This window comes from Dendrobates tinctorius, unplaced genomic scaffold (genome assembly GCF_039654945.1).
Source record: "Dendrobates tinctorius isolate UK_male_01 unplaced genomic scaffold, ASM3965494v1 ptg000181l, whole genome shotgun sequence".
Taxonomy (NCBI): Eukaryota; Metazoa; Chordata; class Amphibia; order Anura; family Dendrobatidae; genus Dendrobates; species Dendrobates tinctorius.
In genome coordinates, this window is record NW_027361848.1 from 4,490,106 (window position 1) to 4,725,973 (window position 235,868).

General features: G+C 45.7%; 2 protein-coding genes across 6 annotated transcripts; both read left to right on the forward strand.

Annotated features, from left to right (window-relative positions):
- The first annotated feature begins 59,902 nt into the window (after positions 1 to 59,902).
- Positions 59,903 to 189,423, forward strand: TAF5L (TATA-box binding protein associated factor 5 like). Of its 5 annotated transcripts, XM_073551845.1 has the most exons (6): positions 59,904 to 60,097; positions 69,992 to 70,079; positions 109,776 to 109,920; positions 124,385 to 124,489; positions 163,172 to 163,896; positions 187,144 to 189,423. In XM_073551845.1, exons 3-6 carry the CDS (start codon positions 109,779 to 109,781, stop codon positions 187,930 to 187,932), a joined length of 1,761 nt encoding a protein of 586 aa, XP_073407946.1. In that variant the 5' UTR covers positions 59,904 to 60,097; positions 69,992 to 70,079; positions 109,776 to 109,778; the 3' UTR covers positions 187,933 to 189,423. The 5 variants fall into 5 exon arrangements, with proteins under 5 accessions (XP_073407949.1, XP_073407946.1, XP_073407945.1 ...); XM_073551844.1 differs by lacking the exon at positions 69,992 to 70,079; XM_073551847.1 differs by lacking the exon at positions 69,992 to 70,079 and having other exon boundaries at positions 59,911 to 60,034.
- Positions 130,451 to 131,838, forward strand: LOC141054923 (uncharacterized). The gene is made up of 2 exons (XM_073551816.1): positions 130,451 to 130,815; positions 130,905 to 131,838. Exons 1-2 carry the CDS (start codon positions 130,487 to 130,489, stop codon positions 131,560 to 131,562), a joined length of 987 nt encoding a protein of 328 aa, XP_073407917.1. The 5' UTR covers positions 130,451 to 130,486; the 3' UTR covers positions 131,563 to 131,838.
- Positions 189,424 to 235,868: the final 46,445 nt, after the last annotated feature.

Sequence of the window (235,868 nt, forward strand, 5' to 3'; positions counted from 1 at the left end):
AATTACTTTAATCCACTCCTCAATGGTGGTAAGCTAACACAGCAATATTTAGTAGATGCTTATGTCAAAATCGAAGCTAATCGCCTACATTACATCCGCAACCACCAAAAAGATTTAAAAGTGGAGGATTACTGCCTCCTTCAAGAACATCTACTCAAAAAATCGGTTCAAAAGGGCATCCCTATTGGAAAAACTGTCATTTTACCATCTTCTTTTGAAGGCAGTCCAAGAAACATGCAGCAGCGCTACCAGGATGCTATGGCTATTGTTACGAAGTATGGTCGACCAGATCTATTTATCACCATGACATGTAATCCTAAGTGGAGTGAGATTACTACACATTTAGAACCGTGGCAGCGTGTTGAACACAGACCAGACTTGGTTGCACACGTCTTTAAAATTAAACTGGAATCCCTGTTAAAAGACATTAGCAGTGGATTATTTGGAAACGTCACTGCAATGGTACATGTCATTGAATTTCAGAAGCGTGGTCTCCCACACGCTCATATTTTAATTATTCTTGACAGCCTGTCTAAATTACGGACTGAGGCGGACATAGACAATATAGTCTGGGCTGAAATACCTGATGAAACAAGCTACCCTCAGCTCCATAACATTGTTCTTCAACACATGATTCATGGTCCCTGTGGAGAACAGAATCCTAATTCTCCCTGTATGGATCTTGGAAAGTGTAGCAAAGGTTTCCCTAAACAATACCAACCATATACCATCAAAGAAAAGGATGGCTATCCCACTTACCGCAGACCCATTGGCAAAACATATGAACACCATTCTAAGATGATTGACAATTCATGGGTAATTCCATATAACCCATTTTTACTCACCAAATACAAGTGCCATATTAATGTAGAAATATGTGCTTCCATTCAAAGTGTAAAATATTTATTTAAATATGTTTACAAAGGACATGACAAAGCCAACCTTGAAATTTCCCAAAATAACATCCAACATGATGAAACACACCAATTTACGGATACCAGATATGTTAGTGCGCCTGAGGCTGCATGGCGGATATTTGCTTTTCCTATGCATAAACAATCTCATGCCATCATTCGCCTAGCCGTACATCTGCCTAATTCTCAACCACTCTATTTTCATGAGAGTGACTCTGCAGACAACATCCATCAAAAGCTCAATTCCAATTCTACACTTATGGCGTATTTCAACCTTAATAAGATCGACCACAATGCACATAACTATTTCTACCACGAAATTCCAGAACACTACGTTTGGAAACAAGGCACATGGGAACAAAGAAAACGAGGGGGTCTCACAGTTATTGGAAGAATGTATACTGTTAGTGTGAAAGACCAAGAACGCTATTATTTACGTTTGTTGTTACTGCATGTAAAAGCTGCTACCAGTTTTGACAGCATTAAAACCGTCAGTGGAATTATGCATGAAACCTTTAAGGATGCTGCATTAGCACTCGGATTATTATTTGATGATAGCATCTGGAGACATACTTTAAGAGATGCTTGCATTCTTAACATGCCTTCCCAACTTAGAGACATGTTTGCTTATATCTGTATTTTTGGCCCCCCCAGTAATCCACTTGAATTGTGGAATGAATTTAAGGACCATTTTTTACAAGACTACTGTCATACATACCACAGCGACACTGAAGAGTGTATCGATTGTGAAGGATATGCTATGAAAGATGTCCAAGATGTCCTCATAGTACATGGAAAAACTTTTGCTGATTTCAATTTACCATGCCCAGCAAAAAATATTAAACACCTCCTTAAACAATATGATAAGGATTATGAGTTAAAAAAAGCTGCAGAGATGAAAGAAACTCTTAATCAGGAGCAACTTTTTGCCTACAATGTCATTACTGAAGCTTTACAAAATAGCAGTTTAACACCAAAGTGCTTTTTTCTCGATGGACCTGGTGGCAGTGGAAAGACCTACCTATACCATCTACTTACACATCATTTAAGAGGACAAGGAGAAATTGTGTCACCTGCAGCGACTACAGGAATAGCATCTAACTTGATACAAGGAGGCCGAACAATCCACTCTCTCTATGGCATACCTATTCCGATCAACGAAACATCCGTTTCCAGGATTAAAAACGATACAAATGCAGGAAAACATTTACAGAGTACAAAACTTTTTATTATTGATGAGTGCACTATGGTCCAAAAGCATGCATTGAATGTGATAGATAGACTTCTACGTGACATCATGACAACAAATGTTGCTGAAAAAAATAAAACACCGTTTGGAGGTAAAGTTATTGTTCTTGGAGGAGACTTCAGACAATGTCTTCCCGTCATCGCTCATGGAACAAGAATAGACATTGTAGATTCCTGCATTAAATATTCAGAACATTGGCAACATTTTACCAGTCTACCGCTAATCAACAACATGCGCTCCACTGATCCTGAATACAGCACTTGGTTGCTTAAACTTGGAAATGGTGAGCTGTCTAATGAACATAACCTTGGAGAGGATGTCATTGAAATTCCTCCAGACATGCTTTGCACTGGCTCTATAGTAACCGAGATCTTTGGAGACCATATTTGCATAGATGTTAATGACAAAAAAAAGCCTCAACACTGCTGCATCACATGCTATACTATGTCCAAAAAATGATGACGTAGATTTTCTGAACTGTAAAGTAGTGGATCGCATCAGTGGTGATTATACTGTATATACAAGCGATGATTCTGTCGATGCTGATGAGGCAGAGGAATGTGAAAACTACCCAGTTGAATTTTTAAACTCTCTGACACCATCAGGAATGCCATCACATCTCTTAAAACTTAAAACTGGCACCATTGTTATGCTATTAAGAAACTTAAACACCAAGAAAGGTCTCTGCAATGGCACTCGCCTCATTGTCATTGCCTTACTCCGCAACATCATACAGGCTAAAGTGATTACTGGCTCAGCTGAGGAGACATTGTATTTATTCCACGCATCGATTTGTGTCCTTCAGAAACTGGGTTACCTTTTAAATTAAAACGTCGACAGTTTCCTCTAAAACCTGCTTTTGCTATGACCATTAACAAATCCCAAGGACAGACCCTCAATCGAGTTGGCATTTTTTTGCCCGAACCTGTATTTGCCCATGGACAATTGTATGTTGCATTCTCCCGAGTAAAGCAACGCAGCAACGTTAGGGTCAAAGTGGTGGATACACCACTTCAAGGACAATTGCTACCTAATAGCCCAAAAATCTTCACTAGAAATGTCGTTTACAAAAATGTCTTACTTTAAAGTATTTAAGTTGGTCCTGGAATTGATAGATATATAGATATATAAATAATAGTTACATTCTAAATAGATATAGATAATAGACTTCTAAGACTTCTATACATAGCTTGATATATGTTATATATATATAGATAGATAGATAGATAGATAGATAGATAGATAGATAGATAGATATTCTAAGCAGATAGATATATCATACACTAATTATCTCTTTCACATATATGTCAGACATATTTAAATCCATAAAAACATACATAGGTATAGGTATATATAGATTAAAAAAAAAAAAAAATACAAAAGCAAAAACAAAAAAAAATTTAGGCACACATACGTAGATTTCAACTACATAGCTAACACATACCTACATAACTTAGGTAATAATAGTTAATTTTTTATTTATTAATAAAGTAGTATTATTTCAATAGCACTTTACATACATCAGTAATACTGTCCCTCTTGAGGCTCACTATGTAAATATCCTATCCACATAAAAACATAGGTGTGATACATCTATCTACTATAATAATAAATGCGCTAAGCAACTTCCGGGTTGTAACAACTTCCGTCCAGTTGTAACTGGTGATGTCACAGCACACCTCTTGCCATGTTAACCCTCAACACACCACTCCTCCTCAACACACACTCTTCTCACCTTTTACCATCTCCACTCACGTCCACTTACTCTTTCACTCCACATGCGACCCTTTCTCTCACTCCATCTCTCATACTCACGCCGTCATCGCCGCTGCTCCACGATCCCCGACATCTTCCGCCGGCGCCATCCTGGATCCAGACGTTGTCCACGCCGGCGACATGTTCTTGCGGCAAAGCCATCTTGAGTATCGTGAAATCCCGCGATACTCAAGATGGCGTCGGAGCAAGAACATGTCGCCGGAGTGGACGACGTCGGGATCCAAAATGGTGTCGGCAAAATCTCGCGAGATTTTGCCGACGCCATCCTGGATCCCGTCATGCCAAAACTTCACAGCAAAGATGTACAATAGCAGAGACTAATCACTTGCAGGCACAGGCGGGTAGCGTGTTAGTTTTATTTCCCACAACTTACAGCATGTTAAATTGCTTATAGCTCATGCAAAAGTCTGTGCACCCTTCAGTTCACAAAACAAAATAATTACTGTAAAATCCTCATACAAATTAATGATAATATCGAGTGTGTTTTGTATTTCAATTATCAACAGAACATTTTGTACATTGACAAAGTAATACATTGTCTGATGGAATTTTTACGGTAGGCATTCACCTTGGATGGCTGTCATCTGTCAGCTATTCCTTCCGATCCCCCATACAGATGAATGCTCTGGGGACGGCTTTTCTCCAAACTAAAGGATTGTGGGTGCTGAAATTCAAATACATGACCCTTCTTTCCTCCTCACTGTGACCTCTCACGTGTATGGCCACCTCCAGTAAATGCAAGTATGGGACCCTTATCTGATTCTTATATTCCTACATATACACAATGCGACTGTACATTTTATTGTAGCTAAAAGGACCCAACGCACATTATAAAGCTGCCAGCTATCGTCCTGGACTCCCTCATAGAGACACGCATTCGGCCATGCACTCCTGTGACTCTTTGGGCAGAAGTTTATGAGTGCAGAGAACTAAAGGAACCACCATTGGAATTCCAAAGTGCCGACCCTGCTCTACCCAGACCAATCGGGGCAGCGTTGGGAGACCTCCATACACATTAGACAGTCATCTGATCAACAGAATTGGCCAACTTGGGACTTAACATATAAAAGAAACATGCTAAAAGGATATGTAGGAAGTTTTTTAGTGTTATTTTTTAGTGTTTTTTTTTTTACATAAGACATGTTACACACTGGCAAAGTAAGTCACAAATCACTAAAGTCAGCAAGATCTGGATAAAAAATAAGGCACTATGGACAAGCCAACTGGAAATATAAATTTTAATACATCATCATCTCCTAATCTAATAGAAAAGTAATAGAAAAAAGGCAAAGTATCGCGGGATTTCATGATACTCAAGATGGCGTCGCCGCAAAAACATGTCGCCAGCGTGGACAACGTCTGGATCCAGGATGGCGCTGGCGGAAGAAGATGACGGGGATCGTGGAGCAGCGGCCATGACGGCGTGAGTATGAGAGACGGAGTGAGAGAAAGGGTCATATGTGGAGTGAAAGAGAGGGGGACGTGAGTGGAGATGGTGAAAGGTGAGAGGAGTGTGTGTTGAGAAGGTGTGTGTGTTGAGGGTTAACATGGCAAGAGGTGTGTCACTATCCTCCCGATGCGATAGCATCGGGCCTTAATCTAGTATTATATAAAGCTCAATGTGGGTGTATATGCATGTATGTATGTATGTCTGGGATTGGCATCCGCACCGCCGCAGCTACAGCCACAAAATTTGGCACAGTCACACGTCTGGACCCCGAGAGCGTCATAGGCTCTGTTGTGAGGCGAAATTTTAACCCCACACGTTCCAATTCACCAAACAATTTTACCCCTATCTACATAATGGGGAAAAAGTGTATGTATGTATTGGCATCTGCACCGTCGTATCTACAGCCACAAAATTTAGCACAGTCACACGTCTGGACCCCGAGAGCGTCATAGGCTATGTTGTGAGGCTAAATTTTAACCCCGCGTGTGCCAATTCACCAAACAATTTTACCCCTATCTAGATAATGGGGAAAAAGTGAAAGGAAAAGTGTTGGAGGCAAATTGACAGCTGCCAGATGTGAACAAGGGGGACTTAAAGAATGAGAGTGATGGCGCCAAAGAGTATATACTGTACAGTTGCTAAGGTGGGGCCTTGACATGGGACACTCACCACACACGGGGATATGAACACATACACAAAATGCGCCACACACTGCCACGTGCTTGAACACATATACCACCCTCAGCACACATTTCACCACATATACACCAACCTCACCACATAAAAGTCGAAACAAAAGTCGCCACTCAAAACTCGCCACGCTGTCCCAGAGCTGTTTAAAAGATGAAAAATGAGCTGTGAGCTTTCTTTGCAGACAGTTGTGGTAACTGAGGCCTATGATTCTTATCATTTCTATGGTGTTATCGTCCTTCTGTAAAGCTGGAAATAACATTATTACCGTGCCAACACAGACCACCCTCTGACACAGACTGCAGGGGGAGCCCAGAATCACACAGGATAGGATTAGATACACAGCTCAGCAGTCAGTATCGCACAGGATAAGAATAGATACACGGCTCAGCAGACAGTATCACACAGAATAGTATTAGATACACGGCTCAGCAGACAGTATCACACAGAATAGGATTAGATACATGGCTCAGCAATCAGTATCACACAGGATAGGATTAGATGCACGCTTTTAATGTGCAACATAATCATTATAATTTGTTATAACTAACCACAGTAGGTTACTATGCCCAGGCAACGCTGGGCTCTTCAGCTAGTATAATAAATAAATAAATATATATATATATACATACACACACACGCACAAACACATATATACAGTACAGACTAAAAGTTTGGACACACCTTCTCATTCAAAGAGTTTTCTTTATTTTCATGACTATGAAAATTGGAGATTCACTCTGAAGGCATCAAAACTATGAATTAACACATGTGGAATTATATAATTAACAAAAAAGTGTGAAACAACTGAAAATATGTCTTATATTCTAGGTTCTTCAAAGTAGCCACCTTTTGCTTTGATTACTGCTATGCACACTCTTGGCATTTTCTTGATAAGCTTCAAGAGGTAGTCACCGGAAATGGTCTTCCAACAGTCTTGAAGGAATTCCTAGAGATGCTTAGCACTTGTTGGCCCTTTTGCCTTAACTCTGCGGTCCAGCTCACCCCAAACCATCTCGATTGGGTTCAGGTCTGGTGACTGTGGAGGTCAGGTCATCTGGCGTAGCACCCCATCACTCTCCTTCTTGGTCAAATAGCCCTTATACAGCCTGGAAGTGTGTTTGGGGTCATTGTCCTGTTGAAAAATAAATGATGGTCCAACTAAATGCAAACCGGATGGTATAGCATTCCGCTGCAAGATGCTGTGATAGCCATGCTGGTTCAGTAAGCCTTCAATTTTGAATAAATCCCCAACAATGTCACCAGCAAAGCACCCCCACACCATCACACCTCCTCCTCCATGCTTCACGGTGGGATCCAGGCATGTAGAGTACATCTGCTGCTACCCAAAAGGAGTTGCTCTTTTTACAGGAGAATCAGGGATGCATAATGTCGGTCATGAAGTCTATGGACACCCGTTTGTCGGCCCTGCAGGTAGCTGATCCTGGAAATGCCACTCAACTAGTCAATCTTCAACAGGAGTTGGGCCAGCAACGGGATACTCAAGCCCATATTTTAAGTTATATAGCCTCCGTTGATAGCCGTTTGTCGGTCCTTCAGTCTGCCGCCACGACCCTGACTCCGCCTTCCGTGCCTACAGCTCTCCCGACACCCCGCCTCGCCAAGTCGCCTCAGTTTAGTGGCGATCCCAAGTTCTGCAGGGGGTTCTTCAATCAGTGTAGCCTCTATTTTGAATGGTTGCCTCAGCAATATCCCTCCGACCGGGCCAAGGTGGCATTCATTATGTCCCACCTGGAGGGAGAGGCCCTGTCCTGGCTGAACCCTCTCTGGGAGCGGGACGACCCCATTGTCTCGAGTCTTCCTTTTTTTTGGATACTTTTTGCAGGGTTTTTGATGAGCCGGGACGGTTAGCCTCCCTTACGAATCTCTTTTTAACCTTCATCAGGGTTCTCTCACGGTCGGGCAGTATTCGATACGCTTTCGCACTCTCTTCTGAACTGGGTTGGAATAACGTGGCATTGGTGGGGGCGTTCTGGCGCGGGCTTGCGAGTAGAATAAAGGATGAACTCGCGGGTCGGGATACCCCGACCACCCTAGAGGACCTTATCTCACTGGCCACCCGCATCGACCTGCGCTTCCAGGAGCGCGCCCGGGAATCAGCGAGAGACAGAAGGTCTACTAGACTGCCTTCCTTTTCCTATCGGTCCGCTAGTCCCCGTCTTGCTGGCCCCCTTTCTCCCTCCTCGGTCGAACCCATGCAGGTGGATCACCTCAAGTTGGCCGAGTTGAATCGGAGGGAGAGATGGGCTCTAGGCTTATGCCCCTATTGTGGGGGTTCGGCTCATTTTGTCCGCACCTGTCCTGAGAGAACGGGAAACTCCTCCACCTTGGTCAGGTAAGAGAGGCCTCCCTAGGTGCTAATGATTCCTCTCAACCTCTTACTATTTCTGTTCTTGTGGTTTCAGGGCAGAGACGTGTGTTATGAATGAGTCACCGGAGGAGGAAAAAACAAAAACACAAGCTAAGTCCAGAAAACCGGAGAGGTTGGTAGCTAGCAGATTGCAGACCCCTGATCCTATTCACCACAACTAACAGTAGCCGTGGGGGGTTCCTACAGTGCCCTAGACCCCTCGTCACAGCCGGAGAGCTAAATAAGCCTAAAGAAAGAAAGGGGAAATCTAAACTGCTCCAGAGCAGACCCCAAAGCAATAGACAGCCCCCAACATGTATTGTCAGTGAAAAACAGATGAAAACACAAACACAGACAGAAAGACAGGCTGAGCAAATGATGGGGCCCAACTAACTAGATAGGAAAGGACAGAAAAGATGCTGGCTGCAATCACGCAAAAAACCCTGCCAAAAATAATGTCCAACACGTCTGATAGAAAAGGCCCTAAAGTCACTAGACTTCAAAATCACTATATCAGCACTCAGGTATATTCTGAAGATAGAGCAAAGAGATCAACTGATCAGAGACAAAAATGAAGTTCAGCCCGTCCCAACCAGGGCAGGCTGAACACAAATACTAAGTAAACAGGCAAAATCTCATGGAAAAATAGCAGAGCAAAAACTTAGCTTTTAGTAGACAGTGTGGCAGGGCTAAGGGTCGTGTAATTGATGGGAGATATGTGTCTCATAAATGGCTTATCTCCATAATGTAAGGCAGAAGTAAAGCATACCAGATATTGTTATTGTTTTTGTTTGAAGGACCTGTGGTGAGGTCACAGTCATGTGACCAGTCAGCTGCTGGGAACGTGGGTGTGGCTACAGCCTTATAATGTGACCTGCTCCTGAACCAGGGAGTTGTGTGTGGGGAGGACTAAACCTCCCATGTGTGCTGAGACTCCTGCTCTGAGTCTACAACTACGGACATTTTGTGTTATTTTGCCTGAGCTAAAAGGCTATTTGTTTGGTGTTACGTTGCCTTGTGCGTTTATGCCGTGAATAAACCGCAAGCACTGTGGAAGAACCTGTCTCACATTTGTCTCCCGCTGCACCTAAGCGAGCCACAACCCCACAATTGGTGGAGAATGCGGGCAGCGGTCCCAGCAGAGACTTGAGACAGTTGCTGCATGTCCTGGGTGAAGTTTGCAGCGGGGCAACAAGCATTGCCTGGAATCATGGAGGACCTCATGAAACACCTGGTCCAGTCCCAGGCACTGCAGCTGGAAACCAACAAGCTGTTGTTACAGCAGATCCAGCAAGGCCAGCAGGAGCAGTGGCAGCAGTTCCAGCAGAGCCAGCAGGAACAACGGCAGCAGATGCAGCTTCTGGCAACCGCCATCCAGGAGGGCAGGACGAGCGCCCCAACCCCAGGTCGGGCTGATGCCACCGACGTCGAGAAGGCGGTAAGACGCGCATTACAAAAAAATGACCCCTGAGGATGATGTGGAGGCCTTCCTGACAGTGTTTGAGAGGGTGGCTGAGAGGGAAAAACTTCAGCCAGAGCGGTGGGCGGAGGTACTGGCCCCTTACCTAACGGGGGAGCCCCAGAAGGCGTACTTTGACCTGACGGTACAAGATGCCAGAGAGTATCCCAAATTAAAAGCAGAAATTCTCGCCCGCTTGGGGGTAACAATGACTACCAGGGCACAGAGAGTGCATCGTTGGGCCTATCACCGGGACAAACCCCCGCGCTCCCAAATGTTTGACCTGTTGCACCTGGTCCAGAAATGGCTGCAGCCAGAGTCGGCTTCCCCTGCACAGATGGTAGAGCGAGTTGTGATGGATCGGTTTGTGCATTCTCTGCCGAGACCTCTACAGACTTGGGTTGCCCAGGGTGATCCCCAAAATGCTGAGGAACTGGTTGGGCTGGTCGAGAGATACCAGAGGATGGAAGGTTCCTTGGGGAAGCAGCCCATTCCATATTGGGGGTCCCAGCAGGGGGCGGAGTCACAAAAAGGGGTGGTGCGTCCAAGGTCAAAAGGGGCGGGGGAGGCGGTGCCCAAGGTCCCCTCGGGTGTTATTTGCTGGAAGTGTCATGGGCCAGGACATATAGCGGCCCGTTGTCCCCAGACCACCGAGCAGATGGACTGCAGCATGGGACGCCGTAGTTCATACTACGCATATCCAGCTTGCAGTGTGAACTCTCTACCTAACAAGGGGCCACAAGCGTGTCCCGTGAAGGTGAACGGTCGAGCAGTAATGGCGCTTCTGGACTCCGGGAGCTTGGTGACCCTTGTGAGGGCCAGTTTTCCTCTAAACATACTCCCGGGTAAAAAGATTGGTGTTCGGTGCATACATGGCGATGCAAAGGACTACCCTATGGCTAGGGTGAAGATTGAAACGGCGCATGGCACCGAGTCGCATGAAGTTGGCGTTGTTCGAGACTTGTTGCATCCCATAATTATTGGCCGGGATTTCTGTCTGTTTTGGGATCTGTGGGGGATGGGTTCTGAGTGTGCTAGCAAGAGCAGGGAACCAATCCACCCCACTGAGGTATCGCCACCACCAGAGGCAGACGAGTTCCCTTTATGTGTCCTTGTTGGGGATGAAGAGGAAGGGTCCCCTGTACCTGACATCCCGGAGTTAGGGGTGGCCGGGGAGAATTTTGGGACTGCCCAACATAGGGACCCCACACTAAGGGAAGCCTTTAACAATGTCACCGTCATTAATGGGGTTGCACAAGAGCCGGGAGCAGACACAAGGTTTCCCCATTTTATGTTGAGTGGGGAATTGTTGTACCGGGTCACGAAAATAAGGGAGGAGGTGGCAGAGCAGTTAATAGTACCAGGCCCCTATAGACGAAAAGTGTTGGACATGGCCCATTCACACATCTTGGGGGGACACCTGGGGGTGGAAAAAACCCAGGAACGGATTGTACAGAGGTTCTATTGGCCTGGGTGTCACCGGGAAATAGTAAACTATTGCAGGTCCTGCCCGACATGTCAGTTAACTGCCCCCACATCTCATTTTCGGAACCCTCTTGTGCCACTGCCCATTATTGAGGTGCCATTTGAGAGAATTGCCATGGACTTGGTCGGTCCCTTAGTTAAATCAGCTCGGGGCCATCAGTATATATTAGTCATCCTGGACTATGCCACACGCTATCCTGAGGCCATTCCCCTGAGAAACTCCTCTGCGAAGAGTATAGCCCGTGAGCTGGTCCATGTGTTTTCCCGGACGGGTTTGCCGAAGGAGATCCTGACCGACCAGGGGACACCTTTTATGAGCAAGGTGATGAGAGAATTGTGCAGAGTCTTGCAAATTTCCCAGCTGAGGACTTCAGTGTACCATCCACAGTCAGATGGCCTTGTTGAGAGGTTTAACAAGACCCTGAAGAGCATGCTGAGAAAAGTCATAGAGGAAGATGGTAGAGACTGGGATTGTCTCTTACCGTATTTACTGTTTTCTATCCGTGAAGTTCCCCAGGCCTCCACGGGGTTCTCCCCCTTCGAGCTTCTGTACGGCCGGCATCCGCGAGGTCTCCTAGATATAGCCAAGGAAACCTGGGAAGCCGAAGTCACGCCCCACAGAAGCGTCATTGAGCATGTGGCACTGATGCAGCAGAGGGTTGCGAAGGTGATGCCCATTGTTAAAGAACATCTCCGCCAGGCACAAGAGGCTCAGGCCAGGGTCTACAACCGGTCAGCCAGAGTGAGGCAGTTCAATCCGGGAGACCGAGTTCTCGTGCTAATCCCGACGGTGGAAAGTAAGTTCTTGGCCAAGTGGCAAGGGCCATATGAGGTGGTGGAGAAACTGGGAGACGTAAACTACATTATCCACCAACCCGGAAGACGGAAGCCATACCAGGTTTACCATGTTAACCTTATCAAGCCGTGGCAAGATAGAGAGCCAGCGGTAACTCCGTGCTTGCTGGGCAACCTAGAAGGGGAGGTTGGAGCCGTTACCTTAGCGGAGACTCTATCGAAGGCCCAGAAGCAGCAGTGCCGGGAGTTACTCCAGAAAAACCGCGACCTGTTCTCAGAGTTGCCGGGGTGCACGAAGGTGGTGGAGCACGAAATTCTGACCGAGCCACATGTGCGGGTGAACGTGAAACCATATCGTATTCCTGAGGCCCGGCGAGAGGTAATCTCCAAGGAGGTGCAGCGTATGTTGAAGCTCGGGGTCATTGAGGAATCCAAGAGCAGCTGGTCTAGCCCGATTATCCTGGTCCCAAAACCTGATGGTGAATGGAGGTTCTGCAACGATTACCGGAAGCTGAATGAGGTCTCCAAGTTCGACGCTTATCCCATGCCACGCGTTGATGAGCTCATCGAGAGACTTGGACCTGCCAGGTACATAACCACTTTGGATCTGACCAAGGGATATTGGCAGATCCCCATGGCACAGGAAGCCAAGGAGAAGACGGCATTCTCCACACCAGACGGGTGCTTCCAGTATGTCCGGATGCCGTTTGGCCTACAGGGAGCTCCAGCAACCTTCCAGAGGGCAATGGATAGAATCCTTGCACCTCATAAGCTATACGCTGCCGCATACCTGGATGATATCGTCATCTTTACCCCGGACTGGGAGACTCACCTGGAAAAGGTCCAAGCAGTGTTTGACGCTCTAAGAGAGGCGGGGTTTACAATAAACCCGAAGAAGTGTGCCTTGGGGAGAGAAGAAGCCAAGTACCTCGGATATGTAGTGGGGCGTGGTGAGATCAAACCCCAAATCAATAAAGTGGAGGCAATTCAAACATGGCCGAGACCTCTGTCAAAGAAGCAAGTTAAAGCCTTCCTGGGGATTGTGGGATATTACAGGAGGTTTATCCCAAACTTCGCCACAATGGCTGCACCTCTAACTGATCTGCTTAAAGGGACAAAGTCAGTGATGGTCAGCTGGTCCGAAGAAGCAGAGTCAGCCTTCCAAGAAATGAAGGGAGCTCTTTGTAAGCAGCCCGTTTTGGTGGCCCCAGACTTTAAACGTGAATTTGTCCTCCAGACAGATGCCTCAGATGTCGGGGTAGGAGCTGTCCTTTCCCAAGAGATACGTGGGGAGGAGCATCCTGTTCTCTACTTGAGTAGGAAGTTGACTTCTTGTGAGAGAAATTACTCAGTTGTAGAGAAGGAGTGTTTGGCCATAAAATGGGCAGTGGACACATTACGGTACTACCTGGTGGGACGGAAGTTTAGGTTAATATCCGACCATGCCCCACTCAGGTGGATGAGGGAAACCAAGGGCAAGAATGCTAGGGTCACCCGCTGGCTCTTAGCCCTACAAGACTTCAGCTTCCATGTAGAGCATAGGGCCGGGAAGCTACATGGGAATGCCGATGCCCTCTCCAGAATCCCTTGCCTGGTAGGTGAAAGTGCCAAGCCCCACGGCTTTAGGCAGAGGGGGGAGGTATGTGGCAGGGCTAAGGGTCGTGTAATTGATGGGAAATATGTGTCTCATAAATGGCTTATCTCCATAATGTAAGGCAGAAGTAAAGCATACCAGATATTGTTATTGTTTTGTTTGAAGGACCTGTGGTGAGGTCACAGTCATGTGACCAGTCAGCTGCTGGGAACGTGGGTGTGGCTACAGCCTTATAATGTGACCTGCTCCTGAACCAGGGAGTTGTGTGTGGGGAGGACTAAACCTCCCATGTGTGCTGAGACTCCTGCTCTGAGTCTACAACTACGGAAATTTTGTGTTATTTTGCCTGAGCTAAAAGGCTATTTGTTTGGTGTTACGTTGCCTTGTGCGTTTATGCCGTGAATAAACCGCAAGCACTGTGGAAGAACCTGTCTCACATTTGTCTCCCGCTGCACCTAAGCGAGCCACATCCCCACAACAGGAACTAAACTGGATGCCAGAGCTCAGAGCAGAAAGGATCACCAGCAACCCTGCAGGGCATCGGCTGCCTTATATCCACTCAGAAATTCCGGATGTCCAATCACACTCCACCTGTTCAGATGACAGGTTCTTCCCATCCAGATCAATTTCACTACCTCCTTTCACCAGCAGAGGGAGTTCATCAGACATCAGAGGTGAAGGAGAAAATGAACTCATAACAGACGTGGGTCCGAGGTGGCCTACGTGGATTCGGGCTCGGCAGGTAACTTCATCCGGCGTGAAGAGGTGGACAAGTACCAAATTCCCGTGGTTACCCTATTTTGCATGTAATTGTGATGTCATGAAGGTTTTGTATAAAACCACTGCTGTAATCAGATACTGTAATTCTTTGGCCCTGAGGAAGTGGCAGATCTGCCACGAAACGCGTTGGCACAATAAAGTTATGAAGAATTTTTCTGTCCTTGTGTGGTCAGCGCGGATACATTGAAAAATCCGGTCTTTCTCTTCCTCCTTTGTGACATTGGTATCTACGTGAGTCTGCAGCGACCACTGGTTCCTTTAACATTCTGCAAGGGGTTGTGACTGTTCACAACTTGTAAAGGTGAGTGCACTAACCGTGTATTGTCACCCAAAAAATCACTTTTATCGCCCTATGTGTGCTCTCTTTCCTTAATTTCAGACTTTTCAAGAAAAGCATTCAATCCCTTCTTAAATTTTAGTAGAGAATCACTCATTACAACATCATATGGCAGAGCGACCATAGTCTCACTGCTTTTACAGTAAAGAATCTGCATCTGTGATTATGCTTAAACCTTCTTTCCTCCAGACGTAGAGGATGCCCCGTTGTCCCCGTCATGTCTAAGAGCAAAAAGATCATTAGAAAGGTCTTTATACTGTCCTCTTATATATTTATACATTGTAATAAGATCACCCCTAAGCCTTTGTTTTTCCAAACTAAATAACCCCAAGTTTAATAACCTGTCTTGGTATTGCAGACCCACCAGTTCTCTAATAACCTTGGTCGCTCTTCTCTGCACCCGCTCCAGTTCAGCTATGTCTTTCTTATACACCGGAGACCAGAAATGAACACAGTATTCTAAGTGTGGTCGCACTAGTGACTTGTATAGAGGTAAAATTATGTTCTCCTCATGAGCATCTATGCCTCTTTTAATGCATCCCATTATTTCATTTGCCTTTGCAGCAGCTGCCTGACACTGGCCACTAAATGTGAGTTTGTCGTCCACCCATACACCCAGGTCTTTTTCAGTGACAGTTTTGCCCAGTGTTTTACAAATAAGCACATAATTATACATTTTGTTTGTTCTACCCAAGTACATGACCTTACATTTATCCCCATTATAGCTCATTTGCCATTTATCAGCCCAAGCTTCTAGTTTACATAAATCCTCCTGTAATATAAAATTGTCCTCCTCTGTATTGATTACCCTGCAGAGTTTAGTGTCATCTGCAAATATTGAAATTCTACTCTCAATGCCCCCTACAAGGTCATTAATAAATATGTTAAAAAGTATCGGGCCCAATACTGACCCCTGTGGTACCCCACTGCTAACCGTGACCCAGTCCGAGTGTGCTCCATTAATAACCACCTTTTGTTTCCTATCCCTGAGCCAGCTCTTAACCCACTTACACATATTTTCCCCTATCCCCATTGTTCTCACTTTATGTATCAACCTTTTGTGTGGCACCGTATCAAAAGCTTTTGAAAAGTCCATGTACACCACGCCCACTGCATTTCCTTGGTCCAATCCGGAACTTGCCTGTTCATAAAAGCTTATCAGATTAGTCTGACAGGAACGGTCCCTTGTAAACCCATGTTGATAATGGGTCATGAGGTTATTCTTCTCCAGATCCTCCAGTATAGTATCTCTTAGAAAACCCTCCAGGATTTTACCCTCATTAGAGGTTAAGCTCACTGGCCTATAATTTCCAAGTTCAGTTTTTGTCCCCTTTTTGAATATTGACACCACATTTTCTATATACCAGTTCAGTGGTACAGACTCTTTATTATGGAATCTTTAAAGATTAAAAATAATGGTCTATCTATGACTGTACTTAATTCCTGCAGTACTCAGGGGGTGTATCCCATCCGGGCCCGGGGATTTGTCAATTTTAGTGATTTTTAGACGCCGCCGTACTTCCTGCTGGGTTAAGCAGGTGATATTTAATGGAGAATTTGTTTTATCACTGATCATGTTATCCGTCATGGGATTTTCTTGTGTAAATACTGTTGAAAAAAAGTCATTTAGCGTATTGGCTTTTTCCTCATCGTCATCCACCATTTCACCCGGACTATTTTTAAGGGGCCAACACTATCATTTTTTAGTTTCTTACTATTTATGTAGTTGAAGAATATTTTGGGATTATTTTTACTTTTTCTGGCAATAAGTCTCTCTGTCTCAATCTTTGGCTAGTTTCACACTTGCTTTTTTTTGCAGCGCGTTTTTCCCGCAAAAAAATGCATTGAAAAAACGCATACAAAAGCATACAACTGCTGCGTTTTTTTCAAGTATTTTTATGAGCATGCATGAAAAAAACGCAGCGTTTTTATGCGTTTGTATGCGTTTTTAGTGCGTTTTTACCGCGTTTGCGTTTTTTTCCAACATTAGGTGGCCCCTCACACTAACCCAAACCATGACTTTACTAACCCTAACCCTGACCCTAACCCTAACCCTAACCCTGACCCTAACCCTAATCCTAACCCTGACCCTAACCCTTAACCAAATCATACTTAACCCTAACCCAAACCCTAAACCCTAACTAACCCTAACCCTAACCCTAACCCTGACCCTAACCCTAACCCTAACCCTGACCCTAACCCTAACCCTAACCCTGACCCTAACCCTAACCCTAACCCTAACCCTGACCCTAACCCTAACCCTGACCCTAACCCTTAACAAAACCATACTTAACCCTAACCCTGACCCTAACCCTAACCCTGACCATAACCCTAACCCTAACCATGACCCTAACCCTAACCCTAACCCTAACCCTGACCCTAACCCTAACCCTAACCCTGACCCTAACCCTTAACAAAACCATACTTAACCCTAACCCTGACCCTAACCCTAACCCTGACCATAACCCTAACCCTAACCCTGACCCTAACCCTAACCCTAACCGTGACCCTAACCCTTAACCAAACCATACTTAACCCTAATCCTGACCCTAACCCTGACCCTAACCCTTAACAAAACCATACATAACCCTGACCCTAACCCTAACCCTGACCCTAACCCTAACCCTAACCCTGACCCTAAACCTTAACCAAATCATACCTAACCCTAATCCTGACCCTAACCCTGACCCTAACCCTTAACAAAACCATACTTAACCCTAACCCTGACCCTAACCCTAACCCTAACCCTGACCCTAACCCTAACCCTGACCCTAACCCTAACCCTAACCCTAACCCTGACCCTAACCCTTAACCAAACCATACTTAACCCTAATCCTGACCCTAACCCTGACCCTAACCCTTAACCAAACCATACTTAACCCTAACCATGACCCAAACCCCAACCCTAACCCTGACCCGGACCCTAACCCTAACCCTAAACCCCCTTAACTAACCCTAACTCTAACCCAAACCCCTAAATTCCATGGTTAAAAAAAAAAACGCATATGCAAAAAAAACGCATACATGAGCATGCCAGTGTGCACATATGCGCATCCATAGGCTATAATGGCCATTTTTAGCGCAAAACGTGCGCATATGTGCGCATGCGCTTTTTTGCAGGGCCAAAAAATGCAACATGCTGCGTCTGGAAAATACAAACGCACACCCCAAAAAAACGCAGCGCATGAAAATCGCATACATGCGCTTACAAGCGCGCAGGTATGCGCACCCATGTTAAATATAGGGGAAAAACGCATGCGCACATATGCGTTTTTTTCCAGCGCTAAAAAACGCAAATGTGAAACCAGCCTTTGCTGTCTTAATTTGCCTTTTACAGAATTTATTTAATCTTCTGTATTTATTTATTTAATGTCTCATCACTACCTACTTGCTTTAATTCTCTAAATGCTTTATTTTTGTCACTTATTGCATCCCTTAGGCTGGTTTCACATTTGCGTTTTTTAGCGCTGGAAAAAAACGCACACCTGCGCATGCGTTTTTTCCCCTATATTTAACATGGGTGCGCATACCTGCACACTGGTCAGCGCATGTATGCGATTTTCATGCGCTGCGTTTTTTTGGGGTGTGCGTTGGGATTTTCCAGACGCAGCATGTTGCATTTTTTGGCACTGCAAAAAAGCGCATGCGCACATATGCGCACGTTTTGCGCTAAAAATGGCCATTATAGCCTATGGATGCGCATATGTGCGCACTGGCATGCTCATGTATGCGTTTTTTTGCATATGCGTTTTTTTTTTAAACCATGGAATTTAGGGGTTTGGGTTAGAGTTAGGGTTAGTTAAGGGGGTTTAGGGTTAGGGTTAGGGTCAGGGTTAGGGTTAGGGTTAGGGTCAGGGTTAGGGTCAGGATTAGGGTTAAGTATGGTTTTGTTAAGGATTAGGGTCATGGTTAGGGTCAGGATTAGGGTTAAGTATGGTTTTGTTAAGGGTTAGGGTCAGGGTTAGGGTTAGGGTTAGGGTTAGGGTCAGGGTTAGGGTTAGGGTTAGGGTTAGGGTCAGGGTTAGGGTCAGGATTAGGGTTAAGTATGGTTTTGTTAAGGATTAGGGTCAGGGTTAGGGTCAGGATTAGGGTTAAGTATGGTTTTGTTAAGGGTTAGGGTCAGGGTTAGGGTTAGGGTTAGGGTTAGGGTCAGGGTTAGGGTTAGGGTTAGGGTTAGGGTCAAGGTTAGGGTCAGGATTAGGGTTAAGTATGGTTTTGTTAAGGATTAGGGTCAGGGTTAGGGTCAGGATTAGGGTTAAGTATGGTTTTGTTAAGGGTTAGGGTTAGGGTTAGGGTTAGGGTCAGGGTTAGGGTTAGGGTTAGGGTCAGGGTTAGGGTTAAGTATGGTTTTGTTAAGGGTTAGGGTCAGGGTTAGGGTTAGGGTTAGGGTCAGGGTTAGGGTTAGGGTTAGGGTTAGGGTCAGGGTTAGGGTTAGGGTTAGTTAGGGTTTAGGGTTTGGGTTAGGGTTAAGTATGATTTGGTTAAGGGTTAGGGTCAGGGTTAGGGTTAGGGTTAGGGTCAGGGTTAGGGTTAGGGTTAGGGTCAGGGTCAGGGTTAGTAAAGTCATGGTTTGGGTAGTGTGAGGGGCCACCTAAAAATGTTGGAAAAAAACGCAAACGCGGTAAAAACGCGCTAAAAACGCATACAAACGCATAAAAACGCTGCGTTTTTTTCATGCATGCTCATAAAAATGCTTGAAAAAAACGCAGCAGTTGTATGCTTATGTATGCGTTTTTTCAATGCGTTTTTTTGCGGGAAAAACGCGCTGCAAAAAAAAGCAAGTGTGAAACTAGCCTAACCTCTCTATTTAGCCATACAGTAGTGGTTTCCGCTTATTTCTAGCATGTTTATTCCCATAGGGTATATATTGTGCACAGGTCCTATTCAGGATGCTAATAAACGTCTCCCATTCTTTGTGTACTTTTATGTCTCAGTATATACCATCCCAGTTTATTGCACCAAGATCATCTCTCATCTGTTGGAAATTTGCCTTCCTGAAGCTTAGTGTCCTTGTAACCCCTCTACTACACATTAGGATACATGAAAACTTATTATTTTGTGATCACCATTACCCAAGTGACCCCCAACCCTTATATTTGATATGCAGTCTGGCCTGCTGGTTAATATTAGGTCTAGCAGTGCCCCCCCCCCTCTTGCTGGGTCCTGAACCAGTTGTAAAAGGTAATTGTCTCTCATAGTTGTCAAAAACCTATTACCTTTGCTGGAACTGCAGGTTTCAGTTCCCCAATGTATTTCAGGGTAGTTATTTGTACAGTCATTTCTGAACAGACTATAGCCCTGTAAATTAACATAATGTCATAATTATGTTCCAACAAAATTAATTCTAATTCCTCCATTTTGCTGGTGAGGCTTCTGGCATTAGTATACATGCACTTTATGTATCTCTCTGTACCTCTATTCTTTCTGAAATTATCTGTTCTAACCCCACCCCCAATTTCATTCTTTGTGCCCAGGTCTCTATCTGCACTGTCTTCCCCTCCTATAAAATGAATACCTTCCCCCCCAGTCCCTAGTTTAAACACTCCTCCAACCTTCTAGCCATTTTCTCCCCCAGCACAGCTGCACCCTCCCCATTGAGGTGCAGCCCGTCCCTAGCCTAGAACCTGTAGCCAACTGAGAAGTCGGCCCAGTTCTCCAGGAACCCAAACCCCTCCTTCCCACACCAATTCCCGAGCCACTTATTAACCTCCCTAATCTCCCATTGCCTCTCTGGAGTGACATGTGGTACATGCAGTATTTCAGAAAATACCACCTTGAAGGTCCTTGCTTTAAGCTTGCAGCCTAATTCCCTGAAATCATCTTTAAGGACCTTCCACCTACCTCTAACTTTGTCATTTGTGCCAATGTGCACCATGACCACTGGGTCCTCACCAGCCCCTCCCAGTAATCTGTCAACCCAATCAGCGATGTGTCAGACTCGAGCGCCAGATATGTAGCACACCGTTCAATGATCCCTGTCTTTGTGACAGATTGCCCTATCTGTTCCCGTAATAATTGAGTCCCCCACTACCAGAACCCGCCTGGCCTTCCCTGCTCTCCTATTTCCCCCTTTACTGGAGCAGACACTCTTCCAGCTTTCAGAGGACATGCCTTGCTGCAGCAGTGCTACCCCTGTACTGACACTCCCCTCATCTGCCAACTTAGCGAACTTATTGGGGTGTGCCAGGTCAGGACTAGCCTCCCTGGCGCTCTTCCCTCTACCCCGCCTTCTGTCACCCAGCTTGCTGCTTCACTGTCCTGCAGCTCCAACCTAGCATTCCCCCCTCTTCTATCCCATAGGGCGTCTGCTCAGTGAGCAGAAGACTCCTTTCCATATTGTCTATGGATCTGTGTGGCCAGCTGTAAATTTAGATCCAGTATCTTGGCTTCCAAATGCACAACGTGCTCACATCTCGCACAGCAGTATGTACCCTCGGCCGGCTGTTCAAGGATTGCATACATGTGGCAAGACATACACTGGATGGCATGGCAATAGTGGCGCATATCCCTAATTGGGATTGCACCAGACAGATCCTGCCAGCTGCAAATTTAGATCCAGTATCTGGGCTTCCAAATGCACAACGTGCTCACATCTCGCACAGCAGTATGCACCCTCGGCCGGCTATTCAAGGATTGCATACATGTGGCAAGACATACACTGAATGGCATTGGCAATAGTGGATCACATTCCTAATAGGGATTGCACCAGACAGAAAAGATAAGTAAAAATAAATAAAAAGTATTAATAAAATATAACAGCAATTCAGTAATTCCTCCCTCGGAAACTCCCAGAATCACAAGTCACTGAATCACAAGTCACACACTTACCTCCGTTCGCACTTACGCTCCGCTCACACTCAGCTTGCTCACATTTGCTAAGGCAGAAGATTTAAAGAGTTTTTTTTTCCTTCACCAGCAAACCACCCTGCTGCTCAATGCACTTCCAAAATGTGTGAAGGAGGACTAAGAATTATAGAAATGAAATTCAAATAGTTCTCAGTTTTATTAAAAACATATATACAAAAGTCTAACAAAATAGAGAGAGATCTAAATATACAATGCTCAAAAAATAAGGGGAACACTAAAATACCACATCCTAGATATCTCTGAATGAAATATTCCAGTTGCAAATTTTTATTCATTGCATAGTGGAATGTGTTCAGAACAATAAAACATAACAATTATCAATGTAAATCAAAATGAATATCCCATGGAGGTCTAGATTTGCAATGATACTCAAAATCAAAGTGGAAAATCAAATTACAGGCTGATCCATCTTCAGTGGAAATGCCTCATGACAAGGAAAAGATGCTCAGCATTGTGTGTGGCCTCCAAGTGCCTGTATGACCTCCCTACTGTACAACGCCTGGGCATGATCCTGATGAGGCAGCGGATGGTCTCCTGAGGGTTCTCCTTCCAGACCTGGACTAAAGCCAACTCCAGGACAGTCTGTGGTGCAACGTGATGTTGGTGGATGGAGCGAGACATGATGTCCCAGATGTGCTCAATCGGATTCAAGTCTGCGGAACGGGCGGACCAGTCCATAGCTTCAATGCCTTCATCTTGCAGGAACTGCTGACACACTCCAGCCACAAGAGGTCTGGCATAGTCCTGCATTAGTAGGAACCCGGGGCCAACTGCACCAGCATATGGTTTCACAAGGGGTCTAAGGATATCATCTCAGTACCTAATGGTAGTCAGGCTACCTCTGGCGAGCACATGGAGGGCTGTGCAGCCCTCCAAAGAAATTCCATCCCACACCATTATTGACCCACTGCCAAACTAGTCATGCTGAAGGATGTTGCAGGCAGATCGTTCTCCACTGTGTCTCCAGACTCTGTCACATGTGCTCAGTGTGATCCTGCTTTCACCTGTAAAGAGTACAGGGCGCCAGTGGCAAATTTGCCAATCCAGGTGTTCTGTGGCAAATGCCTAGCGTCCTGCACGGTGGTATGCTGAGCATAACCCCCATCTGAGGATGTTGGGCCCTCAGACCATCCTTATGGAGTCAGATTCCAGCCGTTTGTGCAGACACACGCACATTTGTGGCCTGCTGGAGGTCATTTTGCAGGGCTCTGGCAGTGCTCCTCCTTGCACAAAGGTGGAGGTAGCGGTCCTGTTGCTGGGTTGTTGCCCTCCTACGGTCCCCTCCACGTCTCCTGGTGTACAGGCCTGTCTCCTGGTAGCGCCTCCAGCCTCTGGATACTACGCTGACAGACACAGCAAACCTTCTTGCCACAGCTCGCATTGATGTGCCATCCTGGATGAGCTGCACTACCTGAGCCACTTGTGTGGGTTGTAGAGTCCGTCTCATGCTACCACGAGTGTGAAAGCACAACCAACATTCAAAATGACCAAAACATCAGCCAGAAAGCATTGGTACTGAGATGTGGTCTGTGGTCCCCACCTGCAGAACCACTCCTTTATTGAGTGTGTCTTGATAATTGCCAATAATTTCCATCTGTTGTCTATTCCATTTGCACAACAGCATGTGAAATTGATTGTCAATCAGTGTTGCTTCCTACGTGGACAGTTAGATTTCACAGAAGTTTAACTTACTTGGAGTTATATTCTTTTTTTTAAGTGCTCCATTTATTTTTTTGAGCAGTGTATGTACAGTATATATTTATATATAAATGTATAACAATGAAAATTAGAAATCGACACGTAGAATTAAGCTACAATGAAAGCAAAAACCATGTGAGTGACATCACCACCTTACCTGCACAGCCCCTTATCATTCCCCCTTCCCCACACAGCCTCATCATCATCATCCCCCTTCCACGCACAGCCCCACATCAACATTCCCTTCCCTACACAGCCTCTCATCATCCCCCTTCCCCGCACAGCCCCTCATCATTGCCTCTTCCACGCACGGCCTCTCATCCTCATCCCCATTCCCTGCGTAGCCCCTCATCAACATTCCCTTCTCTGCACAACCCCTCATCATCATCCCCTTTTCTGCACTGACTCTCATAATCCCCCCTTCACATAGCCCCTCATCATCATCCCTTCTCCTAACAGCCCCTCATCATCACACCACTTCCCGGCACAGCCCTTCATCATCACCTCATCATCACACCACTTCCCGACACAGCCCCTCATCATCCCTCTTCCCTGCAGAGGCCCTCATTATCCACCCACCTTCACATAGTCCCTCATCATGCCTCTTCCCATTACAGCGCCATTCCTCATACTCCCCTCATCATGCCCCTTCCACGCACAGCCCCTTATCATGCCGCTTCCCTGCACAATCCCTCATCATCCCCTTCTTCGCATAGCCACTCATCACCTTCCTCGAACAGCCCCTCATCATCCCCCTTACCTGCACAGACCCTCATCATCATCCCCCTTCCCTGCACAGCCCCTCAATATCCTTTCTTTGCAAAGCCCCTCATCATCATTCACTTCTTCACACAGCCCCCTCATCATCATGCTCCTTTCCCACACAGCCCTTCATCATCCACCTTCCTCCACACAGCCCCTCATCAACATCCTCCTTCCCTGCACAGCCCATCATCCTCATCCCACTTCCCTGCACAGCCCCTCATTATCCCCGTTTCCCGCACAGCCCTTCATCACCATCCCCCTTCCCAACCCCCATTATCCCTATATACTTCTTTGCATAGCCCCTCATCATCCCCTTCCCTGCACAGCCCCTCATCATCATCCCCCTTCCCTGCACAGCCCCTCATCCTCTTTCCCTGCACAGCAGACCCTCATCATCACCTTTTCCTGCACAGCCCTTCATCATCATTCCCCTTCCCTGCACAGCCCTTCATCATCATTCCCCTTCCCTGCACAGCCCCTCATCATCATCCCCCTTCCCTACACAGCACTTCATCCCACTTCCCTGCACAGCCCCTCATCCTCCATCCCTGCACAGCCCCTCATCATGCCCCTGTCCTGCACAGCCCCTCATTATCATCCCCTTTCCCGCACAGCCCCTCATTATCGTCCCACTTTCGCGCACAGCCTCTAATCATCATCCTCCTTCCCAGCCCTCATTATTCCCCCATATTTCTTCGCATAGCCCTTCATCATCCCCCTTCCTCACACAGCCCCCTTATCAGCATGCCCATTCCCCGCTTCATCATCCCCCTTCCCTGCACAGCACCTCACCCCCCATTCATTGCACAGCACCTCACCCCCTTCCCTGCACAGCCCCTCATCATCCCCCTTTCCAGAACAGCCCCTCATCATCAACAACCTTCCCAGCCCTTCATTATCCCCCATACTTCTTCGAATAGCCCCTCATCATCACCCCCTTCCTCACACAGCCCACTCATCATCATGCCCCTTCCCTGCACAGCACCTCATCCCACTTCCCTGCACAGCCCCTCATCCTCCTTCCCTGTACAGCCCCTCATCATCCCCCTTTCCTGCACAGCCCTTCATCATCATCCCCCTTCCCTGCACAGCCCTTCATCATCCTTCCCCTTCCCTGCACAGCCCCTCATCATCATCCCCCTTCCCTTCACAGCACCTCATCCCACTTCCCGGCACAGCCCCTCATCCTCCTTCCCTGCGCAGCCCCTCAGCATCCCCCTTTCCTGCACAGCCCCTCATTATCATCCCCCTTTACCGAACAGCCCCTCATCATTGTCCCACTTTCACGCACAGCCTCTCATCGTCATCCCCCTTCCCAGCCCCCATTATTCCCCATACTTCTTAGCATAGCCCCTCATCATCCCCTTCCTCACACAACCCCTTATCAGCATGCCCCTTCCCCGCATCATCCCCCTTCCCAGCACAGCCCCTTATCCTGCGTCCCTGCACAGCCCATCATCATCACCCTTTCCTGCACAGCCCCTCATTATCATTTCCCTTTCCCGCACAGCCCCTTATCATCATCCCACTTTCCAGCACAGCCCCTCATCATCATCCCCCTTCCCAGCCCCTCATTATCCCCCAAACTTCTTTGAATAGCCCCTCATCATCACTCCCTTCCTCACACAGCCCACTCATCATCATGCCCCTTTCCCGCACAGGCCTTCATCATCATCACCCTTCCCTGCACAGCCACTCATTATCCCCCCTTCATTGCATAGCCCCTCATCATCATTCCCTTCCTCACACAGCCACCTCAACATCATGCTCCTTCCCCACAGAGCCCCTCATCATCATCCTCCTTCCCTGCACAGCCCCTCATCCCACTTCCCTGCACAGCCCCTAACCCCTTCCCTGCAAAGCCTCTCATTATCCCCCTTTCCCGCACAGCTCATCACCATCCCCCTTCCCAGCCCCCATTATGCCCCCATACTTCTTTGCATAGCCCCTCATCATCATCCCCTTCCTCACACAGCCACCTCAACATCATGCTCCATCCCCACACAGCCCCTCATCATCATCCCCTTTCCTGCACAGCCTCTGATTATCATCCCCCTTTCCTGCACAGCCCCTCATTATCGTCCCACTTTTGCGCACAACCTCTCATCATCCCCCTTCCCAGCCCCCATTATTCCCCCATACTTCTTTGCATAGCCCCTCATCATCCCCCTTCCTCACACAGCCCCCTTTTTAGCATGCTCCTTCCCCGCATCATCATCCCCCTTCCCTGCACAGCACCTTACCCCCCTTCCCTGTACAGCCCCTCATCCTCCATCCCTGCACAGCCCCTCATCATCATCCCCCTTTCCCGCACAGCCCCTCATCATCCCCCTTTCCAGCACAGCCACTCATCATCTTCCCTGTTGTGAGTTCATTCTCTGTGTGGCAGGGCTAAGGGTCGTGTAATTGATGGGAGATATGTGTCTCATAAATGGCTTATCTCCATAATGTAAGGCAGAAGTAAAGCCTACCAGATATTGTTATTGTTTTTGTTTGAAGGACCTGTGGTGAGGTCACAGTCATGTGACCAGTCAGCTGCTGGGAACGTGGGTGTGGCTACAGCCTTATAATGTGACCTGCTCCTGAACCAGGGAGCTGTATGTGGGGAGGACTACACCTCCCAGCATGTGCTGAGACTCGCGGTCTGAGTCTGCAACCACGAAGGTTTATGTTTTGTTTGCCTAAGCCTAGAGGCTATTTTTGGTGATACGCTGTTTTATGGTTTATGACAGAAATAAACCTCATGAACTTTGGAAGAACCGGTCTCCTGATTGTCTCCCCCTGCACCTGAGCGAGTCACATCCCCACAATTGGTGGAGAATGCGGGCAGCGGTCCCAGCAGAGACTTGCGACAGTTGCTGCATGTCCTGGGTGAAGTTTGCAGCGGGGCAACAAGCATTGCCTGGAATCATGGAGGACCTCATGAAACACCTGGTCCAGTCCCAGGCACTGCAGCAGGAAACCAACAAGCTGTTGTTACAGCAGATCTAGCAAAGCCAGCAGGAGCAGCGGCAGCAGTTCCAGCAGAGCCAGCAGGAACAACGGCAGCAGATGCAGCTTCTGGCAACCGCCATCCAGGAGGGCAGGACGAGCGCCCCAACCCCAGGTCGGGCTGATGCCACCGACGTCGAGAAGGCGGTAAGACGCGCATTACAAAAAAATGACCCCTGAGGATGATGTGGAGGCCTTCCTGACGGTGTTTGAGAGGGTGGCTGAGAGGGTAAAACTTCAGCCAGAGAGGTGGGCGGAGGTACTGGCCCCTTACCTAACGGGGGAGCCCCAGAAGGCGTACTTTGACCTGACGGTACAAGATGCCAGAGAGTGTCCCAAATTAAAAGCGGAAATTCTCGCACGCTTGGGGGTAACAATGACTACCAGGGCACAGCGAGTTCATCACTGGGCCTATCACCGGGACAAACCCCCGCGCTCCCAAATGTTTGACCTGTTGCACCTGGTCCAGAAATGGCTGCAGCCAGAGTCGGCTTCCCCTGCACAGATGGTAGAGCGAGTTGTGATGGATCGGTTTGTGCATTCTCTGCCGAGACCTCTACAGACTTGGGTTGCCCAGGGTGATCCCCAAAATGCTGATGAACTGGTTGGGCTGGTCGAGAGATACCAGGGGATGGAAGGTTCCTTGGGGAAGCCCATTCCATATTGGGGGTCCCAGCAGGGGGCGGAGTCACAAAAAGGGGTGGTGCGTCCAAGGTCAAAAGGGGCGGGGGAGGCGGTGCCCAAGGTCCCCTCGGGTGTTATTTGCTGGAAGTGTCATGGGCCAGGACATATAGCGGCCCGTTGTCCCCAGACCACCGAGCAGATGGACTGCAGCATGGGACGCCGTAGTTCATACTACGCATATCCAGCTTGCAGTGTGAACTCGCTACCTAACAAGGGGCCACAAGCGTGTCCCGTGAAGGTGAACGGTCGAGCAGTAATGGCGCTTCTGGACTCCGGGAGCTTGGTGACCCTTGTGAGGGCCAGTTTTCCTCTAAACATACTCCCGGGTAAAAAGATTGGTGTTCGGTGCATACATGGCGATGCAAAGGACTACCCTATGGCTAGGGTGAAGATTGAAACGGCGCATGGCACCGAGTCGCATGAAGTTGGCGTTGTTCGAGACTTGTTGCATCCCATAATTATTGGCCGGGATTTCTGTCTGTTTTGGGATCTGTGGGGGATGGGTTCTGAGTGTGCTAGCAAGAGCAGGGAACCAATCCACCCCACTGAGGTATCGCCACCACCAGAGGCAGACGAGTTCCCTTTATGTGTCCTTGTTGGGGATGAAGAGGAAGGGTCCCCTGTACCTGACATCCCGGAGTTAGGGGTGGCCGGGGAGAATTTTGGGACTGCCCAACATAGGGACCCCACACTAAGGGAAGCCTTTAACAATGTCACCATCATTAATGGGGTTGCACAAGAGCCGGGAGCAGACACAAGGTTTCCCCATTTTATGTTGAGTGGGGAATTGTTGTACCGGGTCACGAAAATAAGGGAGGAGGTGGCAGAGCAGTTAATAGTACCAGGCCCCTATAGACGAAAAGTGTTGGACATGGCCCATTCACACATCTTGGGGGGACACCTGGGGGTGGAAAAAACCCAGGAACGGATTGTACAGAGGTTCTATTGGCCTGGGTGTCACCGGGAAATAGTAAACTATTGCAGGTCCTGCCCGACATGTCAGTTAACTGCCCCCACATCTCATTTTCGGAACCCTCTTGTGCCACTGCCCATTATTGAGGTGCCATTTGAGAGAATTGCCATGGACTTGGTCGGTCCCTTAGTTAAATCAGCTCGGGGCCATCAGTATATATTAGTCATCCTGGACTATGCCACACGCTATCCTGAGGCCATTCCCCTGAGAAACTCCTCTGCGAAGAGTATAGCCCGTGAGCTGGTCCATGTGTTTTCCCGGACGGGTTTGCCGAAGGAGATCCTGACCGACCAGGGGACACCTTTTATGAGCAAGGTGATGAGAGAATTGTGCAGAGTCTTGCAAATTTCCCAGCTGAGGACTTCAGTGTACCATCCACAGTCAGATGGCCTTGTTGAGAGGTTTAACAAGACCCTGAAGAGCATGCTGAGAAAAGTCATAGAGGAAGATGGTAGAGACTGGGATTGTCTCTTACCGTATTTACTGTTTTCTATCCGTGAAGTTCCCCAGGCCTCCACGGGGTTCTCCCCCTTCGAGCTTCTGTACGGCCGGCATCCGCGAGGTCTCCTAGATATAGCCAAGGAAACCTGGGAAGCCGAAGTCACGCCCCACAGAAGCGTCATTGAGCATGTGGCACTGATGCAGCAGAGGGTTGCGAAGGTGATGCCCATTGTTAAAGAACATCTCCGCCAGGCACAAGAGGCTCAGGCCAGGGTTTACAACCGGTCAGCCAGAGTGAGGCAGTTCAATCCGGGAGACCGAGTTCTCGTGCTAATACCGACGGTGGAAAGTAAGTTCTTGGCCAAGTGGCAAGGGCCATATGAGGTGGTGGAGAAACTGGGAGACGTAAACTACAAGATCCACCAACCCGGAAGACGGAAGCCATACCAGGTTTACCATGTTAACCTTATCAAGCCGTGGCAAGATAGAGAGCCAGCAGTAACTCCGTGCTTGCTGGGCAACCTAGAAGGGGAGGTTGGAGCCGTTACCATAGCGGAGACTCTATCGAAGGCCCAGAAGCAGCAGTGCCGGGAGTTACTCCAGAAAAACCGCGACCTGTTCTCAGAGTTGCCGGGGTGCACGAAGGTGGTGGAGCACGAAATTCTGACCGAGCCACATGTGCGGGTGAACGTGAAACCATATCGTATTCCTGAGGCCCGGCGAGAGGTAATCTCCAAGGAGGTGCAGCGTATGTTGAAGCTCGGGGTCATTGAGGAATCCAAGAGCGGCTGGTCAAGCCCGATTGTCCTGGTCCCAAAACCTGATGGTGAATGGAGGTTCTGCAACGATTACCGGAAGCTGAATGAGGTCTCCAAGTTCGACGCTTATCCCATGCCACGCGTTGATGAGCTCATCGAGAGACTTGGACCTGCCAGGTACATAACCACTTTGGATCTGACCAAGGGATATTGGCAGATCCCCATGGCACAGGAAGCCAAGGAGAAGACGGCATTCTCCACACCAGACGGGTGCTTCCAGTATGTCCGGATGCCGTTTGGCCTACAGGGAGCTCCAGCAACCTTCCAGAGGGCGATGGATAGAATCCTTGCACCTCATAAGCTATACGCTGCCGCATACCTGGATGATATCGTCATCTTTACCCCGGACTGGGAGACTCACCTGGAAAAGGTCCAAGCAGTGTTTGATGCTCTAAGAGAGGCGGGGTTTACAATAAACCCGAAGAAGTGTGCCTTGGGGAGAGAAGAAGCCAAGTACCTCGGATATGTAGTGGGGCGGGGCGAGATCAAACCCCAAATCAATAAAGTGGAGGCAATTCAAACATGGCCGAGACCTCTGTCAAAGAAGCAAGTTAAAGCCTTCCTGGGGATTGTGGGATATTACAGGAGGTTTATCCCAAACTTCGCCACAATGGCTGCACCTCTAACTGATCTGCTTAAAGGGACAAAGTCAGTGATGGTCAGCTGGTCCGAAGAAGCAGAGTCAGCCTTCCAAGAAATGAAGGGAGCTCTTTGTAAGCAGCCCGTTTTGGTGGCCCCAGACTTTAAACGTGAATTTGTCCTCCAGACAGATGCCTCAGATGTCGGGGTAGGTGCTGTCCTTTCCCAAGAGATACGTGGGGAGGAGCATCCTGTTCTCTACTTGAGTAGGAAGTTGACTTCTTGTGAGAGAAATTACTCAGTTGTAGAGAAGGAGTGTTTGGCCATAAAATGGGCAGTGGACACATTACAGTACTACCTGGTGGGACGGAAGTTTAGGTTAATATCCGACCATGCCCCACTCAGGTGGATGAGGGAAACCAAGGGCAAGAATGCTAGGGTCACCCGCTGGTTCTTAGCCCTACAAGACTTCAGTTTCCATGTAGAGCATAGGGCCGGGAAGCTACATGGTAATGCCGATGCCCTCTCCAGAATCCCTTGCCTGGTAGGTGAAAGTGCCAAGCCCCACGGCTTTAGGCAGAGGGGGGAGGTATGTGGCAGGGCTAAGGGTCGTGTAATTGATGGGAGATATGTGTCTCATAAATGACTTATCTCCATAATGTAAGGCAGAAGTAAAGCCTACCAGATATTGTTATTGTTTTTGTTTGAAGGACCTGTGGTGAGGTCACAGTCATGTGACCAGTCAGCTGCTGGGAACGTGGGTGTGGCTACAGCCTTATAATGTGACCTGCTCCTGAACCAGGGAGCTGTATGTGGGGAGGACTACACCTCCCAGCATGTGCTGAGACTCGCGGTCTGAGTCTGCAACCACGAAGGTTTATGTTTTGTTTGCCTAAGCCTAGAGGCTATTTTTGGTGATACGCTGTTTTATGGTTTATGACAGAAATAAACCTCATGAACTTTGGAAGAACCGGTCTCCTGATTGTCTCCCGCTGCACCTGAGCGAGTCACATCCCCACATCTGTGATAGATTTTCGAAGATGGTCCATCTTGTACCACTCCCAACAACAGATGGTTCGGTTACATGGGATTCCTGAGAACATTGTGTCCGACAGACGAGTCCAGTTTGTTTCCAGATTCTGGAAAGCCTTTTGTTCCAATCTGGAAATTCAGTTATCTTTCTCCTCCGCATTTCATCCCCAGACCAATGGACAGACTGAGAGAACAAACCAGACCTTGGAGTCTTATTTGAGATGTTTTATATCTGCTGATCAGGATGATTGGGTCTCATTTTTGCCCTTTGTCGAATTCGCACTGAACAATAGAGCTAGTTCTGCCACTTTGATGTCACCCTTTTTCTGTAATTTTGGGTTTCATCCTCGATTCTCTTCAGGGCAAGTGGAATCTTCGTCCTGCCCAGGTGTGGACACTGTGGTTAAGAGAATGCAGCAGATATGGGACCAAGTGGTGGATAAGTTGTCACTCTCCCAGGAAAAGGCCTAGCGATTTTCCAACCGTCATAGGACCATTGGTCCCCGGTTTAGTGGGTGATATGGTTTGGTTGTCGTCTAAGAATATTCCTATGAAGGTTGCATCTCCTAAATTTAAGCCAAGATTTATTGGTCCTTATAAGATTTTGGAAATTCTTAATCCTGTTTCGTTTCGATTGGCTCTTCCAGTTACGTTCAAGATCCATAACGTATTTCACAAATCTCTGTTGAAGAGGTTTGTTGAGCCAGTGGTTCCTATGGCAGCACCTCCTGACCCTGTGTTGGTCGAAGGCAATGTGGAATATGAGGTAGAGAAAATATTGGATTCTCGTTTGGTTAGACGGAAACTCCAGTATTTGGTCAAATGGAGGGGTTATGGTCAGGAGGATAATTCTTGGGTCTCTGCCTCCGATATTCATGCCAATAGATTGGTTCGTGCTTTTCACCGGGCCCATCCTGATTGGCCTGGTGGTGTGGATGAGGGTTCGGTGACCCCTCCTCAAGGGGGGGGTACTGTTGTGAGTTCATTCTCTGGTTCACCAGTTGTGAGTTCCCCTTCTGGACTCCCTCTGGTGGTGACGGGAGGTGGTGCGGCTGGTTTGATCGGTGGAGATCTGCCACCTGAGAATGAGGATGACGATTGGATGTCAGGATTCTCAGATTGGATTTAAGACAGCCGACGCCCTATTCAGTTGCTGGTGATTCCTTCTGGCTTGTCAGCTCTTGGTTTTCAGCTCTGTTCCAGTCATCTAAAGCTAAGTTTTTCTGCTAATGTTCACACTTGATTTTGTTGGTCTATTCAGTCTTTTGTGTGGTCTGCCAGCCCCGGCTGGGGGCTGACCTGAATTTCCACTCTTATTTATCAGTATTTTGCCAATTGGCTTTTTGTCCCTTACTAGTTCGGTCTCTTTTAGCTCTGTCTCAGAATATTTCAGAGTGCTGATATAGTGGGAGAAGTCTAGTGACTTCAGGGTTAATTTTGCTATCAGAAGTGTTGGACATTATTTTTGTAGGGTTTTTTGCATGTTGCAGATAGTGTCTTCCCTTTCCTTTCCTGTCTAGTTAGTTTGGGCCCCATCATTTGCTCAGCCTATTTTCCTGCCTGTGTTTGTGCCTTCATCTTGTTTCACCGTCAATACATGTGTGGGGGCTATCTATTCCTTTGGGGTCTGCTCTGGGGCAGTTAGTTTTCCCTTTTCTTGCTTTAGGCTTATGTAGTCCTCCGGCCGTGACGAGGCGTCTAGGTTCATCGTAGGCACGCTCCACGGCTACTGCTAGATGTGTGGTAAGATCAGGGATCTGCAATCTGCATAGTTACCAACCACTCTGGTTTTCTGTGGCTTAGCTTGTTTTGCTTTTTTCTCCTCGGTGACCCATTCATAACACTTCTCCCTTCCCAGCCCCTCATTATCCCCCATACTTCTTCAAATAGCCTCTCATCATCACCCCCTTCCTCACACAGCCCACTCATCATCATGCCCCTTCCCTGCACAGCACCTCATCCCACTTCCCTACACAGCCCCTCATCCTCCTTCCCTGCACAGCCCCTCATCATCCCCCTTTCCTGCACAGCACTTCATCATCATCCCCCTTCCCTGCACAGCCCTTCATCATCATTCCCCTTCCCTGCACAGCCCCTCATCATCATCGCCCTTCCCTGCACAGCCCCTCATTACCCCCCTCTTCGCATAGCTCATCATCATCCCCCTTCCTCACACAGCCCCCTCATTAGCATGACCCTTCCCCGTACAGCCTCTCATCATCATCCACTTCCCTACTCAGCCCTTCATCATCATCCCCTTTCACTGCACAGCCCTTCAACACTCCCCTTTCCTGCACAGCCCCTCATCATCATCCCCCTTCCCTTCACAGCACCTCATCCCACTTCCCTGCACAGCCCCTCATCCTCCTTCCCTGCACAGCCCCTCATCATCCCCCTTTCCTGCACAGCCCCTCATTATCATCCCTCTTTCCCGCACAGCCCCTCATCATCATCCCACTTTCCAGCACAGACCCTCATCATTATACCCCATACTTCTTCGAATAGCCCCTCATCATCACCCCCTACCTCACACAGCCCACTCATCATCATGCCCTTATCCCGCACAGGCCTTCATCATCATCCCCCTTCCCTGCACAGCCCCTCATTATCCCCCTTCATTGCATAGCCTCTCATCATCATTCCCTTCCTCACACAGCCCCCTCAACATCATGCTCCTTCCCCACACAGCCCCTCATCATCTCCCTTCACCGCAGTCCCTCATCGTCCCCCTTCTCCACACAGCCCCTTATCATCCCCCTTCCCCCACACAGCCCCTCATCATCCTCCTTCCCTGCACAGCCCCTCATTATCCCCCTTTCCCGCACAGCCCCTCATCACCATCCCCCTTCTCAGCCCCCATTATGCCCCCATACTTCTTTGCATAGCCCCTCATCATCATCCCAGTCCTCATACAGCCCACTCATCATCATGCCCCTTCCCCGCACAGCCTCTCATCATCATCCCCCTTTCCTGCACAGCCTCTGATATCATCCCCCTTTCCTGCACAGCCCCTCATCATCGTCCCACTTTCACACACAGCCTCTCATCATCATCCCCCTTCCTAGCCCCCATTATGACCCCATACTTCTTTGCATAGCCCCTCATCATCATCCCCTTCCTCACACAGCCCGCTCATCATCATGCCCCTTCCCCGCACAGCCCCTCATCATCATCCCCCTTCCCTGCTCAGCCCCTCATTACCCCCTCTTCGCATAGCTCATGTCAGGAACACCGCACTGCACTTGCTCACTGAGCCAGGGCGCGTGTCCTGAGTACAAAGACTGTGCACAAAGATACCTGCGGAGCGAGCAGCAGTGGTGACAATGCATGCTCCAGGACCTGAATCACGTGACTGCTGGGGGCGTGGCCTGAGCTCCACAGAGCTAGGAGCTGCAGGGAAACTCCTAGAAGGGTAACTACAGGACAATGTTACCAAGGAGCATAGACAGAGACAGACACCAGATCAAGCCGGGTCAAAGCACGAGATAGCAGGACAGTACCAAAGGGCTTAGACAGAAAGAATAGTCAGGACGTAGCAATAGATCAGAAAACCAGAACAGGTATTAGACAGTACAATAGGGGTAAACTGTAACGGAGTAACGATAGCCAAGCCAGGAGGTCAGAACCAGAAAAGACAATGGTACCAACAACGAGAGACGGAGTAAAGAGTGAAGGAACAAGCTGGGTCATACACGGGAAGCAAACAAACAATGCAGAGTACACACACACCAGGGGTCAGACACACCAGAATAGCAGTATAACTGACAGAGAATGCCAGTATGGAGTGAGCATAAATACCCCTCCCAGATCCAAAGAGAGGCCGGCAATGTTAACCCTGTCAGAACAGGACATTAACCATGTCCTAACCATGACAGCTCATCATCGTCCTCCTTCCTCACACAGCCCCCTCATTAGCATGACCCTTCCCCGTACAGCCCCTCATCATCATCCCATTCCCTGCTCAGCCCTTCATCATCATCCCCCTTCACTGCACAGCCCTTCATCATCATTCCCCTTCCCTGCACAGCCCCTCATCATCATCCCACTTTCCAGCACAGCCCCTCATCATTATCCCCCATACTTCTTCGAATAGCCCCTCATCATCACCCCCTACCTCACACAGCCCACTCATCATCATGCCCTTATCCCGCACAGGCCTTCATCATCATCCCCCTTCCCTGCACAGCCCCTCATTATCCCTCCTTCATTGCATAGCCTCTCATCATCATTCCCTTCCTCACACAGCCCCCTCAACATCATGCTCCTTCCCCACACAGCCCCTCATCATCTCCCTTCACCGCAGTCCCTCATCATCCCCCTTCTCCACACATACCCTTATCATCCTCATTCCCCCACACAGCCCCTCATCATCCTCCTTCCCTGCACAGCCCCTAATTATCCCCCTTTCCCGCACAGCCCCTCATCACCATCCCCCTTCTCAGCCCCCATTATGCCCCCATACTTCTTTGCATAGCCCCTCATCATCATCCCAGTCCTCATACAGCCCACTCATCATCATGCCCCTTCCCCGCACAGCCTCTCATCATCATCCCCCTTTCCTGCACAGCCTCTGATATCATCCCCCTTTCCTGCACAGCCCCTCATCATCGTCCCACTTTCACGCACAGCCTCTCATCATCATCCCCCTTCCTAGCCCCAATTATGACCCCATACTTCTTTGCATAGCCCCTCATCATCATCCCCTTCCTCACACAGCCCGCTCATTATCTTGCCCCTTCCCCGCACAGCCCCTCATCATCCCCCTTCCATGCACAGCCCATTACCTCCCTCTTCGCATAGCTCATCATCATCCCCCTTCCTCACACAGCCCCCTCATTAGCATGACCCTTCCCCGTACAGCCCCTCATCATCATCCCATTCCCTGCTCAGCCCTTCATCATCATCCCCCTTCACTGCACAGCCCTTCATCATCATTCCCCTTCCCTGCACAGCCCCTCATCATCAACCCCCTTCCCTTCACAGCACCTCATCCCACTTCCCTGCACAGCCCCTCATTCTCCTTCCCTGCACAGCCCCTCATAATCCACCTTTCCTGCACAGCCCTTCATCATCATCCCCCTTCCCTGCACAGCCCTTCATCATCATTCCCCTTCCCTGCACAGCCCCTCGTCATCATTCCCCTTCCCTGCACAACCCCTCATCATCATCCCCCTTCCCTGCACAGCCCCTCATCACCATCCCCCTTCCCAGCCCCCATTATGCCCCCATACTTCTTTGCATAGCCTCTCATCATCATCCCCTTCCTCACACAGCCACCTCAACATCATGCTCCATCCCCACACAGCCCCTCATCATCATCCCCCTTTCCTGCACAGCCTCTGATTATCATCCCCCTTTCCTGCACAGCCCCTCATTATCGTCCCACTTTTGCGCACAGCCTCCCATCATCCCCCTTCCCAGCCCCCATTATTCCCCCATACTTCTTTGCATAGCCCCTCATTATCCCCCTTCCTCACACAGCCCCCTTTTTAGCATGCCCCTTCCCCGCATCATCATCCCCCTTCCCTGCACAGCACCTTACTCCCCTTCCCTGCACAGCCCCTCATCCTCCGTCCCTGCCCATCCCCTCATCATCATCCCCCTTTCCCGCACAGCCCCTCATCATCCCCCTTTCCAGCACAGCCCCTCATCATCTTCCCTGTTGTGAGTTCATTCTCTGTGATAGATTTTCGAAGATGGTCCATCTTGTACCACTCCCAAAGTTGCCATCTTCTGCTGAGTTGGTGCCCTTGTTTTTACAACAGGTGGTTCGGTTACATGGGATTCCTGAGAACATTGTGTCCGACAGACGAGTCCAGTTTGTTTCCAGATTCTGGAAAGCCTTTTGTTCCAATCTGGAAATTCAGTTATCTTTCTCCTCCGCATTTCATCCGCAGACCAATGGACAGACTGAGAGAACAAACCAGACCTTGGAGTCTTATTTGAGATGTTTTATATCTGCTGATCAGGATGATTGGGTCTCATTTTTGCCCTTGGCCGAATTCGCACTGAACAATAGAGCTAGTTCTGCCACTTTGATGTCACCCTTTTTCTGTAATTTTGGGTTTCATCCTCGATTCTCTTCAGGGCAAGTGGAATCTTCGTCCTGCCCAGGTGTGGACACTGTGGTTAAGAGAATGCAGCAGATATGGGACCAAGTGGTGGATAAGTTGTCACTCTCCCAGGAAAAGGCCTAGCGATTTTCCAACCGTCATAGGACCATTGGTCCCCGGTTTAGTGGGTGATATGGTTTGTTTGTCGTCTAAGAATATTCCTATGAAGGTTGCATCTCCTAAATTTAAGCCAAGATTTATTGGTCCTTATAAGATTTTGGAAATTCTTAATCCTGTTTCGTTTCGATTGGCTCTTCCAGTTACGTTCAAGATCCATAACGTATTTCACAAATCTCTGTTGAAGAGGTTTGTTGAGCCAGTGGTTCCTATGGCAGCACCTCCTGACCCTGTGTTGGTCGAAGGCAATGTGGAATATGAGGTAGAGAAAATATTGGATTCTCGTTTGGTTAGACGGAAACTCCAGTATTTGGTCAAATGGATGGGTTATGGTCAGGAGGATAATTCTTGGGTCTCTGCCTCCGATATTCATGCCAATAGATTGGTTCGTGCTTTTCACCGGGCCCATCCTGATTGGCCTGGTGGCGTGGATGAGGGTTCGGTGACCCCTCCTCAAGGGGGGGTACTGTTGTGAGTTCATTCTTTGGTTCACCAGTTGTGAGTTCCCCTTCTGGACTCCCTCTGGTGGTGACGGAGGGTGGTGCGGCTGGTTTGATCGGTGGAGATCTGCCACCTGAGAATGAGGATGACGATTGGATCTCAGGATTCTCAGATTGGATTTAAGACAGCCGACGCCCTATTCAGTTGCTGGTGATTCCTTCTGGCTTGTCAGCTCTTGGTTTTCAGCTCTGTTCCAGTCATCCAAAGCTAAGTTTTTCTGCTAATGTTCACACTTGATTTTGTTGGTCTATTCAGTTTTTTGTGTGGTCTGCCAGCCCCGGCTGGGGGCTGACCTGAATTTCCACTCTTATTTATCAGTATTTTGCCAATTGGCTTTTTGTCCCTTACTAGTTCGGTCTCTTTTAGCTCTGTCTCAGAATATTTCAGAGTGCTGATATAGTGGGAGAAGTCTAGTGACTTCAGGGTTAATTTTGCCATCAGAAGTGTTGGACATTATTTTTGTAGGGTTTTTTGCATGTTGCAGATAGTGTCTTCCCTTTCCTTTCCTGTCTAGTTAGTTTGGGCCCCATCATTTGCTCAGCCTATTTTCCTGCCTGTGTTTGTGCCTTCATCTTGTTTCACCGTCAATACATGTGGGGGGCTATCTATTCCTTTGGGGTCTACTCTGGGGCAGTTAGTTTTCCCTTTTCTTGCTTTAGGCTTATGTAGTCCTCTGGCCGTGACGAGGCGTCTAGGTTCATCGTAGGCACGCTCCACGGCTACTGCTAGATGTGTGGTAAGATCAGGGATCTGCAATCTGCATAGTTACCAACCACTCTGGTTTTCTGTGGCTTAGCTTGTTTTGCTTTTTTCTCCTCGGTGACCCATTCATAACACTTCCCCCTTCCCAGCCCCTCATTATCCCGCATACTTCTTCAAATAGCCTCTCATCATCACCCCCTTCCTCACACAGCCCACTCATCATCATGCCCCTTCCCTGCACAGCACCTCATCCCACTTCCCTGCACAGCTCCTCATCCTCCTTCCCTGCACAGCCCCTCATCATCCCCTTTCCTGCACAGCCCTTCATCATCATCCCCCTTCCCTGCACAGCCCTTCATCATCATTCCCCTTCCCTGCACAGCCCCTCATCATCATCCCCCTTCCCTGCACAGCCCCTCATCATCATCCCCCTTCCCTGCACAGCCCCTCATTACCCCCCTCTTCGCATAGCTCATCATCCCCCTTCCTCACACAGCCCCCTCATTAGCATGACCCTTCCCCGTACAGCCTCTCATCATCATCCACTTCCCTGCTCAGCCCTTCATCATCATCCCCTTTCACTGCACAGCCCTTCATCATTCCCCTTTCCTGCACAGCCCCTCATCATCATCCCCCTTCCCTTCAAAGCACCTCATCCCACTTCCCTGCAGAGCCCCTCATCCTCCTTCCCTGCACAGCCCCTCATCATCCCCCTTTCCTGCACAGCCCTTCATCATCATCCTCCTTCCCTGCACAGCCCCTCATCATCATTCCCCTTCCCTGCACAGCCCCTCATCATCATCCCCCTTCCCAGCACAGCACCTCATCCCACTTTCCGGCACAGCCCCTCATCCTCCTTCCCTGCACAGCCCCTCATCATCCCCCTTTCCTGCACAGCCCCTCATTATCATCCCCCTTTCCCGCACAGCCCCTCATCATCATCCCACTTTCCAGCACAGCCCCTCATCATTATCCCCCATACTTCTTCGAATAGCCCCTCATCATCACCCCCTACCTCACACAGCCCACTCAACATCATGCTCCTTCCCCACACAGCCCCTCATCATCTCCCTTCACCGCAGTCCCTCATCATCCCCCTTCTCCACACAGCCCCTTATCATCCCCCTTCCCCCACACAGCCCCTCATCATCCTCCTTCCCTGCACAGCCCCTCATTATCCCCCTTTCCCGCATAGCCCCTCATCACCATCCCCCTTCTCAGCCCCCATTATGCCCCCATACTTCTTTGCATAGCCCCTCATCATCATCCCAGTCCTCATACAGCCCACTCATCATCATGCCCCTTCCCCGCACAGCCTCTCATCATTATCCCCCTTTCCTGCACAGCCTCTGATATCATCCCCCTTTCCTGCACAGCCCCTCATCATCGTCCCACTTTCACGCACAGCCTCTCATCATCATCCCCCTTCCTAGCCCCCATTATGACCCCATACTTCTTTGCATAGCCCCTCATCATCATCCCCTTCCTCACACAGCCCGCTCATCATCATGCCCCTTCCCCGAACAGCCCCTCATCATCATCCCCCTTCCCTGCACAGCCCCTCATTACCCCCTCTTCGCATAGCTCATCATCGTCCTCCTTCCTCACACAGCCCCCTCATTAGCATGACCCTTCCCCGTACAGCCCCTCATCATCATCCCATTCCCTGCTCAGCCCTTCATCATCATCCCCCTTCACTGCACAGCCCTTCATCATCATTCACCTTCCCTGCACAGCCCCTCATCATCATCCCACTTTCCAGTACAGCCCCTCATCATTATCCCCCATACTTCTTCGAATAGCCCCTCATCATCACCCCCTACCTCACACAGCCCACTCATCATCATGCCCTTATCCCGCACAGGCCTTCATCATCATCCCCCTTCCCTGCACAGCCCCTCATTATCCCCCCTTCATTGCATAGCCTCTCATCATCATTCCCTTCCTCACACAGCCCCCTCAACATCATGCTCCTTTCCCACACAGCCCCTCATCATCTCCCTTCACCGCAGTCCCTCATCATCCCCCTTCTCCACACAGCCCCTTATCATCCTCCTTCCCTGCACAGCCCCTCATTATCCCCCTTTCCCGCACAGCCCCTCATCACCATCCCCCTTCTCAGCCCCCATTATGCCCCCATACTTCTTTGCATAGCCCCTCATCATCATCCCAATCCTCATACAGCCCACTCATCATCATCCCCCTTTCCTGCACAGCCTCTGATATCATCCCCCTTTCCTGCACAGCCCCTCATCATTGTCCCACTTTCACGCACAGCCTCTCATCATCATCCCCCTTCCTAGCCCCCATTATGACCCCATACTTCTTTGCATAGCCCCTCATCATCATCCCCTTCCTCACACAGCCCCCTCAACATCATGCTCCTTCCCCACACAGCCCCTCATCATCTCCCTTCACCGCAGTCCCTCATCATCCCCCTTCTCCACACAGCCCCTTATCATCCCCCTTCCCCCACACAGCCCCTCTTCATCCTCCTTCCCTGCACAGCCCCTCATTATCCCCCTTTCCCGCACAGCCCCTCATCACCATCCCCCTTCTCAGCCCCCATTATGCCCCCATACTTCTTTGCATAGCCCCTCATCATCATCCCAGTCCTCATACAGCCCACTCATCATCATGCCCCTTCCCCGCACAGCCTCTCATCATCATCCCCCTTTCCTGCACAGCCTCTGATATCATCCCCCTTTCCTGCACAGCCCCTCATCATCGTCCCACTTTCACGCACAGCCTCTCATCATCATCCCCCTTCCTAGCCCCCATTATGACCCCATACTTCTTTGCATAGCCCCTCATCATCATCCCCTTCCTCACACAGCCCGCTCATCATCATGCCCCTTCCTCGCACAGCCCCTCATCATCCCCCTTCCATGCACAGCCCATTACCTCCCTCTTCGCATAGCTCATCATCATCCCCCTTCCTCACACAGCCCCCTCATTAGCATGACCCTTCCCCGTACAGCCCCTCATCATCATCCCATTCCCTGCTCAGCCCTTCATCATCATCCACCTTCACTGCACAGCCCTTCATCATCATTCCCCTTCCCTGCACAGCCCCTCATCATCATCCCCCTTCCCTTCACAGCACCTCATCCCACTTCCCTGCATAGCCCCTCATCCTCCTTCCCTGCAGAGCCCCTCATCATCCCCCTTTCCTGCACAGCCCTTCATCATCATCCCCCTTCCCTGCACAGCCCTTCATCATCATTCCCCTTCCCTGCACAGCCCCTCATCATCATTGCCCTTCCCTGCACAACCCCTCATCATCATCCCCCTTCCCTGCACAGCACCTCATCCCACTACCCGGCACAGCCACTCATCCTCCTTCCCTGCACAGCCCCTCATCATCCCCTTTTCCTGCACAGCCCCTCATTATCATCCTCCTTTCCCGCACAGCCCCTCATCATCATCCCACTTTCCAGCACAGCCCCTCATCATCCCCCTTCCCAGCCCCTCATTATCCCCCATACTTCTTCGAACAGCCTCTCATCATCACCCCCTTCCTCACACAGCCAACTCATCATCATGCCCCTATCCTGCACAGGCCTTCATCATCATCCCCCTTCCCTTCACAGCCCCTCAAAATCCCTTTTTTGCATAGCCTCTCATCATTCCCTTCCTCACACAGCCCCCTCAACATCATGCTCCTTCTCCACACAGCCCCTCATCATCTCCCTTCACTGCAATCCCTCATCATCCCCCTTCTCCACACAGCACCTCATCATCCCCCTTCCCCCACACAGCCCATCATCATCCTCCTTCCCTGCACAGCCCCTCATCATCTCCCTTCACTGCAATCCATCATCATCCCCCTTCTCCACACAGCACCTCATCATCCCCCTTCCCCCACACAGCCCCTCATCATCATCCCCTTCCCTGCACAGCCCCTCATTATCCTCCTTTCCCGCACAGCCCCTCATCACCATCCCCCTTCCCAGCCCCCATTCTTCTTTGCATAGCCCCTAATACATATTGGGGGCTGTCTATTGCTTTGGGGTCTGCTCTGGGGCAGTTTAGATTTCCCCTTTCTTTCTTTAGGCTTATTTAGCTCTCTCCGACTGTGACGAGGTGTCTAGGATCACCGTAGGAACACTCCACGGTTACTAAATAGAAAAAACACAGCACTCAGTGTGGCGGGAGGTGAACAAGTCGGGTATCCAGCCAACTAACAATGTAGTACAAAAACTTGGCACTCAAAAGAAAAATTGATTTGACAGTTCCTTTATTGTAAAAGGCATCCAGTTAAATATACTTCTTTTACTTCTTTAAACGTTTTCGGTCATACAATTGACCTTCATCAGAAACTAAATTTTTTCACAGTTGGTTTTAACTAGAATGAGTTTACAAGAAGACAAGACAGTATGGTTAGTGAACAAATAAGTATATAACAAATATCTGAGCAACAGGATGCTGATAATGACCGTATGAACATCATGTAAAGTCTAGACGAAAGGTCGATGACTAGATAAATACTGAAATAGCGAATCCTTAGACAAGGTTCAAGTGAGCTTAGTGAAACTCTACAGGTTCCATGGGCAGTGATAGAGAGTCCTTGCTGTGATGGTATGTAAGGAACATATGTCAAAGACGTGCCCTAGGAGGTTGAAAACAAACAACAAGTGTGACACTGGTAAATGAAGGATACAGTGAGATTCGTGGTCGGCTGGTGCTACTGGATGTGCAATACCACATGAAAAGTAATAGCCGACTGGAATGAGTGCCAAGACAGGTACCTGAGAGGAACTGTAATGGAAAATTCCATATATTATTATTAAAGAACCGCTGTCATAAGTAGGCACCATATACTGGGCACGTCCGGCTATTCGATGGTAACCTATCACCTACCTACCACACTACTCCTATTAATTATCTAACTTCGTAGTGATTTTTTTTTTTTGTACTCCACGGTTACTGTTAGTTGTGTGAATAGAATCAGGGGTCTGCAATCCGTTAGCTACCAAGCTCTCCGGTTTTCTGGACTTAGCTTGCATTTTTGTTTTTTCCTCCTCGGGTGACTCATTCATAACAGCCCCCTCATTAGCATGACTCTTCCCCGTACAGCCCTTCATCATCATCCCCCTTCCCTGCACAGCCCTTCATCATCATCCCCCTTCCCTTCACAGCACCTCATCCCACTTCCCTGCAGAGTTCCTCATCCTCCTCCCCTGCACAGCCCTTCATCATCCCCTTTCCTGCACAGCCTTTCATCATCATCCCTCTTCCCTGCACAGCCCCTCATCCTCCTTCTCTGCACATCCCCTCATCTCCCTTTCCTGCACAGCCCCTCATTATCATCCCCCTTTCCCGCACAGCCCTTCATCATTATTCCCCTTCCCTGCACAGCCCCTCATCATCATCCCCCTTCCCTTCACAGCACCTCATCCCACTTCCCTGCAGAGTTCCTCATCCTCCTCCCCTGCACAGCCCTTCATCATCCCCTTTCCTGCACAGCCCTTCATCATCATCCCCCTTCCCTACACAGCCCTTCATCATCATCCCCCTTCCCTGCACAGCCCTTCATCCTCCTTCCCTGCACAGCCCCTCATCATCCCTCTTTCCTGCACAGCCCCTCATTATCATCCCCCTTTCCCACACAGCCCCTCATCATCGTCCCACTTTCGCGCACAGCCTCTCATCATCATCCCCCTTCCCAGCCCCCATTATTCTTCGAATAGCCCCTCATCATCAACCCCTTCCTCACACAGCCCACTAGTCATCACGCCCCTTTCCCCGCACAGGCCTTCATCATCATTCCCCTTCCCTGCTCAGCCCCTCATTACCCCCTTTTTCGCATAGCACCGCATCATCCCTCTTCCTCACAGCCCCCTCATCATCATCATCCCCCTTCCACGCACAGCCCCTCATCATCCCGCTTTCCTGCATAGCCCCTCATCATAATCCCCCTTCCACGCACAGCCCCTCATCATCATGTCTATCTTCGCTGCACAACCCCTCAACATTCCTCTTACTTTCTTTCCCCTGAAGCCACAGTTCGGGTAGATGCTAGACTGTATGGGCTTCTTCCAGGTGTACAGTCTAGCATCTTCAGTAGGGAGCCGGGCGGCTAGACTGTATGGGCTGCAGTCAGGACCTGGGAGGAGCCCACACTCTAGGGTAGATGCTAGAGAATACAGGCTGCTTGCAGGTTATGACTTCACTTCCGGGGCGTATTCATCTACTGTTAGGGGCGTGTCCTTAGGGGCGTGTCCTTTATTCAGCGCGCCAGGGAAGCAGCCAGAAGCGCGCCAGGGAAGCAGCCGCAGCCACGCACCAACCCAGGCACCGGAGACCCACACTCAACCCAGGCACCGGAGACCCACACTCCATGGACCCTAGGCACCAGAGACCCAGGCCTCATAGATACAGAGACACGTTAGTAGGCTGCAGGCATGCAGTTGTGTGATGATGATGATGATGATGATGTGAGGCTGCACGCTAGAGGGTTTTGGAGGCTGCACGGTGGAGGCTCGGATGATGATGATGATGGGAGGCTGCACAGTGGAGGCTGGGATGATGATGATCATGATGGGAGGCTGCACAGTGGAGGCCGGGATGATGATGATGGGAGGCTGCACAGTGGAGGCTGGGATGATTTTGATGGAAGGCTGCACAGTGGAGGCTGGGATGATTTTGATGGGAGGCTGCACAGTGGAGGCTGGGATGATTTTGATGGGAGGCTGCACAGTGGAGGCTGGGATGATTTTGATGGGAGGCTGCACAGTGGAGGCTGGGATGATTTTGATGGGAGGCTGCACAGTGGAGGCTGGGATGATTTTGATGGGAGGCTGCACAGTGGAGGCTGGGATGATGGGAGGCTGCACAGCGGAGGCTGGGATGATGATGGGAGGCTGCACAGTGGAGGCAGGGATGATGATGATCATGATGGGAGGCTGCACAGTGGAGGCCGGGATGATGATGATGGGAGGCTGCACAGTGGAGGCTGGGATGATGATGATCATGATGGGAGGCTGCACAGTGGAGGCTGGGATGATTTTGATGGGAGGCTGCACAGTGGAGGCTGGGATGATTTTGATGGGAGGCTGCACAGTGGAGGCTGGGATGATCATGGGAGGCTGCACAGTGGAGGCTGGGATGATCATGGGAGGCTGCACAGTGGAGGCTGGGATGATCATGGGAGGCTGCACAGTGGAGGCTATGATGTTGGGAGGCTGCACAGTGGAGGCTATGATGATGGGAGGCTGCACAGTTGGGGCTGGGAGATGGGAGGCTGCACAGTGGAGGCTGGGATGATGATGGGAGGCTGCACAGTGGAGGCTATGATGATGATGGGAGGCTGCACAGTGGAGGCCATAATGATGATGGGAGGCTGCACAGTTGGGGCTGGGATGATGATGGGAGGCTGCACAGTGGAGGCTGGGATGATGATGATGGGAGGCTGCACAGTGGAGGCTGGGATGATGATGATGGGAGGCTGCACAGTGGAGGCTGGGATGATGATGATGGGAGGCTGCACAGTGGAGGCTGGGATGATGATGATGATGGGAGGCTGCACGGTGGAGGCTCGGAGGATGATGGGAGGCTGCACAGTGGAGGCTGGGATGATGATGATCATGATGGGAGGCTGCACAGTGGAGGCCGGGATGATGATGATGGGAGGCTGCACAGTGGAGGCTGGGATGATTTTGATGGGAGGCTGCACAGTGGAGGCTGGGGTGATGATGGGAGGCTGCACAGTGGAGGCTGGGATGATGATGATGGGAGGCTGGCTGCCAGGAGGATGGATGGGGGGAGTGGAAGGAGGCTGCCGGGATGTCAGTTTTTGTGTTTACTGCATGCAATTGGCTACATGTAAGGCCGGCTTCACACCATGGTTTTTAGGATCCGGGGCTGTCTGATGTGAATCGGACAGCCCTGAATCCGATTTGGCCCCTATTGTATCCCTATGAGGCTGGATGGCAGCTACTTGCTATCTGTTTTGCTGTGTGTCCGGCTGGATCTGGGGGATATGGTTTTTTGCCCCGGGCAAAAATTGATCAAAACCGGATCTCGTGCGATCCAGCACCCAATAACATGGGAGTCTATGGGTACCGCATCGCTCCGGAACTTTCAAAAAATCGGGCCGGTTCCTGGGTGCTGAACGAGCGGCGGCTTTGAAAGTCAAGCCGCGCTTGTTCAACACCTGGACAGCGCAGCTGATAGAGCCGCCGGCTGAAATTTCAGCATTTGGACAGCGGCAGGAGCGCGCACTAATGATTCCAGCAGAAAACCGTATCGGACGGGTTCTGTTTCTCCGGGCCTGTCGGGTTCTGTCCGTTGCAACCTGCAAAACACAGGAGGGCGCCACCGCTTCCTAAGTGCATGCACAAACCCAACGCACTTAGAGTGCCGCCATCTTTGCATACCCAAGTGTTCAAAGACTGCAGCAATGTCAGTAAGGCTACTGTATGTGCTGACAGGAGTGCATTTGCTAGTCATTTTTCCAGCGTATACATTGCTTTCGTGCGTGCACACTTATGCGGTCACTATCTGGAGGGTAGGGAGGCAGCATATACCGGGAAGAGCACAGAAGTGGCCAGAAACAGCACACAGGAAGGGGGCAAAGACATCTCAAGAGAGGCCACGGGGGACACGAGAAAAAGCATAACATACGACCTCACGCAAGGTAAGTGCATGGAGCAAATGGCTGCCGGCCACAGCGTCCCCATCACTGCCCTCCCAGTGCTGTAGCATTGGGCACCCACTGTGTGTGTGTGTGTGTGTGCATATGTGTGTACTGTAATCATACAAATTCCTAAAATGCTGTATTTCTTTTTTTTTTTCTAGACAATACAATGGCACAAATAGATTCAAAATCTGAGTCACTATTTATAGATGTCCACTGCACTGTTCCATCCGCTGATATGGTATAGTATCCTCAGTCCTCTAATTATGGATAAACAGTAACAACACATTTTAAAGTTATAACTTCAAGTGTGAATATATGATACTATAAGACGCACCTAGGTTTTATAATAGGAATATTGTTGTTGTCAAGTCAAAACTGTGGTTGTGATGCTCTGTTTTGGGGGTGGTCTGCTGACACTTTGGGGGGGTAATGTCCACTTATTGTGCACTAATATGCCCCATCCTAGTGTCTAAATGTTTACAAATGCTTGTATTGTGTTTTCCTGTTCTCAGTAGAATACATAGTGAATTCACATAACACTGCATGAACCAGTCTACAATCAAGATCTGTAAATGTATATATAAAGTGCTATTAATTGCATGGAGGGTGTAAACATGATACAAGGGAGCAGATTTTTAGGGCAAAATAGCGTAAGATATAAGTAAGGTGGGGTTATACAAAGCGCTAAAGCAATTCTCTCTTTAGTGCATGCTGAAAGCTGGGGTACTGTAAATCAGTCAATGTGTACTGAGTAGTGAAGGACATACAATTAGCACAGCTACAGACACGTGTGTCGGTGATAGAGATGGGAAGGAAATGTAGGGCGGTGAAGAACTTTTGTGAAGACAGGTAAGTGATAACTGACATGTAGCACAGCGCAGATCTGTTAACATGACGGGTAGGTTATCTATAGAGATTAGAAGGAGATGTAAGGGCACTGTCTCACTAAACGACGTACCAGCGATTCCGACCACGATATGACCTGGTCAGGATCGCTGGTGCGTCGCTACATGGTCGTTGGTGAGCTGTCAATCAGGCAGATCTCACCAGCCACCAGCCTGCAGCCACTCTTGGAAATGATGCTGCGCTTGGTAACCAAGGTAAATATCGGGTAACTAAGCAAAATGCTTTGATTGGTTACCCGATATTTACCCTAGTTACCAGCGCACATCGCTTAGCGCTGGCTCCCTGCACTCATAGCCAGGGTACACATCGGGTTACCAAGCAAAGCGCTTCGCTTATTTACCCGATGTGTACCTTGGTTACCATCGTCCGCAGCTTCCAGACGCCAGCTCCATGCTCCCTGCACATTCAGATCGTTGCTCTCTCGCTGTCAAACACAGCGATGTGTGCTTCACAGTGGGAGAGCAATGAGCAAAAAATGAACCAGAGCTGGGTGTAACCATCAGCAATTTCACAGCAGGGGCCAGTACGCTGCTCAGTGTCACACACAGCGAGATCGCTAATGAGGTGACTGCTGCGTCACAAAAAACGTGACTCAGCAGCGATCTCGCTATGTGAAAAGTACCCCTAAAGTGATGCAGAACTGTGGAGCGGACGGGTAGGTAATAGACAGAGATAAGGAGATGTAAGGCGGTGCAGAACTGTGTAGAGTACGGGTAGGTTATATACAGAAATGAGATGTAGGCTGGTGCAGATCTGTGGAGATGATAGGTGATACACAGAGAGAAGGAGGAGATTTAGGGTGATGCCGAACTGTGGAAAGGACATGTAAGTAATGAGATGAGATGTAGGGTGATGCAGAACTGTGGAGAGGACGGGTAGGTGATACATGATGGATGAGTTGTACGTGGTGCACAAGTGTGGATAGAGTGGGTGATACTAGGGAGGAGTTGAATATATTTGTTTTGTTAAAGGGAACCTGTCAGGTCGCTCTACCGCTCTATCATATCACTACCTGTCCCTACACCTTCCTATGTAATCCCTAACTATCCCTGTCTGACCTAAAGGAGCCCAATAATGAGTGAGAAAAATAACTTGTATAGTTACGTGTAGTATCCAGTTGGAGACTAAATAGGTGGGCTCTAGGCTCCATTGTTCCCTCCTCGCGCTGTCTCCACATGTCCCGCTGGGCGTCGTCATTCCCCTTTGGCTGTGCCACGTCCTTTTTGAATTGAACTGGCCGCCTCTTCGGATCACGTGATAACCGGGCCGAACTGTCATGTCCGGTCTGGTGCATTGTGGAGCTGATCACGTGGTACAGGCTGTGCTCCAGCGCATGCACAGTGCGCACATTGAAGCCGGCCCATACCACGTGATCAGCCCCACAATGCACCGGACCAGACATGACGGTCCAGCCCGGTTATCACATGATCCGAAGAGGCGGGCAGTTCAAAAAGGACGTGGCACAGCCCAAGGTGAATGTTGACGCCCAGTGGGGCATGTGGACACAGCGCAAGGAGGGGAGAATGGAGCCCGGAGTCTGCCTATCCAGTCTTCAACTGGATACTACATGTAACTCTAAGCTTATTTTTCTCCCTCATTATAGGGCCCCTTTAGCTGAGATAGTGATTTGTTAGAGGGGTAGCATGACCTGACACGTTCCCTTTAAAAAAGCATTTAATAGTGTCACTTATTCATTTTTTTTTCCTCACACTTTGTATAAAATATAGGCATATGGTATACTTTGCATGTGTTTTAATTTAATGTATTTTAGTTTCAATCTATAATAAAATACTTATTCCTCTTCTAAAAATTTTTTTAGGCATTGTCGACTGAACCCAGCGCCCAGCTACAAACGTTTGATTACTTATAGGATGCTCTGCAAGCGATTAAAGAATTCGAGGAGTGTACAACCTCAAATTATGTTGTTGTTGAGAAAAACAAAGATTTTGGCAATGAAGGTAATGTTTAGGTATAGGGTGTGTATATTAAAAAGGAGCTGTCACCCCCCTGGTGCTTTGCAAACTGAAAGCATCCCTGAATACAGCTTGTCTGCTGCATTCAGGAAAGAGCTCCCCCATGTCACTAGCTCCCCTGTACTACGAGAAATACACTTTAGAAAGTTTCCAGATAGTGAGTCCGGAGGGCATTAGTGGTTATGGAGTCCTCGCAGCTCATGGGGCTTCTCCCCGCCTCCGACTTCTCTGTGCCGCTTCCTGTTGCTCTGTGCCCCCTCCTCAACCGGAACAAGTGTGTAAGCGTATGATCTCACGCAGGCGCACAGCAAGACCGTGACGTGAGCTGCCGGATCCTGCTCTTGACAAGTCCTCGCTGAGAAGGAACAGAGAAGCAGGGAGAACCCCATGAGCAACAAGGACTCCATAACCACTAATGCCCTCCGGACTCACTATCTGTAAACTTTCTAAAGGCTATATCTCGGAATACAGGGGGGCTAGAGACATGGGGGACCCCTTACCTGAATGCAGCAGACAAGGTGCATTCAAGGGTGCTTTCAGTTTGCAAAGCACCAGGAGATGACAGGTCCTCTTTAACCTAATTGTGTAAATTTTATTTGAAATTAATTTTTTTTTTTATTTATATAAAATGAGGAATCACCACACTTTTAAACCAAAATTTCGTATGTTTAATATAAATTATTTATATTGCCTTTTCCACAGAAGTTCAATAACACAAAAATAAACTTGAAGGATGAAGGCTGCACTGAATAAAATGAATCCTGACTTCTGCCTTTTGTTTTTGCTGACAGCACTTCTTTTCCTTACTACACTTGCAGGTTTTATACTACTGTGACCTCATTTCTCCGCAAATAACTGTTCCATACTGTTACTTTCCCAATATACTTCTGCTACCCACCCTGCTCCTGTAATTCCATCTCCTAAACTAGGGCTCTGAAACTTAGCAAGGTATATGGGCCGCACATAGATATTCAATTTGGGGTGCCATATTCTTTGTAGGACTAAAGCCTGCTTTACATGTATGAATTTCTCGTGCAATCGCACCTGCCCCCATCGTTTGTGCGGCATGGGCAATTTATTGCCCGTGTCGCACAAAGTCGTAAACACCCGTCACACTTACTTACCTTCCCAACGACCTCGCTGTGGGCGGCGAACATCCACTTCCTGAAGGGGGAGGGACCTCACAGCGATGTCACACAGCGGCCGGCCAATAGTAGCGGAGATGAGCGATGTGTGCTGCCCTGGGAACGATGAACAATCGGCGCACAGAAGGACGTGGGTTTTTTTTTTTATATAAAAAAAAATTAGCGACGTGTCAACGAGCAACGATAAGGTGAGTATTTTTGCTCGTTCACAGTCACTCGTAGCTGTCACATGCTACGATGTATCAAACGATGCCGGATGTGCGTCACTTACGACGTGACCCCACCGACATATCGTTAGATATATCGTAGAGTGTAACGTGCCCTTTAGGCTACTTTCACAATAGCGTTTGTGTCTGCATGCAGAGGGCGTGCAGACGCAAACGCTGCGATACTGATGTGAACGCAGCGGAGAATCTCCGCATGCGTTCACATCAGTATGGTGCCCGGCCAGCCAATCAGCGATCTCTGCGGCGGCCAGGAGGCAGAGACCAGCGACGGAGATTATTATTATTATTTATTTATATAGCACCATTAATTCCATGGTGCTGTACATTAGAAATGGTTACATACAAACTTATAGATATAGTTAACAGTAAACAAATTAACAATGACAGACTGGTACAGATGGGAGAGGACCCTGCCCTTGCGGGCTTACATTCTACCAACATCCCCTCCTCCTGGCCACCGCTGATCTCCTGGGACATCAGCGGCTGCTCCAGCTGATGTCCCAGGGACGGGAGCCACTAATCTTCCGGCGGGGTCAGCGCGGAAGATTTGAATAAACCTGATTTGACAGCTGTTTAAACCTCCTGCGCTGACCCCGCCGGAAGATTAGTGGCTTCCGTCCCCGGGACATCAGCTGGAGCAGCTGCTGATGTCCCAGGAGATCAGCGGCAGCCACCGCAGAGATTTTGAGATCCAGAGCGTTCTCCTGCGCTGTCATGCGGAGGACACTGCTTGTGGGCGCTTGCTAATAAAACAAGCTCCCGTGACCGCACAAAAAAATGCAACAGGCTGCGTTCGGAGGGCGCACAAATTATGTGCATCCGAACGCAGCCATACGCAGGTACCATGCGTTCCCATGTTAAAAATAGGAAGGCAGTGCACATGTGTTTGGCTGCGTTCGGTACGCTGCATTTTCATACCCAAATGTGAAACAAACCTAAGTTACATTTTTATTAATTTAATTTTTTTTTTAGCTGGATTAATTTTTTTTTCTTCTAAAGATAATTTATGGTATGGGTTAGGCTGGTTTCATATCTATTCCCTATGGGACTTGATACAAGTGCTTCACATGACCGCAAGTCTAAAAAAACACTGCTAGCAGTGTGGTATTTAAAAATTTTTTTTTTTTTTCCCCCATTGCCGCATGTGCCGTATTGCAGCAAGTGACGCGCATGACTGCAAGTCCCATAGGGAATTAATTGGGCTTGTCGCAGTCTTGCCAGAAGTGATATGGTAGTTTTGCCACGTCTTCCGCGAATGATTGATGTGAATGCAGCCTTAAATCAGATTTATAGGTTTGGTTGTTATTGATGTATCAACTATAAGCATGCAGTTTATTTTCATTTATTTTAAAGTGCCCTTTTACTCTAAGAAATGTCATACATTTTATACTATTCTTGTAAGTAATATTGTCTTACAATTACCACACCGGTCTCCGGCGCATGTGTAGTGCGCATATCGAAGTTAGCCCGTGCCACGTGATCAGCCCCACAATGCATTGGCCGGATGTGACGTTCTGTGCCGAGCATCACATGATTACAAGAGGAGGGCATTTCAAAAAGGACGTGGCCCTGTCCAATGGGAATGAGGACGTCCTGTGGGGCGTGGGGAGAATGTAGCCCGGAGCCCGCCTTTCCAGTCTCCAGCTGTAGACTGTCAGGATATGTTATTTTTCTCCCTCATGATCGTACTCCTTTAGCTCACAGAGGGATGGCTAGGGATCAGATAGTAAGGTGCAGGGACAGGTAGAGAGAGGTCAGAGGTGTAGCACGACTTGACAGGTTCCCTTAAAATACCTTTATTCTTACTGAAGTGTTTATCTATCCTTGCTGCATAACAGAATTTTCCAAAATGAGCAGGGCACATCACTGGTGGGGTTGTCATTCTTTGAGTGACAGTACTTTGGGCATCCATGCCCAAATTAAATGTTACTAACCTTTTAGCCGCCATCATATGATGTGTCCTGCCATGTTTGCCTGGAACAATGAAAGTTACAGCCAGAAAAAAAAACATTTTACAAGCGTCGTAGAGCTCATTTTACAGGAGCAGGGTTCAGTCATATATTTGAAAAGTATTAGCTATGAAGATATAAAATAAAGGGGATCACATTAGTAGTGGTAAACCTCATTACCACACACCAATTAAAAAGGCATGCACGGACCACCCTTTCAGCCAAGAAACAAGCCCTTGTACAGCGCCGTCCAGATGAGGAAAAACAGATTTTCAAACAAAGACCTTACATGAATATCTTTTTTGAACACAAAAATAAAGAATGTTTGCCATAGGTTTCAGTACATTATATACTTAAGGCAATGATGGTAAATCCAAAGTGCAATCTATTTCATCAGACACATGCCCTCTTGTCTGTCCGCTCCCATTACTGAGCCAGCAGATTTATTACATGACAATGATTCAGAAGAATTGTAAATGTGGATGTACAATGAACAAATATCAAAAACATGGACTTTGTAGGTGTTTCAATAGATTGAACATTGATTTTAGGATACATTAAAATGTTCAATAATAACCTTGTGTTTAAACAGAATATGTTAAATTTTCAAATTGTTGCTTTGTGTACCAAAAAAAAAAAAAAAAAAGGACTCGAGGGTAAAAAGGATTAAGTTCTATTTACTTCAGTCAAATGGTAACAGGCTTTTCATTACCAGTATGATATAATAATCATGCTATTTTACTGTAACATAAAATATTTATTACAACTTTACAACACAAGTATAATAAACTGGTAATATGCCATACACTATACAATAAATCTTAACGTTATTTTTGAAATAAAAAGGTAATGAAAACATTTGTGCAGTGTATGAATTTTCTCTCACAAATAGATTATTTTAATGCTAGAGAACAACATCTCTACACTAATGTGGGCTGGTGGAAACTGTGTACCACACACTAACAGCTAATAACTTCAGGGTAGAAATGAATTGACTTGTGCACTATCCGGTTTCATGAACACCCTTTTGAGAGCACATGAGGAATTTGTCTGGAATATGGTCAGATTCACCATCTGAGGAGGCTGAAGATATGGCAGCAGCTGCACTTTCAGGACCTGAGTTCTCTTGCTACTGGCAGTCCTGTAGCTCAGTCATCTGAGCTGATACTTCAGTCAGAGCTTCTTTTCGCTTAGTAAGTTGTTTATCATCAAGTACTATATGGTGATGGCTCCACATAACCAACTGACCAAAAAATTTGTAATAGCAGTGAATCTCTAGGTTTCATTGAAGCATGAATGCCATAAGCTATTAAGAGTCTGCAACAGGCAAAACAGCCCATTCTTCTAGTGTGTTATAAGAATGCCTGAATTTATATAAAAATTATCAACAACATGACCTTTATTTGGTGTTACCTGACTGTTTGCCATGTGTACAATAAAGGTTGTCAGCACAATCAATAAATCAGTACTGATCCCTCATGTGCTCGAGCATGATGCTCACAGACAAAACCGGATGGAAAATAACTGCCATCCAGCACCATAGGGACACATGGGGCAAAACTTGATCATGTTCTGTCTGGTGCATCCTGCAAAACACCAGAAAGAATCTGACTGGGTAAAATCGTGGTGTGACGCCGGCCCTAGGCTGGTTTCACACTGCAGGATTTTCACTGATCAGTGTCCATCCAGTTTGTGCCCCAAAAGCAGTAGAGGAACTTGCAGAGGAAAACTATAATTAAAAGATTGACACCTGTTCTGAGTTTTGGAGTCACTCCTGTTTTTGACACACAAACTGGATGGGCAATGATCATGGAAAATCCTGAAGTATGAAACCAGCTTAAGGCAATGCAAAACTTGAACAAAAATTTTTTTTAAGCTGGCTTCACACCACGGGTTTTTGATGTCAGGCTGTGTCTGGTGTTTTGCTGGATGCAGCGTACACAGACTGACAGCTCCGGACCGAACAGAATTGGAGGGCAAATATGCCCTCAATTCGTGTTTTCTGCAGGAATCGGCAGTCATGGCTGCTGTAGCTGACCCATGCTGAAATGTTAGAATCGCGGCTAGCAGGGAGCTCACAAAAATGCTAGACAAGTTCCTTGCAGGATGTAGTTTCAAAAATAGGGTCACTTGTGGACAGTGTACACTGTTTATGAACATCAGGGGCTTTGCAAATGCAACATGGTGGCAGTAAATGATTCCAGATGATTTTAATATTTGACAAGACTAATGACACTCCTTCCCTTCCGAGCCCTGTTGTGCGACAAAACAGTGGCTTTCGAACACATATGCGGTATCAGTGTACTCATTAGAAATTGCAGCTTAAAATGTCTGGTTCATTTTCCCCTAACTTTATAACAAAAAAGTGTATAGTTCAGAAATTGTGCTGATGTAACGTAGACATGTGGGAAATGTTATTTATGAACCATTTTGTGGCATATATCTGCTTTAGGGCAAAAAAGTTGAAAGTTATCATTTTCAAAATTTATTGTAAAAAAGCAAAAAAAAAGGACAAAAACACATGAAGAACAATCTCCGAATAACTGGGATCCATTGAAGTGTTCCAGAGTTATCATCTAAAATTGAAATGTGAAAAAAAGGTACAGTCAGGAAAGTGAAATTTGTTTAAAATATTGTTAGGAAAGTGAGAGGCTTGGTGATGAAGGCTTTAAAAACAATTACATTTTTTCAATTGTTATATTTATAAATTTTATATGACGTAATTTTTTTAAATTTTTCTTCACCTATTGAATGAATAAAGTGACCTAGAGACACACTGCTATGTAGAATGTATCTCTATGTACCTATATCATGTGTCTGGGTTTAGCCTGCAATAGAGCTCACTGATAACACATTTTTAAATCTTCAGTGTGGGCTGTGGCTCATTGAGACATCAGTTACTTGCGAACATTCAGTTAATGAGTCGGAGTCTTGGGGAGATGTATTTTTTTAATTATGTCTGTGTGCAGAAAGATGACATACATTCTTCAAAATGAGCAGGAGGAGCGCTGGACCCAGCAAAGAGAGAGGCAAAACCTTGATGTGTCGGGATAACGGGACTAAGATCGCTTGATACTGGACGGTTGAGAGTTTTGCATTATACTGTCTTCCCAAGTAAATGGCCTAGAATGCAAATGGCCTGCAATGAAAACCTACCAGGACCCCATACATTCTGAAATCCTCACTAATATATACCTGGAAGCAGTGGCATAACTACAGTCCGATGGGCCCTGGTGCAATATTTGCTCTGGGCCCTCCCTCCCCACTCCACATTGATTAGATGTATGGGCACCACTTAACGTTCTATATCCTATACTCACAAATTCATCCCTCTCCCCCTTCATTATGTACCTCACCCTGCTATATAATGTGCCACATCCTGCTCTGTATGGTCCATCTCCTGGAATATGCCATTATCCTGGTATACATGTCCCCCATTCTGGTATATATGGCCCTCCACAAAAGTATAATGCAGCCTGATAGCCCTTGGTATAGTATAATGCAGCTTTGTAGCCATTCATATAGTAAAATGCAGTCTCATAGTCCCTCCAAATAGTATAGTGCAGCCTCATAGCCATCTATATAGTGTAATGCAGACTCATAGCTCTCCATATAGTATAATGCAGCCTCATAGTCTTCAATATAGCATAATACAGCCTCATTGCCCTCCAGATAGCCTAAATTCTCCCCACACAGATACACTGCCCCTATATAACTTCCCTATACACAGACACACTGCCCCCTGTATACCCCCCACACAGACACATCCCCTGTATAACCTGCCCCCACACAGACATACTGCACCATACCGCCCAACCAGGAAATGGCAGGATATAGATTCTCTAGCTCGTCCATGGAGCGCACGCTTACCATTACCGCATCAAGGTGCTGCACGCTGCACCATGGGATGACAGTTTCCTGGCCGCAATTAAATGTACAGTGCCAGTCCTCCGGTGGCCGTGAACCCGGGAACGACCAGGGCAGACTGCCGCACAGTGACAGAGAAGCAGACGCTGGGTTCAGTGGTCAGCGGAGCCAGGCCCCTGTAACTCTAAGGCTGATCATGACCCCTACGAGCGCCCTATTGTTACGCCCTTGCCTGGAAGGAGCCAATACATTCAGATGTAGTCACTAATATATGCCTGGAAGTAGCCTGTACTCTCTAGCGTCTTCATTAGTGAAGCAGCTAGACTGTATGGGCTGCAGTCAGGACCTGGAAGGAGCTTGTATTCTCTACTGTATGGGCTGCAGTCAGGCCCTGGAAGGAGCCTGCACAATCAGAATTAGCCAATAATATAAACCTGCAAGGAGCCTGTATTCTCTAGCATCTTCAGTAGTGAAACTGCTAGTCTGTAAGAGCTGCAGTCAGGGCCTTCAGGGAGCCTGTATTCTCTGTACTGGCAGAAATTTATACCTGCAAGGAGCCTGTATTCTCTAGCATCTTCATTAGTGAAGCAGCTAGACTGTATAGGCTGCAGTCAGGCCCTGGTAGGTGCCTGTACAATCTGAATTAGCCAAAAATATATACCTGCAAAGAGCCTGTATTCTCTGTACAGGCAGTAATTTATACCTGGAAGCAGCCTGTATTCTCTGTACTGTGAGTAATATATACCTGCAAGGAGCCTGTATTCTCTAGCGTCTTCAGTGGTGAACCAGCTAGACTGTATAGGCTGCAGTCAGGATCTGCAAGGAGCCTGTATTCTCTAGCATCTTCAGTGGTGAACCAGCTAGACTGTATGGGCTGCAGTCAGGACCTGCAAGGAGCCTGTATTCTCTAGCATCTTCAGTGGTGAACCAGCTAGACTGTATGGGCTGCAGTCAGGACCTGCAAGGAGCCTGTATTCTCTAGCATCTTCAGTGGTGAACCAGCTAGACTGTATAGGCTGCAGTCAGGACCTGCAAGGAGCCTGTATTCTCTAGCGTCTTCAGTGGTGAATCTGCTAGACAGTATAGGCTGCTGTCCTCAGGACCTGCAGGGAGCCTGTATTCTCTAGCATCTTCAGTGGTGAAACTGCTAGACTGTATGGGCTGCAGTCAGGACCTGCAAGGAGCCTGTATTCTCTAGCATCTTCAGTGGTGAATCTGCTAGACAGTATAGGCTGCTGTCCTCAGGACCTGCAGGGAGCCTGTATTCTCTAGCGTCTTCAGTGGTGAATCTGCTAGACAGTATAGGCTGCTGTCCTCAGGACCTGCAGGGAGCCTGTATTCTCTAGCATCTTCAGTGGTGAATCTGCTAGACAGTATAGGCTGCTGTCCTCAGGACCTGCAGGGAGCCTGTATTCTCTAGCATCTTCAGTGGTGAAACTGCTAGACTGTATGGGCTGCAGCCAGGACCTGCAGGGAGCCTGTATTCTCTAGCATCTTCATTAGTGAAGCAGCTAGACTGTATGGGATGCAGTCAGGACCTGGAAGCCCATACATTGTGATGTCCTTACTAATATATACCTGGAAGGAGCCTGTACTCTCTAGCGTCTTCATTAGTGAAGCAGCTAGACTGTATGGGCTGCAGTCAGGACCTGGAAGGAGCTTGTATTCTCTACTGTATGGGCTGCAGTCAGGCCCTGGAAGGAGCCTGCACAATCAGAATTAGCCAATAATATAAACCTGCAAAGAGCCTGTATTCTCTGTACAGGCAGTCATTTATACCTGGAAGCAGCCTGTATTCTCTGTACTGTGAGTAATATATACCTGCAAGGAGCCTGTATTCTCTAGCATCTTCAGTGGTGAATCTGCTAGACAGTATAGGCTGCAGTCAGGTCCTGCAAGGAGCCTGTATTCTCTAGCATCTTCAGTGGTGAAATTGCTAGACTGTATAGGCTGCAGTCAGGACCTGCAAGGAGCCTGTATTCTTTAGGCTCTACCCACACTCTAGGCTCAACCCCGGGCCGGTGTTGGGTCTGTACCGGATGCAGGCGGTTCTGCACTGTGACACCTTTCCCTCACAGAAGCAACTCCATTCTAGATTGGACGACCCACCGTGTAGGTCGGAAGCTCGATATTGAACTTCCGGTAAGGCGCCAAAGCAGTCTCGGCTGATCACGTTGAAGGCGGTGAATGTTTCTGCGATGTGCGGTAAGAACACGAAATGCTGTTCATTAAGCTGCAGGGGCGGCGAGCTGTCGGCGTGTGCGCTGCCACCGAACCAGGGGAGGGAGGGTTGTGTCTGCTCCCGCTTTGTGTCAGGCGCGAATGTGCGGGCTCCGACCCGCAGCCTTGTTCTGGTGGTAAGGTTTCATAGAAGCAGTAGGTGTTGTGCAAGCACATAAGTAAATGGCAGCAAGTTGATTGGACTACTTGCTCAGGTAGCGGTGCTGCCTCATCCCCAATCTGTGGGCTGTAGGTAACGTAATGGAGATGGAGGAAGCCGGCCGTGCACGTTCTGTGTGTGTGTGTGAGAACCGGCCGTGCACGTTCCGTGTGTGTGTGTGAGAACCGCCCGTGCACGTTCCGTGTGTGTGTGTGTGTGTGTGTGTGTGAACCGGCCGTGCACGTTCCGTGTGTGTGTGTGAAAAGCTGGCCGTGCACGTTCCGTGTGTGTGTGTGAGAACCGCCCGTGCACGTTCCGTGTGTGTGTGTGTGTGAAAAGCTGGCCGTGCACGTTCCGTGTGTGTGTGTGAAAAGCTGGCCGTGCACGTTCCGTGTGTGTGTGTGAAAAGCTGGCCGTGCACGTTCCGTGTGTGTGTGTGTGAGAACCGGCCGTGCACGTTCCGTGTGTGTGTGTGAAAAGCCGGCCGTGCACGTTCCGTGTGTGTGTGTGTGTGTGTGAAAAGCCGGCCGTGCACGTTCCGTGTGTGTGTGTGTGTGTGTGAACCGGCCGTGCACGTTCCGTGTGTGTGTGTGTGTGTGAGAACCGGCCGTGCACGTTCCGTGTGTGTGTGAGAACCGTCCGTGCACGTTCCGTGTGTGTGTGTGAAAAGCCGGCCGTGCACGTTCCGTGTGTGTGTGTGTGAAAAGCCGGCCGTGCACGTTCTGTGTGTGTGTGAGAACCGGCCGTGCACGTTCCGTGTGTGTGTGTGTGTGTGTGTGTGTGTGAGAACCGGCCGTGCACGTTCTGTGTGTGTGTGTGTGTGTGTGTGTGAAGCCGGCCGAGTGTGTGTGTGTGTAATGTGTGAAGAAAGCCGTGCGCGTTCCGTGTGTGTGTGCAATGTGTGAAGCCAGCCGTGCGTGTTCCGTGTGTGTGTGTGTGTGTGTGTGTGTGAAGCCAGCCGTGCGCGTTCCGTGTGTGTGTGTGAAGCCGGCCGTGCACGTTCCGTGTGTGTGTGTGTGTGTGTGTAGCCGGCCGTGCGCGTTCCGTGTGTGTGTGAAGCCGGCCGTGCGCGTTCCGTGTGTGTGTGTGTGTGTGTGTGAAGCCGTGCGTGTGTGTGTGTGTGTGTGTGTGAAGCCGGCCGTGTGTGTGTGTGTGTGAAGCCGGCCGTGCGCGTTCCGTGTGTGTGTGTGTGTGTGAAGCCGGCCGTGCGCGTTCCGTGTGTGTGTGTGTGTGTGTGTGTGAAGCCGGCCGTGCGCGTTCCGTGTGTGTGAAGCCGGCCGTGCGCGTTCCGTGTGTGTGTGTGTGTGTGTGTGTGAAGCCGGCCGTGCACGTTCCGTGTGTGTGTGTGTGAAGCCGGCCGTGCGCGTTCCGTGTGTGTGTGTGTGTGTGTGTGTGTGAAGCCGGCCGTGCGCGTTCCGTGTGTGTGTGTGTGAAGCCGGCCGTGCGCGTTCCGTGTGTGTGTGTGTGTGTGTGTGTGTGAAGCCGGCCTTGCACGTTCCGTGTGTGTGTGTGTGTGTGAAGCCGGCCGTGCGCGTTCCGTGTGAGTGTGTGTGAAGCCGGCCGTGCGCGTTCCGTGTGTGTGTGTGTGTGTGTGTGAAGCCGGCCGTGCGCGTGTGTGTGTGTGAAGCCGGCCGTGCGTGTGTGTGTGTGTGTGTGAAGCCGGCCGTGCGCGTTCCGTGTGTGTGTGTGTGTGTGTGTGTGTGTGTGAAGCCGGCCGTGCGCGTTCCGTGTGTGTGTGTGTGTGTGTGTGTGTGTGTGAAGCCGGCCGTGCGCGTTCCGTGTGTGTGTGTGTGTGTGTGTGTGTGTGAAGCCGGCCATGCGCGTTCCGTGTGTGTGTGTGTGAAGCCGGCCGTGCGCGTTCCGTGTGTGTGTGTGTGTGTGTGTGTGTGTGTGTGTGTGTGTGTGAAGCCGGCCGTGCGCGTTCCGTGTGTGTGTGTGTGTGTGAAGCCGGCCGTGCGCGTTCCGTGTGTGTGTGTGTGAAGCCGGCCGTGCGCGTTCCGTGTGTGTGTGTGTGTGTGTGTGAAGCCGGCCGTGCGCGTTCCGTGTGTGTGTGAAGCCGGCCGTGCGCGTTCCGTGTGTGTGTGAAGCCGGCCGTGCGCGTTCCGTGTGTGTGTGAAGCCGGCCGTGCGCGTTCCGTGTGTGTGTGAAGCCGGCCGTGCGCTTTCCGTGTGTGTGTGTGTGTGTGTGTGTGTGTGTGTGTAATGTGTGAAGCTGGCCGTGCGCGTTCCGTGTGTGTGTGTGAAGCCGGCCGTGCGCGTTCCGTGTGTGTGTGTGAAGCCGGCCGTGCGCGTTCCGTGTGTGTGTGAAGCCGGCCGTGCGCGTTCCGTGTGTGTGTGAAGCCGGCCGTGCGCGTTCCGTGTGTGTGTGTGTGTGTAATGTGTGAAGCCGGCCGTGCGCGTTCCGTGTGTGTGTGTGTGTGTAATGTGTGAAGCCGGCCGTGCGCGTTCCGTGTGTGTGTGAAGCCGGCCGTGCGCGTTCCGTGTGTGTGTGAAGCCGGGCGTGCGCGTTCCGTGTGTGTGTGAAGCCGGCCGTGCGCGTTCCGTGTGTGTGTGAAGCCGGCCGTGCGCGTTCCGTGTATGTGTGTGAAGCCGGCCGTGCGCGTTCCGTGTATGTGTGTGAAGCCGGCCGTGCGCGTTCCGTGTGTGTGTGTGTGTGTGTGTGTGAAGCCGGCTGTGCATGTTCCATGTCGTGTGTGTGTAGCCAGGCATGCGCGTTCCGTGTCGTGTGTGTAGCCGGCCGTGCGCGTTCCGTGTCGTATGTGTGTGTAGCCGGCCATGCGTGTGTGTGTGTGTGTGTGTGTGTAGCCGGCCATGCGTGTGTCGTGTGTGTGTGTGTGTGTGTGTGTAGCCGGCCATGCGTGTGTCGTGTGTGTGTGTGTGTGTAGCCGGCCATGCGTGTGTCGTGTGTGTGTGTAGCCGGCCATGCGTGTGTCGTGTGTGTGTGTAGCCGGCCATGCGTGTGTCGTGTGTGTAGCCGGCCATGCGTGTGTCGTGTGTGTGTGTAGCCGGCCATGCGTGTGTCGTGTGTGTGAAGCCGGCCGTGCGTGTTCCGTGTGTGTAGCTGGTCGCGCGCCTTCCGTGTCGTGTTTGAAGCTGGCCGTGCACGTGTTTTGTGTGCGCGTGTCGTGTGTGTGAAGCCGGCCGTGCGCGTTCCATTGTGAAGCCAGCTGTGCATGTTCCATGTCGTGTGTGTGTGTGTAGCCGGCCATGCGCGTTCCGTGTCGTGTGTGTGTGTGTGTGTGTGTGTAGCCGGCCATGCGTGTGTCGTGTGTGTGTGTGTGTGTGTGTAGCCGGCCATGCGTGTGTGTGTGTAGCCGGCCATGCGCGTTCCGTGTCGTGTGTGTGTGTGAAGCCGGCCGTGCACGTTCCGTGTCTGTGTGAAGCCGGCCGTGCACGTTCCGTGTCTGTGTGAAGCCAGCTGTGCACGTTCCATGTCGTGTGTGTGTAGGCGGCCGTGCGCGTTCCGTGTTGTGTGTGAAGCCGGCCGTGCACGTTCCGTGTGTGTGAAGCCGGCCGTGCACGTTCCGTGTTGTGTGTGTGAAGCCGGCCGTGCGCATTACGTGTCGTGTGTGAAGCCGGCCGTGTGTGTGTGTGTGTGTGTGTGTGTGTGTGAAGCAGCCTTGAAAGGATTAAAAATCCATTGTATATACACCCGCACACCCGCTCTGGCAAAAATTAAGAGCCCAATGCAAAATTTAAAGTTTGTCTGATTTTTCTCTTTATAGGCATTTTTCAGTAAAATGTAAATTGCTCTTTTATTCTATTTATTTATTTTATTCTAACTACTGACATGTCTTCAAATTTCCAAGCACTAAATTTTGTATTTATTTTCAGAAAATGAGAAATGGTCAAAATAACAAAAAAAATGCCGTGCTTGTAGACCTCAAATAATGCTAAGAAAGCAAGTTCATAATCATTTTAGAAACAACAATACTAATGTTTTAACTCAGGAAGAGTTCAGAAATCAATATTTCCAGGACGTCCCTCCTGACAGCACCATGGAGGTTGTCCTTTCTTCATCCTTATAGGGACAGGAAATGCACGAGAGGTTAAAAAGTCCACTCCCATACTCCAGTGTTTTTCCACGAGAGATGTCATGGAAGAAGTGAACAGCTTTGGCGTCCAGCGCTTACCATGCCGACTCAGGGGGATCGGGGGTCCGGACTCCATCTTCCCCCTGTCAAGTAGTCCGGGTAGTATCCGCCAGGTATTCCGTGGAGCAGGGCTCCGGGACTCGGAGCCGCTTCCCCTCAGCTGGGCTCCCGCCGTCGCACACTGCATCATCCTTAGGGCTGAGGCCGCATCACTTCCAGGCGCCAGATGACGACTTCCGGTTGCGTCACAGCGTGGACGCATCAGAACCGGAAACGGAGCGGCGACGTGGCAGGAGCGGCAGACGGCATGAGGATCAGTCGACCCACTCAAGGCAAGGTAGGATAAAGTGGCGGGGAGGGTTGGATACAGGACTACCACAACCGCCCCACCATGGAAAACGTTGTGAAAGCCAACGATCACCCTGAACCACCAGTGTCTGTAAGTCATGGGGCACGATGGACATGAGGTAACAGGAGCTTAAACCAAAAAAACTTCTGTGCTTTCTGTTAGGAAAAGACGGCACCGACTCCTGCATCGTCAACCTCCAGGACATCGGGCAGATCCAATAAATGCCCCATCTGTGCCAGCAAACTACTGGGGTCGTGGAAAAAAACCCTATGTGAAGAGTGCACCTTTAAGATCGTCAGAGGCAAACAGGCCTCTTTCCTTGCAGAGATGCGCACAATGGTCAGAGAGAAGGTCTAGGCCTCCATCTCAGGACTGCTACCTACCCAGTCTTCCAGCCAGCTCCGTGCTAAGAGACCAAGATGGGAGTCCGATCAGTCATCGGACGAAGATATCCAGGCGCTATGTATGGACTCGGAGGAGGAGGGCGAGATCACCTCAGAACCCCCCCCAGATGGGAAAAAGATACCTCTTCTCAGAAAACACAAGACGAGCTTGTCAGCGCCGTGCAAAGCACTATGCAGATTGAGGAAACCCCAAAGACTCAGTCCGTCCAGGATGAGATGTTTGGGGGCCTAAGAGCTAGGATCTGCCTAGTCTTCCCCGTTAATGACCATATCCGTACAATGATTTTAGAGGAATGGGAGGACGCAGAGAAGCGGCTCGTCGTTCCTTGAGACTTTAGGCTTCAACTACCGTTTAACCAGGAAGACATTAACACTTGGGATGAAGTTCCTAAGATTGACACCCCAGTGGCCAGGGTGTCAAGTTAGACTTCAATTTCCTTTGAAGATTCCTCTAGTCTCAAGGAAACCATGGACAAGAAGACGGACAGGCTCCTAAAGAGCGCTTGGGAGTCCTCTACGGCGGTTATGAAGACAAACATAGCTGCCAGATCCATGCATCTATGGATCGACCAGTTAGAGCACCAATTAAAAGGGAAAACCCCTAGAGGTGATATCTTAGAGGGCCTTCCCCTGTTGAGGATCGCAACCGGATTCCTGGCGGACGCTTCAGCTGAATCCGTGCAATTTGTCGTCAGGAATAATTCTTTATCCAGTGCGGCTCGACGAGCCATATGGATGAAGACCTGGTCAGGGGATTACTAGACGAAAAATGTTATGTGCCATACCTTTCTCAGGTGGGAAGGTATTCGGACCGGTCTTAGATAAAATACTGGAGAATGCCTCTGACAACAAAAAAGGGTTTCCTGAGGAAAAAAACAAAAGATATTTTCCCTTTCAGAGGTCCCGTCCTTCCCAAAGGCAAGAATATAGCGGGAAAGGGAGATCAGCTCGCTGGGAATACCAGAAGGGGGGAAAAAGTAGGGCCCCCCCTCGCTTCGGGCAAAGTTCCAGGAGCAGGAGACAATGACGCCATACTAGTAAGGCTACTTTCACACTAGCGTCGTGCGACGCACGTCGCAATGCGTCGTTTTGAAGAAAAAACGCATCCTGCAAAGTTGCCCGCAGGATGCGTTTTTTCTCCATAGACAACATTAGCGACGCATTGCCACACGTCGCATCCATCTTGCGACGGATGCGTCGTGTTTTGGCGGCCTCGACGCACAAAAAAAGTTACATGTAACTTTTTTTCTGTGTCTCCGCCATTTTCGACCGCGCATGTGCGGCCGAAACTCCGCCCCCTCCTCCCCGGACATGACAATGGGGCAGCGGATGCGATGAAAAACTGCATCCGCTGCCCCCGTTGTGCACGCCTTTCACAGTGTGCGACGGTACGTCGCCCCGACGCAGGGCGACGGCCATCGCACAACGCTAATGTGAAAGTAGCCTAAGGCTATTCCCTCGAATTCACCAACCCCCCCCCCCCCCCCCCCCAGCACGGTTCGTAGTTACAAATCCCCGATCCAAAACCCTTATAGACCCTATGTGGGCAGATGTAAAAGATCTGCTAAGATCAGAAGTAGTGGTTCCGGTTCCAGAAACAGAGGTCAGGGCCACTATTCAACTCTCTTCACAGTAAAAAAAAAAAACCCGTCAGAGGATAGTCGGACCATTATAAATTTAAAACCACTAAACCAATGGATCCGATACAAAAGATTCCGAATGGAGTCCCTATAAACCACCAACCCTCTGATAGATTGGAACTCCGCAATTTGCACAATAGATCTAAAAAGTGCATACTATCACGTTCCCATCCACCCTCACGCTCAGAAGTTCCTGTGGTTTACACTAAAAATTGGAAGCGGGTACTACCATTTTCAGTTTCAGGCTCTTCCTTTCGGCCTAGCTTCAGCACCCCGGGTTTTTACGAAGCTGGTCGCCGACATGGTGGCACACTTAAGACAAAACAGCATAATCATCGTGCCATACCTGGACGACTTCCTTGTAATATCTCTTTCAGCATCTGAGTTAAAAGAACAAATAGTGTCGGTAATTTCCACGCTCGACAACCTAGTTTGGATCCTGAACAAAAACAAGTCAGACCTGCAGGCCGGTACCCTGAAAAAATTCCTGGGAGTCATGTTAGATTCCAAAAGAAGAATCTCGTTTTTACCGGAAGTGAAAAAGAAACCCATCATGAACAAAGTTCATCAGCTATGGCGAGATCGAATATCCATAAGATCTGCAATGAAGATCCTAGGTACCCTGACAGCATGCATACCCTGCGTAATGTGGAGCCAGACTCGCACAAGAAACCTACAAAGGGAATTCCTGGCAAAATGGAACAGAGCAACCTCTCTACAAAGAAATTTGGCCGTCCCCAGCCTTAAAATCATCTCTGAAGTGGTGGATCAGTCACAGAAACATCAGCCAGGGAGTGCCTTGGATCCTGTCACCATGCATGACTATCGTCACGGACGCCAGCAGGGAAGGATGGGGGGCCCATCTGGAAGGAACGTGCCTTCAAGGAACATGGCCCGGAAACATCAGTTCACAGTCCTCAAAACTACAGAGAACTACGAAGCAGTTTGGGAGACATTAAACGAAGCAGGTCGAGTCTACAGGACCAACATATAAAAGTCATGTCAGACGTGACCACAGTATCTTTCCTACGCCATCAGGGGGGTCCAAGACACGGAAAGCTTCAGGACCTAGCAGCCCGCATCTTCACCTGGGCGGTGAACAATGTTAGCTCCATATCAGCGGTACACCTAGAAGGCTACAGGAACAACATGCCGACTATCTGAGCAGACAAGAAATCCGAGCCACCGAGTGGGAATTGAAAGAGGAGATATTCAGAGACTTGTGCCATCGGTGGGGAACCACCCAGCTGGACCTCTTCACGACAAAGAACACCAAGCTACAGAGATTCTTCTCCCTCAATCCAGCGGACCATCCAGAGGGGGTCGACGCCTTGAATCAGAGATGGGAAGGGGGATTGCTATACAGGTTTTCCCCCCATTTGGTATTATAGCAGAGTCCTCAGAAAGATCCAGGAGGAAGGAGCATGGGTGATGCTAGTGGTACCCTTCTGGCCCAGGCGAAGTTGTTCCTCCTCCTGGAAAAGATGACTCAGGAGGGACTGCTCCATCTACCAACGACAGAAGACCTGCTTTCACAGGGCCCTGTTCTGCACGCAAATCCAGAGAACCTACAGTTGGCTGCATGGATCCTGAGAGGGAGATCCTAAAATCCAGAGGCCTCTCTGACCAAGTGATCTCAACGATGCAGGCCAGCCGTAAGCCCGTTACGAGTGCAATCTATTGTATGATTTGGAGGAAGTTCTGCTCAGAAGGTGGTAGTACCCTCATAGACCTCTCTCGCCCAGATATCCCTCAAATCCTTGACTTCCTCCAGGCAGGATTTAATAAAGGTCTGAGTCCAAACACATTGAAAGTTCAGGTAGCAGCTTTAAGTACTTTCTTAGATTTCTCCTTGACCTCTTATCCATGAATAGCGCGTTTTACAAAGGCCATCCAGAGATTGAGACCCACATTAAGGAAAACAGTCCCCCCCTCCGTGGGACCTAAATCTGGTACTTAACGCTCTATGCAGACCCCATATGAGCCGATGTCAGAGATAGCTGCCTCAGCTCACACAGAAAACTGTCTTTTTGGTAGCCATCACCTCAGCCAAGTGGCTGGGTGAGAGCCAGGCCCTGTCAGTCCAGAACCCCTACATTCAAATATTCGACGACCTCATAATACTAAAACTGAACCCAGGATTCCTCCCTAAGGTAGTATCTCCCCAGAATTTAAAACCGGAGATAGTCCTACCCTCATTCTGCCCATCTCCGAAAAACTATAAAGAAAAATTCTTTCACTCATTGGACGTCAGACGAGCGGTCACACGCTACTTAGAGGCCACTCGAGAGTGGAGACAGGACACAAAATTGTTTGTTCAATACGGGGGTAGAAATAAGAGTAAAGGAGCATCAATGCACTCCCTAGCAAGGTGGATAACGTCAGCTATCTGCTCAGCATACGAGGCCGAGGGATTACCTATACCAGAGGGGCTTAGAGCTCATTCCACTAGGGCGATAGCAACGTCATGGGCAGAGAGCGCGGGAGCCTCTGTAGAGCAAATATGCAGGGCCGCCACCTGGTCCACACTAAACACTTTCTGTAGACACTATAAATTGGACACGTTAGCAGCTAGCCAGATGACCTTCGGTCGTAAAGTGCTACAAGCAGTAGTCTCACCCTAGTGAATTCCTACTTTGGTATTCTCCATAGTGCGGTCAGGAGGGACGTCCTGGAAACGGAGATTAGACCTACCGGTAATGTTTCCAGGAGTCCATCCTGACAGCACTGGTAGTTCCCTCCCGATGATTTATTTGTAATAATATGCTTGTACAAAATCTCAATAAATAATAATTGCATCCATACTGGTTTGGTACTTGGAAAAATCACTGGAGTGTGGGAGTGGGAGGGGACCTTTTAACCTCTCGTGCAGTTCCTGTCCCTATAAGGATGAAGGAAGGACAACCTCCATGGTTCTGTCAGGATGGACTCCTGGAAACAACATTACCAGTAGGTCTGTGGGTTTTTTTTGCCTTCCCCAGGATCAACAATGCAGAACAGCTGCACTAAAAATAGGCTGAACTAGATGGACATAAGGTCTTCCTTCAGATGTTAATCTCCGTTTTTGTGGAATAACCATGATTTTTAATCACAACTTTCATGCATCTTGGTGTGCTTTCCACCAGTCTTTGACACTGCTTTTGGGTGACCTTATGCCACTCCTGGTACAAAAATGTAAGCAGATCTGTTTGATGGCTTGTGACTATCCATTTTTCCTCTTGATTACATTCCAGAGGTTTTCAATGAGGTTCAGGTCTGGAGATTGGGCTGCCCATGACAGGGTTTTGAAGTCGTGGTCCTTCATCCACACATGACTCTCTGGTAAGGTTGATTTTGTGACCTGACTACTAACACCAATCCTAACTCCCCGGAAGTACCCCCAACCCCCTCCCATATATAAAAACTCAACCAACAATCCTTTTTCTTTGGATAAAAATAGCCACAGCAGCCAATTTATTGATAACTAAAACAATTGGTGAGGTCCTCGAAGCTACAAAAAAGTCTGGTGATTTTTCCATGACATTGCCCCTCCCCTCTCAGACTTACTCCTAGTCGTGTTCAGCTGCTCAGGAGCACCATGAAACCGAGGGAAGTACCGTCAATGTGAACCCCAAGTTCCATCGCCGGGTATCGCCCAAATCTCACCAGACCACCATCAAATAACCATCCAATAAAGGAGATCCACATATTTAATGAATCCCCAGTCCCGATTTGGAATCAACTTCGAGGACCCACCAACGCCTCCAAAACATTAAGGGAACTCAATGTAGCAAACCTCTGACTCACAAACATCCAACAGCGCTCAGGAGAGGAAAAAAACCCTGTGGAGGAAACCTCTAGGGAACCATGGCTGAAGGATTGCCCATCTCTTGGGCTTAAAAGGTAAATGCCAAAATAACTCTTCATTTTTTTACGAATGGTGGATGGGTTTTCGCTGTCCAGTGGTCTGAGGCCAAAGAGGGCAGCTCAACCTCAGTCAGTCCTATTTGTTTTTTTTTTCCCCCCTGAGTCCCCCCTGTAATCTGTCATTTCTTCTCTACCTTCAGACCACTATCCCTTCAGATCACCTTTCATCCCCCTCCCCACTCTCCACCCCCTATCTTCGCCCGCTGTCTTGGGGTCATACTTGACTTCGAGCTTTCCTTTGCCCCCCACATTCGATCACTGGCTCGCTCTTGTCATCTGCACCTCAAAAACATATCTAGAATTTCTAGAATTCGACCTTTTCTTACTTTTGACTCCGCAAAAACTCTTACTGTTTCTCTTATTCATTCTTGTCTCGACTATTGTAACTCTCTTCTAATCGGTCTCCCTCTTACCAAACTCTCCCCTCTCCAATCTGTCTTGAATGCTGCAACCAGGATCATATTCCTCACCAATCGTTACACCGATGCCTCTACCTTGTGCCAGTCATTACACTGGCTACCCATCCACTCCAGAATTCAGTATAAACTTATTACCTTCACGCACAAAGCCCTCCATGGCTCAGCACCACCCTACATCTCCTACCTTGTTTCAGTATACCACCCTACCTGCGCCCTCCGTTCTGCTGATGACCTGTGGTTAGCATCCTCAATAATCAGAACCTCCCATTCCCGTCTCTAAGACTTTACACGTGCTGCGCCAATTCTTTGGAATGCACTTCCCAGGTCAATACGATTAGTCCCCAATCCCCACAATTTTAAGCGTGCCCTGAAAACGCATTTATTCAGACTGGCCTACCGCCTCAACACATTAACCTAATCTATCCCTGGGTGGCACAGTCAAAAATTTTACCATAACCAGGTTCCCCGCATCATGTTTCCACATGCTTTATGCATGCATTAGCCATCTGTGTCTGTACTGTTACACACTTAACATTATGGCTGGTCCAAACAATCAGGGCAATTGTTACCACCCACCTTTCGTGTCTACCTCTTTCCTCATAGACTGTAAGCTTGTGAGCAGGGCCCTCATTCCTCTTGGTATTTGTTATAATCTATGTGATTATTGTTATGCTGTAATGTCTATTGTCTGTACAAATCCCCTCTGAAATGTAAAGTGCTGCGGAATATGTCGGCGCTATAGAAATAAAATTTAATATTATTCTCCCATCTGGTCACTCCCTCCCTTCCAGCATCATGTCACCCTCCTATCCCTGCGTGAAAGGTCCGTCTGATACTTTGACTAAGCTGTCTGGCATGGCGCATTGTCCTGCTGGAAAAAACAGTCCTCAGAGTTGGGGAACATTGCCTAAGCAGTAGGAATCAACAGTTTTTCCTGGATAACCTTGTATGCGGCTTGATTCATACATCCTTCGCAAAGATTAACCTGCCCAATTCCAGCCTTGCTGAAGCATCCCCAGATCATCACCTATCCGACACCGAATTTCACAATGGGTGCAAGACACTGTGGCTTGTACGCCTCTCCAGGTCTCCATCTAACCAGTTTTATAAAAAATCAGCTTCTCTACATGTCTGACAGCCATTCCATTCCAGTGTCAGTTGAATTATAATCAGAGTACACCTCATTCTACTTAATGTGCTTCTGATTAGGTGATCACCTGAACCAAATCTTATTTAATGAAGGAAAGTATAAAAAACCCTGCTATGAGGGGACATGGCAATGCAGAAGAACTGAGAGGACGTGCTTAGGCAGAGCTCCTACAATCCTGATTCAAATCCTGCCTTTATATCACCCAAAAGACCCACCTAGATAATACTGTGGACCCCCTGGGCTCTGGGGAACCTCTGGCTTCTGAGGAGGTGCGGAGTGCGGCTCTGGTCGGGGTAGATCCCGGGAGACCCAGACGGAAAGCAGAGCCTGCAAGGAGGTGGTGGCCATTTTCTACTGCGTGCTCTGAAACTGAGACGCAGCCTGGAGGACTTCACCTCATGTGCGGCGGGTTGGATGGAGCACAGGACTCAAAGGTACACAGGAGGGTACGCATGGTGTGAGCTCTGAGAAATGATCCCCGTGCTCCTTCATTGAAGTTATACGCTGCCCGTTGGCGCCTGCCATCTTGATTACATTCACCGTTCTCATCACCTCTCAGTTGCTTGGAACTGGGGCCGTGGTCTCTGTGGCAGTTTGCTGACAGCACACTTCATCGGATCGCACGCCGGGTCTGTTTTAGGATCTTTATAATACAATGTCGCTACCCTGAAGCTAAGGTTGCATTGGGCACTATATCCTGCTGATAAAACGACTTAACAGACTGTTCTGATATCTCTGTACTTTCACTTTCAGTTCCCCAATTTCCTGGGCCTGGAAGGGTGGATAACGCAGCGACTTGCTGACAGAGCAGCATCTGTGATATAACGCTGTCACTCTGTGCGCAGTCTGGCTCCAGACAGAATGAGGCATCCAGTGGTGAGGAGTTTGTATGGCGTCGGAGATGGCGGTACGCATACACACTGCATACCGCTATCTCCGGCACCATACTTACCTGACTGGGAGGAGCGTTGCCGCGGTGCTTCTCTTCGGCCGAAGACCGGGGCAGGAGTGCGGCCGGAATCGCGCATGCGCGTAGCGTGTTCCGGCGCCATTTTACTGAAGACACTTGCAGTGTGTCTTCAGCAATATGGCGCCGGACAGCGCTATGGGCATGCGCGTACTCCGGCGCCACACTCCTCCCCCGGCCTCCAGCAGAACGTGACAGCGCTGGAGCACAGGAAAGAAGGGTTAGTATATATTTTTTTTTTTATTATTGCATGTGTAGTTTAATAGGGGTGAGGGGGACCATACATATCAGGATAAGGGGGGTGAGGGGACCATGCATACCAGGATAAGGGGGGTGAAGGGACCATGCATACCAGGATAAGGGGGGTGAAGGGACCATGCATACCAGGATAAGGGGGGTGAAGGGACCATGCATACCAGGATAAGGGGGGGTGAGGGGACCATACATACCAGGATAAGGGGGGTGAGGGGACCATGCATACCAGGATAAGGGGGGTGAGGGGACCATGCATACCAGGATAAGGGGGGTGAGGGGACCATGCATACCAGGATAAGGGGGGTGAGGGGACCATGCATACCAGGATAAGGGGGGTGAGGGGACCTTGCATACCAGGATAAGGGGGGTGAGGGGACCATGTATACCAGGATAAGGGGGGTGAGGGGACCATGTATACCAGGATAGGGGGGTGAGGGGACCATGTATACCAGGATAGGGGGGTGAGGGGACCATGTATACCACGAAAGGGGGGTGAGGGATACCATGCATACCAGGATAGGGATGAGGGGGGGTACCATGCATACCAGGATGAGGAATAGGGTGCCATGCATACCAGGATTGGGGGGGTGAGGGTACCATACATGCCAGGATAGGAGGGGGGCAGCACATACCAGGATGGGAGACCATATACCAATAAAAATGCTCGCGACTCGGGCGTAGAACGGGTTCAATAGCTAATATTATCATAGTATAGCTGGAAAAGAGCTGCCCCACTGACCAGATAAGTTTGGTTGTTCTGTCTCACAATAGTAAAATCAAGCAAATTAAGCTCCTGCACTACAAGAGAGCTGCTATAAATTAGGGGCAAAGGAAAGGGACAATTTACTTCACCAACTTGCTATACCACATAAATCTTAACCATGAGCCTGCCGAAGAGTTCAGGGGCGGTTGAAAAACTAAAAGAATTTGCAAGGCCCGACCCCTCTGATAATTCAAGATCCCGCAGAAATACTCCATCAAATGTTAAAGCTGGGGACCAGTGTAAAAATTGCACTTCTGATGGTGGAGAAGGAGGGGATCAAGAAGACTTGACTCTAAGGCAGGTGTCTGAACAATTAATGCAAGCCATATCTCTAACTAGATCATCCCTGACTGGGAAAATAGAGGAGGTACATTCGGAAGTTGGGCATCTTCGGCACGATATGCAAGCCATGAGAGGACGCATTACTGAAGTTGAAACGAGTCTCCAGCCTGGAAGATACCCTTACGCTGTTGGAAACTAAACTGACAAAAGTAGCTGGCTCCATAAATGCCTGGAGGCAGAAGGCGGACGACCTGGAAAACAGGTCGTGCTGGAATAATATCTCAATCATTGGATTACCAGAACGATCTGAAGGTCAACGACCGGATACATTTTTGGAAAATTGGCTTAAAGACACTCTTGGAGATGTGTTCTCTTCAACCTTTTTCATAGGGTCCCAACATAATTTCTCCCCCCAGGCAGTCCGCCACGTCCTTTTTTGGCACGTCTCCTAAATTGCAGACAGACGCTATCCTCCGCATTGCAAGGCAAAAAAGCCCCATTAAATTCAATAATGCCACAATATCAATTTTTCATGGAGCTACAGAAGCAGCGGGCTCAATTTATGGAGATCAAGAAGCAACTCGGGAGAAAGAAACATCTTATATTCATTGATCTACCCAGCACGACTCCAAATTGTTTACGAGGGCTTATCCAAATTCTGCACAAACCCGGCAGAGACCGTGGAATGGCTGCGGTCCCATGCGTGAGCGAATGGAACGTCACCCTGATTTGACTGCTGTCGTTCCCTTTATGAGTACATAGGGGGAAAAGGGGGCTCTTTCCGCCTATGTAACACTGATACCGGACACTGTTCAGTGAGGGTACCCTCTTTTTGGGAATATGACAGGAGCTTGGGACTGTGCTCCTCTTTGAACTTTATTTTGTTTTTTCATGTTTCAGTATTGTTAGTTGATGTTTATATAGCTACTGCTGCCAAGATACTAATTTATGCTGCCTGTAAGGTTCAGTCTGTGTGACACTGTATACCATATTAGGACAGGGGACTATGGGGTCTGAATTCATATGTATGATTGGAATGTGAGAGGTCTTGGGTCTCCCCGAAAGAGAATTAAGGTTTTTTCCCAGATTAAATGTCATCGTCCTCACATTGTGGGCCTGGTTGAAACACACTTGACCAGAGATTCGGCTCGTTATGTGCAGAAACCATGGGTACAGTGGGTCCATACATGCATTCCACACCAGTTACTCTAGAGGGGTTTCTTTGTTAATCCATAAGGACACTAGATGCGAGGTCAAGTAGGCTCGGAAAACCCTGAGGGATGCTTTGTTTTTGTGCACGTGTCGATAGATTTGAAAGGCCATGTCATAATGTGTGTCTATAACCTACCCCCGGGCAATATATCAGTCGTTAAAAAGGCGGTAAGCTTTGCTTTAAATTATTCAGATGCATTAGTTATGTGCATGGAAGATTTTAACCTTGTCATGGATAACGATCTTGATAGACTTAAGGCCCCGTCACACACAGCGAGATCGCTGATTTTGTGACATCACAGCGATCTCGCCAGCGACATCGCTGTGTGACACACATCAGCGACTGCCCCAGCCCCCCCACCCCCGCCGGGTATCGCTGATCGTGCAGGATCGTCCTGGGCCATTTTTTGATGGTTGGTCTCCCGCATCGCTGCGTGTGGCAGCGGGAGACAAACGATCAGCGACACTGCACGCTGGTATCTGAGGTAAACAGCGGGTTTCTAAGAACCATGCGGCTCTTAGTTACCCGCTGTTTACCTTAGATACCAGCGTGCACGCTGGTTTCCAGGGTAAACGGCGGGTATCCAAGAGCCACGCGGCTCTTAGAAACCCGCTGTTTATCTTAGATACCGGCTTGCTCCCTGGTCCTGATCGCTGGAGGGGCTGTCTATGTGACAGCTCACCAGCGATCAGCTTAACAATGTCCCAGCAATCCCATCCATGTCGGATCGACGGGACATCGTTATGTGTAACAGGGCCTTTAGACTAGATGACGTGGGACGGCCTACTCTCCATCTCCGCTATCATTGTTCATCGAGGGCAGTGGTTGGTTGGATTTGTGGAGGATACGTTATCCTGACGTGAGTATATACCTGTCACTTGTCCATTAGATGCACTCGTATAGATTATATATTTGGTTCCAGCAACCTGGCAATGTGGGTGGGGGATGTGGAACATGGGAACAGGGGAATCTCAGATCATAGCCCGATAATACTTACACTTAGATTTGACCAAAGGAGTCATAATTGTTTTGGAAGTTGAACCCATTTTGGCTGAAATGTATAGGCCCCAATGACAGAACTCTAAACCAATTAGACAGCTTCATTTCATCCCACCCTGAACCCCAAAATATTAACTTGTTTTGGGACGCTCTTAAAGCGTATCTTAGGGGATGTTTGTCTTCCACAATTTCTTATATTAAACGGGTGACATCTAGGGAAGATGATGAGATGGAAAAACGATTGAGGGATTCGGAAGCAAGTTATATAGCTAATCAAACAAATGAAAATAGAAATGAGTGGCTAAACGCCTATTGATTTATACACTCAGTATATGGATACCAAATCTAAACGTAAATTGTTTACTCGTCGGTCATATTTTGAACTAGGAAATCAGTCCAAGTTACTGGCATTAATAGTGCGCCAACACAACACATCTTATACCATACTTCAAATTTGAAAACTAGATAACTCAATAGTAACCTCAACAGGTGATATAATCCAGAGTTTCCATGACTATTATAAAACGTTATATAGTTCCAAAGGTGATTTTAGTACTTTGGACTGCCTTGAGTATTTATCAGACATAAAGTTTCCCACATTGAGTCCCGCTCAACAAGCCTTTCTGGATGCAGACTTCACAATAGAGGAAATAAATTAAGCTATAGCGGATTTGGCTTCTGCCGGATGGATTTCCCATAGAAATGTTCAGAAAATATTGGGATGTTTTGGCACCACTCCTTCTGAGGGTGTTTTCCGAGGACCTGGAGGAAGGTTCTTTACCGGACTCCTTTTATGAGACAAATATAAGTGCTTGGGAAGGATCCTCTTGAATGTGGATCATATCGCCACATATTGTTGGTAAATGTGGACTATAAGATCTTCACTAAAATCCTGGCCACTAAATTAAATTTGGTGATACGAGAAATAATACATCCAGACCAGACCGGTTTCATGCTCGGGAAAAATACATCTATTAATATCAGGAGAGTTCAGTCAGTGGTCCAGTACAGTTCCCTAGTGATAAATAATGAATGGGCCTTGGCCTCGCTGGATGCGGCTAAGGCCTTCGATTCTCTTGAGTGGTCATTTTTATCTTCATCTTTACAAAAATATGAATTCAGTTCCAAATTTAGGAAGTCGATTTGCGCTTTGTACATGAAACCAAAAGCCCGAAGAATAATAATAAATTACTCTGTATCTGAATCGTTCTCTTTGGCAAGAGGAACACGCCAGGGGTGCCCCCTTTCCCCGGCCCTCTTTGCGCTTGCAATCGAAGTGTTGGCGATCCGTATAAGATCCACTCCAGACATTAACCCCTTTACTACCAAGGCTGGTTTGTACGTTAACTCCCGGGCCAATTTTTACAATTCTGACCACTGTCCCTTTATGAGGTAATAACTCAGGAACGCTTCAACGGAGCTAGGCGATTCTGACATTGTTTTCTCGTGACATATTGTACTTCATGATAGTGGTAAAATTTCATTCATATAACTTGCGTTTATTTGTGGAAAAAAACGGAAATTTGGCGAAAATTTTGTAAATTTCGCAATTTTCCAACTTTGAATTTTTATGCTCTTAAATCACAGAGATATGGCACTCAAAAAACTTAATAAGTAACATTTCCCACATGTTTACTTCACGTCAGCACAATTTGGGAACCAAAATTTTTTTTTTGTTAGGAAGTTATAAGGGTTAAAAGTTGACCAGCGATTTCTCATTTTTACAACACTATTTTATTTTTACGGACCACATCACATTTGAAGTCACTTTGAGGGGTCTATATGATAGAAAATACCCAGAAGTGACACCATTCTAAAAACTGCACCCCTCAAGGTGCTCAAAACCAGATTCAAGAAGTTTATTAACCCTTCAGGTGCTTCACAGGAATTTTTTGAATGTTTAAAAAAAATTAACATTTAACTTTTTTAAAAAAATAATTAATTCAGGTTTAATTTTTTTATTTTACCAAGGGTAACAGGAGAAATTGGACTGGAAAAGTTATTGTGCAATTTGTCCTGAGTACGCTGATACCTGATATGTGGGGGGGGAAACCACTGTTTGAGTGCATGGCAGAGCTCGGAAGGGAAGGAGTGCCGTTTGACTTTTTCACCACAAAATTGGCTGGAATTCAGATCGGATGCCATGTCACGTTTGGAGAGCTCCTGATGTGCCTCAACAGTGGAAACCCCCCTACAAGTGACCCCATTTTGGAAACTAGACCCCCCCCCCAAGGAACTTATCTAGATATATGGTGAGCACTTTGAACCCCCAAGGGCTTCACAGAAGTTTATAACGTACAGCCGTACAATTAAAAAATCATATTTTTTCCACAAAAATGATCTCTTCACCCCAATTGTTATTTTCCCAAGAGTAACAGGACCCCAAAAGTTATTGTGCAATTTGTCCTGAGTACGCTGAAACCCCATATGTGGGGGTAAACCACTATTTGGGCGCATGGCAGAGCTCGGAAGGGAAGCAGCGCCATTTGACTTTTTTGGCTGGAATTGAGATCGGATGCCATGTCGCGTTTGGAAAGCCCCTGATGTGACAAAACAGTGGAAACTTCCCAATTCTAACACCAACCCTAACCCCAACACACCCCTAGCCCTAATGGGAAAATGGCAATAAATACATCTTTTATTATTATTTTTCCCTAGCTAAGAGGGTGATAATGGGGGGTTTGATTTACTATTTATGGCGGGTTTTTATTTTTCGCAGCTGTCACACGCTAAAAGACGCTTTTTATTGTAAAAATAGTTTATGCATCACCTCATTTTGAGAGCTATAATTTTTCTATATTTTGACCCACCGAGTCATGTTAGGTCTTATTTTTTGTGGGACGAGTTGACTTTTTTATTGGTACCATTTTCGGGCACGTGACATTTTTTGATCGCTTTTTATTCTGATTTTTGGGACACAGAATGAACAAAAACCAGCGTTTCATTAATTTCTTTTGGGGAGTGCGTTTACACCGTTCCACGTGCGGTAAAATTGATAAAGCGGTTTTATTCTTCGGGTCAGTACGGTTACAGCGATACCTCATTTATGTATTTTTTTTCTGTTTTGGCGCTTTTATGCAATGAAAACAATTTTACATAAAAATAATTATTTTTGCATCGCTTTATTCTGCGAGCTATAACTTTTTTTTTTTTCCGCTGATGACGCTGTGTGGCAGCTCGGTTTTTGCGGGACAAGATGACGTTTTCAGCGGTACCATGGTTTTCTCTAGCAACCTTCCACGACAGCATAGGAGGAGGTCGTCTCCACGCCCTAATGGGGGACAGGAAGCACGAGAGGTTGAAAGGTCCCTCCCTCTCACCAGTGTCTTTCCTGTCCCCCATGGGGCATGGAGAGGTCTGGTGTGCTGTGTGGCCGGTTGCTATAGCATACCTGTAGATGTTTTAAAACCGGGCAGTGGTGGTCGGTGGCGCAGCCTCCCCTCCTCCGTTCTGCTCCCATCTGCTCCTGCATTCGGGACCGTTCCTGGCCCTCCCGCGCTCCCCATTGGGGAGTAAAGCGGGCCAGTGATCCCCGCCGGAGGCCTCCCGCAGCTCTCCGGCATCTCCTCCTCCCCTGCGTGCTGTGCGAAGACCCGGAAGTGACGTCACGCGCGGGTCACTTCCGGGGTATATGGAGGGCACGCTGTCATGGTGGCCCCCATCCTGCTGCCAGCGCGCGGAGCTCGCCAGCACCTGCTGTGCCTGCTCCAGGACCCAGGGAGGAGGAGGGGGAATCAAGTTGAAGCGCTGAGGGCGGGGTTAACCCTTCATTAACCCGCTGGAAGACGCCGACAGGTAAGGCAAATCCCCCTGCTGTCATGGACGGTTCTTCCTGCCCTGCATCTGCAGAGCCCAGCGTTGCCCCAGCCACAGTGAGTGTTACCTGGGATGGGTCCTAGTGGTGCGATCCGGGATAGAGGTCCTTAAAATACTTCTCCCCCTCTTTCTTATAGGGAGAAAAGTCTCCCCATAAAAGCACCAATACATCCAGCAAAACGGCCAAATGTGCCATATGCAGTACGAAACTTCCCTCTAATTGGGAGAAAAAGTTATGTCAGGCATGCACGGATAAAGTGGTCAGGGCCAAGCACCCGTCATTAATTGACGAGATCCGCAGCTTGGTCACCCGTCAGGTTCAGACCTCTTTAGCCGCCCTGTCCCCCCCCCTCCATCTCCACCCCCTCCGATTATGGGCTCACCACCTTCAAAAAAACGGAGGATTCAGGTGGAGGATTCAGAATCCGAGTCGAGGAGATAATTCAACTCGAGCTCCGAAAATTGGGAGCAACCAGGGACCTCTAGGGCACCTGACGTTAGAAGGTATCTCCTTTCCACAGAATACGTGGAGGAGTTGATTAGCGCAGTACGCGCCACTATGGGCCTAGAAGATGAACCTGTCACGCCAACAGCACAGGATCGCATGTTTGGGGGATATGAAGGACCTAAGCGAGCAGGCTTTCCAGTTCATAAAAGCATAGCGGACATGATCTCCCAGGAATGGGAATACCCTGAGAAACGCTACTCAGCCCTTTCAGAGCTCCGTCATAGATTTCCTCTGGAAGGAGAGGAGTTTAAATGGGACATCCCGAAGGTCGATGTCCAGGTGGCAAGGGTGGTAAAGAAGACGGTTCTACCATTTGATGATGCGTCTCAGCTTAGAGACCCAATGGACCGTGAAGCTGAAAGCCTCCTGAGGAAAACATGGGAAACCTCTGCGGCCACCTTAAAATCAGGAATTGCGTCCACTTGTGTCTCTAGGTCCCTCTTTCAATGGATTGAGGAGCTAGAGAACCATATTTCGCATGGTACCTCAAGGAGTGACCTCCTTAACTCACTCCCTATCTTGCAGAGAGCTACGGGCTTCCTGGCAGATGCATCAATAGAGATGATCCGCACTTCTGCCAGAGCCACGGTACAATCAAACTCTGCCAGACGAGCCCTCTGGCTTAAGACGTGGAGCGGAGACATTACATCCAAAGTAAAACTATGCTCTTTACCTTTTAAAGATGAACATGTCTTCGGCCCTGCCTTAGACGAAATTCTGGAAAAAGCCACTGACAAAAAGGTGCTTCCAGAGCAGAGAACCACAAGAAAACGTCTTTTTCCAGGACGTCCACCTGACAGCACCATGGAGGACGTCCTCCTCCTCCTTACAGGGACAGGAAACACACGAGAGGTTAAAGGTCACGTCCCACCCCCTCTTCCTCAGTGTTTTTCCTGTCCCTGCACGGAGGGACACACGAGAAGCTACCGGAGGGGCTCAGGGTATCGTACGGCCAGTCCAAGCCTTCCCGTCAAGAGGTCCCGGGGCCGAAACTCTCCAGGGGGGAGTCCCTCTGCCCCAAAGGCCAGGAGCAGGACGACGCTCCTGGAGGGAACCGTTCCTCCCTATGGGAGGCTCTCGGCTCCAAAGACTCACCGCATGGCAGGTGATGGTCGGCTCCCCGCAGGCTGCAGGCGGGGAGGGCACCGACGGACGACCGGCGCAGCGGCACTGGGAGGCAGGAACGAGGCCCCCGCAGTCCGCCATTGCAGGCGAAGAGGCCGGAGTGGCAGTCTGACGCTGACAGATGGGGGTCGGCTCCCCACGGCGCAGGACAGAGGAGGCCGCCATAGTCGCGCGCAGAGCAGGAAGTGGGGGAGGCGGCCTAGCGCGAGAGGCCGCGCGTCACATCCGGTGACGTCAGACGCCGCCGCCCCCTGAATCCCGGCGCGCGCTTCTGACAGCCACTGAGCGCTCGCCTCTGAAGGCCAGACAGCGCTCGCTATTGAGACTCGCCACTGAACCACACACCGCTCGCCTGGGGGGTCCACATCGCGTGCTCCTAAGGCAGAGCGCGCTTCTGGAGAACCAGGGAGCAAGCTTCGGTGACTGCGCCAGGATGGAAGGGGTCGCTCCAGCAGGTGGAGGGGTAAGTGCGCATAGCGCAGACCACCCTCCCCCGCCCATTACCCCAACCCAGATCTGAATAGGTGCCCCTTCTGTATTATTAGGAGAGGGGAGCCCCGACAGAATCCCCCTCGGGGACGAAGGACCCGGCAAAGGCCACCTCCAAATCGGTCAAGTGCCCAGTATGCAGGGTAAAGCTGCCAGACGCATATAACAAGACCCTATGCGGACCCTGTACCTCAAGGGTCGTAGGCGAGGAACAGCCATCCCTCCTAGCCGAAATGAGATCGCTGATCAGGGAGGAGGTTCGGGCCTCTACATCCAGCCTCGCACGGCGTCAGTCTCCCAGCCCAGGGCCGAGTCGCAAACGTCCAAGGTGGGAAGCGGACCCAGAGTCGGAAGAAAGCCCTAGTGAGGAGTCCGAATTCCGGGATTCGGATCAGGAAGAAGAAGGCGAGATCCGGGGGGATAGACAGGATCAGAGCAGGAAATACCTATTCAGACTGGAGGACACAGACGAGTTGGTCCAAGCAGTCAGAAATACTATGCAGATAGAGGAGGTCCCTAAACCACAGTCCAGACAGGACTTAATGTTCGGAGGACTGGTGGCCCGGAGACAGGTAGTGTTCCCTGTAAGTGAACACATCAAAACGATGGTCCAGGAGGAGTGGAAGGAGGCAGAGCGTCAACTGACACTCTCCCGAGACTTTAGAAGCAGACTGCCTTTTGATCCTGAGGAAACCCGGGCATGGGAGGAAATTCCTAAAATAGACGTCCCAGTCGCTAAAGTTACCAAAAAGGCGGCTATCCCATTCGAGGACTCATCAGGTCTTCGAGACCCGATGGATAGGAAAGCAGACGTCTTACTAAAAAGAGCGTGGGAGACGTCGGCGGCTCTTATTAGGGCCAACATAGCAGCCACCTCGGTGGCCAGATCTATGTTTTTGTGGATGGGGCAGTTGGAAGAGCACCTAACCAACAAGACCCCTAGATCAGACATCCTAGCATCCCTTCCGCTCATGAAATCGGCTACGGCGTTCCTATCAGATACGTCGGCCGAATCGGTAAGATTTGCAGCCAGAAACAGCTCCCTCTCCAACGCGGCCCGAAGAGCAGTCTGGCTCAAATCCTGGTCGGGGGACAACGCTTCAAAAACTAAGTTATGCGCCATCCCCTTCTCGGGCCTGAGGGTATTCGGGCCAGCCCTAGATAACATTCTAGAGTCGGTGTCCGATAAAAAGAAGGGATTCCCGGAGGAAAAACCCAGGCGGCCCCAGCCCTTTCGGAGAGGCCCCTTTCCTAGGAGGCAGACCGAGTTCAGGGGTCGGGCAAGGTCCAGTAGAGTCTCCTATAAAGGCTCCTTCAGCCAGACCGGAAGGGACAGAGGTCCCCCATTCTCATCAACCTCTAGATCAAGGAGGCAATGACGCCATAGGTATTGGGGGGAGACTTCGCAACAAACTGGTCCCGAGTTACCCACAATCAGTGGGTCCTCAAAACCATCGCGGAGGGCTACAACATAGAACTTTATTCGCCTCCCCCCGAAAGATATATTACCCCCACTGTCGTCCTGGAAGACTCCGCAATGTGGACGGATCTTCAGGACATGGTAAAATCAAAGGTCATAGTACCAGTTCCCCCGTCAGAAAGAGGGAAAGGGCACTATTCGTCCCTGTTCTCGATCACAAAACCGTCCGGCGAGGCCCGTACCATCATAAACCTGAAACCACTGAATGCCTGGGTCAGGTACAAGAGATTCCGGATGGAATCGGTCCGATCCGCAACCCTGCTGATAGATCGGGACGCCGTCATGTGCACCCTAGACCTAAAGAAGGCCTACTACCAGGTCCCTATCCATCCCTCATCCCAGAGGCTGCTAAGGTTTGCGGTCAGTTTACCAGCCCGGACCTGCCACTTCCAGTTTCAGTGTCTTCCATTTGGGTTGGCCTCAGCTCCCAGAATCTTTACAAAGCTGGTAGGAGAAGTGGTGGCCTACCTGAGAGATCAGGGTATTGTGATCATACCCTATTTAGACGACTTCCTACTGGTGGCAAGATCCAGGGAAGCGCTCGTTCGCGACAGAAACCGAGCGACTACGGTAATGGAGTTCCTTGGATGGGTGATCAATTGGGAGAAGTCGAACATCAGGCCAGAAACCAGGAAAATATTTCTCGGGGTCCTCCTAGACTCAACCGACAGAATATCCTGGCTACCCGAACAGAAGCAGAGGATTATTCAGACCAGAACCAGAGACCTGCTGAGACGTCAGTTCTCCATAAGAGAGGCGATGGAGGTCCTGGGCCTCATGACGGCCTGCATCCAGTGCGTCCGATGGGCACAATTCCACTCAAGATCACTGCAGAAAGAGATCCTTGCGAGGTGGGACAGAAGTCAGGCGTCGCTAGACAGACCCCTAAGGCTGCCAGAACAAGTAAGAGAGTCCCTTCGGTGGTGGACACGGTCCAGAAACCTTCAGGTGGGCGTACTTTGGACAGCCTCTCCATACGTGGTAGTCACCACGGACGCCAGTGTGTGGGGTTGGGGAGCCCACATAGAAGGGAGAATCTTCCAGGGGAAATGGCCAGTAGACATCAAGACCAGATCCTCCAATTTCAGAGAACTCTACGCGGTCTGGGAAGCGCTACGGCGGAACCGGTCGATACTAGTGAATCGTCACGTCCGTATACTATCCGACAATATGACGACAGTGGCATTCCTGAAGCACCAGGGAGGGCCCAGACATCAACCACTACAGGACCTAGCGGAAAAAATATTCGCTTGGGCAGAAAGAACAGTCCAATCAGTGACCGCGGTACACCTAGAGGGTTCCCAAAACGAAGTAGCAGACTACTTGAGCAGGCAACGGATCCGCCCGACGGAATGGGAACTGAACGAAGAGATCTTCAACCATCTCTGTCAGCGTTGGGGGACCCCCAGCATAGATCTCTTCGCAAGCCGAAAGAATTCAAAAGTCCCCAGGTTCTATTCCCTGAATCCGACGGACCACCCAGAGGGTGTGGATGCCCTGAGTCAGACCTGGGGAGAATCCCTCTCCTACGCATTCCCGCCACTGGCCCTCATACCGGCAGTGCTCAGGAAAATACGCGAGGACCACGCACGAGTGATGCTGATCGCTCCATACTGGCCGAAGAGAAGCTGGTTTCCCCTCCTAGGAGCCATGGCAGTTGGAAATCCAGTCGAGCTACCCCTGTGGAAGGACATCATCCACCAGGGCCCGATCTACCATCCAAACCCAGCAAGACTTCATCTATCGGCTTGGATCCTGAGAGGGACATCCTGAAGTCAAAAGGATTGTCAGACCAGGTCATATCCACCCTACTGGCCAGTAGGAAATCGGTGACATCCGCAATCTATAGAAGGATATGGAAAAGATTCTGTCTGGAGGGTGGCAGGTCCGATCTCGTGGCAGGCAGCCCCGACCTCCCTAGCATACTAAGTTTTTTGCAGGCAGGTTTTAATAAAGGCCTTAAGCCTAGTACTCTAAAGGTCCAGATTTCAGCCTTAAGCGCCTTCTTCGATTACCAGCTAGCTTCACATCCCTGGGTAATAAGATTTATAAAAGCCACGCAGCGCCTGTGCCCCACGATTAGGCAGCTAACCCCGCCTTGGGACCTGGGCCTGGTACTCAGGTTTCTCTGTACAGACCCCTATGCTCTAGACGAGAAAATAACCATCTCTGCCCTCACCCGTAAAACGGCCTTCCTAGTAGCCATTACCACGGCCAAAAGAATAGGGGAAATCCAGGCCCTGTCCACTAAGGACCCATATTTACAGATAAGAGAGGATAGTATAATCCTAAGGTTGGACCCGGCATTTACCCCGAAGGTAGTCTCCTCAAAGAATCTAAACCAGGAGGTAGTGTTACCATCGTTCTGCGACAATCCCCGTAATAAAAAAGAACAGCGCCTTCACTCGCTGGACGTGAGGCACGCGGTGCTAGTCTATCTAGAAGCCACCAATAGCTGGCGCATCGACCCAAACTTGTTCATCCTTTTTGGGGGTAAAAATAAGGGGAAGAAAGCCTCTAAGGCGTCTATCGCGCGCTGGATTACCTCGGTAATCTCTGACGCCTACCAAGCCGAAGGCGTTAGCCCGCCAGGGTCCATAAAAGCCCACTCTACAAGGGCGGTATCAGCCTCATGGGCTGAACGGGCGGGGGCCTCGGTTGACCAAATCTGTAGAGCAGCAACCTGGGCCAATCTAAATACATTCTGCAAGCACTATAAGCTTGACGTGTTGGCTGGTCAGCAGACCGCATTCGGGAGAAAAGTTCTCCAGGCGGTAATCCCACCCTGAGGAGGTGCTTTGGTACTCTCCATGGTGCTGTCAGGTGGACGTCCTGGAAAATAGGTATTAGACCTACCGGTAATGATGTTTCCAGGAGTCCATCCTGACAGCACGGGTACTTCCCTCCCTGTTATGTTATGCTATGTTGTATTTTGATATGTCATATGCTGTAATATGATTATTTCATTAAACTGTTATTAGCATCATCCACCTTGCGGTACTTGTCAAATCACTGAGGAAGAGGGGGTGGGACGTGACCTTTAACCTCTCGTGTGTTTCCTGTCCCTGTAAGGAGAAGGAGGACGTCCTCCATGGTGCTGTCAGGATGGACTCCTGGAAACATCATTACCGGTAGGTCTAATACCTATTTTCGAGCCCCCCAGAATCAGTCATCCCAACCACGAGGGAAGGGAAAGACGGGAAGATGGAGCTACGCTAAAGGGAGAGGCAGGAACATCCTGGTCCCCCAGCAGCAGCAACAGCAGTCCCAAGAAAAACAATGACTCGATCCCAGTGGGGTGAAGGCTTTTGAGTTTCTTTCCTGCTTGGCAGTTGATTTCCAACAGCCCCTGGGTCCTCAGTGTGATCAGAGAGGGCCTACTGCTAGAACTCGAATCCTATCCCCCGCGGGGTATAAGAGTCACCTCCCTACCATCTTGGGAGACCCCAGCTCTAAATTCCGGCATTCTGCAGCTTCTACAGTCAAATGCCATCTCTCGGGTCCCTGTGAAGGAGCAAGGAAGAGGGCATTATTCCAGATTGTTCCTAGTAAGAAAGCCCACAGGGGAGTCGAGAATAATAATAAACCTAAAAGGCCTCAACCGACACATTGCATACCACAAATTCAAAATGGAGTCGGTAAAGACCGTCATTCCTCTAATAGGGCAGTCTTACTTTATGGCAACTATAGATCTGAAGGATGCCTATTTCCACATCCCCATCCTTCCCACAGAAAGTATCTGAGGTTCGCGGTCCACCAGGGTCCAGAAATAAGACACTTTCAATACAACGTGCTTCCATTTGGGATATCATCTGCTCATCGAGTATTCTCCAGGATCATGACGGAGGCTGTGTCCCACATCAGAAGCCAGGGCATATGTATTGTACCCTACCTCGACGACCTACTAATAATAGGAGCCTCCTACCGGACTCTGGAACTACAGGTGACTCAGACCCTGAGTATTCTCCAGTCATTAGGATGGATCCCGAACATAAAGAAATCACAGATCCAACCCTCCCAGGAGGTGAAATTCTTAGGAATCCTACTGGATTCAAAAAATCAAATGTCCTTCCTCCCGGAGGAGCACCAGAGATCCATAATATCAAGGATCTCAGAGTTCAGGAAACAGAGATGCCCGACCCTCAGGTCAGCTATGTCCATACTGTGGTCTATGACCTCCTGTATCCAGTCGGTACCTTGGGCACAGGCCCACTCCAGAACGCTCCAGTCCCATATCTTAAGAAACTGGAATCGGGATCACACCTGTCTGAACAAAAAGGTCCAGACCCCAGGGGTAGTGAGAGCCTCGCTGGCATGGTGGATGGACCACAAGAACCTGTGCAGGGGAATCAACTGGTCTAGACCCCTTTAGTCAGGGTAACAACAGACTCCAGCAAAAAAAGCTGGGGAGCTGTAGTGTCTCGTCACCCATTCCAGGGGTTATGGAGCGCCAGAAAGTGAGCGCAAAGTCCTCAAACTTCAGAGAGCTGAAGGCAGTGGAAGAAGCTCTACTGGCAGCAAGACATCTGGTCCGGGGCCAGCACATCAGAGTTTACTCAGACAATATAACAGTGGCCCATCTCAGGCACCAGGGGGGGTACGAGATCCAGCAGCCTGGAGGGCCTCTCAAACCGAATATTTTCCTGGGCCGAAAAGCACCTCCGTTATTTGACGGCAATTCATCTGAAGGGTACCGCCAATCTTCAGGCAGATTTCCTAAGCAGAAGATGTATCCAGCCTGGCGAGTGGACCCTGAGTAAAATAATCTTCCAGAAACTGGTCGACAGGTGGGGCCTCCCAGAGGTGGACCTTTTAGCCTCAGGAGAGAATGCTCAAGTGGAAAACTACTTTTCACTGAACCCCAGGGACAGGTCCCTGGGAGTGGATGCCTTCGCCCACAGGTGGAGGTTCCATCTAGCTTACGCCTTCCCGCCAGTCCCAATCCTTGCCGCAACCCTGAAGAAGATTCGGGACGATCAAACCCCAACCATCCTAGTAGCTCCGTTATGGCCTAAGAGGAGCTGGTACTCTCTGATCACGGAGCTGGTGGTAGACGGACCATTCATCCTACCCATGGAAGACGACCTTCTCTCGCAAGGCCCACTACATCACCCAAACCTCCGGGGAATAAGGTTGGCGGCCTGGCTACTGAAGCCCAGATCCTGACGGCCATGGGCTTATCAGAGGCGGTAATAAAGACCCTCCAGAAATCCCGAAAACCGGTCACTATCGCTATATATAATAAAATATGGAAGAGGTTCTCTTCATGGTGTCTACCAGACTTGCCTGACCCAGAGAAGCCTAACATTTCTCGTATCCTGGATTTCTTGCAGAGGGGGCTAGAACTAGGTCTAAAACCTACCACATTGAAAGTACAAGTGTCAGCATTAAGTTCTATGTTCGACTGTGACTTGGCCAACCACAGGTGGATAAGAAGATTCATGACATCGGCCACTAGACTTCATCCAAAGAAGCTAATAGCGGTCCCAACATGAGACTTGAATGTGGTGCTTACGGGACTCACTCAATCTCCCTTTGAGCCCTTGTCATCCTGCACTTCTAAGCTTCTCACCTGTAAAGTGGCCTTCCTTGTAGCAATAACTTCAGCAAGGCGAGTAGGAGAGCTCCAGGCACTCTGTTAGGGAACCCTACCTAACTGTTAGAGATGATTCCATAGTTCTCTCTCTTGACCCATCTTTTCTGCCAAAGGTAGTGTCCGACTTCCATAGGTCACAGAATATAATCCTTCCGTCATTTTGTCAGAATCCAGCAAACCCCAAAGAGGAGGTGTTTCATACGCTGGATGTAAGACGTATAGTTCTCCACTACCTGGATTGTACCAAACCCTATAGAGTTGACCACAACCTATTTATCCATACCTCTGGCCCAAACAGAGGGAAGAAAGTGGCGAAGAACACCATTGCCAATTGGATTAGAAGTGCCATCTCTGAAGCTTACCTGACGCAACACATCACTCCCCCTGCTGGAATCAAGACGCATTCAACACGATCTACCTCTACGTCATGGGCTGCGAGGGCAGGTGCATCTTCAGAGCTGATTTGTAGGGTAGCAACTTGATCCTCCTTACATACCTTTACTAGACATTATAGATTAGACCTTGTATCCAACAGGGATCTAGTCTTTGGCCGAAAAGTTCTTCAGGCCGTTGTCCCCCCCCCCCCTAGTGCAGTATAGGTTGTTATGCCTCCTATGCTGTTGTGGAATGTTGCTAGAGAAAATAGAATTAGGCTTACCGGTAATTCGGTTTCTAGAAACCTTCCACGACACCACTATTTCCCTCCCTGTATTCTTGGACAAATTCTGAGAATCTTAAAGGTAACCGATGCTATGGTAATCAGTTGTAAGTCACTGGTGAGAGGGAGGGACCTTTTTAACCTCTCGTGCTTCCTGTCCCCCATTAGGGCGTGGAGACGACCTCCTATGCTGTCGTGGAAGGTTTCTAGAAACCGAATTACGGGTAAGCCTAATTCTATTATTTATATCCGTCTTTTTGATCGCGCGTTTTTGCACTTTTTGTTCGGCGGTATGATAAAGCTTTATTTTTTGCTTCGTTTTTTATTTTTAAAGGGGTTAACTAGTGGGACAGTTTTATAGGGCGGGTCGTTATGGACGCGGCGATACCAAATGTGTATCTGTCACAGGCAGTGCCGCAGGCTTCCTCATGCCGGCGCTTTGCAGGCATGAGGAAGCCGCCTCCCTGCAGGCCCCGAAGGTTCCTGCCGCCATTTTGGATTCGGGGACCTGCAGGGAAGGAGACCCCCGCAGCAGCGCTGCGGGGGTCTCAGGGAAGCACGGAGGGAGCCCCCTCCCTCTCGATGCTTCCCTAAGCCCCCGGTACACTGCGATCGTGTTTGATCGCAGTGTGCCAGGGGTTAGCGTGTCGGGGACAGTCCATGACCACTCCTGACACATAGTGCCGGGTGTCAGCTGTAATAATCAGCTGACACCCAGCCGCGATCAGCTGCGCTCCCCTCGTGAGCACAGCTGATCGCGCTAGACGTACTATTCCGTCCTTGGGACTTAGGTCCCAGGTCACATGGACAGAATAGTACGTCTAATGTAGGAAAGGGGTTAAAGGTATAGAAATAGCAGGCCATTTAGATACCATTGGGCTATATGCTGATGATATGGTAATATTTATCGATAAAGCAGAAGAAACGCTATCCCATGTGATTGCTACTATAGACAAATTTTGCAACTATTCGGGATTATACATAAATTGGCATAAATCTGCTTGATGCCTCTCTCCCTTGGTCCAATGGATCACTTTGAAACATTATCCCCATTGCCTGTTGTAACTAACTTTTAAGTACCTGGGAATAAATATTTCAAAATATTGAATACTCGACTTAAAAATGAATATTCTCCCGTTGTTGGATCTTTTGTTAAACTTAAATTTGCTATCTGGAGTAAATTGCCATTATCTATCTCCGGATGTATGAACCTGATTAAAATGATCTTACTCTCCAAACTCAGTAACTCCCTCCAACATAGTGCAGTACTGATCCCTAAATCTTTTTTCTTAAACCTAAATTCATTAATCTCATCCTTTTATATGGGGGAAGACTAGACCTAAACTCAAATTGTCTACCTTACATAGGTCTAAACGGGTGGGGCGGCATTGCCAGATTTTTTTTTTTATTTTACTTGGCTGGGCAAGTTGGAGCCCTGAGTAGATGGATGCCCAATAATTGTTTGCCTAACTCGGAGACCCATGTGGTTCATGCTGCAGGGACTGATTGCTTGTTGGGGTTTTTAGAAGTAGATAAACCGAACATCTCTGGATTATTACCCTTACTCCGGGTTGGCAAGGTCAGTCTGTAGACAACTTAAACGAGTGGTTTGCTTTGTTGACGTTATAGCTGAAATGCCATTATGGAATAACTCCTATTTCCCGATGCTATTAAAGTACCCATCCACTCAATTCTGGATCTTATGATGTTTCCTCGATTTATGATCACATTGTCATATGAACAAATACAAATTAAACACTATGTCCCGAGGTCCCAATTTTTTCGATACCTATAGCTTAGATCAGCAAGTCAATCACACTTGCGTAACAGAAAAACGACCCAAGCAATATCGTCCTTTCCTTTGATAGGGATTCTCAAATCACAAGGCCCCAGGGTCATATTTCTACCTTATATACTTATGTTGTCCGCGGGCTCTGACTCTGCTTTATCGTCAGTAATGGAGAGGTGGAGGTCTCGTGTTCCAGATATACAAAATGAAGATTGGGTGGAGATCCTTGGTTCTCCAACCGGGAAAGATATAAAATGAGTCAAATGTATATAGTTCACCAGTCATATCTGACCCCTCTATGGCTATTTAGGATGGGGTGATCCCAATCCTCAGAATGTTTAAGGGTGTGTGCACACGCTGCAGATTTTGCTGCGGTTCCGGCTGCTGCGGACCCGCAGCAGTTTTTGCTGCGGTGTACAGTACCATGATTCCCTATGGGAATCAAAAACCGCAATGCAGACGGTGCGGAATTTTCCGCGCGGATTATCTGCGGTTTTCAATCCGCAGAAAGAATTGACATGTCAATTCTTTCTGCGGATTCCGCTGCAGTTTGCCATCTCCTCCATTGAGGAGATGAAAAACCGCAGGGCAAAAACGCAGAGCAATCCGCAGGTCTTTTGACCTGCGGTTTCACCTGCGGACTTTACAAAATCCGCGCGGATGAATCTGCCCCTAAATCCGCAGCGTGTGCACACAGCCTTAGATGTCATACAATGGATGCCGATTTTATACATATGGTGTGGGGATGCCCAACTATTCTATCTTTTTGGGGCGAGGTGACCTCATTGTTATCCTCCCTCATAGGTACTCCTGTTGCTCTCACTCCATTGGTATGTCTGGTTGGTGTGCTGGAGGAAGAGATATGGGGACACCACGTTAGAATTTTCCTGCGGGAGACACTTTTTTTTTAGCCTCTAAGATATTGCTTTATGCTGGATGGGTAATCAACATCCTTCTCTTAGAGCTTGGATTGAACTAGTAAATTCAATTATACCTTATGAGTGGACACTGTACCAGAATAGGGGTTGCTTGGGGAAGTTTAATAAAATTTTGGGATGTATGGAATACATCTCGCCTTACCATAACACGTAGATAGTGGTCTGTTATTGGCATATTAGCTGTAGTGAAGAATATATTGACTTATACTTTATAGGTTTATAATGTCATCAGTGCTATGGAGGTTGTTTTGGCAGCAGGGTAGGAGTAGTAGTTTTTTTGTATTATGTTAGATATATTGGTTGTAATGTGTCATTCTGGGTTATGCATAACCAAACATTTGTATAGATGAATAACGAATTCTTGTAACTACTCCTAGATTATCCATAGGCCTTGCAAGAGAGTAAGGACCTGTGAAATTGAGATCTGTATAAATAGCTCAATATGCAAACTTGTTGGTTTTCTTCTTTTACAGATACTATGATGATTGTGTATACATTGCATTGGTTATTTACAAAATGTGTACATTTGGTTAATAAACAATTCTAAAAAAAAAACCCTGCTGTGGTTATTCACAATCCTCTTGCAATAGGACAAGCTGGATGGCAGAACTAGTGCTAGTAATATCCCAAAAGTAGTAGGAATGAAAAAATAACATTTAACCATGCCAAAGGAGTTGAAAAGCAAAGTCTTGAGTGAGGAAAAGAAGGGCGGAATTATGGCTTTACTAGAAGAGGGAGACAATGAGTCATGTTGACTCCATGCTTACAATTTCTAAGGCCTGATTCACACATCAGTTTTTTCAAATCAGTCAAAATCCACCAAAAAGTGAAAATGGCGGATCCGCTAAAAATGTGTAAAAACGGATGCCAGCTGATGGTACGGATCCGTTTTTTGACGCATCCGCTATACGGATTTTTTTACGGATCCGTCAAAAAGCGGATCCGTTCCATCAGCTGGCATCCGTTTTTTCCATCCGTTGGATCCGTTTTCTTGTGGGTCCGTTTTTCCACACCTCCAAAATGGGATGCTCTCAAATATGATTGGCTCTTGGAAAATGCTCCCAAATGTGATTGGATCCTGGAAACTAGGGAAAACTATATCTAGGGTGTTGTAATACAATATCTTTGAAAGGTTTTAGAGCTAGTGGCAGCGATGGAAGGAGTTATTGCGAGTATTAACAGCTTCTATGTGGACTTTGATCTTCACTGCAATCGGTTGGCAATTATTGCTCTGCAGAGTGAGAAAAGAAGACTGCAAATCCTGCGTCAGAGGAGACAACGGCATTGGATTGATCCGATAAATGCGCAGAGGTTTACCCGTGGCGTATTTTCTACACTATACCTGGAATTGAGGGTTAATCCGGACAAGTTCTTCAGCTATGTGCGCATGAGGCAGGACTTGTTTGAGATATTGGTGGAGCATGTTGGAGCACAAATCCGGAGAAGGGACACCTACATGCGCTTTTCTATTTCACCGGCGGAGCGTTTGATGGTGACCCTTCGGTAAGTTATCTATTTTTTAAAAGGTTTCAGATTCTGCAGACTTTTATTGTTATGTTATGGCTTGTATTTTGTATTAATTTTACTTTTTTCCCTTTTTTTACAAGTTTCCTGGCAACTGGAGAATTCTTCACCTCCCTCCATTACCAGTTCCGCCTTGGTATTTCAACAATATCTGGAATTGTACAACAGACCTGCCGGGCATTGTGGGATTGTCTACATGAGGAGTACATTCCACAGCCAACACAGGAGAGGTGGCTGGAGATTGCCGACAACTTTCAACAAATCTGCCAGTTTCCAAATTGCGTTGGTGCTGTAGATGGGAAGCATATCAGGATTGTGAAACCCATTGGATCTGGATCAGAGTCTTACAACTACAAGAAATTTTTTTCTATTGTACTTATGGCCATTGCAGACGCAAATTGCAAATTTATTGCCGTGGACATTGGTGCATATGGTCATTCAAAGATGTCCGCAATGGGCCGTCGTTTGTATGGAGACAATTTTTACTTCCCACCTCCAAGACCACTCCCTGGAACAACAGGCCCACCAATGCCATTTGTGTGCGTTGGTGACGACGCATTTCAGCTGTCCAAACACTTTCTCAAGCCATATGGTAGTCGTGGATTGACACACCGCAAAAAATTTTTTAGCTATCGATTGACCAGAGCGCGAAGAGTGGTGGAGTGCGCTTTTGGGATTTTAACATCAAAATGGAGATTGCTGTTAACGGCCATAAAAATGAAAACAGAGACTGTGGATGAGGCGTGTGTCATCCTGCACAACTTTGTACTTTCAAAGGAACCTGTTTCCATGGAAGAAAATGTTTGCGAAACCACCTTGTGGGATTATCAGCAGCCAACTGTTCGGAGTACTGGGTCAGTGGAAAGAATGAGGGACACATTTGCAGATTATTTTCTGACACCAGAGGGAAAACTTGACTGGCAAGATGACATGGTATAATTTTTTTTTGGAATTTTTTTTTATACCAATTGTGGGTAATAACAGTGTTGTGTTTTCACCTTTACACCACCGGTGTACTTTTGAAATGTTACCAAGTGTTGTGTTTTTTTTTACCTTTTACACCACCAGTGTACTTTTGAAATGTTACCAAGTGTTGTGTTTTTTTTACCTTTTACACCACCAGTGTACTTTTGAAATGTTACCAAGTGTTGTGTGTTGTGAGCTCATTTTCGGGTTTGCCTCTGGCTTCTGGTGAGGGTTATGGAGCTGGCTGTGCTGACAGAGGGGTAGTGAGTTCTCTATCTGGACTCCCTCTGTTGGTGAAGGGAGGTAATGAAGCTGATCTAAATGGCAGAGACCAGACCACCTGAGGAAGAGGACTGTGATTGGATGTCAGGAGTTTGATTGGATTTAAGGCAGCCGACTCCCTAGTTTCTTGCTGGTGATTTCTCCTGACTGTGGCTTCTGGTTTCCAGTTTGGTTCCTGCCTTCTTAAAGCTAAGTTTTCTCTGCTATTGTTCTTATGAATTTTTGTTGGTTTACTTAGTTTTTGTGTTCAGCCAGCCCTGGCTGGGGCTGGGCTGAATCCCCATTTTGTCTCTGATCAGTTGATCTCTTTTGCTCTGTCTTCAGAATATACCTGAGTGCTGATATATGGAATTGAAGTCTAGCGACTTCAGGGCCTTTTTTATCAGATGTGTTGGACATTTTTTGGCAGAGTTTTTTGCGTGATTGCAGACAGCAGCTTTTTTTTCCTGTCCTTTCTAGTTAGAGAGGGCACCATCGTTTGCTCAGCCTATCTTTCTATCTGTGTTTGTGTTTTCATCTTGTCTCACCGACAATACATGTTGGGGGCTGTCTATTGCTTTGGGGTCTGCTCTGGGGCAGTTTAGATTTTCCCTTTCTTTCTTTAGGCTTATTTAGTTCTCCGGCCTTGACGAGGCGTCTAGGACCACCGTAGGCACGCTCCACGGCTACTGCTATTTGTGTGGATAGGATCAGGGGTCTGCAGTCTGCTAGTTACCAACCTCTCCGGTTTTCTGGGCTTAGCTAGCTTTTTGTTTTTTCCTCCTCCGTGACTCATTCATAACAGTTGAGTTTTTTTTTACCTTTTACACCACCGGTGTACTTTAAACCTTTACCAAGAAATAAGGAAAAAAAAGAAACTACACAATAAAGTTCTTTTGAAAAAAAAAATTTTGTGAATTTTTTCAGTATTTTATATTTGAAAACTTATTTTTATTTTTTTGGTAGACAATTTTTTTTTTTTTTTCTTAGAAGTTTTTTTTTTATTTTTTTTTTAGAAAATACATAAATTTTTTTTAAATATTTATAACATTAATGCTGGTATTGTTTGGTGGAGATACTATCAGAGGGGTTAACAGGGTTGACCACATCGAGGGGGGGTGGAGGACTGGGAACGGAGTTGGTGAGGATCAGAAGTGGAAGGGGGGTTGAAAACATGAGGTTGAGACTGGAGTTGATGTACAGACGAGGTTTGTGGTAACATTGAAGGTGTGTGTGGGGGTGGGTATGGTGAGGGCATTGGGGTATAATGCAATGGGGAAGGAAGGTACTGGGAAGAATGGAATGGGGAACTAGAGAAAGGAGAAAAAGTGGTAGGAGGATGGATGGACGGGGGAAGGATGGACAGAGGGGAGGATGGGATGCTTTGGAGAGTATCTCCACTAGAGCATTGTGACAGGCTTGCATCACACGCATCTGCTGGTGAGTACTTAAACCTTCCATTTGCCGGACAACTGATTGAAAAAAAAATATGTCTCGGCGTCTGGTTTGACTCTGAATTCATCTGTTCCATGTATCTTCTGAGTTCCATGTTACTTTGATTGATCATGTTCAACCCAGAAGATAACTGTTGTCCCTAAGTGTGGAAACCCTTCTGGACGGATGAGTTCAGACTCAAACAGTCAGACAAGGTCATCCTTTCCAGACCTCTCAGACACTGCTGGCCAGAACCAAAAGTTGGTCGAGATGTTGCGGCAGTGTCAGAGGGGTGGGGTAAAGGGTACTGTAAGTTGTCACCAGCAGCTTCATGTGATGAAGTCTGCCCTGCTGCTCCAGTGCTGGTGGAGGGGATAGAGGGACAAGACAAGAGGGAAGGTAGAGAGGGGTCGAATACCTCGATGTGGTCACCGGTGGCGGTTTCCGAAGTGATCTCTCCAGAGTGAGGCAACTCAGAAGCAGGCTCCCGAGTGCTGCAGACGGTGCTAAAAAAAAGAGAAAAAAAAATATATTAAGATATTGATATTTCATTTTACATTGCTGAAAAAAAAAATTTGGTTAAACATGTTAACATTTGTACTACATAAATGGTGTGTGGAATATTTACCTTCTGCTCACCATTGTCGACCGGAGGAACGACAGGGCTCTGTAATTTTTATACTGGGTGCTCCTGCGTCCTCCCCATCCACTCGGGGCCTGCATCTCCTTGTTGAAGTCCCTCTTGAAGCGATCCCTGAGCGACCGCCACCGTGTGGTAACCCTCTCACCTGTGAAGGAAAAAAACAAAGTGGTTAGAATTCAACACTTCACATGCTGTAATGTAAGTTACTGAAATTGCAATACTTACGCACAAAATCCCTGGCACTCGCATCGATCTCCTCCCAGTTGTCTACAACCTCCGAACACACCTCATCCAAGAGCCGTCGGGTGGGTGGTTGGTTGGTTGGTCGGCATGTAAACGGTTTGCCATGTTCCACGCGGATCCCGTGGTTGCACTGCCTGGATGAGGTCGTCCGCATCAATGATAAGACCATCTTCAAATAGTCTCTGGGGAGCACGCTGTGAAACCTGTGAAGAAAAAAAATAAAAAAAACCAAAAAATTATTACATTCAAACACATGAGGTTCATTAATCAATCACCCAAATAAAGGGTTACTTACCGTTTGCCGACCACCAGAGGCAGCACCTCGACGACGCTGGGATGTCCTGGGAGTCGCTCTAGTGCGGGCACCAGATTGTGAAGACAGTAAAAAAAAAAAAAAAAAAAAAAAAGTTGGGTTGGATTGTATTTCTCCACCCTGCAGGTCTCCTCCTGGAAGCTCTTCAGCTTCCTGTGAAAACATAATACATGCGTATAGGTTAAAAAAAAAAAAAAAAGTTAAAATGCGCGTAAAAAAAATTAAGATTTAAAAAAAAAAACATTACCTCAGTTCGCTGATGATGTGAGGGGGGAGCTTTCAGAAGAAGACATTCCTGTGGCTTGGCTTGCGGGTCCTTCCTGAACGGATCTGCAAGTATAAAGACACTTGTTCGGCTACTATACAAAGGATATTAAAAGCTTTCAGGCCTTTATACTTACTGAGAACAAGGTTGTATGCAGGTCTGCTGCGGTATGGCAGCTATGCTGCGGCCTGGCGGGTTCTTCCTCAAAGGATCTGCAATAAAAAAACAAAACCTTCATTGGTATTAATGTGTTTAAGTTCCCTGAAAATCTCTCACTGAGTGTAACCACACTGTGCAGGTGTGTAATTCCTGAGTATACCCACACTTTGTGTTTGCATGTGTTAATTCCCTGAAAAACTCTCACTGAGAGTGTAACCACACTGTGATTGCAGGTGTGAAATTTCTGAGTAAACCCACACTTTGTGTTTGCATGTGTTAATTTCATGAAAAACTCTCAATGAGAGTGTAACTGATTGCATGTGTGTAATTCCTGAGTATACCCACACTTTTAGTGTTTGCATGTGTGTGAATTCCATGAAAATCTCTCACCGAGAGTATACCCAAGTGTTTGAATGTGTAAATTCCAATCTCACTTGAGAGTATAACCACACTTGTATGCCAAAAACCAAAAATGTATGTACCTTTTTTGTGCATATTAACCATACAATTTTACCTGGTTTTAAAATACTACAGTTTTTAAAAAGTTTTTATTACATTTTTTTATTTTTTTGTACACAAGTAGGAGCTACTCTGCTCTTTATTTTAAATACCACAATCAATGAAAAATAAAAAAGTGATATACAAGAGAAACACCACATACAATACACAACACAATCACAGCACAATTGCAAATATTAAAATAAAATTCAGTACACGTGCAACAGATAATTAAAATATGAAAAAAAATCCTACTAAAAATACACACACACACAGACATGCAACACTGGGAAGCCACGAAAATACATGCAGGAAGGCAGGCCACACACACACACTCAGACACACACAGGCAAGCCACACAAACACAGGCAGACAAGCCACAAACACATACAGACATGCCCCACACAAATAGTTTAGCACAATTGCAAATATTGAAATAAAATTACAGTACTATGAAAATAAAATTCAGTACACATGCAACAGAAAAACAATTAAAGTATGAAAAAAAGCATAATAAAAATACACACACAGACATGCAACACTGGGAAGCCACGAAAATACATGCAGGAAGGCAGACCACACACACAAACATGCAGGACACACAAACATGCAGGACACACAAACACGCAGGCCACACACACACGCAGGCCACACAGACAGACCACACACACAGGCAGACAAGCCACAGACATGCCCCACACAAATAGTTTAATACTCACACAATTGCAGGCTTAGGTGGCTTCGCTAGCAGGCCTCTCCGTCCTGTCTTGGTGCTGGCAGGGGTCTTGCTCCAGGGGTCTTGCAGGTGGAGGTCTTGCAGCTGGGCAGGCAGGTTTTATAGCTCTGGCTCTGTCTCCTATCAGTCTGGCTGGTGCCGGATGTCTGGGCCCAATGATTAGTTAGCCAACCTTATATAGTTTTTGGACTGTCTGTAAAAGAATCTTTTTTTTCTGAGCATGCTCAGTGCGTTTTAGTGGATTCCGCCGGCGGATTCCGCAAAATCGCAGATCCGCCGCCCATAGGCGCCCATACCACCACATGGTGGACGACGGCGGATCCGCCGTCCGCCATTTCACGGCGCCAAAAAACGTTGCAAGGTCCGTTCACCTCAGACAGAATCCGCATGGAATCTGGCGGATCCACCGAATAGCGGACGTAACGGACGACCATCCGCCAAAATCTGCCACTAATGTATCTCAATGGGAAAAATGGCGGATCCGCCACAAGAAAAGCGGATCCGCCATTTTCAAATTTTGGCGGATTTTGACTGATTTGAAAAAACTGATGTGTGAAACAGGCCTAAGACGTTGGTCCATTACAACAAGATCAAGCAGCAGACATTGGGGACAACAAAGCTACAGACCGGCAGAGGGCAAAAACGACTCTCCACTGACCGGGATGACCGTCATCTTATTCAAATATCATTTAGGAACCGCAGGATGACAACAAGTGACCTTCAAAAGGAATGGCAAATGGTAGCTGGGGTGAAGTGCATGGCAGCACGGCAAGAACAGTTCGTAACAGGTTCCTAGAGGCAGGGCTCAAGTCATGTAAAGCTAGAAAAAAGCCTTTCATCAATGAGAAGCAAAGGAAAGCCAGGCTGAAGTTTGCCAAAGATCATAAGGATTGGACCATAGAGGAATGGAGTAAGGTGATCTTCTCTTTTGAGTCTACTTACCAGCTTTGCCCAACACCTGGTCTAATGGTTAGACAGACCTGGAGAGGCGTACAAGCCACAGTGTCTTTTACACCCTGTGAAATGTGGAGGATCAGTGATGATCTGGTGATGCTTCAGCAAGGCTGAAATTGGGCAGGTTAATTTTTGCGAAGGACATATGAATCAAGCCGCATACAAGGTTATCCTGGAAAACAGTTGATTCCGTCTGCTCAGGCAATGTTCCCCAACTCTGAAGACTGTTTTTTCCAGCAGGTCAATGCGCCATGCTATGCAGCTAGGTCAATCTATGTATGGATGAAGGACCACCACATCAAATCCCTGTCATGGCCAGCCCAATCTCCAGACCTGAACCCCATTGAAAACCTCTGGAATGTAAATCAAGAGGAAGATGGATAGTCACAAGTCATCAAACAAAGAACTGCTTAAATTTTTGTACCAGTACTGGCATAAGGTCACCCAAAAGCAGCGTGAAAGACTGGTGGAAGGCATGCCAAGACGCAAGAAAGCTGTTATTAAAAATCATTGTTGTTCCACAAAATATTGATTTATGAACTCTTCCTGAGTTAAAATATTAGTATTCTTGTTTCTAAATGATTATGAATTTGTTTTCTTAGCATAATTTGAGGTCTGCAAGAACGGCATTTTTTTGTTTTGACCATTTCTCATTTTCTGAAAATAAATACAAAATTTAGTGCTTGGAAATTTGAACACATGTCAGTAGTTTATAAAAAAGCAATTTACATTTTACTCAAATATACGTATAAAGAGAAAAATCAGACAAACTCAAAATTTTACATTGGTCTGTTAATTTTTGCCTGAGCTGTATACATACATATACACACATCACACACACACACTTATATACACACACACGCACTTAAATACATACGCTGACACACAAATGGGAATGGTTGGTGATAAGTATATGGGAGGGGGAAAACTTTTCACGATGGGTGGTGACCATGGCGGCCATTTTGAAGTTGGCCGTTTTGAATCCAACTTTATCTTTTCCAATGGGAAGAGGGTCATGTGACGCTTCAAACGTATTGAGACTTTCACAAGAAAAACAATGGTGTGTGCTTGATTTTAACGTAACTTTGTTCTTTCATGAGTTATTTACAAGTTTCTCTTTGTTTACTGCCATTGACATGTCACAGAGGTTAACACGTGAGAAGTGGATAGAAATTATTGATGTCTGGTAAACACAGTACCCGTGTCATTGCAGCAGATTTCAATGCAAGACACCCTACGCAAGAATACTGTCACCATTCCCATTTTAAATGGCCAACCCAAAAAAGTTTGCCTCATCGCTGAACATAATAATCTGTGTAAACTGAGGGTCTTGTTCCAATTATTGTTTGACCCATTCTGCAAATTCAGGGCGCCGCAAAAAAAGCATGAAATGAAATGGTTAACTGTATGTAAACCATGTGTCATTTCATGTCGGGTTGGGGAATGATTTTACAAAAGCTGGCAAATGTTTCAGCGGCTATTCTGCTATGAAGAACTGTATGAATTAAAAAAAATAAAATATATATATATGTGTCTCTATGACATGTATGTGTATATATATATGTATTCTATGTGTCTATATCTATTTTTTCGTTTGTGTTTGAAAACCTGTCATTGGGCTCCATTATATGCCCATTTTGCTAGCCTGCGAGAAAATCGCATCATCACACGAAATTCGGCTGACAGACGGATCCCTGGTGAAGAAACCTTTGTGCGATTTCGGTCTGTCAAAATTGGACCGATTTTTTTGTTTAGTGTGACTCCAGCCTAAAGAGAAAAATCAGACAAACTGAACATTTGAAAGTGGTCTCTTAATTTTTACCAGAGCTGTATGTGTGTGTGTATGTATGTATATACAGTGGATTGCAAAAGTTTGGGCACCCCTGGTCAAATTATTGTTTGTCACAGTCCACTTCTTGGATCTGTGTCAGATTCGGGATTCCCTCTTATAAACCCCTATTTTTTTTCCCTTTCAGGCGTTTGGAGACTTCATATGGGTTTTGCCCCCAGTGGCCATAGGTGTAATTACATGTCTGTTTTGGTTTCCCTGCTGATGTGACCACTCCCTTGGCTATATAAGGTCACATGATGTATCAGCAGGTGTTGGTAATAGCAGGTCCTTTTTGGATTCCAACCACGGTGAAGTGAGCAGCTGACTGAAACCACTGTTGAGCCACTGCTGAAACCTGGTGAAGTTAGCAGCTGGCTCTGAGGTGTCGAGCCACTGCTGAAACTGGTGCTGAACTCTGCCTGCCCGGTGTTTGCAGCAGAGATAGATGGTGAAGGTAGTAGCCAGCTCTGAGGTGTCGAGCCACTGCTGAAAGCTGATCTGGTGCTGCACTCTGCTGCCTAGTGACTGCAGCAGAGAATGATAAGTGTTTGGGCGTTTTCCCCTTTTTCCTTCATGTGTATTAGTGCAGCGGTGGGACCAGTGTCCGCACTATCCAGTTCCCTAGCAAGGGATAGGTGCAGGGATGGTGAGGGAATCGGGTATCCTGCTCGGCGACAGATGAAGAGCCTGTATAGGGAACGTTAGGAGTGTTCAGGGACACTGCCTCAGGGGAGTGCAGGAGGTCTCCACGTCTCTGTTCCCTATTGCAGGGCCTACTGTTGTAACTGTTTCCCCGATGTTCTTGTTGTTTTAGTTACCGACCTGCGGATCATGCCACACAGGACAGGGTCACGTATAGTTTGTCTTGTTGTTTCAGTTACCGACCTGCGGGTCGTGTCACTCAGGACAGGTACATGTGACACACTTGTTCTGAACAGATAAGCAAGTTGAAGATGAAATGATCTCTAAAATGGATAAAGTTAAAGATGGCACATTTCTTTTGTATTTCAGGCAAAAGAAAAAAATATTGACTCTTTTCTTTATTACATTTTAAAAATTACAAAATGGAAATTGGGCCTCGGCAAAAGTTTGGGCACCCTTGGAGATTTGTGTGTTCAGATAACTTTGACCAAGGTTTCAGACCTTCATTAACCTGTTAGGGTTGTGGTTTGTTAGCTATAATTATGAAAGGCCACGTGATGCAAATTTCTCAGCTTCGTAAAAATCCAACTCCTTTAACTTTGTGTCGAAAAACAGCAGCCAGTTGCCTAGCACTCTAAGAATGAAAATGTTGGTGGACCACAAAGCAGGAGAAGGCCATAGCGAAGATAGCAAGGTATTTTCAAGTTGCCCTTTCTTCTGTTCAAAATATAATTATGAAATGGCAGTTAAAAGGAACAGTTGGAGATCAAGATAAGGTTTGGAAGACCAAGCAAAATTTCAGTGAGAGCTTCTAGAATGATTGCTAGAGAGGAAAATCTGAACCCTGCTTGACTGCAAAAAAAATTCAGAAAGATTTAGCAAACTTAAGTTGTGGTACATTGTTCAAAGACACCTGCACAGATATGGCCTTCATGGAAGAGTCAACAGAAGAAAACCTCTCCTGCGTCCTCACCGTAAAATTCAGGGGCAGAAGTATGCAAAAAAACTTCTATACAAGCCTGATGTATTTTGGAAACAAGTCTTGTGGACCAATAAGATTAAAAAAGAACTCTTTAGCCAAAATGATTAAAGTTGTGTGGAGAAAAATGGGCACAGAATTTCAGAAAAAGAATACCTCACCTACCATTAAGCATTGGGGTGGATCAATCATGCTTTTGGAGTTGTGTTGTAGCCAATGGTATTGGGAACATCATTTCACAGATAGAGGGAATAATGGATTCAATGAAATGTCAACTAATTCTTGATGCAAACACCATCTTTAACCTTTTCCTGACATCAGACGTACTATCCAGTCCATGGGACCCGGGCCCCTATGCCCATGGACAGGATAGTACGTCTCAGAGATAAGCGGTGCCCACGTGGTGAGCGCCGCTGATCGTGGCCGGGTGTCAGCTAATTATCACAGCTGACACCCGGCACAATGTGTCAGGGGCGGTCACGGACCGCCACCGACACGTTAACCCCTTGCACACAGCGATCAAACATGATCGCGGTATACCGGGGGGAGGGGGCTTCCTCCGTGCTTCCCTGAGCCCCCCACGGCAGCGCAATGTGCAGCGCTGCTGCGGGGGGCTCCTTCCCTGCAGGCCCCCGAATCCAAGATCCAAGATGGCGATGGGGGTCTGCAGGGAGCCGGCTTCCTCAGTGCCTGCAAAGCGCAGGCATGAGGAAGTCTGCAGCAGTGTCTGTGATGCGACAGATCTGCGATCTGTCACAGGACAGTGATGTCCCACCTGGGACTATGTAATAAAGTTAAAAAAAAAAAGTGTTAAAATAATTTTTAAAAAATCGCCAAATTAGAAAAAAAAATAAAATTTCCCCAATAAATCCATTTTTTGGAAATAAAAAAAAAAATAATAAAAGTACACATATTAGGTATCACCGCGTCCGTAACAACCTGCCCTATAAAACTGTCCCATTAGTTAACCCCTGTAGCGAACCCCTTAAAAAATAAAAAATGAAGCAAAAAATGATTTATCATACCGCCAAACAAAGTGCAATAATGCGCGATCTAAAAGATGCATATAAATATCCATGGTACTGCTCAAAACGTCATCTTGTCCCGCAAAAAACGAGCCGCCACACAGCATCATCAGCGAAAAAATAGTTATAGCTCGCAGAATAAAGCGATGCAAAAATAATAATTTTTTATATAAAATAGTTTTCATTGCATAAAACCGACAAACATAAAAAAAGACCTAAATGAGGTATCGCTGTAACCGTACTGACCCGAAGAATAAAACCGCTTTATCAATTTTACCGCACGCGGAACGGTGTAAACGCACCCCCCCCAAAAGAAATTCATGAAACGCTGGTTTTTGTTCATTCTATGGCCCAAAAATCGGAATAAAAAGCGATCAAAAAATGTCACGTGCCCGAAAATGGTACCAATAAAAACGTCAACTCGTCCCGCAAAAAATAAGACTTCACATGACTCGGTGGGCCAAAATACGGAAAAATTATAGCTCTCAATATGTGGTGATGCAAAAACTATTTTTACAATAAAAAGCGTCTTTTAGCGTATGACAGCTGCCAAATATAAAAACCGCCATAAATAGTAAATCAAACCCCCTGTTATCACCCCCTTAGTTAGGGAAAATTAAAAGAAAATGTATTTATTTCCGTTTTCCCGTTAGGGTTAGGGCTATGATTAGGGTTAGGGGTCTTTTGGCGTTAGGGTTGGAGTTAGAATTGGGGGTTTCCACTGTTTGGGCACATCAGGTGCTCTCCAAATGCAACATGGCGTCTGATCTCAATTCCAGCCAATTCTGAGTTGAAAAAGTCAAATGGTGCTCCTTCCCTTCCAAGCTCTGCCATGCGCCCAAACAGTGTTTTACCCCCACATGTAGGGTATCAGCCTACTCAGGACAAATTGCAAAACAACTTTTGGGGTCCAATTTCTCCTGTTACCGTTAGGAAAATAAAAAATTGGGGGCAAAAATATCATTTTTGTGGAAAAAAAATGATTTTTTTATTTTCCCGCCCGGGCGTTATAAACTTCTGTGAAGCACTTGGGGGTTCAAAGTGCTCACCACACATCTAGATAAGTTCCATGGGGGGTCTAGTGTCCAAAATGGGGTCACTTGTGGGGAGTTTCAATAGTTTAGGTACATTAGGGGCTCTCCAAAGGCAACATGACACCCGCAGACCATTCCATCAAAGTCTGCATTCCAAAACGTCACTACTTCTGTTCCGAGCCCTGACGTGTGCCCATACAGTAGTTTTCTCCCACATATGGGGTGTCAGCGTACTCGGAACAAATTGAACAACAACTTTTGGGGTTCAATTTCTCCTGTTACCCTTGGGAAAATAAAAAATTGGGGACTAATTGATCATGTTTGTGAAAAAAATACGATTTTTTTATTTTCATGCCCGGGCATTATAAACGTCTGTGAAGCCCTTGGGGGGGTTCAAAGTGCTCACCACACATCTAGATAAGTTCCTTGGGGGGTCTAGTTTCCAAAATTGTGTCATTTGTGGGGGTTTTCCACTGTTTTGGTACATCATGGGCTTTCCAAACGCGACATGGTGTCAGATCTCAATTCCAGCCAATTTTGCATTGAAAAAGTCAAACAGCGCTGCTTCCCTTCCGAGCTCTGCCATGCGCCCAAATAGTGGTTTACCCCCACATGTTGGGGTATCATCGTACTCAGGACAAATTGCACAATAACTTTTAGGGTCCTGTTACCCTTGGGAAAATTAAAAATTGGGGTGAAAAGATCATTTTTGTGGAAAAAATTATTTAATTGTACGGCTGTATGTTATAAACTTCTGTGAAGCCCTTGAGGGTTCAAAGTTCTCACCACACATCTAGATAAGTTCCTTGGGGGGTCTAGTTTCCAAAATGGGGTCACTTGTGGGGGGTTTCCACTGTTTAGGTATATCAGGGGCTCTCCAAACTTGACATGGCGTCCGATCTGAATTCCAGCCAATTTTGCATTGAAAAAGTCAAACGGTGCTCCCTCCCTTCTGAGCTCTGCCATTTATTATTATTATTATTATTATTATTATTTATTGTTATAGCGCCATTTATTCCATGGCGCTTTACATGTGAGGAGGGGTATACATAAAAACAAGTACAATAATCTTAAACAATACAAGTCATAACTGGTACAGGAGGAGAGAGGACCCTGCCCGCGAGGGCTCACAATCTTCAAGGGATGGGTGATAATACAGTAGGCGAGGGTAGAGCTGGTCGTGCAGCGGTTTGGTCGATCGGTGGTTACTGCAGGTTATAGGCTGCCGAAACAGTGGTTCCCCCCACATATCAGGTATCAGCGTACTCAGGACAAATTGCACAATAACTTTTGCAGTCCAATTTCTCGTGTTACCCTTGGTAAAATAAAAAAAATTGAAACGGAAGTATTTTTTTTGTGAAAAAGTTAGATGTTCATTTTTTTTAAATATTCAAAAAATTCCTGTGACGCACCTAAAGGGTTAATAAACTTCTTGAATGTGGTTTAACAGCACCTTAAGGGGTGCAGTTTTTAGAATGGTGTCACTTTTGGGTATTTTCTATCATATAGACCCCTCAAAGTGGCTTCAAATGTGATGTGGTCCGTAAAAATAAAATGGTGTTGCAAAAATGAGAAATCACTTGTCAATTTTTAATCCTTATAACTTCCTAACAAAAAAAAATTTTGGTTCCAAAATTGTGTTGATGTAAAGTAAACATGTGGGAAATGTTACTTATCAAGTTTTTTGTGTGCCGTATCTCTGATTTAAGGGCATAAAAATTCAAAGTTGGAAAATTGCGAAATTTTTAAAATTTTCGCCAAATTTCCGTTTTTTTCACCAACGCAAGTTATTTGAATGAAGTTTTACCACTAACATGAAGTACAATATGTCACGAGAAAACAGTGTCTGAATCACCGGGATCCATGGACGCGTTTCAGAGTTATTACCTCATAAAGGGACAGTGGCCAGAATTGTGAAAATTGGCCCGGTCATGAACGTGCAAACCACCCTTGGGGGTGAAGGGGTTAAAAAAAGCTGAAGTTGAAAGGAGGAAGTCTTCTACAAATGGATAATGATTGGTGATGAGCAAGTATACTCGTTGATTGGGTTTTCCCAAGCATGTTCGTGTGTCCTCTGAGTATTTTGGCGTGCTCGGAGATTGTTTTCCTCGTCTTATCTACATGATTTGCGACTGCTAGACCGCTTGAATACATGTATGGAATGCCTGTTTGTTAGGGAATTCCCACATGTATTCAGCCTGTCTACAAGTCGCAGATCATGCAGATAAGACGATGAAAACTAAATCTCCGAGCACGCCAAAATACTCGGAGATCACCCGAGCAACGAGTATACTTGCTCATCACTAATCAAGATCTTAAACACACACCAAAATCCACCGTAGACTGCCTAAAAAGGCGCAAGCTGAAGATTTTACAATGATCCTCATAGTCCCCTCATCTGAACATCACTGAAAATCTGTGGCTAGACCTCAGAAAAGCAGTGCATGGAAGATGACCCATTTTCCTTTTTGTAATTTTTCAAATGTAATGATATCTACAGGGTGGGTCACTTATATGCGTACACCTAAATTAAATGGGAATGGTTGGTGATATCAACTTCCTGTTTGTGGCACATTAGTATATGGGAGGGGGAAACTTTTCAAGATGGATGGTGACCATGGCAGCCATTTTGAAGTCGGACATTTTGTATCTTTATAAATGGCCCACCCAGGTGTATCCATATAAATGGTCCGCCCTGTATATATTTTTGACTAAAATGCAAAGCAAATGAGTTATGTTTAACTTTAGCTCTTTTTAGAGATGGTTTCATTTTCAAATTGCTTTTAATTGTTCACTATAACGGTAATTTGAGCAGGGGTTCCCAAACTTTTACATGCCACTGTACGTCTTGCTGTGCTAGTTGTAGAAATGCATGAACTTGGAGTGAAGCCTTGGTTGGTTTGTGATGCAGTTCTTAGCTGTGTGGCAAGAACTGCTCTTGGCAATACTCCAATACATACAGTATATTGTGGTGATCAGTCTTACGTCGGAGAACATCATAGCTAGGAGTGCTGTACACCCTCAAGAAAACGTCAACTAAAAGTTCTGTGAATAGTATCAGTATGCTGAAACTATTCTTTTTAAAATAGAATTTGTCTAATGTCGTTTTTTTTTCTTTTTTTTTTTTCTTTTCCTTGTTTAATTTTCTTCTCTGTAGACCATGAAGCGAGTACGCACAGACCAGATTCAGTTGGCTGTGACCTGCTATCTCAAACGTCGTCATTACATAGATGTAGATGGATCCCTAAAGCAAGGACTTAGACTTTGCCAGACTGCAGAGGAAATGGCAACTAATCTGACTGGTAGGTGAAATATTTGCATTTGAACAGGTAAAAACAGAGACTCAAGTGTACTGGGTCTATGGTTTCCATTGCAATATACATACATGAAGATTGTGTGTGTGGGGGGGGGGGGATCCACGGTAAAAGGGGTTAATCCCTTTCCACAAACTGCTGCTGTTTGTGTCTTTTTATGCATTTTTTATGCAAATTTTCAGCTGTTTTACATTACAGCTATATAGGTCTGAGATTTCAGAAATCTCATGCACACAGCTTGTGTTTTTGTAATTGGCATTTTGTGCTTTGCATGTTTTTTTTGTCCCTTTCATGTTTTTTTTTTTTTTTCAGCGTTTTTCACCTATTGAGATGAATGGTTGGTTAAAAAACGCAGGTATCAGGTTTTGCTGTTGTCTTTGTGCCAAAACCTGATTCTGTTGAATTGGACATTTATTTATTTGTTTTTGGAACTAAACTTTAACAGCATGCGCAAGATTATTATTACACCAAAGAGAGAAATGCTTTACACACAGCCATGTATTAATAACAATAGTATTTATTGAAAATATAATAAAATCTATTTACATGGGGCAATTGCCACAGATACAGTGAGAGAAGGTGGGTGTATCCGGGATTATAAACCTAATACCCACTAAAATGTGTGTGTATATATATATATATAATATATATATATTATAGAGAGAGGTAGAGAGAGAGATAGATATATCTATATACCAAAAAGTATTAATTGTTATGGCCATTCATATACATACATACAAGAATAAATCAAAGACTATAAAGTAAGCCAACAACTGGTACTGACAGGTTTTTGATGTGGTGGTCTCTTAATTTTTTCCAGAGCTATGTGTGTATGTATATTATGAAAATCCAGAAAAATTGGAGACAGCACACCGTTTGTACAGTAGTGAAATGCAATAACTGTCGATCAAAAGATCGTGTCTCAACCAAAATTGTATTGTCAAAAAGTCAGTTCGGCGTTCAAAACATAAAGCCTCACCCATCCCGAGATAACAAAAAATGGCGATGCTACAGTTATCAGAAAATGGAGCTTTTTTTTTTTTAATCACTTAAATAAAAAAGAACCTAGACACTAGACATGTTTCGTGTCTATGAACTCTAATGACCTGGAGAATCATAATGGCACGACAGTTTTAACATTTAGTGAACATGGTAAAAAAAAAAAAAGACAAGTGTGGGATTGCACGTTTTTTTTTTGCATTTTCACCGCACTTGGAATTTTGTTCCCGTTTTCGAGTACATAAAATGATAAAACCAATGGTGTTGTTCAAAAGTACAACTCGTCCTGCAAAAAATAAACCCTCACATGGCCATGACCAAAAAATAAAAAGTTAAGGCTTTGGGAAGAAGGGGAGCCAAAAATGAAAATGTAAAACCAAAAATACCTCTGGTTGTTAAGGGGTTAGTCTTTATTTTCAGTTTTGAGTTCATGATGTGATAGTGCCCCAGGCCAGGGCTGTGGGGGTCTTCATGTGGTGCCCTGATTGGGTATTCATATTGCAGACTGCTGACAGGTCACTGATCCCTCATTGACCTGCCCCCTAGTTTACATGATGAATAATATAAAGATGGATAGATGCAGGTGCTTATCACAAAATGAGAATATCATCCAAAAGTTTTTCAGTTCTTCAATACAAAAAGTGAAACTCATATAGCGTTATTACAAACAGAGTGATCTATTTCAAGTGTCTATTTATGTTAATGTTGATTATGGATTACAGTCAATAAAAACCCAAACTCATTGTCTCAGTAAATTAGAATAATTAACAAAAAACACCTGCAAAGGCTTCCTAAGCGTTTAAAAAGGTCCCTTAGTTTGTTTCAGTAGGTTCCACAATCATGGGGAAGACTGCTGACTTGCCAGATGTCCAGAAGGCAGTCATTGACCCTCCACAAGGAGGGTAAGCCACAAAAGGTCCTTGCTAAAGAAGCTGGCAGTTCACAGAGTGCTGTATCCAAGAATATTAATGGAAAGTTGAGTGGAAGGAAAAAGTGTGGTAGAAAAAGGTGAACAAGCAACTTGTTGCAGCCTTGATAGGTTTGTTAAGAAAAGGCCATTCAGAAATATGGGGGAGGGTGATTTGCTGGGGCTATAAGAGTACCTGGAACAGCTGCAGGAGTATAGCAGGAACTGTTGTCCAGTGCATTGAGATACTGAGAGGATTGCAGCAGCCTTATTGTTTTCCGGCTCCCAGAGTTAGAGAGCCATCTGGTTTTTTTTTTTTTGTTTTTCTCTTCTTTTTTCTGCCTCTCTCTTTTTTGCCTTGTCCCCAGTTAGATCTCATAGCTGCCTCACATTGCATATACATGATTGGGGCTCCATCTGCTGGTCGCTTGGTGTAGTGCTCGTATCAACTTTTATTTTTTCTTCTCCTTTTGTGCTATAACACCTCCGGTTGCTCTGACTTGCTGGGCTAATCACCTCCCCACTCCCAGAATACTACAGGGGTACATGGACCATAGCACATGCAGTAGAGACGCTTTGGAAACGTGTTAAGTCTTGTAGGATTTACCCTGTGCCCTGCTAAAATCCAACACGGAGGGCATGTACAGCCCTGGTGGACTATGACTATGGCACACTAGGTCTGTCACCATGGGCACTAATATACGCTCAACTATTTAAGTGACCGTCATGAACTGATCTACAGAACGCAGGAGGTCTCTGAGCAATGCGTCCCAAAAAAAACCATTTCATCTGAAATCAATACCCAATTGATCACACAAACTGTTGTCTCAACGTACAAAACAATCAAGCCAAGTTATGTCAGCTTCTCAATCAGCCGCAACGAGCTCCAAGAGCCCCCCTCAGAGGGCACAGCAGTCCGACGCGGTCATTTCATCAAACATGATCCCAATGACGATGGAGGATCTACTGGCTACCATTCAGAAAACATTCAGAGCTGAATTGTCATCAGCTGTGGACAATTTTACACATCAAATCCAAGATATTGCCCAAAGAACCAATGATTTAGCGAGAATGAGAATGGTCGGACGCACGCCGTACAAGACCCAATAAATTACAGCACAATAAGCAGCCAGCGCCGTGAGATCTCCGCTACCGAATGGTTTGGAACAGATCCAAAGAACAAACATAATGCTAAGACATTCTTTTGATGGTATCATTTCTTGATGTCTGTCATGATGAGTTACGAATGTTAATATTTCTTTTTTTTTTCCAGTTAGAGTGTTGTGCCCCTGGAGTAAGAATGCTGCTCCATTTTGGGCTACTGTTTCTGGTCCCACTGATATTGGGCCGACATACTCTAGCCCGCATTCTGGTCAATGGTTGGGACAGTTTTTCTTATTACCGTGTTCTCAATTACCCTACCTCCCCTCCCTAAAAGAGTGTCGATGAGATTTGAATATATAACAAGATTGTTAGTCGATGTGAAGCAACCTGTCAGTTTTCTAGGCAATTTAACTGGAGCCTCTTTAAACAAACCACATCTATAAGACACTATCTCACAATGTTAAGGGGTTCAATTCCCCGACAAAAATAAAAAGAGCATTTATTCTGCCACTGATATGTGGATGAGATGAGTCTGAGGGATGTGATCACGAATCTCTATATAAACAATGGCGGATAGCGTTACTCGCCAGCCTGTGCTCCCAATCCCTATCAGCGATGCATGGTGGTCCGGAAGAATGATGCAGTGATAAATTCAACAGGCTTTATTACAGTACCTTGATGAGATGAGATGTCAAGGAAGATGAAGAAATGGAGATGAGGTAGGAGTGAGGACTGTAGGTTAGAGCTGTTTGAGAAGCACCAGATTAGAGATAAGAGGTCCAGGTTGGAGGTAAGAAGAGAATCCTTTCTCCAGCTCTGCAGCGCATGTGTGTTACAAGATGGCCCGGAGTACAAAAACAGGAAACAGAATGAAAAAGATAGGAGGAGCTATAGGCAGAGAGGTATTATGGGAAAGTACAGTAACAAAATATTACAGTGTAATACAGCAATGGCAGCAAAGTATAACAAATACAATAGATGATAAACTAAGTATAAACCATTACATAAATGTCCATGTGTGGCTGAAAGCCTATCAGAATATACTGTAACAGCACAGCCTTTATTGATTACTTGAAACATTCCCCGGATGTATTATTTCTACAGGAAACCCATTTTTCTAAAAATTCATCTCCCAAATATTTTCATAAACATTACACGAGGTTTTTTCTAGCCTCCCACAATAAAAAAGAACGAGGGGAGTTGCCATCTTACTTCATAACTGTTTTCCATTTCTACAAGAGGGAATGGTTGTAGACACAGAGGGTAGATATATTGTTCTTTGGGGAACGGTACAAGGAAAGCGAATCTCTTTTGTCAACTGCTATGCCCCCAAGCACTACAGATGAAAACAATTAAATCTATCACAAGAGCCTTAAAATCCAGCTCCTACGACACTATTATATGGGGTGGGGATTTCAACCTGACTATAAACCCAACTCTTGACAGTTCTAATAATAGGAGGCCTGATTTGTCAAAGAAGGAAAAAAATATACTTTGAAAATATCCTTCATGCCCATCATCTAGTTGATACTTGGAGAGAATCTCACCGACAGACAAGAGGTTATAGTTATTTCTCTAGTGTTCACCATTCATACTCCAGGATAGACTGGATTCTTACTAACTCTGAAAATATACCGTCATTAATGTATTCCAGACATGTCCCCTCATCCTGGTCTGATCATGACTGTGTACTTTCTGTTTTTAAATTGGAAGTGGCAACCACGCGTTTATATACTGTACATGGAGGTTAAGTGAATCTTTACTGTCTGACCCTCAAACGAGATTAAAGATTGAGCAAGAGCGCAAAACCTTTTTCCTCTCAAACATCATCCCTGATACTACTATAGGAAACGCATGGATGGCCCATAAAAAATACATCACTGGCGTACTCATTAGGATAGCTTCCCAAAAGAAAAGAGACTGACTTAGAGAGCAGTCTACCCTTGAAAAAGAGCTCTATAATTTAGAAATCGCCGACCAATCGAGTCCCTCGCTATATTTAACTAAACGAATATACGATTTAAAGTTACAATTAAAAACTTTACGTACGACTCGCACTGAAAGAGCAATCAGGTGGATACAAGCAATATTCTATCGGTTTTCTAACAAAATAGACAGAATGCTTGCACGAAAACTAAAACATAAAGAACGATTGAATATCATCATCTCCATAAAAGACGAGCAGTCCCAAACTACTTTTAACCCGAATAGAATTTATAAAACATTCCATAATTACTATAAAAAATTATACACTGATAATACAAAGCTCTCTTTGCCTAAATTGGAGGACTTTCTAACTAATGTACCATTACCTTCATTAACTCCGACTTACGCTGCTACACTATATTCTCCCATCTCTGAAGAGGAAATAACCTCAACCATAACCATTTAAAAACTGGGAAAGCTCCAGGCCCTGATGGGCTGACCGCGTTATATTACAAAAAATTTTCAAACATTCTGCTCAAGCATATTCAAACATACTGCAATAATATGCTAACGGGTCATGCCATGCCCCCAGAATTTTACACAGCACATATCACAGTTATTCCAAAACAAGGGAGACTCATTACTTGCAAAAAATTATAGGCCCATATCTCTATTGAATTTAGATCTAAAGATATTTTCCTCCATAATCGCCAATAGGATTAATAAGTGTTTACCCAACCTTATTCACAGAGATCAGGTGGGATTCATTCCAACAAGACAAGCCCTGGATAATATCCGTAAGAATCTAAATCTTATTCATAGCGCTAATACACGTAAATCCCCCCTGGCTATACTGGCTCTAGATATAGAAAAAGCTTTTGACACCGTTATATGGCCATACATGTTTAAAATAATGCATAAAATGGGGATATCACAACAACTGATTGACTCACTTAAGCTTCTCTACAATAATCCGGTAGCTTAAAACTCCCTTTGACTTTCCCTGAACCAATAGTCATTAGCAGAGGAACTAGGCAAGGATGCCCCTTGTCCCTGGCTTTATTCGCTATGGTTATGGAGCCTTTGGCACAAAAGATCCGTTTGCATCCCGACATTACAGGCCACTCTATAGGTAAACACGATTATAAGGTCAGTCTGTTTGCAGACGAGCTTCTTTTAACCATGACAAACCCCCATGTATCCCTGCCCAATCTCATAGACACTCTTAAACCTTTGAAGAAATCTCCGGTTTAAAGGTCAATGGCGATAAGTCAGAAATTATGTTCCTAAACACTCCCTCTGCTGAACAAGCCTCAATAATAGAAAACTTCAATTTCCGACATGCAAAGCGATATCTTACCTACCTTGGAATTAACTTTACGCTTTCTAAATCCACACTGGTTAAACACAACTATACCCCCCTACTTCAAAAACTAACACAAACCCTATCGAAATGGTCCTCGCCATCTTTCTTTCTTGGGGAGAGTCACTCGATAGAAATGATTACGCTACCTCAATTTCTATATTTGTTTCGGTCTCTCCCCATCCCAGTTCCTCTAATAATATTCAAAATGATAAACTCGCATATAACGCGTTTTGTTTGGAATAATAGAAAGCCTCGTATTTCCCAACAAATCCTATTTAGGCATAAAAGACAGAGAGGAGTCTCGCTACCGAATTTTAACCATTATTACAAAGTGGCCCAGATTGCCCAACTAGCAGGGGTAAACGCAGAGCAACACATGCCCATCTGGCCACAAATAGAAAATGCCCATATAGCACCCTACTCATTGGAAAGCTTAATTTGGGCTACAGGACCCCTACCGAACGACCTAGCCCTGCACTCGCCATACACTTTTCATTCCCAACATTCTCGCGCGATCAGCGGGGGAGCCGGTCGGAGGTAAGTATCACACATAGCGATATCGCTAGCGATATCGCTATAACGTCACAAAATCGGTGACTTTATAGCGATATCGCTATGTGTAAAACCCCCTTTAATCTTACTATGTTAAAATTGTTGTTTTGCGAGTACGCGAAGCTAAGACTAAGGTCAAGGATACTGCATAGGTTTTCATGCTCTTATGTATCACCCCCTGCGAGGGGATCCTTGTACCCTATTGTGAATGCTGGTGGTAGGGGTCATGTTAATTGATGTTTTCTCTCTCACCCATGACAGCACCACGGAAAGAGGGGGTCCGCCCATCAAGGACAGGAACCTACAGATAAAAAGGCGGCACCTCTCCTCCGCCCCCAGTTGGGTTCCTGTCCTTGACGGGTGACCCGTGGAACCAGCGGCAGCAGCTTACCTTGGAAGAGGAGTCCAGGGCTGACTCGTCCGGTACACCGGCAGCGGGGAGGCCCCTGCCACAGCGGGGTCGGTGCCTGAAGCCGCCACCGCTGTAGCCGAGGGGCTGTACAGGGTGAGCGGGTGGGGAGGACCGAGCCGCCGCTCCGGAAAGGAGATGGGGCTGGAGGGACGCCGGTACACGCGGGGGCAGCGCGCGGTACAGAGGTGTACCAATATGGCGCTGCCCCGGAAATGGAGGAGACGACTTCCGGGTCCCCGGGGTCGGCGCACAGAGCGGTGCAGGCTGGGAGAGGAAGTGACGTCACGGCCGGGAACATTTAAAAAGAGAACGCTGCAATTACTCCTTGCTGGAAGCGTCCTGTAAGTATGGAGGACAGCGACCAGCACGAGGAGCAGCCAATGCAGCAGCATAAGCAGCAGCACAGGCAACACCACCATCGCCGACAAAAAGAAAAGGACTGCGAGGACCGGTCCAGTAGCCACTCCACGCAGCGGAGCAAGTCACCTTCCGTGGATCAGCCCGTGAGAGATCCGAATCCACCTCCCGAACCGGTACCTGCAACCACGCACAACGGGGTAAGTGATCTACGTGAATGTCCCCCATTTTAAATAGACTTCTTTCCCTTAGGGAAAGAAGAAAGGAAAAACAAAGAACCGGGAATGCCCCACCTGTAGCAGACCCCTACCACCAGCTTGGGATAAAAAGCTTTGCGATTCCTGCATACAGGAAGTTCTTTGCGATGAAACCCCGGATTACGCCTCGGATCTAAGAGCGGTAATCCGTTCGAAGTTTCAAAGTGCCCTTTCATCCCTAAAACACAAGGGAAGGAAAAGGGACACAATAGTAGTCTCCCAGTCAGAGGCCTTGTTGTCAGGGGAAGTTATATCACATACCTCAGGCACCGACGCGTCATCCTCAGATGAGGAAACAGAAGGTCGTCATTGCTTTCCTCTGGACGAGGTAGACATGCTAGTAAAGGCTTTAAGGTCTACCATGGGGGTAGCAGACCCTCGGCCAGATAGATCAGTCCAGGACATAATGTTCGGGGGACTAGGCCAAAAGAGGCGCAGAGTGTTTCCGCTGAACGAAAATGTACAGGGCCTGATAAAAAAAAGAATGGGAGAGACCAGATAGGAAGAACTCCACGGTTCCCTCTCTTAAAAGAAAATACCCATTCGATGACGAGGCGTCCACGTCTTGGGACAAAGTCCCGAAGTTAGACATGGCGGTCGCCAAAGCCTCCAAAAAATTTGCACTCCCCTTCGAGGATATGGGTACTTTAAGGGACCCATTAGACAAAAAAGCTGATGCTTTCCTCGATGGCACTTGGGAATCAGCAAGAGGAAATCTTAGGCCAGCAATAGCGGCAACTTGTACCTCCAGAGCCCTCATGGTGTGGGTGGACAGATTAGAGAAACATCTAAGGGAAGGTACACCCAGGGAGAAAATCCTGGAATCCATTCCAGTGATAAGGGGAGCGGCGGCCTTCTTAGCTGACTCATCGGCTGATTCGGTAAGATTGTCATCTAAAACGGCAGCCCTATCAAACGCAGCCCGAAGAACGCTGTGGCTTAAATGTTGGCCTGGGGATTTACAAATCAAGATGAAACTGTGCCATCCCTTGTGAAGGGAAATTCCTTTTTGGAGAGACTTTGGATGACATCTTCGAAAAGGCGGGGGACAAAAAGAAGGGATTCCCAAATTTAGGCTCTACAGGCCCCACAGGCTTTAAAAGGTCCTTTCGGAACAAAAAAAAATTTTCAGAGGAGACCCCCGAGAGAACAGAAATGGGACGACAGAAGGAGAGACAGGGGGTTCTTCTTTGGTAACTCGTCCCTAGACAAAAAACCCTCCAAGTGACTGTTTTCCCAGGGTGGGTGGGAGGCTAAGCTTTTTTTCTCCCAGCCTGGAGGAAAATATCGAACAACCCTTGGTTACTAAATCTGATAGGATCAGGGTTAAGAACAGACTTTCTCTCTTTCCCACCTCAAAAATATATAGTGACCCCACTAAGATCATCAGCGTCAGAACAGGAAGCCCTCGAAAAAGAGGTCATAAGCCTATTGAACAAAAGGGTCCTCCAGGAGGTTCCCCCACGGGAGAAAGGCAGAGGGTTCTACTCGCCTCTCTTTCTAGTAACCAAACCGGACGGTACCTTCCGGACAATTATAAATCTAAAGAGGCTAAACAATTATGTCAAAAACGAGAAATTCAAAATGGAGTCGATCAAGTTGACCATCAAATTTCTCTTTCTCCATTGCTTTATGGTAGTACGCGTCGCTGAGATCTAATACTATCACGTCCCCATCCACGAAGACTCCCGAGAATACCTCAGACTGGCGGTCTCCATAGGGGGCAAAGTAAGGGAGTTTCAGTACAGTGACTTGCCATTTGGGATTTCGATAGCTCCGTGAATCTTCACGAAATTGGTGGCTGAGATGATGGCTCAGCTAAGAGAACAAGATGTTCTAATAGTTCCATATCTGGACGACTTTTTAATAGCAAGCAACTCGGCCCAAAGATGCAGGGAACAGAGGGACAGAGTGATGGCCACTCTACAAAACCTCAGCTGGCTCCTGAACCTGAAAAAATCAAGGCTGGAGCCCAGAAAAGTCCAGGAATAATCTAGGCCTGACTCTGGACTCAAACACCCAGGAGTGTTACCTACCAGACCACAAAAAAGAGAGGATCGCTCAGATGGTAGCAAGAGCGACACAGAACCCTTCCATGACGCTAAGAAAAGCAATGTCACTACTAGGGTCCCTCTCCGCCTGCCTGCCAGCGGTCCAGTGGGCGCAGCTACATACGAGAGATCTCCAATGGGATGTATTAGCCAACCAGTTAGCATTAGGAGGTCACTTGGAAGGTCACGTCACACTAGACTCCAAAACTATTCATTCCCTAGCTTGGTGAGGGAACATAGACAACCTGTCCAAAGGGATTCCCTGGGTGGTAAATATTACACACATAATCACCACGGACGCCAGTCCCAAGGGATGGGGAGCACACATGAGCAACAGGGTGGCTCAGGGGGAATGGGGAGGTCAGGAGCTAAAAGCCTCCTCGAACCAAACGGAACTGTTGGCAGTAGGCTACACCCTACCACACTTTCTACTGATATTAAGGGGCCATCATGTCCGCATATTTCCGGACAATCGGGTGACGGTGGCCTACATAAATCATCAGGGGGGAACCAGATCCCGAACACTAATGAACACATCCTCTGAAATATTCACGCTAGCCGAGAAAAACCTACTATCCCTATCGGCACTACACATACGGGGAACAGAGAACCAGACAGCAGACTTTCTAAGTCGCACCCAGCTACATCAAGGGGAGTGGGTTCTAAAACAGTCCATTTTTCAGAAGATCGTAAAAATGTGGGGGACCCCGGACATAGATTTGTTTACCGACCACAAAAACAAAAAAGTGGAAGCATTTTTTTCCCTAGACCCCAGGGGAAATCCCCGAACCCTGGATGCATTTATGCTTCCGTGGACTTCCCGCCGCCCATTCTCATCCCGGCAGTAATAAGGAAAGTCAGAGAAGACAGGGTGAGAATGATATTGATAGCTCCGTTCTGGCCAAAAAGAACCTGGTTTTCCTGGCTGAGAATACTGTCAATAACCGACCCCTGGGTTCTACCAGATCTCCCCGACCTTCTGTCCCAAGGTCCCGTGTTACACCCTCGGGCAGTGAACCTCCATTTAACAGTATGGAATTTGAAAGGACACTGCTGAGGTGGAAGGGGTTCTCAGAAAACCTGGTTTCCACGCTACAAAAGAGTAGGAAACCGATCACAACCAGGGCCTATGGTAGAACTTGGAGGAAATTTCTATCGAGCTCCGGGGTAAGGGTTCAGGATGGGGTACAAATCGACAAAATTCTTGAATTCCTGCAAAAAGGGTTAGAACAGGGGCTGGCGACTAATACGTTGAAGGTACAGGTAGCGGCTCTAGGCGCCCTTTATAACCAGGATGTGGCGGGCAACCCTTGGGTAGCACGGTTTCTGAGGGCCGCAGCCAGATCTAGACCAATAACCACCCAAAAGATACCATCATGGGATCTAAACCTAGTGTTGTCTGCCCTAACAGGGCCCCCATTCGAGCCCATCCAGTTAGAACCCCTGAAAACCTTATCATTAAAGACAATACTCTTAGTGGCCCTAACATCCGCTCGCAGAGTGAGCGATATTCAAGCCTTGTCAGCGATACCCCCGTTCACTAAAATCTTGGACGATAGAATCATATTAAAACCTGACCCAGCATACCTACTTAAGGTGTCAACACACTTTCATAGGTCACAAGAAGTAGTCCTTCCTTCCTTCTGCCCAAACCCTAAGAATAGGGGAGAGGAAAAATTTCACACCCTAGATGTGAAGAGGTGCCTAGTTCAGTACTTAGAGGCCACCAAGGAATGTAGGAAGGAAGGGTCTCTCTTTGTGTGTTTCCAGGTACCTCGGAAGGGACTCAAGGCATCCAAGAGTACCCTAGCAAGGTGGATACGGGATGCGATTGCCCTGGCGTATTCATCCAGTGGGAATACCATCCCGGAAGGTCTAAAAGCTCACTCTACAAGGGCAATGGTGACCTCATGGGCAGAAAGATCAGAGGTATCAGTAGAGCAGATCTGTAAGGCGGCCACCTGGTCAACACCTTCTACTTTTTTCAGGCACTATTGTTTAGATCTAGCCTCTACTTCTGACCTGACCTTCGGGAGAAGGGTCTTTCAGGCGGTGGTCCCTCCCTAAGCTACCAATCTCTGAAATTCTCTCCGTGGTGCTGTCATGGGTGGGAGAGAATAGCTTAGTTACTCACCGATAACGGTGTTTTTCGGAACCCATGACACCACCCGCTTATTCCCCCCTTTTCACGTGTGCGGTGAGCACGAGTTAATGTGTGTAAAGTGTTTTTGTTAAGACACGGGTCTTCTCCATAATATGCAATATTATAATGTTATGTATATACATTTGTTGTTGACTAAACGGGAGACCCTCTGATGCTCTGTAACCAACTGGGGGCGGAGGAGAGGTGCCGCCTTTTTATCTGTAGGTTCCTGTCCTTGATGGGCGGACCCCCTCTCTCCGTGGTGCTGTCATGGGTTCCGAGAAACACCGTTATCGGTGAGTAACTAAACTATTCTTTTCAATAAAAACGTTGAAACTAAAAATATGGGGCAGATCCACAAGGAGTGGACTGCTGCTGGAGTCATTGCTTCAAGAGCCAAAGCACACAGACGTATCCAGGACATAGGCTACAAGTGTCACATTCCTAGTGGCAAGCCACTTAGGAACAATAGACAACGCCAGAAGCGTCTTACCTGGGCCAAGGAGAAAAAGAACTGGACTGTTGCTCAGTGATCCAAGGTGTTGTTTTCAGATGAAAGTAAATTTTGTATTTCATTTGAAAGTCAAGGTCGCAGAGTCTGGAGGAAGAATAGAGAGACACACAATCCAAGCTGCTTGAGGTCTAGTGTGAAGTTTCCACAATCAGTGATGGTTTGGGGAGCCATGTCATCTGCTGGTGTTGGTGCACTGTGTTTTATCAAGAACAAAGTCAGCGCAGCCGTCTACCAGGAAATTAATTTAGAGCACTTCATGCTTCCCTCTGCCGACAAGCTTTTTGGAGATGGAAATTTCATTCTCCAGCAAGACTTGGCACCTGTCCACACGGCCAAAAGTACCAATACTTGGTTTAAAAACAACGGTATCACTGTGCTTGATCGGCCAGCAAACTCGCTTGACCTTAACCCTATGGGGTATTGTCAAGAGGAAGATGAGAGACACCAGACCCAACAATGAAAACGAGCTGAAGGCTGCTAAAGCAACCTGGGCTTCCATAACACCTCAACAGTGCCACAGGCTGATAGCCTCCATGCCACGCTGCATTGATGCAGTAATTGATGCAAAAGGAGCCATGACACAAGTATTTAAGTGCATTTACTGAACATACATTTCAGTAAGCCAACATTTTGGATTTTAAAATAATTTTTTTAAGCTTGAAAAAAAAAATCCCCTCCTGCAAATTATTTTTTCTCTAGCAAGATGGCGCAGCCTGCACGGTAGCAGCTATTGGATCGCTTATAGCTGCTGCTGCGCAGGCACGGCTGACACCATTTTCAAAGTGCTTTTTTTTTTTTTTCCAGTTAAGTTATGGATAATATGAAAGAAAAGGATATTACATGCACATTATAGGTGGTTTTTTTTTCTCAGTATTTATAATATTCATCATTTAAAATAGGGGGCAGGTCACTGAGGGGTCAGTGACCTGTTAGCAGTCTTCATTATGAATTGCTAATCAGAGCACCACATGAAGACACCCCACACACAAACACACACACACGCTGCCCCGGACCACGAGCATATCATTAGTCTTTATTTTCCATTTTGAGTTAAACAACAACAAGACGGATTTCATCAACCAAGGTATGATTTTAGTAAAACGGTGCCAACCTGACACTGTGTGTAAGTTAGGCTGGTTTCACATTCGCGCTTTTTAAGCGCACGCACGGCCGGGGGTAGCTCCGCCCCCGAGCCGGCTCTCTGCCCGGCGTGCCCGCCCCTTCCTTGTAGCGCCGCCTCCTAGCGCACAGCGGCGCCTGCGATCGGCGCACCCTATCTTTAGCATAGGGTGCGCAGATCGTGCGCAGGCCGTGCGCTAGTTGCGCTTTGACCTGCGCTGCGCACTTTTGACGGTGCGCCGTGCGCGCCAAAATCCGAAAAGTTTGATTTTGGCGCGCACGGCGCACCGTCAAAAGTGCGCAGCGCAGGTCAAAGCGCAACTAGCGCACGGCCTGCGCACGATCTGCGCACCCTATGCTAAAGATAGGGTGCGCCGATCGCAGGCGCCGCTGTGCTCTAGGAGGCGGCGCTACAAGGAAGGGGCGGGCACGCCGGGCAGAGAGCCGGCTCGGGGGCGGAGCTACCCCCGGCCGTGCGTGCGCTTAAAAAGCGCGAATGTGAAACCAGCCTTACTGTGCACAATCCCGCTGACTGTTTCCCTTTAATAGGCACCTGTTCAGGCCAGTATTCGGTTTGGAAGTGATGGTCAGTTTTTTAGTGTTTTTATACACTGGCTTTGCCTGGTCCATGCCAAAACTTTAATTATTTTGGAGGTGCCATTCTTTTAATAGTTATGCATTTAGACATCTAACTTTTATAATATCTTATGTTTTTATACTTTTGTTTTTTATTTTTTCTAACTAGTACAAGGTGAATCAAGCTGTTCAAATATTATATCTTCTGCACCTTGTCAAGAAGAACCTCAGCAATATGAATTGCAGTTTGCACGACTTCGAAAATTTCTTTCAGGTTAGTGATTGAACGTCTCATCTTTTATAGTTTGTTTCATTCATTCATTTTAATCCCTAAACGACCTTGGGCATGCATTAAACCGGTGGACGTTAAGGGGCCTTATTTCCTCATCAATCATGGATAAGTGAATAGCGCACCTTTTTGGCTGTTTTGGTCACTTTGGCATTTTGTCATTGCTCTCACCCCTACAGTAGCGCAAGACGGTGTCTACAATGCACAAGTTGCTGAGGTAGTTGAGTTCATTCAGGATGGCACAACAATGCATGCTGTGTCAAGAAGGGCAGCTGTTTTTATAAAAAAAAAAAAAATCACATATTTGGTATCGCTGCTTTCCGAATCGCCAGATCTATCAATATATAAAAAGAATTAATCCGATAGGTAAACAAGGTAGTGGAAAAAGTCAAAGCACGAGAATTCCTTTTTTTTTTTTTTTTTGGTCTACGCAACATTGCATTAACCGCTTCATGACCCAGCCTATTTTGACCTTAATGACCTGGCCATTTTTTGCAATTCTGACCAGTGTCCCTTTATGAGGTAATAACTCAGGAACGCTTCAACGGATCCTAGCGATTCTGAGATCGTTTTTTCGTGACATATTGGGCTTCATGTTAGTGGTAAATTTAGGTCGATAATTTTTGCGTTTATTTGTGAAAAAAATGGAAATTTGGCGAAAATTTTGCAATTTTCAAATTTTGCATTTTTATTCTGTTAAACCACAGAGGTATGTGACCCAAAATAGTTACTAAATAACATTTCCCACATGTCTACTTTAAATCAGCCCAATTTTGGAAACATTTTTTTTTGTTAGTTATAAGGGTTAAAAGTTGACCAGCGATTTCTCATTTTTTACAACAAAATTTACAAAACTATTTTTTTTAGGGACCACCTCACATTTGAAGTCACTTTGAGGGGTCTATATGGCAGAAAATACCCAAATGTGACACCATTCTAAAAACTGCACCCCTCAAGCTACTCAAAACTACATTCAAGAAGATTATTAACCCTTCAGGTGCTTCACAGGAACTAAAGCAACGTGAAAGGAAAATATGGACGTTGTAATTTTTCCAACAAATATTTTCTTTTAGCATCAATTTTTTCATTTTCACGTGGGTAACAGGATAAAATGGATCATAAAATTTGTTGGGCAATTTCTCCTGAGTACATCGATACCTCATATGTGGTCATAAACCACTGTTTGGGCACACGGCAGGGCTCAGAAGGGAAGGAGTGCCATTTGACTTTTTGAATGGAAAATATGCTGGAATGTTTAGCGTTTGCCATGTCGCGTTTGGAGAGCCCCTGTGCGCCTAAATATTGGAGCTCCCCCACAAGTGACCCCATTTTGGAAACTAGACCCTCCAAGGAACTTATGTAGATGCATAATGAGCAATTTGAACCCCCAGGTGCTTCACAAATTGATCCATAAAAAAAAAAGTACTTTTTTTTCACAAAAATTTTCTTTTGACCTCAGTTTTCATTTTCACATGGGCAACAGGATAAAATTGATCCCAAAATTTGTTGGTCAATTTTTCCTGAGTACACCGATGCCTCATATGTGGTCATAAACCACTGTTTGGGCGCACGGCAGGGCTCAGAAGGGAAGGAGCGCCATTTGACATTTTGAATGGAAAATTAGCTCCAGTCGTTAGCGGACACCATGTCGTGTTTGGAGAGCCCCTGTGTGCCTAAACATTGGAGCTCCCCCACAAATGACCCCATTTTGGAAACTAGACCCCCTAAGGAGCTTATCTAGATGTGTGGTGAGCACTCTGAACCCCCAAGTGTTTCACAGAAGTTTATAACGCAGAACCGTGAAAATAAAAAAAATAAAAAATTTATTTATTTTTTTCCCACTATTTTTTATTTTCACAAGGGTAATAAGATAAATTGGACCCCAAAAGTTGTTGTCCAGTTTGTCCTGAGTACGCTGGTACCCCATAAGTGGTGGAGGGGACCACTGTTTGGGCACACGTTGGGGCTCGGAAGGGAAGTAGTGACGTTTTGAAATGTCGACTTGATGGAATGGTCTGCGGGCGTAATGTTACGTTTGCAGAGCCCCTGATGTACCGAAACAGTGGAAACCCCCCACAAATGACCCCATTTTGGAAACTAGACCCCCTAAGGAGCTTATCTAGATATGTGGTGAGCACGTTGAACCCCTAAGTGCTTCACAGAAGTGTATAACGCAGAGCCATGAAAATAAAAAATTATTTTTTCTCCACAAAAATTATTTTTTTAGCCCCCAATTGTTAATTTTCCCAAGGGTAACAGGAGAAATTAGACCCCCAAAGTTCTTGTGCAATTTTTCCTTAGTACACTGATACCCCATATGTGGGGGTAAACCACTGTTTGGGCACACGTCGGGGCTCGGAATGGAGGCAGCACTGTTCGACTTTTTGAACGCAAAATTGACTGGAATAAATGGTGGCGCCATGTCGTGTTTGGAGACCCCCTGAGGTGCCTAAACAGTGGAAACCCCTCAATTCTATCTCCAACCCTAACCCCAACACAACCCTAACCCTAATCATAACCCCAACACACCCCTAACCCGAATACCAACTCTAACCCTAATCACAAACCTAATCCTAACCCCAACCCACCCCTAACCCTTGCCCTAACCCTAGCCCTATTTCTAACCCTAACCCTATTTCTAACTCTAATTGAAAAATAAAAATATTTTATTATTTGTCCCTATGGGGGGTGATAAGGGGGGCGGTGATTTACTTTTTTTTTTATTTTGATCACTGTGAGAGTTTATCACAGTGACCAAAATTTAAAAAAAAGGAATCTGCTGCCGGGAAATGCCGGCGGGCGCACTGCGCAATTTCCAAGGTGGCGGCGCCCGTAGGCTGGACGACGGGCCCCTGGGACGGCAAGGGGGGGAGCGAAAGGTGGGGGGGAGCGGAGGGAAGGGGGAGGAAGGGCAGATTGTGACAGCGGCAGCCGATCGCCTCCGTCAGTCAGTGGCGGCGCCCGATCGGCGCCGTTAGTCGGCGAGGGGGGTTTAACTTAGTGTCTCCAGCCATGTCCGATGCTATTTCAGCATCGGCCATGGCTGGATTGTAATATTTCATCAATTTTCATTGATGAAATATTACTTTCGCTCTGATTGGCTGTTTCACTTTTAACAGCCAATCAGAGCTATCGTAGCCACATGGGGGTGAAGCCACGCCCCCTGTGGTAAAGAACAAAGCCCCCTGTATCTGCGGGTGCGGTAACCTCTCAGTGACCCCGGTCACCCGACCCGCAGGGGGGCTTTAAAGTCATGACGCCATATAGGCGTCATGGGTCGTTTTGGCACGACTTTTCATGACGCCTATGTGGCGTCAAAGGTCGTGAAGGGGTTAAAGTGCAATAACGAGTGATCAAAGATCGTAACGACACCAAAGTGGTATCATTAAAAACTCGGCACGCAAAAAATAAGTCCTCACCCAGCCCCAGATCACGAAATATGGAAACGCTAAGAGTCTCGGAAAATGATGTTTTTTTTTTTAATTTTTTTATTTGCAAACTTTGGATTTCTTTTCACCATTTAAATAAATAACAACCTATACATGTTCAGTGTCTACGAACTTGTATTGACACATGGTAAAAAAAAAATTCCAAAAAAACAGTTTTGGAATTGCACTTTTTTTGCACTTTCACAGCACTTGGAATTTGAGCGCATGATATGGTAAAACCAATGGTGTCGTTCAAAAATACAACTCTTCCTGCAAAAAAAAAAAAGTCCTCACTTGGCCATTTTGACGGAAAAATAAAAATGTTTTGGCTCTGGGAAAAATAGAGCGGAAAACAAACACAAAAACGAAAAAGGGCTGCGGAGTGAAGAGGTTAAAGAGAACCTGTCACCGGGATTGTTCACAGTAATCTACAGACAGTGTCACGTCAGCGCCATTATACTGATTAAAATGACACCTTGGTTGATGAAATCCGTTTTGTCTTTGTTTAATATTTATTTTCAGTTTTGAGTTAATGATATGCTTGTTCTCTGGGATGGCCTGTGGGAGGGGGGTCTTCATATGGTGCTCTCTTGATAATGGTGCCTGCATCTGTTGGTGATTCGATAGTTGCTATTGCGCAAGCACAGACGACGCCATCTTGCTAGAGAAAAATTAAAAATTTCCTCCTCCAAGATGGCACTTGTGCAGTATCAGCTATCACCAATAGCTGCTATTGCGCAGGCACCATCTTGCCAGAGAAGAAAAAAATCTTCCTCCAAGATGGCGCCGCTGAGCCTGCGTATGTGCCAGCGACGCCATCTTAGAGAAGTGCCAAGAAAATGATACCAATAAAAACGTCAACTCGTCCCACAAAAAACAAGTCCTCACATGATTCTGTGGGCCAAAATATTGACAAATTATAACTCTCAAAATGCAAAGACTATTTTTTGCAATGAAAATCGTCTTTTAGTGTGTGACAGCTGCGAAACATAACCTGCTAAAAATAGTAAATCAAACCCCTCTTTATCACCTTCTTAGTTAGGTAAAAATAATAAAATAAATATATATTTCCATTTTCCCATTAGGGTTGGGGCTAAAGTTAGGATTACGATTAGGGTTGGGATTAAGGGTTAGGAGTATGTTATGGTTAGGTTTGTGGTTAGGGTTATGGTTAGGGGTGTGTTGGAGTTAGATTTGGGGTGTTTCCACTGTTTAGGCACATCAGGGGCTCTCCAAACGTGACATGGCGTACGATCTCAGTTCCAGCCAATTTTGCATTGAAAAGTCAAACAGCGCTCCTTCCCTTCCGAGCTCTACCATGCGCCCAAACAGTGGTTTACCTTATATATGGGGTATCGGCGTATGCAGGACAATTGTACAACTTTTGGGGTCCAATTTCTCCTGTTATCCTTGGTAAAATAAAGCAAATTGTGTCTGAAGTAAATTTTTTGTGGAAAAAAAAGTTAAATGTCTATTTTTTTTTTAAAACATTGCAAAAATTCCTGTGAAGCACCTGAAGGGTTAATACACTTTTTGAATGTGATTTTGAGCACCTTGAGGGGGCAGTTTTTAGAATTGTCACTTTTGATTATTTTCTATCATATAGACCCCTCAAAGTGGCTTCAAATGTGATGTGGTCCCTAAAGAAGGCAATGGTTTTGTAAATTTTGGTTCCAAAATTGTGCTGATGTAAAGTAAACATGTGGGAAATGTTACTTATTAAGTATTTTGTGTGCCATATCTCTGTGATTTAAGGGCATGAAAATTCAAAGTTGGAAAATTGTGAAATTTTCTAAATTTTTGCTAAATTCCCGTTTTTTTCACAAATAAATGCAAGTCATATAAAATAAATTTTACCACTAACATGAAGTACAATATGTCACGAGAAAATGTCTGAATTTCTGCAATCCATAGAAGTGTTCCAGAGATATTACCTCATAAAGGGACAGTGGTCAGAATTGTAAAAATTGGCCTGGTCATTAACGTGCAAACCATTCTTGGGGGTAAAGGGGTTAAATGCTTAGGAAGCCTTTGTAGGTGTTTTTGTTAATTATTCTAATTCACTGAGATATAATGCCTTTTGGGTTTTCATTGGCTGTAAGCCATAATCAGCAACATTAACAGAAATAAACACTTGAAATCACTCTGTAGTGACTATATAATATCAGTTTCACTTTTTGTATTTAACAACTGAAATTAACTTTGATAAGGAAAAGCAGTTATTTTTAAATCACCTTTATGGGACTGAAGATTTTTGAATCTTCACAACATGTGCACTGCACACTTGCTGAGGCTAGTTTCACATTAGTGCTCTTGTGCACAGCGTTTCAAGCGCACCTCAAAACGCACGATAACGCACCCTTTTTCAACGCATGCGCTTAACGCATGCGTTTGCGTTTTTAAGCGCATGCGTTCCAAAAGGAAAAAAAATTCAGATTAAATACCATGATAACACCACCAAAGGGACACAAGTGGACTTGTCTACTGGAATTTCTGTTTATATATCCTTGCACAGATGAAATCCTCCCATTTTGCTTCTGTATTGTGCGTCAAGATGGATCTTCAAATGAACAGTTTGTACCGCAATATGGATTTGGATCTCGGCTTGTCTCTTGCTTTTGCTGTTGCGTGTGATGAAGAACGGAAGAGACAAAGATGGAGAAGATGGCGTTGGCGATATTGGCGACACCCTATTGTTGAACTCCAGGAGAGCTTTGGAGCTTACCACTCTTTATTCAACGAGCTAAATGACAACCCGGACAAATATTACGACTACACGCGGATGTCTCAAGACAGTTTCCGGTATTTGCTTCGACGCATTGAAGGATCCATCAGCAGGCAGGACATCCAGCTCCGGAGAGCAATTCCTGCTGAGGAACGTCTGTAGGTGACGTTTAAAACTAAACGCCTCTTATAATTATTATTATTCCACAATTTACTTATTTATTTATTTTTATTTCTCTGTGTATAAGATTCCTGGCTACCGGAAAGACTTTAACATCGCTCCATTTTCAGTTCTTCGGGAGGAATTTTTACCCCTACCCACCATGGAATTATGGAAGGCCAAAGCTGCAAAATTCCAGCAACTTTGTGATTTTCCCAACTGTATTGGAGCCGTGGATGGGAAACATATCCATATTACCAAATCGGCAAGAGCTGGATCTGAGTACTTCAATTATAAAAAATATTTTTCAACAGTGCTCATGGCGATTGCCGGTGCGGACTGCAGCTTTGTCGCCGTGGACATCGGAGCTTTCGGACGTGCTAATGATTCCAGTACATTTAAAGACTCCGACATGGGCCAACGCTTATAGCGTAATAATTTCAATTTCCCACAGCCACGACCTCTTCCCAACACTGAAGGACCTGCAATGCCGTTTGTTGTTGGGGATGTGGCGTTTTGTGGCGTTTCAGATGTGTGGCAACCTCCTAAAACCATACTCCAGTCGGGACTTGGACCATACTAAAAGAATTCTTAACTACAGACTGACCAGGGCACAAAGAACTGTGGAGTGGGCATTTTGGGGACAGCAATTAATCTTAAAATTGAGACAGTTGATGAGGTGGTCAAGGCGTGTGTGGTTCTCCATAATTATATTATGGCTAAAGAGTGACCCAACGTTGAACTAGATGAACCAGTTTGTAACCCATTGCCAGATTACCACCAACACCCTCTGGGGACAACAGTGGAAATTGCACAAATGAGGGATAGATTTGCGGCCTATTTTGTTTCAGATATTGGCCGGTTGTCATGGCAAGATGAAATGGTCTAGTTTATGCAGTACCTGTATTGTTGTAATGCTGCAGACAATAAAAACACCTTTTTTGACAATTAAAATGTCCATTTAATGTTTCCTTACACCTGTTGAAAAAAGGGCCCTACACATGTGAAATGGTGATCAACTATGTAAATGTATAAACCAAAAAAAAAAAAAATTAAAGGTGATCACTAGAGTTGAGCGACTTTTGGTTTTTTAGGGTCGTGTTTCGTTTCGTGAAACCCGACTTTTCCAAAAGTCGGGTCGAGCAAGATCGTCCGATTATAGGGAAAAGTCGGGGTCGTCCCGAAACACGAAACCCAATGTAAGTCAATGGGGAATAAAAGTCGGCAGTGAGAGGAGGACAGGAAACACACCTACAGTGCCCATTTGAATGCCAAAAGCATCAATTCTTCTTACTTAAGCTTGTCAACCTTAATTAACTTCATAATACAAGTTACGCACTGAAAAATGGGGGTTATTTGGCTAAAGTTGTGGGGGGGAGAGGGCTGGCTGCAGGTTTTCATGTGCCCTGGGCGAAAGAGCGCCCCTTTAACACATACCACAACTCATCATGCTCCGATACGGCAGATAAATAGCGGTATAGTACAATGAAAAATACCTCACTTTTTACATCTCATGACGAGGCCCATCTATTTCTCCATACAGAATCATTTGTCCCATATAATGTTTGAAACAGTATATGATGAGCTCCACATAATGCTACAGTATATGTTGGTCCCCATGGATGAAGCTCCACTGTCTTATGGGCACAAATAATGCTCCAAACATAATGGGCCCCATTTCTAATGCTCTAGTGTATAATGGGCCCTGTAAATGCTGCTCCAGTGTCTGATGTCCACCTTTGGAATGTTCCAGTGTATGGTGGGCCCCATCTATCATTCTCCAGAGTATAGTGCTCCCCAAAAATTGCTATCCCAACATTGAAAACAATCAAATAAGTCTCCTCGCTAGGGAATCCCTGTACTTGTCTGGACAGGTGCTGTAGCTTGCTTAACAGCTCGCCAGCCGTTCTCACGCCCAGTATGGATTGCACGTGATTGCACAAAGGTTAGAAAGGGTACCGTATCCCTGGATAACATGTATGGATAGCGTACACATTCAAAATATATGTCTCAGGAGGCAGGCTCAGACGGTGTCAGGCCCAGTATGGATTGCACGTGATTGCACAAAGGTTAGAAAGGGTACCGTATCCCTGGATAACATGTATGGATAGCGTACACATTCAAAATATATGTCTCAGGAGGCAGGCTCAGACGGTGTCAGGCCCAGTATGGATTGCACGTGATTGCACAAAGGTTAGAAAGGGTACCGTATCCCTGGATAACATGTATGGATAGCGTACACATTCAAAATATATGTCTCAGGAGGCAGGCTCAGACGGTGTCAGGCCCAGTATGGATTGCACGTGATTGCACAAAGGTTAGAAAGGGTACCGTATCCCTGGATAACATGTATGGATAGCGTACACATTCAAAATATATGTCTATACAGCATGAGGCAGGCTCAGACGGTGTTAGGCCCAGTATGGATTGCACGTGATTGCACAAAGGTTAGAAAGGGTACCGTATCCCTGGATAACAAGTATGGATAGCGTACACATTCAAAATATATGTCTATACAGCATGAGGCAGGCTCAGACGGTGTTAGGCCCAGTATGGATTGCACGTGATTGCACAAAGGTTAGAAAGGGTACCGTATCCCCGGATAACATGTATGGATAGCGTACACATTCAAAATGTATGTCTATACAGCATGAGGCAGGCTCAGACGGTATTAGGCCCAGTATGGATTGCACGTGATTGCACAAAGGTTAGAAAGGGTACCGTATCCCTGGATAACATGTATGGATAAGCATACACATTCAAAATATATGTCTATACAGCATGAGGCAGGCTCAGACGGTGTTAGGCCCAGTATGGATTGCACGTGATTGCACAAAGGTTAGAAAGGGTACCGTATCCCCGGATAACATGTATGGATAGCGTACACATTCAAAATATATGTCTATACAGCATGAGGCAGGCTCAGACGGTGTTAGGCCCAGTATGGATTGCACGTGATTGCACAAAGGTTAGAAAGGGTACCGTATCCCCGGATAACATGTATGGATAGCGTACACATTCAAAATATATGTCTATACAGCATGAGGCAGGCTCAGACGGTGTTAGGCCCATTATGGATTGCACGTGATTGCACAAAGGTTAGAAAGGGTACCGTATCCCTGGATAACATGTATGGATAGCGTACACATTCAAAATATATGTCTATACAGCATGAGGCAGGCTCAGACGGTGTTAGGCCTAGTATGGATTGCACGTGATTGCACAAAGGTTAGAAAGGGTACCGTATCCCCGGATAACATGTATGGATAGCGTACACATTCAAAATATGTCTATACAGCATGAGGCAGGCTCAGACGGTGTTAGGCCCAGTATGGATTGCACGTGATTGCACAAAGGTTAGAAAGGGTACCGTATCCCTGGATAACATGTATGGATAGCGTACACATTCAAAATATATGTCTATACAGCATGAGGCAGGCTCAGACGGTGTTAGGCCCAGTATGGATTGCACGTGATTGCACAAAGGTTAGAAAGGGTACCGTATCCCCGGATAACATGTATGGATAGCGTACACATTCAAAATATATGTCTCAGGAGGCAGGCTCAGACGGTGTCAGGCACAGTATGGATTTGACGGCCCAGATTACACAGCGGAGGAGCAGGGAGAGGTAAAGATTGCAAATGCTGGGGCCCTGCCCAAGCAAGGGGGGCCCACTCGTGGGCGTCGGTACTGGCACTGGGCCCCTCATAGTACAGCGGTGTGTCTGACGGCGGGTGTGCACCACCACCGTCAGACACTTGATTGCACTATGAGGGACCCTGTGCCAGTGCCCGCGCCCAAGAGTCGGCCTACCCACCTGTCTAGGGCAACGGCACTCGCACGGTGTCGTGCGGTAGGTGGTGACCCCGGCCATGGGGGGGGAGGCAGCACAGTTAGGGAGTTTTAGAAAGTGGCATATGTTGATGTTGGACATTCAGCTGATGCAAAAGGCGAAATAGGTGAAGTACCAGGAAGAGGTGGACCAAAGCAAGCCATTTTTCTGTCACCCTATGTGTCATCAGGGGAAGGTGGGACAAAATCCTTGGAAACCCATGCGTGGTTCATTTTAATGAAGGTTAGATCATCCACATTTTGGGTTGACAGACTGGTCCTTTTTTCTGTCAGGATTGATCCAGCTGCACTGAAGACTCTTTCCGATAGCACACTTGCAGCTGGGCAAGCGAGCTCCTGTAAGGCATATTGGGCCAATTCAGGCCAGGTGTCCAGTTTAGCGGCCCAATAGTCAAAGGGGAATGACCTGTGTGGGAGAACATCGATATGGGAGGAAAAGTAGTTTGTAACCATAGTTGACAACTGCTGTCTCCTGTCACTTTCCATCGATGCAGTATTACCAGTTGTGTGAGCGGTATTTGAAAAATCAGTCCACAACATTGTCATGAAACCCCTGTCTCCAACGCCACTACTGCTGTGTGCACCACGAACACCTCTACCAAGCTGCCCCCGGCCCGTACGGCTCGTGTGAGAACCATCACTACTGCTGTGTGCTGGGAATGCCTCAAGCAACCGATTTACCAGAGTTGCTTGTTTATTAGCCAATATTAGGTCAAGGTTCTCCTGTGGCATGATGCTTTGTAATTTGCCTTTATAGCGTGGATCCAGGATGCTGGCCAACCAGTAGTCGTCATCGTTCATCATTTTGGCAATGCGGGGGTCCCTTTTTAGGATCCGCAAGGCATAATCTGACATGTGGGCCAATGTTCCCGGTGTCGATGCACTGCGAGTGCTGGGTGGAGGAGCACTTTCTGGCAAATCCATATCCCTCCAGTCACGCACAAACCCTGTACCAGACCTTGCCACGCCAACATTTTCACTTGCCCCACGAGATGCATCCTCCCCTAAGTAATCATCCCCATCATCCTCCTCCTCCTCCTCTTCTTCCTCCACCTCGTCCAGGAGAGGTCCCTGAGCAGACAATGGCTGAATGTCATCAAGGATTCCCTCCTCCTCTTCCTCCTCATCAACATTGGCTGCAGACGCCTGCTCCTTAAGGTGCGTCAAAGTTTGCATGAGCAGACGCATAAGTGGGATGCTCATGCTTAGGATGGCGTCGTCTGCGCTTACCAGCCGTGTGCATTCCTCAAAACACTGAAGGACTTTACAAAGGTCTTTCAGCTTCGACCACTGCACGCCTGTCAACTCCATGTCTGCTCTCAAAGTGCCTGGCCGTGTATCCTCCCACAAATGCATTATGGCCTGCCTCTGCTCGCACAGCCGCTCCACCATTTGCAGGGTGGAGTTCCACCTTGTTGCAATGTCGATAATGAGGCGGTGGTTGGGAATGTGGAGCAATCGCTGCAGCTTCTGCATACGAACGGAGTGTACAGGCGACCGGCGGATGTGCGCGCACAGTCTTCGCACCTTCTGGAGCAGGGCTGTTAACTCCGGATAATTTTTGAGGAAGCACTGCACCACCAGGTTCAAGGTGTGAGCCAAGCAAGGTATGTGGCTGAGTTTTGAAAGGGCTATGGCTGCCACAAAATTAGGGCCATTATCACTAACTACCTTGCCTGCCTCAAGATGTACACTGCCCAGCCATGACTCAGTTTGTCGCTTCAAGTACTCGGCCAGCACCTCGGCGGTGTGTCTGTCGCCCAAACACATCATCTGCAACACAGCCTGCTGACGCTTTCCACTAGCTGCTCGATAGGGGGACACATCGTGTGCAACAGTGGCAGCTGCAGATGGAGTGCTCGTACGACTGCGCTCTGTGGACGAGCTTTCGCTTCTGGAGGAGGAGGAGGAGGGTCGAACGCCTACAGCCAACTGTTTCCTATACCGTGGGCTAGGCAGCACTGTCCCACCACCGCTGTCCCCTGTGGACCCTGCATCCACCACATTAACCCAGTGCGCAGTGATGGACACGTAACGGCCCTGGCCATGCCGACTGGACCATGCATCAGTTGTGAGGTGCACCTTTCCGCTCACTGACTGCTTGAGTGCATGGACAATGCGGTCTTTCACATGATGGTGGAGGGCTGGGATGGCTTTGCGAGAGAAGAAGTGGCGACTGGGTAGGTCATAGCGTGGTACTGCATAGGCCATGAGTTCGCGGAAAGCTGTGCTTTCCACCAACCGAAAGGGCATCATCTCAAATGAGATTAGTTTGGCAATGTGGGCGTTCAAACCCAGTGTACGCGGATGAGAGACTGAGTACTTTCTTGACCTACTCATAGTGTCTGGGAGGGTGAGCTGGACTTGAGAGCTGCATATGGTGGAAGTAGCGGTGGACAGGGCGGACTGAGAGAGGGTTGATGATGGTGATGGAGTTGGTGTTCTTTCTGATGGCCTAGAATCAGTCTTTCGTTGATATAACAGTGGGATTCCCTGACTGCTGTGGTCTTGCAACGACACCTCAACATTTGCTGCTGTGCTAACCGGTTGGCTTACAGTGGGGGAAACAATGTAGCGTTGCTGACTACCTTCGTTGTGATCAGTTGCACATGTGGCACTTGAGGTTTGGTGTTGTGTCCACGCTTGCAAGTGCATGCTGGTTAAATGTCTAAGCATGCAACTGGTATTCAAATTTTTCAGATTTTTCCCTCGGCTAAAGGTCTTTGCGCACTTCTTACAGATAACCTTGGCCTGATCATGAGGATTTTGTTCAAAAAAGTGCCACACTGCACTCTTCCTACTTTGGCAGACATTTTGCGGCCTAGCACGCTGTGATCTTTTGACCCTCTGGACAAGCTGTCCAGCAACTCTTTTGATGTTTGGAACCGGTCTTTGGAGTGCTCCGGGCCTGCCAGATAACAGCTGTTGCGATGTCGATGTCTGCTGTGGATGCTCCTCATCTGAGCTATTGGAAGCAGCACCCTCTTCCCCCAATGGATGCCAATCTGGGTCAACAACTGGGTCATCCATCCCCTCCTCTTCTATGTCATGTGCACCTTCCTCTGTGTCACCGTGTATGGTGGTATAGTGTGCGGGAAGGGGCACCTGAGTCTCATCAGGGTCAAAATCTGGCTCTGTACACTGCGAGGACAATGTAGTGCTCTGAGTGAATGTACCAGCAGAATCATCCATCAGCGGCTGTGCATCAGTGCACTCCATGTCAGATTCATCTTGGCCTGGGTAATTCACCATTTCACTTGATAATTCAGGCATGGTATGTGAAAACAGCTCCATGGAGTAATCAGTAGTATGGCCTGCGTCATCCTTCAATCTTGGTTGGGGTGAAGGACACAAGGAAAGGTGTGGTTCATGAACATGAGCCTCCAATGACGACTCAGTGCTTTTACTTTTTACAACTGAAGAAGAGGAGGCGATAGAGCTGGAGGCTGAGTCAGCAATGTAAGACAAAACTTTTTCCTGATGCTCTGCCTTTAAAAGCGGTTTGCCAACTCCTAGAAAACTAAGCGTTCGAGGCCTTCTGTAGCCAGACGATGACGCAGGGTCAGCACCTCCTGCATTCGGTCCTATTTTGCTCTTGCCACTACCATCAGATCCACCACCAACACCATCATTACCAGCTGCCAACCCCCGCCCAATTCCACGGCCTCTTCCACCAGCCTTCCTCATTTTTGGTAGAAATGTAGACAAAATCCAACAAACTATATAGTAATGTAAAACAAGGTACAAGGTGTCTATAGGACAGGGGAGATTTAGAATTTCTGCACACACTTGTGGACAGTGGACACTTTTGGATTGTGTGAGGCCCACTGATATCTGAGCGCTATGTGACACGCTCGATGGCACAGCTGCCTGTGACCAAAGTGACGAGAGGATAATGGAGATTTTGAATCTCTGCGCACACTTTTGGACACTGGACACTTGTGGATTGTGTGAGGCCCACTGATATCTGAGCGCTATGTGACAGGCTCGATGGCACAGCTGCCTGTGACCAAAGTGACGAGAGGATAATGGAGATTTTGAATCTCTGCGCACACTTTTGGACACTGGACACTTGTGGATTGTGTGAGGCCCACTGATATCTGAGCGCTATGTGACAGGCTCGATGGCACAGCTGCCTGTGACAAAAGTGACGAGAGGATAATGGAGATTTTGAATCTCTGCGCACACTTTTGGACACTGGACACTTGTGGATTGTGTGAGGCCCACTGATATCTGAGCGCTATGTGACACGCTCGATGGCACAGCTGCCTGTGACCAAAGTGACGAGAGGATAATGGAGATTTTGAATCTCTGCGCACACTTTTGGACACTGGACACTTGTGGATTGTGTGAGGCCCACTGATATCTGAGCGCTATGTGACACGCTCGATGGCACAGCTGCCTGTGACCAAAGTGACGAGAGGATAATGGAGATTTTGAATCTCTGCGCACACTTTTGGACACTGGACACTTGTGGATTGTGTGAAGCCCACTGATATCTGAGCGCTATGTGACACGCTCGATGGCACAGCTGCCTGTGACCAAAGTGACGAGAGGATAATGGAGATTTTGAATCTCTGCGCACACTTTTGGACACTGGACACTTGTGGATTGTGTGAGGCCCACTGATATCTGAGCGCTATGTGACACGCTCGATGGCACAGCTGTGACAAAAGTGACTAGAGGATAAGGGAGATTGGATTGCTTTTAAAAAAGCAGTTTGCGGAGCAGTGGGTAAACAGCAATGCCAGCGTGTCAGGAAGCCTTAAAAGGCAGCCCAACAACCAACACCACTGATACACCACAATATAGCCTCCCCTTGCACTGCACACACAGTGACTTGTGTGTTGTACAGGCAAAATCGCTAGCAGCAGAAGCAGTTTTTTTGTCTTCTTCCCTGCCTAACGCTCTCCCTACAGAATCAGCAGCAACCTCTCCCTATACTAAGATCGGCAGAAGTAAGATGGCGGTCGGCGTGCACGCCCTTTTATACCCCCTGTGACGCCCACCAAAGCAAGCCAATCACTTGCATGCCCTTCTGAAAGATGGTGATGACCCGTGCCTAGGTCATCACGTTGCCCACAGTGTCCGTGGATCCTGATTGGCTGAAAAAGAGCGCAAAACAAACTTTTGAAACGCGACTTTGGCGCGTAAGTCGCCGACCTCGTGGCCGACCTCATCCTGGGGTCGGGTTTCGTTTCATGAAACCCGACTTTGCCAAAAGTCGGCGACTTTTGAATTTTTTCGACCCGTTTCGCTCAACTCTAGTGATCACCAGTTCACAAATAGTCTGCATGGACCAAATCCACTTCTTAGGCTACTTTCACACTTGCATTTTTTTTGCGCTGCGTACCGAGCGCAGTGCAAACGCACATAAAAAAAGCATCATGCGTTTGTATGAGGTTTTTTGCAGTTTTGCGCATGTTTTTTTAAAAACGCATGCTTTTTTTGCGCTGACATGCGCATTACCATGCGCACGTCAGCGCACCCATAGACTATAATGGGTTTATCGGTGAATTTTGTGCGCATTGCGTGCGCATGCGTTTTTTTGGGACAAGTCGGACGCACAAAAAATGCAACAGGATGCATTTTGTGCGCCTTAGCACACACTACAAAAAATCACATGCACATACAAACGCGTACAAACGCATGTGTATGTGCACCCATGTAAAGTATAGGGGAAAAAAAGCATGCTTTTTTTGTGCAAAAACAGCACTAAAAAACGCAAGTGTGAAACCAGCCTTATCTTGCTTACCAGGCCTTATGTTCAAACTATTGACCTCACTATGCTGAAAAGCATCCGGAGTCCAATAGTGCAAACACTTGGCCAGTGAAGTATTGCTGACCTGACCCCTGAACTTTTATTTTTTTCTTAAGAGGATTTTTACTCTTTTTGTTTGACACCTCATAGCTCCATGAAAGACACAGAAAGCTGCAGAGCAAACAAAGAAAAGGATGATCAGATTGTGTCTGTCATGGAGATATGAGGTGTGTTCTGTCTCCGCCATAAATAATGACTCTTAACCCCTTCATGACCAAGCCTATTTTGACCTTATTGACCAGGCCATTTTTTGCAATTCTGACCAGTGTCCCTTTCTGAGGTAATAACTCAGGAACGCTTCAACGGATCCTAGCGATTCTGAGATTGTTTTTTCGTGACATATTGGGCTTCATGTTAGTGGTAAATTTATGTCGATAATTTTTGCGTTTATTTGTGAAAAAATCAGAAATTTGGAGAAAAATTAGAAAATTTCGCAATTTTCAAATTTTGATTTTTTTTTTTATTCTGTTAAACCAGAGAAGTATGTGACACAAAATAGTTACTAAATAACATTTCCCACATGTCTACATCAGCACAATTTTGGACACAAAATATTTTTTTGTTAGGAAGTTATAAGGGTTAAAATTTGACCAGCAATTTCTCATATTTACAACAAAATTTACAAAACCATTTTTTTTAGGGACCACCTCACATTTGAAGTCGCTTTGAGGGGTCTATATGGCAGAAAATACCCAAAAGTGACACCATTCTAAAAACTGCACCCCTCAAGCTACTAAAAACTACATTCAAGAAGATTATTAACCCTTCAGGTGTTTCACAGGAACTAAAGCAACGTGGAAAGAAAAAATGGACATTTTAATTTTTCCAACAAAAATTTTCTTTCATCAATTTTTTCATTTTCACACTGGCAACAGGATAAAATGGATCCTAAAATTTGTTGGGCAATTTCTCCTGAGTACACCAATACCTCATATGTGGTCATAAACCACTGTTTGGGTGCACGGCAGGGCCCGGAAGGGAAGGAGCGCCATTTGACTTTTTGAATGGAAAATATGCTGGAATATTTAGCGGTTGCCATGTCGCGTTTGTAGAGCCCCTGTGTGCCTAAACATTGGAGCTCCCCCACAAGTGACCCCATTTTGGAAACGACCCCCCAAGGAACTTATCTAGATGCATAATGATCACTTTGAACCCCAAGATGCTTCACAAATTGATCTGTAAAAAAAAAAAAAAGTACTTTTTTTTCACAAAAATTTTCTTTTAGCCTCAGTTTTTTCATTTTCACATGGGCAACAGGATAAAATGGATCCTAAAATTTGTTGAGCAATTTCTCCTGAGTACACCGATACCTCATATGTGGTCATAAACCACTGTTTGGGCATACGGCAGGGTCCGGAAGGGAAGGAGCACCATTTGACTTTTTGAATGGAATGGAATGGAAAATTAGCTCCAATCGTTATCAGACACCACGTCACGTTTGGAGAGCCCCTGTGCACCTAAGCATTGGAGCTCCCCCACAAGTGACCCCATTTTGGAAACTAGACCCCTTATGGAACTTATCAAGATGTGTAGTGAGCACTTTGAACCCCCAAGTGCTTCACAAAAGTTTATAATACAGAGCAGTGAAAATAAAAAATAATTTTTTTTCCCTCAAAAATGATTTTTTAGCATGCTATTTTTTATTTTCACAAGGCTAACAGGAGAAATTGGACGACAAAAGTTGTTGTCCAGTTTGTCCTTAGTACGCTGGTACCCCATATGTGGGGGGGAACCACTGTTTGTGCGCACGGCAGGGCTCAGAAGGGAAGGAGCGCCATTTGACTTTTTGAAATGCAAATTACTCCTAATCGTTAGCGGACACCATGTCGTGTTTGGAGAGCCCCTGTGTACCTAAACATTGGAGCTCCCCCACAAATGACCCCCTAAGGAACTTATCTAGATGCATAGTGAGCACTTTGAACTCCCAGGTGCTTCACAAAAGTTTATAACGCAGAGCCGTGAAAATAAAAAATAATTTTTTTCCTCAAAAAAATGATTTTTAGCCAGCAATTTTTTTTTTCACAAGGGTACCAGGATAAATTGGACCCCAAAAGTTGTTGTCCAGTTTGTCCTGAGTACGCTGGTACCCCATATATGGGGGGGAACCATTGTTTGGGCGCACGTAAGGGCTCGGAATGGAAGTAGTGACGTTTTGAAATGCAGACTTTGATGGAATGGTCTGCAGTCGTCGTTATGTTTGCAGAGCCCCTGATGTACCTAAACAATAGAAACCCCCCACAAGTGACCCCATTTTGGAAACTAGACCCCCTAGGAACTTATCTAGATGCCTGGTGAGCACTTTGAACCCCCTCGCGCTTCACAGAAGTTTAACGCAGAGACGTGAAAATAAAAAAAACATTTTTTCCACAAAAATAATTTTTTAGCCCCCAATTTTTTATTTTCCCAAGGGTACCAGGAGAAATTAGACCCCCAAAGTTGTTGTGCAATTTTTCCTGAGTACGCTGATACTCCATATGTTGGGGTAAACCACTGTTTGGACACACATCGGGGCTTGGAAGGGAGGGAGCACCGTTTCACTTTTTGAACGCAAAATTGGCTGGAATCAGTGGTTGCACCATGTCGCGTTTGGAGACCCCCTGATGTGCCTAAACAGTGGAAACCCCTCAAATCTATCTCCAACCCTAACCCCAACACACCCCTAACCACAACTCTAACCCCAACACATCCCTAACCCTAATCCCAACCCTAACCATAAGCCTAACCCTAACCCTGATTCCAACCCTAACCCTGATTCCAACCCTAACCCTGATTCCAACCCTAACCCTGATTCCAACCCTAACCCTGATTCCAACCCTAACCCTGATTCCAACCCTAACCCTGATTCCAACCCTAACCCTGATTCTAACCCTGATTCCAACCCTAACCCTGATTCCAACCCTAACCCTGATTCCAACCCTAACCCTGATTCCAACCCTAACCCTCTTCCAACCCTAACCCTAATGGAAAAATATAAATTATTTCTTTATTTTATTAGTTGTTCCTACCTATGGGGGTGATAAACGGGGGGGTTATTTACTTTTCATTCTATTTTGATCACTGTGAGAGTTTATCACAGTGATCAAAATGAATGAAAGGTAATTGCAGCCGGCGGGCGCAATATGGCGGCGCCCATGGTCCGAGACATCGGGAGCCCTAGCGGCACTCTGTGAGTACCGGGTACCGGGGGGTGGGAGGGGGGACGATCGGAAGGCGGGGGGCAGATGATGACAGTGGCATATCGCTGCTGTCATTCAGTGGCGGGGGGCAGATCGCCCCCATTGAACGGTGGGGAGGGTCATATCGGTGTCACCAGCCATGTCCGATGCTACAGCAATGTCGGACATGGCTGGATTGTAATATTTCATCGATTTTCATTGCTGAAATATTACTATCGCTCTGATTGGCTGTTTCACTTTTAACAGCCAATCAGAGCGATCGTGGCCACGAGGGGGCGAAGCTATGCCCCCCCGTGGTGAAGTACAAAGCCCCCTGTATCTGCGGGTCGGGTGACCTAGGTCACCCGACCCGCAGGGGGGCTTTAAAGTCATGACGCCACATAGGCGTCACTGGTCAGATTGGTACCAGTTTTCATGACGCCTATGTGGCGTCATTGGTCGTGAAGGGGTTAAATGTTTATTTTTATAGCATAAATTCAGTGATAATGCTCAGTTTGCCATACAGTTTGTGCATTGTTTCCAGCTCCATCTAGTGGCCAAAAATAACTGCAGTGTTATTCTCTTCCTGCTTTCTTTTCATTTTCCCTCCAACTACCACTGTATCATGGGTAGATTTGCAAGGGATTATGTTCTAGTCCAGCCCCATTTCCCTGTCCAGTCCTCCATTTTCAATCTGCTTGCATACTGGAAACACCTCATCCATCTTTCCCCCAGTGTTGGCATCGCTGGTAAGTGACACGCTCCCTTTATATATCATTATCTCCCATATTGGCCAGCTTAGATAGTTCCCTTGTTCAGCAATTAGTTCAGTCATGTACGTTATGTGTATATGTATTTTCTATGTACCCGGCACTGATTGTCTCCATGTATTTCTGTTTATAGTTTCACCTCATCTATATACCTACGTTCAATAAAATACAGATTCAACTACAGTCTCCCTTATTGGACCCGGTATAGCGGTTTAGCTGCTTGCTAAGCTATTTGAATCCCGTTCATTTAGTGAGAGCATGACAAGGTGTCAAAACCTTTGTGTGTAGACTGCGCACGGTGTGTGTTGCCGGCGACGTAAGACACAAAGACCAATCATTGATGGGTGAAAATAAAATAACATTTGTTAAAAAAAAAATTTAGGGACGTTAAAAAGGAGAAAAATTATGGACAAGGGTGGACTGGACTTGTGGTGATTGGGTTGGGGTGGGTGAAGAGGTGGTGACGGGAAGGGCAAGTAGACTTGATGGAAGGTCAGGGATGCTGGAGATTGAGTCATTTGGGTTGGACACATGGTCGGCAAAGCCAAAGTTAGAGGTGAGGGCAGCGGCACATGGACTGTTTGTCTTTTATTTTTTTAGTGCGCTGGCTCCTCCGCTCTCCATGGCTGCTTTACCCCTGTCCATGGCTGCTTGACCTCCGCTCTCCATAGCTGCTTTGCCCCTGTCCATGGCTGCTTTGCCCCGGCATCATGGTGGTTGTACTCACAGGAGCAGTACTCGGCGGCGCAGTGTAGTGGCGTTCCTCAGCACCTGGCATGGTGTAGTGTTGTTGGGCGGCTGTGGTCATGGTGGCGGCTGCACAATTATATGCAGCAGAAATCTGTAATGTCAATCTTGTCAGCGGTGGGACTGATGGAAATGCAGCCGCTGGTGGTGGCTGCATGAACAGAGTCTGCTGCATAACACTGACATAAGCAGCATTGCAGGCCTGCATCACAGAAAACGAGTTCCGGCGTTAGGTTTTCCGTCATGCCCTTCTCTATGGCACTAAAAAAATGTCTTTCCGGTCTCTGGAGCTCGGCTTCGAGTTGGTCAAGGCGTCGAGTAACCTGTGACAAACCAGTTTGCACTGTGTCACCCAGCGCCTTGAAGGAATTCTGGCTTTCCGTGCCCATATGTAAAAACTCGGGCATGACTGGCCTGTCTGAGCCCCGCTGGCGGGAAGAGACAAAGGAGCGGCAGAGGACTCGGACAGGGGAAGATCGGATGGACCGGCTGCCGGTTCTCCAGAATGGGCTGCAGGCCTACTTACTCCTTCACTGTGGGATATCTATGACGAGTCCGATGCCGTTTCATGAAGGACCACTCCTGATGCCGGTCCAGGTTCTAAGGTGCTGCTATGGGTTCTGTGAAAAGAAAAGGAAGCTTTAGTATCCAAAAATTAAAATTTTACATTCGCCAACTCCTGTGGAATATAAAAATTCAGATTATGTAACACAACAGAATGGAATCCAACAATAAAATACTTGCATTCGGCGTGCAAGGACCGGTATCAGGGAGCTGAGGAGACGATGGTACTAAGGCTAAGTGCAGACGTACGTTTTAGCCCGGCGGATTTTTCTGCGCAGAATTGAAGAAATCCACAGGTCAAATTACCTGCATTTTTCCTGCGGATTTCTTCCTTTTTTCTTGCGGGTTTTGTGACATGCTGCATATTTTGAACCACAAGAAAACCGCGTGGAAAAATCCGCAGCGTCTGCACAGTGTTTTTTTGGGTTTTTTTTTCTATTGACTAACATACTACTGTACATCACAATGCGGATATGCAACGTTTCTGCGCTGTAAAATCCGCTGCGGATCCGCTGGATATCTGCATCGTGTGCACATGGCCTTATACTTCCTGACAGGGCTGTGGAGTCGGTGCTCATTTTGTTGGAGTCGGTATAAAATGGACCGACTCCTAAAATATAAAATAAATTGGGTACAGTAGTTCAATGCAGAATGTGCAGAATATTTTTTCATAGGAATTTGGGAAAGTTATGAAATGTCCTATAAATGGCTGTTCTATTCCCTGATCTAAGGCTACATTCACACAAGAACAGGTTCTTGCTATTGTAACGGACAATGCTTCAAACATAAGTACAATTAAACTGATGAATGAGAGTAATGAACAACAGCAAAAAGAAAATTTAGGATTCAGTATGTTTGAGATGGAAGGCCACAGTGCTGTTCATGTAACTGAGGAACAAACAGATATTCAACAGAAGAACAGCAAAATTATACTGTAGAAATAGATGATCTTGTTGAAGCTGCTTCAAAACACTTTCCTATTCATCACATGCGCTGTTTTGTGCACGCTGCAGCTGGCAATAAGAGAGTCTGCAAGAGGGACATGCTGGAAATCTGATTGGAAAAGTGAGGAAATTGGTTATTGCCGCCAGAACCCCTAAAATTGATTCCATCTTGGAGACGTGCTGGGAAAGGGGCAATTGTTGATCAAGCCACTCGGTGGGGCAGCACTTATTTAACCCCTTCACTACCAAGGGTGGTTTGCACGTTAACTCCCGGGCCAATTTTTACAATTCTGACCACTGTACCTTTATGAGATAATAACTCTGAAACGCTTCCATGGATCCCGGTGATTCTGACATTTTCTCGTGACATATTGTACTTCATGTTAGTGGTAAAATTTCATTCATATAACTTGTGTTTATTTGTGGAAAAAACGGAAATTTGGCGAAAATTTCGCAATTTTCCAACTTTGAATTTTTATGCCCTTAAATCACAGAGATACGGCACACAAAAAACTAAGTAACATTTCCCACATGTTTACTTTACATCAGCACAATTTTAGAACCAAAATTTTTTTTTGTTAGGAAGTTATAAGGGTTAAAAGTTGACCAGTGATTTCTCATTTTTACAACACCATTTTATTTTTGCGACCACATCACATTTGAAGCCACTTTGAGGTATCTATATGATAGAAAATACCCAAAAGTGACACCATTCTAAAAATTGTACCCCTCAAGGTGCTCAAAACCACATTCAAGAAGTTTATTAACCCTTCAGGTGCTTCACAGGAATTTTTTGAATATTTAAAAAAAAATGAACATTTAACTTTTTTTCACAAAAAAAATATTTCAGGTTCAATTTTTTTTTATTTTACCAAGGGTAAAAGGAGAAATTGGACTGGAAAAGTTATTGTGCAATTTGTCCTGAGTACGCTGATACCTGATATCTGGGGGGAAACCACTGTTTCGGCGCATGGCAAAGCTCAGAAGGGAAGGAGCGCCGTTTGACTTTTTCAATGCAAAATTGGCTGGAATTCAGATCGGACGCCATGTCACGTTTGGAGAGCCCCTGATGTAACCTAAACAGTGGAAAACCCCACAAGTGACCCCATTTTGGAAACTAGACCCCCCAAGGAACTTATCTAGATATGTGGTGAGAACTTTGAACCCACAAGGGCTTCACAGAAGTTTATAACGTACAGCGGTACAATTAAAAAATATTTTTTCCACAAAAATGATCTTTTCACCCCCAATTTTTATTTTCCCAAGGGTAACAGGACCCTAAAAGTTATTGTGCAATTTGTCCTGAGTACGCTGATACCCCATATGTGGGTGTAAACGACTATTTGGGCGCATGGCAGAGATCTGAAAGGAAGCAGCGCCATTTGACTTTTTTGGCTGGAATTGAGATCTGACACCATGTCGCGTTTGGAAAGCCCTTGATGTACCAAAACAGTGGAAACCCCCCACAAATGACACCATTTTGGAAACTAGAACCCCTAATGAACTTATCTAGATGTGTGGTGAGCACTTTGAACTCCCCCAGTGCTTCACAGAAGTTTATAACGCCCGGGCGTGAAAATAAAATCGTATTTTTTTCACAAACATTATCATTTAGTCCCCTTTTTTTTTTTTTTCCCAAGGGTACCAGGAGAAAATGGACCCCAAAAGTTGACCAATTTGTCCTGAGTACAGTGATACCCCATATGTGGGAGAAAACTACTGTATGGGCACACGTCGGGACTCGGAAGGGAAGTAGTGACGTTTTGGAATGCAGACTTTGATGGAATGGTCTGCGGGTGTCATGGTGCCTTTGGAGAGCCCCTGATTTTCCTAAACAGTGGCATCCCCCCACAAATGACACCATTTTGGAAACTAGAACCCCTAAGGAACTTATCTAGATGTGTGGTGAGCACTTTGAACCCCCAAGTGCTTCACAGACGTTTATAATGCCCGGGCGTGAAAATAGAAAAATCATATTTTTTTTTCTCACAAAAATTATATTTTTGCCCCCAGTTTTTTATTTTCCTAAGGGCAACAGGAGAAATAGGACCCCAAAAGTTGTTTTGCAATTTGTCCTGAGCAGGCTGATACCCCATATGTGGGGGTAAAACACTGTTTGGGCGGATGGCAGAGCTTGGAAGGGAAGGAGCGCCGTTTGACTTTTTCAACGCAGAATTGGCTGGAATTGAGATCAGACGCCATGTTGCGTTTGGAGAGCACCTGATGTGCCCAAACAGTGGAAACCCCCCAATTCTAACTCCAACCCTAACCCCAACACACCCCTAACCCTAGCCCCAGGGTGGATAAAAATCAATGTTTTTTTAAAAAAAAATAAAAAAAATCGGATTTTTTTGATTTAAATCGGATTTTTTTTCAATAAACTGCTTTTTGAGGAAAATATTTTACCATCCAAAGGTTCTTCCATCATGAGATAAAGCGGAGTTGTTTAACTCAGTAGAATAAAGGCTGTATATGTGTAACATTCACAATGCCATGCTCTTCCAGAGGTTTCTGTAGGATTAGTGGGCAGTTTCTCTCCTATATTATCACAGACGCTCTCTTTACTTACGCAGTTCTCAAAACTGAATTTGACTCCGCAGAGGTCCCAGCCTCTTCTTCACGGCAAAAATGTTACAACATGAACAGAGTTGAGAAAAAGACCTTAATCCTATTGTTCTACAAACCTATGAATACAGAATCAACCCCTTCAGTGCCAAGTCCAAGAAGTTAGACAATATGTTTCTGATTGTTTGGAGTGGAATAGATCTGCACAACACAAGAAGAATGTGAATCTAAGTGTGAGGAGGAGGAAGGGCAAGCAGACAAGAAAATGAAAGTGAAACTTTGAGCACAATACTGCAGCATAGCCACAGACAGACAAGTCTGGATCTGTTTGTGTGTACGATCTGAGGTTTATTACATTCTTTCCTTATAATGGCAGCAGGCCGTAAAAGAGACCCAGTTTGGGAATATTTTAATGAAGCTCCTTCGCCTATCGGTAAGGCAGGCATGCGTGCAAAATGCAAACGATGCAACAAAGAGATGCAAGGCTTGGTGGCGCGAATGAGGCAACATCATGAGAAGTGCGGTGATGAAGATGACCAAAGAAACACTTCTGAACAGGCAGGATCTTCAGGTTGGTAAACATTTTTATTGAATCCTATTTCTAAAGACTGAACTGTCATGTGTGAGAAAAATTATATTTCTTATTATTACTGCATGTTACTGTCATTTGGTACAGTTATGAAGAAAAACAAATATTCCTTTTGGGGCAGGGGCAGTGATGTGTTGTGTACAATAAGCAGAAATTGTATAAACAATAAAATAACAGCATTGACTTTTTTTGTTTAGGGGAATTCATGGATTCTGGAAACTATCCACCTCCAAGATCACCATCATCCTGTTCTACAGTTTCAGAGTTATCCATCCAGGATAGTGCTTCATTAGCAGCAGCAGCATCATCATCATCAGACAGCCACATATCACCATCACCCAAAAGGAAGAAAAAACCTTTACCTCCTGGAACCACCATAGATAGGTTTGTGATAAGAACTAGCAGATTAGAAAAAGAGTTGATTGATGAAAAAATTGCCCAGTTTATTTATGCAACAAACTCTTTCCGTCTGACTGAGAACCCACATTTCATTAATATGGTTCAGTCACTGAGACCAGGATACAGTCCACCCAGCAGAGCTGATGTTGCAGGGAAACTGCTGGATCAAGTGTATGACAGAGAAATGGAGCAATGTGCAACAGCTCTGGAGGGTAAAATTGTTAACCTAAGTATTGGTGGGTGGAGTAATGTCCACAATGATCCTATTGTATGTGCTTGTATAACAACAGAAGAAGGTAAAGTCTTCCTTGCACAAACAACTGATACGTCAGGAAATGCACACACAGCAGAATACTTACAAGAAGTGGCAGTAAAAGCTATAACGACATGTGAACAAAAATTCAAATGTCTAGTGCGCAGTTTGGTCACTGACAATGCTGCAAACGTATCCAAGATGAGAAGAGATTTAGAAGAGCAGGGAGAGAATACAAAGCTGCTAATAACATATGGTTGCAGTGCTCATTTGCTGCACCTCTTAGCCAAAGACTTAAGTGTTCCAGAAATAAAGGCTAATGTTGTTGAAATTGCTAAATACTTCCGTAATAATCATTTTGCTGCAGCAGCTCTGAAAAGGATGGGTGGAACCAAGCTAACGCTCCCACAAGATGTTAGATGGAACTCTGTGGTGGACTGTTTTGAGCAGTATATCAAAAACTGGCCTATTCTGATGACACTTTGTGAAGAAAATCGAGATAAAATAGATGGCACTGTCACGGCCAAAATCCTCAACATTGGGCTTAAGAGAAATGTTGAACATATGCTGAGCTTCCTGAAACCCATCTCTCAAGCTTTAAACAAAATACAGAAAAATAGCTGTTTTATTGCGGATGCTGTTGAAATTTGGAAGGAACTGAGTGAACACTTAAAAACAGAACTACACATGGACAGAATTAAATTACAAGCAGTAAACAAACGAATGGGACAAGCACTGACTCCAGCTCATTTTTTGGCAAATATTGTCAATATCCAATATCAGGGTCAAAACCTAAGTGCTGAGGAAGAGGAGTTATCTATGACATGGGTATCCAGCAATCATCCATCTTTAATGCCAACTATAATAAACTTCAGAGCTAAGGGGGAACCATTCAAGAAATATATGTTTGCCGAAGATATTTTAAGGAAGGTCACACCAGTAAACTGGTGGAAGTCACTTAAGCGCTTGGATTTAGAGACTGTTCAAGTAATGATTTCACTTTTAACAGCAGTAGCTTCTTCTGCAGGCGTTGAAAGAATATTCTCTTCCTTTGGGCTCATTCATTCTAAATTGAGAAATCGGTTGGGACCCAATAAAGCAGGAAAGCTTGTTTTTCTTTTCCAGATTATGAATAGGAACAAAGAAGATGTTGATGATGAAGATGACGACAAGTGAGCTACAGAGGACAGCAGGGACAGTAGTATTTAAGTTTTTCATGTGTCAGCTGGGCTGACAGTCTAAGTTTCTTAAAATATATATATATTTTGTTTAGCCAAATTAGTTAACAAACATGGATGTTTGTTTAACCCCTTAACGACCGCCGATACGCCTTTTAACGGCGGTAATTAAGGGTACTAAAACCACAGCGCCGTTAATTCACGGCGCTGTGATTTAAGTGAATAGCGCCCCCCAGTGTCGGATTTTCTCCGGGGTCTCGGCTGGCAGATTCCATTCATTATTTTGATCACTATGATAAACGATCATAGTGATCAAAATAAAAAAAATAGTACCCCGTTTATCACTCCCTTATATAGGCCAATATAATGAAATAAAGAAAATATTTTTTTTTTCAGTTTTCCATTAGGATTAGGGTAGGGTTAGGGGTAGGGTTAGGGTAGGGTTAGGGTTGGGCTAGGGTTAGGGTTGGGCTAGGGTTAGGGTTGGGCTAGGGTTAGGGCTAGCGTTAGGCTAGGGTTAGGGTTGTGCTAGGGTTAGGGCTCGGGTCACGACTAGGGTTAGAATTAGGGTTAGGGCGAACTAGAATTAGGGTTAGAATTAGGATTAGGGTTGGGATTAGGGTTAGGGTTGGGATTAGGGCTAGGGGTGTGTTGGGGTTAGGGTTGGAGCAAGAATTGAGGGGTTTCCACTATTTGCCAACTTTGGGGGTCTAAAAATTGGGGTCTAAAAAATCACTTTTGTGGAAATAAAAAAAGACTTTTTATTTTCACGGCTCTGCGTTTATAAACTTTTGTGAAGCGCTTGGGGGTTCAAAGTGCTCACCACACATCTAGATAAGTTCATTAGGGGGTCTAATTTCCAAATTGGGGTCACTTGTGGGGGGTTTCCACTGTTTAGGCCCATCAGGGGCTCTGCAAGCGCAACATGATGCCCGCAGACCATTCCATCAAAGTCTGCATTCCAAAATGGCACTCCTTCCCTTCCGAGCTCTCCCATGCGCCCAAACAGTGGTTCCCCCCCCCACATATGGGGTATCGGCGTACTCAGGACAAATCGCATAACAACTGTGCGGGTATGATTTCTCCTGTTACCCTTGTAAAAAATAAAAATTTGGGGGCGAAAAGATCTTTGTGGAAAAAAATAGATTTCTTATTTTCACGGCTCTACGTTATAAACTTCTGTGAAGCCCTTGGGGGTTCAAAGTGCTCACCACACATCTAGATAAGTTCCTTAATGGGTCTAGTTTCCAAAATGGGGTCACTTGTTGGAGGTTTCCACTGTTTAGGCGCATTAAGGGCTCTCCGAACGCAACATGGCATCCGATCTCAATTCCAGCCAATTCTGCGTTGAAAAAGTCAAACGGCGCTCCATCCCTTGCGAGCTCTGCCGTGTGCTGAAATAGTGGTTTACCCCCACATATAGGGTATCGGCGTATTCAGGAGAAATTGTACAACAAATTTTGTGGTTGATTTTCTCTTTTAACACTTGTGAAAATAAAAAAAATTGGTTCTGAAGTAAATTTTTTGCAAAAAAAAGTTAAATATTAATTTTTTCCTTCCGCATTGCTTTAGTTCCTGTGAAGCACTTAAAGGGTTAATAAACTTATTGAATGTGGTTTTGAGCACCTTGTGGGGTCTAGTGTTTAGAATGGTGCCACTTTTGGGTATTTTCTGTCATGTACACCCCTCAAAATGACTTTAAATATGATGTGGTCCCTAAAAAAAAATGGTTTTGTAAATTTTGTTGTAAAAATGAGAAATCGCTGGTCAACTTTTAACCCTTATAACTTCCTAACAAAAAAAAATGTTGCTTCCAATATTGTGCTGATGTAAAGTAGACATGTAGGAAATGTTATTTATTAAGAAATTTGTGTGACACATCTCTCTGATTTGAGGGCATAAAAATTTAAAGTTTTAAAATTGCAAAATTTTCAAAATTTTCGACATATTTCCATTTTTTTCATAAATAAACACAAGACTTATCGAAGAAATTTTACCACTAATATGAAGTACAATATGTCACGAAAAAACCGTCTTAGAATCCGCGGGATCCATTAAAGCGTTCCAGAGTTATAACCTCATAAAGGGACAGTGGTCAGAATTGTAAAAATTGGCCTGGTCATTAAGCTGCAAACTGGCTCTGTCGCTAAGGGGTTAAGCAAATAACTTATGCTGTAATGTTGTTATTGTTTCAGTTGAAGAAATCTATTTAAATTGTTATTAAGGTCAGGACAGTGGTGTCCAAATATGAATGATTAACCCATTAAACTGGGGAGAAAAAAGTAATATAAAAAGTGATTCTAAAAATCTTCATCTACTTGCATGTTAAAGTAGCAAGAACTAGTTTAGGTAGAAACTTTGATTTAAATCACTGATTTAAATCAAGCCTTACTGACTAGTGATTTAAATCAGTTAGATTTAAATCAAATCCACCCTGCCTAGCCCTGACCCTAATGGGAAAATGGAAATAAATACATTTTTTTAATTTTATTATTTTTCCCTAACTAAGGGGGTGATAACAGGGGGTTTGAGTTACTATTTATGGCGGTTTTTATTTTTGGCAGCTGTCACACGCTAAAAGACCCTTTTTATTGTAAAACTAGTTTTTGCATCACTACATATTGAGAGCTATAATTTTTCCGTATTTTGACCCACTGAGTCATGTGAGGTCTTATTTTTTGCGGGACGAGTTGATGCTTTTATTGGTATCATGTTCGGGCACGTGACATTTTTTGAAAGCTTTTTATTCCGATTTTTGAGACGCAGAATGAACAAAAACCAGTTTTTCATGAATTTCTTTTGGGGGGTGCATTTACACCGTTCCGCGTGCGGTAAAATTGATAAAGTGGTTTTATTCTTCGGGTCAGTACGGTTACAGCGATACCTCATGTATGGCGTTTTATGTTTTGGCGCTTTTATGCAATAAAAACAATTTTATTTAAAAAATAATTATTTTTGCATCGCTTTATTCTGCGAGCTATAACTTTTTTATTTTTTCTCTGAGGATGCTGTGTGGCAGCTCGTTTTTTGCAGGACAAGATGACGTTTTCAGCGGTACCATGGATATTTATATGCGTCTTTTTGATCGCGCGTGATTCCACTTTTTGTTTGGCGGTATGATACTAAATCATTATTTTTTGCTTCGTTTTTTATTAATTTTTAAGGGGTTCGCTAAAGGGGTTAACTAATGGGACAGTTTTATAGGGCAGGTCGGTATGGACGCGGCGATACCAAATATGTGTACTTTTATTGTTTTTTTTTATTTTAAAAAAATGAATTTATTAGGGATTTTTTTTTTTTTATTTAGCGATTTTTTTTTTTTTTTTTGAAAATTATTTTTACACTTTTTTTTTTTTTTAACTTTATTAGGTTGTCCCAGGGGGGACATCACTGTCCTGTAACAGATCGCTCTTCTGTCACATCACAGATCACTGTGACAGATCAGCGTTCTGTCACAAGCATAGACGCTGACTTCCTCATGCCTGCGCTTTGCAGGCACTGAAGAAGTCAGCTCCCTACAGGCCCCCGAAAGTCCCTGTCGCCATCTTGGATCCGGGGACCTGTAGGGAAAGAGACCCCCGTAGCAGCGCTGCACATTGCGCTGCGGTGGGGGGCTCGGTGAAGCATGGAGGGAGCCCCCTCCCTGCCGATGCTTTCCTTTAACCCCCGGTACACCGCGATCGTGTTTGATCGCGGTGTGCAAGGGTTTAACGTGTCGGGGGCGGTCCGTGACCGCCCCTGAGACATTGTGCCGGGTGTCAGCTGTGATAATCAGCTGACACCCGGCCACTATCAGCGGCGCTCACCATGTGGGCGCCGCTGAGCGTACTAGACGTACTAGACGTAATATTCCGTCCATGGTACTTAGGGCCCAGGTCACGTGGACGGAATATTACGTCCAATGAAGGAAAGGGGTTAATGATTGAGCGATTGTTTGAACTACAACCGTTTCTTATAGATCACAGCCCCCCGACGAAGCCCACGCGAAACGCGCGTAGGGGCTACACGTGTGGCATACTAACTAGCTATGGGTAAGCGGTTTTGAACAGGTTTTTCATTATGTGGCCTCCAGACTAAGATTTTGAGTTATTATGTTGTGATGGTTTATTACTGTGAGGGGGTCACTTTTTGGGATTCTCTGGATATCTGAAAGAAAGACTTTAAGCACTGGCACTTTACTTATCTCTGCATATCCATTATACACATTCCATTGCTGTTAGTATTGCTACATGTGTTTTTTCTGTACCTGAATTCCTTATCATATGGAGCTCTTTTATTATGTGACCCGTCTTTATGTACTTCATTGTCTATATTATTAACTTTTCAGAATAAAATTATTATTTTTTTTTTTTTTATATTTTCCTTGGTGGATGTCTTTACTCCATGTGTTTTTGTATACAAAGTATTGGGAGTTTTTCCACAGCTAGTGCATGTTATGGGGTGGTCACTATGGGTCATCGCCACCTATAATTATATGTTCACTGCCCTTGAAATCTTGTTTGCTTATATAGAGTGTAATGGCTGCATTAATGCTTAACAAATGCACAAAAAAAAAAAAAAAGTATGATTCAAGCAGGCCAAGATTGGCTATACATGGAGGTTCTCCACAAACTCCCCCCAGGGACATCCAAAAGATAGAGATATATTGGTAGCCGAGCACATAGGGGTGAGAAGCATAATTAAGCAAAATGTAAAGCTCAAAAGGACAATACAATTTCAATAAAAAACAACTGGATATGCTCGGAACACAAGCCTAAATGACAAACAATTCTAATCAAAAATAAAGTCCTTTGAAAACGATCCATAATATAATAGATGTGCAGATCATGTTGTAAGGCGTTAAGAGGCCAGCTTTATCCAGGTAACACCGGGATGAAAGATAGATCCAAATTGACGAATCAAAGGTCGAGAACAAAATTTTCGAGTCATGAAGTCCGAAGCAAAGGCGGTGTGAGATTAAATATCCAGGATCTAAAAAAGAAGACAATTTGTAAAACAAACCAGATCAAATCTGTTTGTAATATCCGGTAAATAATAAATCTTCATTCAATGCCAACGGGGAGCGACTCCGAAGGTGAAAAATCCACCTGGATTCACGTTTCAACAATTCCAACGAAATGTCCCCCCCTCTGATGTTGGTCTGTAAATCTTCCAACCCCATGACTCTAATACCAGTGCTACAGCCACGGTGTTCACTCAAAAAATGTGAAGCTACCGGGGTTAAAGGTTTACCCTTATCACGATCTGTTTTAGCTGTATTAATATTTGAGAGGTGGTGTTGAATTCTCTTTCTAAGTTCCTGCGTGGTTTGTCCCACGTAAATCTTCGGGCAAAGACAAACCAATGCATATATCATATTTTTGGACCTACAGTTAAAAAAGGTCTTAGAAAAGACCGGGAAAGTCAAGGTGGGTAGATTAACTCCCTCACTACCAACAGTGAGATGACAAATACTACAACTGCCACAGGCAAAAGTCCCAACCAGGCGTGCCCCTCTATTCAAACTGATAACAGGTCTTTTGAAGTGACTATGGCACAAGGAATCCTTCAGGGATTTTGCCTTTCTAGCAATAAGAGTAGGTTGTGGTGCAATATGCGGAGCCAACTTGGGCTCTTCAGCCAACATTCCCCAGTATTTAGTTAGAATGCCTCGCAAATCAAGCCAGTGGTTGTTATATGTAGTAACAAGACCCAAAGGTCTATCACACCTTGGCGGTCGTGAGCGCAGCAGATCCGCCCGATTGGCACCCCTGGCCGATTGAAAAGCCCTGGAAATTACCTTGTGTGGGTAACCCCTGTCTTTAAAGCGTCTTGTCAAGTCCCTGGCTTGTGTCAAAAAATCCTGTTGGGTAGAGCAATTTCTTTTTAGACGGTAAAATTGTCCCTTAGGAATCCCATTCTTCAAATGCTTCGGATGAAAGCTTGAGTAGTGCAGGATACTGTTGGTAGAAATTGGTTTACGAAAAAGCGTCGTCTTAATAGAAGACCCCTCCAAGACCAAGACAAATCTCAAATCCAAAAATTCAACTGCAGATCCTGCAAAATTAGCTGTGAGATGAATATTTAGATTATTACTATTGAGTTTATCAACAAAGTTATTACATTCTTCCAAAGGCCCAGACCATAATAGAAGGACGTCATCGATATAACGCCACCATTTGAATACATGATCTCTGAACTCGGTGAGTGGGTAGACATGTGTCAACTCCCACCACCCGAGAAACAGATTCGCATAGGATGGGGCACAGCGTGCCCCCATTGCTGTACCTGAAACCTGCCTAAAAAATGCCCGGTCAAAAACAAAATAATTTTTGTCCAAGATAAAATACAACAGATCAATTAGAAATGAATCGTGTTGGCGGTCACCAGTGGTGTGGTGTTCCAAAAAATAGGTGATCGCCTGAATACCCAGATCGTGTCGGATATTGGTGTACAAGGATTCAACATCCAATGAAACCAAAAATGTGTTAGGCGGAATGATCAAATCATGTAACATAATCAAAAGATGTGAGGTATCCTTTACATGGGAAGAAAGGGTAGTGACTAGAGGCTGGAGAAAAAAGTCAACATAAATACAAGGTTTCTCAAAGATGCCACCAATACCCGACACGATGGGTCGACCCGGGGGATCCACGATAGATTTGTGCACCTTGGGTAGCATGTAGAAGGTTGGAACCCTCGGGTGATGGGTAGTAAGAAATTCTCTTTCTTTTTTACTGATAACATTGTGGGCTGAATTGAAGGAATTGCTTAATCACCCATTTACCGTGACTAAAAAATTACAAGCTGAGGATTTAACTCCTGGCATTTTCATAAGGGAGCGGAAGAACTTGCTATTTTGCCTGTCCAAGGAGGAGGTTTAATCGCAGATTGCATTTCTGCTTCAATGTAACGGAGAGAGACACAGCTATTGGAAAATAAAATTTTTCTGGCAGCTGTTTATGTGGACCCAAGTCATCGTATACTGCTTGATTATCAACAGCTTACTAAAGGAAAAGAAGCTCTGACTGAGGTAGCAGTTAGGATGTGTGGCCTACAGGAGGACTGCCAGGCGCAAGAGGACTTGGGTCCTGACAGTGCTACTGCTGCCATATCTTCAGTATTTGGATGACATGGAGCGGGCAAAACGTTGCCGCAAGGAAAAAGATTTCACTCCTTCTCCTATAGCAAGAGGTTTGACCATATTTCAGCAAAATGTTTCACTTGCTCTCAAAGAAATAGAAAAATTCAGCCGTTCATCAAATGACTGTGCATGAGGCAATTCCTTTATACCCGGAAATTGTGTGAGATGTTGCCCATGTGGTTACGGCTTTGCCTCCAACCCAAGTTAGTGTAGAGACGTTCTCTAGCCTTAAAATTATTAGGCAAGATTTGAGGTAATCTATGAAGGAGGATCTGATGGAGGCAATTCTATTTCTTAAGGTACTGTCACACTAAGCGATATCGCTAGCAATATCGCTATAACTTGTGACGTTATAGCGATATTGCTAGCGATATCGCTGTGTGTGATACTTACCTACAACCTGCTCCCCCGCTGGTTATCGCTGATCGCGCGAGAACAGGCTGGACTGTTTCTCGTCGTCAGCTTCCTGCGGCGCTTCCTGTGGAGAGACGAGCGACTTGTGGAGCCGGGCGGGAGGACGCAGGATCGCCTAGTGTGACAGGTAAGTAGCGACCCCCGTCCCCAGCGATGTCGCTGGTGAGATCTGCCTGTGTGGCAGCTCACTAGCGACCACTTAGCGATGCACCAGCGATCCTGACTGCGTCATATCGCTGGTCGGGATCGCTGGTACATCGCTAAGTGTGACAGTACCTTTAGAACAAATTCATAGACTGCACAAATGGTATTTAGTTAGTTATTCATGTTTTTGTTGAAAACTGTTTTTTGCCACTTACATAGTTTATTACATAGTGTTTTATATATATATATATTCGATATTAAATAGTGTATTACATATTTACAATTTATTACAGTTTTTTTGTGTTCTAAAGTTGTATTCCAATAGATACAGTTGTGGCCAAAAGTATTGACACCCCTGCAATTCTGTCAGATAATACTCAGTTTCTTCCTGAAAATGATTGCAAACACAAGTTCTTTGGTATTATTATCTTCATTTAATTTGTATTAAATGAAAAAACACAAAAAGAATTGTCCTAAAGCCAAATTGGATATAATTCCACACCAAACATTAATTCCACACCAAACATAAAAAAGAGGGTGGACAAAAGTATTGGCACTGTTAGAAAAATCATGTGATGCTTCTCTAATTTGTGTAATTAACAGCACCTGTAACTTACCTGTGGCACCTAACAGGTGTTGACAATAACTAAATCACACTTGCAGCCAGTTGACATGGATTAAAGTTGACTCAACCTCTGTCCTGTGTCCTTGTGTGTACCGCACTGAGCATGGAGAAAAGAAAGAAGACCAAAGAACTGTCTGAGGACTTGAGAAACCAAATTGTGAGGAAGCATGAGCAATCTCAGGGCTACAAGTCCATCTCCAAAGACCTGAATGTTCCTGTGTCTACCTTGCGCAGTGTCATCAAGAAGTTTAAAGCCCATGGCACTCTGGCTAACCTCCCTAGATGTGGACGGAAAAGAAAAATTGACAAGAGATTTCAACGCAAGATTGTGCGGATGTTGGATAAAGAACCTCGACTAACATCCAAACAAGATCAAGCTGCCCTGCAGTCCGAGGGTACAACAGTGTCAACCCGTACTATCCGTCGGCGTCTGAATGAAAAGGGACTGTATGGTAGGAGACCCAGGAAGACCCCACTTCTTACCCCGAGACATAAAAAAGCCAGGCTGGAGTTTGCCAAAACTTACCTGAAAAAGCCTAAAACGTTTTGGAAGAATGATCTCTGGTCAGATGAGACAAAAGTAGAGCTTTTTGGGCAAAGGCATCAACGTAGAGTTTACAGGAGAAAAAAAGAGGCATTCAAAGAAAAGAACACGGTCCCTACAGTCAAACATGGTGGAGGTTCCCTGATGTTTTGGGGTTACTTTGCTGCCTCTGGCACTGGACTGCTTGACCGTGTGCATGGTATTATGAAGTCTGAAGACTACCAACAAATTTTGCAGCATAATGTAGGGCCCAGTGTGAGAAAGCTGGGTCTCCCTCAGAGGTTATGGGTCTTCCAGCAAGACAATGACCCAAAACACACTTCAAAAAGCACTAGAAAATGGTTTGAGAGAAAGCACTGGAGACTTCTAAGGTGGCCAGCAATGAGTCCAGACCTGAATCCCATAGAACACCTGTGGAGAGATCTAAAAATGGCAGTTTGGAGAAGGCACCCTTCAAATATCAGGGACCTGGAGCAGTTTGCCAAAGAAGAATGGTCGAAAATTCCAGCAGAGCATTGTAAGAAACTCATTGATGGTTACCGGAAGCGGTTGGTCGCAGTTATTTTGGCTAAAGGTTGTGCAACCAAGTATTAGGCTGAGGGTGCCAATACTTTTGTCTGGCCCATTTTTGGAGTTTTGTGTGAAATGATCAATGTTTTGCTTTTTGCTTCATTCTCTTTTGTGTTTTTTCATTTAAGACAAATTAAATGAAGATAATAATACCAAAGAATTTGTGTTTGCAATCATTTTCAGAAAGAAACTGAGTATTATCTGACAGAATTGCAGGGGTATCAATAGTTTTAGCCACAACTGTATATATTATGTTCTATCTAAATATATTGATTATTGTATCATAAAAATGATAAAATGTCTGATGTTCACATTGTACTACAGTAAATTTTTCACTTAAATATAAGCAATATATGTGGGAGTCGGTGTAAGGGAAATTGAGGAGTCGGAGTTGCAGGTTTGGCTTACCGACTCCACAGCCCTGCTTCCTGGTCCTTGCTCCAGCACCGCTTCGAACCTGGCCCTCCTGCCTCAGGTCCCTATTGAATTGGTCCTTCATGGAACGCCATCTAGTTTTGACTTTTTTTTACTGTGAAAGGGTAAAAAAACAATGTTAAAAATTGCACTTTCGGCCGGGATAACACAATCGTGTGTGATGCAAGAAACTCGCAGGAGTTCATCACATCACACACGGTTGTGTGATCCCGGCCTACTGCTTCACTGCCGCGTTGTAGCAATACGAAAGTCCTTTTGGATCCGAGCTGAGGCATTGTCCCATCCATCCCACAGCGCTTTGGCCACCTCGTCACACAGCCGCCGGATCACCAGTGCATTAGAATGTGGGGGATCACGGGTGTCCCATAACGGAACTCGCTACTGTACAGATGTGATGAGGTCATTATCGACCTCCTCGTCCCGTTGTGGAACCTATAATAGAAAAAGACAATGTTTTTTTTAAGATAAAACCGTTTTAACCCAAAACAAAAAAAATACATATTTACACGCCGTGTTGCCACTTCAGCTTGGCCCTGAGTTGCTTGCTCCTGCTGGTGTTCCTCGCCACTTGAAGAGCTCTGTGAAGAACAACAAAAAATTGGACACATGTCTAGAAGTGACAGTGAATACTTACCAACAGTAGATAATGTACTCACTTCACTTGGGTGTCCACTGTGGGAACTGTCACTGTTGCATGCCATGCTAATCCTCCTTGAATTCTGCAAGAAGAAATACAAAATAAAAAAATTACTCACTGCAGGGATACAAAACAGACATCCATTAGCTGGTATAATTACATTTCCAATTCAGGCGTCTCTCCTGCAGCTTTCCTCTACAGAGTCTGTAAAGAAGTGAATTACAATGCCCACCCCCAATTTTTATATATCTTGGTTTTAGGGGTGGTCTTAGGAACTGGTCTAGACAGTTCCTAGACTTGTTTACACAAAAAACGCATACGCACGCTAACGCAGTCAGGCGCATGTCTCTGCGTACATATGCACTCCCCATAGACTGTAATGCTTTCTTTTGGCGCATTCCGTGCGCATGCTTTTTTTCATGGAAATTCGACGCCAGAAAAATGCAACACGGTGCATTAGCTTCGCCCCGTCGCAAATGTCCAGACTGCACATGAAAACGCATACAAACGCAAGACCATGCGCCCCCATGTTAAAGATAGTGGCACATGACGCTGCGCACAAGAACGCTGTGAAACCAGCCTGAGATGAAAGTCTGTAGCCAATTTAAGGTGGAGGACAGTAAGATGAAGCTGCAGCTGTGGTTCAGAACACCCTTTAACACATTACACAAATACACATCACCTGATATGTTTCATCTAATAAGCATTCAAGTTTATATAGTTTAGAGGTGGAAAATATGCTTGAAAATGATATGGCCAAAATACCTAATCTGCACACTGTGATATCCGCCACTGAGCAGTGACTGATTACTTTGTAAGTCAGTGGTGGTCCTCACATACTGGTTCTCAGTTATAGTATACCTCTGGCAATGTATAGCAAAATCCATGACCCAAGTGTTGAGGACAGATAAGAGATTAAAGTAATACAGAGACAAAACAAGAGCTAAATTTCACTCAGCTTGGCACTTTTTTTTATTTATTTAAATTTGTCTAATTATTCATATATATTTTTTTTTTCTTTACAGAAAATGATTCTCATGAAAGCCAGGATGTGACTGCTGTGCTCTACCCTTTATTTGTTTATATCCATCTTGACATGATTCAAAATTGCCTAAAAAGTATGGTGGATAGCTTCTATAGTCGTTTCCATGGAATGTTTCTTCAGAATCCAGTGCAACGAGAGATAATTGAACAGCTTCAAACAACAATGACCATGCAAGATATACACTCCAATGTTAAGTTGCAAGCCTTCTTAGATAACAAGTATGTTGTCAGCCTTCAGGAAGACAGCTATAATTATTTCCTTCGCTATCTACAAAGTGATGACAACAATGCCCTACTGAAGGCTCTGACGTTACACATCCATTTAGATGTTCAGCCATTGAAGAGAGCAGAGTACCAACTATATGGAAGTAACAGTTTTTCTGCAAGAGGAGGAAATGGTAATCTTGAGGCGCAGGATGTACCAGCTCCAATTCTCCAAAATGAAACAAAACTTGAGGAGCTACAAGAATGTATGAAAAGAGTTAAAGATGGGCCACCTTCGCTTACAACTGTGTGTTTTTATGCATTTTACAACACTGAAAATTTGTTGAACACAGCTGATACTTCCCCTAATGGTAAACTACTTGTTGCTGGTTTTGATAACTCCTTTATAAAACTGTGGAGTCTGAGAACAAAAAAACTTAAAACCGAACGGAATGGAGTGGATGTTTCCCACATGCAGCTGTCTAGCGATATTCTAGAAGAGGTAAGGTTTCATGTTTGTACTCTGATCCAAGGTGTAACGTTTCTCCTTGCAGAGAGTGACATGTTAAGCATGATGAGGTTAGGAGATTTTAATGCTATGTGCACACGTTGCGGATTGTAAGTGTTTTTGCTGCATTTTTTCGCCACAAAAACGCTTACACAACACAACCCATTGAATTCATTGGCATTCCGCAATGCTTTGCTAATGCAAATTTTTCCGCGGAGGAATCGCAATGCAGAAAATATGCAGCATGCTCATTCTTTGTGCAGAATCTCGGGGATTCCTCACACACTGGAATGCATTGTTCCTCTTACTTTGCGCATGTGGCTATGCCCACCATGCGCAAAGTATGCGGATCATGTGTGGATGGTACCCAGTGTCTGGAGGAGAGGAGACTCTCCTCCATGCCCTGGGTACCATATCCCTGTTAAAAAAAGAAATAAAATAAAAAATCGTGATATTCTCACCTTCCGGCGGCCCCCAGAGTCCTTCCCGCCTCTCACCACGCTGCCAGTATCTTCCGGTCCCAGTGATGCCTTGCGACAATGGCCTGTGATGATGTAGCGATCTCGCGTGATGCTACGTCATCTGGGGTTATTGTCGTAAGGCATTGCTGGGAACGGGATTTGCCTGAAGCATCGCAAGAGTCGGGAAGGCTGCGGGGCGCTGCCAGAAGGTGAGAATACCACGATTTTTTTTTTTTATTATTTTTAACATTATATCTTTTACTACTAATGCTGCGTAGGCAGCCTCACTAGTACAAAGTTGGTCACACTTGTCAAACACTATGTTTGACGAGTATGACCAACCTGTCAATCAGTTCTCCAAGCGATGCTACAGATGGCTTGGAAAACGCTAGCATTCTGCAAGCTAATTACGCTTGCAAAACGCATGCCAATTCAGCATATGTATTTCCCGCGGCAGGGAGTTGCTGAATTGCCCCTGAAATTTCCGCAGCAAATTCTGAACGTGTGCACATAGCCTAAAGCTGCAATGCTCCTTTGGGAAATATGCAATTTGTCTCTTCAGAGATGGAGGACTAGAACTCTAGTGCCACCTATTGAAAGTAGCAATCCTAAGTCAATATCGACTCTCCAATGAGCCTGGTCACATGACTTGGGTTAAAAGCAAAAATCTCAATTTACAGACACTGTTTTGGAATTCTGCTCCTCGTCATTGCAAAGTGTGAGATGTGGTTTGGCTGTGAGAGACGTTTGACCGGGATTCAAGGAATAACGTTGACTCTTAAGAATAAAACTGTCTTGTCACTTTTACCATGCCGTTAACAGCACACAAAAAAACTCATGATTTTTGTTTTCCTTCTGTCTCCCAAAAATCAGAACAAAAGTGATCAAAAATGTTATGTGCTTGAAAATGGTACCAATAAAAATATCAGCTCATTCCACAAAAGAAAATCCGTCACATGACCGTTAGCAGAAATATAGGAAAATTATAGCTATCAAAATGCGTCGATTCAAAAGCAAGTCTCTACTCGGGTCTGTCATCTGTCAATGGGAATATAGGCATTTCCACTTAGGCTCTGGAAAAGTCCCCCTCCCAAAAAAAAAAAAATAAATAAACAAGTCTGCGCTCCCAAATGCACCCCCTCACTTCTGAGCCCCTCAGTGTGTCTAAACCACATTTAGCATCCACATGTTTGGCATTTCTGTGATAGCCCGCTTAAAGGAGCAATACCATCTCCAAGATCCTATCCCAGTATGGAGTAGGTGTAATAATAATATTAGCAAATACCTCAAATTAGAAATGTAGTATAATTCTTGGGTATCCATGGTTACGACCACTGGCAACTAGCTGTCACTAAATCAATGGGAATTTTCTCCTGAAAAACTCGCTAAGAGGGAGTATGGAAGTGCCAGATGATATCTGTGTGATGTGGATAGGATGATGCTTGTTTCTTCCCATAATCTGTTAGTAGAGTAGCCTGGATGAAAAGCAGGGTTATCTGAGATTGGAAACAGTGGGTCTGTGGCGTCAATTAAGGAAAAAATTGTATTTCTGTTTCTCAAGACCAGAATAGTAGAATATGTACTGTATGATATAAGCTTGAGAGAAGGAATATCCAGATGTGCTCTCCAGGGACAGGTGGCAAGGGCCTTAACGCAATCCATTTGCTCCATCAGAACCCATAACTTCCCAGTTTGGTGATGAAAAAAAATCTAGTACTCCTTGACTTGAACTCCTGCCATATAGTACCCCCTACAGCCTGGAAGGCTAAGGCCCCCCTTTTGTTTGAGTTTAATTAAAATGTCCCCACAAAGGTGTGGGCATCTAACCGCCCATACGAATTTTCAGAAACTAATTAAATTATCCCAGACATTTAATGGGAATCTGTCACCCTTCTTTCCCTTACGTCCCTCCGGACAGAACCATGGAGGACGTCCTTCCTTGCCCTATAGTGGGACAGGATCAGAGAGAGGTTAAAAGGCCCCTCCCACCTCCACCCTTCAGTGTTTTTCCTGTCCCGGCAGGGGACGGTTGTATGAGAGGTTGCTCTTAGAGCGAAGATAGCCTGTGGATATTTATTGCTTTCCATTCCCCTGGCAGGTGGTCTGTGGCTGATTCCTCTCTGGGAGAGGTCCCTCAGCCGTCATTCGTTGTACCAGACGGGATTGGGGGTCTCAGCCCTCTCTTCCCCGCTGTCAAGTGGACCGTGGCTGACACCTCTTGGAGAAGTTCCTCAGCCAGCCTGCATGATGGGCTCAGGGGGATCGTGCGGCGCGTCCAATCCTTCCCCCTGTCAAAGGGCCCAGGGCCGACACTCCCCGGTGGGGAGTCCCTCTGCCCCAGAGACCAGTCGAGCGGACGTGCTCCTGGGTTGAGCCGCTCCTCCCGGTGGGAGGCTCTCGGCTCGAACGCCGGCCGGCAAAACATGGCTAATTCTGGAAAACATGCAGTGGAGAAGGCCGCAGCGCCTCCGGCAACGTCAGCATAAGGTCGGCGTGCGTTCCACGGCAGAACGCGGAAGTGCAGAACGAGTGCACGCTGGAATGTTGTGTTCAGGGCCTGGCCTCTGGGTTAATACTAGCCTCATGCCTTGGTGCCAAAGCTGGGCCTAGAGCCTCATGTGCTGAGATATGCTCCACATATAAGCAGCTAGGCCTTGGACCTCTAGGCTATAGTAAGGCCATTTGTCCAAGCTACATCTCATAATGGGACCTCAGTTAGTTGCAGACCAGGTCTGCACAGAGCCTTATGGCTGGACACATGGTGGAATGCAACACAGGGTCTCCAGGGAGTCTGCTCTCCACCTGAGTCTCATTAATTAGCTCCTTCAGGTGGAGCTGGTCTGACAATTGAGATATACTATTCAGAGCGAAGGTTTATCCGGATCTCTGATTGCTCTCCTGGAGGTAGCTGGGGACCTGGCCTCTTGTTTGGCACCTTCAAGCAGGGCCGTAATCTGTGCATCATATTACATCATAGGGGCATCGTTTTGTCTCTGTGCATCGTATCGCAGCTGAACATCGTATCGATATGGCCGCTGTGCACGACATATGGCCGCTGTGCACGACATATGGCCGCTGTGCACGATACACGGCCGCTGGGCACGATACACGGCCGCTGGGCACGATACACGGCCGCCGGGCACGATATACTGCCGCCGTGCACCATACGGCCGCCGTGCATCATACGGCCTCTGTGCATCATTGTGCCTCATATTGCATCATTGTGCCTCATATTTCATCATTGTGCCTCATATTGCATCATTGTGCATCATATTGCAACATTATGCTTCATATTGCATCATTGTGCTTCATATGGCATCATTGTGCATCATATTGCATCACTGTGCATCATATTGCATCATTGTGCATCATATTGTATCATTGTGCATCATATTGTATCATTGTGCATCATATTGCATCACTGTGCATCATATTGCATCACTGTGCATCATATTGCATCACTGTGCATCATATTGTATCACTGTGCATCATATTGTATCATTGTGCATCATATTGTATCATTGTGCATCATATTGTATCATTGTGCATCATATTGTATCATTGTGCATCATATTGCATCATTGTGCATCATATTGCACTAGTGTGCCTCATATTGCATCATTGCGCTTCATATTGCATCATTGCGCTTCAGGTTGCATCATTGTGCTTCATAGTACCTCTGTGCATCATATGGCGTCATAGTACTTTGGTACATCATACGTCATCATATGGCTTCATAGTGCATCATGTGGCTTCATAGTTCCCTTGTGCATCAGACTGCATCAGGGGGCTGCATAGTGCCTCTGTTCACCATTCGGCATTATGGGACCTCTGTGCAGCGTATTCCACTATGTGGCTTCATAGTGCCTTTGTGCTGCAACATAGAGCTCTATAGTGTCTGTGCGTCATACTGCATCATATAGCTTCATAGTCCCTTGGTGCATCATATTGCATCATAAGCCTTCATAGTGGCTCTATGCATCATTTTGCTTCATAGCGCCCCATAGTGTCTTGGCACATCATATTGCGTCATGGTGCTTCTGTACAGCATAAGGCTTCTGTGCATCATATGGCGTCATAAGGCTTTGGTACCCCTGCGCCTCAGGGGGTCATTTATGGGTCCTAATACCTCTGTGCTTCATAATACCTCGGGTGCTGTGGCTTTGGGCCTCTGGCTTAGACCTTCTGACTTGGGCATTTTTGTGGGCCACACCTTGTATGGTTGGCCTACCACTTCACATTTTGTCTCAGGCCCCAACTCTGGTCTTTGTGTTTCGGGCCTAGACCCAGTTTCGGTTGCTTCATTCTTGGCAGCTGGACTTAGCCAGACGAACAGTTATGCTTGAATTGGCCTAGTAACTTAGCATTTCTTCTATTTGGAACAGAACTCTAAAGTGAGTTACTGTCTTGAGGGCTAAAGGCAGGTCCCTCTCATAGTTAACTTTTAAAGGGAGACATACGTCTTTGGGGTTCATCCTTTAAGTGGACATAGTCTGGGTGCAGAAAATCCCATAAGGTGGGAGGAAACAATTCTTCCCGACTCCACGTAGAGCAGTCGGACTGGTTTCCTTGATAGAGACCCGTTAGGCAGATTCTTGTCCTATAAATCAGTTGTATTATGTTTACCAGGGGTGGCATCACTACTTTTTGTACCTGGTGGCGGTTCAGCAGCCCTGCATCAGGTGCCAGAGGATCCCATACTCGCTCTTACGGGAGTCAGGGCTCCTAAGGTAAAGAAGCGGTATCCATGACTCTTGCAGTCGAGAACCCATAGCCCATCTGCCTCACAGTAGTCAATCCCCTCTGCGATGGGAGGAAACCTACTTCCCTCTAGTTAGTGTGGTTCCTCGCACCATAGCAGTCAGGGGTATAAATATCTCTAAGAAGATTGCCTTTTAGGATATAACATATGAATAAGTTGACACATTTACAGTGTCTGGGCTAATGACTTGTATAGAAGCACACACACACTTACTCTCCTCAGTTCCAAAGTCCAGACTCCCGTGTCTAACATCAGTAAAACAGGCGTGAGGATCCACATTTCCCTTTCAATGCTTCTAATGAAAAGCCAATGTTGGTAAGTGGCAGGAGAGGTTACCTGCCAGATGGAGTATTTCCTTAGTCTTAAATAATAGCCAACCCTTTCTTGAGGTTTAGACATGTAAAGGATTCAGAATACACAGGACCTCCTGGATGAGTAGGGTACAGACGTCTCAATACTCCGCTATTTTCCATGTACTGTTATTGCTCTGATCTGCCAGCGGAGCAGGGTCTCTGGCCTGCAGGTTTCCTTGTAGTATGGTAAGGTGGTCTCTAGCCAAGATTTAAGCCGAGCCCAGGAGGACCGACGAAGGAACTATCCTGTGTTATAAGCACATACAGCGAATTAACGGTCTGTACAGTCCTCTTTGTATTATGGCTGTGGTTATCACCATACCTTTTGCTGGGCAATAAGGTTTTAATCCTATTTCTGTGACTGCGGTGTTCATAAGTATCTATCACAATAACTGTAATTCACTGCGGTTCATTAGTGGTATTGGGGTGCAACAGGTTGTTCCACTGCAAATCTTGTTGCCACATTCATACTGAAATTGGTCATTTTAGACATATATCAGACACTCACTGCGGTGATTACCTTTGTAGATCCCTTTCGATATCTATATTTCTTCTCATCTTATAGATAATGTCTGGATCTAGCCTGGTTCTTACCTAGAACTTTGATCTGGGGGCCTCTGTACCCACCCTGAGACCTTTGCTTTGGTATTCTCCATGGTGCTGTCCGGAGGGACGTAAGGGAAAAAGGGAATTAGACCTACCGGTAATTCTGTTTCCTGTAGTCCCTCAGGACAGCACCCTTAGTTCCCTCCCTTATGTTTGTCTTTAGGCTTGCATGGAATCGATCAGCAGATTGTTCATCCATCATGTCATCGTGGCTCGAGATGGGGATGGAGCCGCTAAAGGGTCTTACAGACGCGTTTGTAAGGGCGTGTTTAGACTATTTCCATCCATCCTCGGTGGTACTTTGAAAAAACACTGGAGGGTGGAGGTGGGAGGGGCCTTTTAACCTCTCTCTGATCCTGTCCCACTATAGGGCAAGGAAGGACGTCCTCCATGGTGCTGTCCTGAGGGACTACAGGAAACAGAATTACCGGTAGGTCTAATTCCCTTTTTTGGACTATGAGCTGCTGGCATCGACATCAGGGGCTTATCTACAGCATTAGATAACGAGTATATACGGTAACTTCCTAGCAAAAAAATGTTTCAAAAATAGTTTTTGTAAAATGGACATGTGGGAAATGTTATTTAATAACTATTTTGTGCGACATGACACTGATTTACGAGCATAAATATTAAGTTTGAAAATTGCAAAAATTTTAAAATGTTCTCTAAATTTCTGTTTTATTTTCCCACAAACGCAAGTCATATCAAGAAATTTTACCACTATCGTAGTAAAGTACTATATGTCATAAGAATACAGTCTCAGATTCAATGGGATTCGATGAAGCGTTCCAGAGTTATGACCTCATAAAGTGACACTGGTCAGAATTGTATATTGGCCTGGTCAGGAAGGTGAAAACAGGCTTCTGGGTGAAGGGATTAATGACCACCAATATGACTTAAAACTGACCTGCAATATAAGAGAATAGCCTCCTCTGGCGGGTGACAATCCAGGAGCTGTCAGCTGTACACTATACTCACTGCATCTGCCCTGTGTTTGCACCAAACATGCCCTTTTAACCCCTTAAATACTACTGTATATAGTAACTACAGCATGTAAATGGCTAACAGAGTGTGATTGCTACCTCTTTTAACTCCATCGGCATCATGATCATGTAGTTATGATGTTTGTGATGGTAATTCATGGCCAAATAATGGCCTTAAAATTTTCCAGCCATAGTGGACTGTTCAGACGTTATAAACATTTAGATGGTAAAAATGTTTTAATTCCTGTCACGTTACTTTGCAGTAATTCCTGAAAAGCACCTGAAGAGTTAATAAACTACCTGAAAGCAATTTTGAATACTGTATGTAGTCGAGTATAAGCTGAGATTTTCAGCCCATTTTTTAAAACTGAAAGTGCCCCCTCTCGGCTTATACTCGAGTCGTAGACCAGTAGGTCGGAGAGGGAGCGCAGCTGTCAGATTATACTCACCCCCTCCTGGTGCGGTCTCTGCAGCCCCTGCTTCTCAGATGGTCTCCGGCGCCACAGCTCTTCCTATGTTCAGCGGTCACGTGGTACCGCTCATTAATGTAATGAATATGCGCATATTCGTTACTTTAATGAACGGTACTATGTGACCGCTGAACACTGGAAGGAGCTGCCGGCATCGGAGAAGCAGGGACTGCAGAGAGGCGCCAGGAGAGGGTGGGAAGGACAGGGAGGAGCATGTGCCATATTCACCTGACCCCGTTCCACTGCCACTCTGTCTTCCGTGTCCTCTGGCTGTGACGTTCAGGTTGGAGGGGGCGATGACGTGGTTAGTGCGCACCCTCTGCCTGAACAGCCACCGCATAGACTCGGAAGACAGCTGTGCGTGGCGGTGGAACGGGGACAGGAGAATTTCGCAGGTGCCGGGTCCCTGAGCCAGCGGCGACACCAGCACCTGGCCCCCATAGCGCTCCGGTGTCCCAGCCTGCTCAGGACACCGGCACCTGGCCCCCAGCGATGAGAGGTGAGTATGTCTTTTTTTTTTTATTATTTTATTCTCAGCTTCAGCATATGGGACATATTTTATGGAGCATCTTATGGGGCCATAACATTTATGGAGCAGCATATGGGGCATATTATTCTATGGAGCATCTTATGGGGCCATTATTAACCTTTGTGCAGCATTATATGGGGCGTATTTTGTATGAAGCATCTTATGGGGCCCATCATGAACTGTATGGAGCATTATAAGGGGCTCCTGATTCAATATGGATTTTCAAAAACATTTAACCTACTGATGTCTCAATTAATTTTACTTTTATTGGTGTCTATTTTTATTTTTGAAATTTACCAGTAGCTGCTGCATTTTCCACCCTAGGCTTATACTCGAGCCAATAAGTTTTCCCAGTTTTTTGTGGCAAAATTAGGGGGGGGCGTTATACTCGGGTCGGCTTATTCTCGAGTATATGTGGTTTGTTTGTGATGTTTTGCTTTATGACCTTTGACTTGTCATGTGCTCGGATTGGCGGGAATTTAAAAAAAAAAAGACAGCATATTAGAACGTGCAGATCTGACAATCCACTTGTAAGGTTTTGCCCTGAGGAAATGGTCCTGCATGACCTCGAAACGTGTTTAGAATTAACCTGTTTGAAATAAAGGTTTGAAGAATATCTTCCGCCATCCATCTTTATCAGCAGCGCAGATTTAGACACGTACACCCAGTTTCACCGTGCTCCCTTGGTGGTTTTCCATTTATAGCCCCATTTTTTCATACTTTTTATTGTTTGTCGTTTATCTGGTTAACCTAAATTTGTGAAACTTTTAAAACTTCCTAATAAAAGTTACATTTTAAGGGGTCTATTTTTGTTTTTTGCTGCCTGTCTGGGAGCCCTACTTACACAAGCAACTCAACAGATGGAGATCCAACTTGAAGTCTCTACATTTTAATTAAAAAAAAATTGTCACTCACTACTAAAGTGGCGTCAATTTCCACAGAGTAGAAACAGTATAATAAGCCTCTGACAAACCTTCAATTCAGCCACAGACAACCCACCACATGGAGACCCGACTTTGAGTCTCCACATATCAAAAAACATTTTGTAGCAGCATCAGGCTCAGAAGACGCCACAAAGATGGCACAGACCTGCAATAATGCAAGACTAATACATGACAATACATGATCAAAACGACACCATTGCCTAGTCTTCCCATTCTGCGACTGGGGTACAAAAGTCATCGGAGATGCTTCATTGGTTCATTTTGATGAAAGTTAGGCGGTCTACACTTTGAGGGGACAATTCGGATGCGCTTATGCGGCAGGACACCACCAGAAGTGAAGACACGTACTGAGAGAGAGCGCTGGCTGACGGGCATGACAAACCCTCCAAGGCGTGACAGGCGAGCTTAGGCCACTCTTCCATTTTTGAAGACCAAAATGTAAAAGGGTCCAAACCTCCTCGATGGAATTGATATTGAGCTCCAGATACTCTGCACCATCCTCTCCAGTGGTTCAGAATGTGTCAGACTTGTACTCTGTTCTGTTGGTGCACAGGCTGGTGTAAAAGTGTTAAATGACAGAAATTGCTTTTGCCACTTACACTGCTGCTACTAATAATGTTTTGGCAATGGCGACTTGACGTTCGCGGGGCTGGATGTCTAGAACTGGGATGCACACTATGTGCCTTACTGCTGTCTTGGGGAAAACTACTCAAGATTTTCTACAAGCTTATTTTGATACATTAGCATGCGTGCATCCCTTTCCGTGGGGGAAGCATCTGGCTAAATTTACTCTTGTACTGTGGGTCTAACAGGGTTTGCAACCCAGTAGTCGGCACTATTTTTCTAGCCATAAGAATACAGGCATCGTGTTACAGATCGTGCAGCAAGAAGGCGCTCGTGTTGGGCGTGTCTATGAGGTTCAAGTCCATGCTGTGTTGGAGGTGGGGTAATACTCAAGGTGGTTTCCTCCATCCTCTCCCGCCAACCACGGACAACAGAGAGAGGATAATTATCCACTTTATCTCCTGACTGTGTGTGTCCATCACCTTGTCGTCCTCAATTTGTTACTTGGCTCCTGCATCTTCACTAACAGTTTGGTACCATGAGCCCCACTTGATTGCTGTAAGCCACCCTCCCATGGCACCCACCTGTGCGACGACAGTCCGGAAATTTGAGATATTGTTATTCCTTCTGCATCCTCCTGCTTCCAACTCTTCCTCTGGGACCATCAGCTCGTCCCGCAGACTATTCAAAGTGTGCTCCAGCATGTCGATGACCAGAATAGTGATGCTGATTACATCATCGCTTACCATCTTACTAGCCATTTTAAAACTGTAGAAGGGTGCAGAGGTCCTTCTCCTGTCCTCACTCCAAGCATGATTTGCACCACGTCTGGACTATGTTGGCCCAGTATATGCAAATGGACTTTCTGCACCAAAGCTCATCGCTGCTGCCACAGCCACTGCAACATGTGCAGAGTGGAATTCCACCGTGTTGGAACATCGCTAATCAAATGGTTAACCGTTCATCCGAAAGACCTTTGTAATGATACAAGTCGATGACCTGCGGGGTGCAATCTTCGGGGAAACACAGCGACCATGCTCTCTGCAGAAGCGCATCCAGTCTGGGATAGTTGCATAGAAATTGCTGTACCACCATGTTGAGGACGTGAGCCATGCAATGTACGTGTGAGGTTCCCATGACGTAGGGCGACCACCAGGTTTGCACCGTTATCGTACGCGGCCTTCCTTGGCTCCAGGTTCAGTAGAGAATGCCAGTGCTATAACTCTGCCTGAATACCTGTCCACAACTCTTGAGCTTTGTGACTGTGATCTCCAAGGCATATTAATTTAAACTCTGCTTAATTGCGGTAAGCCATGAATGCACACGAAAGTGGGGGATATTCTATCTGCACTGTTGGAGCATATAACTGATTTAAGGGAGAAGTTGAGGGCACAAGTTGGAGGCCCTAGAGGAAGTGGAGCAGTGGAGGAACTGTTAAATACAGAGATTTGGCCCACAAGCCTTGGATTTAAAGACTCGTGGAACAAGCCCTTGACTGCCTGCCACCAGAGTCACTCAGTGCGCCCAATCAGTGAGATGTAATGCCCCTGCCCATGTTTGCTCATCCGGCATCAGTGGTGAAATGCACCCTGGCTGACAGATTTTTTTTTTGGGGAATGGGTGATGTCCTCTACATGCTGATGTAGCGCAGGCACAGCTTTCTTAGAGAAGTAATGATGACTGGGCAACTGGTACTGGGGCACTGCGGTGGCCATCATCTTTTTGAAGCCGTCTGTATCCACCAGGTCGAAAGGCAGTATTTCTGGATAAACTACTGGACTGTGAGTGAGGTGCAGGCGGAGATGTTATGGTGGATTGAGATGATGTGACACAAAAGCAGCAGTCGTGTCTACTTCTGTAACAGATGACCGGCTCTCACTCACCCTGACTGTGGTGGGTAAACAGTTGTGTTATCTGTGGTCGGAGACCTGTGTGTGAAGACTTGGAATGGTGACTGAGGAGGAAGATGCAGCATACGGGGTTGATGGTTGACGAAGCCCGCTAGTCCGCATTTTGGCGCAATGAGATTCCCACATGTTGATCACTCATGTATCTGTTCATGCATTTGGCTTTCAAATTTTTGCCTCTACTTATTTTTTTCAAATTTGTCAGGTAACGTGTTGGGTCATTTCTTTGCGGTCTCAAAAAACACCCAGGCTAGGCAAGATTTGCCACCCCTGTGAAATGCACACTTGTGACTGGTGCTGGCCAAAACCAGAGTGGGGCTGAAGATGCAGTGCTTGTTGTGGTTGTATCACTTTGTGTATGTGTGGGAAGCCACAACATAACCTCCTCACAGGGCTGTGGAGTCGGAGTCGGTATAAAATGGACCGACTCCTAAAATATATAATTAATTGGGTACAATAGTTCAATGCAGAATGTGGTGAATTTTTTCATAGGAATTTGGGAAAGTTATGAAATGTCCTATAAATGGCTGTTCTATTCCTGATCTAAGGCTACATATCACAAGTATCGGACACCCGCAGCGGCAGCACAAAAAAACGTATGTTTGCATTGTAAGACGCACCCCTATTTTCCCCCCAAATTTGGGGGGAAAAAAGTGCGTCTTACAAAGCGAAAAATACGGTAATTGTTTTCGATAGCAAAAGCAGATTAGAAATCTGCTCTATCCATTTATCCATATCTGTCTATCCATATCTTATCTGTACCAAAAAGGATGAAAGCCGGGTGGCACACAGGCTAACACTCCTTTTTTTTTTTTTTTTTTTTTTAAAGCACCAGTCAGGTACACCTCATAGCTGCCCAAAAGGATGCCCAGTAACACATCAACATCAATTGATAGTTGGAATAAATATACTGCATTCATCACCACATCTTAAGGTGCAGGCTTTATTTTCAAGTGTAGGGGTGTGCAGTATGAGGTTCTGCAGCAGCTGTGGTGTGTAGTATGAGGTTCTGCGGAACCGTATGAGGCTCTGCCCCCTCCCCAGGTTTGATCCTGGCTACGCCCATATATATATATAGTACAGACCAAAAGTTTAGACACACCTCAAAGAGTTTTCTTTATTTTCATGACTATGAAAATTGTAGATGCACTCTGAAGGCATCAAAACTATGAATTAACACATGTGGAATTATATAATTAACAAAAAAGTGTGAAACAATTGAAAATACTGTGTCTTATATTCTAGGTTCTTCAAAGTAACCACCTTTTGCTTTGATTACTGCTGTGCACACTCTTGGCATTCTCTTGATGAGCTTCAAGAGGTAGTCACCGGAAATGGTTTTCACTTCACAGGTTTGCCCTGTCAGGTTTAATAAGTGGGATTTCTTGCCTTATAAATGGGGTTGGGACCATCAGTTGTGTTGTCCAGAAGTCTGGTGGATACACAGCTGATAGTCCTACTGAATAGACTGTTAGAATTTGTATTATGGCAAGAAAAAAGCACCTAGTAAAGAAAAACGAGTGGCCATCATTACTTTAAGAAATGAAGGTCAGTCAGTCTGAAAAATTGGGAAAACTTTGAAAGTGTCCCCAAGTGCAGTGGCAAAAACCATCAAGCGCTACAAAGAAACTGGCTCACATGAGGACCGCCCAAGGAAAGGAAGACCAAGAGTCACATCTGCTGCGGAGGATAAGTTCATCTGAGTCACCAGCCTCAGAAATCGGAGGTTAACAGCAGCTCAGATTAGAGACCAGGTCAATGCCATACAGAGTTCTAGCAGCAGACACATCTCTACAACAACTGTTAAGAGGAGACTTTGTGCAGCAGGCCTTTATGGTAAAATAGCTGCTAGGAAACCACTGCTAAGGACAGGCAACAAGCAGAAGAGACTTGTTTGGGCTAAAGAACACAAGGAATGGGCATTAGACCAGTGGAAATCTGTACTTTGGTCTGATGAGTCCAAATTTGAGATCTTTGGTTCCAACCACTGTGTCTTTGTGCGACGCAGAAAAGGTGAATGGATGGACTCTACATGCCTGGTTTCCACCGTGAAGCATGGAGGAGGTGGTGTGATGGTGCTTTGCTGGTGACATTGTTGGGGATTTACTCAAAATTGAAGGCATACTGAACCAGCATGGCTACCAAAGCATCTTGCAGCCAGGGCTGTGGAGTCGGTAAGCCAAACCTGCGACTCTGACTCCGACTCCTCAATTTCCCTTACACCGACTCCAACTCCACGACTCCGACTCCCACACATATTGCTTATATTTAAGTGAAAAATTTATTGTAGTACAATGTGAACCTCAGACATTTAATCATTTTTATGATCCAATAATCAAGATATTTAGATAGAACAGAATGGTTTTCATTCTTTTTGGTACAGATACGATATGGATAGACAGATATGGATAAATGGATATATAGATAGAGCAGATTTCTAATCTGCTTTTGCTATTGAAAACATTATCTATGAGCTCAAAAACCTTTCAGGTGATGCAGTTTTTTAAAAAGATGATCAGCTTTTGCAGCTGAAAAACGTATCCTCAAAAAACACAGGAAAAACGCTGTGCGTGAATGTAGCCTTAGATCAGGAATAGAACAGTCATTTATAGGACATTTCATAACTTTCCCAAACTCCTATAAAAAAATATTCAGCACATCCTGCATTGAATTACTGTACCCAACTTATTATATATTTTAGGAGTCGGAGTCGGTCCATTTTATACCGACTCCAACTCCGACTCCACCAAAATGAGCACCGACTCCACGACTCCGACTCCACAGCCCTGCTTGCAGCGGCATGCTATTCCATCCGGTTTGCGTTTAATTGGACCATCCTTTATTTTTCAACAGGACAATGACCCCAAACGCACCTCCAAGCTGTGTAAGGGCTATTTGACCAAGAAGGAGAGTGATGGGGTGCTATGCCAGATGACCTGGCCTCCACAGTCACCAGACCTGAACCCAATCGAGATGGTTTGGGGTGAGCTGGATTGCAGAGTGAAGGCAAAAGGGCCAACAAGTGCCAAGCATCTCTGGGAACTCCTTCAAGACTTGGAAAACCATTCCCGGTGACTACCTCTTGAAGCTCATCAAGAGAATGCCAAGAGTGTGCAAAGCAGTAATCAAAGCAAAAGGTGGCTATTTTGAAGAATCTAGAACATAAGACATATTTTCAGTTGTTTCACGCTTTTTTGTTAATTATATAATTCCACATGTGTTAATTCATAGTTTTGATGCCTTCAGAGTGAATCTACAATTTTCATAGTCATGAAAATAAAGAAAACTCTTTGAATGAGGTGTGTCCAAACTTTTGGTCTGTACTGTATATATGTAATCAATATTATATAGTGTATTGCATATTTACAATTTATTACAGTTTTTTGTGTTCTAAAGTTGTATTCCAACAAATATATATTATGTTCTATCTAAATATCTTGATTATTGTATCATAAAAATGATTAAATGTCTGATGTTCACATTGTACTACAATAAATTTTTCACTTAAATATAAGCAATATATGTGGAGTTGGAGTCGGAGTCGCAGGTTTGGATTACCGACTCCACAGCCCTTCCTCCTCATCTTCCTCCTCCATATTCTCTACTGAGCTACTTAGCTGTGTACCTCTGTGTTCATGCCAAGTGGTATCTACAGTCTCAGTCATCCTTTCTGTTCTCACACTCCTCACCCTGAGAGTCACCCTCCTCTTTCTGCCTTGACACCACAGTACACTCCGTGTGCCTCTGGTATCTGAGTCTCATCTGGATCATCTCCACCCTTAATGGTTAACATCTAGTGACGAGGGACTGGATTCTGCTCGGACCCTACTTGGTCCGGCTCTAGATCAAACATGAAAAAATTTTGGGCATCGGTGCAGATGCTTTCTTCCTCTGGATTCTGTGATTCTTCAGAGTAGACCTCTGATGCCCATGGAATAGAATGTGTGAGCAGCTCTTCAGAATAGCCCATCTGTGGTTCCCCATGGTAGGTGGGGCATTTGGAAATTTTTGACACGGGGAAATAAGGGTGATTGGTGTGCCACCTCTGAGGATTGTATTATGTGATATATTAAAGAGGAGAGGCCATTTGATGCAGCGCTTGCCATCTAATGGAGCACATGCTCTTTATGAGCCTCATCTACAAGGTGTACCGCTGTGCGACTACCAAAAGGAGTCGAGTAGGCCAGCCAGTAACAGATGTTGTCATTTGTATTTGGTTAGGACTAGACTGTTTGTTCAGTTCTTTCATTCACATTAACACCTAACCCACGTCGAACACCAAGCCTATTCACCCTTCCAGCACAACCTCGCTTATTCCCACTCATGTTGTAGCTTTCCACTCTTGTATCCTGCGGTTTCACAACTTTATGCCCACAGCTGTCAGTCACCTGTGATTAAATGAACAATCATCATTTTATTAGTGTGCCTGAACAACACTGTTAAGCCTAACGATTTTTAAGTGAAAATCTGGCCTTCTGACTTGTCACTGAAACCGTTTTAGCGCAAACGATTTGGAGTAGCTAATGGGGCTTCTAGAGACAGTGTTTGCACAATGTTAGATGCTGGAAGATCAATTTCACACAGGACAAGTTCACTTTTAGCTGCACTAGCGTAGGGGTGACCTCTCTGCACCGTGACAGTGAACAAATGGTGCCTGCAAAACAAGATGTCTGCTTTTTATATGGACAGGACTTAGGCAGCCAATCACAGAAGACCTTGTGTCATGACGTTGTTGATGGTTTCTGTGCCCTGATTGGTTGCCGGAATCAACACATACAAAGTTAAATGGAAAAAAAAGTTCTCACCACTCCTGTAATCTCTAAAGATCCTCCTCTTATCGCTCCAAACCCCCTCCCCTCATCAAACACGCCCACCCCGTCTCACCCGCTCATCATACAGCTGCACTATATATCTGTAGCCAAAGTCATACAAAAGCATTAATGCAAACGCAATGATTTACCAAACTGTGACAGACTTTTGCCGGCTTTGAGTGAAAGTGCTTGTGAAAGCTAACACGAATCCGAATGTGCTGCGTTCGTGCTGAATTTGAGATTGGCAAATGTTTTCCAAACATGTTCGCTTATCTCCAGTTATAAGGGTTAAATGTTGAGAAGCAATGTCTCATTTTTCCAACATAATTTACAAAACCATTTTTTTTAGGACCACATCACATTTGAAGTGACTTTGGGTATTTTCTTTCACATAAAATTCTAAAAACTGCAACCCTCAAGGTGTTTAACACCTCATTAAAGAAGTCTATTAACGCTTAAGGTGCTTCACAGGAACTGAAGCAATGTGGAAGAAAAAATATTTAACTTTTTTTTCACAAATTTTACATGGGACCCATTTTTTTCTTTTCAGAAAGGTATCCGGTAAAAATGAACCCCAATAATTATTGTGCACTTTCTCCTGAGTACGCAGATACCCCATGTGTGGAGAAAGACCACTGTTTGGGCGCACGGCAAGGCTCGGAAGGGAAGGAGTACTGTTTGACTTTTTGAACGTAAAATTGGCTGGAATCGAGAGCAGGCCCCATGTCACATTTGGAGAGCCCCTGATGTGCCTAAACAGTGGAATCCTCCCTCAAGTAACACAAATTTGGAAACTAGACCCCTTAGGGAACTTATCTAGATTTGTAGTGAGAACCTTGAACCTCGAGATGCTTTACAGAAGTTTATAACATAGAGCTAAGAAAATTTTTTAAAAATCTGTTTTTCCCTGCAAAACCTTTCACTCAGCCCCCAAACTTCAGTTTACAGATGACAGACCTGAATGGGGACTTGCTTTTTTATGGATTGAATTGAAGCTTTTATTTGGAATATTTTACATAACATTTTGGATCACATTTTCCCTGCGCTCTACACTGAGCGCTTACTTTGGATTTTCATCTAAAACTCCAAGTGACCAATGAAATCCCCGAGGGATTCAATCACCATAGTGAGGCAACAGAGTTACTCTGGTGTCTGTCTGGCCTCTGTTCAGAGGAATCCTTCTTTTCAAAAGTACACACAACCACATGGTGGACCACGTTTTTATGTTCACCTAAAAAGACGGACACATCTGGATCATAGGCTAGATGGTGTCTACAGTGCCTACATCTGCCTTATTGGGGGTTCCATCTGTATCATGTATCTCAGAGATTTACACGGAAACGCCAGTGTCAGCGCTCAGCGCAGGATAAGTGTGCTTTGAACCTTACTGCGAACTCTGGGAGGCGGAATGAGCAAATTCATAGCAGATTGGCTTTATATTTTTATTCTGTTCCCCATGCGGTATAAGTGAGTAGACAACTTTATTGTTCTGGTCGGTGCGTTTACGGCGATTCCAGATTTATTTCAGGTTTTTATGTTTGGCTGCTGTCGCACTAAAAGATGCTTTTTATGGCAAAAACTTTTTGTATCCCCATATTGTGAGCTCTAATTTTTCCATTTTTTTTACCGACAATTGTGTAAGGCTAGTTTCACATATGCGCTTTTGAGCGCAGCGACGGCCTGCGCACGGCCGCCGCTAAGCCCCGTCCCCTGCCGCGCCTCCGCTGGTAGCTCCGCCTACCGGCGCATGGTGCTGCATGCGTCCTGCGTCCCCTATCTTTATCACTGGGGGAGCAGGCCGTGCGCAGTATGCGTTTGGCGGCGCATGCGTCCTTTTCATGGTGCGCCGACCAGCGCCAAACGCAACCTGCTGCAGTTTGGTTGCGCTCGGCGCACCGTGAAAAGGACGCATGCGCCGCCAAACGCATACTGCGCACGGCCTGCGCCCCCAGAGATAAAGATAGGGGACGCATGCAGCCTCATGCGCCGGTAGGCGGAGCTACGAGTGGAGGCGAGGCTTAGCGGCGGCCGTGCGCAGGCCATCGCTGCGCTCAAAAGCGCAAATGTGAAACTAGCCTAAGTGCTTGTTTTTTTTTTGCTGATTGAGTTGACGTTTTTATTGGTACCATTTTCGGTCAACACTTTTTGATCGCTTTCTATTCCAATTTTTGTGGAGGCAGAATGAACAAAAACCAGCAATTCAGGAATTGTTTTTTTCCCGTTCTGTATGTGGTAAAATTGATAAGGCAGCGTTATTCTTCGGGTCAGTTTGATTGCAACGATACCCCATTTATATAGTTTTTTATATATTTTAGCATTTTTACACAATAAAAACTTCTACAGAAAAAATAATAAATTTTGCATTGCTTTAGTCTGAGCGTTATAACTATTTTTACGCTGACAGCTCTATGGCAGATTGTTTTTTTGCGGGAGAAAATGTAATTTCCAGCTATACCATTTTTACTTACATTTTTTTGATCACATATATTTTTGTAAATACCTTATGTTGCCATATTTGCCTGTGAGTGACACTACCGCTGTTCACTCAGTCCTGATCACGTGAACCCCGGCTGCAACCACCGTTGAAATCCAGTAAAGTAATGTCAATTTATGGACTCTGGAATCACCGAGGCATGATCCAGTCACACGCGCTCCCCCTGATTGACTGGGCTGTGTCATAGGCGGGATTTCTATTCCTACTCAGGCTTTCTCCTTATATTGGGTACCCAAACTATGAATTAGAGAGACAGACTGCTCATTGTCTTTCCAAATAGTCTCTAAAGTTTATTGAAAGGGTGATCTTTTATAGTCCAAGATCAAAGGGAAATGAGGCATTACACAATAATTGGCAGAAATATGAGTTATAGAATAGGTTGTCAAACACATCCTGAGCCGCAAGAGAGATTACATAATAGAATGTGGGGGGAACTTTCCATATATCAGTGTGACCCAGTTCAAAATTTGACATTCAGAGGAAGTATTGGGCTGAATCCACAACTTGGAAACAACAATATGTTCTTGACCAATTTCTGGGAAATGTAAGAAAAACCATCAGGCCATAAAAATATCGGCACGTAGACAGATAACTGAAACCTAGGCCATTCTTGCATAACACTATTTTGTTGTATTTTATTGAATTTAGAGAACAGAAATTAACTATTTCTTTCACAGGCTGTGGGCGGGGGAACTATGTACTGTAGCCCATGCAGAAAAGAAAAAATGAGGGTGGCACTCACTGTCCCATAAAATCCAGTTTATTGAAGCAGTCTAAAACATCCACGGCAGGGGAGTCACGTGGTATGTAATTGACGGCCGTTTCGTGCAACTGTGCTTCTATGGCTCCTGGAGGAGAAAGGAAGTGACGAGGTCCAATATACCTGAAACAGGTAAAGGCCCTCCCCCTTTCCTGACGTCCTCCCATTAAAGATGAATGAACACTCGCCCACCTATTAAAATAGAACAACTTGAAATATTACAAACCACACAATTGTTTAAAAATTGGCAAAACATGATGCGCACTTTAACAGCAAGCAAAGCTACATCGTAGCAAGGTTACAGGAACACGGTCATGTCGATTCTGTCATTGGAACCCATAACATCCAACGCGCTTATGCGCTTGATCCACCTTGCCTCTCTTCTGAGAAGCCTGTAGAGATCACCTCCCTGGGAAGGTAAAACTACCTTTTCTAATCCCGCAAATCGTAATGCCTCTGGATTCCCTCTATGGTGTTCCCTTATATGATTAATTAACCATGGAACTCCTTTGCACGAATGGATTGAATTAAAATGCTCACGGTACCTAACAAATAATGGCCTGATCATTTTACCAATATAGAAAAGTTCACAAAGGGAAAATACAACATGTACAATATAATTAGTCCTGCAGGAGAGAAAATCTCGTACCTGATGCAAAACAGACCCAACTTTGATGGAACATCCTGTGATATGAAAGGAGCAGAAGGTGGAACATGCACACTCGCGCTGAAAGTTAAGGGTTTCAGTGATTGAATCGACACTTCCGTAACCTTGTTACAACGCAACTTTGCTGTTAAAGTGCGTGTTATGTTTTGCTCATTTTTTAGCAGTTGTGTGTTTTGTAATATTTCAAGTTCTATTTTAATAGGCGGATGTGTCCATTCACCTTTAATGGGAGGACGTCAGAAAATGGTTAGGGACTTTACCTGTTACAGGTATATGGACCTTCGTCACTTCTTCTCCAGGACCCGTTGAAGTGCAGTTGCGCGAAACGGCTGTCGCCCATTACATACCACATGTGCCTCCCCTGCCGAGGATGTTTTAGACTGTTTCAATAAACTGAATTTTATGGGACGGTGAGTGCCACCCTTATTTTTTCTTTCTTGCATGGACTGTTGGTGTTCTTTCTGGGTCGGCATTCAAGGGTTCAGGCACAGATGCCTACAGCGTGAATGATCCCGGAGCCGGGTGCTTTGGCATAGGTGGTGCCGCAGGTGCGGATTGTCTTTTTCTGCTTGTGGACTGATATAGTACAGTATGCAGCGCACGCTTATGGGGCTCTGCCAAATAAAGCAGAGGAGAATGGGAAATCTTCTACAGCACATTTTGAATACTGGGCTTTGATGTGCGGTGAAACACCACCCACAGCCCAGTTAATCGGAGGGGAAAGAGTGCAACTGGGACTTGCCTCAGTGATGCAAGGGAGTCCGGAAGTTGACGTGACCTCACCGGATGTCAGCGCCAGCTGCAGCCCGGGGTCCAGATGATCGGGGCTGAGTGAGCAGTGATAGGTGCCACTCACAGGTAATTATGTCCCCTTAAGGTATTTCCAAAAATACTTATTTAAAAGGTTTAAATTGGTGGGTACAATATACATTGTAGTGGACCACCTCTTTAATAAACTTCTTGAATGTGGTTTGAAGGGTTTTGTTTTTAAAATGGTGTCACATTTGGGTATTTTCTGGGACATAGGCCCTCAGTAACTTCAAATGTGATAGGTCCCTAAACGAAGTTGATTTTGTTGGAAAAATAAAAAATTGCTGATTAAACGTTTAATTCCTTTAACGTAACTATAAAGATTTCTTTAATAAAATTCTAATGTAAAATAAACGTGATAAAGGTTATCTATTTTGTGTGACAGAACTGTCTGGTTTAAGGGCATAAAAGTCCAAAGTTTAAAAATAATGACCTTTTCACAATTTTTGTTAAATTTTCAATATTTTCATAAATAACCTCAAATCATATAGACAAAAATTTTCCACTAAAATGAACATATCCTTCAAAGTGACGCTGGTCAGAATTGTTACATTTTGCCTGGATAGGAAGGTAAGAACAGGCTTGGGTGAGGATGAAGAGGTTTGTTCACTTTTGAACTTTTTTTTTTTCCTTTCTTAGCTTTAATTGCATATATTTAAAAAAAAAAAAAAATCATTTTGGCAATTGTGTTGTCTTGTACATACTTTTCGGCATGTGGCGTGGTGTGAGCTTGCTAGGATTAATTTAACTCCTCTCACTCAATCCAGCACTCAACCTCTGTTTCCGGCTGTAAAGTGTTTTAGTCAATCAAAAGGTGTCACACTCTTAAAGGGTATAGGTTGTTTACATTATGCAAAAATCAAACTAATTAAAGATTTTAAGCTTTATTATACAAATTGACTCTTCCAAGAGGAAGAGGACTAGAACTCTAGTGCCACCTATTGGAAGTAGCAATCCTAAAAGTCAATGTCGACCCTTTAAAGAGCCTTGTGACATGACTTAGGATAGAAGCCAAACCAGAATCTCAGTTTGCAGACACTGTTTCGGGGTACTGCCCCTCGTCAGTGCAAAGTGTGAGATTTGGTTTGGCTGTGTGAGAGATGTCTGACCGGGATCCTAGTAGTTTTCAAGTCTCCTCATCTCGGCATGCTAAACATGTCAATCTCCACATGGAGAAACAATAGCTCTTGGATCCAAGCTATAATATGCAAATATACGGTGCTTACAATAAGAAATAAAAAGATGTTAAAAACCATTATAAAATAAAACCTGAGAAATGACAGAACTACCTAAACGTTTTCGTCTACAGTTATCTTCTGTTTTCCTGACGAGAAGAGAAATTGTGGATTTCATCAGCATATGCTGCCCTCACATGTGAACCACTTCTTTGTGCCACCCAGCTTTCTTATTTACACCCCATTTGCTAGCTCTTTAAGGCTTCAGGAACTGAGCTGCCATGTTTGACACCTCAAGTATTTTCCCGGGGCACCCCCCCTTGGTTCTCAGTTCCTGCAATAAGAGCAAGCAGATGTACTCTCCTGTGTGTGCAGAGACAGTATGTGTGTAACTATTTAGCATTAACTAGTTATTGTATAGTTTCCCTTACAATTACATATTTCCTTCACAGGTTTCATTAAAAAAAAGTCCCCCGTTTGCCACCTATGGCCTCTGTATTACACTGTCTGTTGGTGGCTGCAAAATGAGTTACCGGGGTTTGTCATATTACAATATCTTTACAGATGTGTTGAGGACATGATTTTGTGGCACATACTATTAAAGATATGACTGGTTCTCCTCCTGCTCTTGTTAATTCCGCTTTCCTCACAGACTGCATAGCTCTCCTGTCCAAACAATGGCTGCTGGTGGAGTGGAAGAACATGTGACCAGACCTGTTCATCAACTTTTTCCAATTGAAAACCTTACATGAGAAAACTGGTTTTCTATTGGAGGATTCTGATGGACAGTTCTGGTCACATATTCCTTTACCAGCAGCTATTTTGTGACAGGCAGGTGACATTAGATGTATGTTTAGTGTCAGTAAGGAGTCCATGCCCTTGTGTGACACCTACAAAATGTATTTGCTGTTGTAAACATTTGTCCATTTTTCTCTTTCTTTACAGAGTGAATTTGATGATCAGGCAGGAAGTGAAATGATGATCCTAAGAGGCCATTGTGGGCCAGTTTATAGTACACGTTTCCTGTCTAAGAATGCAGGCCTTTTGTCATGCTCGGAGGATGCTTCCATTCGTTACTGGGATTTGAATAGTTTTACTAACACAGTCCTTTACCAGGGTCATGCATACCCAATATGGGATCTTGATGTAAGCACTTGTAATTTGTTTTTTGCCAGTGGTTCTCATGATCGCACAGCCAGACTTTGGTCATTTGAACGAACATTCCCTATACGCATATATTCTGGACATTTAGCTGATGTGGATTGTATAAAGTTCCATCCCAATTCCAATTACCTTGCCACAGGGTCTACAGACAAAACTGTTCGTTTGTGGAGCAGTCAGCAAGGAAACTCTGTCAGACTTTTTACTGGCCATCGAGGACCTGTGTTGGCTCTTGCTTTTTCCCCTAATGGAAGGTACTTGGCTTCTGCTGGTGAGGACCATCGACTCAAATTATGGGATCTGGCATCAGGCACACTTTATAAGGAACTTCGAGGACATACTGACAATGTCAACAGTCTTGCCTTTAGCCCAGATAGTACTTTAATTGCCTCTGCGTCGATGGACAACTCTGTTCGTTTATGGGATATTAGAAATACACATTGCAATTCTCTTTCTGACGGCTCTTCCAGTGAATCAATTGGTGTTTACACAGGACAGACAAATAATCTTTTGAGTGTACAATTCATGGCTTGTAATTTGCTAATGGTAATTGGCACAGCACATTGTCATTAGTGTAGGTTTTTTTCTTTAAGTTAGAAAATATGCATGAAAATGTGTAGAAATCCCCCCCCCACCGCCAAAAATACGAAACAGTATGTATGTTTGTGTGTGTGTATATGTGTGTGTGTATATATATATATATATATATGTATGTACACATGCATATACATAACATATGCCTGAGAGGTATTGTGCTGACTGATATGCTAAATAAAGTGATCTAAACAAAATGGTGGTATATTAGTAGAAAGTAAAAGATGGGTGTAAAAACCTTTTTGCCACATAATGGGTGGAATACACTGATCACCTCTAGTATGATGTTTAAAGCCCTTGCTAATTATCATTAGTCTGTTACAGCGATAATTATGATTACTGCTTAGTTTTCGCACACTGACTGTGCAAGGGTCTTTACTAATTTTGGCATACAAAATAAATGAACCTAAGGCTATGTGCCCACGTAGCGTTTTGTTCCGGACACTAAAAAACGGACTCCTTCCCAGAAATTGCGCGTTTTTTTCTGCGCGATTTCACCGCGATTATGTTCGCGATTTTCGCGTGCGATATTCAAGCACTTAACAAGCGATTTGAAGCATCGCTTGGAAAGTGGTTGACAGGTTGGTCACACTCGTCAAACAGTGTTTGACAAGTGTGACCAGGTTTTTACAATTGAGGCCGCCTATGCGGCATCAATAGTAAAAGATAGAATGTTAAAATGCTAAAAAAAATAAAAAAATCGGGGTGTATTTACCTTCCGGCGTCACGCGCTGCATTCCTGGCCTCAGCGTTCCCAGCGATGCCTTGCGAGACCTGTGATGACGTTGGTCTCGCGTTGCTATAGCGATCTCGCGAGACCACATCATCACAGGACCGTGCCGCAAGGCATTACTGGGAACGCTGAGGCCGGGAATGCAGCGCGTGACACCGGAAGGTAAATATACCCCGATTTTTTATTTTTTATAATTTTTTTTTTACAGGGGTATGGTACCCAGGGCCTGGAGGACAGTCTCCTCTCCTCCACACCGTGGGTACCAACCGCACATGAGACGCTTTACTTCCCGCATGGTGGGCATAGCCACATGCGGGAAGTAAGCGATTCTCATGCATTCCTATGGGTGCGGAATCGCGGCAATGCTTTGCGATTCCGCACAAAAGAATGACCATGCTGCGATTTTTTTCCGCGATGCGATTCCGCCACGGAAAAAAGCGCAGCATTAGCACAGCATGTGCGGAATGCCATAGGAATGCATGGGGGGCGTTCTGTACACGATTTTTCAACGTTTTCGCAGCGTTTTCGTGCCGAAAATTGCTGCAAAAACGCTTAAAAATCGCTACGTGGGCACACAGCCTAAAAATCATAAATGTATACATTTAAACAGCAAAAACTGCTTCGTACAGTATGCGGTAACATTGAGTTAGTGCAAAATGAGATCTTTCTCTTTCAGCGCAATGTGAGTAAATGTGAATAATTTGTAGAAGTACATTAAAGGTACAGAATTGGATATATTATATAATTGGATATATTATTAACCTCTTAGTGACGGCCACAATTTTTTAAATCTGACCAGTGTCACTTTGTGGTAATAACTCTGGAATACTTCAACATATCCCAGTAATTTGAAGATTGTTTTTTCATGACACATTATACTTTATGATAATAAAAAATTTAGGTCAATATGTTTTGTTTATAAGAAACATCAGAAATTTGACCAAAATGTAAAGAGTTACAATTTTCAAACTTTGAATATTTATCCCTTTAATCCAGATAGACATACCATACAAAACATTAGTAACATTTCCCTCATGTCTGCTTTAAATCAGAACCATTTGTACAATGTTATTTTATTTTGTTAGCATTTTAGGAGGTTTAAAAATGTAGCAGCAATTTTTCCTTTTTCCAATGAAATTTGCAAAATTATTATTTTTTTTTAGGAAATATCCAGATTTGAAGCCACTTTGGGGGTCATATATATTGGAAATTCCTCAAGTGATACCATTTTAAAAACATCACCCCTTGACATGTTGAAAACTGCTGTCAACCCTTCAGGTGATTTTCAGGAATGCAGTGACATGACAGGAATGAAAAAGTGTATTTTTACCACCTAAATGTCGCTAACTTCTGAACAAGTATGCTATGCCGACATTCTGTAACAAGAATTATCTCTTCATGTTACAGAAAGAGAAGAAATTCGAAGTGCACCTGAAGAAACAGGAATGGAGACATGTGACCCAGAGAAGCAGGAGGATCAGGAGGCAGTCAGCACCCATACTGCTCAGAAACCAGTACCAGGCTCTCACGCAGGAAAACGATGAAGAAATACATCAGGATAAGACTTTGCCAACAAACAGCAACCTTGTACGCCTTCAGAGTCCTCCTGGATGGAGAAAGAAAAATGTTGTGAAGAAGAAACGGAGAGTGGTGGTCATGGGGGATTCCCTGTTGAGAGGAACAGAGGCCGCTATCTGCAGACCGGATATAACTTCAAGAGAAATGTGCTGTCTTCCAGGTGCAAAAATTAAAGATGTGTCTGACAGGATATCAGGACTCTTCAGACCTACAGATGACTACCCATTCCTGCTACTACATGTGGGGACAAATGACACCGCAAGAAACGACCTGGAAACCATCTGCAGAGACTTTGAAGACTTAGGCAAGAAAGTGAAAGAACTGGGAGCACATGTGGTCTTCTCTTCCATCCTCCCAGTGGATGGCCATGGAACAAGGAGGTGGAATAAGATTCTGCAGGTGAACAACTGGCTACGTCGATGGTGCCGTCAGCAACGATTTGGATTTCTGGATCACGGAGTGAACTACTTATACGATGGACTACTTGCTAGAGATGGGGTGCACCTTACGAAGACTGGAAAGCAGGTATTTGGAAGTCGCCTTGCTACACTTGTAAGGAGAGCTTTAAACTAGAACAACATGGGAAGGGAAGCAAAAGACCAGAAAAAGCCATACACCTGACAAATGCTACTGAGAACTCTGCTATTAGAAGTGGAAAGGAAGAACAAAGACGAAAGAATCTAATTAAAAAAAATATTGGAGAAAGAGAAACCAATCACAAACTAAAATGTTTCTATACTAATGCACAAAGCATGGGCAACAAACAAGGAGAATTGGAACTACTAACACAGGAAAAGAAATATGATGTCATTGGAATCACTGAAACTTGGTGGGACAATACACATGATTGGAATACAAGACTAGAAGGATACAACTTATTTGCAAGAAACAGACTTGATAAACGAGGAGGGGGTGTCGCATTGTATGTTAGAAATGCGTATATCTGCACAGAGATTGAAGCTTCAGAGACTGGGAGTTCTGTGGAAACTGTTTGGGTAAGAATACAAGGACAGAACAATGGAAAGGACACCATTGTAGGCATTTACTACAGGCCGCCTGTGCAAGCTGAAGATATGGATGAACTCTTTATGCATCAAATGGCCAAGTTCTCCAAAAAATATGACATAGTTGTCATGGGAGATTTCAACTATCCAGACATTTGTTGGGAATCTCTCTCAGGCAAAACTAACAGGTCAAGGAAATTCTTATCCTCTCTTGCTGACAACTTTATCTTCCAAAAGGTAAAGGAGAAAACAAGGGGAACTGCTACCTTGGATCTAATCCTTATAAACAGGGAGGAAATGGTTGAGGAGGTAAAAGTGGCTGGGACCCTAGGAGGTAGCGACCATGCTATTTTAGAATTTTGGATAACTAGAGGCGGAAGACCTGTGAAGACTCAGACGTCAAGGTTAGATTTCAGAAAGGCAGATTTTAAGGGATTCAGAAAGAGAATTGGAGGGATCCAATGGCTGGATATCCTTAAAGACAAAAATGTCCAGGAAGGATGGGAAATCTTGAAAAATGAAATTCTCAAAGCACAGTTGTTAACAATTCCGAAAAGAGGGAAGAATAGGAAGCATTTAAGGAAACCAGGATGGATGAACACAGAACTTAAGCACATGCTAAAAAGGAAGCAAAAAATGTTTATAAAATGGAAAGAAGGAGGCATATCTAAAGAAGAATATAATGCTGTCTGCAGAACCTGCAAGGCACAAATCAGATTATCTAAAGCTGAAAATGAATTGAGGCTTGCAAGAGATGTCAAAAGCAATAATAAAGGATTTTGGGGATATGTCAAAAGTAAAAGAAAAGTCAAAGATGCTATAGGATTTTTACAGGATGAAAATGATGAAATGGTAAGACAGGATGTTGAGAAGGCTGAACTTTTAAATTCCTATTTTGCATCTGTTTTCTCTCAGAAAGGAAATGTAACATCAACTGTTATTCACTGTCCTATTAAGGGAATAGAAGAATCCAGGATATCTATAAACAGAAAGATAGTGAGGAAACACTTAGCTAACCTAAATGTATTCAAGTCTCCAGGTCCAGATGAATTACACCCCAGAGTACTGAAGGAGATAGCAGAAGAAATTTTTGAACCCCTCTCCATAATCTTTGAAAATTCTTGGAGAACAGAAGTGCCAGAAGACTGGAGAAGAGCAAATGTTCCTATCTTCAAAAAGGGGAAGAAGGTGGACCCAGGCAACTATAGGCCGGTGAGTCTGACTTCTATACCAGGAAAGATCTTTGAACAAATTATTAAACAACATGTATGTCAATACCTGGATAAGAATGAAGTGATTAAACAGAGTCAGCATGGGTTTGTAACTAATAAGTCATGTCAGACTAATTTAATTTCCTTCTATGATGGTATTACTGATTGGGTGGATCAAGGAAATGCTGTAGATATAGTATATCTTGACTTCAGCAAAGCATTTGACAAAGTCTCATACAATCCTTATTGAAAAAATGACTAAGTATGGAATGGACAAGGCAACTGTTAGGTGGATTCATAACTGGCTTAGTGATCGGACCCAAAGAGTGGTCGTAAATGGCTGCACATCCAGTTGGAAGAATGTCTCAAGTGGGGTACCACAGGGCTCTGTCCTGGGCCCTGTATTGTTCAACATCTTTATCAACGATTTAGATGAAGGAATTGAGGGTAAACTTATTAAATTTGCTGATGACACAAAGCTAGGAGGGATAGCTAATACTAGAGAAGAGAGAGAGAGGATTCAAAAAGATTTAAATAAACTGGAGAAGTGGGCAGCAACTAACAGAATGGTTTTTAACAGGGAGAAATGCAAAGTACTACATCTGGGCAATAAAAATGAAAAAAGCATATATAGAATGGGAGGAATAGGGCTAAGTGACAGCACATGTGAAAAAGACTTGGGTATACTAATAGATCACAGACTGAATATGAGTCAACAGTGTGATGCAGCAGCAAAAAAGGCAAATGCAATTCTAGGATGTATTAACAGAAGCATACAGTCTAGATCACGTGAAGTAATTATTTCCCTCTACTCCTCTTTGGTCAGACCTCATCTGGAATATTGTGTCCAATTTTGGGCACCACATTTTAAAAAAGACATCAACAAACTGGAGCAAGTTCAGAAAAGAGCGACCAGAATGGTGACCGGTCTGCAAACCCTGTCTTATGAGGAAAGGTTGCAGGATTTGGGAATGTTTAGTTTGCAAAAGAGAAGACTGAGAGACTTAATAGCTGTCTACAAATATCTAAAGGGCTGTCACATTGTAGAAGGATCAACTTTATTCTCATTTGCACAAGGAAAGACTAGAAGCAATGGGATGAAGCTGAATGGGAGGAGACACAGATTAGATATTAGAAAAAACTTTTTGACAGTTAGAGTGATCAATGAGTGGAACAGGCTGCCACGAGAAGTGGTGAGTTCTCCTTCAATGGAAGTCTTCAAACAGAGGCTGGACAGACATCTAACTGGGATGATTTAGCGAATCCTGCTTTGAGCAGGGGGTTGGACCAGATGGCCCAGGAGGTCCCTTCCAACTCTACGATTCTATGATTCTATGATTCAAGTTAGCAGGCAGAGTCCAAGGCCGCAATTTGGTTGTGAATTGTCATGGCAAACATCATGACCACACGATCATGATCTCAGGGTGCCGATGGGGATAAAGAGGGAGCCCCCACACATTTATTTGACGGGGCGGCACGGTGGCTCAGTGGTTAGCTGTTATGAATGAGTCACCGGAGGAGGAAAAAACAAAAAAGCTAGCTAAGTCCAGAAAACTGGAGAGGTTGGTAACTAGCGGATTGCAGACCCCTGATCCTATTCACAACAACTAACAGTAGCCGTGGAGCATTCCTACGATGATCCTAGATGCTTCGTCACAGCCGGAGAGCTAAATAAGTCTAAAGAAAGAAAGTGGAAATCTAAACTGCCCCAGAGCAGACCCCAAAGCAATAGGCAGCCCCCAACATGTATTGTCGGTGAAAAAAGATGAAAACACAGACAAAGACAGGCAGAGCAAACGATGGGGCCCAACTAACTAGATAGGACAGGACAGAAAAGATGCTGGCTGCAATCCGCAAAAACTACCAAAAAATGTCCTAACCCGTCTGATAGGAAAAACGGTCCTGAAGTCACTAGACTTCAAAATCCCTATATCAGCACTCCGATATATTCTGAGGACAGAGCAAAAGAGATTAAACCGATCAGGGACAAAAATGGAAATTCAGCGCAGCCCCAGCCGGGGCTGGCTGAACACAAAACTAAGTAAATCAGACAAAATCTCATGGAATAATAGCAGTGCAAAACTTAGCTTTAGAAGACAGGAACTGAACTGGAGGCCAGACCTCGGAGCAGGAGAAAATCACCAGCAACCCTACAGGGTGTCGGCTGCCTTATATCCACTCAGAGATTCCTGATGTCCAATCGCAATCCACCTGTTCAGGAGGCAGGTCTCACCCATCCAAATCAGCTTCACCACCTCCTTTCACCAGCAGAGGGAGTTCATCGGACACCAAAGGTGAACCAGAAAATGAGCTCACAACAGTACCTCCCCCTTGAGGAGGGGTCACCGAACCCTCATCCACGCCACCAGGCTGATCTGGATGGGCCCGATGAAAAGCACGGACCAATCTTTCGGCATGAATATCAGATGCAGAGACCCAAGAATTATCCTCCTGGCCATAACCCTTCCAATTAACCAAATACTGGAGTCTCCATCTAGCCAGACGAGAATCCAGTATCTTCTCTACCTCATATTCCACATTACCTTTAACCAATACAGGGTCAGGAGGTGCCACCATAGGAACTACTGGCTCAACAAACATCTTCAACAGAGACTTATGAAACACGTTATGGATCTTAAATGTAACAGGAAGAGCCAATCGAAGAGACCGGATTAAGAATCTCCAAAATCTTGTAAGGTCCAATAAATCTAGGTTTAAACTTTGGAGAAGCCACCTTCATAGAAATATTCTTTGACAACCAAACCATATCACCCACCTTAAATCGGGGACCAATGGTCCTATGCCGGTTGGAAAACCGCTGGGCCTTTTCCTGGGAGAGAGACAACTTATCCACCACTTGGTCCCAAATCTGCTGCATTCTCTCCACCACAGTGTCAACACCTGGGCAGGCAGAAGACTCCACCTGCCCTGAAGAGAATCGAGGATGAAACCCAAAGTTACAGAAAAAGGGTGACATCAAAGTGGCAGAATGAGCCCTATTATTTAAAGCAAATTTGGCCAAGGGCAAAAATGAGACCCATTCATCCTGATCAGCAGATATAAAACATCTCAAATAGGACTCCAAAGTCTGGTTTGTTCTCTCCGTTGTCATTGGTCTGAGGGTGAAACGCAGAGGAGAAGGACAACTGAATTCCCAGCTTGGAACAAAAAGTCCTCCAGATTCTAAAGACAAACTGAACTCCTCTGTCTGATACAATGTTCTCTGGAATCCGATGCAAGCGAACCACCTGTTGCAAAAACAAGGGCACCAACTCTGGGGAAGATGGCAACTTAGGGAGTGGTATAAGATGGACCATCTTCGAGAATCTTTCACAAATCACCCAGATAAGTCATTCTCTGAGAGACTGGCAGATCAGAAATAAAATCCATTGAAACATGGGTTCATGGCCTCCTGGGCACCGGCAAAGGCATCAACAACCCACTAGAGAGAGAGCAAGGTTTAGACCGGGAGCAAGTCCCACAGGACTGCACAAAATTCCTGACATCACGAGATAAGGCGGGCCACCAAAAAGACCGACTCACCAAATCTCTAGTACCAAAAATACCTAGATGACCAGCCAATGCGGAGCAATGAACTTCAGACATCACTCTCTTCCTCCACTGGTCAGGAACATACAATTTTCCAATGGGACAACGCTCTGGTTTGTCCTCCGGAAACTCTTCCAGAGCACGTCTCAAATCGGGCGATATGGCAGAAAGAACTACCCCCTCACCTAAGATGGTAGCAGGCTTGGTCACAATAGGAGAATCAGCAAAGAAATTCCTAGAGAGGGCATCTGCCTTAACATTCTTAGTGCCCGGAAGAAAAGAGACCACAAAATCAAAACGTGTGAAAAACAAGGCCTACCTAGCCTGTCTAGGATTCAAGCGTTTGGCCGACTCTAGGTAAATCAAATTCTTGTGGTCAGTGAGGACCACGACTTGATGTCTAGCTCCCTCCAACCAATGTCTCCACTCCTCAAATGCCCATTTCATGGCTAACAGTTCCAGATTCCCCACATCATAGTTGCGTTCAGATGGGGAGAACTTTCGGGAAAAGAAGGCACAGGGATTCATTTTAGATGTTACCGGATCTTTTTGGGACAAAACAGCTCCTGCACCAATCTCTGAAGCGTCCACCTCTACCTGAAACGAAAGTGAGACATCAGGTTGCCACAAAACCGGAGCTGAAGTTAACCTCCGCTTCAGCTCCTGAAAAGAAGAAACAGCCTCTGGAGACCAATTCAGCGCATCAGCACCCTTCTTAGTCAAATCAGTCAATGGTTTGGCAATACCAGAAAAGTTAGCTATAAATTTACGATAAAAATTAGCAAAACCCAAAAACTTCTGGAGAGCCTTCAAAGAAGTGGGCTGAACCCAATCATAAATGGCCTGTACCTCGGCCGGGTCCATTTCAATAGTTGACGGAGACAAAATAAATCCCAAAAATGAAATCCTCTGTACACCAAAGAGGCATTTCGATCCCTTAACATACAGGGAATTCTCCCTCAAAATCCGGAACACAGTCCGACATGTTCCACATGAGAGTCCCAATCCCTGGAAACGATCAAAATATCATCCAGATAGATGATCAAAAACTTATCCACAAAGTCCCGGAAAATATCATTCATGAAGCACTGGAAGACAGAAGGGGCATTAGTGAGCCCAAAAGGCATCACCAGGTACTCAAAATGTCCCTCCGGAGTATTAAACGCCGTCTTGCATTCATCCCCATGCGTAATGCGAATAAGATTATACGCCCCCCTGAGGTCAAGCTTGGTAAACCAGCAAGCACCTTTAACTCTGGAGAATAGAACAGAAATCAGGGGTAACAGATACTGATATTTAACAGTAATTTTGTTGAGGGAATGATAGTCAATACAAGGCTTTAATGAACCATCTTTCTTGGCCATGGAAAAAAAAACCACCCAAGGGTGAAGAGGATGGTCTAAAATGACCCCTTCTCCAACGACTCCTTAATATAAGATCGCATAGCCTCGTGTTCGGGTACAGATAAATTGAAAAGTCGACCCTTGGGAAATTTAAACCCAGGACTCAGCTCAATTGCACAGTCATAACTCCTATGAGGAGGCAAAGACGCAGACTTATTCTCACTAAATACATCATAAAAATCAGCCAAATAGTCAGGAACATCATGCGACTGGGGAGAGGTGGAGAAAACAGCGTCACTAAGAGCACACCGACAACCCCAACTCACCACAGACACAGATTTCCAATTCAAAACTGGATTATGGATTTGCAACCAGGGAAACCCCAGAACAATGGTATCATGCAAATTATGCAACACCAAAAATCTGCAATTTTCTTAATGGTCTGGGGCGACCCGCATTACCACCTGGGTCCAAAACTGAGGTTTATTCTTCGCCAAAGGAGTAGCATCAATACCCCTCAAAGGAATAGGCGTCCGCAGAGGTGTCATAGGAAAACCACAACGTTTAGCAAAATCCAAGTCCATCAGGTTCAGAGCCGCTCCTGAATCGACAAAAGCCTTAGCGGAAAATATGGACAGGGAGCAGATCAGAGTAATTGCCAGAAGAAACTTATGTTGTACACCACCTACAGCAAATGTGTGTGCAAAACGTTTCTCTCGTTTAGGGCAGATAGAAATAATATGAGAGACATCTCCACAGAAAAAACTGCTTATTACGCCTTCTAAACTCCTGACGTTGCGCCCTAGACAAAACTCTCACACTGCATAGGTTCAGACATTTGTTCAACAGGTGGCAGCATTTCTCATGTAATTTTACGTTCACGTAAACACCGATCAACCTGAATGGCTAATGATATAGAATCGTCAAGACCAGAGGGAACAGGAAATCCCACCATAGTATCTTTTACGGTTTCTGACAAACCCTTCCGAAAGAGAGCTGCCAAGGCACCATCGTTCCAAGTAGTAAGGACCGCCCACTTTTGGAGTTTTTGACAGTACAACTCTGCAGGATCCTGACCCTGGCTCAATGCCAACAGGGCTTTTTCAGCTTGATCAATAGCATTAGGTTCATCATAAAACAACCCCAAGGCTTGAAAGAATGCGTCCACATTAGTTAGAATAGGATCACCAGGTGTCAAAGAAAACGCCCAATCCTGCGGATCGCCGCGCAGCAAAGAGATGACAATTTTAACCTGTTGCGCAGAGCTCCCCGATGAGTTAGGCTTCAAGGCAAGAAATAATTTACAATTATTCTTAAAAATCAAACATTTAGACCGATCCCCAAAAAACACATCAGGAGTAGGAATCTTTGGTTCAGCATGTGAATGAGCAAGATAGGTGGAAATTCCCTGCACTTCAGCAGTGAGCTGCTCCACATGATCAGACAATTGCTTAATCTCCATTAAGAAAAAATCCTCCTACGGCCCCAGAGAAAAAGAAGAAAAAATATACATACAAAAAAAAAAAAATTCTGACAGTTTTTTTTTACAATTCTTTCCTGCTATTGAGTACCCTAGAATCTGCGGTATGGCTGGTGATTCTGTTATGAATGAGTCACCGGAGGAGGAAAAAACAAAAAGGCAAGCTAAGTCCAGGAAACCGGAGAGGTTGGTAACTAGCGGATTGCAGACCCCTGATCCTATTTACAACAACTAACAGTAGCCGTGGAGTGTTCCTACGATTATCCTAGACGCCTCGTCACAGCTGGAGAGCTAAATAAGCCGAAAGAAAGGGGAAATCTAAACTGCCCCAGAGCAGACCCCAAAGCAATAGACAGCCCCCAACATGTATTGTCGGTGAAAAAAAGATGAAAACACAAACAGACAAAGACAGGCAGAGCAAACGATGGGGCCCAACTAACTAGATAGGACAGCACAGAAAAGATGCTGGCTGCAATCCGCAAAAACTCTACCAAAAATGTCCGAACACGTCTGATAGGAAAAACGGCCCTGAAGTCACTAGACTTCAAAATCCCTATATCAGCACTCTGATATATTCTGAGGACAGAGCAAAAGATTAAACCGATCAGGGACAAAAATGGAAATTCAGCACAACCCCAAACGGGGCTGGCTGAACACAAAACTAAATCAGACAAAATCTCATGGAACAATAGCAGAGCAAAACTTTGCTTTAGAAGACAGGAACTGAACTGGAGGCCAGACCTCAGAGCAGGAGAAAATCACCAGCAACCCTACAGGGCGTTGGCTGCCTTATATCCACTCAGATTCCTGATGTCCAGTCGCAATCCACCTGTTCAGGTGGCAGGTCTCCCATCCAAATCAGCTTCACCACCTCCTTTCACCAGCAGAGGGAGTTCAACGGACACGAAAGGTGAACCAGAAAATGAGCTCACAACAGTGCAGCGCTGGGGTCCTGGGTTCGAATCCCACCAAGGACAACATCTGCAAGGAGTTTGTATGTTCTCCCCGTGTTTGCGTGCGTTTCCTCCAGGTACTCCGGTTTCCTCCCACATTCTAAAGACATACTGATATGGAATTTAGATTGTGAGCCCCATCGCGGACAGTGATCATAATGTGTGCAAACTGTAAAGCGCTGCGGAATGTTAGCGCTATATAAAAATAAAGATTATTATAGTCATTATAGACAGCAGCATCTAAGGGGTTAAACAGATATGGACCGTGCCAACACTGATTGTGGCTAATGCAGCAATTTGTCAGCTATAGTGTACAGCCGACAGCTGCTTTATTGTCACCTGTCGGGGGATGCTATTCTCTTATATCACAGGTCACTAAAAAGATGTATTGGCGGTCATTAAGGGGTTAAATGGTTTGGACTGTTGAGGGGGTTATGCACTCCAAATATTCAAGGATCATATAGTAAAAAAGGGTACAATGAGAAATAGTTATAAAAGAATAAAGTTGGGTAATATTAAAATTAAAACACAGTTGGACCAAAGAGTAAAAGGCAACATACCCAGCAATTGAGAAGATAAAAAATTAGTTTGTAAATTCACAAATAGAGCCAGGTAGATAAGTTATAGCTTAACCACTTAATGACCAGGGTATTTCAGTTTTTGAATTTCTATTTTTTTTGCTCACCTCCCCAGAGCCATAACTTTATTTTTCTGTCAATATGGCCATGTCAGCGCTTGTTTTTTGCACAAGTTGTGTTTTTAAACAACACCATTGGCTCTAAGAAATGGAAAAAAAACTTCCAAGTGTGGTTAAATTCCCAAAAAAGTGCAATTCCACAGTTTTGTTTTGTTTGTTTTTTTTACCATGTTCACCTAATGCTAAAACTGACCTGTCATTATGATTCTCCAGGTCATTATGAGTTCATAGACCCCAAACATAGTTAGGTCCATATATATTTGGACATAGAAAACATTTTTCTAATTTTGGTTCTAGACATTACCACAATGAATTTTAAACAAAACAATTCAGATGTAGTTGAAGTTCAGACTTTCAGCTTTCATTTGAGGGTATCCACATTAAAATTGGATGAAGGTTTTAGCAGTTTCAGCTTCTTAACATGTGCCACCCTGTTTTTAAAGGGACCAAAAGTAATTGGACAATTGACTGCAAGGCTATTCATGGACAGGTGTGGACAATCCCTTTGTCATTCTCAATTAAGCAGATAAAAGGCCTGGAGTTGATTTGAGATGTGGTGCTTGCATTTGGAAGGTTTTGCTGTGAAGGAAACGTGGTCAAAGGAGCTCTCCATGCAGGTGAAACAAGCCAGCCTTAAGCTGCAAAAACAGAAAAAACCCATCCGAGAAATTGCTACAACATTAGGAGTGGCAAAATTTACAGTTTGGTACATCCTGAGAAAGAAAGCACTAGTGAACTCATCAATGCAAAAAGACCTGGGCGCCCACGGAAGACAACAGTGGTGGATGATCGCAAAATAGTCTCCATGGTGAAGAGAAACCCCTTCACAACAGCCAACCAATTGAACAACACTCTCCAGGAGGTAGGCGTATCAATATCCAAATCTACCATAAAGCGAAGACTGTTATGAATGGGTCACCGAGGAGAAAAAAAACAAGCTAAGCCACAGAAAACCAGAGAAGTTGGTAACTATGCAGATTGCAGATCCATGATCTTACCACACAACTAGCAGTAGCCGTGGAGCGTGCCTACGATGTTCCTAGACGCCTCGTCACGGCCGGAGGACTACATAAGCCTAAGGCAAGAAAAGGGAAAACTAACTGCCCCAGAGCAGATCCTAAAGGAATAGATAGCCCCCACACATGTATTGATGGTGAAACAAGATGAAGGCACAAACACAGGCAGGGAAAATAGGCTGAGCAAATGATGGGGCCCAAACTAACTAGACAGGAAAGGAAAGGCAAGTCACTGCAACCTGCAAAAAAACCTACAAAAATAATGTCCAACACTTCTGATAGCAAAATTAACCCTGAAGTCACTAGACGTCTCCCACTATATCAGCACTCTGGAATATTCTGAGACAGAGCAAAAAGAGACTGAACTAGTAAGGGACAAAAAGCAAATTGGCAAAATACTGATAAATAAGAGTGGAAATTCAGCTCAGCCCCCAGCCGGGGCTGGCAGACCACACAAAAAACTGAAGAGACCAACAAAATTAAGTGTGAACATTAGCCGAAAAACTTAGCTTTAGATGACTGGAACAGAGCTGAAAACCAAGAGCTGACAAGCCAGAAGGAATCACTAGCAAATGAATAGGGCGTCGGCTGTCTTAAATCCAATCTGAGAATCCTGAGATCCAATCGTCATCCTCATTCTCAGGTGGCAGATCTCCACCAATCAAACCAGCTGCACCACCTCCCGAACCAGAGAATGAACTCACAACAGTACCCCCCCCTTGAGGAGGGGTCACCAAACCCTCATCCACGCCACCAGGCCGATCAGGATGGGCCCGGTGAAAAGCACGAACCAATCTATTGGCATGAATATCAGAGGCAGAGACCCAAGAATTGTCCTCCTGACCATAACCCTTCCTTCCATTTGACCAAATACTGAATTCTCTGTCTAACCAAACGAGAATCCAATATTTTCTCTACCTCATATTCCACATTGCCTTCGACCAACACAGGGTCAGGAGGTGCTGCCATAGGAACCACTGGCTCAACAAACCTCTTCAACAGAGATTTGTGAAATACGTTATGGATCTTGAACGTAAGTGGAAGAGCCAATCGAAACGAAACAGGATTAAGAATTTCCAAAATCTTATAAGGACCAATAAATCTTGGCTTAAATTTAGGAGATGCAACCTTCATAGGAATATTCTTAGATGACAACCCAACCATATCACCCACTTTAAACTGGAGAACAATGGTCCTATGCCGGTTGGAAAATCGCTGGGTCTTTTCCTGAGAGAGTGACAACTTATCCACCACTTGGTCCCATATCTGCTGCATTCTTTTAACCACAGTGTCCACACCTGGGCAGGACGAAGATTCCACTTGCCCTGAAGAGAATCGAGGATGAAACCAAAAATTACAGAAAAAGGGTGACATCAAAGTGGCAGAACTAGCTTTATTGTTCAGTGCGAATTCGGCCAAGGGCAAAAATGAGACCCAATCATCCTGATCAGCAGACATAAAACATCTCAAATAAGACTCCAAGGTCTGGTTTGTTGTCTCAGTCTGTCCATTGGTCTGGGGATGAAACGCGGAGAAGGATAACTGAATTCCCAGATTGGAACAAAAGGCTTTCCAGAATCTGGAAACAAACTGGACTCCTCTGTCGGGCACAATGTTCTCAGGAATCCCATGTAACCTAACCACCTGTTGTAAAAATGGCACCAACTCAGCGGAAGATGGCAACTTTGGGAGTGGTACAAGATGGACCATCTTCGAAAATCTATCACAAATCACCCAGATAACAGTCATTCTCTGAGAGACAGGAAGATCAGAAATAAAATCCATTGAGATATGGGTCTGTGGCCTCTTGGGCACCGGCAAGGGCATCAGCAACCCACTAGAACAAGAACAGGGTTTAGACCGAGATCAAGTCCCACAGGACTGTACAAAATTCCGGACATCACGAGATAAGGCAGGCCACCAAAAGGACCGACTCACCAAATCTCTGGTACCAAAAATACCTGGATGACCAGCCAATGCGGAGCAATGAATTTCAGACATCACTCTCTTTCTCCACTGGTCAGGAACATACAATTTTCCCATAGGGCAACGCTCAGGTTTATCCTGAAATTCCTCCAAGGCGCGTCTCAAATCGGGCGAAATGGCAGAACTACCCCTTCACCTAGGATAGTAGTAGGCTCAGTCACACTAAGAGAATCGGCAAAGAAACTCCTAGAAAGGGCGTCTGCCTTAACATTCTTAGTGCCCGGAAGAAAAGAGACCACAAAATTAAAACGCGTGAAAAACAAGGCCCATCTAGCCTGTCTAGGATTCAAGCGTTTGGCCGACTCCAGATAAATCAAATTCTTGTGATCGGTGAGGACCACAACTTGATGTCTAGCTCCCTCCAACCAATGTCTCCACTCCTCAAATGCCCACTTCATGGCCAATATTTCCCGATTCCCCACGTCATAGTTGCGTTCAGATGGGGAGAACTTTCGAGAAAAGAAGGCACAGGGATTCATCTTACAAGTCACAGGGTCTTTTTCGGACAAAACAGCTCCTGCACCAATCTCAAGCATCTCCCTCCACCTGAAATGGAAGTGAGACATCAGGTTGCCGTAAAACTGGAGCTGAAGTAAATCTCTGCTTAAGCTCCTGAAATGCTGAGATAGCCTGAGGAGACCAATTCAGCACATCAGCGCCCTTCTTGGTCAGATCAGTCAGTGGTTTGACAATACCAGGAAAATTACCTATAAAATTACGATAGACATTAGCAAAACCCAAAAACTTCTGGAGGGCCTTCAAAGAAGTAGGCTGAACCCAATCATAAATGGCCTGTACCTTGGCCGGGTCCATTTCAATAGTCAATGGAGATAAGATAAATCCCAAAAATGAAATCCTCTGTACACCAAAGAGGCATTTTGATCCCTTAACAAACAGGGAATTCTCCCTCAAAATCCGGAACACAATCCGGACGTGTTCCACATGAGAATCCCAATCACTAGAAAAGATCAAAATATCATCCAGATATCAGCCTGCTGATAACCTGGCCATGACCTGCCTAGGAATAGGAGCTGTGCGCTCCGATCCTAGGCAGTTACCATGGTCACCAGGCAGTGCAGGGATTGGTGGGATCGATGTAATCATTCGATCCCACCAATGACAGGTCACAGCAGCGACGTGACCGCTCTGTGACCTGCCCCTGACCTGCCTCTGACCTGTCTGCAGGGGTCCTCACTCTAGCTTAGGATTCCTGCAGAGAGGTCGGACGCAGCAAGAGCTCCTGTGCTGGGTATTGTGGTGCCACAGCTTGTAGCATCACAATCCCTGCAGAAGAAAGAAACCTACAACTGTAAGTGTTAATTGATCCCTGATCCCCTGCCCAATCTATCTTCACCCCCCCAATCTATCTTCATCCCCCCTCCACCCCACTTTTGCGCCACCTCCGTGCGCAGCCGCCGAGCGTTGATCGATGATGCAGTTCTCCGATCAACACTCGTGCTCGCTTTTTTTTTCCTTAGCCCCCCTTTGCGCCTCTTCCGTACACACATCCCGCAGCTGCAAAAGTTGGATAAGTGACACACGTCACTTATACAAGCTTATGCCTGCCGTTTTTCATTTTTTTCACCCCCTTTGTGCCACCTAACTACAACCCTAACTGTTGATCCCTGCCCAATCTCTCTTCATCCACCCCCATCCCCCTTCCCCCTATTTTTACCCCACTCCACTCTACTTTTGCGCCACCTCCGTGCGCAGCCGCCGAGCGTTGATCGGTGACGCAGTTCATTGATCAACACTCATGCTTGATTTTTTCCTTAGCCCCCTTTGCACCACCTCCGTACACATCCCGCAACCGCAAAAGTTGGATAAGTGACACGCAGACGCTCCAGGACAGAAGATGAGGCAGCGCCCACCATGCCCACAGCTGATTCAGCAGACCCTGTGTGGACCTCGCCCCCCGAAAGTTATGAGCCACTGATTCCTGATTTTGTGGCAGAATCAGGAATTAAGTTTGACACCACTGGCCTCACAGAAATTGACTTTTTCAAAGTCTTTTTCTCTGAGGATTTTGTTAACCTCATGGTGGAGCAAACTAATTTGTACGCTCGGCAATTTTTGGAGCAAAACCCGCGTTCAACCTATACTAACTGGTCTGTGGATGCAGTTGAAATGATGCAGTTTTGGGGCCTGGTCCTCCACATGCGTATCCTGAAGAAGCCTGAAATTCAGAAATATTGGAGTGTTGATATTTTATACCACACTCCAGTGTTCCGAATGGTCATGGTTTGGACGCGTTTTCAGGCCATCCACAAGTTTCTGCATTATAACGATAATGCAGTGTCCCGCACGAGATGACCCCAACTTTGACCGTCAGTTCAAAGTTCGGCCTGTCATCGAACACCAACAAAAAGTTTGCTGAAGTGTACGTGCCCCAAAGAAACATCTGCGTGGATGAATCCTTGGTCCATTTTAAGGGCAGGCTCAGATTCCGTCAATACCTGCCCAGTAAGAGGGCCAGGTACGGAATCAAACTCTGTAAGCTGTGTGAGAGTACCTCAGGGTACACCCACAGGTTTAGAGTGTACGAAGGAAAGGACACCAGGATTGAACCCCCGAGTGTCCTCCTGACCTGGGAGTGAGTGGGAAAATTGTGTGGGATTTGGTGCACCCACTGCTGGATAAAGGTTATCACCTCTACACTGATAACTTTTATACAAGTGTCCCACTCTACAAAGCCCTCTTTGCGCGAGGTACCGGAGCTTGCGGTACTGTCCGCAAAAATCAGAGAGTCCTCCCGAAGACTCTACTTGGGCAGATGCTCTGAAAAGGTGAGAGCAGGGCCCAATGTAGCGACCACCTGCTGGTGGTCAAGTACAAGGACAAGAGGGATGTCCATCTCTTGACCACCATACATGGTGATGGCAGCGCCCTCAGCACTCTACGGGGTACCTCTACACAGGTCCGCAAACCTGAATGTGTGCTGGGGTACAATAAAAACATGAGGGGCGTTGATCGCTCCGATCAACTCCTCCAACCGTACAATGCTTTGAGAAAGGCCAAGGCGTGGTACAAAAAGCTGGCCGTGCACATCGTCCAATTGGCAATGCTCAACGCATTCCTATTGTCACAATGTGCATGCCCCAGCGATATGTCGTACCTTGAGTTCCAGGAGGTTTTGGTTAAGGCCCTGATGTTTGGCACTCTGGAAGGAGCGGGCCCCAGTACTTCTGGAACTGAAGGTGCTCTTATTGTACCAGGTCAGCATTTCCCGGGGGAGGTCCCGCAAACTGGAAAAAGAGGTAAATAGCAAAAAAGGTGCCGAGTGTATTACAAAAACGGAATACGTAAGGACACCATTTATCAATGCGACACCTGCCCCGAAAAACCTGGCCTGTGTATGAAGGATTGGTTCAAAAAGTACCAAACCTCAATGAACTACTAAATTACTTTACTGGAAACATTAGATTAGTTGGGGCATATCTAGATAAGTTCCTTGAGGGTCTAGTTTCCAAAACAATGTCACTTGTGTTTTTTTTTACTGTTTAGGCACATCAGGGGATCTGCAAATGGAAAATGACGCCCGCAGACCATTCCATCTAAGTCTGCATTCCAAAATGTCACTCCCTTCCGATCCCCGACTTGTGCCTAAACAGTTTTTTCCCACATATGGGGTACCAGCGTACTCAGGACAAATTGGACAACAACTTTTGGGGTCCAATTTCTCCTGTTACGCTTGGGAAAATTAAAAATTGGGGACTAAATGATCATTTTTGTGGGCACAAAATAGGATTTTTTATTTTCACGCCTGGGCAGTATAAACTTTAGTGAAACATTTGGGGGTTCAAAGTTCTCACCACATATCTAGATAAGTTCCTTAGGGGGTCTAGTTTCCAAAATGGGGTCACTTGTGGGGAGTTTCTACTGTTTAACCACATCAGGGGCTCTGCAAATGTAACATGATGCCCGCAGACCATTCCATCAAAGTCTGCATTCCAAAGCGTCACTACTTCCCTTCTGAGCCCCAACGTGTGCCCAAACAGTAGTTTTCTCCCACATATAGGGTACCAGCGTACTCAGGACAAATTGGACAACAACTTTTGGGGTCTAATTTCTCCTGTTACGCTTGGGAAAATAAAAAATTGGGGACTAAACGATCATTTTTGTGGGCACAAAATAGGATTTTTTATTTTCACGCCCGGGCATTATAAACTCCTGTGAAGCCCTAGGGGGTTCAAGGTGCTCACCACACATCTAGATAAGTTCCTTAGGGGGTCTAGTTTCCAAAATGGCGTCACTTGTGAGGGGTTTCCACTGTTTGGGCACATTGGGGGCTCGTCAAATGCAACATGGCGTCCAATCTCAATTCCAGCCAATTTTAGGTTGAAAAAGTCAAATGGCGCTGCTTCCCTTCCAAGCCCTGCCGTGCGCCCAAACAGTGGTCCCCCCCACATATAGGGTATCGGCGTACTCGGGACAAATTGGACAACAAGTTTTGGGGTCCAATTTCTCCTGCTACCTTTGAGAGAATAAAAAATTGGGGACTAAACGATCATGTTTGCGGAAAGAATATGATTTTTTATTTTCACGCCTGGGCATTATAAACTCCTGTGAAGCCCTAGGGGGTTCAAGGTGCTCACCACACATCTAGATAAGTTCCTTAGTGGGTCTAGATTCCAAAATGGGGTCACTTGTGGGGGGTTTCCACTGTTTGGGCACATTGGGGGCTCGTCAAACGCAACATGGCGTCCAATCTCAATTCCAGCCAATTTTAGGTTGAAAAAGACAAACTGCGCTGCATCCCTTCCAAGTCCTGCCGTGCCCCTAAACAGTGGTCCCCCCCCCACATATAGGGTATCGGCATAATCAGGACAAATTGGACAACAACTTTTGTGGTCCAATTTCTCCTGTTACCCTTGGGAAAATTAAAAAATTGTTGCTAACAGATCATTTTTGTGACTAAAGTTAAATGTTAATTTTTTCCTTCCATGTTGCTTTTGCTCCTGTGAAGCGCCTGAATGGTTAATAAACTTCTTGAATGTAGTTTTGAGTAGCTTGAGTGGTGCAGTTTTTAGAATGGTGTCACTTTTGGGTATTTTCTGCCATATAGACCCCTCAAAGTGACTTCAAATGTGAGTTGTCCCTAAAAAAAATGGTTTTGTAAATTTTGTTGTAAAAATGAGAAATAGCTGGTCAAATTTTAACCCTTATAACTTCCTAACTTTAAAAAATTTTGTTTCCAAAATTGTGCTAATGTAAACTAGACATGTGGGAAATGTTATTTATTAACTATTTTGTGTCACGTAACTCTCTGGTTTAAGGGCATAAAAATTTAAAGTATGAAAATCGCAAAATTTTCTAAATTTTTGCCATATTTCCGTTTTTTTCATAAATAAACGCAAGTTATAGCAAAGAAATGTTATCACTAAAGTGAAGTACCATATGTCATGAGAAAACATTGTCAGAATCGCCTAGAACTGTTGAAGCGTTCCAGAGTTATTACCTCATAAAAGGACAGTGGTCAGAATTGTAAAAATTTGCCTGGGAGTTAACATGCAAACCACCCTTGGTAGTGAAGGGGTTAATGAACCATCTTTCTTGGCCACAAAAAAAAACCAGCACCTAAAGGTGACGAGGATGGTCTAATATGACCCTTCTCCAATGACGCCTTAATATAGGATCGCATAGCATCATGTTCGGGTACTGATAAGTTGAAAAGCCGACCCTTGGGAAATTTACACCCAGGCATCAACTCAATTTCACAGTCATAACTCATATGAGGAGGCAAAGACGCAGACTTGCTCTCACTAAATACATCAGAAAAATCGGCTAGATAATCAGAAATATCATGAGACTGAGGAGAGGTGGAGAAAGCAGGAGCTTCCCTAAGAACACACTGACAACCCAAACTCACCACAGACCCTGATTTCCAATCCAAAACTGGATTATGAGTTTGCAACCAAGGAAAACCCAGAACAATAGTATCATGCAAATTATGCAGCACCAAAAATTTACAATTTTCTTGGTGGTCTGGGGCAACCCGCATCGTCACCTGGGTCCGAAACTGAGGTTTATTCTCTGCCAAAGGAGTAGCATCAATACCCCTCAAAGGAATAGGCGTCTGCAGAGGCGTCATGGAAAAACCACAACGTTTAGCAAAGTCCAAATCCATCAGATTCAATGCTGCTCCTGAATCCACAAAAGCCTTCATGGAAAACGTGGATTAGAAGCAGATCAGAGTAATTGCCAAAAGAAACTTAGGTTGCATACTGCCCACAGCAAATGTGTGTGCAAAACGTTTCTCTCGTTTTGGACAGCCAGAAATAGTATGAGACGTCTCCACAGAAAAAACACAGCTTATTACGCCTTCTAAACTCCTGACGTTGCGCCCTAGACAAAACTATCACATTGCATAGGTTCAGACATTTGTCCAAAAGGTGGCAGCGCCTCTCATGTAGTTCTGTGTTCACGTAAACGCCGATCAATTTGAATGGCTAGTGACAGAATCGTCAAGACCAGAGGGAAAAGGAAATCCCACCATAGTATCTTTTACGGTTTCTGACAAACCCTTCCGAAAGAGCTGCCAAGGCACCATCATTCCATGTAGTAAGGACCGCCCACTTTCGGAATTTTTGACAGTATAACTGCAAAATCCTGACCCTGGTTCAATGCCAATAGGGCTTTCTCAGCTTGATCAATAGCATTAGGTTCATCATACGACAACCCCAAGGCTTGAAAAAATGTATCCACATTAGTCAGAATAGGATCTTCAGGTGTCAAAGAAAACACCCAATCCTGGGGATTGCTGCACAGCAAAGATGACAATTTTAACCTCCCTGATGAATTAGGCATCAAGGAAAGAAATAATTTACAATTATTTTTAAAATTCAAAAATTTAGACCAATCCCCCAAAAAACATCAGGAGTAGGGATCTTTGGTTCAGCAGCATATGAATGAGCGAGATAGGTGGAAATTCCCCGCACTTCAGCAGTGTGCTGCTCCACACGATCAGACAATTGCTTAATCTCCATTAAGAAAAAAAAAATCCTCCTTTGGCCCCAGAGAAAAAGAGGAAAAAATATGCATATAAAAAAAAAAATTCTGACTTTTTTTTTTTTTTACAATTCTTTCCTGCTTTTGAGTACCCTAGAATCTGCGGTATGGCTGGTGATTCTGTTATGAATGGATCACCGAGGAGAAAAAAAACAACAAGCTAAGCCACAGAAAACTATAGAAGCTGGTAACTATGCAGATTGCAGATCACTGATCTTACCACACAACTAGCAGTAGCCGTGGAGCGTGCCTACGATGTTCCTAGACGCCTTGTCACGGCCGGAGGACTACATAAGCTTAAAGCAAGAAAAGGGAAAACTAACTGCCCCAGAGGAGACCCCAAAGGAATAGATTGCCCCCACACATGTATTGACGGTGAAACAAGATGAAGGCAGAAACAGGCAGGAAAATAGGCTGAGCAAATGATGGGGCCCAAACTAACTAGACAGGAAAGGCAAGTCACTGTCTGCAACCTGCAAAAAACCCTACAAAAATAATGTCCAACACTTCTGATAGCAAAATTAACCCTGAAGTCGCTAGATTTCTCCCACTATATCAGCATTCTGGAATATTCTGAGACAGAGCAAAAAGAGACCGAACTAGTAAGGGACAAAAAGCAAATTGGCAACATACTGATAAATAAGAGTGGAAATTCAGCTCAGCCCCCAGCCGGGGCTGGCAGACCACACAAAAAACTGAATAGACCAACAAAATCAAGTGTGAACATTAGCAGAAAAACTTAGCTTTAGATGACTGGAACAGAGCTGAAAACCAAGAGCTGACAAGCCAGAAGGAATCACCAGCAACAGAATAAGGTGTCGGCTGTCTGAAATCCAATCTGAGAATCCTGAGATCCAATCGTCATCCTCATTCTCAGGTGGCAGATCTCCACTGATCAAACCAGCCGCACCACCTCCCGAACCAGAGAATGAACTCACAACAGAAGACTGCATGAAAGTAAATACAGAGGGTTCATTGCACGGTGCAAGCCACTCATAAGCATCAAGATTAAAAAGGCTAGACTGGACTTTGCTAAAAAAAAAAAAAAATCTAAAAAAGCCAGCACAGTTCTGGAAGAACATTCTTTGGACAAATGAAACCAAGATCAACCTCTACCAGAATGATGGAAAGCGAAAAGTATGGTAACGGCGTGGTACAGCTCATGATCCAAAGCATACCACATCATCTGTAAAACACCGCAAAGGAAGTTTGATGGCTTGGGCATGCATGGCTGCCAGTGGCACTGGGTCACTAGTGTTTATTGATGATGTGACACAGGACGGAAGCAGCCGAATGAATTCTGAGGTATTCAGAGCCATACTGTGTGCTCAGATCCAGCCAAATGCAGCCAAACTGATTGGTCGTCGTTTCCTACTACAGATGGACAATAACCCAAAACATAAAGGCAAAACAACCCAGGAGTTTATTAAAGCAAAGAAGTGGAATATTCTTGAATGGCCAAGTCAGTCACCTGATCTCAACCCAACTGAGCATGCATTTCACTTGTTAAAGACTAAACTTCAGACAGAAAGGCCCACAAACAGCAACTGAAAACCACCGCAGTGAAGGCCTGGCAGAGCATCAAAAGGAAGGAAACAGCGTCTGGTGATGTCCATGAGTTCAAGACTTCAGGCAGTCATTGGCAACAAAGGGTTTTCAACCAAGTACTAGAAATGAACATTTTATTTACAATCATTTAATCTGTACAATTACTCTTGGTCCCTTTAAAAACAGTGTGGCACATGTTAAGGAGCTGAAACTCTTAAACCCTTCATCCAATTTTAATGTGGATACCCTCAAATGAAAGCTGGAAGTCTGAACTTCAACTGCATCTGAATTGTTTTGTTTAAAATTCATTGTGGTAATATCTAGAACCAAAATTAGAAAAATGTTGTCACTGTCCAAATACATATGGACCTAACTATATAGGTTCTCTATTAAAGTGGCGAAAAAAAATTACAAAATTTGGTCTCCATTAGTGTCTCCATTTTTCATGATCTGGGGGTGGTTGAAGGCTTATTTCCTGTTCGCCGAGCTGACGTTTTTATTTATACCATTTTGGTGTAGATACGATCTTTTGATTACCCGTTATTGCATTTTATTGCAATGTAGCGGTGACCAAAAAAAGTAATTCTGTCATCATTTTTTTTTCTCCTTACTCTATTCTGAACGCGACGATACCAAATATGTGTGTGTGTGTATATATATATATATATATATATATATATATATATATATATATATATTTTTTTTTTTATGGGGCGAAAAGGGGGTGATTTGAACTTTTTAGAATATTTTAAAAAAATATGAAACTTTCATTTTTTTCATGCTTAAATAGTTTCCATGGGAGACTAGAAGCTGCAATACTTACATAACCTCTGCTACATCCAGGCGATGATCAGATCGCCTGTGTGTAGCAAAAATGCTTACTTGCTATGAGCGCTAACCACGGGACTGCGCTCATAGCAATCTTGCAATGACAACCATAGAGGTCTGCTGCAGACCTCTGGTTGTCATGCCGACCCAACGGTGACCCGCGATCATATGATAGGATCACCCATGGGCAGCATTAGTGACCTGCATTTTGTAAGCGCAAGTTAAATGGCGCTGTCAGAGATTGACAGCATTTAACTAGTAATCAACCACGGGTGGATCGCGATTCCACCTGCGGCTGTTGCAGGCACATGTCAGCTCTCATGTTCCCGGAAAGGTGCGAGCTCCAGCGCACATTTCCGGGGGGAGTCCGACGTGGGCAGTTACGTCCAATGTCGGAAAGGGGTTAGGCATTCATTATAAGAAATATATAGTAACATTGTGAAAAATCAGTGGGCAACCTTCACAACAAGAATGTTAGTATGTATAGGCACTTGCTTTCGGGGAAGTGAAGAAGACAAGCGCCGAAACTGCCGCCATTTTGCTGCAGCCAATTTTTTTTTTTTTTTTTCCTCCAACAAAATTTTCCTGGCTCATGCACTGTAGGATCTATCTCTTGCCGATAGATGCAACTGCGCAAGCGCCGCCAGTGGCACCATTTTATAGGAGGGGAAAAAATTGACCGGCAAAATGGTGGCGGCGCTTCCTCAGTAGCATCTATTGGCAAGCAATAGATGCTACAGGTGCCATTTTGTTGGAAGAAAAAATTTGGCTGCAGCAAAGTGGTGGCAGCACTTCGCCAGCATCATTTTGCTGAAGTTAATTTTTTCCTAAGCCAACAATATATGCAGTATGTAAAATAGGGGGAAGGTCAATGAAGGATCAGTCACCTGTCTTAAGCCCAGATGCATATGTAAGCAGAGCACCACAGAAAGCCCGATCCCCGTCCCAGACCACAAGAGTCACATTAACTGAAGATTGCAAATAAAGATTAAACAAGAACCACAAGACGACTTTCAGCAACCAAGGTATCATTTTAATTAGTATTGCGGCGATGGCCTGCCAGTGTCTATAGGTTACGGAGCACAGGTTCCCTTTATGCTAAAACTTATCTACCTGGCACAATTTATGAGTTTACAAACTAATATTTGTCATCATTTGAATTGCTGTGTATGTTGCCCTTTTATTCTTTGGTCCAACTGTATGTTTACATTTTTATATTACTCAAAGATTTAATTTTATAATTATTTCTTACCGCACCCTTTTTTATGCTATATGATCCTCTTTCAGAGCAAGTAAAATTGCAGGGGGATGTGATGATTTCCTCTTTCACTTTGTTGAATGGTCAGGTTATTGTGAACACTTCTTAGTAGGTAATGTTTAGAACATTTTTCGATCTGAGGCAGCCTACTCTTCTTACATAAAAAGTGCATCCCTAGACAGGTAATGGGTATTTATATAAGGTACATAATAAATGTTTCTCAATAAATTAGTGAGAATTGATTATGTGCAAATCAGTACTCATGTATGGACCGTTCACACAAGCCAATACAAACTGCAGAAAGAACAATGATTAAAGTGAACATTTCACCAGATTTCACAATACAATCTGCTTACATTAAGTAGATCTTTCATACCTGATTACTCTGAAAATCCATGTCAGATTGACTCTAGTCAAAAGTAAATGGACATAATTTTCCCATAATGTTCATTTTTAATTCTATGCAATGAATTCTTTTGCAGACAATAACTGGTGACGTCCATGGCTTTCAGACATCAGTCAAACACTGTATTTCCTCCTGTGTGATGCTTTGCCAGGCCTTTACTGCAGCTGACTTCAGTTGGTTTTGCTGCTTTGTGCCTAAAGATTTGTCCTACACATCTGAAATGCATGCTGAATGGGGTTGAGATCTGGTGACTGACTCTTCCTTTGCAGAATATTTCATTTCTTTGCCTTAAATGCCTGGGTTGCTTTCACAGTTTGTTTTGGTTCATTGGACAGCACTTCATATTACAGATGGACAATCAACCTCGCTTCATTTGAAGGTAAAGTCATATACACTTCAGAATTCATCAGACTGCTTCTGTCTTCAGTCACATCATCAATACACACTAATAATGAGCGAGCACCAAAATGTTCAGGTGTTACTTGAACCGAGCACGTCGGACTGCTCTCGGGTACTCAACTTGCGTAACCAGTATAATGGAAGTCAATGCGAAACTTGAGCATTTTTCTGGCAGACTGTCCTAGGAGTTCTCAGGGGCAGTAAAAGTGCTAAAAAGGTATGGGACCCGCATGAGGAAGATGCCTGGACGCATCTATGCCTCCCAGGTCGCTGCTGGGAACAATATTGTTTGAGTATTAAGGTACTGTCACACTTAGCGATGTACCAGCGATATGACGCGGTCAGGATCGCTGGTACATCGCTAAGTGGTCGCTAGTGAGCTGCCACACAGGCAGATCTCACCAGCGACATCGCAGGGTCGGGGGTCGCTACTTACGTGTCAGACGAGGCGATCCTGATGTCCTCCCACCCGCGTCCACGAGTCGCTCGTCGTCACAGCAGGAAGCCCCAGCAGGAAGCTGACGACGAGAAACGGTCCAGGACGTTCTTGTGCAATCAGCGATAACCAACGGGGGAGCGGTCGGAGGTAAGTATCACACATAGCGATATCGCTAGCAATATCACTATAACGTCACAAAAACCAGTGACGTTATAGCGATATTGCTAGTGATATCGCTTAGTGTGACAGGCCCTTTATGCCTATTTCCTGGAGTGACAACAAAACATCCAAAACTGAAGATAAATGGATTTTATAGGAAAAAATGTTAGGAAACCTTTCCAGTATAAGGTAAATAGTGAGATAAAAAAAATCCTCCACTCCTTAGGGTAAGTTCACACAGAGCATTTTTGCTGCACAAGGCCGAGTCGACCTGTCATTGGCTGCAGCAGAATAAAGTGAAGGTTCTGGCAGGGCTGTGGAGTCGGTAAGCCAAACTTGCGACTCCGACTCCTCAATTTTCCTTACGCCGACTCTGACATATATTGCTTATATTTAAGTGAAAAATTTCTTGTAGTACAATGTGAACATCGGACATTTTATCATTTTTATGATGCAATAATTAAGATTTCCAGGACGTCCCCTTTACAGCACCATGGAGGACATCCTCCTCCTCCTTACAGGGACAGGAAAGCACACGAGAGTTTAAAAGGCCCTGCCCCACCCCTTTTCCCTCAGTGTCTTTCCTATCCCTGCATGGAGGGACATACGAGAGGAAGATCAGCTTACCGGAGGGCGCAGGGGGATCGGGCGGCCTGTCCAGACCTTCCCCCTGCCGGGATGCCCAGGGCCGACACTTCCCGGTGGGGAGTCCCTCTGCCCCAAAGACAGGAGCAGGACGTCGCTCCTGGAGGGAGCCGCTCCTCCCGGTGGGAGGCTCTTGGCTCCAGGCTGTACTGCAGTGGCAGCCGAGTCCCCGCAGGCAGCGGGCGGTGCGGGCGCCGGCTTCACAGGACACAGGAAGCCGGATCCCCGCAGGCAGTGGTGCGGACGCCGCCATTACAGAACGCCTGGGGTGTGTCAGATCCGGGCAGGAAGCGGAAGCGGCAGGCGTGATCTCGGCTATCGCGGGAGGACCCGTGGCACGGCGGTGACGTCACGCTCTGACTTTGAATCAGCGCGCCAGCAGCCTGGGCATACCAGCAAGCTCAGTGCACGTCAGCAGCTCACCGCATGCCAGCAGCTCACCGCACGCCAGCAGGCTCTGTGCACGCCAGCAGCAGCTTTGGTGGTTATGGACCCAGAGGCACCAGCCGACAGAGTGGTAAGTGCGCTTGGCGCAATCCACCCCCCACACCGCCTTCCCCGCAGCCCAGGACGATTGACTCGACTATCCCTGTTCTGTATCATACAGGAGAAGGGTACCCCAGCCCCCCCCGACAGAGGCTAAAGATCCGGCCAAAGCCACATCTATATCTGTCAGATGCCTGGTCTGCAGGGTAAAGCTGCCAGACACCCACATCAAAACTGCGGACCCTGCACTTCAAGGGTTGTAAGACGAGCAACTGTCCCTCCTTGCCGAGATGTGATCCCTGATCTGGGAGGAAGTAAAGGCCTCCAGATCCAGCCTCTCACGGCCACAGTCCCCCAGTCCGGGGCCAGGCCGGAAGCGGCCGAGGTGGGAGATGGAGCTAGCCTCGGAAACAAGCTTTCCTGATGGGTCTGACCTCCGGGACTCGGATCCCAAGAAAGAGGGAGAGATCCCGACCGACAGGACCAAGGCCTGAAATACCTGTTAAGACTAGAGGACACTGATGACTTGGTGCAGGCGGTAAGGAACACCATGCAAATTGAAGAAGTTCCTAAACCGCAGTCCCGACAGGACCTGATGTTTGGGGGACTGGTTGCTCGGAGACAGACTGTGTTCCCTGTAAGTGAGCACATTAAGACAATGGTCCTAGAAGAGTGGAAGGAGGCAGAACATCGACTCGTGCTGTCCCGGGACTTTAAGAGCCGACTGCCTTTTGACCCAGAGGAAACTCGATTGTGGGAGGAAATTCCTAAGATCGATGTTCCTGTAGCTAAGGTTACCAAAAAGACCGCCATCCCCTTCGAGGACTCATCAAGTCTCCAAGACCCGATGGACAGGAAGGCGGATGTCCTGTTAAAGAGAACATGGGAAATGGCGGCTGCCCTCACTAGGGTTAACATAGCAGCCACCTCGGTGGCCAGGTCCATGTTCCTATGGGTGGGGCAGTTGGAAGAGCACTTAACCAACAAGACCCCCTAGATCCGAGATCCTAGCTTCCCTCCCCCTGATGAAATCAGCCACGGCGTTTCTTTCTGATACAATCGGCCGAATCAGTAAGATTCGCAGCCAGAAACGGCTCCGTTTCCAATGCAGCTAGGCGAGCGGTTTGGCTAAAGTCCTGGTCGAGGGATAATGCTTCAAAGGCGAAGCTTTGCTCCATCCCCTTTTCAGGCTCAAGAGTGTTCGGACCAGTCTAGATAGCATCTTAGAGCAGGTGTCTGACAATAACAAAGGGTTTCCAGAGGAAAAACCCAAGCGTCCCCAGTCCTTTCGGAGGGGGCCCTTTTTCCGGAGACAGACCGACTTTAGGAGCCAGGGTAGATCCAATAGAAGCTCCTATAGAAACGTTCAGAGCCAAGGGGGAGAAGCAAAGCCCCTCTTTTTGCATCAACCTCCAGGTCCAGAAGGCAATGACACCATAGGCGTCGGGGGAAGACTGTGACACTTCTCAGAGAGGTGGGGCCAGGTAACTCACAACCAGTGGGTCCTCAACCATCGCAGAAGGTTACAGCATAGAATGTTGTTCCTCTCCCCCCGAAAGATACATTGCCCCACCGTAGTCCCGGAAGGCCCTGCCATGTGGGCAGACCTACAGAACATGCTCAGGTCAAAGGTCATAGTGCCAGTTCCGCAGTCGGAGAGGGGAAAGGGTCACTACTACTCCCTGTTCTCCATTACAAAACCATCCAGCGAGGCCAGAACTATCATAAACTTGAAACCTCTAAATGCCTGGGTGGTATACAAAAGGTTTCGGAAGGAATCAGTACGTTAAGCAATTCATCTTATAGACAGGAATGCCGTTATGTGTACCCTCGACCTGAAGAGTGCGTATTATCAGGTCCCCATCCATCCCTCATCTCAGAGCCTGCTAAGATTCGCAATCAGACTACCAGCCCGGACATGCCACTTCCAGTTCCAATGCCTTCCATTTGGGCTAAATATTTACAAAGCTGGTAACAGAGGTAGTGGCCTACCTGAGAAACCAGGGGGTCACTATAATACCATACCTAGACGACTTTCTCCTAGTCGCAAGATCAGAAGAGAGGCTCATTCAGGACAGGAGCCGGACGATCAGAACATTGGAGTATCTCGGCTGGCTTATCAACGAACAGAAGTCGGACCTAAAGCCAGAAAGCAGGAAAATCTTCCTGGGAGTCCTTCTAGACTCAAGAAGCAGAGTATCCCTGCTACCAGAAAAAAAGCAGTGGATCATTCGGGACAGAGCCAAGAGCCTCCTAAAACATCGCTCCTCCATAAGAGGGGCAATGGAGGTCCTGGGCCTGATGACGGCCTGCATTCCGTGCGTCAGATGGGCCCAGTTCCATTCGAGGCCCCTGCAAAAAGAAATCCTCGGAAGATGGGACAGACGTCAGGATTCACTAGACGGGCCCATATCATTGCCAGATCCGGTAAAAAGATCTCTACTGTGGTGGATACAGCCCAGAAACTCACAGTTGGGCGTGCTATGGACAACCTCGCCATATGTGGTAATCACTACAGACGCCAGTACGTGGGGATTGGGAGCCCATGTAGAAGGAAGAATTTTCCAGGGAAGATGGCCAGTCAGCATCAGAAACAGATCCTCCAACTTCAGGGAGCTCTATGCGGTCTGAGAAGCCCTGCATCAGAACCAGTCGGTAGTGAGAAATCGACACGTCCGAATACTGTCCGACAACACAACGGCAGTCTCGTTCATGAAGCACCAGGGAGGCCCAAGACATCGACCACTCCAGGCACTAGCAGGATGAATATTCACTTGGGCAGAAGAGGTTGTCCTCTCAGTAATGGCAATCCACCTGGAGGGTTCTCCGAATGTAGTGGCAGAAAACCTAAGCAGACAGCAGTTCTGCCCGACAGAGTGGGAACTAAACGGAGAGATCTTTCATCAACTATGTCAGCGTTGGGGGACCCCCAGTATAGACCTGTTCGCAAACTGGAAGAACTCAAAGGTTGCCAGAGTCTACTCCCTGAACCCGGCGGACCACCCGGATCGAGTGGATGCCCTGAGCCAGGCCTGGAAGGAACCCCTCCTGTACGCATTCCCACCACTGGCGCTTTTACCGGCGGTACTCCAGAAGATCCGCGAGGACCGTGTGACGATGATAATGATAGTGCCATACTTGCCAAGGAGGAGTTGGTTTTCGCTGCTAGGGGCCATGGCAGTAGGAAACCCAGTCGAGCTACCCCTGAAGGAGGACATCATCCACCAGGGCCCGATCCGCCACCCAGATCCAGCAAGACTACACCTCTCGGCATGGATCCTGAAAGGAACCTCGAGAGCAAAGGGCTTATCCGATCAGGTCATATCCACTCTACTGGCCAGCAGGAAGACGGTAACATCCACAATCTACCGGTAGATATGGAAGAGATACTGCCTGGAAGGTGGCAGGTCCGACCTACTGGCAGGTACCCCCGACCTACCTAGTGTTCTAGACTTTCTACAGTCGGGGTATAATAAGGGCCTTAAACCCAGCACGTTAAAAGTCCAGATTTCGGCCTTGAGCTCCTTCTTTGACTACCCTTTAGCTTCCCATCCTTGAGTGGTAAGATTCATAAAGGCCACGCAGCGTCTTCACCCCACAATTAGGCAGCTCACCCCGCCATGGGACCTCAGCCTGGTACTCAGATCCTTATGTCGGGACCCCTACAACCCTACTGAAAGGATGACCATTTCAACTCTCACTCGGAAGATGGCTTTCCTTGTAGCCATCACCAAGGCCAAAAGAATAGGAGAGATCCAGGCCCTGTCCACCAAAGATCCATATCTCCAGATCAGAGAAGATCATATAATCTTAAGATTAGATCCGGAGTTTATCCCCAAGGTAGCCTCTTACCAGAATATAAATCAGGAGATAGTGTTACCATCCTTCTGCAGCAATCCCTGCAATGGGAAGGAACAGCGTCTCCACTCTCTAGACGTAAGCCGGGCAGTTATAAGCTATCTAGAGGCCACCAATGACTGGCGTATTGACCCACACCTGTTCATCCTCTTTGGGGGTAGAAATAAGGGGAAAAAAGCCTCTAAGGTGTCCATTGCAAGATGGATCACCTCGGTAATTTCGGACGCCTACCAGTCGGAAGGCGCCAGCCTGCCAGATTCCTTAAGGGCCCACTCTACCAGGGCAGTTTCGTCCTCCATGGTGCTGTAAGGATGGACTCCTGGAAACATCATTACCGGTAGGTCTAATACCTATTATTTATAACATAATATATAATTATTGGAATACAACTTTAGAAGACAAAAAACTGTAATAAATTGTAAATATGTAATACACTATGTAATATCGATTACATATATACAGTACAGACCAAAAGTTTGGACACACATCATTCAAAGAGTTTTCTTTATTTTCATGACTGAAAATTATAGATTCACTCTGAAGGCATCAAAACTATGAATTAACACATGTGGCATTATATAATTAACAAAAAAGTGTGAAACAACTGAAAATATTCTAGGTTCTTTAAAGTAGCCACCTTTTGTTTTGATTAATGCTTTGCACACTCTTGGCATTCTCATGATGATCTTCAAGAGGTAGTCACCGGAAATGGTCTTCCAACAGTCTTGAAGGAGTTCCCAGAGATGCTTAGCACTTGTTGGCCCTTTTGCCTTCACTCAGCGGTCCAGCTCATCCCAAACCATCTCGATTGAGTTCAGGTCTGGTGACTGTGGAGGCCAGGTCATCTGGCGTAGCACCCCATCACTCTCCTTCTTGGTCAAATAGCCCTTACACAGCCTGGAGGTGTGTTGGGGGTCATTGTCCTGTTGAAAAATAATGGTCAAACTGAAGGCATACTGAACCAGCATGCTGTGGTAGCCATGCTGGTTCAGTATGCCTTCAATTTTGAATAAATCCCCAACAGTGTCACCAGCAAAGCACCCCCACACCATCACACCTCCTCCATGCTTCACGGTGGGAACCAGGCATGTAGATTCCATCCGTTCACCTTTTCTGCATCACATAAAGACACGGTGGTTGGAACCAAAGATCTCAAATTTGGCCTCCTCAGACCAAAGCACAGATTTCCACTGGTCTAATGCCCATTCCTTGTGTTCTTTATCCCAAACAAGTCTCTTCTGCTTGTTGCCTGTCCTTAGCAGTGGTTTTCTAGCAGCTATTTTACCATATAGGCCTGCTGCACAAAGTCTCCTCTTAACAGTTGTTGTAGAGATGTGTCTGCTGCTAGAACTCTGTGTGGCATTGACCTGGTCTCTAATCTGAGCTGCTGTTAACCTGCAATTTCTGAGGCTGGTGACTCGGATGAACTTATCCTCCTCCGCAGAGGTGACTCTTGGTCTAACTTTCCTGGGGCGGTCCACATGTGAGCCAGTACACTTGGGGACACTTTCAAAGTTTTCCTAATTTTTCGGACTGTGACCTTCATTTCTTAAAGTAATGATGGCCACTCGTTTTTCTTTACTCAGCTGCTTTTTTCTTGTCATAATCCAAATTCTAACAGTCTGTTCAGTAGGACTATCAGCTGTGTACCCACCAGACTTCTGCACAACACAACTGATGGTCCCAACCCCATTTATAAGCAAGAAATCCCACTTATTAAACCTGACAGGGCACACCTGTGAAGTGAAAACCGTTTTCTGTGACAACCTCTTGAAGCTCATCAAGAGAATGCCAAGAGTGTGCAAAGCAGTAATCAAAGCAAAAGGTGGCTACTTTGAAGAACCTAGAATGTAAGACATATTTTCAGTTGGTTCACACTTTTTTGTTAATTACAGCATATAATTCCACATGTGTTAATTCACAGTTTTGATGCCTTCAGAGTGAATCTACAATTTTCATAGTCATGAAAATAAAGAAAACTTTTTGAATGAGAAGGTGTGTCCAAAATTTGTCAGTACTGTGTATATGTATATATATATATATATATATATATATATATATATAACACTATGACTTATCTCAGCTAAGACAAAGCCTAGATCCTCAGGCTACATTCACACCATGGGCATAGCCAGGATCAAACCTGGGGGGGGCAGAACCTCATACTGTTCCACAGAACCTCATACTGCACACCTCAGTTGCTGCAGAAGCTCATACTGCACACCCCTACACTTGAAAATAAAGCCTGCACCTTAGGAAGATGTGATGAATGCAGTCTTTATTCCAACAATCAGTTGATGTGTTACTGAAGACGAGCAATGCCTGTCCTGGGCGTCCTTTTGGGCAGCTATGAGGTGTACCTGGCTTTTGCTTTAAAAAAAGGAGTGTTAGTCTGTGTGCTACCCGGCTTTCATTCTTTTTGGTACAGATAAGATATGGATAGACAGATATGGATAAATGGATGGATAGAGCAGATTTCTAATCTGCTTTTGCTATTGAAAACATTATCTATGAGCTCAAAAACCTTTCAGGTAATGCGTTTTTTTAAAAAGCTAATCTGCTTTTGCAGCTAAAAAACGTATCCTCAAAAAACGCAGGAAAAACGCGCTGTGTCGATGTAGCCTTAGATCAGGAATAGAACAGCCATTTATAGGACATTTCATAACTTTCCCAAATTCCTATGAAAAAATATTCAGCACATTCTGCATTGAATTACTGTACCCAGTTTATTATATATTTTAGTTGTCGGAGTCGGTCCATTTTTATACCGACTCCGACTCCACAGCCCTGGGTTCTTTAGTGGCCATCTCGGTCTCTTGACCTCAGTATCATTTAGCCTCTCTGGGGAGATCTCAAGCACGCAGTTCATGCTAGACAGCCCAGGAATTTACAGGAACTGGAGGCTTTTTGCCAAGAAGAGTGGGTAGCTTTACCATCTGAGAAAATAAAGAATCTCATCCACAACTACCACAAAAGACTTCAAGCTGTCATTGATGTTAAGAGGGGACAATACACGGTATTAAGAAATGAGGTATGTGAACTTTTGATCAGGGTCATTTTGGATTGTCATGATTTAAAAAGAGAAAACACAGTAGTCAACCACTAACCATGAGTGGAGAAAAAGGTTTGGTGTTATCATTCATATTCTTAGAAAAAAGGCCAAGAAAGCAAATGTATATATGTAAACTTTTGTGCACAACTGTATGTAACAGGAGGCTGTTGTAATAGAGTGAACCTGAAGATTTATTGTATATCTTTTATTGTATATTTAATTCTGTAATTCTGCTTTGCACTAGTTACTGTTGCTATAGTAACCACAACTTCCCGCTACATCAGGGAAATACAGGTGCGTCTCACAAAATTAGAATATCATCAAAAAGTTAATTTATTTCAGTTGTTCAATACAAAGCGTGAAACTCATATAGTCATTTCAAACAGAGTGATCTATTTCAAGTGTTTATTTCTGTTTATGTTGATTATGGCTTACAGCCAATGAAAACCGAAAAGTCATTATCTCAGTAAATTATAATAATTAACAAAAACGCCTGCAAAGGCTTCCTAAGTGTTTAAAAAGGTCCCTTAGTTTGTTTCAGTAGGTTCCACAATCATGGGGAATACTGCTGACTTGACATGTCCAGAAGGCAGTCATTGACACTCCACAAGGAGGGTAAGCCACAAAAGGTCATTGCTAAAGAAACTGGCTGTTCACAGAGTGCTGTATTCAAGAATATTAATGGTAAGTTGAGTGGAAGGAAAAAGTGTCTTAGAAAAAGGTGCACAAGCAACTGGGATAACTGCAGCTTTGAAAGGATTGTTGCAAAAAAGCCATTCAAAAATTTGGGGGAGATTCACAAGGAGTGGACTGCTGCTGGAGTCAGTGCTTCAAGAGCCACCACACACAGATGTATCCAGGACATGGGATACAAGTGTCGCATTCCTTGTGTCAAGCCACTTAGGACCAATAGACAACACCAGAAGCGTCTTACCTGGGCCAAGGAGAAAAAGAACTGGATTGTTGCTCAGTGGTCCAACGTGTTGTTTTCAGATGAAAGTAAATTTCGCATTTCATTTGGCAATCAAGGTCCCAGTGTCTGGAGAAAGAGTGGAGAGGCACACAATCCAAGATGTTTGAGGTCTAGTGTGAAGTTTCCACAATCAGTGCTGGTTTGGTTAGCCATTTCATCTGCTGGTGTAGGTCCACTGTGTTTTATCAAGACCAAAGTCAGCGCAGCCGTCTACCAGGAAATTTTAGAGCACTTTGTGCTTCCCTCTGCTGACAATCTTTTTGTAGATGGAAATTTCATTCTCCAGCTGGACATGGCACCTGTCCACACTGCCAAAAGTACCAAATACATGGTTTAAAAACAACAGTATCACTGTGCTTGATTGGTCTGCAAACACACCTGACTTTAACCCCATTGAGAATTTATAAGGTATTGTCAAGAGGAAGATGAGACACCAGACCCAACAATGCAGATGAGCTGAAGGCTGCTATCAAAGCAACCCTGGGCTTCCATAACACCTCCGCCGTGCCACAGGCTGATTGCCTCCATGCCACACTGCATTGATGCAGTAATTGATGCAAAAGGAGCCCCGACCAAGTATTGAGTGCATTTACTGAACATACATTTCAGTAGGACAACATATCGGGTTTTAAAATAATTTATAACACCAGCTTACGTAAAAAATTATTTTAATTTACGGAGAAAGTCACTTTTTGGATTTTATTAGCTGTAAGCCATAATCAGAACATTAACAGGAATAAACACTTGAAATAGATCAGTCTGTTTGTAATGACTATATAATGAGTTTCATTTTTTGTATTGAAGACCAGAAATAAATTCACTTTTTGATGATATTCTAATTTTGTGAGAAGCACCTGTAGTTTCTTTGGTTACTTCCATCTTGTACTTGTCTGCATGTTGCAGCCAGTAACCTGGTTACATTTTGCATAGTCGTCAGGATGCAAGATTCTGTTCGTAACCAAGTCTGCCTGGAGGAACATTGCCCTGGGGGCTATGATTAGCAACTTCCTGAACTTTATGGAGAGCAATCTATTGTTGTGGGACTAGGCGAGCACCTGAGGGCCATGTTTCCGATGACCCCTGTCATACAGGTGGAGTTGGCCGCATTGTCCCTGGACGGAGAGGCACAACAGATGGTCATGTACCGACAGCCAAGGCACTGTGACACCGTATATTTAGTAATTAGAATTCTACATGCACGGTGACACACTGGACTTGGGCATTTTGCGAATGCGGTTATTCCGTCTGGTCCAAGGGGAGAGCGAGACTGTGGCTCAGTACGTAAGCGCTTTGCAGGAAGTGAAGGCTGAGTTTAATATACAACGCATTCGCTGATTGATGGGTACGAGGTCCATTTTGCCTAGAGTACTTTCGTATTCACTTCCTGGATGTTGCCCTTTCCAGAAAAGAAGCAACCATTCAACTAGTGGCTGCCAACCAGTTAACTATCTCGGTGGCTGGAGTGGCGTGGAAGTCTGTAAGAGTGTGGGAAAAAGCCGGGCAGGAAAGAAATCATATTGGTAAAAGGTCCCAAAGGAGGGGGACTCATTGTGACTCTAAGGATGAATGTCATGAAAGAAGTAGGACAATTCCTGGCCAATGAACTATGAAGAAACAGTTGGACCTGAGCAACTATCACACCAGCAAGTGTTCCAACGGCTAGTGCCTATATGCCTCTAATACTAAACTAGCCCTTCTCCAGAAACTCCCTACACCATGTGTCCAACTTTGATGCCCAATAGTTGTACGGCCCAGAGGAATCACGTAGCACGCTGGTAGGGTCAGCTAGGTACTCTATCACCATCTTCCAAAACTTTTCCCTCCTTGTCAGAATACCCAGCATATCAGTGCCTGGGAGCTGGAAAGGTCTAATGAAACTGTCCCTGACCTTTGATAGTGTTCCCCTGCCTCTGCTGGACCTGTTTTCTAGCTCTCTCTACTCCTTGGTTGTCCAAAGAACTCTGACCTCTCCCGCCAGCGTAGGAATAATCGTTCACCTATGACCTTCTGGTTTTGCACCATTTTATTAGCCCTCTCCTCTGCAGGAAGGTGACATGGAAAGTTCTCTTTGTAGCATGGGTTGAGAAGGATGAACAACCAGTAATCTGGGGTGGTAAAAAATGCGTATAGCGCAAGGGTCATGTGAAAGGCAGCGTGACATAGTTTGCCATGCATGCGAGACTCCCAGCAGGCCAGACTTCCCTGTCCCCACCATGAGGACTCTCCATCTACTTCCTCTACTCATGCTGCTCCTCTTTAGTCCATCCACGCTGAACAGACAAGAAGCTCGAACACTGGTAAGGCCTGTTTCACACTTGAGTTTTTTTGTGTCAGTTAAAATCCGCCAAAATGGCAGAAAGCGGATCCGTTGCTAACTGATGTGAACGGATGCCACCGGATCTGATGAATGAAGAATTTTAAAGGAACCGCAGCCCAGGGAAGAGAGAGAGAATTTTTTTTTTCCAGGCGCCAGAACGGACTTTAGGGTTAAATTTCAGGCTGAGTGAAGTCTTTCGGGCATGCGCAGTGTGAAGTGCGGATCCTGCCACCCGAAAAAACGTTACATGCTCCGTTCGGGCATGTCGGCGGACGGCAAAATTTTGGCGGATCTGCAAAAAAACTGATCCAACGGATGGCCGTCCGTCAAGATCCGCCGGTAATGCAATTCAATGGGAAAAAAAACGGATCCGCCAAACAAAATAGCGGATCCGTTTTTTTGGCAAAGCGGCGGATCTTGACTGATGGACAAAAACTGAAGTGTGAAACAGGCCTAAGGAGGACAACAGCATACAAAAATGACAGCATGGAATAAGGAAAGGCAGCAAGGAATGGGACACCTCCTGACTCCAGCCTGTGCTTGTCCTTAAGCTCCCCTAACACATGCTGCAGTTAGTTCCCACCCCTCCGCCGCTGTCACGTGCCTAGTCCTTGATTGTCTCCTCAATATACCCCGACTAGTGCACTGGCCTGCAAGGACGCTAACATCACCACTGCAGATGGTAAAACACGGGAAGTGACAAACATGGGACAGACAAAGATAAAGGAATTAATACTCAGCTTCAGGCTCTGCTGCTGAGCTCCAAGCAGCAAAGAATATGGCACCAAGAATCCAAACTCCTGCAGCAGGAACAGCTATACCACTGACACAAGAGAGCTCCTATTGTTAGAATCTGTTTAGTTTCTGACTATCAGCCATTTCTTGTAGGGTTCTGGCTGCTGGTCTTTTTCCTCTGGTGCTGGGTTTGTCTTGGGTCAGGTGATTGTATCACCCTATATTAACCTGCACCTGTCTCCCACTCTTTGCTGAACAGCAGTGTTAATCTGCTTGAGTTCTGGCTTGGAGATTTGCTTTGCCTTCTGTGTGTTTAATTAGTGCAGTGCTAGGATCTCTGGTTCTGCTAGTCTTAATTTCTGTTTTCAGTTTGTTTCTGCAGCCTTCTCTTTGTTTTTTATTAGGAGGTGACCGTTTTATACCCAGTCCTTAGATCTTTCAGGGACCCCCTCCCCCTATCTATAGGTCTTTGCTTGACATTAACCTAGGATCGTCAGTGGGTCTATTCACAGGAATGGGTCGCCCACTCCATTGTAGGGTATCAGCCTAGTCATAGTGCAGGGTCAGTTTTCACCCTTCTACTCTAGTCCTGTGCTGCAGAACTGTATCACGTAGCTCCAGGCTGGTCTGCAAAGAATATCTCTATTACGGATAGCCATCTGATGGGTCATGTGATGATTTACAGAATGGTGGGAGTGGTTACCGACCAACAGCAGCTGACCAGCCTAAAACCAGCTGCCAGCAAGATATTGGCATTAACTGTTGATGGACCGGAAGGAAAAAGCAACATTTACACTAGATGTGTATTTCCTGAAGGAAGTACAGATAGTGCTTTGAAATGGTGCCCGGGCTGCCCCTTTAAGAGAGACTTGCCTGCTGCCCCTGCAAGACTTTCAACTCAGGATCCATTTTTACTGTGGGTACCTCTCGGGGGCCACTTTGGTCTGTGGGGCCCCTCAAGGTCTGATTTTGGTGGGTGGGGCCCCTCAGGATCTGATTTGGTGGCCTGGGCTCCTCAGGGCTTGAATTAGTGGACGGGATCCCTCAGGGTCCGATTTTGTGGCTGGGGCCCCTCAGGGTCCAATTTTGTGGGTGGGGCCACTCTGGGTCCGATTTTGTGGGTGGGGCCACTCTGGGTCCAAATTGGTGGGCGGGGCCCCTCAGGGTCTGATTTGGTGGGCGGGCCCCTCAGTCTGATTTGGTGGGCGGGGCCACTCTGGGTCCGAATTGGTGGGCGGAGCCCCTCTGGGTCCGAATTGGTGGGCGGGGCCCCCTGTGTCTGAATTGGTGGGCGGGGCCCCTCTGGGTCCGATTTGGTGGGCGGGGCAACTCAGGGTCCGATTTGGTGGGCGAGGCCACTCTGGGTCCAATTTGGTGGGTGGGGCCCCTCAGGGTCCGGTTTGGTGGGCGGGGACCCTCAGGGTCCGGTTCGGTGGGCGGGACCACTTTGGGTTTTATTTGGTGGGTGGGGCCACTCTGGGTCCTGTTTGGTGGGTGGGGCCACTCTGGGTCCTGTTTGGTGGGCGGGGCCACTCTGGGTCCTGTTTGGTGGGCGGGCCCCTCAGTCTGATTTGGTGGGCGGGGCCACTCTGGATCCAAATTGGTGGGCGGGGCCCCTCTGGGTCCGAATTGGTGTGCGGGGCCCCCTGGGTCCGAATTGGTGGGCGGGGCCCCCCTGGGTCCAATTTGATGGGCGGGGAAACTCAGGGTCCGATTTGGTGGGCGAGGCCACTCAGGGTCCGGTTTGGTGGGCGGGGCCACTCTGGGTCCTGTTTGGTGGGCGGGGCCACTCTGGGTCCGATTTGGTGGGTGGGCCCCTCAGAGTCTGATTTGGTGGGCGGGGCCACTCTGGGTCCGAATTGGTGGGTGGGGCCCCTCTGGGTCCGAATTGGTGGGCGGGGCCCCTCTGGGTTCGAATTGGTGGGCGGGGCCCCCTGGGTCCGAATTGGTGGGCGGGGCAACTCAGGGTCCGATTTGGTGGGCGGGGCAACTCGGTCCGATTTGGTGGGCGGGGCAACTCAGGGTCCGATTTGGTGGGCGGGGCAACTCAGGGTCCGATTTGGTGGGCGGGGCCCCTCAGAGTCCGATTTGGTGGGCGAGGCCACTCTGGGTCCGATTTGGTGGGCGGGACCCCACAGAGTCAGATTTGGTGGGCGGGGCCACTCTAGGTCCAATTTGTAAGCCGGGGTTAATCAGCCTCCGATTTGGAGCCTGGGGTCACTCAGCTTTCGATTTGGCGCGCCGGCCCTTTAAGAATCACTTTGGCACGTCGGCCCTTTAAGAGCCAGTTTGGCGCACTGGGCTTCTAAATCCACTTTTGGCGCACATTCTCTCTCAGGGGCATGCGTCATGTGATGAAGCTAAATTCGCATTTGTGCTTTGGGTTTCGCTTTAAGAGCTGATATTATCTGGCAGAAACTGTCCTGGTGGGGTCATGTATAGTTCGTAGGGGTTGGCATAGTAAATGGGTCTGCCTGCGCATATCAATGAGCTTAACTGCCATTTGAATTGCCTCACGACTGCCCAATGTATTCCTATGTCAAAATTTTCCCATTGAAATGTATTGAGACAATGACAGGAACATTTTTTTTCAAATGCAAATTGCGCAAAAACTACAAATCCGATCGACACGAAAATTACCTAGCACTCCACTCGTGGACGCTGGCTTCGAAACGACACCTCAACGGAGTCTGTGCATGTATCGGTTCGGGCTGCATTAATTGCGGAAAATCAACTGAATAATAATAAGAAGAAGCAGAAAAAGAAGTTAGCAGCGTTCGGATTACATGATGGTGCTTTTTCAAAGCACTATAATTACAGCAGAACTAGAGCTGCCATGAATCCCATAATGAATCGTGACAAAGGAAGTGACTTAAGCGGAACATGTCACCATAAAACTGCAGCCCAGTCTGCAGGCACCATGTTACAGAGCTGAGAAGATTGATATATAGTACTGTGAGAAAAGATTCGGAATATTTCATCACTTAATCCTTGGCCCTTTCTGCGGTTTTCAGTTCAGTGGGCGGTCCTAGCATTGATTAACAGCTCACTCTTATGCCTATTTATACAAAGAAAGAAGTAAGTCACTCACAGGACCGCCCACTGGACTGAAATCCTCAGAGCACAGGACTAAATGATGAAAACACAGGTTATTCTGAATCTTTTCGCAGGAAGTTATATTTCAATCTACTCGGCTTCCCCTGCTCTATAACATGGTGCCTGCAGATTGAACTGCATTTTCATGCGGACAGGTTCAACCCCTTAATGACCGCCAATACGTCTTTTTACTGACCTGAGATATAAGAGAATATCATCCCCATGCAGGTGACAATCCAGCAGCTCTCTGCTGTACACTATAGCTGACAACTTGCTGTATCACAAACAATCAGTGTTGGCACCGTCCATATCTGTTTAACCCCTTAGTTGCTGCTGTCAAAAGTGACTACATCAAATAAACGGTTAATAGATTGTGGGTGCTTCTGCTTTAATCTAATTGACACACCGAGATCATGATTGTGTGGTCCTGATGTTTGCCATAGCAGGTCATGGCCAAATAGCGGCCTCAGAGTCTCCCGGCTATAGCGGCCTGTTCAGAAGTCAGCGACACTGAGGTGGTAAACAAACACTTTTTCATTCCTGCTATACAACTTTGCATTAATTCCTGAAAATCACCTGAAGGGTTAATAAACTATCTGACAGACGTTTTCAATATGCCAGGAGGTGCTGTTTTAAAAATGATATCACTTTTGGGGTTTTCCAATTCATAGCACCCCCAAAGACACTTCAAACCTGGATAGGTCCCTCTAAAAAAAATAAATCTTGCAAATCTCCCTGAAAAAAATGAAAAATTACTGCTACATTTTTAAACCTGCTAAAATGCTAGCAAAATAAATTAGTGTTTTAAAAATGGTGCTGATGTAAAGCAGGCATGTGGGAAATGTTATTTATGTTTTTCTGTGGTATGACTATCTGGATTAAAGGGATAATCATTCAAAATTTGAAAATTGCATTTTTTTTACATTTTTGCCAAATTTCTGATATTTTTTATAACTAAGCACAGAACATATCAACTTAAATTTACCATTATGATAAATTATCATGTGCCACGAAAAAAACAATCTCAAAATCAATGGGATTTGTTGAAGCGTTCCAGAGATATCACCACATAAAGTGACACTGGCCAGAATTTTAAAAATTGGACCCGTCACTAAGGGGTTAAAAAGGAAAATATTAAACAGAGAATCTTACTGGATCTTCAAACTGCAAACCAGAGTTCCACAGGGAATGAACATCAGACAAGATTTAATCTTACAATATAACTAGCTAGCTTCATTCAGAGTCTTGATGTTTTTTTATATCTGTATTGCTTATGCTCTTCTGTATTTTTAATATATACTTCCATTTCCTGACGACATATGGTTAAATCACAAAACATGAGAAACTAATTGTCATACAGGTGTTCTATTGGTAGGAGGTATCAAAGCATCACCTTATCCTTTTGTTACATTCCATGACTAAGGCTATGTAGCCAAAACGCGTTGGTTTCTCTTATGGATATGTGGTGGTTGCCAACATGCTGACTTTTATTTTTGGACTAATTAAAAGTGATGTTTTAATCCTACACTCATTCGTCATCACTAGACGAAATCCTTCTTTTGTGCTGCATATTAAAGTCCATGGCACTGTTCACATGTTCTATTATTTTTTTGCAGCCTGAGTGATCTGTGCAAAATCATTGAAATGTCCAATATTGAACAGAGTGCCTGATCAAACTCGGCAATGCAAGTGTGTGGGTCTGGGAAAAAAAGTCAGACAGCATTTAGATGCTAGTAGCTGCTATATAGGAAAATGGAGAGATTTTTTTTCTCATAGGAGAAAAGCTGATGAAACTCAGCCCAAACTCAGATTAAACTTTGAAACTAATGAAACTAAACAAAATCACTGATAAAAAACTGTTTTTCTCATACATTTGAATGAGTTCATACTCATCCTTCCCAGTTGCATCACTGAGCCTCTGCCGCTGCTCCCAGTTGTCTGTTATTGTCTGCAGCGCTGACATCACGCCAATAGAACTGGAGTCAACTGAGCTATATGTGGGCAGGACCGCCGCAAAGGTTTGAACTCACACCGGTCTAATATTCAAAAAGGTTTTTCAAACATGGGCTATCACGCTATTGTGCTCCTTTGCACTACAAAGAGTTTAAACAATCGAGGATTTTCCTCATAGATGAAATTCCTCTGCCGACTCGCAACCGAGTGGAGCAACTGAACCGTAAGGAATCTACTGAATTTACAAAACTGAATACTCACTCCAAATGATCTTAATGAAATCAGACACTTTCTTATGATCAGTCCTGTTCTTTTCAAATAAGATCTGAGTTCACGCTGACCTTTGGTTAATACATTAATTGCACATTATTTCCTTTCTATACCATGTATAATTCTCATTTACATTGTTTACATTCCCACACTTCAAATTCTCAAGGTAGATATGCTCCTCTTAGCAAAAGGAAAAGTTAATTTCTTCTAATTATTCTTCCCTACTTCACTCAACACAAATTTACTCATGTGGTATTGAACCTAACTGCAGGGATTTTCCCCATCTTCTACAGACCTTGTCTGCACTGGGTTGTCTTCTGTAGCAGACTACTCATACACTCCTCCCTTGATGGACCTGATCAAGTGATGAATACTGAACGGTGGACACTGTCTGCAGTCCGCTCGTCGGCTCTTACCCTGATGGCCAGCAGTGCCAGCCGTTCAGCTCATCCTGGTCTAGGGACACTTCATTACACCAACCTGATGATTACGCCCCAAAATTATAAGGAATCAGTGACAGAAGTATTAGTTATTGTTTAAACCCCATCCCCTCTTTGAAGTTTGTGCCCTTCCTTGCCTTTAAGTTAAACAAAATATGATCAGAGGTTTTTTATCAAATAATTTATTAAATATCTTTCATATATATTGCAATTTGTACCTTTCATGTGTATATATATATATATATATATATATATATATATATATATATATTGCAATATGTACAAGTGCTTCTCACAAAATTAGAATATCATTGAAATGTTAATTTATTTCAGTTCTTCCATACAAAAAGTGAAACTCCTATAGAGTCATTACAAACAGGGTGATTTCAAGTGATTATTTCTGTTAATGTTGATTATGGCTTACAGCCAATGAAAACCCAAAAGTCATTATTATCTCAGTAAATTAGAATAATTAGTAAAAACACTTGCAAAGGCTTCCTAAGCTTTTAAAAAGGTCACATAGTCTGTTTCAGTAGACTCTTCAATCATGAGGAAGACTGCAAGAACGCAGTCATTGACACTCCACAAGGAAAGTAAGCCACAAAAGGTCATTGATAAAGAATCTGGCTGTTCACAGAGTGCTTTAGCCAAGCATATTAATGGAAAGTTGAGTGGAAGGTAAAAGTGTGGTAGAAAAAGGTGCGCAAGCAAACGGGATAACCACAGCTTTGAAAGGATTGTTAAGAAAAGGTAATTTAAAAATTTGGGAGAGATTCACATGGAGTGGACTGCTGGTGGAGTCATTGCTTCAAGACACACCACACACAGATGTATCCAAGACATGGGCTAGAAGTGTCGCATTCCTTGTGTCAAGCCACTCGTGACCAATAGACAACACCAGAAGTGTCTTACCTGGGCCAAGGAGAAAAATAACTGGACTGTTGCTCAATGTTTCAAGGTGTTGTTTTCAGATTAAAGTAAATTTTGCATTTTATTTGGAAATCAAGGTCCAAGAGTCTGGAGGAAGTGTGGGGAGGCACATAATCCAAGCTGCTTGAGTTCTAGTGTGAAGTTTCCACAATCAGTGATGGTTTGGGGAGCCATATCATCTGCTGGTGAAGGTCCACTGTGTTTTATCAAGACCAAATTCAGTGCAGCCATCTACCAGGAAATTTTAGAGCACTTCATGCCTCCATCTGCCGCCAAGCTTTTTGGATATGGAAGTTTCATTCTCCAGCAGGACTTGGTACCTGTCTGCACTGCCAAAAATACCAATACGTAGTTTAAAAAAAAAGTATCACTGTGCTGATTGGCCAGCAAACTGGCCTGACCTTAACTCCATAGAGAATCTATAGGGTATTGTCAAGAGGAAAATGAGACACCAGACCCAACAATGCAGACGAGCTGAAGGCTGCTATCAAAGCAACCTGGGCTTCCATAACACCTCAGCAGTACCACAGGCTGATCGCCTCCATGCCACGCCACACTGATGCAGTAATTGATGCAAAAGTAGCCCCGACCAAGTATTGAGTGCATTTACTGAACATACATTTCAGTAGGCCAACATTTCACATTTTAAAATAATTTTTCAAGCTGGTGTTATAAAGTATTCTAATTTACTGAGATAATGCCTTTTGGAATTTCATTAGTGAGAGACAGATGGATGGAGCGCCAGGCTGACAGGTCTCAGGGCGCTGGTAATAGTAATCCGATGCTGCTCCTGTCGGGTGCCTGATGAAGACGGAGGTTATCCGTTGAAACGCGTAGTGGAACTTAATAAAGAAGAAAACCTTTCAAGCTTCTCCCTTTCCTTTGCGCTCCCCTGCGATCGGGTTACCCTGCTTCCCATTTTGGAATTTCATTGGCTGTAAGTCATAATCGTCAACATTACCAGAAATAAACAGCCCCTGGACTAAGCATTTCCAAGCGAAATGTGCGTCGGGAATGGTGGGTCCCCCGGGTCATAGCAATCTCTCATACAGTAACAGAAAGGGTCAAATGTAATCTCATGTATATATATCCCCTAAAAATGATACTTTATTAGTTAAAAACCACAAGTTTGGTAAACACACCAACGAAAAAAGTGACAAGAAATAAACAAAAATAGAAAAGTGTTCAAGCAGAGACCACTCTAAGGTGACACCTAGGAATCCCTGATGTAATCCTGAGCTTGAGTCTACCTGTCCGCGGAGGTTGGCACCCTAGGGGGGAACGTTGTGGCGCCCCCGCTCAACGATGACTATCCCTAGGGGCCCTAGTATACCCTACAGCCACTAGTGGTCACCTCTACCCGATAATAAAGGGAACCTCTATTGCTAGACATAGACCAATCTGCTCTAAAGAGGGCCCTGTGTCCCAAAGAAAGAGGTTAAAAATAGAGAACACACATGGCATCAGGTGGTATAATTAGATACTCATTTGCATAATGATGCCCCACATCCAATATCAACAGTGAGGTATCATATACACATTAATGGGAGTCATAAACCGGACAC

Coding starts and splice junctions, on each gene's coding strand:
- TAF5L (XM_073551844.1), top strand. Junction 109,921..124,384: donor AATGGCAACTAATCTGACTG/GTAGGTGAAATA, acceptor TTTTCTAACTAG/TACAAGGTGAATCAAGCTGT. Junction 124,490..163,171: donor ACTTCGAAAATTTCTTTCAG/GTTAGTGATTGA, acceptor TTTTCTTTACAG/AAAATGATTCTCATGAAAGC.
- LOC141054923 (XM_073551816.1), top strand. CDS start 130,487: ATGGATCTTCAAATGAACAGTTTGTACCGCAATATGGATTTGGATCTC. Junction 130,816..130,904: donor ATTCCTGCTGAGGAACGTCT/GTAGGTGACGTT, acceptor TCTGTGTATAAG/ATTCCTGGCTACCGGAAAGA.